This window comes from Pleurodeles waltl, chromosome 5 (genome assembly GCF_031143425.1).
Source record: "Pleurodeles waltl isolate 20211129_DDA chromosome 5, aPleWal1.hap1.20221129, whole genome shotgun sequence".
Classification (NCBI taxonomy): Eukaryota; Metazoa; Chordata; class Amphibia; order Caudata; family Salamandridae; genus Pleurodeles; species Pleurodeles waltl.
The window spans coordinates 1,727,088,924-1,727,377,281 of NC_090444.1; the positions used below are offsets into that span (position 1 = coordinate 1,727,088,924).

The 288,358-nt window shown below is 46.5% G+C and overlaps 1 protein-coding gene across 1 annotated transcript; it reads right to left on the reverse strand.

Annotated features, from left to right (window-relative positions):
• Nucleotides 1-3,331: 3,331 nt before the first annotated feature.
• CDC5L (cell division cycle 5 like) lies at nucleotides 3,332-218,847 on the reverse strand. Its single transcript, XM_069236107.1, has 16 exons — nucleotides 218,661-218,847; nucleotides 192,043-192,146; nucleotides 185,153-185,314; nucleotides 153,881-154,008; nucleotides 152,661-152,760; nucleotides 108,738-108,956; nucleotides 90,712-90,856; nucleotides 88,305-88,493; nucleotides 85,523-85,671; nucleotides 72,422-72,584; nucleotides 70,379-70,543; nucleotides 55,606-55,686; nucleotides 53,863-54,108; nucleotides 22,701-22,898; nucleotides 15,220-15,432; nucleotides 3,332-4,012 (listed from the first exon to the last, which is right to left on the reverse strand). Exons 1-16 carry the CDS (start codon nucleotides 218,703-218,705, stop codon nucleotides 3,887-3,889), a joined length of 2,433 nt encoding a protein of 810 aa, XP_069092208.1. The 5' UTR covers nucleotides 218,706-218,847; the 3' UTR covers nucleotides 3,332-3,886.
• Between the last annotated feature and the right edge of the window lie 69,511 nt (nucleotides 218,848-288,358).

Genomic DNA, 288,358 nt, shown 5'->3' on the forward strand with positions numbered 1-288,358 from the left:
TAAGACATGCTGCAGCCCTTAGAGACCTTCCCTGGCATCAGGGCCCTTGGTACCAAGGGTACCAGTTACAAGGGACTTACCCGGGTGCCAGTGTTGTGCCAATTGTGTAGACAATGGTACATTTTAGGTGAAAGAACACTGGTGCTGGGGCCTGGTTAGCAGGGTCCCAGCACACTTCTCAGTCAAGTCAGCATCAGTATCAGGCAAAAAGCGGGGGGGGTAACTGCAACAGGGAGCCATTTCTTTTCAGTGAACATACGAGGTGTGGTGGTTACTCCGAATGGAAGTACCTTGAACTGGTAATGTCTGCCTGCTTTAACAAATCTTAAGTATTTCAACAGTTGGATGTATTGCTATGTAGAAGTAGGCATTCTTTAGGTCTAGTATTGCCCTGAAGTCACCTTGTTGGAGCAGTGGGATGACATCCTGTAAGTTGACCATGTGAAAGTGCTCTAATAGGATGTATTTGTTTAAAGACCTGAGATGTAAGGTTGGCCTTAATGACTCGTCCTTTTTGGGGATTAGGAAGTACAGAGATTATACCCCTGAGCCCTGAAATTGAAGAGGAACGGGTTCTATGGCACCTTTGATGAGAAGGGCTTGGAATTCCTGCTTAAGTAGTGTTTGATGTTCCTGCGTTCACCAGTGAGTGCAAGGTGGGATGTTGGGTGGTGTGGTAATGAGCTACAGACAATAGCTATCTTGGATAATGGCTAATATCCACTTGTATGTGGTGATGGTATCCCAAATTGGATGGAAATATTGTAGCCTGCCTCTGGCAGATGTTGTGTGGTTGGCAGGGGTGGAGGAAATTGATACAGTAGTCACTGTTTGGCAGAGGGTGTTGCTGCATAAGAGGAGGCACCCTTACCCCTGAACTTGTTCTCACCTCTGAATCAACCTCTGTAGTAGCCTTTGGTGTATGAACTCTGAGGCTGCTTCTGTTGTGAGGTGGATGCCTCTGCAGAGGTGGATTTGTAGGTATCCATGTAACTTTGGTAACAACAAATGTCCCTGGGAGTAATTGTTTGCAAAGCTTTTATTGCTTTGTCAGCTTCTGTGTCCTTTTTCATTTTTTCTAAGGTTGTGTCTACCTGCGAACCAAAGAGATTTTCCTAGTTGAATGGCATGTTGAGAACAGCCTGGACCTCTTGTTTAAAACCACAACACCTCTGGCAAGTGTGTTGCCAAAGGAGAATGCTTGTGTTTATTACTCAAGCTGAAGTATCATCAATGGAGCAGTAAATATAGATATTAGTAATGGTTTGCTCCTCTGTAACAGTTTTTTGACCCCTTTTCCTATGTCCTTCTGGGAGGTACTGGAGGAGCTCCTCAATTTCATCCCAGTAGGCTCAGTCATATTCTGTCAAAAAGTGCCGGGAGTTGGCAATAAGCCAATAGTTGGCATTCTGAGCTGCAACCGTCTTCTCCACAGCGACTATGCGCTTACTTTCTTTCTCTGGGGGCGGTGTATCTCCAGTAGCTTGAGAACTGGCCCTCTTGTGTGCTGTAGTGAAGAATATGGAATCCAGCAACACCTGGCCCAGAATGAAAATGGGGTCAGATGGTGCTGCCTTATTTTTCTTATCCACCCCTGGAGTGATGATCCTGGCCCTAACAGGGTCCTTAAAGATATCCTCAGCATGTCTCATCATGCTTTTTAAAATAGGGAGATACTGTGTGTCATTGTGAGTAGTAGCTAAGGTATCAAAAAGGAAATCTTGTTCAGGTGGCCCTTGTGCAGCTCTACATTGTGGAAAGCTGCTGCTCTCGCAATGACCTCCTGGTAGGAGGTTGCGTCTTTAGGCAGGGAAGAATGAGCTGGGTACAGATCAGATTCCTGTGGAGTACTGGCATCTGTGTTGTACATATCTCATGGTTCAGGATTCCCTTTGTGACCTCCCCCAACCCACCAGTGTCCGATTGTGGTGACCTAAGAGGTGAAATGTTCAGAGGGTCATGGGGTGGTGATAATGTTTGAGGAGAATGGGGGGATAGAGGGGTAGGTGTTGAAGGAAGTTGAAGAAAGGCAGGCTGGTGGCCTTGTCCTTGTTTTACTTCCTGGGAGTAAGGGGTACATTCAGTGTCTCCTCACATGTCAATATCAATTTCCTCTTTAGAGGTGTAGGAGAGGAGGGCATAGCAATAATTCGACCAGGTCCCACTTCAATTTGCATTTTTCGCTGCAGAATGTACAGCTTTTCCAAAATATTCTCGATAGGAGATGTGGAAGCTGATGAAGCTTTAGTGTCTTTTGTCTATGAGGGTTTCAGAAGCAAGGATTTAAGCTTCGATGTGTGAGGCTTCGTTGGCACTGAGGTGGAGGGAGTAGGGTGTTGGGACAGTGACGAAGGTTGACTTGGTGAAGAGGACTGCTCTCAGTCCGAAGAGGTTGTTCCTGAAGGATTAGTTTTGGTCTGTCCTTTCAACGCCGGCCCTTAGGGTGGGGCATTTGAAGCAGTTGTCCAGGTCTGACCATGGTTAGGAAGCAGTGGTGGACCGGTGAAGATCTGTTTGGTCGGCTTGGGTGGAGGGATGGCGGCAGGGGCTGCATTACCTACGCATTGCACGAATGGAACTCCCTACATGCCCTAGAGGTCTAAGCCGATGCCAAAGCTGTTTTCTCTTCATCAACGGTAGGCTTCTGTTGGGCGTGTCCCTCACCAAAGATGTCAGTAGTGTCACCTATGGCCCTGTCAGACATTTCGAGGTGATGAGTCCTACAGTCCTGGAGTACCTCCTTCAACCTTAATGATTTACAGGCCTCACAGTCTGCTTCTTTGTTGTCCAGGGAAAGACACACACTGGAAAGTGCTGATCTGTTTGCAGGTATTTTTGCATGGCAATATGGGCAAAACTGAAACAGCGTGTGTCCCATCACCTGAAGCACATTTTCAGAGAGATTGGGTGAATATCAAAGGTAGGCCCCAAAGGCTCTCAGCCAAATAAAGTCGATCTGGTGAAGTTTTTGAGAAGGCGCGGAGATGGAAAAGTGCAAACAAGAATAAGATAGATAAGAACGGTAGAATCGAAACGAAGTCAAAGCACAGAACGTCCGAACTTGACAGTGGAGAGAAAGCAATCTAACAATGGAGTCAATGCCCATTTGTCTCATCACTGAGAGGAGTAACTTGGCTTTGAAAGACTTCTTCAAGGACAAACAACGTATTCAACTCGGACAAAACTCTAAATGGCATTAGTATGCACAGCATGTGTAGCTACAGCCACACATGACATTGAACATTAAGTTATCATAGTCATTCTGCAGAGAGATGGAATACAAATGCTGATTTCAGCCACCAAATAATGACAATTCAATTGGCAGGGAAGATTCTTAAAACATTACATGGATTTATTGCATTTACAGTTATAAAAATATCTTCACGAAATAAACATTTTCATTTACAGAACATTTAAATTGCAATGCAATATTCATACATCAGTGACATTTGTTGTATTATCTGTTAAACAAAGATGGAGCTACTCTACTAAGAGGAAGGTGCAGATCAAGTCACATACATTCCAAATATACCAAAAAAACAGAAGACTGCATAAATGTTATTTTTACATTTGTCAAGATTGAAATACACTGCTACCATGTAACACACAGCAAGCAATTTTTAATAATGGTAAAATGTCTTCAGTAGAGCGGACAACATTTGTTTGCAAACACTGAATCAAAGACAACCAAAACCAAATCAATGACTGGAATGGCATAATTCCATACTATGATTCTTGTATTATAGTTAATGAACATGTGTCCAAATAATTTGAAACAGAAACGAATGTGCTGGCAATTAAGAAATTATAATTACCAAATAAGAACCTATATTGGTTTTTCAAACAGGCAAGAGTGCTAAAATCACAGTCCGTGCAAGAATAGGATTTAAGCAGTGATGGGTTCAGCCTTAGGAGTTGGCTGCAATGTCTCCTTTTCAAGCATAAGATCTGCAAATCGTTGCTGCAGTTCTTTTTCTCTTTCTTGTTGCCGCTGGACATCTTCTTTAAGGAACTGTAATAAAAAAAAAAAATGAAAATGTGACATCTGTTGTCATTACGGCTGCCGTTTAAAAAAAAAATTGTTAACCATAAATTACATGAGCAACAAGAACAACGGCCAACTCTAAGCACATCACAATAACATTCCAGGGTTCTTTGTCTTCCTCAAATACATACAGCTGATTTATGATGAGTACAAAGAGAAGAAATGGCTGGATTTGACTCCATTCTACAGGCAAATAGTTGATAACCACCTTAATATTTAAAAAAAAAAAAAAAAATGTTTGGAATGCAGCTCCTCTGGCAGAAGGCAATAAATAAGGAAGAGGATGATGCATCTCATTCATAAATACAGGTCATTCCCTGACTACAGACTCCCACCTGCAAATAAGCAATAAAGATACGCTGTGAACAACCCACACTTAGCAATAGGCAATTAACCCCCACTAGGACCAGTCAGGTCTCAATAAATTAATCCCTGTTCAACCCTTGGTAGATTGGCAAAGAGCAACAAGGCTTAACTTAAGAGACAGGTGTGTAAAGCATTTACAAATCCCAAAACAGCAAATAAGTGAAACACAAAACACAATTAAAATCCAACATCAATTTATATAAATAGAGTATATTTCATCTTTAAAATGACACCAAAATGATTAATAATGGATGAGGGGAACCAGAGATATACATTTTTAAAGAATTAACGTTTTCTAGCACATAGAAACTAAAAGCACATAGAAACTAAAAGCGCTCAAAGGGTTAAAAAAGGTCACACTGGACAGGGACAAAGTCCAGCGTTCAGACCACCCATGAAGTAACACTATTACACTTACTTTCAGAAGTCTTTCTTGATACAAGAAAGTGGTCAACAACACCAGCCAAGGGTTCAGAGGCTCTGGTTTGCTCCCACAATGCAACTCTTCAACGTATGGAGCTGTTTACTACAGTTGCCCCAAAGGTCTTCAAACTTCTGAATCTTCTTTCAGAGGTCCTTTTTGGGTCCTTGGAGTGTCCACAACTTGATCCAAGGTTTCAGAAGCTCTGAGTTGCTCCTTGGGAGTTTGGACTACAATTCCCAAAAAGCACCTGGTCAGACTCCTCAAATGGCCACTGGACGCTGATCAGCTGGGCTCTTCTAGCAGGACTTGATGCAGGTGCCTGTAGTTTATGAGGAGCCCCTTCTTGAAGCAGTTGAATACAGACAAAGTCCTTTTATTGGTGAATCCTAAGTATGCAGCTGGTGCAGTTCTTCAGAGTGCACTGTCCAGGCGCAGGTCAGGGGTCCAGCAGGGCAGTTCTTCGTCTTCTTTGTAGGGATCTGAGGTGTGGATGCAGGGCAACTGTCCAATCACAGGCAGGCCCACTACCCTCTTGGATGACCACTTCCTGGAAAGTGTGGCAAAAATCAATCCCTGGGAGCAACATTTCTTTAAAATCCAAAATGGCAGACACTGAATTTTGGAGGTTCGGTCTGGCTGAGCCCACCCACTGGTGTGGCTAGAAATCATTAACACACTCCTCTCCTGCCCTCTCCTAATCTAATCAATTGGGCACCTGGTTGTCCGAATTTGCAGGAAATGGGGGAGGTTCTGAGCTGCTCCAAATGTCCTTCCTTTGAAGACCAGTTTGGCTGCTCCCTCCCCCCAATCCTGTTTCACCATCTGCTGACCACGTCACACCTCATCAAGGCAGCCTGGCCCATCAGATAAGGGCACTACAGGGCTGAAGTTGACAACTTTCAGGTAGAGTTTTAAAACTCTTTCCCTGAACTAGTTATATTAAATCCAACAATGGCAAGTTGTGGGATTTATTAAAACAATCAGTTTGATACCAAACTCGAAATATCTGGGACCTTAGGGATGACCTACTTGTACAAATAAGGTAGTTTAAGACTTTGTAAGTACTTTTAATCTCAAAGTCGAATTTGCATATACATTTACTTTACAGAAAGGCATGCCTGCCTTTAAAATGACCCTGCTCACCTCAGCAGTGCACCTATGTGGGCACTACCTATGCTCGGGTCCCTAAACCTACATGTCCTACCATATACCAAGGACTTACAAGTAAGGTTGATACTGCCAATTATAATTAACCTAATTTACATACTAATTTTACACAGAGCACAGGCCTTAGGAATGGTTAGCAGTACCCAGGAACCATCTGATTCAGGAAGAGACCAACAAAAAATGTAACACTGGGGCAAAATATTGGGTGGCTTCTGAAATCAGCCCAGTTTTCTCACAATAATCTTTCAAGAAGGACAGAAAACCTGGCTGCACCTAGTGGAGAATCCAAAGGTGGAGGTGGGGTTTGATCCACTAGTGGGACTCTTTAGTTGTTCCGCTCATTTTCATAAGGGCCTAACGTGTTCTGGAAGTTCTCCTTTTTTAAGAATGTTTGAGCATGATTTCTGGAGTCAATGGTATCCTTACCTGTTTGAAGAGAAAGCAAAGCTTTGGGTCTCCTTTTCCACACAACGTGCAGTAAAAATCTGAGGTGAGATGGACTCTGGAAGGGGTCACAGCCAGTGCACTCCCACCTCACAGACTTTGGGTAATTTGAATGAGGAGGCAGGGCTAATACATTGATAATTTTTAAAGGCCCGTTATGCTCTAATACTGTTTTGGTAACATTAACGTCGGACTCCCACCTCAATGACTGGGAATGATTCAAGCATGTAAATCTTTTAAAGATCGAATGCTGGAGAACTCATACAGAATATTTACACATTGTAAAGAAATGGCTCCCTGTTGCAGTTACCCCCCCACTTTTTGCCTGATACTGATGCCGACTTGACTGAGAAGTGTGCTGGGACCCTGCTAACCAGGCCCCAGCACCAGTGTTCCTTCACCTAAAATGTACCATTGTATCCACAATTGGCACACCCTGGCATTCAGATAAGTCCCTTGTAACTGGTACTTCTAGTACCAAGGGCCCTGATGCCAAGGAAGGTCTCTAAGGGCTGCAGCATGTATTATGCCACCCTGGAGACCTCTCACTCAGCACAGACACACTGCTTGCCAGCTTGTGTGTGCTAGTGAGGACAAAACGAGTAAGTCGACATGGCACTCCCCTCAGGGTGCCATGCCAGCCTCTCACTGCCTATGCAGTATAGGTAAGACACCCCTCTAGCAGGCCTTACAGCCCTAAGGCAGGGTGCACTATACCATAGGTGAGGGTACCAGTGCATGAGCATGGTACCCCTACAGTGTCTAAACAAAACCTTAGACATTGTAAGTGCAGGGTAGCCATAAGAGTATATGGTCTGGGAGTCTGTCAAACACGAACTCCACAGCACCATAATGGCTACACTGAAAACTGGGAAGTTTGGTATCAAACTTCTCAGCACAATAAATGCACACTGATGCCAGTGTACATTTTATTGTAAAATACACCACAGAGGGCACCTTAGAGGTGCCCCCTGAAACTTAACCGACTGTCTGTGTAGGCTGACTAGTTCCAGCAGCCTGCCACACCAGAGACATGTTGCTGGCCCCATGGGGAGAGTGCCTTTGTCACTCTGAGGCCAGTAACAAAGCCTGCACTGGGTGGAGATGCTAACACCTCCCCCAGGCAGGAGCTGTAACACCTGGCGGTGAGCCTCAAAGGCTCACCCCTTTGTCACAGCCCAGCAGGGCACTCCAGCTTAGTGGAGTTGCCCGCCCCCTCCGGCCACGGCCCCCACTTTTGGCGGCAAGGCTGGAGGGAACAAAGAAAGCAACAAGGAGGAGTCACTGGCCAGTCAGGACAGCCCCTAAGGTGTCCTGAGCTGAGGTGACTCTAACTTTTAGAGATCCTCCATCTTGCAGATGGAGGATTCCCCCAATAGGGTTAGGATTGTGACCCCCTCCCCTTGGGAGGAGGCACAAAGAGGGTGTACCCACCCTCAGGGCTAGTAGCCATTGGCTACTAACCCCCCAGACCTAAACACGCCCTTAAATTTAGTATTTAAGGGCTACCCTGAACCCTAGAAAATTAGATTCCTGCAACTACAAGAAGAAGGACTGCCTAGCTGAAAACCCCTGCAGCGGAAGACCAGAAGACGACAACTGCCTTGGCTCCAGAAACTCACCGGCCTGTCTCCTGCCTTCCAAAGATCCTGCTCCAGCGACGCCTTCCAAAGGGACCAGCGACCTCGACATCCTCTGAGGACTGCCCCTGCTTCGAAAAGACAAGAAACTCCCGAGGACAGCGGACCTGCTCCAAGAAAAGCTGCAACTTTGTTTCCAGCAGCTTTAAAGAACCCTGCAAGCTCCCCGCAAGAAGCGTGAGACTTGCAACACTGCACCCGGCGACCCCGACTCGGCTGGTGGCGATCCAACACCTCAGGAGGGACCCCAGGACTACTCTGATACTGTGAGTACCAAAACCTGTCCCCCCTGAGCCCCCACAGCGCCGCCTGCAGAGGGAATCCCGAGGCTTCCCCTGACCGCGACTCTTTGAACCTAAAGTCCCGACGCCTGGGAGAGACCCTGCACCCGCAGCCCCCAGGACCTGAAGGACCGGACTTTCACTGGAGAAGTGACCCCCAGGAGTCCCTCTCCCTTGCCCAAGTGGAGGTTTCCCCGAGGAATCCCCCCCTTGCCTGCCTGCAGCGCTGAAGAGATCCCGAGATCTCTCATAGACTAACATTGCGAACCCGACGCTTGTTTCTACACTGCACCCGGCCGCCCCCGCGCCGCTGAGGGTGAAATTTCTGTGTGGACTTGTGTCCCCCCCGGTGCCCTACAAAACCCCCCTGGTCTGCCCTCCGAAGACGCGGGTACTTACCTGCAAGCAGACCGGAACCGGGGCACCCCCTTCTCTCCATTCTAGCCTATGTGTTTTGGGCACCACTTTGAACTCTGCACCTGACCGGCCCTGAGCTGCTGGGGTGGTGACTTTGGGGTTGCTCTGAACCCCCAACGGTGGGCTACCTTGGACCAAGAACTGAACCCTGTAAGTGTCTTACTTACCTGGTAAAACTAACAAAAAACTTACCTCCCCCAGGAACTGTGAAAATTGCACTAAGTGTCCACTTTTAAAACAGCTATTTGTCAATAACTTGTAAAGTATACATGCAATTTTTATGATTTGAAGTTCCTAAAGTACTTACCTGCAATACCTTTCGAATGAGATATTACATGTAGAATTTGAACCTGTGGTTCTTAAAATAAACTAAGAAAATATATTTTTCTATAACAAAACCTATTGGCTGGATTTGTCTCTGAGTGTGTGTACCTCATTTATTGTCTATGTGTATGTACAACAAATGCTTAACACTACTCCTTGGATAAGCCTACTGCTCGACCACACTACCACAAAATAGAGCATTAGTATTATCTATTTTTTACCACTATTTTACCTCTAAGGGGAACCCTTGGACTCTGTGCATGCTATTCCTTACTTTGAAATAGCACATACAGAGCCAACTTCCTACATTGGTGGATCAGCGGTGGGGTACAAGACTTTGCATTTGCTGGACTACTCAGCCAATACCTGATCACACGACAAATTCCAAAATTGTCATTAGAAATTCATTTTTTGCAATTTGAAATTTTTCTAAATTCTTAAAAGTCCTGCTAGGGCCTGGTGTGTTAAGTCCCTGTTTAGCATTGTCTTTTAGAGTTTAAAAGTTTGTTAAAGGTTTGAAATTAGATTCTAGAAACAGTTTTAGATTCTTTAAAAAGTCTTCCAACTTTTAGCAAAATAATGTCTGATACAGAGATGAATGTGGTGGAACTCGACACCACACCTTACCTCCATCTTAAGATGAGGGAGCTAAGGTCTCTCTGTAATATAAAGAAAATAACCATTGGCTCCAGACCTACCAAAATTCAGCTCCAGGAGCTGTTGGCAGAGTTTGAAAAAGCCAACCCCTCTGAGGATGACTTCACAGAGGAAGAAATTAGTGACTTGGAGGGCAATTCCCCCCTTCCAGTCCTAAATAGGGAGACCAGGGCCTCTCAAGCCCTGTCTCCAAAAATGATAGTCAGAAATGTTGCTTCCCTCACAGGAGGGTCCAGCATTTCTGAAATCACTGAGGATGCTCTCAGTGAGGATGACCCCCTGTTAGCCAGGATGGTCAAAAGATTGGCTTTGGAAAAGCAGCTCCTAGCCATAGAAAGGGAAAGAAAAGAGATGGGCCTAGGTCCCATCAATGGTGGCAGCAACTTAAATAGGGTCAGAGATTCTCCTGACACCCTAAAAATCCCCAAAGGGATTGTAACAAAATATGAAGATGGTGATGACATCACCAAATGGTTCACAGCTTTTGAGAGGGCTTGTGTAACCAGAAAAGTGAACAGATCTCACTGGGGTGCTCTCCTTTGGGAAATGTTCACTGGAAAGTGTAGGGATAGACTCCTCACACTCTCTGGAAAAGATGCAGAATCCTATGACCTCATGAAGGGTACCCTGATTGAGGGCTTTGGATTCTCCACTGAGGAGTATAGAATTAGATTCAGGGGGGCTCAAAAATCCTCGAGCCAGACCTGGGTTGATTTTGTAGACTACTCAGTAAAAACACTAGATGGTTGGTTAACTGGAAATGAAGTGTGTGACTATGTTGGGCTTTATAATTTGTTTATGAAAGAACACATTTTAAGTAACTGCTTCAATGAAAAGTTGCATCAGTATCTGGTAGACCTAGGTCCAATTTCTCCCCAAGAATTGGGAAAGAAGGCAGACCACTGGGTCAAGACTAGGGTAACCAAAACTTCCACTGGGGGTGACCAAAAGAAAGGGGTTACAAAAACTCCCCAGGAGAAAGTGGGTAACACTAGAAACAAAGAGAAAGAGTCCTCTGTAGGCCCCCAAAAACCAGAACCGGTGGGTGGGCCCCAGGACACAACCCAAAACAAAGGTGGGTACCAGGGTAAGAACTGGGATGCCACTAAGGCATGGTGCCACAACTGTAAACAGTCTGGGCACCACACCAAGGACACTTCTTGTCCCAAAAACAAACCCCAGAACAAAATTCCTGGGGTAACCAGTGTAGCCATGGGAGATGACTCCTCAGATGAGGAGATCTTCCTAGCCTTCAACTGGAAACAGGGCCCAACAGGTGAGTTGGAGATTCCAGAGGGAAGCAGACACTTCCACCACCTACTGGTGAATGGAATCCCAACCACTGCCCTGAGAGACACTTGTGCCAGTCACACTATTGTGCATGACAGGCTGGTGCTCTCAAACCAGTACATCCCAGGTGAGACTGCCAGGGTAAGAGTTAGCCTAGACAGGGTCACTAAGAGGCCTATGGCTTTAGTACCCATAGAAGTGGGTGGCACTCTTAGCTGGAGAAGGGTAGTAGTCAGTACAGACCTCCCCCTTGATTGTCTCCTTGGAAATGACTACCCAGAGGTTAGTCAGAGCCCAAGAGAGGAACTGGTCCAGTGCCAGTCCTCTCCCAAGGATTCTGGAAGTCCTGCCTCTGCAGTAAATGCAAGCAGGCCCCAGAAGAAGAAGAAAAGAAAACAGAGTAGGAAGGGTGGACAACCTTTAGCCAAGGTTACAGCAAGCCAGGGAGATTCTGCTCCAGTAGGGGAGAACTCCAAAAATGGCCCTGATAAAGTCCAACCTGACCCACAAGAAGTCCTGGCTAGTCAGGCAACTGTTAAACCTGAGTGGGTGGCTCCTCAGCTAACAGAAGAAAGAGTGGAAGAAGGGTGTTTACTACAAAATGTGGTAACCCCCCACTCTAATACAGCAGACAGGCACCCTGAACCCAAAGAAGCCTGTAACTTAGCCCCTTCCCTTGTAGGTGAAGAGCTAAAGGTGTGGTTCTGGGCACTGACAGCTGTCAGTGGCCTCTGCTGGGTGTTAGCCTTTATGGCTGCACTATCCTTGGCATGGTGGTCAGACCCCATGCCAAATAGCAAGTTAGGCCCCCTGACCCTGTTGGTCATGGTGGGGTTACTCCAGCTCTGGGTAACCTCTTTGGGTAAGCTAGGGATGACCCTGGCTAAGATAAGATTAGCAGAGGTGGATACCTCTAAACCCAAAATAAAAAGAATGGGTGGAGACATTGAAGAGGCAGACAAGAGGCAATTCAGACTAGGTCCTATCACTGTGGAAGTGGGTCAGTTCCCCAAAGGGAATGACCTGAACAGAAGGATGTAAGGCAGAGTAGGCCCTGCAACTAACCAGCCTATTTCTCCTACTCTTCCTCGCCTGACAGACTAGGAAGACTCTCCCAGCTTGGGCTGAGTCTCCTGGCCTGTGGGCTGGGGGGGGCTTGTGTAAAGAAATGGCTCCCTGTTGCAGTTACCCCCCCACTTTTTGCCTGATACTGATGCCGACTTGACTGAGAAGTGTGCTGGGACCCTGCTAACCAGGCCCCAGCACCAGTGTTCCTTCACCTAAAATGTACCATTGTATCCACAATTGGCACACCCTGGCATTCAGATAAGTCCCTTGTAACTGGTACTTCTAGTACCAAGGGCCCTGATGCCAAGGAAGGTCTCTAAGGGCTGCAGCATGTATTATGCCACCCTGGAGACCTCTCACTCAGCACAGACACACTGCTTGCCAGCTTGTGTGTGCTAGTGAGGACAAAACGAGTAAGTCGACATGGCACTCCCCTCAGGGTGCCATGCCAGCCTCTCACTGCCTATGCAGTATAGGTAAGACACCCCTCTAGCAGGCCTTACAGCCCTAAGGCAGGGTGCACTATACCATAGGTGAGGGTACCAGTGCATGAGCATGGTACCCCTACAGTGTCTAAACAAAACCTTAGACATTGTAAGTGCAGGGTAGCCATAAGAGTATATGGTCTGGGAGTCTGTCAAACACGAACTCCACAGCACCATAATGGCTACACTGAAAACTGGGAAGTTTGGTATCAAACTTCTCAGCACAATAAATGCACACTGATGCCAGTGTACATTTTATTGTAAAATACACCACAGAGGGCACCTTAGAGGTGCCCCCTGAAACTTAACCGACTGTCTGTGTAGGCTGACTAGTTCCAGCAGCCTGCCACACCAGAGACATGTTGCTGGCCCCATGGGGAGAGTGCCTTTGTCACTCTGAGGCCAGTAACAAAGCCTGCACTGGGTGGAGATGCTAACACCTCCCCCAGGCAGGAGCTGTAACACCTGGCGGTGAGCCTCAAAGGCTCACCCCTTTGTCACAGCCCAGCAGGGCACTCCAGCTTAGTGGAGTTGCCCGCCCCCTCCGGCCACGGCCCCCACTTTTGGCGGCAAGGCTGGAGGGAACAAAGAAAGCAACAAGGAGGAGTCACTGGCCAGTCAGGACAGCCCCTAAGGTGTCCTGAGCTGAGGTGACTCTAACTTTTAGAGATCCTCCATCTTGCAGATGGAGGATTCCCCCAATAGGGTTAGGATTGTGACCCCCTCCCCTTGGGAGGAGGCACAAAGAGGGTGTACCCACCCTCAGGGCTAGTAGCCATTGGCTACTAACCCCCCAGACCTAAACACGCCCTTAAATTTAGTATTTAAGGGCTACCCTGAACCCTAGAAAATTAGATTCCTGCAACTACAAGAAGAAGGACTGCCTAGCTGAAAACCCCTGCAGCGGAAGACCAGAAGACGACAACTGCCTTGGCTCCAGAAACTCACCGGCCTGTCTCCTGCCTTCCAAAGATCCTGCTCCAGCGACGCCTTCCAAAGGGACCAGCGACCTCGACATCCTCTGAGGACTGCCCCTGCTTCGAAAAGACAAGAAACTCCCGAGGACAGCGGACCTGCTCCAAGAAAAGCTGCAACTTTGTTTCCAGCAGCTTTAAAGAACCCTGCAAGCTCCCCGCAAGAAGCGTGAGACTTGCAACACTGCACCCGGCGACCCCGACTCGGCTGGTGGCGATCCAACACCTCAGGAGGGACCCCAGGACTACTCTGATACTGTGAGTACCAAAACCTGTCCCCCCTGAGCCCCCACAGCGCCGCCTGCAGAGGGAATCCCGAGGCTTCCCCTGACCGCGACTCTTTGAACCTAAAGTCCCGACGCCTGGGAGAGACCCTGCACCCGCAGCCCCCAGGACCTGAAGGACCGGACTTTCACTGGAGAAGTGACCCCCAGGAGTCCCTCTCCCTTGCCCAAGTGGAGGTTTCCCCGAGGAATCCCCCCCTTGCCTGCCTGCAGCGCTGAAGAGATCCCGAGATCTCTCATAGACTAACATTGCGAACCCGACGCTTGTTTCTACACTGCACCCGGCCGCCCCCGCGCCGCTGAGGGTGAAATTTCTGTGTGGACTTGTGTCCCCCCCGGTGCCCTACAAAACCCCCCTGGTCTGCCCTCCGAAGACGCGGGTACTTACCTGCAAGCAGACCGGAACCGGGGCACCCCCTTCTCTCCATTCTAGCCTATGTGTTTTGGGCACCACTTTGAACTCTGCACCTGACCGGCCCTGAGCTGCTGGGGTGGTGACTTTGGGGTTGCTCTGAACCCCCAACGGTGGGCTACCTTGGACCAAGAACTGAACCCTGTAAGTGTCTTACTTACCTGGTAAAACTAACAAAAAACTTACCTCCCCCAGGAACTGTGAAAATTGCACTAAGTGTCCACTTTTAAAACAGCTATTTGTCAATAACTTGTAAAGTATACATGCAATTTTTATGATTTGAAGTTCCTAAAGTACTTACCTGCAATACCTTTCGAATGAGATATTACATGTAGAATTTGAACCTGTGGTTCTTAAAATAAACTAAGAAAAGATATTTTTCTATAACAAAACCTATTGGCTGGATTTGTCTCTGAGTGTGTGTACCTCATTTATTGTCTATGTGTATGTACAACAAATGCTTAACACTACTCCTTGGATAAGCCTACTGCTCGACCACACTACCACAAAATAGAGCATTAGTATTATCTATTTTTTACCACTATTTTACCTCTAAGGGGAACCCTTGGACTCTGTGCATGCTATTCCTTACTTTGAAATAGCACATACAGAGCCAACTTCCTACACACATGAATATGCTTGTCCTAATGATGGAACTTCGCTTCTAGGATACACTACCGAGAACATAATTTTGTGTCAATCACAGTCAGCAATGCTCAGTCAGGAACACAGATCAAGAGCATGACTGCAAACATTGTGAAAATGGTACAATTCTAGCATTTATTTTAGCTTAGCATGCTGAATATTTGCTTGCACTTAACCTTCGAAGAGTAAAATATTTTTTTTAAATATCATTCATGGCTCGGATGTTTTTTTTTAATGAATTAACTTAACTAAATAGTGAGCATACCAATTTTGTATACACTACAAGTGAATGTTACCTCTTGTCTTCTTGGAATGGCAATATCTTCATGTTTCTTTAATTCCTCAAATGTACCCAATTCGATATTTGCTTGTTCAATCTGATCCCACAACTCATTTAGCTGTTTGATAAGTCCCATTGCCCGTGACTGGTAACCACCAAGCAAAATTTTCATCTTCTTCTCCATCTTTGCAGCTCTTTTGGCCTCAGTTGTCATATGCCCCCTGTTGATCTAAAAAAAAACCAACAATATTGCACCTTCAGTAAACGCAGATAATTAAACACTCCTACTTCTGGTATCACATCTTGAAAAAGCATTTATACTTTTCAATGCAATATAGGTGATGTCCCTGTAACTAACATCAATATTACTTAGGTCTCAAGTGTAATTAGCAGGAGCCGTGGAAGGGTATGGCGACTGAACACCACTTCAGCACTGGAAATGACTATTAACAAGGGGAACATAAAGGGCACTGTATCCATTTAATTGAGGGAAGCAAGTTGGAAACAGAGGAGAACACCCCAAGACTTTGCAATTTGATAAATAAAGTAGAACTTCCTAAATTATTCCTTGCCACCCTCATGATGATTAAGGACACCCTTTCTTGTCGCATCTCGTATAGGAAGTGCATGTGCTCTGCTGCTCTCTAGGATCAAGGACATACAATGGCTAAGATTTAGTGCTTCAATTTTGTGCAGAAGATCAAACTCTCAACCCTGGCTCTCATTTACTCAAGTGTTTTAGAAATAGCATGGACTTACATATGCACCACTGAGGCGAAGGTGGGCAGGGCTGAGGCTTATACGGACACTCGTGAAAACTCCTTTCACTCTGCAAACTAGACAGTCTTTCAAAGGTTCCATGATGTCAGGAAATTCTTGGTAAGCTTAACAATGCAATATTACAGGCAGAAATAATACACTAGTCTAACTGATTCACTTTTTAGAATTTTGTCTAACAAAGTGCATGCCTCAGCTCTGCCTTTTGTGGTCACATTTAGATCTACAATACAAATTATGCCGTATAGGAGGGTAGTTCAAAGGCAGATATATCAACGAGATTAATACTGTAGTGACAGAAAAGTGGTTTCTTACAGCAATAAATTTTTAACAGATCTGCATGGTTCTAAATTGGATATGCAAGCTTGTATACTCATGATTTAGAAAGATGGGTGTCTCAAAAATGAAATCCTTGTGACCATCCCACTGATGATTTAATTTACTAAAGAACAGCAAAAACGTTCACCATTTGTGTCAAAAAGCTCTTAAAAAGCCAAAAGGAAGGGAACGCTACAAACAAAAAAATCTAATTCATTTTTCTGAACTTGAATGTTATAAGCCTAGTAGAATGTATTCACCTGAATGCAGCAAATACAACATATCACCTCTTAAAGCAACCTCAAACCTATTTAGTATAGAGTTATATGAGTGAATGTCCGCGACTGTGGTCATTGGATCTGCATTAAACAAGTCTGCTTAGCCCCTAAAAGAACAAGCAAGACCAAGAAAACTAGGTTGAGGGATCATTACAACCAGTGTGGTTGGCCTTTGCCGACACTGGCACTGCGACTGGAGTCAGAGATGACGTATCTATTTTCGCTCCCTGATGGCTTGTCACAAGTCCAATGACTTAACACAGACCATGCTATTTCCAACCTAATGAATGTTGCATCAAAGAGGTCTAGGAAAGAAGCTTCTACAGAACTTAAAATTAGGCTGTCACTACATATCTCAAAATGTTGCAGTGAGAAAGATTTACTCTGCATTAGCAAACATGTAGTGCAAACAGAGATAAAGGAAGTTGTGATGCCACATTTAAGTTGGAAGCCTCGCAGGAGTTGATAATGTGCTTTGTTTCTAGAAAGTCGTGCAGCTAGTCTCCTATTACGTCTTCCTAGTACAATGAGGGCTAGAGCTAGCTGTCAGTAGTTAATGGTGGTATGGGTAACGTGAAAAGTGTGGGTTTCTTGAGGAGAGGGGCTAGTACTGCCAACGTAAATTATTTGTAAAATGAATGATGAGTTCATGATGTGCCCTGTGTGGCAGTGGGGTTGGAAGACACCCTTTGGCTAACAAGAGTTGTCTAACATTATGTGCGTTCTGGGTAGGAAGGGGGACATGATGACAGCATTCTGCTAGGTGGAAGTATGCCAGGCCTCACAAGATATATAAGTTAATGGGTAGGAACTGGAGGGCTTGAGTTATGTTAAGATGCTTCAGTTTAGTTTATAGAGAGCAGTTTAATCATGTCATCTTTGGTCAAACATAACCATTTTGTCACGAGTGCCACTTTTTAAATGCCACTAATTTACCTATAGACAGTATACATACCTGTATGCATGCTACAAAGCACATTACAAAGGTAAATCTCTTCATTGTCTATAAACTGATCCAGCTGGGAAAAGGTTAATGGAAACAAAATGGCACACTGGGCAAACTCATCACAAATCAATTACACAAAGTACATTATGCACTATGCTAGGCCTTCCAATGCAGCATCCAAAAGCTAACAAAAACAAATCAAATTATCACGCGTACACCATGTCAAAGTAGAGAAAATAAGTGCACAAATTAAGAACTGCAGATAAAAAAGTTGTCTGTAAATTGGTTTGGATAAAGAATTGTGTATAAATGACAGAACATTATAATTTTTCACTGTTAGTATATGGCTTATTTCACTGTGGATCTCATTTTAAGTGGTCCGATGAATGGGTTGGAGTTCACTCACCATCAGTTCCTGATACCAGGAGAACCAGTAACTCCAAAGGGTGGAAAATCCAGATCACTACAAGTTGGACACTGAGAGATCACGATGGAAAGAGGAATTAACAGGGGAAACTGGGAAATTTGAGGTCCAATTAACTGGTTAGGTCCTTCTTTCCCTATACTTTTAGAGGGACAATTCAGCTGCCTGAATAGGTTCAAGTGGAGATATACAAGTGGCTTACCTTCAGTAACGTTCTTTCTGGTGGATACTCTATCCAGTTGCAGATTCCTCAGTCTATTTCCCCAGATGCTTGACTGGATCTGGAAGTTTTTTATGATAGTTCTCCAAGCACATTGCTAGGTGGTGAAGTGTGGCTCTGCACTGGCCTGTGACAGAACTGAGCGTCATTACAAGCAACGTCTCTGCGCGTCAACGTCAGCTTCTTTTTTGGCTCTTTTTACACACTCAGAAGCAGAGTTTGAACAACTGAAAGGTACCAGCATGCAGATCTCTAATTTGTGACTCTTTTAGATGGTAAAGAGAGACCACTACACAGAACCAGGAGAAAAGTGGGCAGTAAGAAATCTGAGGTTATATACAGCATCCACCAGAAACCGTGCTACCGAAAGTAGCTTGTTCTTCTGATGTATACTTGTAACTGTAGGTTCCCTGCCTTTAGAATAGATTCCAAAGCAGTTCCCACATGTTAGAGGCCCTGTCTTGTGGGATCAGACCTAAAAGTCCTGCAGGACTGAACCAGTGAAATGCACTTCCTGTTGACCTTGGCTGCCAAAGCAGTACTGTTTCGTGATCCTTTGCACTGTAACTAACTTCGCAGTGTAACCGAAGTCCTGAACAGGCATTCAACATGCCAACAAAGTGGTAGCAGCCTTGGCCCCGGTGGAATAGGCTCTTAGTCTTTCTGGAGCCTCATTTTTGGACAATGGGTAGTATATCTTAATGCAGTGGACTATCCATATGGACTATGTCCTGGTCCTCAAAAACAAATAGTCTGGAAAAAAGGTAGCGTACGGTAGCTGCAGCGTGAGAGCTTGGAGCTCACTCATGCAACAATGCAAAGTGATCATAGTGAGGGAGATAGTTTTGAGTTACAGAAGATGCAACAAGTGCCTGTGCACTGACTCAAAGGGGGTGCATATGAGAAACATCATGATCAGGAACATGTGTACAAGGATATGGAAAGCAAGGATGGTTGGCCCTACAAATGCAAAAAAAGTAATAGGGCAGTCAGATAACCTTTAACAGTGCTCACTGCAAGACCCTGTATCAAACATTTAATCGGTAGGCTTCAAAGGGTTCTGTATTGCAGATTCCACACAGGACCACAAGTGTGTCCCAATATCCAATGTAGATGGGACACCTGGTCACAACGATGACACAACAACCCCAGGTTGGAGATCAGCCAGCTGAAGAGACGCAGCGCCTCTTGGCACACAACCACGGCCCCTCGCCATCCTGCATGTTCCAACACCACATGGCGGTGATGTTGTCAGCGAGTGCCTGGAGCCGCCTTCCTTTGATGGCCAGTAGGAAGACTTTCAACACAAGTGAATGGCCAGTAGATCCAACAGATTTATGCGGAGTTGGGCTTTCGCCAGAGACCAAAGCCCTCTGCTCTCCACATCTCCCAGATGACTTCCCTAACCGAAAAGAGACGCATCCATCACCTTTAGGTGGTGAGGTGTGTACCGCTGGTCAAGCAGTCCCCACAGCAGATCTTGTGCAGCCCCCTCTGAAATATGGATGGAATCCCACAGAGTTCCTTGGTACTGAGCCCACTGGGACTTCAGAACCCACTGCAGTGCCTGCATATGTACCTGGTGAAATCGACAAGCAGGATGCATGAGGCCAACAGGCCAATAAGCCTCAGAACCTCTCCCAGTGAAATCAAGGACCAAGATCCAAATATCGTGATCATAGCCCAAATATCCTGAAGTCACTGTGACAGCTGAATGGCACTGTGTCCAGGACAGCTATTATAAAAGGAAGCCTCGGCAAAGGAGTAAGGTAAGTCTTAGACTGTAGCGGACCTGCCCAGAAGAGCCAGTCGCCGAGACAGGTGAAAACTGGTTACCCCAACCCCTGAAGATTGGCAGTGACTACCACCATCACTTTTGTGAACCCAGGGAGAGCAGGTGAGGCCCAAGGGGAGCACAGTAAACTGATAATGCTACTGGTCAACCTTGAACCGCAAGTTAACATCAATGGGACTGCAGGATGAGCACATAAAAGTAGGTGTCCTACAGATCCAAGTCGACCGTCCAATCGTCCAGATCCAGGGCAGAAAGAACCGGGGACAATGTGAGCATTTAGAATTTTTCTTCACCAGCAAGTCGTTCAGAGAGCGAAGATCTCAAAAAGGACAAAGGTTGCTATTCTTCTTCAGCACAAGGAGATAGCAGGAGTAACAATCCATCCGTATTTCCAAGGCTGACAGCCTCTCGATGGCCCCTTTGGATAGTAGCATTTGCATCTCTTGCAGCAAGATGGATAGTTTCTCCTCTAAAAGCCGCTCTGATATGGAAGGAATCCGTGGTGGGTCGGAAAAAATGAAGGGCATAGACCTGCATGACAATTTGTAGGACCCATCTGTCGGCTGTGATGGAAGGCCATGCTAGCAGAAAATGTCTGATCCTGCCTCCCACAGCGTGTTTGTGCACCGCTAACGGCAAACTAAAGCTGCTTGAGGGCAGATGTTGTAGTGGACTGAGATGAACGATCTCCCTGGTGACCTGTGTGATTTCTGCCTGATCCTCGTCCCCCAGCTACGACTGGACTTGGGTGACTTATGGTTGGCACCGTCGGTAAATCAACCCTCTGAATTATGCTCCAATGAGTCGAAACGGATGAGGCCACAGGCAGAGGAGAAAAGGCCCAAGCAAAGTGCTGTGGGTTTACTCTCCTTAAAGCATATGAGGGCAGAATTAGCCTTTTCAACAAATAGGTGGCACCCAACAAAAAACATATCCAAAAGGGACTCTTGGACGTCTCGTGAAATGCCTGTGGGTTGCATCCACGAATGGCGGTGGAGCAACATACTTGTGCCTACTGTTGGCCCCAAGCAATCTGTAATATCAATGCCAGCCGGAATCACACATTTGGCCTCATCCTGGCAATCCTAAATAGTTTGAGCAAAAGAAGCCTGAAATTCAACGAGGAATGCCAGCAGGATCTTGTTTGCCATGTCTCAGTGCAGTGTGTGCATATACCACAAAATAGGCAGACTGCACTGACCAACCTCAAGGCACGACTGGCTGACGTAAACATTTGTTTTCTGAATGCCTCCATTCTTTTTCGACTCATGTCAGGAATCATAGCAAATGCATGAGGATTAACATTGTTGTTGGAAGCCTGGACCACAAAGCGTTCAGGAGAAGGATTCTGCATATGAAACTCTGCATCACTGGGTGCTGGTCTGTGCAGTCTGGTCACCTGCCAGTTCATCGATGGGCAAGTGCAAGGCTCAGCCCAAGTGCCAAAAAGGTGTCAGCTAGAGATCCATTAAATGGCACTAATGACTCAGATGAGATTGCCCCAGAGTGCAAAACCTCAGTAAGGAAAATATTCATGTTCCAGGTGGCGATACACACCACCAGGGACTGATCAGTCAATGGTAACAAGAATAGAGCCCCCTGCGGATCCTTGGGGCCAAAGGCGTGCCTAGAGGGACCCAGCAGAGTGTCAAAAATAGACAGTTGATGGTCTGGAAACTCAGGAAGCATCAGTGTCAACTGACAAAATTGGCTCCTCAATCTGAGATAAGGAGCAACACCTCGTGGCACCTTGATGCTGCTGAAAGTGGTTGAGTTCTGCCTTGAAGACTTATGCTTGTTTCTTCCCATACTGGAGGACTTCGACTGTGAAGATAGTGTGTTCTAGGAACTGCTTCGAGAGTGGGAACAGATCTGCACCCCTGACTTTGAACAGCAGGACGACTTGCGCACAGGTTTGCGACTTCTTTAGATGATGTACAGCTTAGCTTGGCTTGGCTTGGCTGCCTTTGCCTGCATGAGGGTACATTCTTCGCATGACTTGGAGTTGTGCTCCAAGCCTACGCACCAAGCACAGCTCATCCAGATCCTTTACCGACATCTGTTTTCAACAGTCATGGCACTGTTTGAACTTTGTAGCCTTTGGGTGGGACATCATTTCCTTGCACAATGGAAAACAATATGAAGAATTCATCAACCGAGGGAAAGGGAGTGGAACTCCGGGGAGGTGCTTGAAGGAGCATAAAAAGGCACCGATAATGTGCATGGATGGTGCTTATAGGCAGCTCCACTGTCACTTCTGGCGATGAACAAGGCCAATGTGGAGCCGCACTGGGCGAACTAGCAGCGTGCAGCAACACTGCTGTAAAAAAAAAACACCTTGCGGATCCAGTCTTGCCACTAGGGAATATTCTGACTGTGAGGAATCTGTGGTTAGAAGTATCCATCAGAACTGCAATATTGCCATGGATCTCATAATACCAATATCTCGCTGGTAACTCCATCGGAATTAAGAAGCCATTCATAATGAAGGCCTCTTTACCGAGGATTCTAAAGGTACAAGTGCTCCGTAAAGAACAGCATATATGACTTGAATATCAGCACATCAGAATGATGAATACAGCAACATTATCATACGTTTGGCAATTTATAATGGTATGCATCATTTAAATCATATTTTTATAGTCTTCTACATGCACATTTGTAAAAACATTTTCACAGTTTCCAGTATTGTGGTGACAATCCCAATGCACCAAAAGATATTATAAAATAGATACCAACCTCCAGCCTCTTCTCAAAGGATTCAATTCTCTCTTTCTTGCTGGCTAAGTTGGCTCTTGTATAACGGTTTTGTCCAGGAAGGTACAACACCTGACTGTAACACTCTTCCCACACCTGGTTATAGGCATCAATTGAAAGGTCGCCGTGTCCCATTCCCTGTTTGACCACATCCATCTCCAGCGCCAGCAGCTCTTCTGCCTGTTCTCAGTGTTTAAAGAAAAGGGAATTCAATTGAACATCACTTCACAAAATTACAGTGCAGTATATTCTTAGTAAAAAAGATCTAAGGTCAGATTTTACTATATTTCTAGCAAATTTCAAAACGGTGTATTGCATCAACAAGAAATGATTATGTACACTTACACTGCATTGTGCTGTAGATTCACATGCTCTGCATACTCCTACCATCTAGTGTTGAGATTGGACATTTGAAAGCTATTTTCCGTCAAAGCAATGGGTGTTAGATGTTATCCACAACAGATCTTCCATCTGACCTTTCGCTTGTGACATCCTTGAGGTCTGACGTCGCCATGCAGTTACCCTGCTGGAGTAGAGGTATGACATGCTGCAGTGTCACCATGCGGAAATGTTCTAAAATACATCTGTTGAACGATCTACCAGCCAGGAGGTCCGAGAACCATCCTTATTTCACAATAAGGAAGTCAAGTGAGTAAACACCTCTGTGCCTCTGACGGTCAGGCACTGGCTCAATGGTGCCCTTTTTAAGGAGTGCTTGGACCCCTAACTGACACTGATGTGTTAGCAGGGTGTAAGGAATGTTAGCTGGGGGTGTTGTGAGAAGGTCTAGGCAATAGTCATGGTGTACTATGCCTAATATGATGTAATTTTCTGCCAGCTGCGGAGGAAATCCTGGAACTCTCTCCTGATAGGTGTTGTGTGGTCAGTGGGGAGTTATCATGGTTTTCCAGCGCCTACCTGTGGTGTTATCTGGGAGTTTACTCTTGGAGATTGTCTGAGGTAGTTCTGCTGCTGTTTCTGAATGGGTTTCTGGGGAGGTGGTCTGACTGTCTGCCCTGTACTGCTTCCACCAAAATGAGCCCTTTGAAGTAGATGCTTGGAGAGCCACCATAGCCTTGGCTGTGTCGGTGTCTTCCTTCAGTTTCTATAGCATTTAATCAACCTGCGGACTGAGGTGTTCGTCATCGAAGGACAGGTTGAGCAAATGCTGCTAGACTTCTTGTTTAAAACCACAAACACGCAGCCAGGAGTGGCATCTGGCCAGTATACTGGTATTGATTTGACGAGTTGGGGTGTCGACAGAAACCAAGGCATAGCAGATGGTGGTGTTAAAAATGTTTTTTCCCCTCCGTCACAAACTCTTCTCCCAACTGGCTATGTTCCTCTGAGAGATGCTTGTAGAGGTCATGCTTTTGGCCCAGTGGGCCCTATCGTACCAGGAGAGCAAGCCAACAGAGCTGGCAATCCTTCAGTGGGTAGTCAACTGCACTGTTACCCTTTTTCCTGCTGTATACATATTTTTGCTCTCCTTAACTGGGGAAGGAGCATCTCCTGTGGCCTGGGCGTTTGCATGCAGTGTGGACCACCTTGGAATCAGGGGATACTTGCCCATGAATGTAGGGTGGGTAGTTGGGGAAGTGTTTGTATTTTTTTTTTGTTTTTTTTAAACCAACCAGACTTCCCTAGCTCCTTAAAGTTGTCTGTGGAGGTCTTAAGCTTTCCCTGGAGCTTCTGGACGAATTGTACAGTATGCTGGGTTTTAGACAGCATCTCTATCAGAGTGCCATTATCTTCCTACAGGACATGCATATCCACTTTATGATAGGTGGCTGCCCTCTGAATGACCTTGTAGCAGGAGGTAATGTTCTCTTGTGGTTGTTGCTTAGCTGGACAAATACCGGTATCTGTCTTCCCCAGGGATCAACGCTGTAATCATTCATAGGTCGTCCATACACCTAGGGTCGTAAGGTATGTTGTAGGAGTCTGCAGGGTTCGTTGGCCTGCCTTCACGTATGATGAATAAGGTGACCCATCAGCAGGGTGGGGAAAAAGAGGAAGTGTATGTAGAAAATGGGGGTGGGTGAAGAGGAGGTGGAGGAGTGAGAGGTGAAGGGAGAAATAGTGGAGACGGGTGATGGAGAGATTTGGTGTCCCCCTCCTTTTTCTTCTTAAGCTTAGGAAGTAGGGGAAACTAAAAACAATTTTCTCCTCAAAAGTAAGCTTCCTCTTCCACGGCAGAGTCTCTGTCGGCTTCAATGGAGGCTTTGTCAGCTTCAACGGAGGACTTGCAGTGATCTTATCTGCTTGAGTCTGCTATGATCATGTGTTTCTTTCGAGCATCCAACTCTTCCTGCAGGCCCAGGAGGTTAAGTTGCTCCGCATCCTTTGAGCCCATCGCCCAGTGTGGGTTTGAAGACAACTGGGCTCTCGCTGAGTTAACAGCAGTTTGGACATACGAGTTGGTTTTAGTGGAGATGCAGGTTTCAGTGCTGGCACTGATTATCTGTGCAGGATCTTTGGGCTCGAAGAACGGGTTGGTTCAGTGCCTGAATGAAGGAGCATCATAGGCTCCGAAGTCTTCAGTCAGTGCTGACCACAGCTCAAAGACAGTGGGAGGCCTGCTCTGTTTTTTTTTTTTTTTTTTTTTAGGTACTGGGTTTGTACCCTACCATCACAGTGGGTGATGCTCAGCCGTGGTCTGGTCAGTTGGGCTGCTTTGAGATGTGCTTGGGAGGCCATGGGACTCACTGTTGCCTTATTCGTATGCACCTGCAAGGCACCTGTGTCCTGTTCCTTTTCCTCCTGGAACCCTGGGGCAAAGAATGCCTTAAAGCTCAGAGACCACTGGAAGAGCTGTGCTACTGAATGTCCATCTTTCTCCTCCTCTGTCTTGAAGCTATGCTCCCCAAAGATATAGTGGGGTGTCTTCCAACTCCTGCCTCTCCATTGTCTGAGGGGCTCATCTCTGCTTGTGTCGGTTCAGAAATGTCTTTTTTGACCAGAAGGTGAGAAAGGCCTTGCAGTATCGTGGTCAGAGGAGAGGCAGAGTTTGCAGATCTGATGGTTTTGGCCAATAGAAATTCCGAGTTGCACTGGGAACACATTCTTGTCAACAAAACTCTCAAGGCAAGGGGCAGAATCCCCAGAGGGCCAAGACCCTGGCAGTGAGGCATCGAAGAAGGTCGGCGTCTGCTAAAAACTAGTTTGCTGAACAATGGAACGATCATTGTGTGCAATGTCTTCCAGTGCAACTGGACTCGGAGAGTGACCAAGCGGGCCCAAAGGAAAGTGCTACCAGGGCGGTACATAAAGGCCCATCGATACACGCCCTAATGCAATGACAAAAAAACAAAACAATTTAACATGGAATCGAAGCCCATGGACATACTAGCTAACTAAAGGAGGAGTCACTATACCTTGTGACTCAAAAGACTTCTTCAAAGAAAAACAACTTGCAAACCTCCAAGTTCAAATGTAAATGCTAGGAGTGTGCAGAGCATATGTATCCACTGCAATACATGCTACAAACATTATACTTTCCCTTTGATAACACATTTTCTTTTATTTATGCCTGTATTTGCCTCACACGCCTCTGAAGTACAGAGTTGAATATTCCAGTCGGTTCTATTATATCTAAATAAATCCTGTTTTTCAGGTTTACAAATGTTTTACTTCATTCAACAGTTCCGAACATTTGGTGCACTTCTTTCTAACCCCTACAGCCCACATTTGATGCTACCCTAAAACTACCACTGTTGGATTCCAAACTGTAGGTCCATGTGCATGTAGTATGAAACCAGAGGGCATCATGTCAACCCCCACGCCCCCCCAGTGAAGATAAAATTCACCACATAACAAAACCCAAGCACAATACAACTTTTATTGTACATACTTCATGCAGTAGGTACTTAAGCAGCGTAGGACCCCATACATATGTCAACCTCTCTGACTTGCCACTGTTCGAGCCACCTGAACTAACTTTGTATCTCCCAAGGCCCTGCTCCCGTATCCCACCTCTATAGACGTGCGTGGCGTGCCACCTTAATAATCATCCTGGTGTAGAGACCAAGCATCAATAAAGGTAGCTGAGAAGTTAGTCAGGGCTCAAAGATTTTGTAACAGCATCATCTCATTTGAAGATTAAGCAAGCATTGCTGATGGGCAACAATTAAGTGATGGACACCTGTCAAGTTGTGATACTATAGAATGTGCTAAAAACGACAGGTCTAACTTAGAATGAATATTCTCGGTTTGATATATTAGCTTATTTTAAATGAAAACACTAAGGATCTCTTTACTGAGCCCTGTAATTTCGACTGGACTGAAAACAGAAGATACCAGCCCCACTGGAATTAAAACATCTGGATTAACCCCTTAAATCTGGTGCATTTCACCAGAATACTTTGGCTTCTGATAGCAGTCAACATTTCTGCGTGAAACTCTGAGAAAAATGCAGATATAGGAGGATTTTGGAGCAGCATTTCCGATTCCCCTAAAAGTTCCCCATTTCTGAGGACATGCACAATATTACCCAGTAACTTCACTCTGCAGAGTTTCCGATTCCCCGGGTAACAGTAATTCCAATGGAGAGGGACAACACTGGGACGGACATTGGGGCATTTTTTCTGGAATGCACTATGGCCTGTGAATTCTTATTTGAAAACAAAAGTAATTACGTTCTACATTTGGAACATAACCTACTCAGTTATGATGTAAAGTTTTGTATGAAATTAAAAAAAAAAATTCAAAAACAATCTAGATGAATATAGCAGCACCACATGAGTGATTTCAGCAAACAAAGAACTCATAAGATGCCCCAAATGAGGCGAATGTCCATCAGCATAAGGTTAAGACTTGCAAAAGTACTCTTAAGCCAATGTGGTAAGTAACATTAGAGTGGTGGTGGATACAGGTCAAGCTGCAGCACTGAGCCTGTTAGATTTGTCTTCAGCTTTTGACACTTTGACAGCTTTGGAGAGAACCTAACTAGTGAGTGTTGGTCAGCTTGAATCTAAAGCCTTCTCTTTTCCTTGTGGGACTCCTCATGGCTCCTCGCCTAGCTCCACGTTAATTAATCGATATGTTTCCCCCTTAGCCAAACTGAATTGATCCGTGGTTCTCCAGGTGTTCACCTACACTGACGATACACAGATCACCGTAGCAATTTCAGATGATGGATCCACAAGGGCCATCAACTTCAAGAACTGCATGAAAGTAATCTCTACCTGGATGAAGGGTAATTGCCTTAAGTTGAATGCTGATAAAACGGAGGTAATTATCTCTGAAAATCAGCCTTTGTTTTGGAACAGCAATTGGTGGGCCAGAGGCATTGAGAAGTTTGTCCTTTTCAGTGAAATCAGCAAAAAAGCCTCGCGTGGTCGTTGACGACCTACTTTCCTTTGATTTACAGGTAAACTGTATAGAATCATCTTATTATAACAAGGTTAGAATATTGAGGAAATTCTTTCCATATACTCCAAAAACACTGAGTGCAAAGCAGTAGTCTTGGAGCAGATCTCATCCAGGATCGACTATTGCAATACCCTTTTTTTTAAACAGCAACAATTTTCCATTAAGAAACGTCAAACGGTGCAGAATGCAGCGGAGGCTTATCCTAGACATCCCTGAGAACCAATCAGTTTCTGCTGAACTTGTCAAACTCCACTGGCTTCCTATCAGTAAACGAGTCACACAAGGCTTTGCATAGGTCAGCACCTCGGGCTATCAGAGAAAAAATCCAATGGTACCTACCAGCAAGATCACAGCGTTCGGCTAAGAAGGCAAGTTGGGGAGGAATATCTTTTTCTGTAGCCACAGCTTAACTGTGGAATACCCTCCCACGTCACCTAACAAACTGAAAAGCATCTGGCCTTTAGAAAGGCTTTTAAAACCTGGCTCTTTTCTATAGAGTGACTGCTCCCACTAGGTGTTTCTAACTCCAGGTTTTAGGTGTATCCACTGCTCATAGCGCCTTGACACCAATCGGTATTTGCGAGTTTTATACATTTATTTTCATTTCAATGTTTAACATGAACTAGTCTATCATCCTTCACCGTGGCTGAATTCGAATGGTATTTGAGAGAAGTTAGTTCTTTAACACCCAAAGACTTTGCATGAGCATCAACTCATAAAAGTGAATCAAGGACTGCTAGATGAATTGAGCTAGGCATTACTATGTACTGTTAAATATTTAAGAGGCCCAAATTGAACTAACCCACGCTAAGGGAAACAGATACTTGTAACATCGGTTTCAGCTTGTACTGCTGTAAATTCACATCCTCTGCACACGCGTGCCATCTAGTGCTGGGTGGGGGCATTGCAAAAAGTGTTTTCGATTTCCTTCAAAGTAACATTTTTCGTTTACTTTTCCGTGCGTCATAACATGAGCTAGCATCCGAGGAGATGGGTGGGTGCATTTGAATCTACAGGACTACAAGCTAAATCTGACATATTTTCAGTTTGCAGCATGTGCTGCTGTACATCATATGCTGAAAATCAGCGCCAAGTGCAGAAGGGAGTCACATGGAGCAAAGGTTTTAGAACAGTCTGCCAGACCTATAGACATGTCGAAACAATAATCCTTTCTAAAGTGTAAAAGGTAAACCATGTTTCAGCCTTACTTATGTCTGCAAGAGGGATCTTGCCAAATAAATCCATACAGGGCCCCACTTTGCAGTGGAATGAAAATGTCACTTACCCAGTGTACATCTGTTCGTGGCATCAGTCGCAGTAGATTCGCATGTTCTGCAATAGCTCGCCATCTGGTGTTGGGCCGGAGTGTTACAAGTTGTTTTTCTTCGAAGAAGTCTTTCGAGTCACGGGACCGAGTGACTCCTCCTTTTGTCTCCATTGCGCATGGGCGTCGACTCCATCCTCGATTGTTTTTCCCCGCAGAGGGTGAGGTAGGAGTTGAATTGTAGTAATAGTGCCCATGCAATGGAGTGACTAAGTATGCACTTATTTAAGGTTGAGATGATACATATATAAATAATTGAAGGTAACTTCCAAACTGCTACAGGCTCCCGGGGAGGCGGGTGGGCACATGCGAATCTACTGCGACTGATGCCACGAACAGATGTACACTGGGTAAGTGACATTTTCAGTTCGATGGCATCTGTCGCTGTAGATACGCATGTTCTGCAATAGACTAGTAAGCAGTTATTTCCCCAAAAGCGGTGGATCAGCCTGTAGGAGTGGAAGTAGTCTGAAATAATGTCCTTAATACAGCTTGACCTACTGTGGCTTGTTGTGCGGATAGCACGTCTACACAGTAGTGCTTGGTGAATGTGTGAGGCGTAGACCATGTGGCTGCCTTACATATTTCTTGCATTGGGATGTTTCCTAGAAAGGCCATGGTAGCACCTTTCTTTCTGGTTGAGTGTGCCCTTGGTGTAATGGGCAGCTGTCGTTTAGCTTAAGGTAGCAGATTTGGATGCATTTAACTATCCATCTGGCTATACCTTGTTTTGAAATTGGGTTTCCTGCATGAGGTTTTTGAAATGCAATAAAGAGTTGTTTAGTCTTTCTGATGTTCTTTGTTCTGTCAATGTAATACATTAATGCTCTTTTGACATCTAATGTATGTAGTGCCCTTTCAGCTACGGTATCTGGCTGTGGAAAGAACACCGGAAGTTCCACTGTTTGATTTAGATGGAACGGTGAAATAACCTTTGGCAAAAATTTAGGATTGGTCCTTAGGACGACTTTATTTTTGTGTAGTTGTATAAAAGGTTCCTGTATAGTAAACGCCTGAATTTCGCTTACTCTTCTCAGGGAAGTAATGGCGATGAGAAATGCCACCTTCCAGGTTAGGAACTGTATGTCGCAGGAGTGCATGGGTTCAAAAGGTGGACCCATAAGTCTAGTTAGGACAACATTTAGGTTCCATGAAGGAACAGGTAGTGTTCTTGGTGGTATAATTCTCCTAAGGCCCTCCATGAATGCTTTAATGACTGGTATTTTATATAGGGAAGTTGAATAGGTAGTCTGCAGGTATGCAGATATTGCTGCAAGGTGAATCTTAATGGAAGAGAAAGCTAGGTTAGATTTTTGTAAGTGAAGCAAGTAACCCACTACATGTTCTGGAGTTGTGTGTAATGGTTGTATTTGATTAATATGGCAGTAGCAAACAAATCTCTTCCATTTACTTGCATAGCAGTGCCTGGTGGATGGCCTTCTTGCTTGTTTTATGACTTCCATACATTCTTGGGTAAGTTGTAAGTGCCCGAATTCTAGGATTTCAGGAGCCAGATTGCTAGATTCAGCGATGCTGGATCTGGGTGTCTGATCTTTTGGTTGTGCTGTGTCAACAGATCTGGCCTGTTGGGCAATTTGATGCAGGGTACCACTGATAGGTCTAGCAGCGTTGTGTACCAGGGTTGCCTTGCCCAAGTTGGTGCTATCAATATGAGTTTGAGTTTGCTTTGACTGAGTTTGTTTACCAGGTAAGGAAGGAGAGGGAGAGGAGGAAAAGCGTAAGCAAATATCCCTGACCAGTTCATCCATAGGGCATTGCCTTGGGATTGTTTGTGTGGGTATCTGGATGCGAAGTTTTGGCATTTTGCGTTCTCCCTTGTCGCAAACAAGTCTATCTGAGGTGTTCCCCAGAGTTTGAAATAAGTGTTCAGTATTTGGGGGTGAATTTCCCATTCGTGGACCTGTTGGTGATCTCGAGAGAGATTGTCTGCGAGTTGATTTTGTATCCCTGGTATAAACTGTGCAATTAGGCGAATTTGGTTGTGAATTGCCCAATGCCAAATTTTTTGTGCTAACATGCTTAACTGCGTGGAGTGCGTCCCTCCCTGCTTGTTTAGATAATACATTGTTGTCATGTTGTCTGTTTTGACGAGAATGTATTTGTGAACTATTATTGGTTGGAAAGCTTTTAGTGCTTGAAAAACTGCAAGAAGTTCTAGGTGATTGATATGCAGTTTTGTTTGATGTACGTTCCATTGTCCTTGTATGCTGTGTTGATCGAGGTGTGCTCCCCACCCTGTCATGGAAGCATCTGTTGTTATTACGTATTGTGGCACTGGGTCTTGGAAAGGCCGCCCCTTGTTTAAATTTATGTTGTTCCACCACAGAAGCGAGAGGTAAGTTTGGCGGTCTATTAACACCAGATCTAGAAGGTGACCCTGTGCTTGAGACCACTGTGATGCTAGGCATTGTTGTAAGGGCCTCATGTGCAGTCTTGCGTTTGGGACAATGGCTATGCATGATGACATCATGCCTAGGAGTTGTAATACCATCTTTGCTTGTATGTTTTGTGTTGGATACATGCGTTGTATGATGGTGTTGAAATTTTGAATTCTTTGTGGACTTGGAGTGGCTACTCCTTTTGATGTGTCTATTATGGCTCCCAGGTATTGTTGTACCTTGCGTGGCCGAATTTTGGATTTTGTGAAATTGACGGTGAACCCTAGTTTGAAGAGGGTTTGTATGATATGATTTGTGTGATTTGAGCACTCTATTAACGAATGGGCCTTGATTAGCCAGTCGTCTAGATATGGGAACACATGTATTTGCTGCCTTCTGATGTGTGCAGCGACTACCGCTAGACATTTGGTAAAGACTCTTGGTGCGGTTGTTAATCCGAAAGGCAGTACCTTGAATTGGTAATGTATTCCTTTGAATACAAACCTTAGGTATTTCCTGTGCGATGGGTGAATTGGTATATGGAAATAAGCATCCTTGAGGTCTAAAGTTGCCATGTAGTCGTGCAGCTTTAGCAATGGCAATACTTCTTGTAGTGTGACCATGTGGAAGTGGTCTGATTTGATGAAAGTGTTGACTACTCTGAGGTCTAGGATTGGTCTCAGTGTTTTGTCCTTCTTTGGTATCAGAAAGTACAGTGAGTAAACTCCTGTGTTTATTTGTGTGTTTGGCACTAATTCGATTGCATTCTTTTGCAATAGTGCCTGCACTTCTATCTCTAGGAGATTGGAATGGTGTGTTGTTAAATTTTGTGCTTTTGGTGGTATGTTTGGAGGGAACTGTAGAAATTCTATGCAGTAACCATGTTGGATAATTGCTAGAACCCAAGTGTCTGTAGTGATTTTCTCCCATGCTCTGTAATAATGACCTATTCGTCCCCCCACTGGTGTTGTGTGGAGGGGGTGAGTGACATGTGAGTCACTGTTTAGTAGTAGGGGTTTTGGGGCTTTGGAATCTTCCTCTATTTCTAGGGAATTGCCCTCCTCTATATTGTCCCCGAAAACCTCCTCTATACTGTCCTTGGTAACTGGACGGTGTGGCTTGTGAGGTGCTGGCTTGTGTGCTTTGACCCCGAAACCCCCCTCGAAAGGGCGTTTTACGGAATGAGCTGTAATTCCCTCTGCTCTGCGGGGAGTAGAGTGCGCCCATGGCTTTAGCAGTGTCCGTATCTTTTTTGAGTTTCTCAATCGCTGTGTCCACTTCTGGACCGAACAGTTCTTTTTCATTAAAAGGCATATTGAGAACTGCTTGTTGAATCTCTGGTTTAAATCCAGACGTTCGGAGCCATGCATGCCTTCTGATAGTTACAGATGTATTAATTGTCCGTGCAGCTGTATCTGCAGCGTCCATGGAGGAGCGGATCTGGTTGTTGGAGATGGCCTGTCCCTCCTCAACCACTTGTTTTGCCCTATTTTGGAAGTCTTTGGGCAGATGTTCAATGAGATGTTGCATCTCGTCCCAGTGGGCTCTGTCATAGCGCGCAAGTAGTGCCTGGGAGTTCGCGATGCGCCACTGGTTTGCAGCTTGTGCTGCGACTCTTTTACCAGCTGCATCAAACTTGCGGCTTTCTTTATCTGGGGGTGGTGCATCTCCAGATGTGTGAGAGTTGGCCCTTTTCCTAGCTGCTCCTACAACAACAGAGTCTGGTGGCAGCTGTGTTGTGATGAAAGCCGGGTCTGTAGGAGGCGGCTTATACTTTTTTTCCACCCTTGGTGTGATTGCCCTACTTTTGACCGGGTCCTTAAATATGTCTTTTGCGTGCCGGAGCATACCAGGGAGCATAGGCAGGCTTTGGTAGGAGCTGTGGGTGGAGGAGAGTGTGTTGAACAAGAAATCATCCTCGACCTGTTCTGAGTGGAGGCTTACGTTGTGAAATTGTGCTGCTCTAGCCACCACCTGAGAGTACGCGGTGCTGTCTTCTGGTGGAGATGGTTTTGTAGGGTATGCCTCTGGGCTGTTATCTGACACTGGGGCGTCGTATAGGTCCCATGCGTCCTGGTCTTGGTCACCCTGGCTCATGGTGGTGTGAGCTGGGGAGTGTGATGGCGTTTGTGCTGGTGAAACGTTAATCACGTGCGGAGGAGAGGGTGGTGGTGTAACTCTTTTCACCACTTTTGGTTGTGGTGCTTGTTCCGTCTGGAACTCCAACCTTCTCTTTCTCCTAATGGGGGGAAGGGTGCTTATTTTTCCTGTCCCCTGCTGAATGAAGATACGCTTTTGCGTATGGTCCGCATCAGTTGCTTGTAGCTCTTCCTCAAACCTATGCTTCTGCATTTGGGAGGTTAGCGAGTGCTCTTCTGTATAAGAGCCTGAAGCTGGGTCGCTTGCAGTTTGTTTCGGCGTCGAAACTTTGTCTGCGTGTTTTTTCGGCTCCGAGGTGACTTTTTTCCTTTTCGGGGCCGAAACCTCTCGGCGTCGATCTGTTTCGGTGCCGCTGTCTCGGCGTCGAGCCGTGTCCACACCGGCATCTCGGTGTCGAGGCTTGTCTCCAGCACTTTCTCGGTCCCGAGAAGGCTGCGTGCCGGTGTCTCGACCGGAGTCGGACGATCTCGGCACTGTTTGGGCCTTTTTCGGTGCCGACGGTCGGTCACCGATTTTATGGGTTGAGCCATGGCCTGGTGGCAGTGGCGTCCCCTGGGCCTTGTAAATGTTTCTTTGTGTGGTTTTCGACGTCTTACTCACGGTTTGTGTATCGTCGAATCCTTCGGAGTCTGAGTCTTGGATCGAGAAGGTACCTTCCTCTTCCTGTTCCTCGAACTCCCGTCGGGCTGTCGGTGCGGACGCCATTTGAAGTCTTCTGGCTCGACGGTCTCGGAGTGTTTTTCGGGACCGGAACGCACGACAGGCCTCGCAGGTGTCTTCGCTGTGCTCAGGTGACAGGCACAGGTTGCAGACCAAGTGTTGGTCTGTGTAGGGGTATTTATTGTGGCATTTGGGGCAGAAACGGAACGGGGTCCGTTCCATCGGCGTTCTTCAGCACGCGGTCGGGCCGACCAGGCCCCGACGGAGGATCGAAAAATTACCCCGAAGGGCACCGGAGCTCTTCGATCTTCGATGCGGTGTTGAATGTAAGTATGCCGATCCCGAACGCAACAATACCGACGAAAATCTTCCGAAATTAACTATTTTTTCTGTTCCGAAACTCGGAGCGACAGGAACACGTCCGAACCCGATGGCGGAAAAAAAACAATCGAGGATGGAGTCGACGCCCATGCGCAATGGAGACAAAAGGAGGAGTCACTCGGTCCCGTGACTCGAAAGACTTCTTCGAAGAAAAACAACTTGTAACACTCCGGCCCAACACCAGATGGCGAGCTATTGCAGAACATGCGTATCTACAGCGACAGATGCCATCGAACCGTGTGTTTTGCTTTATCATTACAACTCTGTACAGACTTAACTACCCATCTCACAAAGCAAGGGTTAGCTCGAGTACGACCCAAACTTTATGCACTTGAATAAAACGTTCTCCATAGCTAGGGCTTACAGTTCATTCAATCTACACAGGCAAGTGAGTGCAGCGAGGAAGGCCACCTTCTATCAGAGACACTGCAACAAATATGAGTGTAAAGACTCTAATGCGGGCCCAGGAGGCGGATAACTACAATGGGACTGACGGCAGCCTAGGGAGATACTCTTAAGGCTTTCCATAAAATATTTTATTAATGGAATTTTGAAAATTGGCGTGCACTGTATTTGTGCATGTAAGCTGCCACTGAAGAGTAAAACAAGTATATTCTACCTTTTGAGGATCCATAACAATAAAAATGTGCTGCCTGAAGGGGCTTCTTGCTTGCGGAAAAGCCTCTTACATCCTATTGCTAACAATCCCTCTCGGGGGGGCTTGCAGGCCTGTTCAAGAATTAAGCACTTTTCTGGAAGTTGAAGGTATACCAAATTCTAAGATATCAGGTACCAAATCCCAACATTCAGCTCTATCGGAGTGGTATATTGTAGCTGAGTCTGGTGCTGAATGAGTAGGTCTGTACATTGAGGTAATTTCCTGTGTGGATGTAATGACATTTCTAAGAGCACTGAGTACCATGGCTGCCTCACTCAAGCGCGTGCTATAAGGATGCGCATTATAGACACTAGTCTCATTTGCGTTACTACATACAGTATCAATGGAATTGGTGGAACAGCATATGTAAATACAGCTGAGCGAAGTATTCTTGAAGTACCAAAGGAGTGATCTTCCTCTCAATCAAGAATTTTTTTTTTATAGAGCGCGCTACTCACCCGTAAGGGTCTCAAGACGCTGGGGAGGGGGGGGGGGGGGGGACACAGGGAGGGTCACTGTTTGAACAACCATGTCTTGAAGTTTTTTCTGAAGAGCAGGAGGTCTTTGGTTTTGCGGAGGTTGGTGGGGAGGGAGTTCCAGGTTTTGGGGGCGAGGTAGGAGAAGGACCTGCCTCCTGTGGTGGTGCGTTGGATGCGGGGGACTGTGGCTAGGACGAGGTCGGCTGATCGGAGGTTGCGGGTGGGAGTGTGGAAGTTCACTCTGTCGTTGAGGTAGGTTGGGCCGGTGTTGTGGAGGGATTTGTGTGCGTGGATGAGGATCTTGAATGTGATTCTCTTGTCTATGGGGAGCCAGTGAAGGGATTTGAGGTGTGGTGAGATTCGTTCGTGGCGGGGGAGGCCAAGGACGAGGCGTGTGGCTGTGTTCTGGATTCTCTGGAGTTTGCGTTTGAGTTTGAGTGTGGTGCCGGCGTAGAGGGCATTACCGTAGTCTAGTCTGCTGCTGATGAGTGCATGGGTGACTGTCTTCCTGGTCTCTGGGGGAATCCATTTGAAGGATTGTTTTTTAGAGTACGGAGTGTGTGAAAGCAGGAGGTGGTTAGAGCATTGATTTGCTGTGTAATGGAGAGGGAGGGGTCAAGGATGATGCAGAGGTTGCGTGCGTGGTTTGCGGGGGTGGGTGCGGCGCTAGGGCGGTGGCACACCAGGAGTCGTCCCATATGGTTTTGTTGGGGCCGAAGATGATGATGATGATCTCGGTTTTGTTGGAGTTAAGCTTGAGGTGGTTATTTGACATCCAGTTGGCGGTGTCGAGGAGAGCAGCGTGTAGGTTTGTTTTGGCGGTGGTGGGGTTGCGGGTGAGGGAGAGGATGAGTTGGGTGTCATCTGCGTAGGAGAGGATAGTGATTCTGTGTGATCGAGGATGTTGGCTAGGGGGGTCATGTAAATGTTGAAGAGTGTGGGGCTGAGGGAGGACCCTTGGGGGACTCCGCAGATTATCTTGGTAGCGGAGGAGTGGAAAGGAGGAAGGTGGACTCTCTGGGTTCGGTCGGTGAGGAAGGAGGCCAGCCAGTCTAGGGCTTTGTGGCAAATTCCTATGTTGTGGAGGCGTGTGCGGAATGTGTGGTGGCAGGCAGTGTCAAAGGCTGCAGAGAGGTCTAGGAGGATGAGTGCGACAGTCATGCCTTTGTCGACTTTGGTCCTGATGTCGTCAGTGCATGCGATGAGGGCGGTTTCCGTACTATGGTTCCTGCGGAACCCGGATTGTGAGGGGTCAAGAGTGTTGTTTTCTTCGAGGAAGTGGGATAGGCTGGCGTTGACTAGTTTTTCGGCAACTTTTTTAGGAGAGCGGTGATTTCCGCGTGCTTCCAGGGGTCTGGGTAGGTGGCAGAGTCGAAAGAAGAGTTGATTATGTCGCGGAGTATGGGAGCGATGGTTGGGCTGGCTTTGTTGTAGATGCGATTTGGACAGGGGTCAGAGGGGGATCCGGAGTGGATGGAGTTCATGGTTTTTTCGGTTTCTTCGTGTGTGGTGGGGGCCCAGGTGGTGAGTGTGGTGGGGGGGGGGGGTCATGAGTGGGGGTTGAGTTGGGTGAGTGAGGGGTGTGTGTGGTATGAAGCTGTTGTGGATGTCCAGTATTTTGTGGTGGAAGTGGTTGGAGAGGGCGTCACATAGGGGCTGTGTGTGTGAGGGGTCTATGATGTTGGCTTTGGGTTTGCCTAGTTCATTCATGATGGTGAAGAGTTCTTTGCAGTTTTGAGAGTTGTTGTCAAGGCGTGTCTTGTAGTGATCTCTTATGGCGGTGCGTATGAGTTGGTGATGAATGCGAATGGTGGCTTTGAGGGTGGAGAAGTTGGTTGTAGAGGGTTCTTGTCGGCCTATTTTCCTTTGCGCTTGGAGTTCGGGGGTGAACCATGGGGCGTTCTTGATGTTGCGGGTGGCGATGTGTTTTCTGAGGGGGACTAGTGTGTCTGCGCAGGTAGTGATCCATTTCGAGAGGTTGTGTGCTCCTGCGCTGGGGTCGTTGGTGTGGGGGGCAGGGGGGTTGTGAGCCAGTTGGGAGTTCAGGCGTTCTGTGGGGATCTTGTCCCACATGCGGTAGGGTGTGGTGTGTTGATGGTGGTGTGTGGGGGGTTTTGTGAAGGAGAAGTGGACGCAGTGGTGGTCAGTCCAGAGGAGTTCAGTGGTGTGGGTGTAGGCTATGTGTTGGCTTGAGGTGAAGATGGCGTCGAGCGTGTGTCCTGCTGAGTGGGTGGGTGCGGTGACCAGTTGTTTGAGTCCGAGGTTGGTGAGGTTGTCTATGGGGGAGGTAGAGTTGTGGTCTTGTTGGTTTTCCAAGTGGAAGTTAAAATCACCGAGGAGGATGTAGTCTGTGGAGGTGAGGGCGTGCAAGCTGATGGTGTCGGTGATGGTGTCGTAGAAGGCGGGGCGTGGTCCTGGTGGTCTGTAGATTAGTGTACCTCTGAGGGTGGAGTTGTTGTTAATGTGGATTAGGAAGTGCATGTGTTCTGTGTTGTCGAAAGTGTCTTGGGAGCTGGTGGTGACTTTGATGGTGTCCCTGTGTAGGATGGTGATGCCACCACCTGGTCCTGTGTTTGTTGACGGGGTATGTTGGGCAGGTCGACAAAGCTGTTGCTCTCTCTGGTTTTGTGTTTCAGTGGAATTAAGCCTTTATGGCGAATGGTTCAGTGCCAAACTGACTCGGCTAATCACATATCTCTATGATTTTAAATGTAATAAATAGTGGGCAAGTTGTCGGGCCTGAATGAAAACGGTCTTAGTGTGAATCAGTTTGTCAAATGCTTTGAGTGCTAAATGATCTGTCATTAATTCTAGATTTATATGCAACCTCTTGTTGTTGAGGAGACCATTGGCCTTGAACTGTGAGGTGGCACGAATGTGCTCCCAACCCCATAAAAAAGGCACCAGTGGTAATTCACTTGCAGCTGGGGGTTGGGAAACAACCTGCCCAATAATAAATTGTTGTTCATCCACCACAGCAGGTTGAGCTAAACTTCGGTCTCCACCAATTGTAGAACCTCCCACTTCCCAGTCGAGTGTGACCACAGTCTGGACAGACACCTGTAGTAGGTGCATGCATAATCGAGAACTTGTGACAATGGTAATAAAAATGCCACCGTCCCTAACAGATTCATGGTTGTCCTCAATGCTAGGAGGTTGCGACATTTGGTAAAGGGAAAGCAGCATTTGAAATATCATGACTGTTTCGTTGTTGGGGTGGGCCCTGCATGTCACTGGAGCCACAGGGACAGATTGTATACCCTAAACTTTGAGAGATTGCTTACTAAGTGAGGAACTGCTTTGGGCCATTGCTGTTTAAAAGCCAGCTGCCGAGTATCATAAGTTAATGACAACTGTTAAGAGAGTAAGCTAGCAGGTGGTACAGCAACAACATATATTAACAGAAATGTAAAAAATATTTAATTGCAAATAATGCTGTGAGCAGCCTCACAAAGTTGCAGGAGCTATTTCCATGCCTGGGTTCCACTCAAACTGCTGGGAGGATTGTTTGCTTGTGGCAGAATGGCTCATGCATACAATGTAGCCTCAGAACATTGGACCACATTAACTGCTTTCCATAGAAAATGCACTGCAACCACTGCTAAGCATTTCGTAAAAACCTATGGGGATGTTTTAGCCCTAGTAGGCAGCACTTTGAACTGTTAATGTTTGCCAGTTGTCACAAATCAGAGATACAGGTGGTTGTGCTGGGTGAACACAGATGTGGAAGAAGACATCCAAGAAATACAGGGTCACCAAGAGGTCCTCCACAGCAGAATGACATCCTGTAGAGTGGTCATTTTGAAATTTTCTTTCTTCTAGAACGATTTCGGAGTTGCAGATTGAGACTTTAACTCAGTGTACCATCTTTTTTGTGAATGTGGAAACACAGCTGGTATATTCCTTGTCTCCTTTGGTGCGCGGGATAGCTCTGTTGGCCCCCATTAGTAGCAATGATTGTACTTCCTCTTTAAGAAGCCTTCTTTTACCTCTGTGGTGGAAATGATGGGTGAAATGGAATGTATTTCGAGCAGCAGCCCTCTGCGACAACAGAGTACCTATTTGTCTGAGATTATTTTCTGCCACTCTGGGGAGATGTAAAATCAGTTCTCCCCTAAAAGGTGTGGGATGGTCTGGCCAGATGCATGGGAGGTTACTGTTTTGAGGGAGAGGTGCCCACTGTCACAGCTGAGTACTGCCTGGGTGACAGACCCTCTTGAAACGTTTACTGGGAATAGCAAGGTAGCCAGTTCCAGAGTGCTGGCGATTTAGCCCCCACTGCTGCTGTTGTCTGCAGGGTCCCCATTGACCTGACCGCTCCAGTGTCCTTTTATATTGATTTTCTTCAAGCACGGAAATCATCCGAGGTAAGAAAAGAAGTTCCCCAGGAAAAAGTGCATCAAGGAGGTGTTACTTTACCTCCACTTTGAAATATGCTACCATTATCCATGCATGACACCTAAGGAGAAACAATTGTTTTTTTCTTGAAGCAGTGTCGGCTGTGTCTAATGCACATCTGATATTAGCACTGGAATTGCTCTGGAACTCCTGAACTAGTTCCTTACCAGGCTTTCTGTAGGCTTCCAGGAGATGCTTGACAAATTAATCCATTTATTCCTAATTATATCAGACCTATCTGGACAGCAGACCCAGAGTGCATGCTATAAGCCACTGCGTTTTTGCGCTAAAACTATTCTTTTCTCCGCCAAGTCTATTCTTTACTTTCATTATCAGTCAAGAACATAACCTATAACATATGCACTGCTTTTCTGGGGTGAAGTTCTGCACCTTGACGAGCTATTTAGTTGCTCCAAAATAAAAATGGAGGTGTGTGCATAACCTAAGAATATAACAGTGGTTCCATTTCCTGAGGGCATCAAGAACAAAGAGGCTGTATATATCAGGGCAAGAGGGATTTTTTTAAATGGTTTTAGTCTGCAAATTAGAGGCAGCCCAGCTGCAATGTCAAGAGCATAGCTCTGCGCTACGAAGCAATCTCTTAGGGGAGAACATTTGATTTTTGCACTTCTTAGATGAAGGCAGTTTCTTTCAACTTTTGGACTTTCCCTTATTTCAGCCAGGTTAAACATTCTCCAACTAGTTTTTGAAGGGGAAGGGTGCCTCTGAATGGTGGTACAAATACCATCAGCTGGGCAGACTCAGCTGCAGGATGTCTGCAAGAGCTAAGCAGATGTTAAATGTATCTGAATCAAAGCTGAGGTCAACCATGAGCAGTCTGTCTTGTTTTAGGTTTAATCCTATAATAAGTCCTATAACCCCACTGAAAGAAAAATAGCTCTCAGCGGAAAGATACGCTGACAAATACTTGCAGAACCACAAACAAAAATGCCATTCAAAGAAAGGAAACTGAGGAACAGTGAGTTATTTTTCTATCTTTATGAAGGGGCTAACACATTGTAACACTGTTATACAAGGTAGTAGCAAAAAAGACTGATCTCAGATTATTCTGTTTGCGTTTTCAAAAGTTAATAAAATATTGCTGCTTCTTACTCATGTTTCCTTCAGTGTTAAGGTGCTTGGTTTACAGGTACAGGATTTAGAAGCAAAGTTTAGGTCTGATCTAATTATTTTATACACTATAGAGAATCTGGGAATATTTATATCAGATTTTATCTTTTGGCAGTGTTTCATTATTTTACTGATTGGCGAGATGGGGGTTCATAATAATATTGGCTAATACCTACTATCATATTTACCCATTAACACAGAATGGATAAAACCCTTTAACATCAGCCCCTTTTTCTAACACATCAGTATAAAAGATCACCTGCCAAACACTCCATGCTTTAAACATTAATTGCATGGTGTGGTGACCTGTACCTGTGAAGAGATTGCTGTCACCATACAAATGGGTTAGTGGTGCAAACTAACACAAGGCTTTCCATATACCTGCAAAATGTATAGCTGTATGGGGTCCCATTATCATTTGTGGTACAGTCAGCTAATCCTGTCTTTTTACCCAACTGAACTTCGCAGGTGGGGTTTTGAGCCCATAGTTACAATATTAACAGCAACATTCCCAGTATACAATGTGATGTCTGTTAAAAGGACAGAACTGACTTGAAGTGAGGCATTTATCATTGAGACACCTGGCAGCTATTAATGTCCACAGAAGGAGTGCCACATTAATTTAAAACCGACAGAGCAGAAAAACTGTGGTGAGTATGCTTAAAGCAACTAGGTTCTGGTGCCTTAGAATGCAGGGCTCAAACTAATCCGGTATAATTCAAAGGTTTAAATATTTCACAAAGTAATATCCTGTTGGCATGGTTGACCACCCTACATTATCATAATATTCAGTAAGGAGCAGGTAAATGACTTCCAACTGCGTCCAGGAGCTTGTTTATTAAAACATTTAAATATAGCACTCTTAATCTATTAACAGCCACGTAAAGCAGTCAGTCCTGTCTGGTGTTCCTGAGAAAACCTGTGAGAGCAAGGTGGCCTATTGGTTGGTGTGATAATGAGCTCCAGACAATTCCAAAGTTGGATTATGGCTAATACCCATTTGTCTGTGGTGATGGCACCTTAGACGATACAATACTGTAGTCTGCCCCGGACAGGTGTTGTGTGGTCAGGCTGCAGGGGGATAGGGTAGTCACTGTTTTGCAGTAGGTGTTGCTGCGCAAGCAGAGGCACCCTTGCCTGTACCCCGGTTATTAGTTTCTCTGAAGTAGCCTTTATAGTAACTCTTGGTGTAAAAGGTTTTGGGGCTGTTTCTGTTGCAAGGTGTATGCCTCTGAGGAGGTGGACTTGTATGCACTCCTGTAACTTGGGCGATGAAAGGAGCCCAGCGAAGAGGCAGTTTGTAATGCTCCCATTGCCTTGGCCGGGTCTGTGTCGTTCTGTCGATTTTTTCTAAAGGTAGGATCTACCAGTGGCCAAACAGGTGTTCTTTATCAAAGAGCATGTTTAGAACTGCCTGTTGGACCTCCTGTTTGAAGTCGGAACACCTTAACCAAGCGTGTCGCCTAAGGAGGACATTAGTATCTAGCTGCAGTATCCGCAGCATCGAGGGCACGGGGAATGGAATAGTTAGTAAGGGCCTAACCGTCTGTAACAAGCTGTTGGCTCCTTTTTCTATGTTCTTCCTGGATGTACTGTAAAAGTGCCTCCACCTCATCCCAATGTGCTCTATCATAATAGGCCAACAGGGCCTGAGATTTAGCAATGCACAGTTGCTTGGCAGCCCAGTGTAGCAACCCTCTTCCCAGCAGCATCTATACACTTATTTTCCTTTTCTGGTGGGGTGAGGTGGGAGGGTGATCTTCATCCTGGGAGGAAGAGGTAGATCAAGTGCCTCCTCAAAAGTAAATTTCCTCTTTGCAGGTGGAGGAGAGGAAGGGGGAACAATAAAGTGATCAGTCCCCACTTCTATCTGTATTTTCCTCTGGCAAATGTCTAGCTTCTCCAGAATGGGCTTGATAGGGGATGTAGAAGCCGAAGGTTTCAGTACTGAGTGTTTCGGTTTAGAAGGCTGAGAGTTTGTCGGTGCTGAGGAAGATGGGTTTGGCTGCTGGGTCAGCATTGAAGGTTGGGTCATGCCAAAACATGTCCTCTGTCTGAGGTGGTTGTGGTCGATGCTGAAGGCTTAGCCTTGGTAGCAATCGTCTGTGCCGGGACCAAGGGCAGTGCTGCCAAACCAAGATTTTTGAATCAGACCATGGCCAGAAGGAAGCGGTGGTCCAGCGACCTTTGATGGTGGAAGTGGAGAAACCACATATTTTTTGGTCAACTTGGGTACGGTTGGAAAGGGGGCATGGTAGGAATACAGAGGGTGACGCTGTTTGACAAAGTAAGTGGATGAGAGTGATGCATGGCATGTTACCTTGCTTTTTTGATACACACACCCTCTAAACTACCAAACTATAGCGGTTTTTTTTTATATCTTTCTCTGCAACCTGATTGGGTTAAGTAGTACATGAACTGTGAAGTGGGGATATATAAAAAAAACTTGTTTCCTCCACCTTAGATATAGGAAAAGTCTGTTCTGATAAAAGATTTTCTTCCAGTGTGTGACTACAGGAGGCGTCGACCTGTCTACGGACTATGAGGCACAAGGTTACAATAGATTAGGTAAAGCAGCCTGGCACATGATGTAAGTAGCATGGATTTGATAGTCACAACTAATTTGAATCACATTTTTAGTAAGATGTGTTAGTGTTTGAAGATCACGTGTGCCACAACTTTTTAGCTTCACTTTCAATAATTAAGTATCAGAGTGGAGTTGACTAAATCAACTACAAAGATGTACTGTAGGTCTACCATACTCCTAATATGTTTTTAATATACCTATTCTCTCATATGCTCTACCTCCTATCAGGGTGTATGACCTAAAGTTTGAAGAGGAGCAGTAGGTCCTTTCCTGTAATACTTTTAAATTATTCTTGAGTTAAAAGATTAGGGATTCTATTAAACCCTGAAGAATGCCCGAACCAGGTTTGGCTTTAGGAAATGCAGAAACCTGTATGTGTAGAAAAGGGACAGTAGGGCTATAACACCCTGGCATGTTCCCTTAACAATACCTTATGGTATTTTCTATCAATACCTAAGGTACCACCCAATAAAAAAAATATCTTGCGGTTTATCCTAAGGTATTTTAACTGATACAACTGGATACTAGAAACTATCCAGATCAGTTTATTTCTAAGAACTCCCTCAAATTCCATTTGAGGTTGAGCCCACCCTTACCAGGGAGGGGTGAGGCGGGTCATGATGAATCATGTCACATTACGTGAGTGAGCCCACATCATCCATATCTTGGGAACGGCTGGTGTAGGAAGTTGGCTCTGTATGCACTATTTCAAAGTAAGGAATAGTATGCACAGAGTCCAAGGGTTCCCCTTAGTGGTATGATAGTGGCAAAAAGAGATAATACTAATGCTCTATTTTGTGGTAGTGTGGTCGAGCAGTAGGCTTATCAAAGGAGTAGTGTTAAGCATTTGTTGTACATACACACAGGCAATAAATGAGGAAGACACACTCAGAGACAATTCCAAGCCAATAGGTTTTGTTATAGAAAAGGAAAATGTCACTTACCCAGTGTACATCTGTTCGTGGCATTAGTCGCTGCAGATTCACATGTTGTGCATAGTCCGCCGTCTGGTGTTGGGTCGGAGTGTTACAAGTTGTTTTTCTTCGAAGAAGTCTTTTCGAGTCCAGAGACCGAGGGACTCCTCCTCCTTTGTTCCATTGCGCATGGGCGTCGACTCCATGTTAGATTGTTTTCCCCGCAGAGGGTGAGGTAGGAGTTGTGTATGTTAGTAATAGTGCCCATGCAATGGAATGAATAAGTATGTACCAACTAAGGTTTAAGTAATATATTTACAAATGTACAAATGTTGAAGATAACTTCCAAACGGCTACAGGCTCCCGGGGAGGCGGGTGGGCACATGTGAATCTGCAGCGACTAATGCCACGAACAGATGTACACTGGGTAAGTGACATTTTCCGTTCGGTGGCATGTGTAGCTGCAGATACACATGTTGTGCATAGACTAGTAAGCAGTTATCTCCCCAAAAGCGGTGGCTCAGCCTGTAGGAGTGGAAGTAGTCTGAAATAAAGTTCTTAGTACGGCTTGACCTACTGTGGCTTGTTGTGCGGATAGCACGTCTACACAGTAGTGCTTAGTAAATGTGTGAGGCGTAGACCATGTGGCTGCCTTACATATCTCGTTCATTGGAATGTTTCCTAGGAAGGCCATGGTAGCGCCTTTCTTTCTGGTTGAATGTGCCCTTGGTGTAATGGGCAGTTCTCTCTTTGCTTTAAGGTAGCAGGTTTGGATGCACTTAACTATCCATCTGGCTATACCCTGTTTTGATATTGGGTTTCCTGTATGAGGTTTTTGAAATGCAAAATAAGTTGTTTTGTTTTCCTAATTTCTTTTGTTCTGTCAATGTAGTACATTAGTGCTCTTCTGATGTCTAATGTATGTAGTGCCCTTTCAGCTACTGAGTCTGGCTGTGGGAAGAACACTGGTAGTTCTACCGTTTGATTTAAGTGGAACGGTGAAATAACTTTTGGTAAAAACTTTGGATTGGTTCTTAGGACTACCTTATTTTTGTGTATTTGAATAAAAGGTTCTTGTATAGTAAACGCCTGAATTTCACTTACTCTTCTTAGAGATGTGATGGCAATGAGAAATGCAACCTTCCACGTTAAGAATTGCATTTCGCAAGAGTGCATGGGTTCAAAAGGTGGGCCCATGAGTCTTGTTAAGACGATGTTGAGGTTCCATGAAGGAACAGGTGGTGTTCTTGGTGGTATAATTCTTTTCAGGCCTTCCATAAACGCTTTAATGACAGGTATCCTAAATAGTTAAGTTGAATGGGTAATTTGCAGGTATGCAGATATTGCTGCGAGGTGTATCTTTATGGAAGAGAAGGCTAGATTTGATTTTTGTAAATGTAGCAAGTATCCCACTACATCCTTTGGAGATGCATGTAATGGTTTAACTTGATTATTATGGCAGTAGCAAACAAATCTTTTCCATTTGCTTGCATAGCAGTGTCTAGTGGATGGTCTTCTAGCTTGTTTTATGACTTCCATACATTCTTGGGTGAGGTTTAAATGTCCGAATTCTAGGATCTCAGGAGCCAGATTGCTAGATTCAGCGATGCTGGGTTTGGATGCCTGATCTGTTGTTTGTGTTGTGTTAACAGATCTGGTCTGTTGGGCAACCTGACATGGGGTACTACTGACAGGTCTAGTAGTGTTGTGTACCAAGGTTGTCTTGCCCATGTTGGTGCTATTAGTATGAGTTTGAGTTTGTTTTGACTCAATTTGTTTACTAGATATGGAAGGAGAGGGAGAGGGGGAAAAGCGTACGCAAATATCCCTGACCAGTTCATCCATAGAGCATTGCCTTGAGACTGCCTGTGTGGGTACCTGGATGCGAAGTTTTGGCATTTTGCGTTCTCCTTTGTTGCAAATAGGTCTATTTGAGGTGTCCCCCAAATTTTTAAGTAAGTGTTTAGAATTTGGGGGTGAATCTCCCATTCGTGGACCTGTTGGTGATCTCGAGAGAGATTGTCTGCTAGTTGATTTTGGATTCCTGGAATAAATTGTGCTATTAGGCGAATGTGGTTGTGAATTGCCCATTGCCATATCTTTTGTGCCAGGAGGCACAGCTGTGTCGAGTGTGTTCCCCCCTGTTTGTTTAGATAATACATTGTTGTCATGTTGTCTGTTTTGACAAGAATGTATTTGTGGGTTATGATGGGTTGAAATGCTTTCAACGCTAGGAATACTGCTAACAATTCGAGGTGATTTATATGCAGCTTTGTTTGATGTACGTCCCATTGTCCTTGGATGCTGTGTTGATTGAGGTGTGCTCCCCACCCTGTCATGGAAGCATCTGTTGTTATCACGTATTGTGGCACTGGGTCTTGGAAAGGCCGCCCTTTGTTTAAATTTATACTGTTCCACCATAGAAGTGAGATGTATGTTTGGCGGTCTATCAACACCAGATCTAGAAGGTGACCCTGTGGATGTGACCACTGTGATGCTAGGCACTGTTGTAAGGGCCTCATGTGCAGTCTTGCATTTGGGACAATGGCTATGCATGAGGACATCATGCCTAGGAGTTTTAATACCGTCTTTGCCTGTATCTTTTGTGTTGGATACATGGCTTGTATAACCTTGTGAAAATTTTGAACCCTTTGTGGACTTGGAGTGGCTATTCCCTTTGTTGTGTTGATTGTCGCTCCTAAGTATTGCTGTGTTTTGCACGGCAGAATGTGAGATTTTGTATAGTTGATGGAGAAACCGAGTTTGTAGAGGGTTTGTATGACATAATCTGTGTGGTGTGAACCCTTTGTGAGGGAGTTGGTCTTGATTAGCCAATCGTCTAGGTACGGGAATACGTGTATATGCTGCCTTCTGATGTGTGCAGCTACTACTGCTAGGCATTTTGTAAATACTCTTGGTGCGGTTGTGATACCGAACGGCAACACTTTGAATTGGTAATGTATTCCCTTGAATACGAACCTTAGGTATTTCCTGTGCAAGGGATGTATCGGTATATGGAAATATGCGTCCTTTAGATCTAAGGTTGTCATGTAGTCTTGTTGCTTTAGCAGTGGTAACACGTCTTGTAGCGTGACCATGTGAAAGTGTTCTGATTTGATGTAGGTGTTTAGTGTTCTGAGATCTAGGATTGGTCTCAGTGTTTTGTCCTTTTTTGGTATTAGAAAGTACAGTGAGTAAACTCCTGTGTTTATTTGTGTACATGGTACCAATTCTATTGCGTCCTTTAGCAGTAATGCTTGAACTTCTAGTTCTAGAAGGTCTAAATGCTGTTTTGACATATTCTGTGTTTTTGGTGGGACATTTGGAGGGAGTTGGAGAAATTCTATTCAATAACCATGTCGGATAATTGCTAAGACCCAAGTGTCTGTTGTTATCTCCTCCCAAGATTTGTAAAACTGACTTAGTCTTCCCCCCACTGATGTTGTGTGAAGGGGTTGAGTGACTTGTGAGTCACTGTTTGGTTGCAGGGGTTTTTGTACTTTGAAATTTTCCCCGGTTTCTAGGGAATTGTCCTCCTCTATACTGGCCCCGAAAGCCTCCCCTTTGGTACTGTCCCTGGTAGGTAGACGGTGTAGATTGTGAGGTGCTGGCTTGTGTGGCTTGACCCCGAAACCCCCCTCTCAAGGTTGTTTTGCGGAAGGTGCCAAAAGTGCCTCTGCCCTGCGGGGAATAGAGTGCCCCATGGCCTTGGCTGTGTCCGTGTCCTTTTTCAATTTCTCAATTGCCGTGTCCACTTCGGGTCCAAACAATTGTTGTTCATTGAACGGCATATTGAGCACCGCTTGCTGTATTTCCGGTTTAAAGCCAGATGTGCGCAACCATGCGTGCCTTCTTATGGTTACTGCGGTATTTATTGTTCTTGCCGCTGTGTCCGCTGCGTCCATAGAGGAGCGTATTTGGTTATTGGAGATGTTTTGTCCCTCCTCAACCACTTGTTTTGCCCGTTTTTGAAATTCTTTGGGTAGATGCTCGATGAGATGCTGCATCTCGTCCTAATGGGCTCTATCATATCGCGCTAGGAGCGCCTGAGAGTTCGCGATGCGCCACTGGTTTGCAGCTTGTACTGCGACCCTTTTCCCAGCTGCGTCGAACTTGCGGCTCTCTTTATCTGGAGGTGGTGCATCGCCTGATGTGTGCGAGTTTGCTCTCTTGCGAGCTGCCCCTACCACGACTGAATCTGGTGGCAGTTGTGAGGTGATAAAAGCAGGGTCCGTGGGCGGTGCTTTATATTTTTTCTCCACCCTTGGAGTAATCGCTCTACTTTTGACAGGTTCTTTGAAGATCTGCTTTGCGTGCCTTAGCATTCCTGGAAGCATAGGCAGGCTTTGGTAGGAGCTATGGGTGGAGGAGAGGGTGTTGAAAAGGAAGTCATCCTCGACAGGTTCTGGAATTCTGCTGCCCTAGCTACCACCTGTGCATACGCTGTGCTGTCCTCAGGTGGTGAGGGCTTGGTAGGGTACGACTCAGGACTATTGTCTGATACTGGGGCGTCGTATAGGTCCCAAGCGTCCTGGTCGTCTTGGTTCATGGTGGTATGAGCCGGTGAATGTGACTGAGTCTGTGCCGGTGATGTGTGAGTTACAGGTGGAGGAGAGGGTGGCGGAGTTAACTTCTTCACCATTTTTTGTGGTGTTTGTTCTTGTGTTTGGAACTCGAGTCTCCTTTTTCTCCTGATTGGGGGAAGAGTGCTGATCTTCCCTGTCCCACTTTGTATGAAGATCCGCTTTTGTGTGTGGTCTACATCAGTGGTCTGTAACTCTTCTTCAAATCTGTGTTTGCGCATTTGAGAGGACAGTGATTGTTCCTCTGTATATGAGCTGGCAGTTGGTTCGGTTGCTGGTCGTTTTGGCACCGAAACTGTGTCTCTGCTTGTTTTCGGCTCCGAGGAGAATTTTTTCTTTTTCGGCGTCGAGCTTTCTCGGCGTCGATCTTCCTCGGTGCCGCTGTCTCTGCGTCGAGCAGCTTCGGTTCCGCTGTCTCGGCGTCGATCTTTTTCGGCAGCACTTTCTCGGTCCCGAGATTGCTGCGTGCCTGTGTCTCGACCCGAGTCGGACGATCTCGGCACCAGTTCGGCCTTTTTCGGTGCCGATGGACGGTCACCTACTTTATGGGTTGAGCCATGGCCTGTTGGCAGTGGCGTCCCCTGGGCCTTGTCTGTTTTCTTGTGTGGTGCTTGCTTCGACGTCTTACTCACGGTTTCTTCGACGTCGAATTCCTCCGAGTCCGATTCATGGATGGAGAAGGCTTCCTCTTCTTCTCCTTGTCCCTCGAACTCTCGGTGTCCTGTCGGCGTGGACGCCATTTGCAATCTTCTGGCTCGCCGGTCACGGAGCGTCTTTCGGGACCGAAACGCACGACAGGCCTCACACGTTTCTTCCTTGTGCTCGGGCGACAGGCACAAGTTACAGACCAAATGTTGGTCTGTATATGGATATTTATTGTGGCATTTAGGACAGAATCGGAACGGGGTCCGTTCCATCAGTGTCGATGTTACACGCGGTCGGGCCGACCAGGCCCCGACGGGGGATCGAAATTACCCCGAAGGGCTACCGGAGCTCTTCACGATTCGGTGTTGATTCTATTCTTACCCGATACCGAGCGAAACAATACCGATGTAGTTTTCCGAAGTTAAGACTATCTTTCCGTCCCGAAACCCAGAGCTAAAAGGAACACGTCCGAACCAGATGGCGGAAAAAAAACAATCTAACATGGAGTCGACGCCCATGCGCAATGGAACAAAGGAGGAGGAGTCCCTCGGTCTCGGGACTCGAAAAGACTTCTTCGAAGAAAAACAACTTGTAACACTCCGACCCAACACCAGACGGCGGACTATGCACAACATGTGTATCTGCAGCTACACATGCCACCGAACATATATTTTCTTAGTTTATTTTAAGAACCACAGGTTCAAATCCTACATGTAATATCTCATTTGAAAGGTATTGCAGGTAAGTACTTTAGGAACTTTGAATAATCACAATAGCATATATACTTTTTACATAAAACACATTTAGCTGTTTTAAAAGTGGACACAGTGCAATTTTCACAGTTCCTGGGGGAGGTAAAGTAATGTTAGTTCTTGCAGGTAAGTAAACCACCTACGGGGTTCAAATTGGGGTCCAAGGTAGCCCACCGTTGGGGGTTCAGAGCAACCCCAAAGTTACCACACCAGCAGCTCAGGGCCGGTCAGGTGCAGAGTTCAAAGTGGTGCCCAAAACGCATAGGCTTCAATGGAGAGAAGGGGGTGCCCCGGTTCCAGTCTGCCAGCAGGTAAGTACCCGCGTCTTCGGAGGGCAGACCAGGGGGGTTTTGTAGGGGCCCAGGGGAGGGGGGACACAAGCTCACACAAAAAGAACACCCTCAGCGGCACTGGGGCGGCCGGGTGCAGTGTGCAAACACGCGTCGGGTTTCCAATGGATTTCAATGGGAGACCAAGGGGTCTCTTCAGCGGTGCAGGCAGGCAAGGGGGGGGCTCCTCGGGGTAGCCACCACCTGGGCAAGGGAGAGGGCCTCCTGGGGGTCACTCCTGCACTGAAGTTTCGATCCTTCAGGTGCTGGGGGCTGCGGGTGCAGGGTCTTTTCCAGCCGTCGGGATTTTAGAGTCAGGCAGTCGCGGTCAGGGGGAGCCTCGGGATTCCCTCTGCAGGCGTCGCTGTGGGGGCTCAGGGGGGACAACTTTGGTTACTCACAGTCTCGGAGTCGCCGGAGGGTCCTCCCTGAGGTGTTGGTTCTCCACCAGTCGAGTCGGGGTCGCCGGGTGCAGTGTTGCAAGTCTCACGCTTTTTGCGGGGATTGCAGGGGTCTTTAAATCTGCTCATCTGGATACAAAGTTGCAGTCTTTGTTGAACAGGGCCGCTGTTCTCGGGAGTTTCTTGGTCTCTTGGAAGCAGGTCAGTCCTCTGACGAGTCAGAGGTCGCTGGTCCTGGAGAAAGCGTCGCTGGAGCAGGTTTCTTTGGAAGGCAGGAGACAGGCCGGTAGGACTGGGGCCAAAGCAGTTGGTGTCTTCTTTCTTCTTCTGCAGGGGTTTTCAGCTCAGCAGTCTTCTTCTTCTGTAAGTTGCAGGAATCTAAATTCTTAGGTTCAGGGGAGCCCTTAAATACTAAATTTAAGGGCGTGTTTAGGTCTGGGGGGTTAGTAGCCAATGGCTACTAGCCCTGAGGGTGGGTACACCCTCTTTGTGCCTCCTCCCAAGGGGAGGTGGTCACATTCCTAACCCTATTGGGGGAATCCTCCATCTGCAAGATGGAGGATTTCTAAAAGTTAGAGTCACTTCAGCTCAGGACACCTTAGGGGCTGTCCTGACTGGCCAGTGACTCCTCCTTGTTATTCTCATTATCTCCTCCGGCCTTGCCGCCAAAAGTGGGGCCGTGGCCGGAGGGGGCGGGCAACTCCACTAGCTGGAGTGCCCTGCGGTGCTGGAATAAAGGGGGTAAGCCTTTGAGGCTCACCGCCAGGTGTTACAGCTCCTGCCTGGGGGAGGTGATAGCATCTCCACCCAGTGCAGGCTTTGTTACTGGCCACAGAGTGACAAAGGCACTCTCCCCATGTGGCCAGCAACATGTCTCGAGTGTGGCAGGCTGCTAGAACCAGTCAGCCTACACGGGTAGTTGGTTTAAGTTTCAGGGGGCACCTCTAAGGTGCCCTCTGGGGTGTAGTTTACAATAAAATGTACACTGGCATCAGTGTGCATTTATTGTGCTGAGAAGTTTGATACCAAACGTCCCAGTTTTCAGTGTAGCCATTATGGTGCTGTGGAGTTCGTGTTTGACAGACTCCCAGACCATATACTCTTATGGCTACCTTGCACTTACAATGTCTAAGGTTTGGCTTAGACGCTGTAGGGGCACAGTGCTCATGCACTGGTGCCCTCACCTATGGTATAGTGCACCCTGCCTTAGGGCTGTAAGGCCTACTAGAGGGGTGACTTATCTATACTGCATAGGCAGTGTGAGGTTGGCATGGCACCCTGAGGGGAGTGCCATGTCGACTTACTCGTTTTGTCCTCACCAGCACACACAAGCTGGCAAGCAGTGTGTCTGTGCTGAGTGAGGGGTCCCCAGGGTGGCATAAGATATGCTGCAGCCCTTAGAGACCTTCCATTGGCATCAGGGCCCTTGGTACCAGGGACTTACCTGGATGCCAGGGTGTGCCAATTGTGGAATCAAAAGTACAGGTAAGGGAAAGAACACTGGTGCTGGGGCCTGGTTAGCAGGCCTCAGCACACTTTCAATTCAAAACATAGCATCAGCAAAGGCAAAAAGTCAGGGGGTAACCATGCCAAGGAGGCATTTCCTTACAGTTGGTATGGGAGGTAGTCAAACAGATTTAGGTAGACCACAAACTAGTCAATAAGGTAGACAAAGACGATGGCAATACCTTTTTGAGCGTTGACCATATCCTTTTTGTGTGTGATCAACTCACAATCTTGCCATGCAACATGCAGTCAAGAAGAATCTAGAAACAATTTGGTTTGAAGTGTGTACAATTTAAGTAAACTCATTTATCAGAGTAACAGATTCAAATAGGAGTATTAACAATCACACAAAATGAGGGCTGCATTCTTAACAATGAAACACATTATAATTTGGAAAGAAAAATTCCTGATTAAAAAACTCAAGGTTTATCTCAGTACCAACACATACTTCACATACACCTTACCTTAATGAGCTCCTCTTTAGAAATTTTTTCATAAGGATTCATCTCCAGATATGCCATGTGTTCTGTGCTGGTAAACCCTGATCCGAGACCCTTGCCCTTTCTCCCACCAGCGTTATCCCCATATGGGTGATGGAGGGTATCATAATGAAGCATCGTGATCATCTCCTTTTTAATTATCTCTTCACTTTTCTGCAAGTTTGTGAGAGGAGGCTCTACAGTCAGGGGTCTCAAGATAGTTTCATTTACCTGTAAAAATAAAGAGTAGGCTTTCATGAATTAACCCAACTATCAATGCCAACATGAAAGTACAGGCTTTACTGCTATTCCATAAAGGCAGCCCCTCAATTGCACTATGCCCTCTGATTTATCTTTTACAGCAAACACTTACAGAAAAAACAATAATAATGTTATCAACTTTTAGTAACAGGATTTTAGTGATGGCCACTAACCTCTAAACAGTGGCATAGCACAAAAAGACGGGCTCCCCCCCCCTGCAGAATGTGATGACGGCCCTAGACTTCCCCACATTTCACAGATATTATTAGGCACTGGGCTAAATGGGGGCCTCCTGAAAGATTGGGGGTCCGTGAACTATTCGGGAGCCCACTGTGCTACAGGGGGCCTGCATTACGCCCTTGCCTATACAAAGGCACTCCGCTTTCAATACAAGTGCAAAACTGCAGTTTTCTCATTTTAGGATTAGGTCTAACTTTGAAGACCATGTTATTGAAGGCCATTACTTAAGGGCCAATGATAATATTGGAGTAAAATATTACTGGATGTTATGCAAACAATAGTAGTAATACAAATTTAAAGAGGCTGCTAATCCAGTAACAGCAGAAAACGTACATACAAGCAATGAACTGTGGGTCATCATCAATCATGATAATTTCATAAAAAGAAAACTGGCCGTTAACAGTGTTGGATGTATTTAGTTAAAGAAGAGTACACCACACCATATGGTTACCAGTTCTTACAATATTTGCAGACAGAATGGGCTTTAGACACACCTAGAACATTACTCCCTTACCCGAAGGTACTGGCTATTTAGTGTAGCATTCCGCCTTCCAGGAAGTATTCAATTAGAAGTAATTGAGGGACAGTTTTACAACTGGAAGTATATTCAATTACCACACTCTCTCATGCATTAAAACTTTTATCGCCTATACTCAATCAATAGTGAAAGCAATCCTTTTTGACTAGTTTTCCAAGCACTGGAACAGCTAAAAGGGCAGAGCTTATGGTGGTAAATGGCATATGTACATGCATCAAAGAAACAGCAATTCTGAATGCCCGGCTTTACACGCCCTGGTACATTAGTGCTAGACCTATGGGCTTTCCCTTTGTTTGTTCTGGTGTGTGAAGTGAACAAGATAGTCAATTACACAGAAAAATAGCGCCCACTGGAGATCACCAAGATGTGGTATGTGTTGAAAAAGTGACCCTTTTGAGTATACACTTCTGCTTCACTGATATACCCAAGTGCAACACTGCATCCTGAGCAACAAGGCTGAAGCACAGCTCTGACCCTCACATACAACATCCAACACTTTCCACAAAGGCAATACTATATTATGTATTGTCCCAAATATAAACACCAACATGTGTAGTGAGTCTTACATGACCATAGCAGAGAGCAATTGGAGACCACAACAGTGTGTCAAAAAGTATAGAATGGTTACAATAGGAAATAATATGATTTGATTATTACATATATTTCTACATGTGATTTGAAAAACCTACTTCTGACGGCCGTGGTAGACTTTTCTGCACAGCTTTGTGCCTCTGTTTCAGCTCCCTTGCACGTTCGGCATCTCGAAGTGCCTAGATTTAAAAATATACAAAACATTGGTGATTCTACAGTGCTGGAGAGGAGAAAAATACCAGTTAGTGAGTTAAGAGTAACAAAACACTGAAAAAGGACTGTCAAAGCACTGTTATGACATCTCGACTATAAGAACAAGTTCTTTATATTCGGTAATGTTATTTCTGAGGGATATAATTCCCTCCCACCGAGCCCCAGATTCTCTGCATGAACCAAATTCAAATGCACCAGACTAAATTAAGAAAAGTTTATTGTAGAACCCCTTCAACTAGCGTACTCGCGACCTGCACATGCGGTGTACATTTTTCACCACTCGATATTGCTTATATTAATTTATAGATCCATAGCTCATCGTTTATAAAGCTTCGGTATGTCCTAGATGAGTAGTTTGACTAGCTAACACAGCGTGACGAAAGATGCTGATGCTCGTCTTATATGATGTCTTAACTTTAAGCATATACAGGATTTGACATTATATCAGCCCTGATGAAGTCGTTGGGTTATTCCCTAAGACGAAACATGTGTCGGCTGTTGCTGAGGTACAATTGAAATGCAACATCTGTACACATGAAAGATGAGATGTATTTGAATATCCTACATCTACATACATCGAAGAGCAAGATGTCGATTTGTAAACAAACTACAGACTGGTGAACTACACTGAAGAACCAAGAAGGCTCTCTTTTTCTGAATGAACTTTTCATTGACAATAAGTTCTCTGAATGTATTGGTGCATGTTCCATGTGATCAAACAATGTATATATAGTGAATTGCTATTGATTTTGTGAGACATATACTGTTATAGCGAGTGCCTGATATGCTACTTTACTGTCACGTAGGCCCTCATTAACCTAACGAGGCTGCTGGATTCGGGCGGCAGAATCACCTGAATTGTGAAGAACCGAGTCTAAATCCAAACCATGTGACAACTGTGGACCTAATCTGGGTTTTTGAGGCTAACTAGCAGCGCTTCACCTTGCCCAAGAGCAGGGGTGATTCGTGGCAAGATTGACTTCTTAGGGGAAATCGTGGTGGATCAGATATCATCATTTTCTCTCAGGTACATTAGTCTCACACATGCAAAGACAAACAGAGGCCAAGAATGATTCAATAGGGTTTATTAAATTAACTGCATCTTTGGTAGAATGACAGGAATTGCAATAACTAGGATGATAAAACACACTAAAAGCAAAATGCTGACAAGAAGAGTGAAACACAAGAACAGCCCACCATACTGGTACTATGCGTAATATATGTGGTTCCTACCTAAGCTATGACAGAGTACAGCGTGATAAGCCCTAATCAGCCCTTTAGGTTTCCCCCCTGGGAAGACACCATCCCCATACCTGAACAAGGAAGCCTGTTTTCTAGAAAGGCACCATCTCAATGTAGGGTTCCTGTAGTCTAAGCAAGCAGCTGAAGCAAATGCAATCAGCATGTGGTTGTGATCATCTGGCTGAAATCTCCCTCTAACGTGTATGAGACCGAGAAGTGTTCATAATAACAATGAAAAGTTTTTGTGAATGTTGGAGACACAGAGTACCACTTTGAGGCATCCCTGTCTTGCTGCAGCCTTGAGGAAAGCACAAAGTGAAAAGAATGTCTTCCTAAAGACTCCATGCTTTCCTAGGCGAAAGAGCAACTAGATAAAGAAAAGAAAAAAGCACAGCAAATGTGGCCGATGCTAGAAAAATAAAATGAAGCTGAATAAAATGTAACTGGGCTAAAGTGTATAAGTGGCAGGCCTACTTGCTAAAATAACGTGTCTAAAAACATGGCTAAAATAGCTATACAACAGTACATTGGTATAAAAAGTGGCATTTACACACGAAACTGTTAATTGCTATTCCTCGCATAAACACCTCATTTTCAAAGACTAGCTTTATGTGTCTAAAAAGGGTGTTTTTTCAGCACAGTCTCCTAAGGACGCATTCAAAATGTGGCCTGCATTTAGCAGTAGTTGATCGTCTTGTTTCGATTTTCTAGGTCTTAGATGTAGGAGATGGCAGTGTGGTACATTCTGCATTAAAGTGTGCTTTTTGAGGTCACCATTTTTATTTGCCCTTAGTCGCTGTCTTAACAGATGGACGAACAGAGCAGACTTTCTGCTGAAACCCTGATTTTATTTTTTGAGAAATGGTACTGTAGAAATGTTGGTGATCAACACATCCATCACACCCCCTTCAGCCTCTGATGCAGCACAGAGAAATTAATAAATGCATAGATTCTTCACGGCTGTGTGGAACTACATAACATATGGTCAGTTAGCAGGGATCGTCTGAAAATTCTTCTCACGTTCTAGGAGGCGAGCTGCACTGTTGTGAGCTTAGGCAGATTTCAATTAAGGTGGCAAAATTCCCAAATTATGCGTTACAAGACAATTGACACATTTTGGCATGTAAAGCAGGAAATAAACCATGTTAAAAGGATTATACTGATTGTTGGCTGTGCCTGACTTGCAGCTGACTGCCTATCTTGGTCAGCAGTTCAGAAGCACCACAAAGTGTTATTTCATTGTTGAATATCTACCCCAGGAACTCACTCTCATGAGTGCAACTAACGTTTAAATCATGCCGTGAACATGCCATCAAAGGAAGACACTAGTAAGTTTTAAAGCTATTGCGTGCCATCTATCATCTAGTTCGTCTTTCATAAATCTATTTGATAATGTGTGTTGACGGGGAAAACCTGATGTTCTCGCTCTCATGAATATAGATAAATAGATCTTGACGTCTATGTAAAGCACAAAGAGCAAAGCAGGGGTCATAGAATAAAGACGATGTAGTAATCTTTCAGGTTAAGAAGTCATGAAATGCAGCACTATGCAAATAATGCAGTTTTCTAAATGCCACTTTTTATTTTTATAATGTGATACAAGCTGGTAACCAGCTCTTGAAGTAGTATTCGTAGAGTTATCCAGCTCCCTAGTTTGATGCATGATTCGCTCATTTAGTTCCTGTTTTTGCTTTGCATTTTGGGGCTTGTAGTTTTATTTTTATAACATGATACAAACTGCGAATACAAAGCAAAAACCCAACTAGATGAACTACATATGTCTATTTATAAAATTAACCTCAAGGAGAGCTTACAGTTGATTACGCTGTACAATGGTCAATACTTTATAATGAAAATGTCACTTACCCAGTGTACATCTGTTCGTGGCATCAGTCGCAGTAGATTCGCATGTTTTGCAATAGCTCGCCATCTGGTGTTGGGCCGGAGTGTTACAAGTTGTTTTTCTTCGAAGAAGTCTTTCGAGTCACGGGACCGAGTGACTCCTCCTTTTGTCTCCATTGCGCATGGGCGTCGACTCCATCTTCGATTGTTTTTCCCCGCAGAGGGTGAGGTAGGAGTTGAATTGTAGTAATAGTGCCCATGCAATGGAGTGACTAAGTATGCACCTATTTAAGGTTGAGATGATACATATATAAATAATTGAAGGTAACTTCCAAACTGCTACAGGCTCCCGGGGAGGCGGGTGGGCACATGCAAATCTACTGCGACTGATGCCACGAACAGATGTACACTGGGTAAGTGACATTTTCAGTTCGATGGCATCTGTCGCTGTAGATACGCATGTTTTGCATAGACTAGTAAGCAGTTATCTCCCCAAAAGCGGTGGATCAGCCTGTAGGAGTGGAAGTAGTCTGAAATAATGTTCTTAATACGGCTTGACCTACTGTGGCTTGTTGTGCGGATAACACGTCTACACAGTAGTGCTTGGTGAATGTGTGAGGCGTAGACCATGTGGCTGCCTTACATATTTCTTGCATTGGGATGTTTCCTAGAAAGGCCATGGTAGCACCTTTCTTTCTGGTTGAGTGTGCCCTTGGTGTAATGGGCAGCTGTCGTTTAGCTTTAAGGTAGCAGATTTGGATGCATTTAACTATCCATCTGGCTATACCTTGTTTTGATATTGGGTTTCCTGCATGAGGTTTTTGAAATGCAATAAATAGTTGTTTAGTCTTTCTGATGTTTTTTGTTCTGTCAATGTAATACATTAATGCTCTTTTGACATCTAATGTATGTAGTGCCCTTTTAGCTACGGTATCTGGCTGTGGAAAGAACACTGGAAGTTCCACTGTTTGATTTAGATGGAACGGTGAAATAACCTTTGGCAAAAATTTAGGATTGGTCCTTAGGACGACCTTATTCTTGTGTAGTTGTATAAAAGGTTCCTGTATTGTAAACGCTTGAATCTCGCTTACTCTTCTTAGGGAAGTAATGGCGATGAGAAATGCCACCTTCCAGGTTAGGAACTGTATGTCGCAGGAGTGCATGGGTTCAAAAGGTGGACCCATAAGTCTAGTTAGGACAACATTTAGGTTCCATGAAGGAACAGGAGGTGTTCTTGGTGGTATAATTCTCCTAAGGCCCTCCATGAATGCTTTAATGACTGGTATCTTATATAGGGAAGTTGAATAGGTAGTCTGCAGGTATGCAGATATTGCTGCAAGGTGTATTTTAATGGAAGAGAAAGCCAGGTTAGATTTTTGTAAGTGAAGCAAGTAACCCACTACATGTTCTGGAGTTGTGTGTAATGGTTGTATTTGATTAATATGGCAGTAGCAAACAAACCTCTTCCATTTACTTGCATAGCAGTGCCTGGTGGATGGCCTTCTGGCTTGTTTTATGACTTCCATACATTCTTGGGTAAGTTGTAAGTGCCCGAATTCTAGGATTTCAGGAGCCAGATTGCTAGATTCAGCGATGCTGGATCTGGGTGTCTGATCTTTTGGTTGTGCTGTGTCAACAGATCTGGCCTGTTGGGCAATTTGATGCAGGGTACTACTGATAGGTCTAGCAGCGTTGTGTACCAGGGTTGCCTTGCCCAAGTTGGTGCTATCAATATGAGTTTGAGTTTGTTTTGACTGAGTTTGTTTACCAGGTAAGGAAGGAGAGGGAGAGGAGGAAAAGCGTAAGCAAATATCCCTGACCAGTTCATCCATAGGGCATTGCCTTGGGACTGTTTGTGTGGGTATCTGGATGCGAAGTTTTGGCATTTTGCGTTCTCCCTTGTCGCAAACAAGTCTATCTGAGGTGTTCCCCAGAGTTTGAAATAAGTGTTCAGGATTTGGGGGTGAATTTCCCATTCGTGGACCTGTTGGTGATCTCGAGAGAGATTGTCTGCGAGTTGATTTTGGATCCCTGGTATAAATTGTGCTATTAGGCGAATTTGGTTGTGAATTGCCCAACGCCAAATCTTTTGTGCTAGCAGGCTTAACTGCGTGGAGTGCGTCCCCCCTTGCTTGTTTAGATAATACATTGTTGTCATGTTGTCTGTTTTGACGAGAATGTATTTGTGAACTATGATTGGTTGGAAAGCTTTTAGTGCTTGAAAAGCTGCTAGAAGTTCTAGGTGATTTATATGCAGTTTTGTTTGATGTACGTTCCATTGTCCTTGTATGCTGTGTTGATCGAGGTGTGCTCCCCACCCTGTCATGGAAGCATCTGTTGTTATTACGTATTGTGGCACTGGGTCTTGGAAAGGCCGCCCTTTGTTTAAATTTATGTTGTTCCACCACAGAAGCGAGAGGTAAGTTTGGCGGTCTATTAACACCAGATCTAGAAGGTGACCCTGTGCTTGTGACCATTGTGATGCTAGGCACTGTTGTAAGGGACTCATGTGCAGTCTTGCGTTTGGGACAATGGCTATGCATGAAGACATCATGCCTAGGAGTTGTAGTACCATCTTTGCGTGTATCCTTTGTGTGGGATACATGCGTTGTATGATGGTGTTGAAATTTCGAATTCTTTGTGGACTTGGAGTGGCTACTCCTTTTGATGTGTCTATTATGGCTCCTAGGTATTGTTGTACCTTGCGCGGCAGAATTTTGGATTTTGTGAAATTGACGGTGAACCCTAGTTTGAAGAGGGTTTGTATGATATGATTAGTGTGATTTGAGCACTGTATTAACGAATGGGCCTTGATTAGCCAGTCGTCTAGATATGGGAACACATGTATTTGCTGCCTTCTTATGTGTGCAGCGACTACCGCTAGACACTTGGTAAAGACTCTTGGTGCGGTTGTTAATCCGAAAGGCAGTACCTTGAATTGGTAATGTATTCCCTTGAATACAAACCTTAGGTATTTCCTGTGCGATGGGTGTATTGGTATATGGAAATAAGCATCCTTGAGGTCTAAAGTTGCCATGTAGTCGTGTAGTTTTAGCAATGGCAATACTTCTTGTAGTGTGACCATGTGAAAGTGGTCTGATTTGATGAAAGTGTTCACTACTCTGAGGTCTAGGATTGGTCTCAGCGTTTTGTCCTTCTTTGGTATCCGAAAGTACAGTGAGTAAACTCCTGTGTTTATTTGTGTGTTTGGCACTAATTCAATTGCATTCTTTTGCAATAGTGCCTGCACTTCTATCTCCAGGAGATTGGAATGGTGTGTTGTCAAATTTTGTGCTTTTGGTGGTATGTTTGGAGGGAATTGTAGAAATTCTATGCAATAACCATGTTGGATAATTGCTAGAACCCAAGTGTCTGTAGTGATTTCCTCCCATGCTTTGTAATAATGACTTATTCTTCCCCCCACTGGTGTTGTGTGGAGGGGGTGAGTGACATGTGAGTCACTGTTTAGTAGTAGGGGTTTTGGGGCTCTGAAATCTTCCTCTATTTCTAGGGAATTGCCCTCCTCTATATTGTCCCCGAAAACCTCCTCTATACTGTCCCTGGTAACTGGACGGTGTTGCTTGTGAGGTGCTGGCTTGTGTGCTCTGACCCCGAAACCCCCCTCGAAAGGGTGTTTTACGGAATGTGCTGTAATTCCCTCTGCTCTGCGGGGAGTAGAGTGCGCCCATGGCTTTGGCAGTGTCCGTATCTTTTTTGAGTTTCTCAATCGCTGTGTCCACTTCTGGACCGAACAGTTCTTTTTCATTAAAAGGCATATTGAGAACTGCTTGTTGAATCTCTGGTTTAAATCCAGACGTTCGGAGCCATGCATGCCTTCTGATAGTTACAGATGTATTAATTGTCCGTGCAGCTGTATCTGCAGCGTCCATGGAGGAGCGGATCTGGTTGTTGGAAATGGTCTGTCCCTCCTCAACCACTTGTTTTGCCCTATTTTGTAAGTCCTTGGGCAGATGTTCAATGAGATGTTGCATCTCGTCCCAGTGGGCTCTGTCATAGCGCGCAAGTAGTGCCTGGGAGTTCGCGATGCGCCACTGGTTTGCAGCTTGTGCTGCGACTCTTTTACCAGCTGCATCGAACTTGCGGCTTTTTTTATCTGGGGGTGGTGCATCTCCAGACGTGTGAGAGTTGGCCCTTTTCCTAGCTGCTCCTACAACGACAGAGTCTGGTGGCAGCTGTGTAGTGATGAAAACCGGGTCTGTAGGAGGCGCCTTATACTTTTTTTCCACCCTTGGTGTGATTGCCCTACTTTTGACCGGCTCCTTAAAGATTTCTTTCGCGTGCCGGAGCATACCAGAGAGCATAGGCAGGCTTTGGTATGAGCTGTGGGTGGAGGAGAGTGTGTTGAATAAAAAATCATCCTCGACCTGTTCTGAGTGGAGGCTTACGTTGTGAAATTGTGCTGCTCTAGCCACCACTTGAGAATACGCGGTGCTGTCTTGTGGTGGAGATGGCTTCGTAGGGTATGCCTCCGGACTGTTATCTGACACTGGGGCGTCGTATAGGTCCCATGCGTCTTGATCTTGGTCACCCTGGCTTATGGTGGTGTGAGCTGGGGAGTGTGATGGAGTTCGTGCTGGTGAGACGTTAAGCACGGGCGGAGGAGAGGGTGGTGGGGTAACTCTTTTCACCACTTTTGGTTGTGGTGTCTGTTCAGTTTGGAACTCCAACCTTCTCTTTCTTCTAATGGGGGGAAGGGTGCTTATTTTTCCTGTCCCCTGCTGTATGAAGATACGCTTTTGCGTATGGTCCACATCAGTTGATTGTAGCTCTTCCTCAAACCTATGCTTTTGCATTTGGGAGGTTAGCGAGTGCTCTTCTGTATAAGAGCCTGAAGCTGGGTCGCTTGCAGTTTGTTTCGGCACCAAAACCTTGTCTGCGTGTTTTTTCGGCTCCGAGGTGACTTTTTTCTTTTTCGGGGCCGAAACCTCTCGGCGTCTATCTTCTTCGGTGCCGCTGTCTCGGCGTCGAGCCGTGTCCACACCGGCATCTCGGTGTCGAGGCTTGTCTCCAGCACTTTCTCGGTCCCGAGAAGGCTGCGTGCCAGTGTCTCGACCGGAGTCGGACGATCTCGGCACTGTTTGGGCCTTTTTCGGTGCCGACGGTCGGTCACCGAATTTATGGGTGGAGCCATGGCCTGATGGCAGTGGCGTCCCCTGGGCCTTGTAAATTTTCCTCTGTGTGGTTTTCGACGTCTTACTCACGGTTTGTGTATCGTCGAATCCTTCGGAGTCCGATTCTTGGATCGAGAAGGTACCTTCCTCTTCCTGCTCCTCGAACTCTCTGTGGGCTGTCGGCGCGGACGCCATCTGAAGTCTTCTGGCTCGACGGTCTCGGAGTGTCTTTCGGGACCGGAACGCACGACAGGCCTCACAGGTGTCTTCACTGTGCTCAGGTGACAGACACAGGTTACAGACCAAGTGTTGGTCTGTATAGGGGTATTTATTGTGGCATTTGGGGCAGAAACGGAACGGGGTCCGTTCCATCGGCGTTCTTCAGCACGCGGTCGGGCCGACCAGGCCCCGACGGGGATCGAAAAACTACCCCGAAGGGCACCGGAGCTCTTCGATCTTCGATGCGGTGTTGAATCTAAGTACGCCGATCCCGAACGCAACAATACCGACGAAAATCTTCCGAAATTAGCTAATTTTCCGTTCCGAAACTCGGAGCGACAGGAACACGTCCGAACCCGATGGCGGAAAAAAAACAATCGAAGATGGAGTCGACGCCCATGCGCAATGGAGACAAAAGGAGGAGTCACTCGGTCCCGTGACTCGAAAGACTTCTTCGAAGAAAAACAACTTGTAACACTCCGGCCCAACACCAGATGGCGAGCTATTGCAAAACATGCGTATCTACAGCGACAGATGCCATCGAACCTAATATTTCAGTTCAAGACTGAGGATCACTAATATCGTGTGAGATGGCTGTCCTCAAGCGCGTGAAAAATCATGGGCATTTTGTTCCACTCCCCAGACTGCAGTAAAGGGACAGTGATCCAGTAAGCACACATACTTGGAGTACAATTATTTATTCATTGCACCCGGGCAAAGTTACCGGTACCAACTGCCAAGTAAATATGTTTTGCACCTAGGAGTAGTTTGTGTTTTAAGGGCCTTGTTTAGAAAAATATTCCAATAGATCTACTGGCCCTTTAGTTATTAGCAGGGCCACTGGACTTATGTGGCAGAAAGGGCCAAAATATATGGCAGAGTTGACCAATTAATGTGGCAAAAAAAGTCCAGTTATGAATCTGCAATGCCAATAGCTCCAACTCAAGTGAATGCAAGACCATTTCATTGCAAATGCTTGTTCCGTCTTCTTTCCAGTCCAGTAGTGATCTCGGGGCTATGTGTCTAGTGTGCCACATTTATGACATATTCATGTTTGTGATGGGGAGTAATTACTAGCTAATGGGGCTACCTTTCCCACAGGTCTACCTGTCCCACTTTACATCCTTTCCTGGGTGTTGGCCACTAAGCTATCCCAGGATGCCCCTCTCTACCTTAAACCAAGATGAAGGAAGCCTTCTTTCTCCTGTGAGGAGCTCTTGGCACACTCCTAGGGTGTACCCAGTTTAATGATCCACTCCTCGTAGAGGACCAGTCTTGCAACAGGTTTTCCTCCTCTGGAGGAGACGCCAGCCTGTCTACATAAACAAAGGGGTGGGATTCAGAGTTGTGACTTGCATTTGCTTTACTGAGTCTAAGTGGTGATTTTGTAAAATCATCTTTTCATTAATAGTTACCTTAAAACCGATTTCAGCAATGATTCATGGTTAATTTGAGGATTAATTTGATACCCTGAGCTGCTGCTATCTTCCATGATCCCAAATGGAAGTTAGCACTTAGCATGGTGGCTAGTGAAACTCCATATAGCCAAGGGGGCCACCAAACCTCCTACAGTGAAAACAACAGTTTCGATTTTTAACATGTCAGGATATGTTAAGATTTAATTTGACATGTCCTTTTTAATCTCAGGCACCCTGCCTTCTGGGCTACAAAGGCCTGGCTTAGGGGTGACTTAGATATATTAAAAAGGATGGTCTGAGCATTGCAAGGAGGTTCCTTTGCCATGATGAGTTTGGCAATCTCAAAGCTGTCCAACTAGGCTTCAATGGAAGGCCTATACCTATGTGTGCACCTTGTCACTGTAGTGGCGTCACAATTAAATACTGCATCCCACTAGTGACAATTTAAATTACTAGCCAGGGGAATAGTTAGTACATATACATATACTGGCAAGTTAAATATGCCAATCAGGTATTAGCCAATCATACACATACTTTGGGGTCAGAGCACATGCACTGAGGACTCAGTGCACCACAGAGTTGAAAAACCAGCAGCATCAGTCCAAAAACATTAGCGGAAGGGGTGTGATCATGCAAAGCGAGGTCCTTTCCCGCCACGGAGAATTGATTCTACTTCTGCCTCAACAAAGCCTCCAGCATGTGCATCAATAGCCTGTAGTAGCAGTAAAATGTACTTAGCCATCATTCCCAGAAATGGGAGGCCAGACTTGATTCTTTGAGTGGGAACCTGGGTAAAGAACAGAATCATCTGTCTGATAGTGTGAAATCTGTACAGTGGGAGTGAAATCAATTGAATGGGGACTAAGCTGTCAAGAGTATGTGCCCAGATGTGCTTCTATGAGCTCAAGTCTTGTGATGGGATGAGGAAAGATTTAAAAACCCCAACTAATACAAATCGGTGATAGCAGTCTAGCCAAATCTGCGGAGGACGTTTTTCCCAGCCAGTCATCTAAATAGGGATAGAAGTGAATTCTCCAGAGATGCAGGTGAGCCATCTTCACATACACTGGAAGCCAATGATAGCCCGAATGTCAGGATGGAAAACTTGTAGTGTTTGTCTCCTTCTCTAGCTCAAAAACTGCTTATGCTCATTCGCAATCAGAATATGAAAAAGCATATCCCAGACGTCACTCAGGCTCCTGGCGATACTGGCAGATGTGAGGCAGGTTAATCATTTTGAATGATTCTTTGTTCGGGAACTTGTTTAGGAACATCTGGTCTAATATAGGGCCTAGGCCCCTAACTCAGTCCTCTATGGAGATAAACAAGTATCTGGCACAACAGCAGCCACCTTTTCTGGTCAGGAGAGCTTTCTGAATGGCCTCCTTTATCAACAAGATGGCAATTGCTTACTGTAGATGTTTGTGTGGGGCTTGAGGAGCTTGGCAGCTAAGGGAATGGGTGTTTTTTTTTTTTTTAAGGAAAGCCAATAGGGTATGACCAAAAGAAGCCACTGATCAATGTTAGTTCTCACCTTCTGTAAACCCCTGTTTATGGCCCATCCAGTAAACATGCTGTACAGCCACAATGTACATACTGGTGCAGAGGATGATGCAGTGGAGGACTGTTACTGGTGTCCTTTAATAAAGTATCTGCCTCTATATTGGCAAAAATACTGCTGTTACTGGTGGGCTGGTTGGGGAGGTTGAGGAGTCCTTTAAATTTACTATGTGCGCAGTAGAAAACCTCCCAGAAAGGGAAATATCTAAACATTCCAGCAATCAGCTTTCTCGCTGACAGGCACACACCCTAGGGCATATCCAGCAGCTGCACCTGGACAACCTGTGAGAATCCAATGATCTCATCCAAGTGGTACGTATCCTCATTACACCTATTACCATGGTGTGTACTAGTGCCTGTGGTCTCCAACTCAACCAGCATCAATGGCTTTGTATCTTCAGAGCCATCCTGGATCAGAGCATAGAAACTGTCTTGTTTTCTGGCACCCTTATAAGGGAAATATTGTAGCTAGAGAAACCATCAGTAACTAGACTTCAAGTAGTGGGATGCAGTAAAGTCCCAATTAGTTATTTTATGGTTGTGCCTAGTCTTTGATTTGCCAGAAGACAAAGAGAAGGAAGTGGAAATTCTGCTGGAGCAACCTTGTGACAAAGCTCACTACCTTGAAAAGCAGGACTGATGCTTCAATATTAACCTCTTCTCATTTTCTGTGATGCAGAGTTTAGCTTTCCAGTCCTGAATAGGCTTAGGGAGCATGAGGGCACAATTGTTGAACAACTTATGGTCGTGGTCTGAGCCCAACCAACACAGGCAGACCTTGTGCAGATCAGTGATCGACACCTGTTTCCTGCTGTCCCTGCACAAGTTAAATCTTGTTCTTTTCTCAGGGGACGTCGTTCATTTCCAACCTGTGAAAAGTTTTCTGGAGCTGTCAGAAGCCCAGCAAAGTTGGGTGCAGAGATCTGGATCCTCGTTCAAGGGTGCAGAAAAATATGTCTCTTATATGTAGCTCTGTTCTGTCATTTGGAAAACTTTATGGAGTCACCGCACAGCCATAGGGTGCCACGTACTAGAGAAGGGGAGCACTGTTGGAAGAATTCTCTGGATCCAGTCTTGTGCCTGGGAGTATCCTAAAGGAGCAGAATCTGTGGTTAGATAAAGTATTCATCAGAAATATAAGAAAATTCAACCTCAGGACATGTGTCAGCATGCTAGCATTCAGCACATCTGTTAGCAGAAAGATATTAATGTCGATGAGAGGCAAAACTTGATCAGCCATACTTAGGTTTACCGCATTCTAGAGGTACAGTGTCAAACAGCAACATGTGCAAGTGTGACCCAAAACGGCAACTAGGCAAGTGTTTCTGACCAAGTGATCTTCAACCTTTGAAGCATTTCACTCTCTCATGCATTTACTAATAGTCTGCAGATTGAGGACTTGTGCATTTAGTAACAGTCTGCAGATTTGAAGTCTGTCATTGGCTTCGGCTTGTCCAGCCTGGCCCATAGTCAGGGGCAGCGCAAAGCACAGAAGTCGGAACAGCAGGAGTTCTCAAAGCAAATAGCTGGAGCAGGAAATGGTGTGGTTGGGGAAGAAACCAACAGCCCTGCAAAGGAGTTACACAAAATAGACAAAGTAGGACCTGTAGCAACCAGCGTTCAAAATGTGAAAGGACCTGAGAAACTATATGGAGACCTTAAGGGGGTTTGGTGCTGACATCTGTTTGATGAGAAAACCGAGGGGGCTACAGACTACCCATCCGAGAGGAGCTAAGAAAAAGGACGAAAAAAATATGTTACTCTCAGTGGAGTCACTCTGCAGTGCAGACAGTGCACATTCTGATGTCGCTGGGGAGACATCAGAATGTCTCAGGTATTAGCCAATCATACACATACTTTGGGGTCAGAGCACATGCACTGAGGACTCAGTGCACCACAGAGTTGAAAAACCAGCAGCATCAGTCCAAAAACATTAGCGGAAGGGGTGTGATCATGCAAAGCGAGGTCCTTTCCCGCCACGGAGAATTGATTCTACTTCTGCCTCAACAAAGCCTCCAGCATGTGCATCAATAGCCTGTAGTAGCAGTAAAATGTACTTAGCCATCATTCCCAGAAATGGGAGGCCAGACTTGATTCTTTGAGTGGGAACCTCAGTGGAGTCACTCTGCAGTGCAGACAGTGCACATTCTGATGTCACTGGGGAGAGGGACACCGGCACTGCCCAGGCCATGGGTGGCCAATGCAGGCCCCCCCGTGGCACCCAGCACTGGCTTTTCATGGTGGGGTCCCCTGCCATGGAAAAGCTGGCGGAAAGTAGGGTTGTAATCAGCCAGTTGGCACAGAGTTCAGCACCACCAGGGCTGGTTACAAGCCCGTCCACCGTCAACCAGCTGGGATCCATGATCCTGCCGGTCTAACCGCCAGGGTTGTAATCGGTCAGTCGGAGCGACAGGAGTGCGGTGGTCCGATCACCACCACGGGTTTGCTGGTCCTCAGACCGCCAAACTCGTAATAGGGCCTTTTGTCTACTGCCTATCTACAGGATCCTGAAGGAAGAAGGCAGGATTCGGAACAAAACAGAGAAACAGCAGTCATGGAGAGTTATTGACAAAGTCATTTTCTTCTCACATATGACCAATTGAAACTGGAATAAATATAGAGGGCACAGAGAGAAAGTTGATCATCTGCACTATCACAGAGTAATGGAAGACTTTGCTTCATATGGCCTCTACAAGATACAGAAAGTTACAGTCAGATCGTGCAAACCATACAAAAAGAAAGACTGGATACTGCTAAACTCTTCATCCCTCCTTCTACAATCACCAGGAGCTGGGCCAAAGGACAGTAAAAGGTCTGACTACAGTACTAGCTTTTTTAATGATAAGCCAAGTTCCTAGGATCATTTCATGGAGTCCCAATAACAAATTAATACCTGAAATAAGAAATTCACAAAGGATTACTTTGATACCGCTGAAGAATCTTGAACTAAAAAGAAAGAAGGTCCTTCTGTATCTACTTTCTATCACCTTGCCAGTTTCATCATCAGAAATACTTACAAGGTTATACTGTTCAATTGCTGTTCGAAGATTTGGTTGTCAAGTTACTTTTAGATGATACAGTTCTCACTGTTTATACAACACTACTAACATAAGATACGATTCTCACAACTGTTACACTATTACCATTACATTTTATTATAATCACTGTTGCCATACTCACATTAGAAGATACAGGGCCTACTTCTGCTGCAATATTGTTATCAGACATTCAGGTATGATGCCTACCTGCTTGCGAGTGTTCACTTCAGCTGCATCTTCCACAAAGCCATCATCCAGGTCATGGTCCTCTAGCTCTCTTTCAGCATTTTCTGGCAGGACAATCTCAAAATCATTTTTAGGGGTAGGCAAGCTCATTAGCCCTAACCGCAAGTGTTCGCGAGACTCTCGCTCCTGTAAAAAGAGAGCAAAACGTCAGAATACAAAACTCTCATGTCAAAGTGCACAAAAAAAAGGAATACATATGATGTTTTCAAATAAAAGCTCAAATTCAAAACATATGAAAAGGCCTGTGCAAAGCAAACTGCCATAAACAATTGGTACCACTAGGGGTGCCGTATAATATATAGTGAAGCCTGCTGCACTATGAGCTATGGCGCACACTTAAATATGTGTATTGGGTGGCGATTGGGGCAGTGTGTCATATCACATCAAATGCGCTGTTCCCAGTGCAGGTTGCAAACCGCACCTGCACGGGAAACAGAGCATTTTTGAAAGACAAAATAGCTTTTTGAATCTGCTGGTCCAATTAAACTGTTCAGTTGGCAACATGCCTGTATTTAAAGGGAGTGGGGGAGAGAGATTGCGCTGCAGGCAGGTGCTGTCATGTTGACACTTATTGTGAAATGCATGTATTAAAGCCAATAGGCCTTTAACAGTAGTTTGTTATAAAGCTGTGATATAGGCTGCAGCCAGGCCTTTTTTTTACATGAATTTTCACAGATTTTCTCAGATTACTTTAGCAGGGATGGGTTCTGGTGACTAGCATTCCCTGTAACAACAGAGGACTAATTCATATTATGCCCTTTTGAGAGGGGTTGTATATTGTTTTGCCACCTGTAATTTTATACATATTGATACTTTTAGAAGTGTATGTATGATGGTTGCAAGCATATGCACACTTCTGTAAGCCTGTGTTGGGTTTGGTTTAGAGTCAAGCGAATAGTAAAGGCTGAAGGCCTTATTGGCTCAGCAGGAAACAACATGTCAGATTTCATAGGTTTGATCTGTTTACTGTGAAACGTTATTAGAAAGCCAGTAGAACTTACTGTAAAAACAATGTGTTAGAGGCAACCGGCTTTTAACAGTGGACTGTATTTACACTGAATTTGGTTAAAATACATTCTTACAGATTACCATAGCAGGAAAGAGTTTTCTGGTGTTGGTGACCTACTGAAACAAATTCTGGGGATAGATGTTATGCAGTGTGATAATCCTTATGAGCCCCTCTAAGAAGGGATTTTATTATGGTCTGACAACTGTAATGTTGTGCATACTTGTAATTTTATTACTGTGTACCCGATTGTTTCCTAGTGGGAAAGTTCATGCTTAATACATCAGGTCTTAATTGATTATGAGGACATGCTAATTGCAAAGGCTATATAGGCCTGACTGGCATTTGGCATCGTTTTTCAAAATTAACCATACTTTTGATCTGTTTTTTTATTTTGTTTTTTTAATAAAACTTACAACAGAGGCAACAGGCCTCATTTAATTATTATTACACAGATAGCCTTTGTAGGCAAATATTTTGCCGTTGATTATCCCTCTGATAAACACCAAAAGGTAGATGTTTTCTACTGACTAAATCTAGCTAGAATCTTCAGAAGGTCTCAATCAGATCCATAAAATACTAAATGCTAATAAATGGACGTATGAAGGCTAAGAGGAGAGACAGTGCATGTATGATGACTTACTTAAATGCCTAAACCCACCATACACATAGGAGGCACTTTCATTTAAAGGTCTGACCTACTGACATTGCCAATGCTTGTTTTTGTTAAAATGGAACAGAGTGACGCGCCTCCTATGAAATGCTGGCTTAGTCTTTCGTAGATATCATTTTTGAATAGGTTTGTAGGATATGGCAGTCTTGCCCTTAGGAGAAATTACACATTGGTCACTAAGATAGTCTGCAATGCCTAGATACTCTCATGAAGACCATGTTTCTTTCAAACCAAAGCAAAAAAAACTTATAATTAGTAAACTTTTGGTGACAACAGAATAGGTTTTGGTTTCCAAAGAATAGATTTAAAAGGCGTTGTGTAATACCAGTTGCTTAATGTACGCCGGATCATTGTAATCCACCATTCCATCTTCAGGATTAATATTCAACTTGTCCCGTAGTGGAGTCCTGCCAGGTGTTGCTCCGATAACAGGTTTTGGTGTCATTCCACCACGAGGTGTCAACCCTTCCGAACCCTGTGATGGAGTTCTAGAAAAGAAATAAAGAGGAATCTTCATCTTGGGTCGCAGTAAATGTATTTTTTAATGTTGTTCTAGAAAGTAGATGAAGAACAAAAATGGAAAAGAGTAACAGCAATGTTCTGTACCTTTGGCTCATAAAGGGACCAATCATTTAAATAAGAATGGGTCTACTTTCTGATTGCATGATCTATTGTGCAAATCCTGCATTCATACACTCTATGACACCTCATCTAGACACAGGCAAACAACCCCTGGAGTTTGCAAAAAATAAATAAAAAAAAGGCTGATGAGTGTGCGCTAGCTAGTTGCTAAACGTACCAAATAATTAAGTGTCTTAGGGTTTGTGGTCACTTACTTATTTGAACTAAGTGAAAGGAGTGGCCAGGTTCAACATTCAAGCCATGGCGACAGGCAGAGAAGCTGCCACGACTTGTAAAGCCTCATGGGGGGGGGATCTGTAACCATTCACCTTCTGCTTTGTGTGTAATCTGTACACTGAATTGGTGTGTGAATTGAAAAAGATTTTCTGCTGCAACTTCAGGGCATGCTGGGTGTGATTTTATGGCTTTCCAACACTGTGAGTGAATCCAGAAAATAATTCCTTTTCTTCACTTACTGTTTTAGGTTCACTAAGCAATGCCGATGCCAAAGTGCTCCAGCCTTCCCCCCTCAAATAGCAGAGAACCCAGTGATGTTTCTAGTCTGGGCCTGTAATGGTCTTTTATCCCTTTGTTTTATCATTAGGTATACCGAGAGAGGCCCTACAAAGTTGAGCAGTTGTACAGTATGGCTATTGTACAAAGCTGGCTATCTATGTAGTGTAACAATGTAAGGGTACACCGCACAGATAGTCTAGTCTATCCTTACTGGCTTACAGAGGTTAAAGTAATAACCCTAAATTCTCTCTTTCGTGATAGTGTGGAAAAGCAGTTTACGCTTGTTAGGCTCTGAGCACCATGGCAGCCACGAATCAAAGACAAACAAAAAAGTAGTTCATCCACGCTGAAGTTTATGGGCAATCGTGCAATTATCCCTGTAACAGGGTCGGTTGTACAAGGCGGTAACCAAACTGCCCCAAGGCGGGACAAACAAAGCACTTACCAATGACATCAGGTGATTTTTGAAAGGCAAGGACACGAAAGAATGAAAGTGTTAGGTGTGAAGTGTGCATGGTTAAAAGCCCACAATACTTAAGAGGTGAAGCGCATGCACGCTTGACCTAAAAAAGGCCCTCTCAAAACACACAGTCTATGTAAAAGATTTGCTTGAAACTGAATAAAAAGAAGAGGATAGTAAGAACAAAGTGAAAAAACCGAGCATACGGTGTAAATCACACTTGTTTTGACAAAAACCTACTGCCATGATAACCAATGTGTCAGCCATACAGCAGTAAATTATCGGACGCCATAGCTCAGCCTGATTGGATTAAATAGGAGGTAAAAAAGCATCATGTGGCAAGCTGTATACCCATAGGGAAACACAGAGAAAGTGAAGAAAGACCTTACAAGTAGATGGCTTATAATGGCATTCATGCTGGATGAGATCAAAGAAACGGTAAACGAGGTATCGAGAGCTTAAGCAGTACAGTCTACCGGGAACACCATAGTACAATAAAAAACTAAAACAAGCTTAAGCAGTACTGTGTGTCCCATCAAAAGAACAATAGAAAGAAACAACATCTATATGACCCTACGCAAAACAATGGACTCAACAGAACGTACCATGAATATAAAAACAGGGCAATCATTGCTAGAATATAAGAATTAACTATGCACATAAATACAAGAATAGTCTAAGCAAAGCGACAGCACTCAAAACTGAAAAAGACTGATCAAAAGGCAGCAAATTAAAATGAGAGACAGAGAAAGAAATGAAAAAGGGAACAGTGCGATATCCGCACAATCAGAAGCAATACAGGCAATTACTACGTCTGAATCATTAGCAAACACAACCAAGAAAAACTAAATGGGAAAAACAAAACTTATATGAAATATACGGCATGAGTAATACAATACACACACAAAATTATAATGGTAACGACCGATTAATAATGTCCCTTAGGGATTACTAACCAATTAAAGAATTGGGACAAAGATCAGTAGGAAAGAAAATGAAAACGACATATAAAAACAACATGGAAAATAGGTAAATGACAAGCTTAACAATGAGAGAACCAATCAGAACCCTGGTGGTGTATTACTGAGAAGGCGTACAGAAATGGAAATAAGGGAGCAAAAAATAGAAGAGAAAAAATTGAAGTTGACACATCCAAAATAACCAATGAGATAAGTGGAAAATTATATAGTTATAATAAATAATGTAATTCTTCTTCTTTGTTTAAATCAAGGGTGAAAGCTTGAAGTATAAAAATCAAAAAGCTCTCACGCAAATGTTATGCATGGTCCCCACCTCTTCTGTGTAGTTTAACAGTCTTATTAGCAACAAAACGGAAGTCCTTCACATGTCATCCACACTAAGAGTCTCTGGATGTGCTGACAATGAGTAATGTAATTTTCAGATGGTTTCCTAAATGCCCTAAGATGTTCCTTCCATCTCTCTTATACTGGAAGGATTGTAGATTCTACATAGATTTTTTGATCACACATTCAAAAACGAGTATTGTAATTGATGAAGTCAACAAATGAAAAGTGTTGCTTCTTTACAAGATCTGAAAATTCTGTTTGTTTACCATAAGTAAAGTCACAACATATACAATTACCACACTTGAAAAAAACAGGTAAATCTCAGAATTCCTAATCCCACCAAAAAACAAGATGGGGGAACCCTTCCTTCATGGAGCCCATAAGGCTACCCACCTTAGGGCTGTGACTAGCCTGGTAGTGAAACCAGCCTCGTTGCTGTTCTGCTTTGCTTCAGACTGAGAGGGAACGAAGCTAAAGAATGCAATGATGCAGGACTCTTAGTCTGAGTAATGAAGTCCAAGAGTCACAGTGGAATATAGGCTACTTCCCACCCAGCTGTGGATGCAGGTGTTGGTCGACGGTGATTAGGAATAGGTCAGCCCTGGAGCCAGATGAAGCCCCATGCTTGAAGGAAGATTGCAGACAGGTGTTGGTGCAGGAATTCCACCAACAAGCCTTGGAAAAGAGGTGCTGCCTGGGACCAGCAAGGCCCAGGATGACGAGTCACAGGGGACCCTCAGTGTCGCAGAGAGTCCACAGGAGCAGAGGCAGCACACACAGGAGTCCCACAGGACGGGAACACAGGAGTCGCAGAGGAAGCCCACGCAGCACTACAAAAGAGGATCTTACGCCACAGGAGATCCACGCAGGAGACTGTGCTTTGCAGGATGGAGAGCTGGGGCCTGAGCTACACGTCGCCTGAAGATCCCTTGGAGGAGATGCAAACAAGCATTGGCAGCTGCAAGAGATGCGGTGCACAGGGGTACTGTCCTGCGTGGGAAGGCAAGGTTTTACCTCCACCAAAACTGGACAGCTGGACCAAGAGGACTTCTCCGGACCACCACCCGTGAAGCAGGATCCACGCAGCTCAGCAGGAGAGGGGATCCATGCAGCCAGTCATCGCTTGTTGTAGGTGCCTGTGGTTACAGGGAAGGGACTCCTTCACTCAAAGGGAGATTCTTTCTTCTTTTTATGCAGGCTGAAGAGTTGCAGTCTTCTGAGGATGTACGGCGAGGGAAATGTTGCAAAGCTGGCAGGAGTCCTGGAAACAATGTTGCTGAAGAGTTATTCTTCTGGGAAGCAGCTTTTCAGGTCCTGAAGGTGCCAGTCGCAGGTACGGAGGCCAGAAGTCAAAGCAGAGGTTGCAGAAGAGTATGCTGGAATCTTGCAAGCTGAATCTGATCACCCACCCAAGAGAGGTGAATAGCCCTGAAAGGGGGATTGGTCACCTAACCAGGTAAGCACCGATCAGGAGGGGGCTCGGATGTCACCTGCCTGGCCACTCAGATGCTCCCAGAATTCCCTGCCAACCTTGGAAACAAGATGGCAAAACCCAGGGACCCTCTCAAGGAGCTCTGGGAACCACCCCTGGGGTGGTGATGGACAGGGGAGTGGTCACTCCCTTCCCATTGTCCATTTGCGCGCCAGAGCAGGGACTGAGGGTCCCTGAAACTGGCGTGGACTGGTTTATGCACAGAGGGCACTAAATGTGATTTTCAAAGCAAACCAGTGGCTTGGGGAGGCTACCCCTCCCAAGCCAGTCACACCTATTTCCAAAGGGCGAGGGTGTTACCTCCTTCTCCCAAAGGAAATCCTTTGTTCTGATCAAGCCCAGGAAGGCAGATCAAGCAACAGGAGGGCAGAAACGGATTGGCAGCAGCTGGGCTGCCCGGAAAACACTGTAAGACTGGTGGTAACAATGCTGGGGTCCTCTAAGGAGCACCCAGAGTGCATGGATTCATACTTTCAATACTTGCAACAGTGTTGGGGTATGATTCCAACATGTTTGATACCAAACAGGCCTAGGTTCAGAGTTACCATTATGTAGCTGGCCATAGGCAGAGACCTATGTCCAGTACATGCGTAAAATGGCATCCTGCACTCACAAAGTCCAAGAAAATGGGTCTGGAGTTTGTGGGGGCACCTCTGCTAGTGCAGGGATGGCCTCACACACAGGTACCTGTTCCCTGGCCTCTGAGAGGGCCTCCCATAAGGGTGACTTATAGTGACCTGGTGTAGTGACCTGTAGTGAAAACGGGTGCATGCACCCGTTTCACGCAGGGTACAATGGCAGGCCTGCAGAACCCTTTGCATGGGCTCCCTATGAGTGGCAGAATAACTGCTGCAGCTGACAGGGATCCCATGGAACTCCAATGCCCTGGGTACATAGGCACCATATTCTAGGGACTTACATGGGTGGAGCAAAATGCCAATTGTGGGAATAAAAAGGTACAATTTATAGAAGAGAGCAAACCTACTGGGGTCCTGGTTAGCAGGAACTCAGTAGACACAGTCAAACATATTGACAACAGGCAGAAAATGGGGATAACCATGCCAATAAAGAGGGTACTTTCCTACAATCCGGAAGACTTTTTGTGAGCAATACTCCTTGTGTGCTGGTAGATAGCTTTGATTGGCTCCATGTCGGAAATTACATCTGCAGTATCTAGGTAGGCGCCACCCAGGAGTGCTGATGTCAGTATCTTTTCACGACTTTCCACGCCAGAAATGCAGAACCATGAAGAACATTGACCCCTGGTGTGGAAAACTAGGGCCATGAAAGGCAACAGCCCTGTCCCTGGAAATCAGTTTGCAGAGTGGGGAGGAAGGGTGGGTTGGTAAGGAATTTACAGCAAGATATAGTCCCTACCAGATAAGGTGTTACTGAAAGTAAGTAACTTGTTCATCTGATAGAGACTTCTGGCTGCAGACTCCTTATCTTAGAATAGGCACCTGTGGACCAATTTCAAATGAGGAAGTCCTGCAGTACCGAACGGGCAAAGTGCTCATTCCTACCGATCTGACTGTCCAGGCAGTAGTATTTGATAAACGTGTGCAGAGATGCCCATTTTGCTGCCTGGCGTATATCCAGGACCGAACCTCTGCATGATAATGCAGTGGTCCCAGCATTAGCTTTGGTGGAATAAGGAGGTTGCTTTTGGGGCAGTACACAGTGTATCTTAATGCAGAGTATGACCCATCTGGAGATGGTCCACTTCTGCACGGCCCAACCTTTCTTCGCTCCAACATACCACACAAAGAGTTTGATCAAGGTAGCATGAGAACGCTGTTTTTGGGCCCAGACTGTGGAATTGTGCCTCTTCTTTAGAAGGATGTAGAGGAGCGTAAAAATTGAGCAGGGTGATAGAGTGGCCTACGTGAAATGAAGTGAAAGGAGGCTTTTGTGCGAAGCACCATTTTGTCAAGATAGACAGTGAAGTAAGGAGGCTTGGATGACATGGCTGAGGTTCACTCACTCTTTGGGACGATGTAATCACCACAAGGAAGGCTGTTTTGAGTGTAAGGAGCCTGAGGGAACAATTATGGAGAGGCTTAAGAGGAGCACACATCTAGAATGTTAGCACAAGAATGAGGCATGTTAAATGGGGAAGGGGAAAGAGATGTATATGCCCTTGAGAAACCTATTTACTATAGGGGACTTGAAGAGGGATGGTTAGTCAGGCAACCACAAAAAAAAACAGAAGATAGATGGCAGAAATGTAGCCCTTGAGAGTGCCCAGGGCAGAAAGTATGAAAAGGAGGACCTAAGAAAGGGGGGTGAGGGGGTAGAATGGGGATCAACTTGATTTTCTGCACACAGTGTCACAAATTCTTTCCATCGACAGGCATATGCAGTCTTAGTGGAGGATGCCTGGCTGCTAAGTTGACATCACAGACTTTGGGAGGAAGATCAAAAGCTGTCAAATGCTGCCGCTCAATCTCCACGCAAGAAGCGCAGAGATTGGATAGGTTCGGGTGGAGAACCTGCCCCTGCTTCTGTGACAGAAGATCCTTCTGAAGAGGCCGCCAGATCGGAAGATCAATGGCCATGCTCAGTAACTCAGGATACCAGTGCCCAGTCCGGAGCCACAACGATGACATGGGCCTGGTCGTTCTTGATCTTCTTGAGAACCCTGGGTAAGAGTGGCATGAGTGGAAGGGCGTACATGAGGCCCGAGCTTCACTCAAAATTAAAAGCATCTCAGATCGAGTGCCGCCTTGGAAACTCCAGCACGCTAAACCGTGGCCTTTGTGCATTCTCAGAGGCAAAAAGATCTAACCAATGCTCTTCACACTGCTGAAAGAGACCTTGAACCACCTCCGGGTGGAGACGCCATTCGTGATCAGCTAGGCATCATTGGCTAAGTTTGTCCGCCCAGGCCTTCAGAGAACTTGCCAGGTGTAGAACCACCAGAGATATGATATAGAGCCCTTTAACAAAGGGTCCACGACCTCACCCCACCCAGTTTGTTGCAGTACCACATGGCAGTGGTGTTGTCTGTAAACACCTACCCATGCCTCCCCTTGGTGGAGGGTAGAAAGACTTTCAATGCCAGTGAGATAACTCAGAGCTCCTGCACGTTTATGAGGAGTCTGGATTATGCTAGAGACCAGAGCCCTCTGATCTCCAGCTCTCCTTGATGGCTGCTTCATCCCAGGAGTGACACATCTGTCAATACTGTGAGACCTGGTGGGGGAAGGCAGAGGGGTCTGCCACTGAGTCAACTGCAGTTTATTAGCCACCACTGCAGGACTTTCGCAGCTCCCTCTGAGATCTGGACCACGTCAGAGAGATTCCCCTGATGCTGCACCCACTGAAACTTCAAGTCCCTCTGCAGACTCCGCTTATGCAATAGCACGTGTTACCAGCAGGATGCAGGAGGCCGAGAGTCCCAACAGCCTCAGAGTCTATCCAGGATAGAGGCTGAAACATCGGTATGATAGCCTGAATATCCTAGACTCGCTGTCAGGGAGTTAAGCCTGAAACTGCACTATGTTTAGAACAGCTCTGATGAAAGGGAGCGCCTGGGAGAACAATTTCTGGCGCTGATGATGCACACAAAGTTGATTGATGCAACATACCAGTGCGCGGGGGTACTGCTCACAAATATTTTTCCAGATCCAGTCTGACGCCTGGGGAAATATTAAGGTAAGGAATCTGGAGCTAGAAGCCTCTACCAGATGCATCTTTTTTGTATTGCACTTAAACGTGCTGACCTGCAGGCAACACAAGTTTGTGGCTGGCCTGTGGGCACCACTTTCTGCATAAAAGGGCACCCTTTGCGTGACTCAACACGGCGCACCTTTTGGGAAAGAGAGCCCCATCTGTAATACGGCCCCAGGTATAGATGTGTTGAGTTGAAAGTCTCTGATCAACAAACCATGAGTCATAGGGTTCCTAGTGATCTGAATCATTTAATGTTTCAGAATATAAATCTGGGGTTAGATTTCTGGTCAGCAGGAACCTTTGGTGGGGAAGGCATTGTGCCTCACTGGGTATACGTTTTCAATAAACAGCTAGTATGAAATGAGGTTTGATGTTTTGTTCCGATTGAATTTTTGATCCGTCAAGTTAACCATTTTCTAAAGAAAGTTTTCTATGACGCTCAGAAACTGATATCTTGTCAGCTTCCATTGCTCTTCAAGGATAATTAGTTTTTTTAAAGTTTTTTTTTTTAACCATTTTGCTTCCGTTGGTGTCATTCTTTAAATGCCTCCAACATCCTTTCAGGTGCCTGGTGACTTGCTTTAGTTTAGACCTAAAACTCTTCATGCAAATTGTCAAAGGTGTATTTTTTTGTTTTGCTTGGGGAGGGGGAAATGAAAGAGGACCATTCCTCCTGAACATGTGCTTTCTCCAGTTGACAGCCAGGCCCATACCTTTAGAACTAGTTGTAGCAGTCTCTGGGTCTGCTCTGCTCATACATCAGCAGCATTTCTGTATGGGTACATCATGTCACTTTGGAACCTCTGAAGTGTGTATTTAGATGTATTCCTCCTTCCACACAAACCCAACGAAGTAAAAACAAGGGGGTCATTGAGACGTATTAAAAATCCAGCATAGCAACATGTCCTATTCTAAAACTGCATTTTGCTCATCCCATCTGTACTGAGGGAAGAGATTTTCACTTTGTTATATTTTTCCTTTGATGGTGCACAGACAACAATATAAAATATATGCAATGAGGAAATAGAGATGAGAGCAAATCTGACTGATACACAATGGTTCTTCTTGTGGTATTATGTTCTTCTAAGAGGAAGGAGCAAGTATCCTTATAGGCTTGCATATATCAATTTATACTTTCCAACTGTCCAACTGAAGTAAATCTGTCCTGTTTTCAGGCCTGGGGGGTCAAAGACACAGCCTTCCTAATGAGAAACAGCTTTTATCATTACATCGTGAAACCTGGGTTCTGATTCAATTTTAAACAATGACCTAGTTAATCTGATTGTGAGCAAACCACTGTATTCCCATGTAATTTATTTGTAATTATGTTTAATAAAATGTGTGATGTAAAAACACTTCACACTAACTATTGTCCCAATCATATGTTAACATTTCCATGGCACATTCTGATTTTTGGAACATAATTTCTCTCCTCTGCAACAAACCGAATACTGTATGGCATATACATGCTTTCTTTAGAGAGCTTCATTGATATCACGAGGTAGTCTAGAAGTGTCTGTTGATGCAGATGTAGTATATATTATTTGTACAACACACAAAATGACTTTTCTAGAGGAAAATTGATAACTAATGTTATTACTAACACATTCAGGGCTATCTGGAAGGATAAAAAGCAGAGCTAACTCCTCTGGGTTTTGAAGATTTAAATGTGCAGGTTGGGCAGATCTCTGTAGCAGATGTGTTAGCCCACTGAATTATCTAACCAGAAAGGCAGATTTGACTCCACTCCCTCCTAAAACACATTAAGTCAACAGTTCAGTGAGTGTCAGAGTATTCTGATTCTAGCACACACTGTAAATCAGAACAGAGTTGCCTCTGTGAGAGATCTTTATGACTCGATAGTGGTTTTGTTAGGGCTATTACGCAGTGGTGATGCAGGACTCGAAAATTCTACTCGCCCACTCACTATAGCGAGTCATACGTTACCAGGTCGAGCTATGTTTAGGACTTCTGGTGAGTTGACATAGAACAGAATGTGAAAGAGGCCTTTAAATCGTGTTACTATCACATGTGCTCAGAGACAGAGGTCAAAAGACAGTTTGTCTTACAATTGATATTCCTTCTGACTGTAGAGTTCCAGGATTTTGTCAGTTTTTTCCTAACACACATTTAAATAGCTAAGTCATTTGTAGAAACTTTGCAAAATATATTTCAGTAGTTGTGAAAACCCATTGTTTGTACTTCTGTGTGATGGGGTAAAAAAAGATCAGAACACTTAACTTGATGTGCAACAAATAAATGTTCTCTGAAACCAGATTTTCACAGATTTGGTAATACATTACATTGATTTATCAGTAGAGCCGCAAGTTAGTTGAAAGGATTTTGGACATTTCTTTAAAATTTCCTGTCTGTAAATGACAGTGTGTGACCACATCATGCTCTAGTAACGTATTTATTAAAAGTGAGTGTTTAAAAATAAAACCTCCTGCCCAGGTAGCAAGGCTATTAGTAAACTAAGAGGCACGTAGTGGATTATGTGTCGCCTATAGGTGGGCTTGATTTATTTATTATTATTTTTTTTAATACATGGTGCACACGTTTAGTCTATTTAATGCAGCAGAAATGCTGCGCTCACATATTTGAAGTACACTTATATGTGAGAATGAAGGAAAAGGCGACTCTGTAAAGTAAAATATTTGCCTAGGATCACACAATTTGAGACCTGTTTACAGGTCAAGAACATTACAACTATGGTTGAGCAGATTATTCAAGGTACTTGACCTGCAAGTCTACTAACATTTTTATGATTTTACGAGGCCTGTGATGACTGGTAATGTTAATGTTTTAAATGAACTAGCAATTCCCAGAGCCTTATTTGGCGGTGCACTGCTTGCTGAGACAATTCACATTACTAACCCACCAATCTCATTATAGGCTCCTACAAATGACAACATTGAGAATTAATATTTGAAAAATGCCCTACCCTGAGTAAGCATTGATTTCCCTTGTTGAAAACTTGTGCAATAGTTAGAGCTGCATGCACTTCCATAGATGTTTTCTATAAATGCAGAGGTTCTGTACAAAGGTGTGTGTGCTGGACTGGAACTTAATTTATAGCAGAAGAACTGCAAGGTCATGTTCATTCTGCAAAACAGGTGCAATATTCACCACCTTCTTTCCACTTTTGTCTTACAGGCAACAACCTCTGTTTGACAAGCTATACTGCAGGTAGCTTCCAGTTAAAAAGCTCAATAGAGAAAGCAAAATGCAAGTTAATCCAGATCAAACATGATTGTTCTGGGCGTACACAGGACGCAAATGCAAAGAAAACTATCTGGAGGAACAAAGGATCACCACAAAAATGTAAAGTACCTCTGCACATATTAGTATGGCCATTTGCCACCCTCTTATGTGTTTATGACAATGTTTACATACAGTGATGAATAATCATACTTGGTAATGTGTGCTGGATGACATTTTATGTGTGCTTGCTTAGAAGAACTGCACTATGACTGAAACCCAGGCACCAAATAAATGTGAAATCCTAGGCTTTTATTTCGTGCAAGCAACATAATAGTAATACATCTGTGATGCTGGCAATCACAGTATTGTTTTCAGCTTGGTATTGCAAACATAGGGTTTTAAGTGAGTTAAACTGACATACTATGGACAAAAAGCATATAAACTCATCCTCATTTTGCAAGGGCAGTGAAAGAAACTGGTTTTAGGGAGGCATGTTGTTAGCTAGGCACTATATGAAAGACCTGGGGCCAGATGTATGACATTTTTTTGCACTCGCAAACGGTGCGAATCGCAAAATTCGGCCGTTTGCGCGTGCAAAAAAGTGGTCTGCGATGCATGAAAGGCATTCGCAGACCACAAATAATAAATCGCTAAAATTGCGATTTCTTGCGTTGCGACCTGGTTTTGCGAGTCGCAATTTGCGATTCGCAAAATCCACATCGCAAGGCGATGCTGCAAAAAATTGCAAATTGCGATTTTTTCGCAGAATGGCATTTTGCACATACAAAATACCATTTAACGAAACCAGGTGGTAACCAGGTGCAAAATTTAAAAATGCATTTAAAATGAATTTTTAAATTGAACATGTAAAGCACACATGCCCTTTTGGCATGTGCGCACCTTACATGTCCCCCAAAAAATTTTGGGGTGCAGCAGAGGGGGCCTTAGGCCCCCAGCACCCTGGGCTTTTGCATTTCCAAAATTGCGATTTCTGGTTCAGAAATCGCAATTTTGGAAATGCAAAAAATTTGCAGCTATGGGCAAACAGGCCCATAGCTGCGAATGGGGCCGATATCGCAATTTGCGATTCGGTAATAGCATTTGCGATTTTTAAGAAATCGCTATTACCGAATCGCAAATGTGATACATGGCACTTTGCGAGTCGGAAATAGCGATTTCTTAAAAATCGCTATTTCCGACTCGGAAGGGGCTGTGATGATACATCTGGCCCCTAGTCTTCAGTTATGCATGGGTATTTTGGTGACTGGCCAGCAAACTGAATAATAACATCACAATGTTGCACGGCACAAACAGTGTTTTAGACCAACTGGTTAGGGATGTATGATAAACAATATTTTGGTTTATCTATGAAACATTGTAATAATATTTGTGTTTCCTAAGGTGTTCATTATCATGAGAGTAATTATTACTAATTTGAAGTAGTGCACATTATAAACACTACTTATTACAAAATACCACTGTTAGCTTTTGATTCAGTTGGTTCTCTGCAGCTCCTCTTTATGTTACCCCAAAAAGAGCAAGACATTCTCTGCCAGACCGTTGGATTCAAAACAACCTTTAAGTACAACTCAGGGGAAAGGTTGGCAATTACCGTATTTTTTCATTTTCTACGCAAAGATCAGAGTTTCCTTTGTGACAATATAAATCAATGGGGTTTGAACCTCTAAATAGTGGGGCTCTCACAACAGTATAATTTATTAATATCAAAATCCCTGTAAACTAGTTAACATTTTGAGAATCAAGCCAGAAAAAGAAGCACAAGGAAGAAATGAAGAAGGCACTTCCAAGAAACCAAAGATCAATTCTGTGATATAAGTAGTAAACGAGGAAACAAGTTTATATAACATCAAGATCTCATTTTCCCCAACACTGAACGCACGGTCATAGTAAAAAGGGAAACTGATTCACAAATGGGACAGCTAAATGTAGTTTGCACAAGTCAGTATAATCAGGTGGTACTACCTGCAATATTAACTCTGTGGGAGAGAATATTCATAAATACATATACAGATCTTAAGGTGGCTGAATCACAAATCAAACTATTGTAATGAAAATAACTCTTGTTTAAAAATGATAAGAGAAAAATATTTCTAAAACTGGTATACAACATTCAAAAATGCTTTGCTGTACCTGAAGGGTGTGGAAAGCACAGTGTTTGGAGTCTGAACTACTTGTCTCTGAGGTGTTACACCAGAGAAATCACTTTCATGCAGTGGAGTATTCAGACCACCTTTTAATGGGGTATCCACGTTTGTGAGGGCCATCAAATTTTGGGCTTCCTGTTAAAAGAAAACAAGTCTATTAAGGCAACGCAGACTAATAATGTGATACTGTATGCAACTGAGTGCAACTAGCAGAATTAGCAGGAAGAAAAGTGGCCACCCCTGTCAACCTGAGTGCTAAAATAGGTACTTGCTGTACCAGTTTGAGGATGCGAGGGTAAGAGGACACCAGAGATGAAATACTCCTGTTGCAAAGTGCCCCCTTTTTGGGTGGTTACCCTCAGTTTTTCTTTTTGGACTCACCTAGAGGTAATCGTGAGCTCAAACACTGGGATACTGCTGTTCAGTGCCTGGTGTATGTGCTCATCTCCTGGAAACAAGTTGAAATTAGCTTAAAACCTGATAGGCACATTTAACTTTTCTATAAAGCCATACTATATGGTGGCATGTAAAGTTAAATGACACCTGTGTACTGCAGCACGTATTGTGCCATCTACTACTCTGGCAGTGAATACTTTGCTTCAGGCCTACCCTGTGTGGCCTGACAGAGGCAGCCTTAACCCTACTGCAAAGACCTGTAAAAAGCCCCCTTTTGAAAGGTGGGAATATTTGAATATTAAATAAGTTACCTTAAGAATACCTTGCAGTCCACAAAGTAGGGTGCATAAAATGTAAGAGAGGAACATGTGTAACATTAAAAATGGCATATTATCTAGTGACGAGGCCCAAAAAAACAATGTCACTGGTCAGACTGTAGCTGGCACATAGGAAAAGTCAAAACTTAAATTATACACTTTGGGTAGAGAGTGCCCAAGATTCTTCTCCACCCACAGGCTGGTGAATCCTACAACAGCTGGGCCGTCACCCATTCTTCCTCAGATGCCTTTCTGGTCCTGCAGAAGGGGACTGGGCCTGCTGTCTGACCTGTGAGGAGCTCTGAAGGACTGGCCAAAGAAATGGACTCCAAGGGTCATTTGGATGATCTTCTGTGTAGCTACAGGGACACAATGAAGTGCAAACAGGTTTTTCCGTAAAATTACCAGCTGACAAGTGGTAATTGGAAATGGACTTTGCTGGTGGCCTCTGTCTGGCACTCAGTCTCTCTCTAGCAGCCCCTCCCCTAGAGGCCCGTTGGGCTTAGATGTGTAATCCTACGGTTGCTTTGGCACCAGGAAATAATAGAGAAGCATTTGCCCCGGAGCCAGGTGGACCTACCATGAAAAGTACCCGACTGACAGTTCTATAATGTAGGATTGAACTTCAGATGTGTCCTATTGAAAAGCTCCAGCATCTCTGAAAAAACAAAAGCCCCTTTCTGTGTCTGTTTTGGGGCAAAAAAACTGAACAGCTCCAGAAACTTAGTGGAACTAACCAGTGACAGTTTTCTGACCGGCACTTTGACGGTGGTGGCTATAATTTCATATTTGTTCTTCGGGAAAACAACTTTTTCTTCATAAAATGACAATAATTATCAGTTCTTAAATGAACTGTCAGTGAATAATGCATGCCTTCTGTCTTCTTTGAGCCATGTCTCGCACTTCAGATGGTGGGAAAAACACACTAAGGCCCTCATTACGACCTCAGCGGCCGCCGGTAAGCTGGCGGTGTACTGCCAACGTATTATGACCGTGGCGCATTAGCCACGGCCATACCGCCGGCCCCTCCAACATACCGCCAGGCTTCCGCCTTGCAGTCATAATCCCCAGGGCAGCAGTGTAAGCACTGGATCATGAGTCCCCAACCGCCAGCCTTTCCATGGCGGTAAACACCGCCATGGAAAGGCTGGCGGTAAGGGGGACCCTGCACTTGGCATGGGCAGTGCAGGGGCCCCCAGGCACAGCCCCATCACGCATTTCACTGCCTGAATTTCGGGCTGTGAAATGTGCGACGGGTACTGCTGCACATCAACATTGCTGCCGGCTCTATTATGAGCCGGCTGCAATGTTGATGTGACTTTTCCGCTGGGCCAGCGTAAAAGTCAAAATAGGGAGCCACATATACTGCCAGCACTGACAGTATAGTGGCGCCTGCGGCTTCAGCAAAGACCGCCGAAGTCGTAATGAGGGCCTAAGTATTGCATTGTGGGCGGCAGATCAACTTTAGTCTGAGTCATTCAAGGAGTGCCACATTGCAATCTCCTGACTGAGAAATTATAAGCAGTATATAAATGTAATACAATTTAATTCTGCATTGTGCAAAGATTAACTGGATAGCTGACACCAAAAAGCTATAAGAATCCTTTTTCACAACCTCCTACTGCTGAACTGGACTGCCAACATCCCGACTGTATGAACTTTTTATTGAAGACATTTTATGGAAGACAACACGTCTGAAGACAAATTTGAAGATTCGAAGTTTGGTGTGCAAAGCCAGAGATTGATCTAAGAAAACATAATGAAAACAGACTCTGAATGGTGAAGAGAAAAATATGTGGGAAAATGGTCTAAAACATATCTACATACCAATATATAACAGTGACACGTTCTGCATCGGACATTTTTGAGAAGAAGGTGCAGCGAAATATTTAACTGTATGAAACATTTTTCCACATACAGGAAACAGATTAAGTATCAATTACTAAGAAGGGGCCATTTAACAATGTTCTATCTAAACTGCCTAAAAAACCCACTGTTGTGGCATGGCAAATGGTAATTGTGTGGAACAACAAGCTGTTGGGGACTATAGTTTACCTGTAAGATCCGGTCCTGTGCTATTGGTGTTTTAGGTGTTCGGAGGGCGATGCTATTGTTGGTCACATTATACTCTGATAAAAGTGTACTGGAAGCAGAATTTGTAATTCCCGATTCTTCTGCTGTCTGTCGTGCAAGTTCGCTTGCCTGGCCAATTTTCACAACTTCTTCCAGCTCCATATCGGATATCTGAAAAAGCAAAAAATAATGGAAACAAAAACATTCTTAGTTTAGTTTAAAATGATAGTTATGTTTGCTCTTTGTTGTTACACAAAAACATTACTTATTTAAAAAAAAGACTTGTGTCAGAATAGGAGCACTGCAGTGCAATCAGCAGTGATTCTGCCACATTAAACATGTAGTTTCCCTGCTCTATTTAGAAAGCTCTACCATTGCAAACCTTCGATCTAGCAGCTTACCTGCCAGAGGGCAGCCAGGCCACAGGGATTGGCTTCATTCTCTGTTGAGGGTAGGAAGATCGCCACTCATTTTCCCTGCCCGTGTCTGCCATGCAACAAAAGGAGGACACAGGCATGGAAAATGCAGAATGGTCAGCCAGTGCATGAGAAAATTGGCAGCCTATCCGTGCAATTTTTTTTTTTTTTTACTTAGAGAAAACAACCTCTCACTTTCATGGTTCCGTTTTCCTCTAAAACAAACTTTGCCAAGTAAGTGCCTTAAACATGTCTCAGAAACTTCAGCATCAAGATCCCATAATAGGGTTGACACTCCCCTGTCAGGGCGGCAGAAGACATGGCCTAAACCGGTAACTCCACTTGTATTCCCTTGAGTGCATTTACTACTTTGCCATTCTTCGATATTCTCTCCATTCATAGTACTACATGTCTATTCTTCTAGCAGAATGTGTAAGCATAAGGTTAGCCCAATGAGATACAAGCCGAGCCAGAATCTATTCGCACTGAGCTAAAAAACATGAAAAAGGCACTTTAAAGCTTAAGCCACAGTATTACATCTTTGGAATTGGTAACATACCATCCAACCAAACCTCGAATATGTAAATTCAGCTCCCGACATGCTTCGCTCCTCTTAAAGGTAGTCAGAGAAGCATATAACGGGGAGCACCCAGTCCAAACAATGCCCTCTGGCCTATAATGTGTCATAAATTATGCAAAACACATGTAGGGAATCCTGGGTAGTTCTTCTCGTCCTTGTAAACGTCCATCAGCAGACATTAGGCAGACACTGCCAATCGCAGCTCCCCCCCCCTTGCCAGCACAGTCATGCGCTCAGCACAGAACCAAAGCAATGCAGCTGGCTTTTTGTTGCCATCTCAATTGAACATCGTCATCTAGATATATTTAGAGTGCCCTAAGAAGCACGCCTCTTGCGACCAACCCAAGCATAACACACTTGCATGAAACACTGCGGTTATGAACTGCCAACCAAACAGGAAGTTCAAAACCCACTTATGAAAAATACATATTTTTAATTTACCCTATAAACACAAAGCAAATGACACTAAAACAGGAGAAAGCCTCACATCAAAGTTCAACGATGGAAATCAAATATAGAACAACAGACGATAATGTATAAAACAACATTTCTACATTAGAGACAAGCAAACAGTCAGAATGTGTGCCTGCTGCAGCAACGTATTACTACTAGCAGCTGTTTAGAGGAAATTGGTGCACTCAGCATACTTTTTACCTGCAAAATATCTCTCCGGATGATGCTCTGAAAAGTCCTTACAGTAATAATATAAAAATCTCTAAACAAATAATACTTCAATTCTTTAGCTAAACGAATACATTAATCACTTTAATATGTTTGCAAATGTAGGTTTAAAAATGGGCTAACCTGGATCAGAAATCAACTGTGGCAGCTCCATGCTCCTTAGATTATTAGTCCTTGTGGTGTGGACATGTTAAAATGACCTTAATAATACATTTACATTCTTCCACGCACAAGACAATCTGTCCATTCCCAATGTCAAGCTTTGTTATAACACAAAAACTTCTACTGGTGAACACTAGTTAAGATGTTCAAGTAATACATCTCACATGAATTTAATTCAAACTGAGAAGCATTTCAATGAAGGAACAAGTAAAAATAACATACTGCACTATCTGGAAACAAGCAGGCGATGAGGCATTAAACCTTAATAGAATAAAAAGCAAGTGTCTGCAGTTCCAAAAGTAAAAAGAGGGGTTACCCGACAATGTGTGGCTTATTTCATTCCCAATGAGGAAGGTGTTGTACTGGTGAAACAGATGCTCTCGATTTTCTTGTAACCTCCTCATTGCCCAGCTGATGTGCATATGTGTCATAAAAATGTGTACAAGGTCAAAAATTACAACCTGTATAAACAAGGCATGGGCACATGGCATAAATGTTTGGGAAGTGTCCCTCTAAAACTTGTCTCATTACGTTCGCTCTCAAAACTCACCTGGGGTGAAGGAAGGACCAATTTGCTTCTCTTTTTAGTAAATTCTGAAACTCCAGTTGTCTGAAGAATAGCAGACGGCAAATCTGACTCTTTTTTCCTTTTTATGTTTTGTTTGTCTTTCTTCCGCTCTTTTGATTCCTTTTCCCTGTCACAAACAAAATGAACAAACAAGAACAGTTAAATCTAGTGACTTTTTAAAAAAAAAAGGCAAATATCTTTCGTTGACATGATTATTGCCTGATTAAGAAATCCATTTCAATTTCATAAATAGAAATGGCATAATGAGAAGATACACTGCACCAAGATCAGTAAAACACTGATATTGTTCAAGATGTTAGATGAAGGATGTTTACAAGCATTTGACTGTATTACAAAGATAGAAATGAAAAATGAATCACAATGACTGGAATCTTTGGTAGAAAGCTCTCCACCCACTGTGAAAAAGAAAAAAAATCAGTATTGCAGTGAGTGCTCCACTTTTAATTTACTTGATTAACATACTAATGAATCTCTTCCTATTCACTTTTACAGTTCCGGAGGATCATATTCTTAAGTAAGGAGGTGAACAAATCAAACTACCAAAAACATTCACCCAACATATTATATTTGTCTGCTCCTATATTTCCTTCCACCACACTCGATCAGTATATTTAAAAATTGGCAAAACTTTAGTGGTGAGATGATAACGTTACTACCTGTGGAAAACCCCAATTACCTTCAGTAATATTATTTATGGCAGATATTTTAACTTCCTGCAGATTTCAAACTTATCAATATCCTCAGGCACTAAACTGGATAAGAACCCTCTGCCCCAACAGCTCTCCAGTTCCAAAAGTTTATGCCATGAAGCGTCAGCTGCCGCCTCTTTTGCCTTGGATGTTACGGTACTGAGTTATATATGGTGCCAACCGGCACACCCTCTTTACTTTCTATGATTTTTTTCTGTGGCACAACAACTCAGCATTAATAACTGACAAAAGAAAATAGTTGCCTTGGAGATCCAGAGAATCCACCCAATCACCAGCATTGAAGTACAGTAAGACCTGGCACATGGACAGCATTCTGAACTTGTCCTGTTGAATAAAGAAGTTCACAAGCTTGACATCAAGAATGGGCCATAGCCCTCCAAGTCTTCTTGTACATCAAGCAATAAATGGAATAAAAACCTGTGTCCTTCTCATGCATTGGTACCATTTATATGACCCCTTTGTTCAACAGGGACAGAACCCTCCACTCCCACTTGAGGCATGCCTCAGAGAGCCCTCCAATACAGAAGGAGTGCAGCCCAGTGGGGAGGTGTGAACTTGGAGCACCCACTACTCCATTATGTTGATATCTAAACTTGGAAGATCCTCTCCTTATGAAAGGTGGATGAGGGAATGCTGCTGTTTCGAGGCAGCAGGTGGGAAAGACAAACTCATTCGGAAGGTAATGTTGGTGTTCCTTAGGTTCCTCTCCTGCGCTGAAAAGAGCAACAGAGTTGCTAAGAGGCCAGCTGGAAAGGCTGTTTTTGCCATGTTGGCTGCCCCATGAAGAAGGTTAGTTAAAGGCCAGCATCTGTACTGTAAGGAGGGAGCAGGCAATCAGTTCAGAATTGCCTTTCTCTTTGAGCTCCTAATCATCATTGGCATTTCCAACACACTGGAATCTGATATAGACAATTCCTCTATACAGCATATCTCCTGGCTAGTGAGAGGACCCCTGCCAGGAGTTTATCATCAAGCTGCTAGTATAATGTCTACCGACTTTGAAGGAGGAAGCAGTGCTAACATTGGCTCTGAGCACACCACCAGTTATGGCATTGTAAAAGGGTGTTGAGGGCACAAGGGTGGTGCCATACCAGGCAAGCAGGGTCTGAGTCTGTGAAGGAGCGTAGTTAGGCGGCATCCTGGATCAAGGCACTGGAATCACCAAACAAGCATGCGTGGGTCCACTGTTGGAAAGTGCCCCAGAAGAGTGACAAGCTGGTGAGAAAACATCCAGCATGGCCTGTCCACAAGCCTCTACATGACAACTCAGCAGATGGAGTCAGGAACTTCGGCTTGATTTCAGAACTGCAATCAGCTTTGACACAATTAAAAGACTGGCATCAAGAAACAGCGGCAGGTCTCCGAACAGTCCCAGGAGCGGACAAGGCCCTTGAGCATGAACAGGGTTATCCGTCCTATGGAGTTTTTGTGTTACTTCCTTGAAGGTCCCTTGGCATATTGTTACTGGTCAAGTGACTGCCAAGGGAGAGGAGAGGGATTACTTTGAGTATCCTTGCAGGCCGTGCCAAAAACAGGTTAGGTTCCTGCTTCTTGATGGCACAGTAGCTCTCAGTTTGGCAAGACATTTTGCTGATGAGACTGAGAATCAGTGGCTATGAGCAGTGGAAAAAGCAGGTACAAATATCAGCCTGCCAGCTAGTCACACATATTCTGATGTCATCACTTCTGCGGCAGATGTGGCATCGACTGAAACAACATGGCGCCACTTGGCAGGACTGGAGAGCTACTGTAGAGAGGAATAGTTACATGGATTGGTTTGGGTGCCTCAAGGAATCTGGGGGGAAGAAGCATCCATCAGGCAAATTATCCAATAGTCATGTATTTATGGAGATGAAATTTGAATGCTTTGATTTATGTGTCCAATTTATAAAATGTTGAGCCCTTTAAGTGTCAAAAAATCTATAAAACCAAGTCTTCAACAGTTTCGTGACACTAGCAAGGATGGGGAGTTTAACTCCTTATTCATATTAGAGGAAGGCGTTATAAAGCGTGTTTTTCATTCTCTCAGGTTTGTGCAGAAAGTCTGTGGTATTCATCGTATTCATTTTCATTTCATTTTATTTCATGAATTGGAACTCCGAAGAGGTCCACATGCATAGCTGATACAAAAGTGACATAAAACAAAGATAACATTTTTGTAAAATAAAATTAAATAATATCAATTATACAATCATAGTAAAATCCCTCAGACAATAAATATCAGAATTGATCACAGTGAGCGATTTAAAATATATACCAATACAGCAGGTTTGGGAAATTAATTAACTTCTGTATGCAAAACACTAAGACTCACCATATTCACAATTTCACAAACTTCGCCATTTAGAAAGACAAAATGCCAAGAGGGAAAAAAAGCCACAAGGTACAAATATTGTAAGTGCACCTCAGAAGAGTAAAGGCAACAGCTCCCCCATCTCAATGCGTAGAATGTCTTTGAATACATGACTTCTAAAATGATACATAGCTCGTATGGAACGACTTTCACATACTATCTCAAAATTTGTCACTTTTTTAAAAAGTGTTTCCGTCTCCGCTAGACCTTCTATAAATTAGATAGAAACAAACAACTGTTATGTTGGCATGAGCTTGCATGTCAATGTCCTACTGCAATAGTTTCTTGATCTGAAAATGAAACAGTTACTCTATGATGGAAATGGTTCCAGTATGTAGTAATTACAGTAATGGTTTCACATTGAGGCATTTGGTTGTGGCCCACCTGTGCACCACAGCTTCTGACAGGATAAAAAAAAACAGAGGCAAGCCTTCAAACAGACCTCACATCTCTCTACCGGAGAGCTGCTGGTCATTACTTTAATAAGTTACAAGTCCAACAGTGACACTAACCATGTGATTAAAAGAGCAGGACCAAATCTGGACCATGGAATGAGTTTCATCAGCTGAGGGGGAAATGGAGCAGAATACTGTCAGACGGTGGTGTGTCATATTTCATGAGAGAAAGGAGAGTGAGACAGTAAAGGTAGAGAAAGAGTGAGTGAGGCAAGTGACAGGATGAGGGAGTGAATCTGACGGTCGTGAAAGTGGAGCTGCTGGACTGAGAATGACGCAGAACAATGGGAAGGCTGTCTCCTGGCCAAAGGACTGTGAGGAGCCTACAAAATTGCAGAGTGGCTGAAAGGTTAAGTGAAATACACTGGGAGGTGGAGAGGGATAGACGTGCCTTTAGGAACACAGGAGTTGAGGACTGTAGGAAGTTGGCTCTGTATGTGCTATTTCAAAGTAAGGAATAGCATGCACAGAGTCCAAGGGTTCCCCTTAGAGGTAAAATAGTGGTAAAAATAGATAATACTAATGCTCTATTTTGTGGTAGTGTGGTCGAGCAGTAGGCTTATCCAAGGAGTAGTGTTAAGCATTTGTTGTACATACACATAGACAATAAATGAGGTACACACACTCAGAGACAAATCCAGCCAATAGGTTTTGTTATAGAAAAATATCTTTTCTTAGTTTATTTTAAGAACCACAGGTTCAAATTTAACATGTAATATCTTGTTTGAAAGGTATTGCAGGTAAGTACATTAGGAACTTTGAATCATTTCAATTGCATGTATACTTTTCAAGTTATTGACAAATAGCTACTTTAAAAGTGGACACTTAGTGCAATTTTCACAGTTCCTGGGGGAGGTAAGTTTTTGTTAGTTTTACCAGGTAAGTAAGACACTTACAGGGTTCAGTTCTTGGTCCAAGGTAGCCCACCGTTGGGGGTTCAGAGCAACCCCAAAGTCACCACACCAGCAGCTCAGGGCCGGTCAGGTGCAGAGTTCAAAGTGGTGCCCAAAACGCATAGGCTAGAATGGAGAGAAGGGGGTGCCCCGGTTCCGGTCTGCTTGCAGGTAAGTACCCGCGTCTTCGGAGGGCAGACCAGGGGGGTTTTGTAGGGCACCGGGGGGGACACAAGCCCACACAGAAATTTCACCCTCAGCAGCGCGGGGGCGGCCGGGTGCAGTGTAGAAACAAGCGTCGGGTTTGCAATGTTAGTCTATGAGAGATCAAGGGATCTCTTCAGCGCGGCAGGCAGGCAAGGGGGGGCTTCCTCGGGGAAACCTCCACTTGGGCAAGGGAGAGGGACTCCTGGGGGTCACTTCTCCAGTGAAAGTCCGGTCCTTCAGGTCCTGGGGGCTGCGGGTGCAGGGTCTTTTCCAGGCGTCGGGACTTAGGTTTCAGAGAGTCGCGGTCAGGGGAAGCCTCGGGATTCCCTCTGCAGGCGGCGCTGTGGGGGCTCAGGGGGGACAGGTTTTGGTACTCACAGTCGTAGAGTAGTCCGGGGGTCCTCCCTGAGGTGTTGGTTCTCCACCAGCCGAGTCGGGGTCGCCGGGTGCAGTGTTGCAAGTCTCACGCTTCTTGCGGGGAGTTGCAGGGTTCTTTAAAGCTGCTCCTTGAAACAAAGTCGCAGTCTTTGTGGAGCAGGTCCGCTGTCCTCAGGAGTTTCTTGTCTTTTTCGAAGCAGGGCAGTCCTCAGAGGATTCAGAGGTCGCTGGTCCCTTGGAAGGCGTCGCTGGAGCAGAGTTCTTTGGAAGGCAGGAGACAGGCCGGTGAGTTTCTGGAGCCAAGGCAGTTGTTGTCTTCTGGTCTTCCTCTGCAGGGGTTTTCAGCTAGGCAGTCCTTCTTCTTGTAGTTTGCAGGAATCTAATTTTCTAGGGTTCAGGGTAGCCCTTAAATACTAAATTTAAGGGCGTGTTTAGGTCTGGGGGGTTAGTAGCCAATGGCTACTAGCCCTGAGGGTGGGTACACCCTCTTTGTGCCTCCTCCCAAGGGGAGGGGGTCACAATCCTAACCCTATTGGGGGAATCCTCCATCTGCAAGATGGAGGATTTCTAAAAGTTAGAGTCACTTCAGCTCAGGACACCTTAGGGGCTGTCCTGACTGGCCAGTGACTCCTCCTTGTGGCTTTCTTTGTTCCCTCCAGCCTTGCCGCCAAAAGTGGGGGCCGTGGCCGGAGGGGGCGGGCAACTCCACTAAGCTGGAGTGCCCTGCTGGGCTGTGACAAAGGGGTGAGCCTTTGAGGCTCACCGCCAGGTGTCACAGTTCCTGCCTGGGGGAGGTGTTAGCATCTCCACCCAGTGCAGGCTTTGTTACTGGCCTTAGAGTGACAAAGGCACTCTCCCCATGGGGCCAGCAACATGTCTCTGGTGTGGCAGGCTGCTGGAACTAGTCAGCCTACACAGACAGTCGGTTAAGTTTCAGGGGGCACCTCTAAGGTGCCCTCTGGGGTGTATTTTACAATAAAATGTACACTGGCATCAGTGTGCATTTATTGTGCTGAGAAGTTTGATACCAAACTTCCCAGTTTTCAGTGTAGCCATTATGGTGCTGTGGAGTTCGTGTTTGACAAACTCCCAGACCATATACTCTTATGGCTACCCTGCACTTACAATGTCTAAGGTTTTGTTTAGACACTGTAGGGGTACCATGCTCATGCACTGGTACCCTCACCTATGGTATAGTGCACCCTGCCTTAGGGCTGTAAGGCCTGCTAGAGGGGTGACTGACCTATACTTGCATAGGCAGTGAGAGGCTGGCATGGCACCCTGAGGGGAGTGCCATGTCGACTTACTCGTTTTGTTCTCACTAGCACACACAAGCTGGCAAGCAGTGTGTCTGTGCTGAGTGAGAGGTCTCCAGGGTGGCATAAGACATGCTGCAGCCCTTAGAGACCTTCCTTGGCATCATGGCCCTTGGTACTAGAAGTACCAGTTACAAGGGACTTATCTGGATGCCAGGGTCTGCCAATTGTGGATACAAAAGTACAGGTTAGGGAAAGAACACTGGTGCTGGGGCCTGGTTAGCAGGCCTCAGCACACTTTCAATTGTAAACATAGCATCAGCAAAGGCAAAAAGTCAGGGGGCAACCATGCCAAGGAGGCATTTCCTTACAAGGACTCTGGAAAGTAGAGGTGCTGTAAGGGGCTGACAAGGCTGATGAAGGAGTCAAGCGTAATTTAATGCACAAAGAGCATGGGGTACCTTGGAAATACAAAGGGTGAAGAGACATGAGAAGTCAAGGAGGTTACAGGCTGTAGAGCATGCGCTGAGTTTGAACAAATGAGCACGGAGGGGAATGAGGGACACAAAGAACATAGATACATCTACAGCAGGTAGAAGCATCGTTGCTGAGGAGGTTTAGCAGGCTTGAAGGACACATGGATGAACCCGAGGAGGGTGAAGAGTGCATGGGAAAGGATTCAGTAATACAAGACTAAGGAAAAAAGGGTCTGTGGGCCATAGGACCGCAACTGGAAAGTCTTAAAAAGGCCTGTTATAGCAAATGTATGTGAAAACTGTACTGTAAAATGTACTATTTAACCCACTTTTTTCTAAATTTTCATAGCTGGGTGTAGGAAGTTGGCTCTGTATGTGCTATTTCAAAGTAAGGAATAGCATGCACAGAGTCCAAGGGTTCCCCTTAGAGGTAAAATAGTGGTAAAAAGAGATAATACTAATGCTCTATTTTGTGGTAGTGTGGTCGAGCAGTAGGCTTATCCAAGGAGTAGTGTTAAGCATTTGTTGTACATACACATAGACAATAAATGAGGTACACACACTCAGAGACAAATCCAGCCAATAGGTTTTTATATAGAAAAAATATCTTTTCTTAGTTTATTTTAAGAACCACAGGTTCAAATTCTACATGTAATATCTCATTCGAAAGGTATTGCAGGTAAGTACTTTAGGAACTTCAAATCATTAAAATTGCATGTATACTTTTCAAGTTATTCACAAATAGCTGTTTTAAAAGTGGACACTTAGTGCAATTTTCACAGTTCCTAGGGGAGGTAAGTTTTTGTTAGTTTTACCAGGTAAGTAAGACACTTACAGGGTTCAGTTCTTGGTCCAAGGTAGCCCACCGTTGGGGGTTCAGAGCAACCCCAAAGTCACCACACCAGCAGCTCAGGGCCGGTCAGGTGCAGAGTTCAAAGTGGTGCCCAAAACACATAGGCTAGAATGGAGAGAAGGGGGTGCCCCGGTTCCGGTCTGCTTGCAGGTAAGTACCCGCGTCTTCGGAGGGCAGACCAGGGGGGTTTTGTAGGGCACCGGGGGGGACACAAGCCCACACAGAAATTTCACCCTCAGCGGCGCGGGGGCGGCCGGGTGCAGTGTAGAAACAAGCGTCGGGTTTTCAATGTTAGTCTATGAGAGATCTCGGGATCTCTTCAGCGCTGCAGGCAGGCAAGGGGGGGATTCCTCGGGGAAACCTCCACTTGGGCGAGGGAGAGGGACTCCTGGGGGTCACTCCTCCAGTGAAAGTCCGGTCCTTCAGGTCCTGGGGGCTGCGGGTGCAGGGTCTCTCCCAGGCGTCGGGACTTTAGGTTCAAAGAGTCGCGGTCAGGGGAAGCCTCGGGATTCCCTCTGCAGGCGGCGCTGTGGGGGCTCAGGGGGGACAGGTTTTGGTACTCACAGTATCAGAGTAGTCCTGGGGTCCCTCCTGAGGTGTTGGATCGCCACCAGCCGAGTCGGGGTCGCCGGGTGCAGTGTTGCAAGTCTCACGCTTCTTGCGGGGAGCTTGCAGGGTTCTTTGGAGCTGCTGGAAACAAAGTTGCAGCTTTTCTTGGAGCAGGTCCGCTGTCCTCGGGAGTTTCTTGTCTTTTCGAAGCAGGGGCAGTCCTCAGAGGATGTCGAGGTCGCTGGTCCCTTTGGAAGGCGTCGCTGGAGCAGGATCTTTGGAAGGCAGGAGACAGGCCGGTGAGTTTCTGGAGCCAAGGCAGTTGTCGTCTTCTGGTCTTCCGCTGCAGGGGTTTTCAGCTAGGCAGTCCTTCTTCTTGTAGTTGCAGGAATCTAATTTTCTAGGGTTCAGGGTAGCCCTTAAATACTAAATTTAAGGGCGTGTTTAGGTCTGGGGGGTTAGTAGCCAATGGCTACTAGCCCTGAGGGTGGGTACACCCTCTTTGTGCCTCCTCCCAAGGGGAGGGGGTCACAATCCTAACCCTATTGGGGGAATCCTCCATCTGCAAGATGGAGGATTTCTAAAAGTTAGAGTCACCTCAGCTCAGGACACCTTAGGGGCTGTCCTGACTGGCCAGTGACTCCTCCTTGTTATTCTCATTATTTTCTCCGGCCTTGCCGCCAAAAGTGGGGCCTGGCCGGAGGGGGCGGGCAACTCCACTAGCTGGAGTGTCCTGCTGGGTTGGCACAAAGGAGGTGAGCCTTTGAGGCTCACCGCCAGGTGTGACAATTCCTGCCTGGGAGAGGTGTTAGCATCTCCACCCAGTGCAGGCTTTGTTACTGGCCTCAGAGTGACAAAGGCACTCTCCCCATGGGGCCAGCAACATGTCTCGGTTTGTGGCAGGCTGCTAAAACTAGTCAGCCTACACAGATAGTCGGTTACGTTTCAGGGGGCACCTCTAAGGTGCCCTCTGTGGTGTATTTTACAATAAAATGTACACTGGCATCAGTGTGCATTTATTGTGCTGAGAAGTTTGATACCAAACTTCCCAGTTTTCAGTGTAGCCATTATGGTGCTGTGGAGTTCGTGTTTGACAGACTCCCAGACCATATACTCTTATGGCTACCCTGTACTTACAATGTCTAAGGTTTTGTTTAGACACTGTAGGGGTACCATGCTCATGCACTGGTACCCTCACCTATGGTATAGTGCACCCTGCCTTAGGGCTGTAAGGCCTGCTAGAGGGGTGTCTTACCTATACTGCATAGGCAGTGAGAGGCTGGCATGGCACCCTGAGGGGAGTGCCATGTCGACTTACTCGTTTTGTCCTCACTAGCACACACAAGCTGGCAAGCAGTGTGTCTGTGCTGAGTGAGAGGTCTCCAGGGTGGCATAAGACATGCTGCAGCCCTTAGAGACCTTCCTTGGCATCAGGGCCCTTGGTACTAGAAGTACCAGTTACAAGGGACTTATCTGGATGCCAGGGTCTGCCAATTGTGGATACAAAAGTACAGGTTAGGGAAAGAACACTGGTGCTGGGGCCTGGTTAGCAGGCCTCAGCACACTTTCAATTGTAAACATAGCATCAGCAAAGGCAAAAAGTCAGGGGGCAACCATGCCAAGGAGGCATTTCCTTACACAACCCCCCCCCAAACGAAAGAGGATGAGACTAACCTTTCCCAAGAGAGTCTTCATTTTCTAAGTGGAAGAACCTGGAAAGGCCATCTGCATTGGCATGGGCAGTCCCAGGTCTGTGTTCCACTATAAAGTCCATTCCCTGTAGGGAGATGGACCACCTCAACAGTTTAGGATTTTCACCTTTCATTTGCATCAGCCATTTGAGAGGTCTGTGGTCAGTTTGAACTAGGAAGTGAGTCCCAAAGAGGTATGGTCTCAGCTTCTTCAGGGACCAAACCACAGCAAAGGCCTCCCTCTCAATGGCACTCCAACGCTGCTCCCTGGGGAGTAACCTCCTGCTAATGAAAGCAACAGGCTGGTCAAGGCCATCATCATTTGTTTGGGACAAAACTGCCCCTATCCCATGTTCAGAGGCATCAGTCTGCACAATGAACTGCTTAGAATAATCTGGAGCTTTGAGAACTGGTGCTGAGCACATTGCCTGTTTCAGGGTGTCAAAGGCCTGTTGGCAGTCCACAGTCCAGTTTACTTTCTTGGGCATTTTCTTGGAGGTGAGTTCAGTGAGGGCTGTCACAATGGATCCATATCCCTTCACAAACCTCCTGTAATACCCAGTCAAGCCAAGGAATGCCCTGACTTGAGTCTGGGTTTTTGGAGCTACCCAGTCCAGAATAGTCTGGATCTTGGGTTGGAGTGGCTGAACTTGGCCTCCACCTACAAGGTGTCCCAAGTAAACCACAGTTCCCTGCCCTATCTGGCATTTGGATGCCTTGATAGAGAGGCCTGCAGATTGCAGAGCCTTCAAAACCTTCCTCAGGTGGACCAGGTGATCCTGCCAGGTGGAGCTAAAGACAGCAATATCATCAAGATAAGCTGTGCTAAAGGACTCCAAGCCAGCAAGGACTTGATTCACCAACCTTTGGAAGGTGGCAGGGGCATTCTTTAAACCAAAGGGCATAACAGTAAACTGATAATGCCCATCAGGTGTGGAGAATGCTGTCTTTTCTTTTGCTCCAGGTGCCATTTTTATTTGCCAGTACCCTGCTGTCAAGTCAAAGGTACTTAGAAATTTGGCAGCACCTAATTTATCAATGAGCTCATCAGCTCTTGGAATTGGATGGGCATCTGTCTTGGTGACAGAATTGAGCCCTCTGTAGTCCACACAAAACCTCATCTCTTTCTTTCCATCTTTGGTGTGAGGTTTGGGGACTAAGACCACTGGGCTAGCCCAGGGGCTGTCAGAGCGCTCAATGACTCCCAATTCCAGCATCTTGTGGACTTCCACCTTGATGCTTTCCTTAACATGGTCAGACTGTCTAAAGATTTTGTTCTTGACAGGCATGCTGTCTCCTGTGTCCACATCATGGGTACACAGGTGTGTCTGACCAGGGGTTAAGGAGAAGAGTTCAGGAAACTGTTGTAGGACTCTCCTACAATCAGCTTGCTGTTGGCCAGAGAGGGTGTCTGAGTAGATCACTCCATCTACTGTACCATCTTTTGGGTCTGATGACAGAAGATCAGGGAGAGGTTCACTCTCTGCCTCCTGATCCTCATCTGTTACCATCAACAGATTGACATCAGCCCTGTCGTGGAAGAGCTTAAGGCGGTTTACATGGATCACCCTCTTGGGGCTCCTGCTTGTGCCCAGGTCCACCAAGTAGGTGACCTGACTCTTCCTCTCTAGTACTGGGTAAGGGCCACTCCATTTGTCCTGGAGTGCCCTGGGAGCCACAGGCTCCAGAACCCAGACTTTCTGCCCTGGTTGGAACTCAACCAGTGCAGCCTTTTGGTCATACCAAAACTTCTGGAGCTGTTGGCTGGCCTCAAGGTTTTTGGTTGCCTTTTCCATGTACTCTGCCATTCTAGAGCGAAGGCCAAGTACATAGTCCACTATGTCCTGTTTAGGCTCATGGAGAGGTCTCTCCCAGCCTTCTTTAACAAGGGCAAGTGGTCCCCTTACAGGATGACCAAACAGAAGTTCAAAGGGTGAGAATCCTACTCCCTTCTGTGGCACCTCTCTGTAAGCGAAAAGCAGACATGGCAAGAGGACATCCCATCTCCTTTTGAGCTTTTCTGGGAGCCCCATGATCATGCCTTTTAATGTCTTGTTGAATCTCTCAACCAAGCCATTAGTTTGTGGATGGTATGGTGTAGTGAATTTATAAGTCACTCCACACTCATTCCACATGTGCTTTAGGTATGCTGACATGAAGTTGGTACCTCTGTCAGACACCACCTCCTTAGGGAAACCCACTCTGGTAAAGATACCAATGAGGGCCTTGGCTACTGCAGGGGCAGTAGTCGACCTAAGGGGAATAGCTTCAGGATACCTGGTAGCATGATCCACTACTACCAGGATATACATATTTCCTGAGGCTGTGGGAGGTTCCAGTGGACCAACTATGTCCACACCCACTCTTTCAAAGGGAACCCCCACCACTGGAAGTGGAATGAGGGGGGCCTTTGGATGCCCACCTGTCTTACCACTGGCTTGACAGGTGGGGCAGGAGAGGCAAAACTCCTTAACCATGTTGGACATATTGGGCCAGTAGAAGTGGTTGACTAACCTCTCCCACGTCTTGGTTTGTCCCAAATGTCCAGCAAGGGGAATGTCATGGGCCAATGTTAGGATGAACTCTCTGAACAGCTGAGGCACTACCACTCTCCTAGTGGCACCAGGTTTGGGGTCTCTGGCCTCAGTGTACAGGAGTCCATCTTCCCAATAGACCCTATGCGTTCCATTTTTCTTGCCTTTGGACTCTTCAGCAGCTTGGTGCCTAAAGCCTTCAAGAGAGGGACAGGTTTCTTGTCCCTTACACAGCTCCTCCCTGGAGGGTCCCCCTGGGCCTAAGAGCTCAACCTGGTAAGGTTCAAGCTCCAAAGGCTCAGTTCCCTCAGAGGGCAGAACTTCTTCCTGAGAAGAGAGGTTCCCTTTCTTTTGCTGTGTTGCAGTTGGTTTCCCAACTGACTTTCCTGTTCTCTTGGTAGGCTGGGCCATTTTTCCAGACTCCAGCTCTACTTTTTCACCCTGTGCCTTGCACTGTGCTCTTGTTTTCACACACACCAGTTCAGGGATACCCAGCATTGCTGCATGGGTTTTTAGTTCTACCTCAGCCCATGCTGAGGACTCCAGGTCATTTCCAAGCAGACAGTCCACTGGGATATTTGAGGAGACCACCACCTGTTTCAGGCCATTGACCCCTCCCCATTCTAAAGTAACCATTGCCATGGGATGTACTTTTCTCTGATTGTCAGCGTTGGTGACTGTGTAAGTTTTTCCAGTCAGGTATTGGCCAGGGGAAACCAGTTTCTCTGTCACCATGGTGACACTGGCACCTGTATCCCTCAGGCCCTCTATTCTAGTCCCATTAATTAAGAGTTGCTGTCTGTATTTTTGCATGTTAGGCGGCCAGACAGCTAGTGTGGCTAAATCCACCCCACCCTCAGAAACTAGAGTAGCTTCAGTGTGGACCCTGATTTGCTCTGGGCACACTGTTGATCCCACTTGGAGACTAGCCATACCAGTGTTACCTGGATGGGAGTTTGGAGTGGAACCTTTCTTGGGACAGGCCTTGTCTCCAGTTTGGTGTCCATGCTGTTTACAGCTATGACACCAGGCCTTTTTGGGATCAAAGTTTTTACCCTTGTACCCATTGTTTTGTGAAGAGGATCTGGGCCCACCCTCCTGTGCAGGTTTTTGGGGGCCTGTAGAAGACTCTTTACTATTTTTAGTTTTGGTTGTCTCATCACCCTTCCCCTGGGGAGTCTTTGTGACCCCTTTCTTTTGGTCACCCCCTGTTGAAGTCTTGGACACCCTTGTCTTGACCCAATGGTCCGCCTTCTTTCCCAATTCTTGGGGAGAAATTGGTCCTAGGTCTACCAGATGCTGATGCAGTTTATCATTGAAACAATTACTTAACAGGTGTTCTTTCACAAATAAATTGTACAGCCCATCATAATTACTTACACCACTGCCTTGAATCCAACCATCTAGTGTTTTCACTGAGTAGTCAACAAAGTCAACCCAGGTCTGGCTCGAGGATTTTTGAGCCCCCCTGAACCTAATCCTGTACTCCTCAGTGGAGAATCCAAAGCCCTCAATCAGGGTACCCTTCATGAGGTCATAAGATTCTGCATCTTGTCCAGAGAGTGTGAGGAGTCTATCCCTACACTTTCCTGTGAACATTTCCCAAAGGAGAGCACCCCAGTGAGATCTGTTCACTTTTCTGGTTACACAAGCCCTCTCAAAAGCTGTGAACCATTTGGTGATGTCATCACCATCTTCATATTTAGTTACAATCCCTTTAGGGATTTTCAACATGTCAGGAGAATCTCTGACCCTATTTATGTTGCTGCCACCATTGATGGGTCCTAGGCCCATCTCTTGTCTTTCCCTCTCTATGGCTAGGATCTGTCTTTCCAAAGCCAATCTTTTGGCCATCCTGGCTAACTGGATGTCCTCTTCACTGGGGTTATCCTCAGTGATTTCAGAGGTGTTGGTCTCTCCTGTGAGGGAACCAGCATCTCTGACTATTATTTTTGGAGTCAGGGTTTGAGGGACCCTGTTCTCCCTAGATAGGACTGGTAGGGGGGAATTGTCCTCCAAGTCACTATCCTCTTCCTCTGAGTTGCCACCCTCAGAGGGGTTGGCCTTTTCAAACTCTGCCAAAAGCTCCTGGAGCTGTATTTTGGTAGGTTTGGGGCCCATTGTTATTTTCTTTATTTTACAGAGTGACCTTAGCTCCCTCATCTTAAGATGGAGGTAAGGTGTGGTGTCGAGTTCCACCACAGTCACATCTGTGCTAGACATTTTGCTTCTAAAAGTTGGAATACTTTTTAAGAATCTACAACTGGTTCTAGAATCTAATTCAAACTTTTACAAACTTTTAAACTCTAAAAGAAATGCTAAACAGGATCTAACACAAGGCCCTAGCAGGTCTTTTAAGAATTTAGAAAACTTTTCAAATTGCAAAAATCAATTTCTAATGACAATTTTGGAATTTGTCGTGTGATCAGGTATTGGCTGAGTAGTCCAGCAAATGCAAAGTCTTGTACCCCACCGCTGATCCACCAATGTAGGAAGTTGGCTCTGTATGTGCTATTTCAAAGTAAGGAATAGCATGCACAGAGTCCAAGGGTTCCCCTTAGAGGTAAAATAGTGGTAAAAAGAGATAATACTAATGCTCTATTTTGTGGTAGTGTGGTCGAGCAGTAGGCTTATCCAAGGAGTAGTGTTAAGCATTTGTTGTACATACACATAGACAATAAATGAGGTACACACACTCAGAGACAAATCCAGCCAATAGGTTTTTATATAGAAAAAATATCTTTTCTTAGTTTATTTTAAGAACCACAGGTTCAAATTCTACATGTAATATCTCATTCGAAAGGTATTGCAGGTAAGTACTTTAGGAACTTCAAATCATTAAAATTGCATGTATACTTTTCAAGTTATTCACAAATAGCTGTTTTAAAAGTGGACACTTAGTGCAATTTTCACAGTTCCTAGGGGAGGTAAGTTTTTGTTAGTTTTACCAGGTAAGTAAGACACTTACAGGGTTCAGTTCTTGGTCCAAGGTAGCCCACCGTTGGGGGTTCAGAGCAACCCCAAAGTCACCACACCAGCAGCTCAGGGCCGGTCAGGTGCAGAGTTCAAAGTGGTGCCCAAAACACATAGGCTAGAATGGAGAGAAGGGGGTGCCCCGGTTCCGGTCTGCTTGCAGGTAAGTACCCGCGTCTTCGGAGGGCAGACCAGGGGGGTTTTGTAGGGCACCGGGGGGGACACAAGCCCACACAGAAATTTCACCCTCAGCGGCGCGGGGGCGGCCGGGTGCAGTGTAGAAACAAGCGTCGGGTTTTCAATGTTAGTCTATGAGAGATCTCGGGATCTCTTCAGCGCTGCAGGCAGGCAAGGGGGGGATTCCTCGGGGAAACCTCCACTTGGGCGAGGGAGAGGGACTCCTGGGGGTCACTCCTCCAGTGAAAGTCCGGTCCTTCAGGTCCTGGGGGCTGCGGGTGCAGGGTCTCTCCCAGGCGTCGGGACTTTAGGTTCAAAGAGTCGCGGTCAGGGGAAGCCTCGGGATTCCCTCTGCAGGCGGCGCTGTGGGGGCTCAGGGGGGACAGGTTTTGGTACTCACAGTATCAGAGTAGTCCTGGGGTCCCTCCTGAGGTGTTGGATCGCCACCAGCCGAGTCGGGGTCGCCGGGTGCAGTGTTGCAAGTCTCACGCTTCTTGCGGGGAGCTTGCAGGGTTCTTTGGAGCTGCTGGAAACAAAGTTGCAGCTTTTCTTGGAGCAGGTCCGCTGTCCTCGGGAGTTTCTTGTCTTTTCGAAGCAGGGGCAGTCCTCAGAGGATGTCGAGGTCGCTGGTCCCTTTGGAAGGCGTCGCTGGAGCAGGATCTTTGGAAGGCAGGAGACAGGCCGGTGAGTTTCTGGAGCCAAGGCAGTTGTCGTCTTCTGGTCTTCCGCTGCAGGGGTTTTCAGCTAGGCAGTCCTTCTTCTTGTAGTTGCAGGAATCTAATTTTCTAGGGTTCAGGGTAGCCCTTAAATACTAAATTTAAGGGCGTGTTTAGGTCTGGGGGGTTAGTAGCCAATGGCTACTAGCCCTGAGGGTGGGTACACCCTCTTTGTGCCTCCTCCCAAGGGGAGGGGGTCACAATCCTAACCCTATTGGGGGAATCCTCCATCTGCAAGATGGAGGATTTCTAAAAGTTAGAGTCACCTCAGCTCAGGACACCTTAGGGGCTGTCCTGACTGGCCAGTGACTCCTCCTTGTTATTCTCATTATTTTCTCCGGCCTTGCCGCCAAAAGTGGGGCCTGGCCGGAGGGGGCGGGCAACTCCACTAGCTGGAGTGTCCTGCTGGGTTGGCACAAAGGAGGTGAGCCTTTGAGGCTCACCGCCAGGTGTGACAATTCCTGCCTGGGAGAGGTGTTAGCATCTCCACCCAGTGCAGGCTTTGTTACTGGCCTCAGAGTGACAAAGGCACTCTCCCCATGGGGCCAGCAACATGTCTCGGTTTGTGGCAGGCTGCTAAAACTAGTCAGCCTACACAGATAGTCGGTTACGTTTCAGGGGGCACCTCTAAGGTGCCCTCTGTGGTGTATTTTACAATAAAATGTACACTGGCATCAGTGTGCATTTATTGTGCTGAGAAGTTTGATACCAAACTTCCCAGTTTTCAGTGTAGCCATTATGGTGCTGTGGAGTTCGTGTTTGACAGACTCCCAGACCATATACTCTTATGGCTACCCTGTACTTACAATGTCTAAGGTTTTGTTTAGACACTGTAGGGGTACCATGCTCATGCACTGGTACCCTCACCTATGGTATAGTGCACCCTGCCTTAGGGCTGTAAGGCCTGCTAGAGGGGTGTCTTACCTATACTGCATAGGCAGTGAGAGGCTGGCATGGCACCCTGAGGGGAGTGCCATGTCGACTTACTCGTTTTGTCCTCACTAGCACACACAAGCTGGCAAGCAGTGTGTCTGTGCTGAGTGAGAGGTCTCCAGGGTGGCATAAGACATGCTGCAGCCCTTAGAGACCTTCCTTGGCATCAGGGCCCTTGGTACTAGAAGTACCAGTTACAAGGGACTTATCTGGATGCCAGGGTCTGCCAATTGTGGATACAAAAGTACAGGTTAGGGAAAGAACACTGGTGCTGGGGCCTGGTTAGCAGGCCTCAGCACACTTTCAATTGTAAACATAGCATCAGCAAAGGCAAAAAGTCAGGGGGCAACCATGCCAAGGAGGCATTTCCTTACACTGGGCACCTAGCGCAAGGTGCCATCCACATAAATAAGAGGGTCATCACTGCCGATTACAGGAGGCACAGAGAACAGGGGATGATCCACAAGATCAAGAACCAATGGGTCCCTGGTTCTCTCATGATTCGAAACTGGGTTTCACATTTCCTCTCTTAGTTTCAGAAAGATCTAGAGAAACTATTGAATCTTCTTTTTGGCAAAGGGTGGCGTCATGCTTCTTTTGTGGAGTCAACAATCTGACTGTCTTAAGAGCACTGGGCCTCGGACCTGTAAGGATCTAGGTGATTCTCAATCATTTTCATTTTGGTGATTTCACTTGATGGTATTTTCCTTCTAAATAAACATAGTTATGCATCAACTGGAATCTGGCATTGCAACTTTCACATATTGTTTATTGTTCAAGCATGGACGCTTACACAAATTACTTTTAGTGAAAATGTTTGTGGTGAAACTTACGATCTTAGCTCCCCATCAAGATCTTGCTGCCTCAGTTTTCTAAAATCTGCATTCAGTGCATCATAGTTCTCCTCAGAAGTATCATAAAAACCTAGAGCTGGTTTCTTCTCAAATGGGATTTCAGCATTGTAATCCACACCTCTTTTCTTTTTCCTTTTCTTCTGTATTTCAATTCCTGCGGCTCGAAGTTCACGCCTCTTCTGAAGAGCAGCAAGACGCCTGCCAAAAAAGATGAATAATCTGATTTGTAAAGGTCTCTCAAGATACTACAGTAAGCCGAGGGCTGGTTGCTGCCTGCCTGACCTTTATGCGTGGGTCCTGGTGAACAGTAGCACTGAGCTATTGTTTACGTGACCAAGTACAAACATTCAGAAAGATATTAAACATGCATTTATTTACACGCTATATGCAGTAAACAAAAAGTAGTACAGGTGTCCTGCACCACTTATTTTAGAAACATCCACCTCCTCCTTAGCCATCTCACAACCCATCATCTCTGCTTACAATACCATTAGAGAACCAGGAGGCAAGTCAATTTTCATGAGCACACTCTATTCGGCATATTTTGTTATTATATATGGAATAACATTGAAGGCTATTTTATCAAACACAAGGGAAGTTTTTGTACGACACGCATCCTGATATCAATTATTGCAAAATGCTTTCACATGTAATAATGAAGAAATCTGAGGCAACATAACATTTTTAAAAATGCCTAAGATCACACAACGTGGTCAAACAAGGAAGCTGAGATTGACCCCAGGTTTTCTGGTTTCACTTGTAAGATTCAGCCAAAGATCTGTATCAGCTGCTCTCTTTCATCACCAGTTAATGCTTTCTCTTTAATTATTGGAGCATTATTTTAGAGCTTGGGCGAGGGACGCAAGTCACATGAAGGCTCGCCTCTTATTGGGCTAAAGGATAAAAGACTACCTCAAGTTCAGCCAGACCCTGCTCGAGGCTTCTTTGGCTTGCACACTTCTATAAATATGGACAATTAAGCAGACAAAGGCATAGGAAGGCCATGGTTTATGAGCAAACAACTTGGTGAAGATGGAATACCTACACCAGAGTGAAAGAATCTTTGTTTCAAGGTACCTAACTTTCTAACTACACAACACATGGGAGGGTGGACTATGAGGCCGGGAGTTCTTTACTCATGAGTAAAATTTAAATGGGTTACAGTTCAGTTTTCTTATTACATGCCTGCTACCAGCGCTTACTTTAATGTAAAGTTCACCAAAGTCTGTTAAAAAAAAAAAAAGTGTTTGCTTAAGAACACACAATCTCACCAAGGGGGGCTGGGAGTAATCCAAACCATGTCTTATGGTTACACCGTTCTCATCTTGTTCATTACATAGCTGGAGTGTGAGTGGTACTGGTGGTGAGACTCCAGGACTACTCTCAATAAAGAAATGCATTTAGGTTGTGGGACCTGTCCAGATGTTTAATGCAGAGTTCACAACAAGCATAATTTGGCAAAATTGTAAAGGCAGGATTATATGTCAAGTTTCCTCGTGCATTGGCTAAAGCCTTTCCACTACATCAAGTGGTGGTAGTTGGGTGTTGGTATGCGCCCACCTCAGTGGATTGCACATCTTGTTTTTTTTCGGTAGGGTGGAGGGGTCTATTCAAGTTTTGTTTTTATAGTACTGTAAGGAAATGCCTCCTTGGCATGGTTACCCCCTGACTTTTTGCCTTTGCTGATGCTAAGTTTTGATTTGAAAGTGTGCTGAGGCCTGCTAACCAGGCCCCAGCACCAGTGTTCTTTCCCTAACCTGTACTTTTGTTTCCACAATTGGCACACCCTGGCATCCAGGTAAGTCCCTTGTAACTGGTACCCCTGGTACCAAGGGCCCTGATGCCAGAGAAGGTCTCTAAGGGATGCAGCATGTCTTATGCCACCCTGGGGACCCCTCACTCAGCACAGACACACTGCTTGCCAGCTTGTGTGAGCTGGTGGGGACAAAACGAGTAAGTCGACATGGCACTCCCCTCAGGGTGCCATGCCAACCTCACACTGCCTATGCAGTATAGATAAGTCACCCCTCTAGCAGGCCTTACAGCCTTAAGGCAGGGTGCACTATACCATAGGTGAGGGCACAAGTGCATGAGCACTGTGCCCCTACAGTGTCTAAGCAAAACTTTAGACATTGTAAGTGCAGGGTAGCCATAAGAGTATATGGTCTGGGAGTCTGTCAAACACGAACTCCACAGCACCATAATGGTTACACTGAAAACTGGGAAGTTTGGTATCAAACTTCTCAGCACAATAAATGCACACTGATTCCAGTGTACATTTTATTGTAACATACACCCCAGAGGGCACCTTAGAGGTGCCCCCTGAAACCTTAACCAACTACCCGTGTAGGCTGACTGGTTTTAGCAGCCTGCCACACTCGAGACATGTTGCTGGCCAAATGGGGAGAGTGCCTTTGTCACTCTGTGGCTAGTAACAAAACCTGTACTGGGTGGAGGTGCTTCACACCTCCCCCTGCAGGAACTGTAACACCTGGCGGTGAGCCTCAAAGGCTCACCCCCTTTGTTACAGCACCACAGGGCACTCCAGCTAGTGGAGTTGCCCGCCCCCTCCGGCCACGGCCCCACTTTTGGCAGCAAGGCCGGAGGAGATAATGAGAATAACAAGGAGGATTCACTGGCCAGTCAGGACAGCCCCTAAGGTGTCCTGAGCTGAGGTGACTCTGACTTTTAGAAATCCTCCATCTTGCAGATGGAGGATTCCCCCAATAGGGATAGGAATGTGACCCCCTCCCCTTGGGAGGAGGCACAAAGAGGGTGTACCCACCCTCAGGGCTAGTAGCCATTGGCTACTAACCCCCCAGACCTAAACATGCCCTTAAATTTAGTATTTAAGGGCTCCCCAGAACCTAGGAACTCAGATTCCTGCAACCTAAGAAGAAGAGGACTGCTAAGCTGAAAAACCCTGCAGAGAAGACGGAGACACCAGCTGCTTTGGCCCCAGCTCTACCGGCCTGTCTCCCCCCCTTCTGAAGACACTGCTCCAGCGACGCTTTCCCCAGGGACCAGCGACCTCTGAATCCTCAGAGGACTGCCCTGCTCTAAAAGGACCAAGAACTCCCGAAGACATCGGCTCTGTTCACCCAAGACTGCAACTTTGTTTCCAAAGGAGCAACTTTAAAACAACTGCGTTTCCAGCCGGAAGCGTGAGACTTACTACTCTGCACCCGACGCCCCCGGCTCGACTTGTGGAGAAACAACACTTCAGGGAGGACTCCCCGGCGACTACGAGACCGTGAGTAGCCAGAGTTGCCCCCCCTGAAGCCCCACAGCGACGCCTGCAGAGGGAATCCCGAGGCTCCCCCTGACCGCGACTGCCTGCTTCCCAGATCCCGACGCCTGGTAAAGACTCTGCACCCGCAGCCCCCAGGACCTGAAAGATCAGAACTCCAGTGCAGGAGTGACCCCCAGGAGGCCCTCTCCCTTGCCCAGGTGGTGGCTACCCCGAGGAGCCCCTCCCTTGCCTGCATCGCTGAAGAGACCCCTTGGTCTCCCATTGATTTCCATTGGAAACCCGACGTGTGTTTGCACACTGCACCCGGCCGCCCCGTGCTGCTGAGGGTGTACTTTCTGTGCTAACTTGTGTCCCCCCCGGTGCCCTACAAAACCCCCCTGGTCTGCCCTCCGAAGACGTGGCTACTTACCTGCTGGCAGACTGGAACCGGGGCACCCCCTTCTCCATTGAAGCCTAGGCGTTTTGGGCACCACTTTGAACTCTGCACCTGACCGGCCCTGAGCTGCTGGTGTGGTAACTTGGGGGTTGCTATGAACCCCCAACAGTGGGCTACCTTGGACCCAAACTTGAACCCCGTAGGTGGTTTACTTACCTGCAAAAATTAACTCTTACTCCCCCCAGGAACTGTTGAAAATTGCACTGTGTCTAGTTTTAAAATAGCTATATGTGATTTATGTGAAGACTGTATATGCTATTTTGATTATTCAAAGTTCCTAAAGTACCTACCTGCAATACCTTTCATTTGAAGTATTACATGTAAAATTTGAACCTGTGGTTCTTAAAATAAACTAAGAAAATATATTTTTCTATACAAAAACCTATTGGCCTGGAATTGTCTCTGAGTGTGTGTTCCTCATTTATTGCCTGTGTATGTACAACAAATGCTTAACACTACTCCTTTGATAAGCCTACTGCTCGACCACACTACCACAAAATAGAGCATTGGTATTATCTCTTTTTGCCACTATCTTACCTCTAAGGGGAACCCTTGGACTCTGTGCATACTATTCCTTACTTTGAAATAGTGCATACAAAGCCAACTTCCTACATTGGTGGATCAGCAGTGGGGTACAAGACTTTGCATTTGCTGGACTACTCAGCCAATACCTGATCACACGACTAAATTCCAAATATTGTCATTAGAAACTGATTTTTGCTATTTGAGCTATTTTTCTAAATGTTTAAAAGTCCTGCTAGGGCCTTGTGTTAGTCCCTGTTAGCATTTCATTTAGAGTTTAAAAGTTTTGTGAAAGTTTGAATTAGGTTCTAGAAATAGTTTTAGATTCTTAAAAAGTATTCCAACTTTTAGAAACATAATGTCTGGTGCAGAAGAGAATGTGATGGAACTCGACCTCACACCTTACCTCCATCTTAAGATGAGGGAGCTAAGGTCTCTCTGCAAAATAAAGAAAATCCCAGTTGGCTTAAGACACTCCAAACAACAGCTCCAGGAGCTGCTGGCAGAGTTTGAAAAAGCCAACCCTTCTGAGGATGACCTCTCAGAGGGGGAAGATAGTGACTTGGAGGAGAATGCCCCCCTTCCAGTCCTAATTAGGGAGATCAGGGACCCTCAATCCCTGACTCCAACCATAATAGTCAGAGATGCTGCTTCCCTCACAGGAGGGCACAGTACCTCTGTTATCACTGAGGAGAGCCTCAGTGAAGATGACCTCCTATTAGCCAGGATGGCCAAAAGATTGGCTTTGGAGAGACAGCTCCTAGCCATAGAAAGGGAAAGACAAGAGATGGGTTTTGGTCCATTCCATGGTGGCAGCAACATAAATAGGGTCAGAGATTCTCCTGACATGTTGAAAATCCCAAAAGGGATTGTAACTAAATATGAAGATGGTGATGACATCACCAAATGGTTCACAGCTTTTGATAGGGCTTGTGCAACCAGAAAAGTAAGCAGATCTCACTGGGGTGCTCTCCTTTGGGAAATGTTCACTGGAAAGTGTAGGGATAGACTCCTCACACTCTCTGGAAAAGATGCAGAATCTTAGGACCTCGTGAAGGGTACCCTGATTGAGGGCTTTGGATTCTCCACTGATGAGTATAGAATTAGATTCAGGGGGGCTCAAAAAACCTCGAGCCAGACCTGGGTTGATTTTGTGGACTACTCAGTGAAAACACTGGATGGTTGGATTCAAGGCAGTGGTGTAAATGATTATGATGGGCTGTACAATTTATTTGTGAAAGAACACCTGTTAAGGAATTGTTCAAATGATAAACTGCATCAGCCTCTGGTAGACCTAGGACCAATTTCTCCCCAAGAATTGGGAAAGAAGGCAGACCATTGGGTCAAGACTAGGGTGACCAAGACTTCCACAGGGGGTGACCAAAAGAAAGGGGTCACAAAGCCTCCCCAGGGGAAGAGTGTTGAGGCATCCAAAAACAAAAATAGTAAAGAGTCTTCTACAGGCCCCCAAAAACCTGCACAGGAGGGTGGGCCCAGAGCATCTTCACAAAACAATTTTAGGTACAAGGGTAAAAACTTTGATCCCAAAAAGGCCTGGTGTCGTAGCTGTAATCAGCCTGGACACCAAACTGGAGACGAGGCCTGTCCCAAGAAAAGTACCACTTCTAACTCCACTCCAGCTAACACTGGAATGGCTAGTCTCCAAGTGGGATCAACAGTGTGCCCAGAGCAAATCAGGTGTCACACTGAAGCTACATTAGTCTCTGAGGGAGGGGTGGATTTAGCCACACTGGCTGCCTGGCCTCCTAACATGCAAAAATACAGGCAGCAACTCTTAATTAATGGGACAAGTGTAGAAGGCCTGAGGGATACAGGTGCCAGTGTCACCATGGTGACAGAGAATGAAAATGTCACTTACCCAGTGTACATCTGTTCGTGGCATCAGTCGCTGAGATTCACATGGTATGCATGAGCTCGCCATCTGGTGTTGGGTCGGAGTGTTACAAGTTGTTTTTCTTCGAAGAAGTGTTTTCGAGTCACGGGACCGAGTGACTCCTCCTTCTGTGCTCATTGCGCATGGGCGTCGACTCCATCTTCGATTGTTTTCCCCGCAGAGGGTGAGGTAGGAGTTGTACTATAGTAATAGTGCCCGCGCAATGAAAAATGTAAGTATGTACCTATTAAAGGATTAAGTAATATATATACAAATGTACAAAATTTAAGGTAACTTCTGAACTGCTACAGGCTTCCGGGGAGGTGGGTGGGTCCATGTGAATCTCAGCGACTGATGCCACGAACAGATGTACACTGGGTAAGTGACATTTTCAGTTCGATGGCATCTGTCGCTGTAGATACACATGGTATGCATAGACTAGTAAGCAGTTAGTTCCCCATAAGCGGTGGTTTAGCCTGTAGGAGTAGAAGTTGTCTGAAATAGAGTTCTTAATACAGCTTGACCTACTGTAGCTTGTTGTGCGGATAGCACATCTATACAGTAGTGTTTAGTGAATGTGTGAGGCGTAGACCAAGTGGCTGCCTTACATATTTCCTGCATTGGGATGTTTCCTAAAAAGGCCATTGAAGCACCTTTTTTCCTTGTTGAATGTGCCCTGGGAGTAATGGGCAGTTGTCTTTTTGCTTTAAGGTAGCAGATTTGGATGCATTTAACTATCCATCTGGCTATACCTTGTTTTGATATTGGGTTACCTGCATGAGGTTTTTGGAATGCAATAAATAGCTGTTTAGTTTTTCTGATGTTCTTTGTTCTGTCAATGTAGTACATTAATGCTCTTTTGACATCTAATGTATGTAGTGCTCTTTCAGCCACAGAATCTGGCTGTGGGAAAAAAACTGGTAGTTCTACCGTTTGATTTAGATGGAATGGTGAAATAACTTTTGGTAAAAATTTTGGATTAGGTCGTAGGACGACCTTATTTTTATGTATTTGTATAAAAGGCTCTTGTGTTGTGAACGCTTGAATTTCACTTACTCTTCTTAGAGATGTAATGGCGATGAGACAGGCAACTTTCCAGGTTAGGAATTGTATTCCGCAAGAGTGCATGGGTTCGAAAGGTGGGCCCATGAGTCTTGTTAGAACCACGTTTAGGTTCCATGAAGGAACAGGTGGTGTTCTTGGTGGTATAATTCTTTTAAGCCCTTCTATGAATGCTTTGATAACTGGTATCCTATACAAGGAAGTTGAATAGGTAGTTTGCAGGTATGCAGATATTGCTGCAAGGTGTATTTTAATAGAAGAGAAGGCTAGCTTTGCTTTTTGTAAATGGAGCAAGTAATTTACTATATGTTTTGGAGTTGCGTCTAGTGGTTGTATCCGATTATGATGGCAGTACCAAACAAATCTTTTCCACTTACTTGCGTAGCAGTGTCTAGTGGATGGCCTTCTGGCCTGCTTTATGACTTCCATACACTCTTGGCTAAGTTGTAAGTGTCCGAATTCTAGGATTTCAGGAGCCAGATTGCTAGATTCAGCGATGCTGGGTCCGGGTGTCTGATCTGTTGGTTGTGTTGCGTTAACAGATCTGGTTTGTTGGGCAGTTTGATGTGTGGTACTACAGACAGATCTAACAGTGTTGTGTACTAGGGTTGTCTTGCCCACGTTGGTGCTATTAAAATGAGTTTGAGTTTGTTTTGACTCAATTTGTTTACTAGGTAAGGAAGGAGAGGGAGAGGAGGAAAAGCGTAAGCAAATATTCCTGACCAGTTCATCCATAGGGCATTGCCTTGGGATTGCTTGTGTGGGTATCTGGACGCGAAGTTTTGGCATTTTGCGTTCTCTTTTGTTGCAAATAAGTCTATTTGTGGTGTTCCCCAGAGTGTGAAGTAGGTGTTCAGAATCTGTGGGTGGATTTCCCATTCGTGGACTTGCTGGTGATCTCGAGAGAGATTGTCTGCCAGCTGATTCTGGATCCCCGGAATAAACTGTGCTATTAGACCAATTTGATGGTGGATTGCCCACTTCCATATTTTTTGAGCTAACAAGCTTAACTGCGTTGAATGTGTTCCTCCTTGTTTGTTTAGATAATACATCGTTGTCATGTTGTCTGTTTTGACAAGGATGTATTTGTGGGTTATGATTGGTTGGAAAGCTTTTAGTGCTTGAAAAACTGCTAATAATTCTAGATGATTTATATGCAGTTTTGTTTGATGTATGTTCCATTGTCCTCTTATGTTGTGTTGATTGAGATGTGCTCCCCACCCTGTCATGGAAGCATCTGTTGTTATTACGTACTGTGGCACAGGGTCTTGGGAAGGCCGCCCTATGTTTAAATTTATACTGTTCCACCATAGAAGCGAGAGGTAAGTTTGGCGGTTTAGCAACACCAGATCTAGAAGGTGACCCTGTGCTTGAGACCACTGTGAGGCTAGGCACTGTTGTAAGGGCCTCATGTGCAGTCTTGCGTTTGGGACAATGGCTATGCATGAGGACATCATGCCTAGGAGCTGTAGTATTGTTCTTGCTTGTATTGTTTGGTTTGGAGACATGTGTTGAATGACTCTGTTGAAATTGTGGATCCTTTGTGGAGTTGGCGTTGCTACTCCTTTTGTTGTGTCTATTATGGCTCCTAGATATTGCTGTACTTTGCTTGGCAGAATGTTTGATTTTGCAAAGTTGACGGTGAACCCTAGTTTGTAGAGGGTTTGTATGACTTGATTTGTGTGGTTTGAGCATTGTGTGAGCGAACTGGTTTTGATTAGCCAGTCGTCTAGATACGGGAACACATGTATTTGCTGCCTTCTGATGTGTGCAGCGACTACTGCTAGGCATTTTGTGAATACTCTTGGAGCGGTTGTTAAACCAAAAGGCAATACTTTGAATTGGTAATGTATTCCTTTGAATACAAACCTTAGATATTTCCTGTGTGATTGATGTATTGGTATATGGAAATATGCGTCCTTGAGGTCTAGGGTTGTCATGTAGTTGTGTTTTTTGAGCAATGGTAACACTTCTTGTAGTGTGACCATGTGAAAGTGGTCTGATTTGATGAATGTGTTTACTACTCTGAGGTCTAGAATTGGTCTCAGTGTTTCGTCCTTTTTTGGTATCAAGAAGTACAGTGAATAAACTCCTGTGTTTATTTGTGTGCTTGGTACTAATTCTATTGCATTTTTTTGCAGTAGTGCTTGAACTTCTATCTCTAGAAGCTGTGAATGGTATTTTGATAAATTTTGTGATTTTGGTGGTATGTCTGGGGGGAATTGCAGGAATTCTATGCAATAACCATGTTGGATAATTGCTAGGACCCATGTGTCTGTAGTTATTTTGTCCCATGCTTCGTAATATTGACGTATCCTCCCCCCCACTGGTGTTGTGTGGGAGGGGTGAGTGACGTGTGAGTCACTGCTTGTTGGTAGTGGTTTTGGGGCTTTGAAATCTTCCTCTATTCCTAGGGAATTGCCCCCCTCTATACTGGCCCCGAAAACCTCCCCTGTACTGTCCCTGGTAGGTGGGCGGTGCGGACTGTGAGGTGCTAGCTTGTGTGGCCTGACCCCGAAACCCTCCTCTAAAAGGTGTTTTGCGGAAGGTGTTATAAGATCCTCTGCTCTGCGGGGAGTAGAGTGCGCCCATGGCCTTGGCAGTGTCAGTGTCCTTCTTGAGCTTTTCTATGGCTGTGTCGACCTCTGGACCGAACAGAAGTTTTTCGTTGACTGGCATGTTAAGCACTGCCTGCTGAATTTCTGGCTTGAATCCAGACGTTCTGAGCCATGCGTGCCTACGGATGGTAACCGACGTATTAATGGTCCTTGCGGCTGTGTCTGCTGCATCCATGGAGGAGCGTATTTGATTGTTGGAAATGTTTTGACCCTCCTCAACAACCTGTTTTGCTCTTTTTTGCAGATCTTTTGGGAGATGTTCAATGAGATGCTGCATCTCATCCCAGTGGGCTCTGTCGTATCGCGCTAGCAGCGCTTGTGAATTTGCGATGCGCCACTGGTTTGCTGCTTGGACAGCAACCCTCTTCCCGGCTGCATCGAACTTCCTGCTTTCTTTATCTGGGGGAGGTGCATCCCCAGAAGTGTGTGAATTTGCCCGTTTTCTGGCAGCCCCTACCACCACAGAATCTGGTGGCAGCTGAGAGGTGATGAATACAGGGTCCGTAGGAGGCGCCTTATACTTTTTGTCCACCCTAGGCGTCACTGCCCTACTTTTAACTGGCTCCTTGAAAATGTCCTTTGCATGGCGTAGCATGCCTGGGAGCATCGGCAGGCTTTGGTTGGAGCTGTGGGTTGAAGAGAGGGTGTTAAATAAAAAATCATCCTCTACTTGTTCCGAGTGTAGTTCCACATTATGGAATAGTGCTGCTCTAGCCACCACTTGTGAGTAGGCTGTGCTGTCTTCTGGTGGTGATGGCCTAGTTGGGTATGTGTCTGGGCTGTTATCAGACACTGGTGCGTCGTACAAGTCCCACGCATCCTGGTCTTGGTCATCGTGGCTCATGGCGGTGTGAGCTGGCGAATGTGACGGGGTGTAAGTTGGCGAAGCCGGAGTTACAGGTGGAGGCGAGGGAGGAGGTGTTACCTTTGGTGCTGCTTGTTGCTGAGGAGTAAACTGAAGCGTTCTCTTTCGTTTGACAGGTGGAAGGGTACTGATCTTCCCAGTCCCCTGCTGAATAAAGATACGCTTTTGCGTGTGATCCACTTCAGTGGATTGCAGTTCTTGTTGAAACCTATGTTTCTTCATTTGTGAAGACATAGAATGCTCTTCAGTATAGGAGCCTGAAACAGGGTCTGATGTCGCTTTTTTCGGCTCCGAAAACCCTGTTGATTGTTTTTTCGGCTCCGAGGTAACCTTCCTCTTTTTCTGTGCCGAAAATTCTTGGCCTCTATGGGCTTCGGCGCCACTGTCTCGGCGTAGATCCGTGTCGACACCGAACTCTCGGTGTCGATGCTTCTGTTTAGCACTCTCTCGGTCCCGAGGAGGCTGCGTGCCGGTGTCTCGACCGAAGTCGGACGATCTCGACACTGAATGGGCCTTTTTCGGTGCCGATTGTTGGTCACCGAGAATTTGGGTGGAGCCATGGCCGGTTGGCAGTGGCGTCCCCTGGGCCTTCTTTCCTTTTTTAAGTTCTGATCTCGACGTCTTACTCACAGTTTTTGTAGAGTCTAGCTCGTCGGAGTCTGAATCCTGGATGGAAAAGGATTCCTCCTGTTCCTCTTCTGTCTCGAACTGTCGACGCTCCTTTGGCGTGGACGCCATCTGCAGTCTTCTCGCTCGACGGTCGCGCAGAGTTTTTCGGGACCGGAACGCCCGACAGGCCTCACAGGATTCTTCGCTGTGCTCGGGTGACAGGCACAGGTTACAGACCGAGTGTAGGTCCGTATAAGGATATTTGTTGTGGCATTCGGGGCAGAATCGAAACGGGGTCCGTTCCATCGGCGTTGTTCTCCACGCGGTCGGGCCGACTAGGCCCCGACGGGGTGCCGAAATCTACCCCGAAGGGCACCGAAGCGCTTCGATGTTCAACGCGTCGTCGTATGTGTCTATCTCGAACCGGATCGCAACGATACCGTCGAAAATCTTCCGTTTTGAGCTATCTTTCCGTTCCGAAACTCGGAGCGACAGGAACACGTCCGAACCCGATGGCGGAAAGAAAACAATCGAAGATGGAGTCGACGCCCATGCGCAATGAGCACAGAAGGAGGAGTCACTCGGTCCCGTGACTCGAAAACACTTCTTCGAAGAAAAACAACTTGTAACACTCCGACCCAACACCAGATGGCGAGCTCATGCATACCATGTGTATCTACAGCGACAGATGCCATCGAACACTGGTTTCCCCTGGTCAATACCTGGCTGGACAAACTTATCCAGTCACCAACGCTGACAATCAGACTAAAGTACATCCCATGGCTATGGTAACTTTAGAGTGGGGAGGGGTCAATGGCCTGAAACAGGTGGTGGTCTCCTCAAATATCCCAGTAGACTGTTTGTTTGGAAATGACCTGGAGTCCTCAGCATGGGCTGAGGTAGAACTGAAAAGCCATGCTGGGTATCCCTGAACTGGTGTGTGTCAAGACAAGGGCACAGTGCAAGGCCCAGGGTGAAAAAGTAGAGCTGGAGCCTGGAAAAAGGGCCCAGCCTACCAAGAGGAAAGTAAAGACGACTGGGAAACCAGCTGCAACACAACAACAACAAGAGAACCTCTCTTCTCAGGAAGAAGTTCTGCCTCTGAGGGAACTGAGCCTATGGAGTTAGAACCTTATCAGGTTGAGCTCTTAGGCCCAGGGGGACACTCAAGGGAGCAGTTGTGTAAGGGGCAAGAAACCTGTCCCTCTCTTGAAGGCTTTAGGCACCAAGCTGCTGAAGAGTCCAATGGCAAGAAAACTGGAACACATAGGGTCTATTGGGAAGATGGACTCCTTTACACTGAGGCAAGAGATCCCAAACCTGGTGCCACTAGGAGAGTGGTAGTGCCTCAGGAGTTTAGGGAGTTCATACTGACCTTAGCCCATGATATTCCACTTGCTGGGCATTTGGGACAAACCAAGACGTGGGAGAGACTAGTCAACCACTTCTATTGGCCCAACATGTCCCAGAAGGTCAAGGAGTTTTGTGTCTCCTGTACCACCTGTCAAGCCAGTGGTAAGACAGGTGGACACCCAAAGGCCCCCCTCATTCCACTTCCAGTGGTGGGGGTCCCCTTTGAAAGAGTGGGTGTGGACATAGTGGGTCCACTTGAACCTCCCACAGCCTCAGGGAATATGTACATACTAGTAGTAGTGGATCATGCTACTAGATACCCTGAAGCTATTCCCCTTAGGTCGACTACTACCCCTGCAGTAGCCAAGGCCCTCATTGGTATTTTTACCAGAGTGGGTTTTCCTAAGGAGGTGGTGTCTGACAGAGGTACCAACTTCATGTCAGCATACCTGAAACACATGTGGAATGAGTGTGGAGTGACTTATAAATTCACTACACCATACCATCCACAAACTAATGGCCTTGTTGAGAGATTCAACAAGACATTAAAAGGCATGATCATGGGGCTCCCTGAAAAACTCAAAAGGAGATGGGATGTCCTCTTGCCATGTCTGCTTTTCGCTTACAGAGAGGTGCCTCAGAAGGGAGTAGGGTTCTCACCCTTTGAACGTCTGTTTGGCCACCCTGTAAGGGGACCACTAGCTCTTGTGAAAGAAGGCTGGGAGAGACCTCTTCATGAGCCTAAACAAGACATAGTGGACTATGTACTTGACCTACGTTCAAGGATGGCAGAGTACATGGAAAAGGCAAGTAAAAACCTTGAGGCCAGCCAACAGCTCCAGAAGTTTTGGTATGACCAAAAGGCTGCAATGGTTGAATTTCAACCAGGGCAGAAAGTCTGGGTTCTGGAGCCTGTGGCTCCCCGGGCACTTCAGGACAAATGGAGTGGCCCTTACCCAGTGCTAGAAAAGAAGAGTCAGGTCACCTACCTGGTGGCCCTAGGCACTAGCAGGAGCCCCAAGAGGGTGATCCATGTGAACCGCCTTAAGCTCTTCCATGACAGGGCTAATGTGAATCTGTTGATGGTAACAGATGAGGACCAGAAGCTGAGAGTGAACCTCTCCCTGATCTCCTCTCCTCAGACCCTAAAAATGTCTCAGTTGATGGAGTGATCTATTCAGACATCCTCTCTGGCCAACAGACAGCAATCTGACTGCAGGAAGGTCCTGCAACAGTTTGCTGAGCTCTTTTCCTAACTCCTGGTCAGACACACCTGTGTACCCATGATGTGGACACAGGAGACAGCATGCCTGTCAAAAACAAAATATTCAGACAGTCTGACCAAGTTAAGGAAAGGATCAAACTGGAAGTCCACAAGATGCTGGAGTTGGGAGTCATTGAGCACTCTGACAGCCCCTCGGCTAGCCCAGTGGTCTTAGTCCCCAAACCTCACACCAAAGATGGAAAGAGAGAGATGAGGTTTTGTGTGGACTACAGAGGACTTAATTCTGTCACCAAGACAGATGCCCATCCCATTCCAAGGGCTGATGAACTGATTGATAAATTAGGTGCTGCCAAATTCTTAAGTACCTTTGACTTAACAGCAGGGTACTGGCAAATCAAAACGGCACCAGGAGCAAAAGAAAAGACAGCATTCTCCACACCTGATGGGTATTATCAGTTTACTGTTATGCCCTTTGGTTTTAAGAATGCCCCTGCCACCTTCCAAAGGTTGGTGAATCAAGTCCTTGCTGGTTTGGAGTCCTTTAGTGCAGCTTATCTTGACGATATTGCTGTCTTTAGCTCCAGCTGGCAGGATCACCTGGCCGACCTGAAGAAGGTTTTGAAGGCTCTGCAATCAGCAGGCCTCTCTATCAAGGCATCCAAATGCCAGATAGGGCAGGGAACTGTGGTTTACTTGGGACACCTTGTAGGTGGAGGCCAAGTTCAGCCACTCCAGCCTAAGATCCAGACTATTCTGGACTGGGCAGCTCCAAAAACCCAGACTCAAGTCAGGGCATTCCTTGGCTTGACTGGGTACTACAGGAGGTTTGTGAAGGGATATGGATCCATAGTGACAGCCCTCACAGAACTTACCTCCAAGAAAATGCCCAAGAAGGTAAACTGGACTGTAGAATGCCAACAGGCCTTTGACACCCTGAAACAAGCAATGTGCACAGCTCCAGTTCTAAAAGCTCCAGATTACTCCAAGCAGTTCATTGTGCAGACAGATGCCTCTGAACATGGGATAGGGGCAGTTTTGTCCCAAACAAATGATGATGGCCTTGACCAGCCTGTTGCTTTCATTAGCAGGAGGTTACTCCCCAGGGTGCAGCGTTGGAGTGCCATTGAGAGGGAGGCCTTTGCTGTGGTTTGGTCCCTGAAGAAGCTGAGACCATACCTCTTTGGTACTCACTTTGTAGTTCAAACTGACCACAGACCTCTCAGATGGCTGATGCAAATGAAAGGTGAAAATCCAAAACTGTTGAGGTGGTCCATTTCCCTACAGGGAATGGACTTTATAGTGGAACCCAGACCTGGGATTGCCCATGCCAATGCAGATGGCCTTTCCAGGTTCTTCCACTTAGAAAATGAAGACTCTCTTGGGAAAGGTTAGTCTCATCCTCTTTCATTTGGGGGGGGGGGGGGGGGGGGGGGGGAGGGTTGTGTAAGGAAATGCCTCTTTGGCATGGTTACCCCCTGACTTTTTGCCTTTGCTGATGCTAAGTTTTGATTTGAAAGTGTGCTGAGGCCTGCTAACCAGGCCCCAGCACCAGTGTTCTTTCCCTAACCTGTACTTTTGTTTCCACAATTGGCACACCCTGGCATCCAGGTAAGTCCCTTGTAACTGGCACCCCTGGTACCAAGGGCCCTGATGCCAGAGAAGGTCTCTAAGGGATGCAGCATGTCTTATGCCACCCTGGGGACCCCTCACTCAGCACAGACACACTGCTTGCCAGCTTGTGTGAGCTGGTGGGGACAAAACGAGTAAGTCGACATGACACTCCCCTCAGGGTGCCATGCCAACCTCACACTGCCTATGCAGTATAGATAAGTCACCCCTCTAGCAGGCCTTACAGCCCTAAGGCAGGGTGCACTATACCATAGGTGAGGGCACAAGTGCATGAGCACTCTGCCCCTACAGTGTCTAAGCAAAACCTTAGACATTGTAAGTGCAGGGTAGCCATAAGAGTATATGGTCTGGGAGTCTGTCAAACACGAACTCCACAGCACCATAATGGCTACACTGAAAACTGGGAAGTTTGGTATCAAACTTCTCAGCACAATAAATGCACACTGATTCCAGTGTACATTGTATTGTAACATACACCCCAGAGGGCACCTTAGAGGTGCCCCCTGAAACCTTAACCAACTACCCGTGTAGGCTGACTGGTTTTAGCAGCCTGCCACACTCGAGACATGTTGCTGGCCACATGGGGAGAGTGCCTTTGTCACTCTGTGGCTAGCAACAAAGCCTGTACTGGGTGGAGGTACTTCACACCTCCCCCTGCAGGAACTGTAACACCTGGCGGTGAGCCTCAAAGGCTCACCCCCTTTGTTACAGCACCACAGGGCACTCCAGCTAGTGGAGTTGCCCGCCCCCTCCGGCCACGGCCCCACTTTTGGCGGCAAGGCCGGAGGAGATAATGAGAATAACAAGGAGGATTCACTGGCCAGTCAGGACAGCCCCTAAGGTGTCCTGAGCTGAGGTGACTCTGACTTTTAGAAATCCTCCATCTTGCAGATGGAGGATTCCCCCAATAGGGATAGGAATGTGACCCCCTCCCCTTGGGAGGAGGCACAAAGAGGGTGTACCCACCCTCAGGGCTAGTAGCCATTGGCTACTAACCCCCCAGACCTAAATACGCCCTTAAATTTAGTATTTAAGGGCTCCCCAGAACCTAGGAACTCAGATTCCTGCAACCTAAGAAGAAGAGGACTGCTAAGCTGAAAAACCCTGCAGAGAAGACGGAGACACCAACTGCTTTGGCCCCAGCTCTACCGGCCTGTCTCCCCCCCTTCTGAAGGCACTGCTCCAGCGACGCTTTCCCCAGGGACCAGCGACCTCTGAATCCTCAGAAGACTGCCCTGCTCTAAAAGGACCAAGAACTCCAGAGGACAGCGGCTCTGTTCACCCAAGACTGCAACTTTGTTTCCAAAGGAGCAACTTTAAAACAACTGCGTTTCCCGCCGGAAGCGTGAGACTTGCTACTCTGCACCCGATGCCCCCGGCTCGACTTGTGGAGAAACAACACTTCAGGGAGGACTCCCCGGTGACTACGAGACCGTGAGTAGCCAGAGTTGGCCCCCCCCCGAGCCCCCACAGCGACGCCTGCAGAGGGAATCCAGAGGATTCCCCTGACCGCGACTGCCTGCTTCCCAGATCCCGACGCCTGGTAAAGACTCTGCACCCGCAGCCCCCAGGACCTGAAAGATCGGAACTCCAGTGCAGGAGTGACCCCCAGGAGGCCCTCTCCCTTGCCCAGGTGGTGGCTACCCCGAGGAGCCCCCCCCCCTTGCCTGCATCGCTGAAGAGACCCCTTGGTCTCCCATTGATTTCCATTGGAAACCCGACGTGTGTTTGCACACTGCACCCGGCCGCCCCCGTGCTGCTGAGGGTGTACTTTCTGTGCTAACTTGTGTCCCCCACCGGTGCCCTACAAAACCCCCCTGGTCTGCCTCAGAAGACGCAGGTACTTACCTGCTGGCAGACTGGAACCGGGGCACCCCCTTCTCCATTGAAGCCTATGCGTTTTGGGCACCACTTTGAACTCTGCACCTGACCGGCCCTGAGCTGCTGGTGTGTTAACTTTGGTGGTTGCTCTGAACCCCCAACGGTGGGCTACCTTGGACCCAAACTTGAACCCCGTAGGTGGTTTACTTACCTGCAAAAACTAACTCTTACTCCCCCCAGGAACTGTTGAAAATTGCACTGTCTAGTTTTAAAATAGCTATATGTGATTTATGTGAAGACTGTATATGCTATTTTGATTATTCAAAGTTCCTAAAGTACCTACCTGCAATACCTTTCATTTGAAGTATTACATGTAAAATTTGAACCTGTGGTTCTTAAAATAAACTAAGAAAATATATTTTTCTATACAAAAACCTATTGGCCTGGAATTGTCTCCGAGTGTGTGTTCCTCATTTATTGCCTGTGTATGTACAACAAATGCTTAACACTACTCCTTTGATAAGCCTACTGCTCGACCACACTACCACAAAATAGAGCATTGGTATTATCTCTTTTTGCCACTATCTTACCTCTAGGGGGAACCCTTGGACTCTGTGCATACTATTACTTACTTTGAAATAGTGCATACAGAGCCAACTTCCTACAAGTACTCTCTACATTAACCTAACCTGTTGCAAAGCACTCCAATGTTTAAGGTAAGAGAATAAAGGCCTAAGTCTCTATTTTTGTCCAATTACATAATAGAGTTACTTCCTTAACTCATCCAAGGTTGCAAAAGCAAGCAGAGGGGGCTTACTCCATGGTGTGGCAGAGTGTAGGAAGTTGGCTCTGTATGTGCTATTTCAAAGTAAGGAATAGCATGCACAGAGTCCAAGGGTTCCCCTTAGAGGTAAAATAGTGGTAAAAATAGATAATACTAATGCTCTATTTTGTGGTAGTGTGGTCGAGCAGTAGGCTTATCCAAGGAGTAGTGTTAAGCATTTGTTGTACATACACATAGACAATAAATGAGGTACACACACTCAGAGACAAATCCAGCCAATAGGTTTTTGTATAGAAAAATATCTTTTCTTAGTTTATTTTAAGAACCACAGGTTCAAATTCTACATGTAATATCTCATTCGAAAGGTATTGCAGGTAAGTACTTTAGGAACTTCAAATCATCAAAATTGCAGGTATACTTTTCAAGTTATTCACAAATAGCTGTTTTAAAAGTGGACACTTAGTGCAATTTTCACAGTTCCTAGGGGAGGTAAGTATTTGTTAGGTTAACCAGGTAAGTAAGACACTTACAGGGCTTAGTTCTTGGTCCAAGGTAGCCCACCGTTGGGGGTTCAGAGCAACCCCAAAGTCACCACACCAGCAGCTCAGGGCCGGTCAGGTGCAGAGTTCAAAGTGGTGCCCAAAACACATAGGCTAGAATGGAGAGAAGGGGGTGCCCCGGTTCCGGTCTGCTTGCAGGTAAGTACCCGCGTCTTCGGAGGGCAGACCAGGGGGGTTTTGTAGGGCACCGGGGGGGACACAAGCCCACACAGAAATTTCACCCTCAGCGGCGCGGGGGCGGCCGGGTGCAGTGTAGAAACAAGCGTCGGGTTCGCAATGTTAGTCTATGAGAGATCTCGGGATCTCTTCAGCGCTGCAGGCAGGCAAGGGGGGGATTCCTCGGGGAAACCTCCACTTGGGCAAGGGAGAGGGACTCCTGGGGGTCACTTCTCCAGTGAAAGTCCGGTCCTTCAGGTCCTGGGGGCTGCGGGTGCAGGGTCTCTCCCAGGCGTCGGGACTTTAGGTTCAAAGAGTCGCGGTCAGGGGAAGCCTCGGGATTCCCTCTGCAGGCGGCGCTGTGGGGGCTCAGGGGGGACAGGTTTTGGTACTCACAGTATCAGAGTAGTCCTGGGGTCCCTCCTGAGGTGTTGGGTCGCCACCAGCCGAGTCGGGGTCGCCGGGTGCAGTGTTGCAAGTCTCACGCTTCTTGCGGGGAGCTTGCAGGGTTCTTTAAAGCTGCTGGAAACAAAGTTGCAGCTTTTCTTGGAGCAGGTCCGCTGTCCTCGGGAGTTTCTTGTCTTTTCGAAGCAGGGGCAGTCCTCAGAGGATGTCGAGGTCGCTGGTCCCTTTGGAAGGCGTCGCTGGAGCAGGATCTTTGGAAGGCAGGAGGCAGGCCGGTGAGTTTCTGGAGCCAAGGCAGTTGTCGTCTTCTGGTCTTCCTCTGCAGGGGTTTTCAGCTAGGCAGTCCTTCTTCTTGTAGTTGCAGGAATCTAATTTTCTAGGGTTCAGGGTAGCCCTTAAATACTAAATTTAAGGGCGTGTTTAGGTCTGGGGGGTTAGTAGCCAATGGCTACTAGCCCTGAGGGTGGGTACACCCTCTTTGTGCCTCCTCCCAAGGGGAGGGGGTCACAATCCTAACCCTATTGGGGGAATCCTCCATCTGCAAGATGGAGGATTTCTAAAAGTCAGAGTCACCTCAGCTCAGGACACCTTAGGGGCTGTCCTGACTGGCCAGTGACTCCTCCTTGTTGCTTTCGTTGTTCCCTCCAGCCTTGCCGCCAAAAGTGGGGGCCGTGGCCGGAGGGGGCGGGCAACTCCACTAAGCCGGAGTGCCCTGCTGGGCTGTGACAAAGGGGTGAGCCTTTGAGGCTCACCGCCAGGTGTTACAGCTCCTGCCTGGGGGAGGTGTTAGCATCTCCACCCAGTGCAGGCTTTGTTACTGGCCTCAGAGTGACAAAGGCACTCTCCCCATGGGGCCAGCAACATGTCTCTGGTGTGGCAGGCTGCTGGAACTAGTCAGCCTACACAGACAGTCGGTTAAGTTTCAGGGGGCACCTCTAAGGTGCCCTCTGTGGTGTATTTTACAATAAAATGTACACTGGCATCAGTGTGCATTTATTGTGCTGAGAAGTTTGATACCAAACTTCCCAGTTTTCAGTGTAGCCATTATGGTGCTGTGGAGTTCGTGTTTGACAGACTCCCAGACCATATACTCTTATGGCTACCCTGCACTTACAATGTCTAAGGTTTTGTTTAGACACTGTAGGGGTACCATGCTCATGCACTGGTACCCTCACCTATGGTATAGTGCACCCTGCCTTAGGGCTGTAAGGCCTGCTAGAGGGGTGTCTTACCTATACTGCATAGGCAGTGAGAGGCTGGCATGGCACCCTGAGGGGAGTGCCATGTCGACTTACTTGTTTTGTCCTCACTAGCACACACAAGCTGGCAAGCAGTGTGTCTGTGCTGAGTGAGAGGTCTCCAGGGTGGCATAATACATGCTGCAGCCCTTAGAGACCTTCCTTGGCATCAGGGCCCTTGGTACTAGAAGTACCAGTTACAAGGGACTTATCTGAATGCCAGGGTGTGCCAATTGTGGATACAATGGTACATTTTAGGTGAAGGAACACTGGTGCTGGGGCCTGGTTAGCAGGGTCCCAGCACACTTCTCAGTCAAGTCGGCATCAGTATCAGGCAAAAAGTGGGGGGGTAACTGCAACAGGGAGCCGTTTCTTTACACAGAGCATGAACAACTTTGATAGAGTACAACACTGATGAGTGGCCCCTTTCTTAAGATCCATTGGCTTCAGCGTATTGCATAGAAATTCAGCCTGCCTGTCTCCAACATGGCAGCTGCTTGAGACATGAAGAAAAACAAACCCACTATACAGTTTTTTTCCTCAAACGAGATGCAAACCTTCCTCTCCTCCTCTGCCTACAGTTCTACAACCTAGCCTCATTGAAGCCTTCTTCGCTTCGTTTGGATTCCTGCAACGTTACAACAGCTCTGGCAGCAGAACAACAAAATAAGCCCAACCAACTATAGATAACTGTCCAGTCCCACCAGCTCATCATATCGATGACTTCGGGATCCTAATCTCAGCCCCATCTACCACTCTACCTAAGCCTATGAAGTGAGGTCTCCTGCTAACCCTAAGCACACAGTGGATAACGCTCTTCAAGGTGGCCGCCTGAATCTACCGCTCTGACCGACCAATCACTCCAGCGGCCTGCCACACGTCAGGTTGCCAACCTAGACGATCCCCCGAGGGACTACTGAGGTTTTACTTTCTGTTTCACCGTGGGAGCCTGAAGATGTCATGGGTTTAGCCCATTTCCTCGATCACAGTGCACTTTACAAGGTTGTGGACAACCTCGTGACCATTCTTAACCTAGCAAAGGTTGCTTAGGTCAACACATAACTTCCCAACTGACATCAGCCCCCAACATGTCGTTGACACCTGTTGCCACCAGCTCCCCCCCAGTGCCCTCTTCCAAATCCGGTGCAAATGCTTTTAAAATCAAATACCCCCCAAATCTTTCCAAAAATGCTATGAAAAACTTGAAACACATGGCCTGCCAATGTAAATGCTCCCTCAAAACTATCATATGGATCAGATCCTTACACAGTTTTCTCCTATCCTCTTCTCTCTCTAACATCTCCTTTGGAAATAAACTCAAATGCTGCTCCTCCTTTGCCCTTTCAGGCAACCTTTGTATATTAATTTACAACAATGGGAAGATCATGTTCCAAGCCAGCAACACAATTCTGGACACGATTGACTTAATGTATCTCACCCTCAGGCCCTCCTACGAGTCTCCACAATCCCCTCTTCGTCCACCCATAACACCCCCACCCACTCTCCTCCCCTTCTGGCCCACCCAGACAACTTCTCTCACACGGACTTTCCTACAGTTGGCTATGCCCCCCACAACCCATAGCACACCACCAATTGCAGACCTTGAATACCTCTTCCATAAACCATCTCCACACCATTCCTCTCCAACCTTCCACAAACCATTACCTCCCACTCCGGCTGCCGTGACCACCCCTCTTTTATCCCCATAGTTGGCCCAAATGTCCCCCCTTCCTCCCTTTCCTTTTTTTGCCTCCTGCCCAAACATCTCCAGACACCAACAACCAGTACCTTCCCTCTCTTGCACCTCAACACCTCAGAGCCCATTCCCGACAGTCCACCCCAATCCTCCCACAATTACTAAACATAACTGTCATCTTTTCAACAAGCTCCTTTTCTCATTCTCCAACCTCTCTCAAAGAATGGACCTATTCACATCAGCGCTATTCCAGCTTAGCAACTGTCTTTTCGTCACTCCTATCCTCATCACACCCTGAAGATCTTTCCCCCACACCTCTCCAGCATACTGAGAGCTGCCTACCTAGACCCAAACGGACCCAACCACCCCTTGACAACTCAGACCTACTCCTTCTCCTAAAGAGTAACGCTGCTTCAAATTCCGCTACCACCTCCTTTTATCTTCCCTTAGGGGTTGCCAGATTTCCAGCATCATCTCAGACTGCATTAAAATTCACATACACCATCCCAGTGCACAATCATCCCCTCTTAACTTGAGACAAATCCAAACTACCCTCCCGAATCAGCCAAGTCAGAAAGACAACTTCATTTTGAACTGCATGCTACACAATCGTCGATCTGCAGTCAAACACTGTCTAGAGTTATTAGACTCGATCCTGACCCATAGTCTTGATATCCTGAACCTCAGGGAAACATGACTCAATGTTTCACCTAACCAAGCTCTAGATGATCTTCTTCCTACCAACTACTCCATTTTGTGCCAAAACTAGGAAGAGAGACACGTTGGAGGTCTTGCACTCATTCACTGAAACTCTGAGATGCCGAACCTTCCCTAACTTTCAGTTTCTCGAAAGCTTGTCGGTGGCACTATCCACATCCACTACCTCCACCCTTAGAATGAATGATTTACCAACCACTGGGTGAAAACAACACCTTCATCTAGGAATGCATGGATTTCTTCACCTATCAGCTCGTACAACAATATACCCCTTGGTGACTTCAACATTCACAGGGGAGACATGAGCAACAGGTATTCGGACACACTTAACTCTTTTCTCAATGCCAACGATCTTCAACAACACTGCTGTAAACCTACGCGCCATTCTAGATCTGTTAGTTTCCAATTCACCCTGCCTAAAGACGTATGACACCATCCCAGTCGACTGGTCTGATCACATGACGATTCCGTTCTCCCTAACTGGCTCTTATACCAAAACATATGGGCAACCCAAGAAAGAGAAAATAAGGTTTAGAGAAACATCCAACTTTAGCACAAAAGGCATGGCCATCATGGCCTTACCCACCCTAATTGCGCTTACACCTCATCTTGACATCAACGCGTCCACCTACAAGTTCAACTTCTGCATGGAATCACTTATTAACAAATGTGCAACCCTGAACTGCAAATTATCCAGACCAAAACCCTCTAGACCAGTGGTCTCCAAACTTTTTTATGCTGCACCCCCCCCCCAGTTGAAAAATAAAAATTATTGGGGTCCCCTTCAGAACTGTGCTTAAAACAAAACACTGTTATCTGTGAAATGCTTCTTTTGGCCAGAGCCTGGCGCCCCCACCTGGGATCACTTGATGCCCCCCCTGGGGGAGCCCGCCCCCCAGTTTGAAGACCCCTGCTCTAGACCCTGGCTCTCTAAAGAGCTTTATGAAGAATGAAAGCTTATCGGAAAATACAAGAAAGAATGGAAAAAAGCACCATCTTTCCTGAGTAGGATTAAGCTCTGTGTAGGAAGCTGGCCTGGTATGTGGTGGGTACCTAAGGTACTTACATCTTATACCAGGTCCAGGTATCCCCTGTTGGTGAAGTGTAGGCAGGGTCTCGAAGCAAGGCTCTCAAGAAGTAGCTGTGGATGAGCAGCCATGGCTTATCGAGGAGACATGGAAAGCTTATGCAATACCACTGTAGTCACACAGCACTTAGTAACAAAAATCACAATACACTGTTCCAAAAAGAAAGACAGGAGAAAGAGAACAAAGGAGTCCTGATATTTAGGAGCAAAAAACCTCACACACCCAAATGGGCGTCATGCTTCATCATTTGCGTTGCTCCTCGTCAGACCAGCGCTGCAATGTCTGACGGGCACCCCCCGAGGGGGGGCTCTTTGCCGGAGATCTTTTCTCGATGATGCCACGACCCCAAGAGTGGGTTCGGGAAGGTAGAAGAGAAAGGAATGCAATAGGATAAAATTGGCTCACAATCCTAGTCTCAGAGTAACAGATTTATTAGTCCATACAGGGTATGGGCCAAGATTAAAAACGATAGGGGAGTGCACCTGAAGCAATGATCAGGTACTCTCAATCACACTTGTTGCAATTAGGAAGGTAAAGCACTACCACATCTTCCCTGAAAAAAGGGTCAACATGTTTCGCGTCTCTATGGTCCAGCCGGATCCCATGACGCTTCTTCAGGACCAAAAACAACATAAACTTCTCCTACCACAAGTTACTGAAATGATAAGGCTCCTATAATCTACAACCGTTAGTTATAATATCTCCAGTCACTTACGCATAATCTGAGGTAACATTGAACATACTAATCCTACACGTCGCCCCTCCATAATTCTGACGGCCGGCCAGTGGCCCATGCAATCCCATGAAGTGCGTTCCTCAAATTAGGAGAGGCTACGTGGAGAGGATTAATATGTTCAATGTTACCTCAGATTACAAACAACCTCTTAGACACTCTCCAATAAGGTTTCTGCCAGGGTCACAGTACAGAAACTGCAATCTTCCAAGTAGTCGATGACTCCCTTAGAATCCCCGACTCCGGCAACTACTGTCCTCTGGATTTATCCACTGCATTCGACTCAGTCAACCATCATGACCTTCATTGTATTCTTGAACTAAGCATGGCATGCAGAGGCAATGTCTTCAACTGGTTCTCCTCTTACCTATCCAACTGTTCCCAAATTATAGGAATCGCCAACTCGTACAAAAACAGTCAGCGTTCATCAAGGTTTGATCCTCTCCCAAACACTCTTCACTCTTCAACCTCTACCCAGAACCACTATGTCTCAGAAACGTCTGGTATTCTCCTTTACCTCTACGCCGACGATTCCCAAATATACTTGACAACCTCATCCCTGGAGAACGTTGCTGTAATAATCCAAGCAGTCATTGTAGTGAATAGTCCTTTATTCCAATAGTAGGTTCCTGTACAGAGGTACTAGTAGTGATAGTAATACAGCAACTCCCAGCACTCGGCTCCAACCTCTTCCTTCTCCTGCCTCCTCCAGACTTTCCCTTTTCCAAAACTCCACCTAGAATGCTCCTTCTTCCACATTCCATTTCCCACTCATAAGCCTATTACTACACATCTCCCCCCTTACACATCCTACAAAAATTACACACACAAAACTAAATAATACCTATTACACATCTCCCCCCTTACACATCCTACACAAATACACACACACAACTAAATAATACCTATTTACAATTAAAGATACTATTAACCGTTCCCAATTTTGCATAAGTTTCCCATACTCCACTCCTAACCACATTGTTATACACCTTTCTAGGAGGCTGGACTGGCTTGTAGTGAGTACCAAGGGGTACTTGCACCTTGCACCAGGCCCAGTAATCCCTTATTAGTGTATAGGGTGTCTAGCAGCTTAGGCTGATAGATAATGGTAGCTTAGCAAAGCAGCTCAGGCTGAACTAGGAGACGTGTGAAGCTACTACAGTACCACTTAGTGTCATATGCACAATATCATAAGAAAACACAATACACAGTTATACTAAAAATAAAGGTACTTTATTTTTATGACAATATGCCAAAGTATCTTAGAGTGTACCCTCAGTGAGAGGATAGGAAATATACACAAGATATATATACACAATAGCAAAAATATGCAGTATAGTCTTAGAAAACAGTGCAAACAATGTATAGTTACAATAGGATGCAATGGGGAAACATAGGGATAGGGGCAACACAAACCATATACTCCAGAAGTGGAATGCGAACCACGAATGGACCCCAAACCTATGTGACCTTGTAGAGGGTCGCTGGGACTATTAGAAAATAGTGAGAGTTAGAAAAATAACCCTCCCCAAGACCCTGAAACGTGAGTGCAAAGTGCACCAAAGTTCCCCTAAGGACAAAATAGTCGTGTTAGAGGGAGAATGCAAGGAAAACACAAATCAGCAATGCAACAACGATGGATTCCTGTCTGAGGGTACCTGTGGAATAAGGGGACCAAGTCCAAAAGTCACAAGCAGCTCGGAGATGGGCAGATGCCCAAGAAATGCCAGCGGTTGGTGCAAAGAATCTCTTACTAGGCTGAAGAACTGTGAATACTGCAGGAACGACAAGGGCTAGAGACTTCCCCTTTGGAGGATGGATCCCCCACGCCTTGGAGAGTCGTGCAGAAGTGTTTTCCCGCCGGATGGACGCCAACAAGCCTTGCTACACGCAAATCGTGCGTTTGGCGTTTTTGGACGCTGCTGGGGCCCAGGAGGGACCAGAAGGTCGCAAATTGGACCTGCAGAGAGAGGGGCCGTCGAGCAAGACAAAGAGCCCTCACTGAAGCAGGTAGCACCCGGAGAAGTGCCAGAAACAGGCACTACGAGGATGCGTGAAACGGTGCTCGCCGAAGTTGCACAAAGGAGTCCCACGTCGCCGGAGACCAACTTAGAAAGTCGTGCAATGCAGGTTAGAGTGCCGTGGACCCAGGCTTGGCTGTGCACGAAGGATTTCCGCCGGAAGTGCACAGGGGCCGGAGAAGCTTGCAAAGTCGCGGTTCCCAGCAATGCAGCCCAGCGAGGTGAGGCAAGGACTTACCTCCACCAAACTTGGGCTGAAGAGTCACTGGACTGTGGGGGTCACTTGGACGGTGTCGCTGGATTCGAGGGACCTCGCTCGTCGTGCTGAGAGGAGACCCAAGGGACCGGTAATGCAGCTTTTTGGTGCCTGCGGTTGCAGGGGGAAGATTCCGTCGACCCACAGGAGATTTCTTCGGAGCTTCTGGTGCAGAGAGGAGGCAGACTACCCCCACAGCATGCACAAGCAGGAAAACAGTCGAGAAGGCGGCAGGATCAGCGTTACAGAGTTGCAGTAGTCGTCTTTGCTACTATGTTGCAGGTTTGCAGGCTTCCAGCGTGGTCAGCGGTCGATTCCTTATCAGAAGGTGAAGAGGGAGATGCAGAGGAACTCGGCTGAGCTCATGCATTCGTTATCTAAAGTTTCCCCAGAGACAGAGACCCTAAATAGCCAGAAAAGAGGGTTTGGCTACCTAGGAGAGAGGAAAGGCTACTAACACCTGAAGGAGCCTATCACAAGGAGTCTCTGACGTCACCTGGTGGCACTGGCCACTCAGAGCAGTCCAGTGTGCCAGCAGCACCTCTGTTTCCAAGATGGCAGAGGTCTGGAGCACACTGGAGGAGCTCTGGACACCTCCCAGGGGAGGAGCAGGTCAGGGGAGTGGTCACTCCCCTTTCCTTTGTCCAGTTTCGCGCCAGAGCAGGGGCTAAGGGGTCCCTGAACCGGTGTAGACTGGCTTATGCAGAATTGGGCACATCTGTGCCCAACAAAGCATTTCCAGAGGCTGGGGGAGGCTACTCCTCCCCTGCCTTCACACCATTTTCCAAAGGGAGAGGGTGTCACACCCTCTCTCAGAGGAAGTTCTTTGTTCTGCCATCCTGGGCCAGGCCTGGCTGGACCCCAGGAGGGCAGCTGCCTGTCTGAGGGGTTGGCAGCAGCAGCAGCTGCAGAGAAACCCCAGGAAGGGCAGTCTGGCAGTACCAGGGTCTGTGCTACAGACCACTGGTGTAAGGAAATGCCTCCTTGGCATGGTTGCCCCCTGACTTTTTGCCTTTGCTGATGCTATGTTTACAATTGAAAGTGTGCTGAGGCCTGCTAACCAGGCCCCAGCACCAGTGTTCTTTCCCTAACCTGTACTTTTGTATCCACAATTGGCAGACCCTGGCATCCAGATAAGTCCCTTGTAACTGGTACTTCTAGTACCAAGGGCCCTGATGCCAAGGAAGGTCTCTAAGGGCTGCAGCATGTCTTATGCCACCCTGGAGACCTCTCACTCAGCACAGACACACTGCTTGCCAGCTTGTGTGTGCTAGTGAGAACAAAACGAGTAAGTCGACATGGCACTCCCCTCAGGGTGCCATGCCAGCCTCTCACTGCCTATGCAAGTATAGGTCAGTCACCCCTCTAGCAGGCCTTACAGCCCTAAGGCAGGGTGCACTATACCATAGGTGAGGGTACCAGTGCATGAGCATGGTACCCCTACAGTGTCTAAACAAAACCTTAGACATTGTAAGTGCAGGGTAGCCATAAGAGTATATGGTCTGGGAGTTTGTCAAACACGAACTCCACAGCACCATAATGGCTACACTGAAAACTGGGAAGTTTGGTATCAAACTTCTCAGCACAATAAATGCACACTGATGCCAGTGTACATTTTATTGCAAAATACACCCCAGAGGGCACCTTAGAGGTGCCCCCTGAAACTTAACCGACTGTCTGTGTAGGCTGACTAGTTCCAGCAGCCTGCCACACTAGAGACATGTTGCTGGCCCCATGGGGAGAGTGCCTTTGTCACTCTGAGGCCAGTAACAAAGCCTGCACTGGGTGGAGATGCTAACACCTCCCCCAGGCAGGAGCTGTAACACCTGGCGGTGAGCCTCAAAGGCTCACCCCTTTGTCACAGCCCAGCAGGGCACTCCAGCTTAGTGGAGTTGCCCGCCCCCTCCGGCCACGGCCCCACTTTTGGCGGCAAGGCTGGAGGGAACAAAGAAAGCAACAAGGAGGAGTCACTGGCCAGTCAGGACAGCCCCTAAGGTGTCCTGAGCTGAGGTGACTCTGACTTTTAGAAATCCTCCATCTTGCAGATGGAGGATTCCCCCAATAGGGTTAGGATTGTGACCCCCTCCCCTTGGGAGGAGGCAAAAAGAGGGTGTACCCACCCTCAGGGCTAGTAGCCATTGGCTACTAACCCCCCAGACCTAAACACGCCCTTAAATTTAGTATTTAAGGGCTACCCTGAACCCTAGAAAATTAGATTCCTGCAACTACAAGAAGAAGGACTGCCTAGCTGAAAACCCCTGCAGAGGAAGACCAGAAGACGACAACTGCCTTGGCTCCAGAAACTCACCGGCCTGTCTCCTGCCTTCCAAAGATCCTGCTCCAGCGACGCCTTCCAAAGGGACCAGCGACCTCGACATCCTCTGAGGACTGCCCCTGCTTCGAAAAGACAAGAAACTCCCGAGGACAGCGGACCTGCTCCAAGAAAGGCTGCAACTTTGTTTCCAGCAGCCTTGAAAGAACCCTGCAAGCTCCCCGCAAGAAGCGTGAGACTTGCAACACTGCACCCGGCGACCCCGACTCGGCTGGTGGAGATCCAACACCTCAGGAGGGACCCCAGGACTACTCTGATACTGTGAGTACCAAAACCTGTCCCCCCTGGGCCCCCACAGCGCCGCCTGCAGAGGGAATCCCGAGGCTTCCCCTGACCGCGACTCTTTGAATCCAAAGTCCCGACGCCTGGGAGAGACCCTGCACCCGCAGCCCCCAGGACCTGAAGGACCGGACTTTCACTGGAGAAGTGACCCCCAGGAGTCCCTCTCCCTTGCCCAAGTGGAGGTTTCCCCGAGGAACCCCCCCCTTGCCTGCCTGCAGCGCTGAAGAGATCCCGAGATCTCTCATAGACTAACATTGCGAACCCGACGCTTGTTACTACACTGCACCCGGCCGCCCCCGCGCTGCTGAGGGTGAAATTTCTGTGTGGGCTTGTGTCCCCCCCGGTGCCCTACAAACCCCCCTGGTCTGCCCTCCGAAGACGCGGGTACTTACCTGCAAGCAGACCGGAACCGGGGCACCCCCTTCTCTCCATTCTAGCCTATGTGTTTTGGGCACCACTTTGAACTCTGCACCTGACCGGCCCTGAGCTGCTGGTGTGGTGACTTTGGGGTTGCTCTGAACCCCCAACGGTGGGCTACCTTGGACCAAGAACTGAACCCTGTAAGTGTCTTACTTACCTGGTAAAACTAACAAAAACTTACCTCCCCCAGGAACTGTGAAAATTGCACTAAGTGTCCACTTTTAAAACAGCTATTTGTCAATAACTTGAAAAGTATACATGCAATTTTTATGATTTAAAGTTCCTAAAGTACTTACCTGCAATACCTTTCGAATGAGATATTACATGTAGAATTTGAACCTGTGGTTCTTAAAATAAACTAAGAAAAGATATTTTTCTATACAAAAACCTATTGGCTGGATTTGTCTCTGAGTGTGTGTACCTCATTTATTGTCTATGTGTATGCACAACAAATGCTTAACACTACTCCTTGGATAAGCCTACTGCTCGACCACACTACCACAAAATAGAGCATTAGTATTATCTATTTTTACCCCTATTTTACCTCTAAGGGGAACCCTTGGACTCTGTGCATGCTATTCCTTACTTTGAAATAGCACATACAGAGCCAACTTCCTACAACTGGGATCATGGAATTGTACCAACAATGCCAGGATGGCATAGAGGGGGCAATTCCATGATCATAGACATGTTACATGGCCATATTCGGAGTTACCATGGTGAAGCTACATATAGGTAGTGACCTATATGTAGTGCACGCGTGTAATGGTGTCCCCGCACTCACAAAGTTCAGTGAATTGGCTCTGAACAATGTGGGGGCACCTTGGCTAGTGCCAGGGTGCCCTCACACTAAGTAACTTTGCACCTAACCTTTACCAGGTAAAGGTTAGACATATAGGTGACTTATAAGTTACTTAAGTGCAGTGTAAAATGGCTGTGAAATAACGTGGACGTTATTTCACTCAGGCTGCAGTGGCAGGCCTGTGTAAGAATTGTCAGAGCTCCCTATGGGTGGCAAAAGAAATGCTGCAGCCCATAGGGATCTCCTGGAACCCCAATACCCTGGGTACCTCAGTACCATATACTAGGGAATTATAAGGGTGTTCCAGTAAGCCAATGTAAATTGGTAAAAATGGTCACTAGCCTGTCAGTGACAATTTGGAAAGAAATGAGAGAGCATAACCACTGAGGTTCTGATTAGCAGAGCCTCAGTGAGACAGTTAGTCACTACACAGGTAACACATTCAGGCACACTTATGAGCACTGGGGCCCTGGGTTACCAGGGTCCCAGTGACACATACAACTAAAACAACATATATACAGTGAAAAATGGGGGTAACATGCCAGGCAAGATGGTACTTTCCTACAACCTTTACCACCTTTTGTGGTTTAGAAAACTTGCTCTCACCCTTCTTCACTACACCAAACCTTTTCACTGCCACCCAATCACCAACTTCCACATCAATCTTCTTCACCCTTCTCCTAATGTCATATCTTAATTTGTTACACTCCTGCCGATCCAATACTTTCATTCTCACCCTTTCCCGATCAACACATACATGTTTCTTTTCACATAACCACCAAAGAAATTCCTTCGTTGCTGGTTCCCTACCTTTAAGAGCAACAAATGGCGACTCGCCTGTTACCGAATGGGGCGTCACTCTATGTGCCAACAACATTTTGTTCAATTCCATTCTCCAATCTAGTCCATTCGCCAAAGAGAGTTGAATATTCTCCAAAATCATTCGATTCACCCTCTCCACTAATCCGTTAGCTTGCGGATGGAACAGCGCAACTTTCTCATGTTTAATTCCTAATCCAGTCAGGAACTCTTTCATACTTCCCGACACCAATTGCACGCCATTGTCAGTGATCAGAACTCTCGGCACACCTTCTTCCAAAAACACTTTCTTAAGAAATTCTATAACATTACTAGTTGTGATTCGTTCCAAATTCTTTACAACAAACCACTTACTATGGTAATCTACCAAAACAGTAAGAAACCGATTCCTCCTACCCAATTTATGCACCGGGCCTATAAAGTCCAAAGCTAACTTCTCCCACGGTTGTGTTGGAAACTGTACACATCCTAAAGGTGGCTGCCTGAGAACTCTGATCTGGTCACTGTTACCACATGCTACACATTCACTCACCATCCGCTCCACCTCCCTATCCATTCCAGGCCACCAAAAAAATTGTCTTAGCCTTCTCTTGGTTAAACTCCTTCCTAGATGACCCTCATGCACCAATTTTATCAACCTCACTCTCAGTTTCCTTGGAGGAACAACTTTCTCACGTCTTAATATTTTCTCTCCTTGAATACTCAATTCATTCCTTACTTCCAAATATTGTCTCAAACCATCATGTGAGTGACTGCCACTACCATCTGGATCACATATAAGCCTTTTTAACTCACGGTATTCTTCATCTTCCACTACAGCTTCCTCCCACTCCACTTGTCCTAATGCCAATTCTTCATCTATTGGAAACGCCTCCATTTCCATCTCAGACATTAACGACACCTCTTCAGAACTCTCATCAACCGGCAAACGTGACAAACAATCGGCCACAATATTTTTCTTACCCATTACAAATTCTACAACAAAATTGAAATCTATAATGTTAAGCAACCATCTAGATATTCGGGGTGTTATACTTCCCTCCAAACCCCGACCCCATTTGAAAACCTGCAATAACGGTTTGTGGTCCGTTCGAAGTATAAAAGGCAATCCCCAAAGATAGTATCTGTAATGGTTTACACCACAGCAACAGGCCAACGCCTCTTTCTCAGAGTATGAGCGTTCTGCCCCTGAAGTCTACGAGATGCAAATCCAATGATTTTCTCTTCATTCTCCACCATCTGTATGAGAACCGCTCCTAACCCCACACTACTAGCATCCGTCATTAAGATTGTTTTCTTGCACACATCAAAATGTCCCAGCGTAGGAGCACTAATAATGGAACTCTTAATCTTCACAAATGCTGTTTTACACTCCTCTCCCCACTCAAACACTGTCCCCTTTTTTAACAACAATCTCATAGGCTCCACAACCCCAGTAAAATCATGTACAAACTTTGAACAGTATTCTGCTAATCCCAGAAATGATTTTAGTTGGTCTTTGTTCTGTGGTCTCGGTGCTTCACTAATTGCTCTTACAATACTTCTTTTTGGTTTTATCCCTTCAGCAGATACTTCATGACCTAAATAATTCACTCGATCTTTTCTCAACTGGCATTTTTCTCTCTTTACAGTCAGACCATGAGCCTCAATTCTCCCCAAGAATTTCTCAATCAACTCATCATGGTGATTCAAAGATTTTCCCACTATTATGATGTCATCCTGGAAACACAATACATTTTATAGTCCATTAAAAACATTTTGCATGATCCGTTGAAATACAGCTGATGCAGAGGCTAGCCCAAAAGGCATTCTACAATAACGGTATGCACCCAAAGGAGTAACAAAAGATGTTAAAGGTCGTGAATCCGGATGCAAGTTAACTTGATGATAAGCTGCAGACATATCCAATACACTAAACACTTTACCACCCCCCATCATACTCAACATTTCTGTGATGTTCGGCAAAGGCTGCCTATCCACCCAAATGTTCTTGTTCAAATCCCTCAAGTCAATGGATAAACGGATCTTGTTTCCCTCCTTTGGTGCCACGACGATGGGCGCCAACCATTCCGAGGACTCTATTGGTTCGATAATCTTTTCTTCTAATAATTTGTTAAGTTCCTGCTGGAGTGGTTCCCTCATCAAGAATGGTATTGACCTTACCTTGTGAACCACTGGTATCGCATTTTCTTTTAAAATGATGCGATGTCTAAATTTCTTCAATTTACCCAGTCTGTCAGTAAACACATTGGGGAATTTTTCCATGAATTTTTCAGACCACTCTGTTCCCATTTCTTGAGTATCCATATGTTCGATATATGCTTTTTCCACAGTCATGACAGGTTCAACTGCGTTAGGGTCTAGTACTATCTCTAAGTCTTTCTGGTGTCGCCATCCTAAAAGATTGGACCCTTCAGATGTTACGTACACCTTCCCGTGTACTCCATTGCCCTTGAACAAAATGTCCATCCACTTCATTCCTAGAATATTGATTCTGTTTCCCCCATATCCAACTGCTTTGACATCTGCACTTTGCAAATCCTCAATTTTCCACATACACATCCTTAGATATCTGTAGGAAGTTGGCTCTGTATGCACTATTTCAAAGTAAGGAATAGTATGCACAGAGTCCAAGGGTTCCCCTTAGAGGTAAGATAGTGGCAAAAAGAGATAATACTAATGCTCTATTTTGTGGTAGTGTGGTCGAGCAGTAGGCTTATCAAAGGAGTAGTGTTAAGCATTTGTTGTGCATACACACAGGCAATAAATGAGGAACACACACTCAGACAAATCCAGCCAATAGGTTTTGTTATAGAAAAATATCTTTTCTTAGTTTATTTTAAGAACCACAGGTTCAAATTCTACATGTAATATCTCATTTGAAAGGTATTGCAGGTAAGTACTTTGGGACCTTTGAATCATTACACTAGCATGTATACTTTTCACATAAAACACAATAAGCTGTTTTAAAAGTGGACACTTAGTGCAATTTTCACAGTTCCTGGGGGAGGTAAGTTTTTGTTAGTTTTCACAGGTAAGCAAGTCACTTACAGGTTTCAGTTTTTGGTCCAAGGTAGCCCACCGTTGGGGGTTCAGAGCAACCCCAAAATTACCACACCAGCAGCTCAGGGCCGGTCAGGTGCAGAGGTCAAAGAGGTGCCCAAAACGCATAGGCTGCAATGGAGAGAAGGGGGTGCCCCGGTTCCGGTCTGCCAGCAGGTAAGTACCCGCGTCTTCGGAGGGCAGACCAGGGGGGTTTTGTAGGGCACCGGGGGGGACACAAGTCAGCACAAAAAGTACACCCTCAGCAGCGCGGGGGCGGCCGGGTGCAGTGTGCAAACACGCGTCGGGTTTTCAATGGTTTCCAATGAGAGATCAAGGGATCTCTTCAGCGTCGCAGGCAGGCAAGGGGGGGGCTCCTCGGGGTAGCCACCACCTGGGCAAGGGAGAGGGCCTCCTGGGGGTCACTCCTGCACAGGAGTTCCGTTCCTTTAGGTGCTGGGGGCTGCGGGTGCAGGGTCTTTTCCAGCCGTCGGGAAATGGAGTTCAGGCAGTCGCGGTCAGGGGGAGCCTCGGGATTCCATCTGCAGGCGTCGCTGTGGGGGCTCAGGGGGGGGACAACTTTGGTTCCTCACGGTCTCGGAGTCGTTCGAGGGTCCTCCCTGAGGTGTTGGTTCTCCACCAGTCGAGTCGGGGTCGCCGGGTGCAGTGTTGCAAGTCTCACGCTTCTTGCGGGGAGTTGCAGGGGTCTTTAAAGCTGCTCCTTGAAACAAAGTTGCAGTTCTTTTGGAGCAGTGCCGCTGTCCTCGGGAGTTTCTTGTCTTTCTTGAAGTCGGGCAGTCCTCAGAGGATTCAGAGGTCGCTGGTCCCTTGGAAAGCGTCGCTGGAGCAGGTTTCTTTGGAAGGCAGGAGACAGGCCGGTAAGTCTGGGGCCAAAGCAGTTGGTGTCTTCTGTTCTTCCTCTGCAGGGGTTTTTCAGCTCAGCAGTCTTCTTCTTCTTGTAGTTTCAGGAATCTAAATTCTTAGGTTCAGGGGAGCCCTTAAATACTAAATTTAAGGGCGTGTTTAGGTCTGGGGGGTTAGTAGCCAATGGCTACTAGCCCTGAGGGTGGGTACACCCTCTTTGTGCCTCCTCCCAAGGGGAGGGGGTCACATCCCTAATCCTATTGGGGAATCCTCCATCTGCAAGATGGAGGATTTCTAAAAGTTAGAGTCACTTCAGCTCAGGACACCTTAGGGGCTGTCCTGACTGGCCAGTGACTCCTCCTTGTTATTCTCATTATTTCCTCCGGCCTTGCCGCCAAAAGTGGGGGCCGTGGCCGGAGGGGGCGGGCAACTCCACTAGCTGGAGTGTCCTGCGGTGCTGGCACAAAGGGGTGAGCCTTTGAGGCTCACCGCCAGGTGTTACAGCTCCTGCCTGGGGGAGGTGTTAGCATCTCCACCCAGTGCAGGCTTTGTTACTGGCCTCAGAGTGACAAAGGCACTCTCCCCATGGGGCCAGCAACATGTCTCTGTTGTGGCAGGCTGCTGGAACTAGTCAGCCTACACAGATAGTCGGTTAAGGTTTCAGGGGGCACCTCTAAGGTGCCCTCTGGGGTGTATTTCACAATAAAATGTACACTGGCATCAGTGTGCATTTATTGTGCTGAGAAGTTTGATACCAAACTTCCCAGTTTTCAGTGTAGCCATTATGGTGCTGTGGAGTCCGTGTTTGGCAGACTCCCAGACCATATACTCTTATGGCTACCCTGCACTTACAATGTCTAAGGTTTGGCTTAGACACTGTAGGGGCACAGTACTCATGTACTGGTGCCCTCACCTATGGTATAGTGCACCCTGCCTTAGGGCTGTAAGGCCTACTAGAGGGGTGACTTATCTATACTGCATAGGCAGTGTGAGGTTGGCATGGCACCCTGAGGGGAGTGCCATGTCGACTTACTCGTTTTGTTCTCACCAGCACACACAAGCTGGTAAGCAGTGTGTCTGTGCTGAGTGAGGGGTCCCCAGGGTGGCATAAGATATGCTGCAGCCCTTAGAGACCTTCCCTGGCATCAGGGCCCTTGGTACCAGGGGTACCAGTTACAAGGGACTTACCTGGATGCCAGGGGGTGCCAATTGTGGAATCAAAAGTACAGGTTAGGGAAAGAACACTGGTGCTGGGGCCTGGTTAGCAGGCCTCAGCACACTTTCAATTCAAAACATAGCATCAGCAAAGGCAAAATGTCAGGGGGTAACCATGCCAAGGAGGCATTTCCTTACAATATCAAAGTAAATAGGCTACCAGAATCTACTAGTACTCTTACAGATTTGGATTCCAATATTATGTCACAATGAGTTTTTTCCAATTTGATAGTGCTCTCCTTCCTCAGATTCCTTCCAGTTTTACATTCTACATTCCGTTGGTTAACTTCCAAAACGCTATTAACAGTTAGGACAATCTCTTCCTGCTCTTCTTGTGCATCATCCACAGATTTTACACTATTATTTAATGCTTTTCCTTTCGACCCACACACTTTGGCCAAATTACCTCTTATTCCACACACCCTGCATGCTAAGGTACGTGCTATACATAAAGGACTAAAGGCAATATGTCCCAGACCACCACACCTGTAACATAAAATGTTAGGATTCTTCTTTTCCATGACCTTAATTCCCTTGTTTCCAGGATTCTTGCCTTGTTTCTTTACCTTAAACTCTTTCACCTCAACTGTATTTTCTTTGTCTGAATCCCTTATATGACTCTTAACTTCAATTTCTTTCATCCACGTTTCAGTATGCTCCATACTTCGCACTATTTGCATGCACTCTTCCAATGAGGGGTCAATGGATAACAATCTCTCCTTCACTTTCTTGCTGTTAGTACAGCGTACAATCTGATCACGTATCAAGGAATCACTAAGATTCTGGAAATCACACGTTACTGCCAATCCCCTTAATGCTGCGACATAAGTTAACACATCCTCATCATAACCCTGAACTCTAGAAAAGAATGTATGTCGTTCAAACACTATACTTATTTTAGGTGTGAAGTGTGTTTCCAGCATTTGCAGGGACATTTCATATGGATTTGCAGGTTGTCCATCCCCCATACCCAAAGACATTTCAGGCAAATCATCATATATCCTACGACCTTCTGTACCTAAATGATGCAATAGGATTGCTGGTCTCCTAAGAGGACTGTACCTGTCCCCCCCTATTGCTAATAAGTAGGTAGAAAAATGTTTCTTCTACCTTTACCAAGGAATTATTGGTTCCCCTGGTAAAGGTAAAAAACATGGAGGTGCCGAAATGCTTTGTTCAGCCATAGCTGCAACTGAATTTAAAATAAGTAGAAATTTAAATACATGAACAATCTAAAATTACAGTCTCTTTCAGTCTCTGATGTAGTACTTCTGAAATAGTCCTTTTCTAGCTCGTTTGTAAAAGTCCTTCTTCTATTTTAATTGTTCGTGAGATCAATGGTAAAAAATACAGATAGGAGTCGGAGTTGCACGGCTTCGACAAAACGTGAATAATCTTTGATTTAATCTGCTTGCATTCCTCGCGCCGTTGTTCATTTGTTGTTCCTCGCGCAGTTCTATTTTTAGCGTGTGCCAGGAATAATATTTCGTCGTGCCATGCGCGTCTTTGTTCTATTTGTAGCACGCGTTAAGAGTGTTCTGTTCTTAGCGCGTGTGTAGAATTGTTTACTCCTGAAAAGGCGTCGCGTGCTCTTTCCGTTAAAGCCACACAGTAATGCCGATTGGTATAATATTGGATATTAAACTTTTATATTGATTCACCATAAATTTTTTACTCTCAAAATAAATGGTTTCAAGTTCCTTCCAGCGTTAACGTTGGATTATCGTTGGTATCCTTTCCATATTATTTAGCATTCACACTGAAGCATAAGTCTATCAAAACAATAGCGCTCCTTTGAAAACATACGCACATGGCACTTACAGTTATTCAGTTCACGTTCCAGAGTATTTTCTTTTCCGTATTTCTTTTGTTGCTCACGTTGTTATGAGTAGGGAGTTGCTTGGTTTTCCTTGGCTTCTGTACAGAATCCCATCCTCGTCGCCATTTATGTAATAATCCAAGCAGTCATTGTAGTGAATAGTCCTTTATTCCAATAGTAGGTTCCTGTACAGAGGTACTAGTGGTGATAGTAATACAGCAACTCCCAGCACTCAGCTCCAACCTCTTCCTTCTCCTGCCTCCTCCAGACTGTCCCTTTTCCAACACTCCACCTAGAATGCTCCTTCTTCCACATTCCATTTCCCACTCATAAGCCTATTACTACAGTTGCCATGCTTTCAAATACACTCTTAAAGATTCAAAACTGGATGTCCAACCACGATTTAAATTTCACCCCAACTACAACAGAATTTCTTTTCATCTCATCCCCAGAAGCAGAAACGCCAGCACAAGAACTGATGGTCAACTTTCCCACCTTCAAAGGCTGCCTGCCACTGTCACGAGTGCCAGATCACTCGGCATCACCCTTGATAATCGTCTCAATTTTCACAACCACATAGCAGCCATGGCCAACAGTGCACAACACCAACTTAGGCAGCTTTGGGACATCAGACAATTGATTCCACAACAAGACCTCAAAACAGTGGTGCAGTCTCTCATTCTCTGTAGACTAGGCCATGGAATGAAAAAGTTTCTAGCTATCGTAACTGAAGGTTTCAATTCTATTAAGGACACAGAGGCGAGGATTACCCTTTTCTTTTCTCACTTTATTCAACCAGCAGCCAAGCCAAGATAAAGAGAAAGATTTCATTTCCCATCAGTACTTGGGAAAAAAAGTATCATTTGAGTAAACACTGTCAGCCAATCAACAGCCTTTAATGCCAACATTGTCCATTGTCACTGTTGTCTCTTCCTCCTTTCTGCCACCGAGATCGACTAAGACCGTTTGGAACCGTCAGATCCTATGATAAAATGACTCTGCAACCATCACTGTCCTAAACACAAAATCTAAGTCTTAAGGCAAGCATTAGTGGCAAAACAAGGGAATACAGACAGGAACCAATATCCAGTTTCAAGTACATAAAGCTGCCTACCTCTACAACGGAGAGAGCCGGGGGTGGGAGCGGGATGTGCATGCCATTAATGGGTGGGTTAATCCTTCCCTCCATGTCCTTAATAGAATTGAAACTTTCTGTCAGGATGGAATGTGCCATAATGGCCTTCTTTAGCCGATCAAATGAGTCCATGTCGACGCCGGAGTCAGGGACCCTCTTTCGTATGGGGTTAGGCCGTGCAGGAGGGATGGGTGCCCCCGTAAGTAGTGGGAGCGTAAGTCCCGAATTGTCTTCTTGCCTGACAGGGGGGGGGGGGAGGGGGTGCAGTTTTCCATGAACTGCAAAAGTTTTTGCTCTGGGGGGGTTTCGGGGGTGGGCACCACCTGCTTCACTGTCAACCAGATAGAGGCGTCCATAATCCTGCAGAAGTACCCGTCTATTGGGAGGTAAGTCACCTGTTCCTCCTCCACATAGGTGTCTTCCGTGTCATTCTTGATGTTTTCTTAATGAAGGACCAGTGAGAGGGCGGCACCTACTGGGAAGTACCGGTGTCTGAGGGCAGGTCTGGAGTACCAGGTAAGTATAGAGGGTGATATTTGGGTGGCTGAGGGGGGTCTCGCAGACAAATGTTGAAGCCACACACAGCTAGTAACAGGGGGAAGCCCCTGCAACACCTCACACGCCCGTTCATTCAACTGGGAAGTCCACTGCCTGGGCAGGTGTCAAGCGAGTCGGGGTGTTACACTCCAGGCAGGGCGGTGGGGGGTCAAGAAATGGGTGCAAAACAGGAGCTCAGTCTGCTGTGCTGCTGCAATATCGCCAGACTTTAGATTTCGCAGTGCGCGCCGACTGGGATTCTCAACAACAGAGCACAAGTTTCACTTGAGTAATGGTGCCCTCCAGAGGTTGGAGGACCTCACCACATCGGCCCCAGATGCGCCAAACTGCGAGTTACAGAGAGCGGCCATGGAGGAGCGGCGAGTTCCCGAGGCTGGAGGTACCTATATTAAGGGAAAACAGTCAAACTACTGCAATAACAGACAAACTTCGAGTAGCAATGAGCACAAAGGCCAAAGGTACTTAGCTCGGCTGCGGGAGCAGCAAAAAAAGAGGGAGAGACAGCAGCGACAATGGACTATGCTGGCATTAAAGACGGTGGATTGGTTGACAATTTTTACTCAAATGTTACTTTTTTCCACAAGTACTTATGGGACATGAAGTCCTTCTGTTTATCTTGGCTTGGCTGCTAGTTGAATAAAGTGAGGAAAGAAAAGCGCAATCCTCGCCTCCGGTCCTGGCATAGAATTGCCCATCTCTAAGGCATTCCCAAAATTTACCTAGGCATACTGAGAGCAACACTACATACTGCAGCAAGCTTTGTCTTAGGTCTCAAGAAATCTGACCACATTTCCCCTTCCCTCCTAACCTTCTGATTGCTCTCCATTGAAGTGCAGGCCCAATTTAAAATCACTTGCATTATCCACAGAGCGCTGCACTTCTCCTCACCCTCCTATCTAAACAAGAAACTGAAAATTAAATAGGGGTTCTAAAAAAATACCCAATCAATGCTCCTGGAACCCCCAACTCTATGGTAGCGTCACTATAATCTGGAACTCTCTGCCTTCCTCACTCCATCTAACCACCTCCATAGCAACCTTCAAAAAGGACCTCAAACTCCTCCCATTTGACAGACTTCTTGGTTAATTCACACCTTCTCCAATACAGCCTGATTTGCCTTTGTTTAACTGTTCATGTCCTCTGCCGTATTGTAACTGTCTCTTGTGGTAAATCCTATTTACATACACTGATGTAAATGTCTGAGTTAACTACTTTTAATGTAAACCACAGTGACCCTGTATCCTATCCTGTGTGTTGGAAAGCGCTCTGATGCCTTCGGGCCATGTTCACGCTAAATAAAATTGTAAAAATAAAAAAATAACACTATATTTTTTAAATCGGCCTCTTCTAGAGATTCAGATCTTAATTTAGGGTGTAGTATGTAATGAAACCTTTAAATTATCTCCATGACTCTCAGTCCACACCATGTACAAGCTTCACTCCCCTTATGTCACCCCTTGAGCCCCATCCTGCTGGCATCAATGAAGCCCTCAGCCATACCACAAATTATAAATTTTGCCCCCTGGAAATATATTTGTGAGTACCCATAGCCTATCTTAATGTACACAAAGAAAGGTTTCTGGCTTCTTATTCCCGATATGAATTAAGCTCTGTACAGTGTTTGGGCCTAAACACGGTAAAAGACTATTAGATGATTATTATTTTTTTCTTACTAATTCAGAGAGAACTATCTCCCTGGGGCATGATGTACTCCAACATAAATATTTGTTTTATGACAATCATCTAAGAATCCCAAATTACCCTACTTAAGGTGTGGCATATTCTTGAAAGGCACACTTGTCACTATTAATCTTTTTATGTCGTGATTGTTGGACCACAGTTGGTTATTAGCTTCTTTGCTATGAAAAAGAACAATAAAAGCCTACTGCAGGACCCTCACTCGGTATTGCCAAGATATCCAGTCGGCTATATCCTCAATTACGGGCTGCCTGCTTCTTGACACCTAAGAAGTGGGTGCACAAGGCATTTATCCACACCAGACGAAGCATAAGATTGCAGTGGAAAAGAAGCCCCCCGCCCAGCACAGCCTTGGGAGCCGCAGTGGTGCACTGTGCTGGGGCCAAGGCAACAGTGTTATATAGGGAAGATTCCAGGAGCCTTTGCTGCCATACTGTAGTCTCACTCTGGGACCAGATGCTGTTACGGTTCCTGGGAAATGAGCAGGAGCACTCCTCCTCTACCTCTTTTCCCCAGCTGCCTCGGAGGGCTCTGGTTACTGGTGGCTGACCAGGCCCTACACTTTCCCCCTACTGATACTGGCACAGCAGCCAACCTAATAACTGACTCCCAACTCCCAATCACAAAATATTCCCGAGCTGAATCACCCCCCACCCCCAAACCTTTCCTTCAACCCACTGTTGCAGCCAGTTACTTGGTTGGCCTCAGTTGGACAGGAACAAAATGATGCTTTGGGAGTTGTTACTGTATTATGCAAATTCCTCTTTTCTCAGGTTTCCAACGCCTAAGTTTGATTCTGAATTATTCCCTTTTGCTAAATGTTTAACTCTGGAACTTAGCCTTCCATACAACGTACTTTCTTGTTACTAAGATATGCAACCTGAGGCTGGTTCTTTTGTTTTTTGTTTTGTTTATAAAAATATAGCCTTCTGCAGGGCCATATTTCACTTTTTTTTTTTTTTTTTCATAAACATGCGGTCATGGTGCAATCCTTCAGTTATACTCTCATAACTTGCAAAATATTACAACTTAAACTCCTCTATTAACAAGTCACAAAAATAAGTTCAATAAAGTTAGTTACAGGCTGTGTTTTTATGTGCATGGCACTCTCCCATTCCAACCCTGTTAAGGGTTTCAAAGGAAAAGAAAGGAAAAGGAAAGGTGCACTTCAAAGGCATGCTGTGTCAGCTACAATCAGCACGGGGAAGGCCTTTGTTTCGGATTGTAAATTTATTGCAAAAGCTGTTCCATCAGACTGTATGTTAATTAAAATTAAATTAGGGCATAGTGTAGACAGAAAATATAAAAAGAAGTCAGAGGCCACAACAAATTAATTTCTACAGTCATTAAACACACATACACTTACTAATTGCATAAGCTAGTATGCAACATTGTCAATGAACAGTAATCAAACATTCACAGTTTGAATTCTGCCATATATTGTATCAAATAAAAATAATATGAACAATCAAACACATGTAACCATTTCACGATTAGACAAAGTTATGACAGAATATGCTGAAATGGTGCTTGTATGTGGGAGAAGAATGTGGGACACTGTAGTGTGGTAAGCATTGTTTAGTCACAAATGACCTTGTCAGCGATTTGGCAGGTCAAATATTTTAAATTGACCAGGCTACAAATTTCTGCGTACCTGAGATTCCGCTTGATACATCACTGTAAGTTTGCTAATTTACCAAATGTCACAAGTAACTATTAAGTCTAAAAGTGGATATGGACAACAAGATTACACTTTTCCAAGCTTAAATAGCTTTAACAAGGCATTATTGTTTTTCTTTCATGAATAAAGACTTACCTCATTTGGATCTTATCCTCTCCAAAAAATGTTTAAATGCCTACTCAATCACATATTGATAGAGTGAAAAGGATGACTAGAGAACAGGCAGTCTGAACATTGAATTGAGTGCACAAGCACATTAAAATAGTTATCTGTCTATAAAGCAAAAAACCCCACCTTGCTTCTTCAAGCTGCTTTTCTCTCGCTTTCCTCTTTGCCTTCTTTCCCTGAGTGTTAGCTAGACGAGCGCGAGCTTCAGAAAGCATCTCAAGCTCATCTGCCAAAAACAAACATGTTCGGATGTTATTTCAAACAAGCAACAAATCACGTTACAGCTTGTTATCTTTTGTCTTTGCACAAATACATACATTAGTAATGAATCTGAATGCACTTCAGAAGCTCGTATGGAACAAAAGAAAAAGTAAATAACTGAAGAGACCTCCCTCTCAGCCAAAGATAAACCCACAGATGGCCAGGTGCTGTTTTAGCAACAACATATTCTGTATGCATCAGAAGAGAGAAAATGTTAAGGCACTGCAAGATGACTAAAGCCTGTTAGGAGCCAATTACAGCCAACCAACTCTGGATGGTAACGTCAACCTCCCAGCCTCATTTCTTGAGAGAAAGTGTCGGAGTAGTTAACCTCAACCATGGCAACCCTGTCGGATGCAAATGGAATGGTTCTTTATTTTGACTCACAAGGCTAGTCACAAAAAAAAAAAAAACTTACAATAAAATTCTCTCAAAGTACCGGGTTTCATTTTATTGCAATCCTGCATGAAACTGTGTTATGCTGAGGTAAGAAGTCAAAAAGATATCAGAATGACCATCACCCAATGTCATTTCTTTATAGCTCTGAAGGCAGGTCAGGCAATTGGCACCTAAACTGTGAGCTGTGTCTCAATAGCAGTCAAGATAACAAGGTGAAATTGTTTGATGAAAACAACACATTCGAAAAACATCAAATTGCTGTTGTTTGAAGCACAAGCAAACAGTAAGCAAATCTAATGAGAACTAAAATGGTTTTCCTTGTTACCGACAGTTTACGGAGTCCTTGTAATGAGTCTGCTCCTTTTTCCTCGGACAACTTCTCAGAAAGCTCTTATTTTATTTAAAAATGGCTGAGCAATCAAATAAAATACAATATGTAAAGAAGTGCTTAAAAATCCGACTCTGAGGGTTTGCTAAAGGACTCTGAGCCTAAAAACTTTTAATTGAATTTACGCAATCCTTTGAAAACAGATTTTGACAACAAAACAGGTTTTAAAATAGAAATTAACTTTCAATTGAAACTGAACAATATTTAGTCCACCTGAATAAACATACTGCTAAGCATACCACTAGAGATGAATTCTTCAATCTAGCTTAGAATTTAAAATCTGAAAACAGGCATTCACCTTCATCCATATCAACTGGATCTGGCCTGGCAGGTTTTGTTTCAGGATTGGGATCAATTTCTCCCGGTTTAAGTTTCCGAGGGTCATCAGCCGTTTCTTCCTCATTGTCTCTCTGTGCAGCTTTATCTCTAAAAAATAAAAATGGGGGGGGGGGTTGGGAGAATCACATATGTGATCAATACATTACCAAGGTGCTGTTTTGAAAAACAAAGAGTGGGTAGTGTATGTATGTGGTGAACAATTCAACTGTACAATTGTCAGATAGATCCTTCACTTACACTGAAGAGCATTTGTAACACAGAACATAAACTAAATTATTATTACAAGTTTCTTGTCTACTTGGTGGAAAATCAGCATACAGAGGCAGCCAGTAAAAGTTCCAACTTCATATACAGATTGTAAGCCTAGAAGAGTCAGAGAGGACAGATGACAAAGCAGGGAAGTTGTCTCAGAGCCGTCTGTGGATGTCTGCCAAATTACAGACTATTTCACTATGGTAAGAGGAAGTGCTGCACAAGCAAAGCATCTCTATCCAAGGGCTGGTATTTCCTAAACAATTAGGAGTGCACAGCACTATTTAGCATTAGAATTTCATTGGGACACAATTTCATTTCACAACAGAGAACATATTGTAGTGTGGTCAGTTTTATGTATCCGTTGCGCGTTAGCTTCAGGCTTTTAGGCCTTTGTGCACTTTGCCCTGGATGTATTTTATTCCTTTGCTCGCAGCTTAGAGCCTCTGTGCACTTTGCTTTTAATGCTTTTTATTCGGCTTCGTACTGTTATTTTTCAAATAACCAGTTCTACGGTCATGTTTTATTTTTTATATCACACTGTTTAGCCTACTTCAGCACTGGAGTCCTCAATAACACATTCTTGTTCACTCTGTGCTTTAGTGAAGGATACAGTCTGGTACATTGCCGATAGACGTGGTAGGAGTTTAGTCTTTGGCATTCTTGCGTAGGGACATTTTGTGATCACACTGACATGTTAGTTATAAAAACACTTCCTTGTCCCAATACACGCAAGAGGGAGATTCCGCCCAGGGAACCACAACTAGACGCTGACTGCCTCGTTGCAGATGCTGAACCAGATCACAGGCCTTTGCTTAGGTATGAGGGTTGATGGCTTCCCAGGGAATCTGAAAGGCAAGTTAGAAGCTTAACATGCTGTGCTCGAAATAGAACTAGCTGAGAGAGAGTAGAAATTATTAACACCATGATAGCGTTATTCTTATGTTTCACTCTCCTCGTGACTATTTCAATCCTACTGTGTTGTATGGTTCTGGTTATTGCAGCTCACGCCTTAATATCTAAAATGCAGTTGTTTTATTAAAACAATCTATAAAACTCAAACTGCCTTTGTCATTTGTATATGAGATCGTACTGTAAATGAGAGAGCTGGTTTGGATCTGAGTGACCACGACTTCCCTGAGAAGTTCCAAAGATGTCATGCGCTCGGCTGCCCAATCATCCCTTCCCCTTGGGAGAGATGAGGCACTGCTAGTTAGCCGGAGCAAAACCAGATTTAGGGTGACAGAGGTCCTTCCAAGTGGGTCAGACTCAGTCCCCCACACCGTGAACGATCCTGCTACCTAGAAATCCAGTAGTCTCATTTAGGATAATGAGAGCCCACGCGACATGGCGCCGCCAACGATTGGTCTGGCTCTAATTTTCGGGTCCGGCTGACTCTCTCGGTCTCATATATATATTGACTCCTCGGTTCCGTAAACAGAGACGTCCGTGGCGCTGAGGATTTCCGCCACCACGAGATAGGTGCCTCCTATTACTTAGTGGTCGGTTGTTCAAGCTTGAACTTTGAAAGGGAAACCCCGATATTGGTGTGCCTTCTCTGACCTAGTGTTGTTTTTATAATGGCGAATCCTAATGTAGTGAATATAGCGCTTAATATGCGCCAACCGCTCACAGGACATCTGATAGCACATGGTCTCACGAACCAGTTTGTGGTGGACGCCCATGCAGCTTATAGAACAGAGCTTTTTTATTCTTGGGTCGTATTTCCAGCAGTTGATGGGGGTACAAACACTTTTCATGAATACACTATTGCGAATGTCCCTGGACAATACAGGGCATATGCATACTTAGAGATTCCTTTATCTTATCAAGAACACCATAATTGGCTTGATTGGCGCCCTCCCACACACAGTAGCACAAGTTAGGTTAGGTCCACTGAGTAATGATGGTCCTACCTGGCCTTTATTGGCTACATACACACCATATCCTGCGGTTGCTAACTTGGCAGTGGCTGAAGTTCGTCGTTTATATATAGACTTAGCTACTACATACAGAAGACTAGTTCAATTTGTAATGCAGACTTTAAATACTAATGCAGCGCGTGCTGCTCCGGCGCACCCACATGCAGTGGTTCCGGGTATCAATCCGGCCACTGTACACTCAGTTATAGGTAAAGTGCCAGCTAAACGTGAGGAAACTCGATTTTGGCTGGCGCAAAAAATGAATACGCTGGAAGCAGTGTTTCCCCATACGGGCCCTCAGGATAAACATAGAATATTGACGATGTGTTTGCCGTATGGAATGGTTCCTACTGTGGATCATTGTAATACTTGGGGCACGGTGTTTGCCGCGCTCTACACTACAGCACACGGTACTCCAGCATTGGCTAATCTACCGGAAGTGCTAAAACAAATTCAGGATGGATATGGGGCAGCTCCAGCCTTAGATTTGGGGATGCAGCTGATGGGCAATTTTGCCGCAGTTTCTTCTATTATTTTGAGTAATCTCAAAGGAGAGGCAGTAGCGCTAGCAGTGCGTATGCGTCTTCGAGACGTCCCGCAAATTAATCAAGAGCGGGAGATGCCGAGAATAATAGCAGAAACATATTCAAGTATCGGTCGTGATAGCCTAGGGGCTAGACCGCAGAAACCACAGTTGCAGGATAAGAATAGTAAAGATCCTACTAAACAACAGCAACCTGAGGGTACTAAAAAGCGCTGGGAGAAAAAACGACAGACACCTAAAAAGGATAGGGGACAATCTCCGCAACCGGAGACCCCGCAGAATAGTTATAATCTCAGGAATAGGGATAATTTGAAGACGCCTGATTGATATCAATATACTGATACACGCCAATCTCGTTCCTTTCAGGACTCATCGGAAAAGAAAAATGAGAGAGGTGGGCGGTCAGAGCGGAGAACAGAGTACGTGAAACCGAGACAGGAATCACAACGCTCAACGGAGGTTTCTGTCAAGAAAGAAGAGAAACCGATCCAACAAAAGCAGCAATTTAAAAAGAAGAAGGTAGCGGCAGTCTCAGTTAGACATGCCACTCAAGAAGAGAGTTCTCTTGTAGAACAAGACATGGGCGTTAGCACTGTTAGACAGCGCAGCAGAGGTCACAATAGTTCGCCGGAATCTTCTAGAACATCTGGAGGTGAAAGCAACTGATGACTTCATACAAGTCGAAACAGCAGATATGCGTGTCTCTGATCCCGATAGAGTTTATACAGTAACTTTACAATTAGAAGGGGACATTGAGCGCACTATAAACGCCATCTTTTGGGACCGTGTGGTCAAATTGTATGACATTCTGCTGGCCGAACAGGGTTGGCCCCCTGACTTTGTTCGTGACTGTCCAGTTGGGGAGGAGGTTATTACACCTTCATTCTCACCACTTGTTCCGGGAGAACTAGCAGAGTCCTATAGTAAAACATGGGCTCTAGCACAGGCTCCTGCCTTATATAGAAATAATGTGGGGTGGGATATGAATTCACCTTATCATGTAATTCCGATAAAGAGCGAACCTCAGCCGCAACCGCAATATCCTATAGAATTTGAAGCGAGGGCATCGGTAAGGAAAATACTACACAATTGGAGTACCAGGGGGTAATTGAACCCTGTGTCTCGCCGATGAATAATCCCTTATTTCCAGTAGCTAAACCGGACCATTCTTATAGGATAGTGGTGGATTACAGACATTTAAATGGACATACACGCACATATGCAATACAAAATTCACACAGCGCAGCGCTCATGAATAATATAGTGCGTAGGAAATACAAAACAACATTAGATATCTCGAATGGATTCTTCTGCCAAAATATAGCGCCCGAAAGCAGGGACTATACGAGCTTTAGTGCGTTTGGCTCTCAAAAAAAGTTTTGTCGTCTGCCTCAGGGGTATAAGAATAGCCCAGGACTATTTTCAGCTCGTGTAACTGAAATTCTGCACGAGTTGGACCCTGAAGCTTTGTCATATGTTGATGATATCTATTTGACAGACGATGAGTTACTGCAACATTTAAGGCGGGTAGCGCGCATTGTTGTGGGATTTGCTGAAATTGGCTACAAATTTAATTTAAAAAAAATCAAAGATTGCCTTCCTCAGTGTCATTTTCCTGGGATAAGATTTGTCGGATGAGGGCAAGAGCTTAGCGCCACACTTTTTGGAAAAATGTGCTCAGTTGCAACCTCCTAATACGATTCAGAAACTTCAGTCGTTATTGGGGTTTCTAGATTTTGGCAGAACTTACATTCCTGATTACGCTACACGTATAAAACCATTTTACGAGTTGATTCGCCCAAAACTTTTTGAGTAGATTTTGGACGAATGAGCATACACATATTCTTCGAGATTTGCAAACTGATCTCTTAGCAGTAAAGCATTTACACACTCAGGACAATAAAACACATCTGGGCATCAGGGTTATACGTGGGGCCGTTGGGTTTACATATGTCACCTTTAATGAGGGTGAGACAGTCCCGATGGCATACAAGTCCCACTTGTATTTGGCTGCAGAACGTTTTGCACAGACTGAGAAAATTCTCACTGCTGTTCAGATGGCTGTTATTAAGGAACGACCTCTTGCCCAGGGCCAACGCATCATTGTAGTTTCCCCGATTCCGGCCCTAGAGGCTGTTAATAAAGCGAGTGTTCCTAATTCGAAAGCTTTACACCCGCGATGGATACAATGGGCAACGTCTTTGACAGCCACTGATGTAGATTACATATTTGACCCTAAACTGCAGACTCAAGAATTTCTTCAATATGAAATGGAGTACCCAGTTCCCGCTGGTACATTGCCTATTGACCAATATCGGGTTGTCATGTATACCGATGGCTCTGCTCAACCAGCGGTTGGGACTTAACAACAGTATTCTGCTGCATGTGCGGTGGTGAGCGGCTAAATGGAGGGGGAAGTGTTCTGCCCCCGACATACTTATACACAGACCTTGGGAGATTGTACGGCACAGTTGGCTGAGCTGAAAGCTCTATTGTTAGCCTTGGAACATGCGGATCCGGCAATATTTACATTGCTGGTTTGTGATTCCTATTATTGTGTTCAGTCTTTCAATGAATATTTACACTACTGGAGGTTGAATGGGTTCACAGATTCAAAAGGTAACACCATTAAACACAAATTGCTGTGGGAGAAGGTTGCGGATCTGAAGGAAACGCTTCCTAAAGTCCATGTTGTGCACACACTTGGACACCAGCGTGTTGGAATACACGTTGCTGGGAATACATTGGCTGATGAAGCCGCAAAATCGGCAGTGGCAGTTGCCACTGTGGCCGCAGTAACTCATTCGAGTTCCAAACCAGACACAGAGATTTTGGCTGCCATAACTGCTACGGCTGATAGCACGCCATTTCCTAAAGGATTCTCTTCTAAATATAGTTACTGCATGGGTGGTATGCTAAACGCTGTAGTTAAAATCCCAGGCGTTGGTGTACGTGAAATGCCCAATAAAATTGAGCGACCTCGATTGATTACTGCAGCACATGAGGGGGCGGCATCTGCACATGCCGACGTGGCTGCCACCATTTCACTCTTACAGGCTCGTTATTGGTGGCCTGGTCTCTATAAAGAGACGAAGCAGTATGTCCTTTGTTGTGATGTCTGCCAACAAATTAAAGTTTCCACGGCTAGACGCCCGCAGCAGACGCCCCTACTGATATCAAATAAACCTTTACAGTGTGTGTACTTGGATCATTGTGGTCCGCTGACACCAGATAGTGCATACAAATATATAGTGGTTGCTGTAGATTCGTGCTCCAGATTTGTGTGGGCCTGGCCACAGCGCTCGGCTTACGCTCAAACTGTTATTAAAGATTTGCGCATCTTTGTCGATACATATGCAGTTGCGGCTTTTCATTCGGACCAGGGCCCTGCTTTTGCCTCTAAAGCATTCAGGGACACCATGGCTTCGTTGGGGGTCCAGCTCCAGTTCTCGTCTCCATTTCATCCCGAGGGAAATTCTGTCGTGGAGCGTTTAAATCGCGATTTAAAGCAATCCTTAACGGCCAGAGTTATAGGTACGGGTCGTAGTTGGCTAGCCCACCTGTATGGAGTACAGAGAGCACTTAATAACTTGCCTAGAAGGTCCCTGGGTGGTCGTACTTCATATGAGTGCCTGTTTGGAACACAAATGTATGTTCCTGATCTAAATGGTCCTGGTGTGGAGACAGCAGATACGCCCTTTGACATAAATGATTGTGTCACTGTTTCGCAGGATTTACAACAATTCCGTGAAGATAACTCTTCTGCCAGTGCTGCCTCCACAGGAATTAAGGATGAACCAGTAACGACTACTGGTTGGATTCCCAGGATTGGGGATCTTGTGCGTGAAAAGGTTGCAGTGAAAAAAGAATTTGGTCCTTCCTATGGGTGCCTGTCCCTGTGCTAGGGATCCACGGCACAAGAACTGTAATTTTGCCACCGTTGCAAGGGGCCAAAGGAAATCGCTTTGTTTCCATTGATAATGTCAAGTTACAACATGTGGCCGATTCTGCACAGCAGACCAAGAGGGATACCCAGTAGTTCCGGAATCCCTCTGACTACTGGGGAAGAAGTTCCGCTGCAGGTGATTTGCACCGACGCTATTTCCTCTCCGAGCTTGGGGAGGGTGGAAGCTGATCTTGCAATTGTTCCACTGACGGCGAATGATTTGGAATCCTTTGGTCAAGTTGCTGTAAGTTCTACAGATATTGCTGACCATGTGGTTTATAGGGTGCCAAGGCGAGAGCCACCATCTGCTTCTTTGTTTACGGTTGCACCTTTTGCGAGAACTGCCTCGGGCTGCTTCAATACCACTGATGATACCGTGTCGGACTCCTCGTCAACACCAGCCCTGGGTTCACGTAAGCTGCTGTGTTGGCTCAAACATACATATTTTGTTGTTTCTTGGAACTATCTGTGGCTTTTTAGGACTGTGATGACTCTTTTCCTATGGCTGCGGTTTGTGGTTACCTTTTTTCTGGTGATACATGGTCATTTTCTTCCTGAACGATCTGACATTGAGCATGTGGAGACGGTGTTGAAACCATATTTTTCGTCACATATGGTTCGAAGAGACTTGTCCTTTGTGAACATTTCTGCTGTACCAATTCCGGATGGGACTGTGTGGAATAGAGTGATGTTTGATATATATGGTCCCACTGAGATGATTCAGATACCGTATGTTCTCAAATTGTCAATGAATGATATCGTTATACCAGGCATTGTTTCTGATGATTGGGATGTGAAGACAGTTGATTCTATGTAAACAGAATTGCAGTTTTATACTGTCTATGAAAATGAAGATGCTTACCAGTTTAGAGATAATTATGGTGACATGTTTTGTTACAATTATTATGGACACCACTTTATTCATAAAGCTAGTAGCCCTAAATCAATATTTGAGTATATGCAATGGGAACATTGCCCGACTCCTCCACAGGGGAGTTCTAAAACTTATTCTGACAAATTTGCATATTTTTCTGGGCATCATCAACAAAGTGCTAAGTCGTATTATTTTAGAGTTACTCCGCATGCTAATAAGCAAATGTTATTGACTGATACTAAATTACTGTATTCAAATTTGTTTGTGTCCAAACTATCTGTTGTATTGAGGGGTATGAATACTGGTCCAAAACTGTTGATTTGAAAAGTGTTTGGGGAACGAAAAATTGGCAAATGCGGGGTACGGATACATTGTTTAGGGCATGTATTATTCCTGTCTGTAGGACGTTGGCTCTGTATGTGCTATTTCAAAGTAAGGAATAGCATGCACAGAGTCCAAGGGTTCCCCTTAGAGGTAAAATAGTGGTAAAAATAGATAATACTAATGCTCTATTTTGTGGTAGTGTGGTCGAGCAGTAGGCTTATCCAAGGAGTAGTGTTAAGCATTTGTTGTACGTACACATAGACAATAAATGAGGTACACACACTCAGAGACAAATCCAGCCAATAGGTTTTTGTATAGAAAAATATCTTTTCTTAGTTTATTTTAAGAACCACAGGTTCAAATTTTACATGTAATATCTCATTCGAAAGGTATTGCAGGTAAGTACTTTAGGAACTTCAAATCATCAAAATTGCATGTATACTTTTCAAGTTTGTTGACAAATAGCTGTTTTAAAAGTGGACACTTAGTGCAATTTTCACAGTTCCTAGGGGAGGTAAGTTTTGGTTAGTTTTACCAGGTAAGTAAGACACTTACAGGGTTCAGTTCTTGGTCCAAGGTAGCCCACCGTTGGGGGTTCAGAGCAACCCCAAAGTCACCACACCAGCAGCTCAGGGCCGGTCAGGTGCAGAGTTCAAAGTGGTGCCCAAAACACATAGGCTAGAATGGAGAGAAGGGGGTGCCCCGGTTCCGGTCTGCTTGCAGGTAAGTACCCGCGTCTTCGGAGGGCAGACCAGAGGGGTTTTGTAGGGCACCGGGGGGGACACAAGCCCACACAGAAATTTCACCCTCAGCGGCGCGGGGGCGGCCGGGTGCAGTGTAGAAGCAAGCGTCGGGTTCGTAATGGAAGTCAATGGGAGATCTCGGGATCTCTTCAGCGCTGCAGGCAGGCAAGGGGGGGGTTCCTCGGGGAAACCTCCACTTGATCAAGGGAGAGGGACTCCTGGGGGTCACTCCTCCAGTGAAAGTCCGGTCCTTCAGGTCCTGGGGGCTGCGGGTGCAGGGTCTCTCCCAGGCGTCGGGACTTTAGGTTCAAAGAGTCGCGGTCAGGGGAAGCCTCGGGATTCCCTCTGCAGGCGGCGCTGTGGGGGCTCAGGGGGGACAGGTTTTGGTACTCACAGTATCAGAGTAGTCCTGGGGTCCCTCCTGAGGTGTTGGATCGCCACCAGCCGAGTCGGGGTCGCCGGGTGCAGTGTTGCAAGTCTCACGCTTCTTGCGGGGAGCTTGCAGGGTTCTTTCAAGGCTGCTGGAAACAAAGTTGCAGCCTTTCTTGGAGCAGGTCCGCTGTCCTCGGGAGTTTCTTGTCTTTTCGAAGCAGGGGCAGTCCTCAGAGGATGTCGAGGTCGCTGGTCCCTTTGGAAGGCGTCGCTGGAGCAGGATCTTTGGAAGGCAGGAGACAGGCCGGTGAGTTTCTGGAGCCAAGGCAGTTGTCGTCTTCTGGTCTTCCGCTGCAGGGGTTTTCAGCTGGGCAGTCCTTCTTCTGGTAGTTGCAGGAATCTAATTTTCTAGGGTTCAGGGTAGCCCTTAAATACTAAATTTAAGGGCGTGTTTAGGTCTGGGGGGTTAGTAGCCAATGGCTACTAGCCCGGAGGGTGGGTACACCCTCGTTGTGCCTCCTCCCAAGGGGAGGGGGTCACAATCCTAACCCTATTGGGGGAATCCTCCATCTGCAAGATGGAGGATTTCTAAAAGTTAGAGTCACCTCAGCTCAGGACACCTTAGGGGCTGTCCTGACTGGCCAGTGACTCCTCCTTGTTATTCTCATTATTTTCTCCGGCCTTGCCGCCAAAAGTGGGGCCTGGCCGGAGGGGGCGGGCAACTCCACTAGCTGGAGTGTCCTGCTGGGTTGGCACAAAGGAGGTGAGCCTTTGAGGCTCACCGCCAGGTGTGACAATTCCTGCCTGGGGGAGGTGTTAGCATCCCCACCCAGTGCAGGCTTTGTTACTGGCCTCAGAGTGACAAAGGCACTCTCCCCATGGGGCCAGCAACATGTCTCGGTTTGTGGCAGGCTGCTAAAACTAGTCAGCCTACACAGATAGTCGGTTAAGTTTCAGGGGGCACCTCTAAGGTGCCCTCTGGGGTGTATTTTACAATAAAATGTACACTGGCATCAGTGTGCATTTATTGTGCTGAGAAGTTTGATACCAAACTTCCCAGTTTTCAGTGTAGCCATTATGGTGCTGTGGAGTTCGTGTAAAACAGACTCCCAGACCATATACTCTTATGGCTACCCTGCACTTACAATGTCTAAGGTTTTGCTTAGACACTGTAGGGGCACAGTGCTCATGCACTGGTACCCTCACCTATGGTATAGTGCACCCTGCCTTAGGGCTGTAAGGCCTGCTAGAGGGGTGTCTTACCTATACTGCATAGGCAGTGAGAGGCTGGCATGGCACCCTGAGGGGAGTGCCATGTCGACTTACTCATTTTGTTCTCACCAGCACACACAGGCTTGTAAGCAGTGTGTCTGTGCTGAGTGAGGGGTCTCTAGGGTGGCATAAGACATGCTGCAGCCCTTAGAGACCTTTCTTGGCATCAGGGCCCTTGGTACTAGAAGTACCAGTTACAAGGGACTTATCTGAATGCCAGGGTGTGCCAATTGTGGATACAATGGTACATTTTAGGTGAAGGAACACTGGTGCTGGGGCCTGGTTAGCAGGGTCCCAGCACACTTCTCAGTCAAGTCAGCATCAGTATCAGGCAAAAAGTGGGGGGTAACTGCAACAGGGAGCCATTTCTTTACACAAGCCCCCCCCCAGCCCACAGGCCAGGAGACTCAGCCCAAGCTGGGAGAGTCTTCCTAGTCTGTCAGGCGAGGAAGAGTAGGAGAAATAGGCTGGTTAGTTGCAGGGCCTACTCTGCCTTACATCCTTCTGTTCAGGTCATTCCCTTTGGGGAACTAACCTACTTCCACAGTGATAGGACCTAGTCTGAATTGCCTCTTGTCTGCCTCTTCAATGTCTCCACCCATTCTTTCTATTTTGGTCTTAGAGGTATCCACCTCTGCTAACCTTATCTTGGCCAGGGTTACCCCTAGCTTACCCAGAGAGGTTACCCAGAGCTGGAGTAACCCCACCATGACCAATAGGGTCAGGGGGCCTAACTTGCTATTTGGCATGGGGTCAGACCATCATGCTAAGGATAGTGCAGCCATAAAGGCTAACACCCAGCAGAGGCCACTGACAGCTGTCAGTGCCCAGAACCACACCTTTAGCTCTTCACCTAAAAGGGAAGGGGCTAAGTTACAGGCTTCTTTGGGTTCAGGTTGCCTGTCTGCTGTATTGGAGTGGGGGGTTACCACATCTTGTAGTAAACACCCTTCTTCCACTCTTTCTTCTGTTAGCTGAGGAGCCACCCACTCAGGTTTAACAGTTGCCTGACTAGCCAGGACTTCTTGTGGGTCAGGTTGGACTTTATCAGGGCCATTTTTGGAGTTCTCCCCTACTGGAGCAGAATCTCCTTGGCTTGCTGTAACCTTGGCTAAAGGTTGTCCACCCTTCCTACTCGGTTTTCTTTTCTTCTTCTTCTGGGGCCTGCTTGCATTTACTGCAGAGGCAGGACTTCCAGAATCCTTGGGGGAGGACTGGCACTGGACCAGTTCCTCTCTTGGGCTCTGACTAACCTCTGGGTAGTCATTTCCAAGGAGACAATCAAGGGGGAGGTCTGTACTGACTACTACCCTTCTCCAGCTAAGAGTGCCACCCACTTCTATGGGCACTAAAGCCACAGGCCTCTTAGTGACCCTGTCTAGGCTAACTCTTACCCTGGCAGTCTCACCTGGGATGTACTGGTTTGAGAGCACCAGCCTGTCATGCACAATAGTGTGACTGGCACAAGTGTCTCTCAGGGCAGTGGTTGGGATTCCATTCACCAGTAGGTGGTGGAAGTGTCTACTTCCCTCTGGAATCTCCAACTCACCTGTTGGGCCCTGTTTCCAGTTGAAGGCTAGGAAGACCTCCTCATCTGAGGAGTCATCTCCCATGGCTACACTGGTTACCCCAGGAATTTTGTTCTGGGGTTTGTTTTTGGGACAAGAAGTGTCCTTGGTGTGGTGCCCAGACTGTTTACAGTTGTGGCACCATGCCTTAGTGGCATCCCAGTTCTTACCCTAGTACCCACCTTTGTTTTGGGTTGTGTCTTGGGGCCCACCCACCTGTTCTGGTTTTTGGGGGCCTACAGAGGACTCTTTTTCTTTGTTTCTAGTGTTACCCACTTTCTCCTGGGGAGTTTTTGTAACCCCTTTCTTTTGGTCACCCCCAGTGGAAGTTTTGGTTACCCTAGTCTTGACCCAGTGGTCTGCCTTCTTTCCCAATTCTTGGGGAGAAATTGGACCTAGGTCTACCAGATACTGATGCAACTTTTCATTGAAGCAGTTACTTAAAATGTGTTCTTTCATAAACAAATTATAAAGCCCAACATAGTCACACACTTCATTTCCAGTTAACCAACCATCTAGTGTTTTTACTGAGTAGTCTACAAAATCAACCCAGGTCTGGCTCGAGGATTTTTGAGCCCCCCTGAATCTAATTCTATACTCCTCAGTGGAGAATCCAAAGCCCTCAATCAGGGTACCCTTCATGAGGTCATAAGATTCTGCATCTTTTCCAGAGAGTGTGAGGAGTCTATCCCTACACTTTCCAGTGAACATTTCCCAAAGGAGAGCACCCCAGTGAGATCTGTTTACTTTTCTGGTTACACAAGCCCTCTCAAAAGCTGTGAACCATTTGGTGATGTCATCACCATCTTCATATTTTGTTACAATCCCTTTGGGGATTTTTAGGATGTCAGGAGAATCTCTGACCCTATTTAAGTTGCTGCCACCATCGATGGGACCTAGGCCCATCTCTTTTCTTTCCCTTTCTATGGCTAGGAGCTGCTTTTCCAAAGCCAATCTTTTGACCATCCTGGCTAACAGGGGGTCATCTTCACTGGAGTTATCCTCAGTGATTTCAGAGGTGTTGGTCTCTCCTGTGAGGGAACCAGCATCTCTGACTATTATTTTTGGAGTCAGGGTTTGAGGGACCCTGTTCTCCCTAGATAGGGCTGGTAGGGGGGAATTTTCCTCCAAGTCACTATCCTCTTCCTCTGAGTTGCTACCCTCAGAGGGGTTGGCCTTTTCAAACTCTGCCAAAAGCTCCTGGAGCTGTATTTTGGTAGGTTTGGGGCCCATTGTTATTTTCTTTATTTTACAGAGTGACCTTAGCTCCCTCATCTTAAGATGGAGGTAAGGTGTGGTGTCGAGTTCCACCACAGTCACATCTGTGCTAGACATTTTGCTTCTAAAAGTTGGAATACTTTTTAAGAATCTACAACTGGTTCTAGAATCTAATTCAAACTTTTACAAACTTTTAAACTCTAAAAGAAATGCTAAACAGGATCTAACACAAGGCCCTAGCAGGTCTTTTAAGAATTTAGAAAACTTTTCAAATTGCAAAAATCAATTTCTAATGACAATTTTGGAATTTGTCGTGTGATCAGGTATTGGCTGAGTAGTCCAGCAAATGCAAAGTCTTGTACCCCACCGCTGATCCACCAATGTAGGACGTTGGCTCTGTATGTGCTATTTCAAAGTAAGGAATAGCATGCACAGAGTCCAAGGGTTCCCCTTAGAGGTAAAATAGTGGTAAAAATAGATAATACTAATGCTCTATTTTGTGGTAGTGTGGTCGAGCAGTAGGCTTATCCAAGGAGTAGTGTTAAGCATTTGTTGTACGTACACATAGACAATAAATGAGGTACACACACTCAGAGACAAATCCAGCCAATAGGTTTTTGTATAGAAAAATATCTTTTCTTAGTTTATTTTAAGAACCACAGGTTCAAATTTTACATGTAATATCTCATTCGAAAGGTATTGCAGGTAAGTACTTTAGGAACTTCAAATCATCAAAATTGCATGTATACTTTTCAAGTTTGTTGACAAATAGCTGTTTTAAAAGTGGACACTTAGTGCAATTTTCACAGTTCCTAGGGGAGGTAAGTTTTGGTTAGTTTTACCAGGTAAGTAAGACACTTACAGGGTTCAGTTCTTGGTCCAAGGTAGCCCACCGTTGGGGGTTCAGAGCAACCCCAAAGTCACCACACCAGCAGCTCAGGGCCGGTCAGGTGCAGAGTTCAAAGTGGTGCCCAAAACACATAGGCTAGAATGGAGAGAAGGGGGTGCCCCGGTTCCGGTCTGCTTGCAGGTAAGTACCCGCGTCTTCGGAGGGCAGACCAGAGGGGTTTTGTAGGGCACCGGGGGGGACACAAGCCCACACAGAAATTTCACCCTCAGCGGCGCGGGGGCGGCCGGGTGCAGTGTAGAAGCAAGCGTCGGGTTCGTAATGGAAGTCAATGGGAGATCTCGGGATCTCTTCAGCGCTGCAGGCAGGCAAGGGGGGGGTTCCTCGGGGAAACCTCCACTTGATCAAGGGAGAGGGACTCCTGGGGGTCACTCCTCCAGTGAAAGTCCGGTCCTTCAGGTCCTGGGGGCTGCGGGTGCAGGGTCTCTCCCAGGCGTCGGGACTTTAGGTTCAAAGAGTCGCGGTCAGGGGAAGCCTCGGGATTCCCTCTGCAGGCGGCGCTGTGGGGGCTCAGGGGGGACAGGTTTTGGTACTCACAGTATCAGAGTAGTCCTGGGGTCCCTCCTGAGGTGTTGGATCGCCACCAGCCGAGTCGGGGTCGCCGGGTGCAGTGTTGCAAGTCTCACGCTTCTTGCGGGGAGCTTGCAGGGTTCTTTCAAGGCTGCTGGAAACAAAGTTGCAGCCTTTCTTGGAGCAGGTCCGCTGTCCTCGGGAGTTTCTTGTCTTTTCGAAGCAGGGGCAGTACTCAGAGGATGTCGAGGTCGCTGGTCCCTTTGGAAGGCGTCGCTGGAGCAGGATCTTTGGAAGGCAGGAGACAGGCCGGTGAGTTTCTGGAGCCAAGGCAGTTGTCGTCTTCTGGTCTTCCGCTGCAGGGGTTTTCAGCTGGGCAGTCCTTCTTCTGGTAGTTGCAGGAATCTAATTTTCTAGGGTTCAGGGTAGCCCTTAAATACTAAATTTAAGGGCGTGTTTAGGTCTGGGGGGTTAGTAGCCAATGGCTACTAGCCCGGAGGGTGGGTACACCCTCGTTGTGCCTCCTCCCAAGGGGAGGGGGTCACAATCCTAACCCTATTGGGGGAATCCTCCATCTGCAAGATGGAGGATTTCTAAAAGTTAGAGTCACCTCAGCTCAGGACACCTTAGGGGCTGTCCTGACTGGCCAGTGACTCCTCCTTGTTATTCTCATTATTTTCTCCGGCCTTGCCGCCAAAAGTGGGGCCTGGCCGGAGGGGGCGGGCAACTCCACTAGCTGGAGTGTCCTGCTGGGTTGGCACAAAGGAGGTGAGCCTTTGAGGCTCACCGCCAGGTGTGACAATTCCTGCCTGGGGGAGGTGTTAGCATCCCCACCCAGTGCAGGCTTTGTTACTGGCCTCAGAGTGACAAAGGCACTCTCCCCATGGGGCCAGCAACATGTCTCGGTTTGTGGCAGGCTGCTAAAACTAGTCAGCCTACACAGATAGTCGGTTAAGTTTCAGGGGGCACCTCTAAGGTGCCCTCTGGGGTGTATTTTACAATAAAATGTACACTGGCATCAGTGTGCATTTATTGTGCTGAGAAGTTTGATACCAAACTTCCCAGTTTTCAGTGTAGCCATTATGGTGCTGTGGAGTTCGTGTAAAACAGACTCCCAGACCATATACTCTTATGGCTACCCTGCACTTACAATGTCTAAGGTTTTGCTTAGACACTGTAGGGGCACAGTGCTCATGCACTGGTACCCTCACCTATGGTATAGTGCACCCTGCCTTAGGGCTGTAAGGCCTGCTAGAGGGGTGTCTTACCTATACTGCATAGGCAGTGAGAGGCTGGCATGGCACCCTGAGGGGAGTGCCATGTCGACTTACTCATTTTGTTCTCACCAGCACACACAGGCTTGTAAGCAGTGTGTCTGTGCTGAGTGAGGGGTCTCTAGGGTGGCATAAGACATGCTGCAGCCCTTAGAGACCTTTCTTGGCATCAGGGCCCTTGGTACTAGAAGTACCAGTTACAAGGGACTTATCTGAATGCCAGGGTGTGCCAATTGTGGATACAATGGTACATTTTAGGTGAAGGAACACTGGTGCTGGGGCCTGGTTAGCAGGGTCCCAGCACACTTCTCAGTCAAGTCAGCATCAGTATCAGGCAAAAAGTGGGGGGTAACTGCAACAGGGAGCCATTTCTTTACACAAGCCCCCCCCAGCCCACAGGCCAGGAGACTCAGCCCAAGCTGGGAGAGTCTTCCTAGTCTGTCAGGCGAGGAAGAGTAGGAGAAATAGGCTGGTTAGTTGCAGGGCCTACTCTGCCTTACATCCTTCTGTTCAGGTCATTCCCTTTGGGGAACTAACCTACTTCCACAGTGATAGGACCTAGTCTGAATTGCCTCTTGTCTGCCTCTTCAATGTCTCCACCCATTCTTTCTATTTTGGTCTTAGAGGTATCCACCTCTGCTAACCTTATCTTGGCCAGGGTTACCCCTAGCTTACCCAGAGAGGTTACCCAGAGCTGGAGTAACCCCACCATGACCAATAGGGTCAGGGGGCCTAACTTGCTATTTGGCATGGGGTCAGACCACCATGCTAAGGATAGTGCAGCCATAAAGGCTAACACCTAGCAGAGGCCACTGACAGCTGTCAGTGCCCAGAACCACACCTTTAGCTCTTCACCTAAAAGGGAAGGGGCTAAGTTACAGGCTTCTTTGGGTTCAGGTTGCCTGTCTGCTGTATTGGAGTGGGGGGTTACCACATCTTGTAGTAAACACCCTTCTTCCACTCTTTCTTCTGTTAGCTGAGGAGCCACCCACTCAGGTTTAACAGTTGCCTGACTAGCCAGGACTTCTTGTGGGTCAGGTTGGACTTTATCAGGGCCATTTTTGGAGTTCTCCCCTACTGGAGCAGAATCTCCTTGGCTTGCTGTAACCTTGGCTAAAGGTTGTCCACCCTTCCTACTCGGTTTTCTTTTCTTCTTCTTCTGGGGCCTGCTTGCATTTACTGCAGAGGCAGGACTTCCAGAATCCTTGGGGGAGGACTGGCACTGGACCAGTTCCTCTCTTGGGCTCTGACTAACCTCTGGGTAGTCATTTCCAAGGAGACAATCAAGGGGGAGGTCTGTACTGACTACTACCCTTCTCCAGCTAAGAGTGCCACCCACTTCTATGGGCACTAAAGCCACAGGCCTCTTAGTGACCCTGTCTAGGCTAACTCTTACCCTGGCAGTCTCACCTGGGATGTACTGGTTTGAGAGCACCAGCCTGTCATGCACAATAGTGTGACTGGCACAAGTGTCTCTCAGGGCAGTGGTTGGGATTCCATTCACCAGTAGGTGGTGGAAGTGTCTACTTCCCTCTGGAATCTCCAACTCACCTGTTGGGCCCTGTTTCCAGTTGAAGGCTAGGAAGACCTCCTCATCTGAGGAGTCATCTCCCATGGCTACACTGGTTACCCCAGGAATTTTGTTCTGGGGTTTGTTTTTGGGACAAGAAGTGTCCTTGGTGTGGTGCCCAGACTGTTTACAGTTGTGGCACCATGCCTTAGTGGCATCCCAGTTCTTACCCTAGTACCCACCTTTGTTTTGGGTTGTGTCTTGGGGCCCACCCACCTGTTCTGGTTTTTGGGGGCCTACAGAGGACTCTTTTTCTTTGTTTCTAGTGTTACCCACTTTCTCCTGGGGAGTTTTTGTAACCCCTTTCTTTTGGTCACCCCCAGTGGAAGTTTTGGTTACCCTAGTCTTGACCCAGTGGTCTGCCTTCTTTCCCAATTCTTGGGGAGAAATTGGACCTAGGTCTACCAGATACTGATGCAACTTTTCATTGAAGCAGTTACTTAAAATGTGTTCTTTCATAAACAAATTATAAAGCCCAACATAGTCACACACTTCATTTCCAGTTAACCAACCATCTAGTGTTTTTACTGAGTAGTCTACAAAATCAACCCAGGTCTGGCTCGAGGATTTTTGAGCCCCCCTGAATCTAATTCTATACTCCTCAGTGGAGAATCCAAAGCCCTCAATCAGGGTACCCTTCATGAGGTCATAAGATTCTGCATCTTTTCCAGAGAGTGTGAGGAGTCTATCCCTACACTTTCCAGTGAACATTTCCCAAAGGAGAGCACCCCAGTGAGATCCGTTTACTTTTCTGGTTACACAAGCCCTCTCAAAAGCTGTGAACCATTTGGTGATGTCATCACCATCTTCATATTTTGTTACAATCCCTTTGGGGATTTTTAGGATGTCAGGAGAATCTCTGACCCTATTTAAGTTGCTGCCACCATCGATGGGACCTAGGCCCATCTCTTTTCTTTCCCTTTCTATGGCTAGGAGCTGCTTTTCCAAAGCCAATCTTTTGACCATCCTGGCTAACAGGGGGTCATCTTCACTGGAGTTATCCTCAGTGATTTCAGAGGTGTTGGTCTCTCCTGTGAGGGAACCAGCATCTCTGACTATTATTTTTGGAGTCAGGGTTTGAGGGACCCTGTTCTCCCTAGATAGGGCTGGTAGGGGGGAATTTTCCTCCAAGTCACTATCCTCTTCCTCTGAGTTGCTACCCTCAGAGGGGTTGGCCTTTTCAAACTCTGCCAAAAGCTCCTGGAGCTGTATTTTGGTAGGTTTGGGGCCCATTGTTATTTTCTTTATTTTACAGAGTGACCTTAGCTCCCTCATCTTAAGATGGAGGTAAGGTGTGGTGTCGAGTTCCACCACAGTCACATCTGTGCTAGACATTTTGCTTCTAAAAGTTGGAATACTTTTTAAGAATCTACAACTGGTTCTAGAATCTAATTCAAACTTTTACAAACTTTTAAACTCTAAAAGAAATGCTAAACAGGATCTAACACAAGGCCCTAGCAGGTCTTTTAAGAATTTAGAAAACTTTTCAAATTGCAAAAATCAATTTCTAATGACAATTTTGGAATTTGTCGTGTGATCAGGTATTGGCTGAGTAGTCCAGCAAATGCAAAGTCTTGTACCCCACCGCTGATCCACCAATGTAGGACGTTGGCTCTGTATGTGCTATTTCAAAGTAAGGAATAGCATGCACAGAGTCCAAGGGTTCCCCTTAGAGGTAAAATAGTGGTAAAAATAGATAATACTAATGCTCTATTTTGTGGTAGTGTGGTCGAGCAGTAGGCTTATCCAAGGAGTAGTGTTAAGCATTTGTTGTACGTACACATAGACAATAAATGAGGTACACACACTCAGAGACAAATCCAGCCAATAGGTTTTTGTATAGAAAAATATCTTTTCTTAGTTTATTTTAAGAACCACAGGTTCAAATTTTACATGTAATATCTCATTCGAAAGGTATTGCAGGTAAGTACTTTAGGAACTTCAAATCATCAAAATTGCATGTATACTTTTCAAGTTTGTTGACAAATAGCTGTTTTAAAAGTGGACACTTAGTGCAATTTTCACAGTTCCTAGGGGAGGTAAGTTTTGGTTAGTTTTACCAGGTAAGTAAGACACTTACAGGGTTCAGTTCTTGGTCCAAGGTAGCCCACCGTTGGGGGTTCAGAGCAACCCCAAAGTCACCACACCAGCAGCTCAGGGCCGGTCAGGTGCAGAGTTCAAAGTGGTGCCCAAAACACATAGGCTAGAATGGAGAGAAGGGGGTGCCCCGGTTCCGGTCTGCTTGCAGGTAAGTACCCGCGTCTTCGGAGGGCAGACCAGAGGGGTTTTGTAGGGCACCGGGGGGGACACAAGCCCACACAGAAATTTCACCCTGAGCGGCGCGGGGGCGGCCGGGTGCAGTGTAGAAGCAAGCGTCGGGTTCGTAATGGAAGTCAATGGGAGATCTCGGGATCTCTTCAGCGCTGCAGGCAGGCAAGGGGGGGGTTCCTCGGGGAAACCTCCACTTGATCAAGGGAGAGGGACTCCTGGGGGTCACTCCTCCAGTGAAAGTCCGGTCCTTCAGGTCCTGGGGGCTGCGGGTGCAGGGTCTCTCCCAGGCGTCGGGACTTTAGGTTCAAAGAGTCGCGGTCAGGGGAAGCCTCGGGATTCCCTCTGCAGGCGGCGCTGTGGGGGCTCAGAGGGGACAGGTTTTGGTACTCACAGTATCAGAGTAGTCCTGGGGTCCCTCCTGAGGTGTTGGATCGCCACCAGCCGAGTCGGGGTCGCCGGGTGCAGTGTTGCAAGTCTCACGCTTCTTGCGGGGAGCTTGCAGGGTTCTTTCAAGGCTGCTGGAAACAAAGTTGCAGCCTTTCTTGGAGCAGGTCCGCTGTCCTCGGGAGTTTCTTGTCTTTTCGAAGCAGGGGCAGTCCTCAGAGGATGTCGAGGTCGCTGGTCCCTTTGGAAGGCGTCGCTGGAGCAGGATCTTTGGAAGGCAGGAGACAGGCCGGTGAGTTTCTGGAGCCAAGGCAGTTGTCGTCTTCTGGTCTTCCGCTGCAGGGGTTTTCAGCTGGGCAGTCCTTCTTCTGGTAGTTGCAGGAATCTAATTTTCTAGGGTTCAGGGTAGCCCTTAAATACTAAATTTAAGGGCGTGTTTAGGTCTGGGGGGTTAGTAGCCAATGGCTACTAGCCCGGAGGGTGGGTACACCCTCGTTGTGCCTCCTCCCAAGGGGAGGGGGTCACAATCCTAACCCTATTGGGGGAATCCTCCATCTGCAAGATGGAGGATTTCTAAAAGTTAGAGTCACCTCAGCTCAGGACACCTTAGGGGCTGTCCTGACTGGCCAGTGACTCCTCCTTGTTATTCTCATTATTTTCTCCGGCCTTGCCGCCAAAAGTGGGGCCTGGCCGGAGGGGGCGGGCAACTCCACTAGCTGGAGTGTCCTGCTGGGTTGGCACAAAGGAGGTGAGCCTTTGAGGCTCACCGCCAGGTGTGACAATTCCTGCCTGGGGGAGGTGTTAGCATCCCCACCCAGTGCAGGCTTTGTTACTGGCCTCAGAGTGACAAAGGCACTCTCCCCATGGGGCCAGCAACATGTCTCGGTTTGTGGCAGGCTGCTAAAACTAGTCAGCCTACACAGATAGTCGGTTAAGTTTCAGGGGGCACCTCTAAGGTGCCCTCTGGGGTGTATTTTACAATAAAATGTACACTGGCATCAGTGTGCATTTATTGTGCTGAGAAGTTTGATACCAAACTTCCCAGTTTTCAGTGTAGCCATTATGGTGCTGTGGAGTTCGTGTAAAACAGACTCCCAGACCATATACTCTTATGGCTACCCTGCACTTACAATGTCTAAGGTTTTGCTTAGACACTGTAGGGGCACAGTGCTCATGCACTGGTACCCTCACCTATGGTATAGTGCACCCTGCCTTAGGGCTGTAAGGCCTGCTAGAGGGGTGTCTTACCTATACTGCATAGGCAGTGAGAGGCTGGCATGGCACCCTGAGGGGAGTGCCATGTCGACTTACTCATTTTGTTCTCACCAGCACACACAGGCTTGTAAGCAGTGTGTCTGTGCTGAGTGAGGGGTCTCTAGGGTGGCATAAGACATGCTGCAGCCCTTAGAGACCTTTCTTGGCATCAGGGCCCTTGGTACTAGAAGTACCAGTTACAAGGGACTTATCTGAATGCCAGGGTGTGCCAATTGTGGATACAATGGTACATTTTAGGTGAAGGAACACTGGTGCTGGGGCCTGGTTAGCAGGGTCCCAGCACACTTCTCAGTCAAGTCAGCATCAGTATCAGGCAAAAAGTGGGGGGTAACTGCAACAGGGAGCCATTTCTTTACACAAGCCCCCCCCAGCCCACAGGCCAGGAGACTCAGCCCAAGCTGGGAGAGTCTTCCTAGTCTGTCAGGCGAGGAAGAGTAGGAGAAATAGGCTGGTTAGTTGCAGGGCCTACTCTGCCTTACATCCTTCTGTTCAGGTCATTCCCTTTGGGGAACTAACCTACTTCCACAGTGATAGGACCTAGTCTGAATTGCCTCTTGTCTGCCTCTTCAATGTCTCCACCCATTCTTTCTATTTTGGTCTTAGAGGTATCCACCTCTGCTAACCTTATCTTGGCCAGGGTTACCCCTAGCTTACCCAGAGAGGTTACCCAGAGCTGGAGTAACCCCACCATGACCAATAGGGTCAGGGGGCCTAACTTGCTATTTGGCATGGGGTCAGACCACCATGCTAAGGATAGTGCAGCCATAAAGGCTAACACCCAGCAGAGGCCACTGACAGCTGTCAGTGCCCAGAACCACACCTTTAGCTCTTCACCTAAAAGGGAAGGGGCTAAGTTACAGGCTTCTTTGGGTTCAGGTTGCCTGTCTGCTGTATTGGAGTGGGGGGTTACCACATCTTGTAGTAAACACCCTTCTTCCACTCTTTCTTCTGTTAGCTGAGGAGCCACCCACTCAGGTTTAACAGTTGCCTGACTAGCCAGGACTTCTTGTGGGTCAGGTTGGACTTTATCAGGGCCATTTTTGGAGTTCTCCCCTACTGGAGCAGAATCTCCTTGGCTTGCTGTAACCTTGGCTAAAGGTTGTCCACCCTTCCTACTCGGTTTTCTTTTCTTCTTCTTCTGGGGCCTGCTTGCATTTACTGCAGAGGCAGGACTTCCAGAATCCTTGGGGGAGGACTGGCACTGGACCAGTTCCTCTCTTGGGCTCTGACTAACCTCTGGGTAGTCATTTCCAAGGAGACAATCAAGGGGGAGGTCTGTACTGACTACTACCCTTCTCCAGCTAAGAGTGCCACCCACTTCTATGGGCACTAAAGCCACAGGCCTCTTAGTGACCCTGTCTAGGCTAACTCTTACCCTGGCAGTCTCACCTGGGATGTACTGGTTTGAGAGCACCAGCCTGTCATGCACAATAGTGTGACTGGCACAAGTGTCTCTCAGGGCAGTGGTTGGGATTCCATTCACCAGTAGGTGGTGGAAGTGTCTACTTCCCTCTGGAATCTCCAACTCACCTGTTGGGCCCTGTTTCCAGTTGAAGGCTAGGAAGACCTCCTCATCTGAGGAGTCATCTCCCATGGCTACACTGGTTACCCCAGGAATTTTGTTCTGGGGTTTGTTTTTGGGACAAGAAGTGTCCTTGGTGTGGTGCCCAGACTGTTTACAGTTGTGGCACCATGCCTTAGTGGCATCCCAGTTCTTACCCTAGTACCCACCTTTGTTTTGGGTTGTGTCTTGGGGCCCACCCACCTGTTCTGGTTTTTGGGGGCCTACAGAGGACTCTTTTTCTTTGTTTCTAGTGTTACCCACTTTCTCCTGGGGAGTTTTTGTAACCCCTTTCTTTTGGTCACCCCCAGTGGAAGTTTTGGTTACCCTAGTCTTGACCCAGTGGTCTGCCTTCTTTCCCAATTCTTGGGGAGAAATTGGACCTAGGTCTACCAGATACTGATGCAACTTTTCATTGAAGCAGTTACTTAAAATGTGTTCTTTCATAAACAAATTATAAAGCCCAACATAGTCACACACTTCATTTCCAGTTAACCAACCATCTAGTGTTTTTACTGAGTAGTCTACAAAATCAACCCAGGTCTGGCTCGAGGATTTTTGAGCCCCCCTGAATCTAATTCTATACTCCTCAGTGGAGAATCCAAAGCCCTCAATCAGGGTACCCTTCATGAGGTCATAAGATTCTGCATCTTTTCCAGAGAGTGTGAGGAGTCTATCCCTACACTTTCCAGTGAACATTTCCCAAAGGAGAGCACCCCAGTGAGATCTGTTTACTTTTCTGGTTACACAAGCCCTCTCAAAAGCTGTGAACCATTTGGTGATGTCATCACCATCTTCATATTTTGTTACAATCCCTTTGGGGATTTTTAGGATGTCAGGAGAATCTCTGACCCTATTTAAGTTGCTGCCACCATCGATGGGACCTAGGCCCATCTCTTTTCTTTCCCTTTCTATGGCTAGGAGCTGCTTTTCCAAAGCCAATCTTTTGACCATCCTGGCTAACAGGGGGTCATCTTCACTGGAGTTATCCTCAGTGATTTCAGAGGTGTTGGTCTCTCCTGTGAGGGAACCAGCATCTCTGACTATTATTTTTGGAGTCAGGGTTTGAGGGACCCTGTTCTCCCTAGATAGGGCTGGTAGGGGGGAATTTTCCTCCAAGTCACTATCCTCTTCCTCTGAGTTGCTACCCTCAGAGGGGTTGGCCTTTTCAAACTCTGCCAAAAGCTCCTGGAGCTGTATTTTGGTAGGTTTGGGGCCCATTGTTATTTTCTTTATTTTACAGAGTGACCTTAGCTCCCTCATCTTAAGATGGAGGTAAGGTGTGGTGTCGAGTTCCACCACAGTCACATCTGTGCTAGACATTTTGCTTCTAAAAGTTGGAATACTTTTTAAGAATCTACAACTGGTTCTAGAATCTAATTCAAACTTTTACAAACTTTTAAACTCTAAAAGAAATGCTAAACAGGATCTAACACAAGGCCCTAGCAGGTCTTTTAAGAATTTAGAAAACTTTTCAAATTGCAAAAATCAATTTCTAATGACAATTTTGGAATTTGTCGTGTGATCAGGTATTGGCTGAGTAGTCCAGCAAATGCAAAGTCTTGTACCCCACCGCTGATCCACCAATGTAGGACGTTGGCTCTGTATGTGCTATTTCAAAGTAAGGAATAGCATGCACAGAGTCCAAGGGTTCCCCTTAGAGGTAAAATAGTGGTAAAAATAGATAATACTAATGCTCTATTTTGTGGTAGTGTGGTCGAGCAGTAGGCTTATCCAAGGAGTAGTGTTAAGCATTTGTTGTACGTACACATAGACAATAAATGAGGTACACACACTCAGAGACAAATCCAGCCAATAGGTTTTTGTATAGAAAAATATCTTTTCTTAGTTTATTTTAAGAACCACAGGTTCAAATTTTACATGTAATATCTCATTCGAAAGGTATTGCAGGTAAGTACTTTAGGAACTTCAAATCATCAAAATTGCATGTATACTTTTCAAGTTTGTTGACAAATAGCTGTTTTAAAAGTGGACACTTAGTGCAATTTTCACAGTTCCTAGGGGAGGTAAGTTTTGGTTAGTTTTACCAGGTAAGTAAGACACTTACAGGGTTCAGTTCTTGGTCCAAGGTAGCCCACCGTTGGGGGTTCAGAGCAACCCCAAAGTCACCACACCAGCAGCTCAGGGCCGGTCAGGTGCAGAGTTCAAAGTGGTGCCCAAAACACATAGGCTAGAATGGAGAGAAGGGGGTGCCCCGGTTCCGGTCTGCTTGCAGGTAAGTACCCGCGTCTTCGGAGGGCAGACCAGAGGGGTTTTGTAGGGCACCGGGGGGGACACAAGCCCACACAGAAATTTCACCCTCAGCGGCGCGGGGGCGGCCGGGTGCAGTGTAGAAGCAAGCGTCGGGTTCGTAATGGAAGTCAATGGGAGATCTCGGGATCTCTTCAGCGCTGCAGGCAGGCAAGGGGGGGGTTCCTCGGGGAAACCTCCACTTGATCAAGGGAGAGGGACTCCTGGGGGTCACTCCTCCAGTGAAAGTCCGGTCCTTCAGGTCCTGGGGGCTGCGGGTGCAGGGTCTCTCCCAGGCGTCGGGACTTTAGGTTCAAAGAGTCGCGGTCAGGGGAAGCCTCGGGATTCCCTCTGCAGGCGGCGCTGTGGGGGCTCAGGGGGACAGGTTTTGGTACTCACAGTATCAGAGTAGTCCTGGGGTCCCTCCTGAGGTGTTGGATCGCCACCAGCCGAGTCGGGGTCGCCGGGTGCAGTGTTGCAAGTCTCACGCTTCTTGCGGGGAGCTTGCAGGGTTCTTTCAAGGCTGCTGGAAACAAAGTTGCAGCCTTTCTTGGAGCAGGTCCGCTGTCCTCGGGAGTTTCTTGTCTTTTCGAAGCAGGGGCAGTCCTCAGAGGATGTCGAGGTCGCTGGTCCCTTTGGAAGGCGTCGCTGGAGCAGGATCTTTGGAAGGCAGGAGACAGGCCGGTGAGTTTCTGGAGCCAAGGCAGTTGTCGTCTTCTGGTCTTCCGCTGCAGGGGTTTTCAGCTGGGCAGTCCTTCTTCTGGTAGTTGCAGGAATCTAATTTTCTAGGGTTCAGGGTAGCCCTTAAATACTAAATTTAAGGGCGTGTTTAGGTCTGGGGGGTTAGTAGCCAATGGCTACTAGCCCTGAGGGTGGGTACACCCTCGTTGTGCCTCCTCCCAAGGGGAGGGGGTCACAATCCTAACCCTATTGGGGGAATCCTCCATCTGCAAGATGGAGGATTTCTAAAAGTTAGAGTCACCTCAGCTCAGGACACCTTAGGGGCTGTCCTGACTGGCCAGTGACTCCTCCTTGTTATTCTCATTATTTTCTCCGGCCTTGCCGCCAAAAGTGGGGCCTGGCCGGAGGGGGCGGGCAACTCCACTAGCTGGAGTGTCCTGCTGGGTTGGCACAAAGGAGGTGAGCCTTTGAGGCTCACCGCCAGGTGTGACAATTCCTGCCTGGGGGAGGTGTTAGCATCCCCACCCAGTGCAGGCTTTGTTACTGGCCTCAGAGTGACAAAGGCACTCTCCCCATGGGGCCAGCAACATGTCTCGGTTTGTGGCAGGCTGCTAAAACTAGTCAGCCTACACAGATAGTCGGTTAAGTTTCAGGGGGCACCTCTAAGGTGCCCTCTGGGGTGTATTTTACAATAAAATGTACACTGGCATCAGTGTGCATTTATTTTGCTGAGAAGTTTGATACCAAACTTCCCAGTTTTCAGTGTAGCCATTATGGTGCTGTGGAGTTCGTGTAAAACAGACTCCCAGACCATATACTCTTATGGCTACCCTGCACTTACAATGTCTAAGGTTTTGCTTAGACACTGTAGGGGCACAGTGCTCATGCACTGGTACCCTCACCTATGGTATAGTGCACCCTGCCTTAGGGCTGTAAGGCCTGCTAGAGGGGTGTCTTACCTATACTGCATAGGCAGTGAGAGGCTGGCATGGCACCCTGAGGGGAGTGCCATGTCGACTTACTCATTTTGTTCTCACCAGCACACACAGGCTTGTAAGCAGTGTGTCTGTGCTGAGTGAGGGGTCTCTAGGGTGGCATAAGACATGCTGCAGCCCTTAGAGACCTTTCTTGGCATCAGGGCCCTTGGTACTAGAAGTACCAGTTACAAGGGACTTATCTGAATGCCAGGGTGTGCCAATTGTGGATACAATGGTACATTTTAGGTGAAGGAACACTGGTGCTGGGGCCTGGTTAGCAGGGTCCCAGCACACTTCTCAGTCAAGTCAGCATCAGTATCAGGCAAAAAGTGGGGGGTAACTGCAACAGGGAGCCATTTCTTTACACTGTCCAAATGATTTTCTTAAATGACACTGTACAACAGACTAGCTGTTTGGGCTTAGCAACAATTAGGGAATTGAATTTGCCTGGCATACCTGTCCCTTCCAAAATGAAAAATTGGCAGCAATATATTAATGCCACGTTTAGTGAGCATACAGACTGGGTCCAGAATGGTACGCTTAACACTTCATTGACACGTCCAGGCGGGTGGTTATTGTGGCCCATAGACACTAATAGGTGTCATCAACGTTTTGTCACCTCTTCGGGGGGATTCAGGACTGGTAGGGCAGACCCTCGCTACATATCACCAGAACATGCTGACATCATTACTACATACAGCGTGGGGAAACTTTGTCAACAATGGTTGAAGTCATCCACGCTGGATGCAGTTAAGACACATCTCACGTTACTGTCTAATGATACTGACTTGCAAGATTTTTTGTCAGGACCAAGAGTACCACGGAAGAAACGTTTTTTGTATGAAGTATATAATGAGATTTGGAAGCTTTCACAACAAGAGGCAGCGGCCCGGTTGAGGCAAATTGATCAGGAAAATTTGATTCAAGCTTTGTCTGTTGTGGATAATGGGATGCATACCCTATCAGACTGTGTATACACAATTGACAACGTTGTTTCCTCTGCTATAGACATTATTAAATCGGATATGTCTTCTTTATATCATGGGCAGAGTCAAACGCGGTCCATCATGCAGTTGGGTTGGACTCTACAGACATTGAAGGCAGGTCGCGTTCCGTGGCAGCACATTCGTGCCAGGGAGATATTCATTTCCTTTAATTTGACACGTCAACAACAACTGATGGCTAAGAAGGAAGCGACGTATGTTATGTTAAATATTGAAAAGTTGGAGAAGTTGCCTTTTACTGTGGCTGAGATTCCGTCAGCTGAGTGGTTGATTCACGGAGTTATTAATTTGCCTATCTCCACTCTGCAATTTACTTCTTGTTTGAAGCACATTCCGGTGGGTAGATATGAACGGTTGGGAGACAGTTACATACATGAGGTGTGGGAGCTTCCCTTTCTATACAGATGTCTTAATGGTATGATAGAGGTTTTTCTTAGTGGTGGCGAATGCGAAACGTCTGTCAGCCATTCAATGGTTTGTAAACAGCTGTCTTTGCACGGGGCGTGTAATGCCTCAATTGCTAACTTAGCTTGTTATCTTAAGGGAGTTCCAGTCCCGGTAATTAAAAACACTTTCCAGGTGCTTTCAAACGGCAGCTACGTCCTTCTTAACAGTGAACCCTGTTGTGGCATGCGTGCCGGAATAGTTTACATGGTCGTTGTCACCAAGGCCGTTACGTGCTGCGGGAATGTGTTGTTTCCCCCCATTCGAATTAAGGAGGTAGCGGACATCTGGCCTCATATTGCTACTTCCAAGGTGCATTTCGACAAGTTGAGTCGACTGAAAGCTCTATTGTTTCAAAAGCATGTGGCCCTTACATCTGCTAGCGAGACCTACGCACTTCAGGTGGCAAGGTCATCAGCGGAAATACAGTCCCTTTTAAATACTAACTTTCCGAGTCACTTTGGTGAACTCGTGGGACGTATATTTAATGCGTCCAGCACTGCTGGAATTGCACATTTTTTCAAAGCCGCTGGTGTTGGTTTTGCTCATACCTTCTCTTCCATATTCGGTTTAATACCTTCAGCTATTCATTCTATTTTTGGAAGCATTTTTGGGGGATTTCCGATTACTTTGGCTTTGTTGGCTGGTGTTTTTCTGTTGCTGCTGTTCTTCCGCAAGGCTGTCCCACCGCGACGAGATCCCATACTGGCGCTCCCGTCAGCGCAGCTGTTTTGTGAACGCATGATGCAGCATTTTGGAGCAACACTCCTGGGAGTGTGACTGGTCTCTGTCATTCCGACCGGTTTTGGATTGTGTGCAACCCGTGTTTCGGTGCCTTTGGTGCTCGTTTGAACATGCACTGGCTCTCTGTCTCTCACTGCAGCGCCCCCCAGTGGTCGATACTGATCTGTTGATGTTCCCGATTAGGGCTCATTCCCAGACTTGTGCACTACGGTTGCGTTTGCTTCGTGAGGCAGTTTATGAGATTCCCTTCCTGGAGGAAGATGGTATTGTCTCATTCATAGGCCCTGCACAGGGTGCCGTCCTGGATGGTTTTGGGGCTATGGAACACACCTGCTCCATGATAGTTTTTGGCGCGGATTTTCCGATATTGGCATCTGTCAAAGTGGAGGATCTCCTGCTTTCCGTGGCTTCTGTCTAAGAATTGGATTTTTTTTTTATTGAAATTGACATAGTATCAAATTTGGCTTTAATGTCACATGCTTCCCAATATAAATTGTTTTTCTACTTTGCTGTCCTCTGAACTTGTCGAAATATAATTGATGTATTATTTTTTTTGTATCTGGGGCATATTTTTCTATTATTAGAACCACTTGCTACCGACAAGGGGAGGGTGTAGTGTGGTCAGTTTTATGTATCCGTTGCGCGTTGGCTTCAGGCTTTTAGGTCTTTGTGCACTTTGCCCTGGATGTATTTTATTCCTTTGCTCGCAGCTTAGAGCCTCTGTGCACTTTGCTCTAAACGCTTTTTATTCGGCTTCGTACTGTTATTTTTCATATAACCAGTTCTACGGTCTTGTTTTATTTTTTATATCACACTGTTTAGCCTACGTCAGCACTGGAGTCCTCAATAACACATTGTTGTTCACTCTGTGCTTTAGTCAAGGATACAGTCTGGTACATTGCCGATAGACGTGGTAGGAGTTTAGTCTTTGGCATTCTTGCGTAGGGACATTTTGTGATCACACTGACATGTTAGTTATAAAAACACTTCCTTGTCCCAATACACGCAAGAGGGAGATTCCGCCCAGGGAACCACAACTAGACGCTGACTGCCTCATTGCAGATGCTGAACCAGATCACAGCCCTTTGCTCAGGTATGAGGGTTGATGGCTTCCCAGGGAATCTGAAAGGCAAGTTAGAAGCTTAACATGCTGTGCTCGAAATAGAACTAGCTGAGAGAGAGTAGAAATTATTAACACCATGATAGCATTATTCTTATGTTTCACTCTCCTCGTGACTATTTCAATCCTACTGTGTTGTATGGTTCTGGTTATTGAGGCTCACGCCTTAATATCTAAAATGCAGTCGTTTTATTAAAACAATCTATAAAACTCAAACTGCCTTTGTCATTTGTATATGAGATCGTACTGTAAATGGAGAGAGCTGGTTTGGGCTCTGAGTGACCACGACTTCCCTGAGAAGTTCCAAAGATGTCATGCGCTCGGCTGCCCAATCATCCCTTCCCCTTGGGAGAGATGAGGCACTGCTAGTTAGTCAGAGCAAAAACGGATTTAGGGTGACAGAGGTCCTTCCAAGTGGGTCAGACTCAGTCCCCCACACCGTGAACGATCCTGCTACCTAGAAATCCAGTAGTCTCATTTAGGATAATGAGAGCCCACGCGACAATATAAACTGAAGAAAATGTTGGAAGCAACCACAAGAGGTTTGTGTTCATATGAACTGTTAACAATTCCGCTGCTCACCAAGTGGGCTACGCAATGCATGCCAGGGACAAAAACAGTTAAATATTAGAATTCCCAGAAGCAGGCCATCTACCTTAATAAAGCCATTTTATAGTGATGATCCCTGCAAGAACTTTACCAACAGTCTCCATAGGCTGTACAATCTCCTAATGCAGTTATGATCTGATTTTTTCAGTTCATGTCCCTTTTGTTCATTGCATCACTGCCTGTTGTATGTATTCCTGTTAGGTCATTAATTACAAATTAAATGTAACATTATTCATGAAGACATGAGCGGAGGGGGAATTTGTTTACTCACTTAACAGCCCAGATGTATCTAGGTGTACTTATGTGGTGACCCACCGATGGAGTAGTCATCTGACATCCTCAAGGGATCGAGAACAAACTGTAAATCAATTTGTTCTCAGAAAGTATCTGTATTTGTTTAGCTTTCCAGAGTTAGTGTACATGAAAAATGTCAATGATTCAGCCGACACCAGACTTAGATCAGCAGTAAAAAGCCACTAGTCGGGGCCATCGGTTTAGAAAATCCTTATAACATAAAATCTGACTCTTAAATAATAGACACTGGAAGCACTGCAGAGAAAAGCGTAGGCCGTGGAGGCTTCTAATTCCGTGAGATTAATATGACTGTGTACTTACAGCAAGAACTCGTAATGCTCCAAACACTGAGCTGCTGTCCTTCCAATAATTGGGGCTATGGTTCTCCACTGGGTTGGCATCAGTTTGGCCAGGTGCAGTAGTTTTTCCTCCTCTTCACGTGACCATTCTGTCTTTTTGATGCTTGGATCCAGCCATTCATACCTGCATGAAACAGACAAAAAAAACATATATTTAGGAGCCACTAAAAGGAATGCGAAATGCAAACTCTATAAGTACTGATACCTTTTTAGTCAATATACCCGAGATGCTTTTTTTTTATAAAAAAAAAAAAAAAAAAGACCATACATTTACAAACACACAATCACACACTGGTGCATAATCCTGATGATGTGATCAATGTTACAGCATCAGGATCCAGTAATTTCAGTGCTGTCAATTGAACAGAACTGGAACAATGATATGTTCAGACTTGCCAGTTGTAAAGAAATGGCTCCCTGTTGCAATTACCCCCCACTTTTTGCCTGATACTGATGCTGACTTGACTGAGAAGTGTGCTGGGACCCTGCTAAACAGGCCCCAGCACCAGTGTTCTTTCACCTAAAACGTACCATTGTCTCCACAATTGTCACAACCCTGGCACCCAGGTAAGTCCCTTGTAACTGGTACCCCTGGTACCAAGGGCCCTGATGCCAGGGAAGGTCTCTAAGGGCTGCAGCATGTCTTATGCCACCCTAGGGACCCCTCACTCAGCACAGACACACTGCTTGCCAGCTTGTGTGTGCTGGTGGGGAGAAAATGACTAAGTCGACATGGCACTCCCCTCAGGGTGCCATGCCAACCTCACACTGCCAGTGGCATAGGTAAGTCACCCCTCTAGCAGGCCTTACAGCCCTAAGGCAGGGTGCACTATTAGACATTGTAAGTGCAGGGTAGCCATAAGAATATATGGTGTGGGAGTCTGTCAAAAACGAACTCCACAGCTCCATAATGGCTACACTGAATACTGGGAAGTTTAGTATCAAACTTCTCAGAATAATAAACCCACACTGATGCCAGTGTTGGATTTATAAAAAATGCACACAGAGGGCATCTTAGAGATACCCACCGTATTTTACCCAATTGTTCAGTGTAGGACTGACTGGTCTGTGCCAGCCTGCTGCTGAGAGACGAGTTTCTGACCCCATGCGGTGAGAGCCTTTGTGCTCTCCGAGGACAGAAACAAAGCCTGCTCTGGGTGGAGGTGCTTCACACCTCCCCCCTGCAGGAACTGTAACACCTAGCAGTGAGCTTCAAAGGCTCAAGCTTTGCGTTACAATGCCCCAGGGCACTCCAGCTAGTGGAGATGCCCGCCCCCTGGACACAGCCCCCACTTTTGGCGGCAAGTCCAGGAGAGATAATGAGAAAAACAAGGAGGAGTCACTTGCCAGTCAGGACAGCCCCTAAGGCAACCTGAGCTGAAGTGACTCTGACTTTTAGGAATCCTCCATCTTGCAGATGGAGGATCCCCCCAAATAGGGATAGGAATGTGACCCCCTCCCCTTGGGAGGAGGCACAAAGAGGGTGTAGCCACCCTCAGGGCTAGTAGCCATTGGCTACTGCCCTCCCTGACCTAAACACACCCCTAAATTCTGTATTTAGGGGCTCCCCTGAACCTAGGAACTCAGATTCCTGCAACCTAAGAAGAAGAGGACTGCTGAGCTGAAAAGCCCTGCAGAGAAGACGGAGACACCAACTGCCTTGGCCCCAGCTCTACCGGCCTGTCTCCCCCCTTCGGAAGAAAACTGCTCCAGCGACGCTTTCCCCAGGACCAGCGACCTCTGAATCCTCAGAGGACTGCCCTGCTCTAAAAGGACCAAGAAACTCCAGAGATCAGCGGCCCTGTTCACCCAAGACTGCAACTTTGTTTCCAAAGGAGCAACTTAAAGACAACAGCGTTTCCCGCCAGAAGCGTGAGACTTGCAACCCTGCACCCGGCAACCCCGACTCGACTTGTGGAGAAACAACACTTCAGGGAGGACCCCCCGGCGACTCCGAGACTGTGAGTAACCAAAGTTGTCCCCCCTGAGCCCCCACAGCGACGCCTGCAGAGGGAATCCCGAGGCTCCCCCTGACCGCGACTGCCTGACTCTCAGATCCCGACGCCTGGAAAAGACCCTGCACCCGCAGCCCCCAGGACCTGAAGGATCGGAACTCCAGTGCAGGAGTGACCCCCAGGAGGCCCTCTCCCTTGCCCAGGTGGTGGCTACCCCGAGGAGCCCCCCCCCTTGCCTGCATCGCTGAAGAGACCCCTTGGTCTCCCATTGATTCCTATTACAAACCCGACTTGTGTTTGCACACTGCACCCGGCCGCCCCCGTGCTGCTGAGGGTGTACTTCCTGTGCTAACCTGTGTCCCCCCCGGTGCCCTACAAAACCCCCCTGTTCTGCCTCCGAAGACGCGGGTACTTACCTGCTGGCAGACTGGAACCGGGGCACCCCCTTCTCCATTGAAGCCTATGCGTTTTGGGCACCACTTTGAACTCTGCACCTGACCGGCCCTGAGCCGCTGGTGTGGTAACTTTGGGGTTGCTCTGAACCCCCCAACGGTGGGCTACCTTGGACCCAAACTTGAACCCCGTAGGTGGTTTACTTACCTGCAAGAACTAACAATTACTTACCTCCCCTAGGAACTGTGAAAATTGCACTGTCTAGTTTTAAAATAGCTATATGTGTTTTATTTGAAAAGTATATATGCTATTGTGATTATTCAAAGTTCCTAAAGTACTTACCTGCAATACCTTTCATGCAAAGTATTACATGTAGAATTTGAACCTGTGGTTCTTAAAATAAACTAAGAAAATATATTTTTCTATACAAAAACCTATTGGCCTGGAATTGTCTTTGAGTGTGTGTTCCTCATTTATTGCTTGTGTATGTACAACAAATGCTTAACACTACTCCTTTGATAAGCCTACTGCTCGACCACACTACCACAAAATAGAGCATTAGTATTATCTCTTTTTGCCACTATCTTACCTCTAAGAGGAACCCTTGGACTCTGTGCATACTATTCCTTACTTTGAAATAGTGCATACAGAGCCAACTTCCTACACCAGTGAAACTTAAAAGAATGTTGAAATAAAGAAGGGATTGGAGATACTCATATTTGCAAACAGGAGTGTTCTCTGAAGGGCAGAGTAAATCAATAGGTCTTATATGCTTGGAATAGAAATAGTTATGTGGCACTTCACACAACTGCTGTGCAATATCACCAACTGCAGAAATAGCTTTTAGGTAGTCTAAGAAATTCTGAATAGTAAAAAAAAAAAAAAGCAATAGCTAAATTGGATGCTGTCCCAACAGAATACTATTGAATCTTCAATTATCTTCACATACTTTATAAACATTCACATAAATCTTAAGGTTCACCTTAGGGTTTATTTTAAACGAACGTGAAGTACTGTACAGATGGGCTCTTAAAGTAAAGAAATAGATCCAGTCAATTCATCCAACTATATGTGTCCTTCCAAAAAGATGAAGTTAAATTTAAGGTAATTTTTGTTAATCCTAGTCTGTAAATTTTCAACAGTTATCAACCAGTGTGTACCAGTGGCTTGAGTGGAAACAGACACCACTTTTTAAAAATCCCCTTTCAATCCTCTTCTCATACGGGTTCAAATGTTTATATACTGTTGAGTTACTAAAATAGCTCAGCAGGTCTATGCAACTTGCTGATATCTGTATGCTGCCTGCTATGGGCTGAAATGCTGTCGACACCAGAAACACGGGCCTTGGGGGAAAGGACTTTTGGGGTTATGGACTGGACCCAGTGTTTATTTAAGGAGCATAAGCATAGATCAGTTTACGTAGCTCTATTCACCACCGAGGTGTATTTATTTTTAGGGTAAGCCCTAAGCGATGCACACACATACAGAATCTGTTTTTTTAAAAAAATAGATGTATTTTACTAGTCTATTCTTCCAGTGACTGATTTTGCCTTTAGATGCTAAGTGGTTATGTAATCACTAATCTCAAAGCATTCTTAAGAAATGTAATCCTGAGGAGCTTCTTATGTATCTTGTTTCTTCCTATCTCGTAACATAAGACTACCAAACGAGAAAGGGGTACTAGAAATTAGTGTTAGATCATTTGACTATGAACATTATTATTATTTTTTTTTTTTAAGTTCTCTGTGTACATTCCTAAAAATGTGAAAGTTATCATCTCACATATATTCCAGCAGAAATAAAAATGTGGCAACATAGAAAGCGGTGAAAAAGTTACTACTTAACACTAAACACAAGAGTAATTGAAAAGAAATGTTTCGTAATAAATGAATGAAAGAGAAAGCTTATAAAGTGTGAACTATCGCTCGGGGCACCTTGGCATTAAATTCATACAACCAAACGAGGAAGCCAAATCAGCAGAATAAGTTTCAGTGCCTTCCCCAAACTGAAATAATCCCACATTACAAGCAAGCAAGGAAGGAAGGTGGCGCAAGAAAAGAAATGGAAAACAGGGGACAACCAGTAAAGACAAAAGAGTAGACTGGGCGGGAGCGATGAGGAAGATATCTGAGCAGGAGAGTCTGCAGGAAGGAAGGCCCAGCTCCATAAAACGCCTTATAACAGACACCAGACTCTTCAAATAGAATCAATTTAAAGACCAGTAGCCAATACAACTTCAAAGGGTTCCATTAAACTGCACACACATGTTGGAGTGGGACACGGAGACACACAGAAATCAACAACAGAAAAACCTCCCACCTTCAAATTGGAGCTCTACAAATAGTCATTTTTTATGTAAACAACAAATGATTTATACATGAAACATGTATCTGTTTCTTTATCCTAGAATTCATAACCAATCAAGATATATATATCAATCTTAATTGCTGACGAATGGTCAAGCGAGACTCCTCAGAATCAGAACGGTGCCTGATTCTCTTACTTTCGTACATCTACATCTTGGTGTCTTTCCTCCTTTGGGCCAGAGGAAAACTATGAAGCATCAGATTTCTTGTATGATCTACCCAAGTAAGAGGGTGTTCTTGATTTCCACCAGGGCGTGAGAAGAAAGAATGAGGTCTATGGCAGTGGTTCTTAACCATTTGACTTCTGTTGACCCCTCACTTAATCACTACTGGAAACCTGGGATACCCCCACTGAATCATTATTGAAATTGAGGGACCCGGGCTTAAAAATGTTCAATCATTCAAACCGCAAAACAATATACAATAAAATAAAATACGGAACCAAGCATACATCAAACAAATACACAAATGCTGAAAAGGTTATTTAATCCACAAGAGAATGTTAAAAAAATCTACATTTTAATGTGAAAAGCGGAGCTTTCCGAATTCAGTTGAGGCCATGTATCATCCATACTATATTTTTGTTTGGTGCACTTGCGCTGCTTTCATAAATCAATGTGGGAATAGTAACCCAATTTTTAGCCTCCAATTTTCCATTTTATTTCTATACAAATTCTTTATCTGTTAACATTATTTAAATTTGTAAGCAGTCGTGGACCCCCCCAAGGAGGCTTAGTGGACCGCCAGGTGTCTCTGGACCATAGGTTAAGAACCACCTGTGTCGACCTTCTCTTCCCAAGTAGCAACATAAGCTGACATTCATTCTAAGATGTCTCTGCAATACATCGGATCATCAGCTGAAACACTTATGTCTCCTAAAATAAAGGTTTGGGCCCACTTAATTGTTACTGCCTCAAAAAGGTAAACTAAATTGCATTGACTAAATAAGGCTCTATAAGTAAATTGCAGAAGATATATTATGACAAAATATAGTACAAGGTTCCAAAAGGGTGAAAAAACGGGTAATCAACAACTGGAAACATGGACAATAGAGGGTGGCGAAGTATGTCACACCAAGGAGACAACACAGTGCAGGTGGGAGTGTCAGAAGTGTGCAGCAAAAAGCAGGAGAGGGAGAGGCAGCAAGCAGACAGCAGAAGGTGGGCGGGAGGGGATGGGGCACCAAGCAGACAGGATAATGTAATGTGAGTTGGAGGGAATGGGGCCACTAATGGACAGCAGAGTGTGAGAGAACCACCAAGGCTGGTGGGGGGGGGGGGCGGGGGGGATTGGGAGGGGCTAAGAGTGCATGCCAATAATGGATGGTTTGTTGGGGAGGAACTGAGAGAGCTTCCTGACAATAGAGGGCAGGTGGAAGAGGCTGGTACATTAAGCGGGCAATGGAAGGGCGGGTGGGAGTGGTTGTGGGAGAAAGCTGACAACAGAGAGTGGCAGGAGGGGCTGTCAGAGCAAGGTGAAAACAGAGGGAGGCAGGAGGGGCTGGGAGATCACACTGACAATAGAGGGCGAGAAGGAGGGGCTAGGAGAGGAAACTGAAAATGGAGGGTGGGACGGAGGTGTTAGGAGAACAAGCTACGCATGGTGGGAAGGAGGAGCTGAGAAAGCAAGTTAAACATGGAGGGCGGGGAGGGAAGAACAGCAAGGGAAGGTGGGCAGGGAAGAAGCCAGAACAGCAACAGATGGAGGTCAAGAAAGAGGAACACGATGAGAGGAGAAGTACACAGAGACTGAAGAAAAACGCAAGCTTACAGATGCTGACCATGAAGCAACCAATTGTAAGACATGCGCAGGCTCTAAGCCCGCTGTAAGCTAACAACGTCTCACAACAGCACGTGTGCTGTTTTAGGCAAGACTTAAAAAACATCTGACCCAAAAATATTCACAAAACCCTAACACTTGGGTACCATGTAAGGTTACAAATCTTAGTCACTTACAAATATTGATAAAAACAAATGATCAGTCCTACAGACCCAAGCCATGGGTATGCATGAAGAATACAATAGTAAGTATAATCTTACACATTTTTTCCTCTAATGAGAGCCAATCAAGCATTTATTCAAGAACATAAACTGCTACCTTTTTTGTAACCATGTACGATAAAGATAATAAAGACATACCATCTGGCTTTGCATTGTTTCGCAGATTTTCGATGTAGAAGTGACGCAATACGAGACCACTGGTTTTTGCCATATTTCATTACAGCTGCTTTGAGAATTTCATCCTGAAAAAGAAAGCATGTGTTTGAATCTACTTTTATAAAGGTTTAGTTTAGTACATTGTATTAACAAATCACACAACATTATCAAAGCACTTTTGCATCTTCAATCTGGGTTGCACCAGACAGGTGCCTCGCCCCTGGCACCAATCCACACTCTTAGATTAAAAACAATAAACAAAACAAAAAAAAAAAACTTGTATTCAAGTGCTAGATATTCTCAATATTTACATTTTGTTTTGCAAACAGGGCTACTTTCTTCTTTTTTAAATATGCAGTGGGCATGCCGTTTCTTAAAGCCTTCCCTTGAACCTGGGGACTGGGCTAACCTACATGACTTCCAGGGAGGTGTGAGCTCCAACAGTGGCACAGGATGTGTACTCTTGCCATCCATGACACACTACATCTAAGTCAGGATGGTGCAGTGGCAGAATACTGACCCTTTTCAATCTGTCAGCTGAATGCAACATCTCAAGTCGCTTCCTTGCAGAAGGTGCTCTGGGGACTACTTTGAAATCAATCCTATTGTTTTTCATTCAAGGAATTCAAGAAGTGACTATCCATCCAAACCCTTCTGGTCCTCGTCCTCAAACTTGCATAGTTTCTCAAGCTTCATCACTCTTCCCGAGTTTGGTTAATAACTATGATAAGACTATTGCTAGTTTTATCCTGCTCCCGCATCCTCCAGTTCAATATGAACACAAACTATTCCTTTACTTGCCGTGATTTTTACCTGGTACATGATGTCAAATTTCTGCTGGGTATGATAGAGGTCTGGGAGTTGAAAAGGCTTAACTCCAACAGAATTAATAGATGCTGGCTGGAAGAAGTCCTGAAGTCTTAAAAACACATTTTGGCCTAACGAGTTGAGTGACTGTCGACAGCTGTGAGCTTTGTTAGGAACCAAGAGCTCAAGATGGACACCTGCTGATATAGAATTGCCCAAGGTTCCACTGTGAATGACTCGTTTCTTTTAGCTTTCCCAGTGGATCCATTATTTTTAGCCTATTCAGAATGATGCAGTATGGTTAATCATTGAAGTCAACAAACCTGCAAAACCCTTCTTAAGGCTCTAAAGTGGCTCCCTATTTAGCACAAGTTTTTTTTTAATCTTTACTTTCATTTTAACCAATTAAGTCAGAAATGCAGACATGATAAATATCAAATAGCTATTGTGTCTGTCATGAACACAGGACACAAGGTTGGGTATGACAGGAAACAAGGCTAGGCACCATTGCAACGTTCTGCACACATGACTTGTTTATCAACAAGACGGCTAGTCAGTTCCACCATGTACAGGACAGGGTCGGGTCTCCCCATCGTGGATCATGAAGAAGATCTGGGACGATTCATTAAGTGTGGTCAAGTGCAACAGATCCCATATGCCTGTATGTTTAGTGGCTGGGGTAGGGAAAGTGCTAACACCTCCGCACTTTCTGCGCCTGCGTTAGGTCACAAAGCCACAGACATATCTGGGGACTGCTTTTATTTTCTAGTTCATGACCACCCCTCTCTTTCCGAGTAGTATGGCCAAAGTAGTAATATATGATAAGGCTTTTCAATGCGTTTGACATTCCCAAGCAATGCCATCACTGATGTTAAAATCAAATTTGGGGTGACCATTACTGAAGTTCGTTAGCATGCTTCTGTCAGTAGGAGTTGATTCTGGAGCATGACCAGGTCATACGCGGGAATCCTGCATCAGGAGCAGCACAGCACTAACTGTCGGAGTCTGTTGAAAGGCCATATTGTTACACAGCTCTGGGGGTGCATTATGCTCTGTGAACGAGCTTTAAATGGATGAATCTAAATTATCCGTTAGTGGAGACCTGTATGTCGACTGGCAACAAAATATCCACTGTTCATTTGTTATGTCATGTCCTAATTCAAGTTCTCACATGTTCTTCATATACAGCCCTGTGTTTGGTACTGATTAAATGGTGGTGCTATACAAACAAGTGATTAGCTTGGCAGAGATGGAGTTTGTAAGGAGCATCGTAAGTAACAGCCACTCAGTTGGTTTTGCTGGGAAGGATGGGTAATGTTCTTTCAAGGAGTTAAGGAGACAGTAACAGCTTAGTGCATATAAGGGTTTGGTGGGGCCGTGTGTTAGGTAGTCGATATATGACAAAGTATTTATTCGCAAAAAGACCACCAACTGTCTGTAGCGTTGTTGCTTGGAGTTGTCCCTGCACCCCAGTTTTGGTAATCTACAGCAGTTGGGGATTACTATTCAATGGGACGTAGAGAATATAATTCACAGACGTCAGTGAGTCTGGACAATGCCCATCATGTATATTTGACCATACAAATTTCCTCCCTGGGGCACACTAAACTCAGTTAGACAGCAGGCTATTGAGGAGGAGGGGGGATACGTCCTTCTTCAAGATTTATATACAATGTGTGCCTAGTGTTGTGTATCCAGTGGTATGCAAATTGAACCAGGGATATGAAATAGTATAATTCAGAGTTAGGGGTAGAACACACAGAGTTTCGAAGGTAGCTGCCAATGTTGGGCTCCGCTGAGTTCTACTGCTGCCAGGTGCTTGACGAAGACGAAGACTTTCGGGAGGGCCCTCTGATCTAGCGCCAGAGCACGGAGCTCTGAGCCCCTAGCCGGGAGAGGGGGCGGGCTGCGAAGGTTGGTGTGCACTGGTGTGGTGGTGCGCTTAGCTTGGAGCCGAGCGTACTGAAAACCGCACACATAGGTGTGCATTGGAGACGCAAAGAGTAGTGCTGGAGAAGCAGAGGGCTGAAGGAGCAGGAGAAGGAAGGAAGGAGCAGGAGGAGACCACTGGAGGCCACTGGGCTTGAGCGAACAAGCGAGCGTGGAAGCCGGCCTGACCATTGTGGGTGAGGTAAAGGGGTCAGTTTCTCTCCCACCCCCCTCGGTAACCTGCCTGTCTAACCACCTCATAGTCCCCTAACTACCTAGTGTTTCCTTCCGTCTCCACTGACTCCTATTGACTTACAGGAGTCATAAAAGGTGCTTTTTTCCCTTCACTGGCCTCCAGTGCCTCTCATTGACTTCATCGACTTCTGTGGTCTCCTATTTACAAAGGCACCATATTTATTGTGGCTATTGTTGGGCTGGAGCTGGCTTTGCTTGTCAACGGAAGCCGGTGACGTACTGAAAAACTCTGAACTGAACTGATGCTCGCAGCAAGGGAGAGGATTAAGAGTGTGGAGTGTTGGGAGTGCTAGGAGTGTGGCAGAAGGGCTGGGAGTCTGGTTGACCTTTCTGCTTCTGCCCACCTGGTGCCGGTCTCCCCATTTCATTTCATTCCTGCTGCAACTGGGATTGGGCGGTACTTTGATGGTGTTATCTTACTATATTGGACAGCGACTATATTTGAGAGTGCTGTGTATCTGAGACATTTCGCAGTAAGAGGGTGATTAAGAATAGCACCAACAGAATGACGTTTAAACGCACAAGAAGGAGTAGGTCCTTCCGTAATCGGGCGTGTAAAAAACTAAATCAAACCCCCTGAGAAATAAAGGGGTGCAACAAGTACATATAAAAAGTTTGAATTCTATCCTACCATTCCTGTCGAAGGAGCCTTGTGAAAAAATAGCGGTTAGGGCAGAAAACACACCTGGCGTCACTAACATATCTTCTTTAGGCCTTATTCCGAACAATAATCTGAATGCTTCGGTAGGTGATGGCACTACTGCTAAGGAGGGGTCTGAGGGGGCTATTGTGGGGGGGGGGGGGGGGGGGGGGGAGTCAGGTCATCAAAGCCACAGATTTTACCCTCCCTGATATAGATTTGGATGAGGGGCTTAGCTGTAGATTAGCACCCTCAACTATGCTAATGACACTTGCAGAAGCACATTCTAATATCGTCTCACTCTTGTTAAACCTATTCAGTAGTACCCACTCAGATCATTTTCTTTCTCACTTAACTCCATCTTCTACCACAGATCTAGGGTGTCCACCTTCACAACACGCAGTTTTCTCTGATTCTCTCAAGTGTCTTGAAATAATGTTATCATCCATCCTGGAACTTTTGGAGAAATCGGTAAAAAATTCAGACCACACTCAAGATATCCTGGTCTCCATTCTAAAAGTTTTACAAGTAAATCAAAATATGAGCCAATCCCCTACAGAGTGGATTATGTCATCTAAAAAAGAAGCAACTAAAAGCGTGGGTCTGAATGTAAACGGTATTAGCCAGCAGTATACAAGTACTGAGGATTTGAAGACTGAAGGTGATAAACCCGCTCTCCTCGATAGAGGAACTCAAGCTGGGAAACCACAGGTGGACAAAGCTAGTAATTCATGCCTCGGAAGAGAACGAGATATATTCTTTGGACAATTTCTTTACTAATTCTCTCTTAATCCATAATACTACTCCACTGGACCATATCGGCCAGTTCAAGGAAACGGTTCCTACCCCCAGTACAGTACCATTTCCAATCTTTCTTCCCAAAGATCACCTACTTATAAAGCAGGCGGAGCGAGTAGAGCAAAGAGAACTAATAGAAATCGATGTGGGGCAGGCCAGCAGAATATCCAAAATAACAGGGAAAAAGTCTGGAAAGAAAAGAAATCGGAGAATTATAAAAAAGAAAAAAAAGAAAAAAGAAAGGAAGGTTAGGTTCGAAGAAAGAGAACAGGTGGAATATACGGACACTGTGAAACTGGGCCCCCTTTTGAAGAATTCTCAGAACAAGACTGAGGGTGCGTTTGTAGTTGGACAAGCACAAGTCCTGGTTCAGACGGATGGTCCAGTGACCCCACGTGTAAGACCTGACTCTACCATCATGTTTCCGATTGTATTGGCCCATAACGTGGACAAGGGGCCTCATCTGGGAGCCAGTTTTCAGAGTATGGGAGGAAAACTCAGAGGGGATAAAGCCCCTGATGGGCAGACCGCCTTTCCTGACTATTTGGAGTTCTTGGCTATATTTGACTCAAACCTATGCCTAAATCGATCATTTATATTATCATGTTTCTTGGAAATAGATGAGCTCAATTTAATTGAAAGTTCCGATATTGTGAGGGTCTTTCCTGACCACAGCAAAGGTAGGAGCCAGGCAAAGGTTTGGTTCTATTCCAAAACTACTGTGAAATTAATATTGGCTAATAGTGCCCAGTTATAACGCAAAGGAATAGATGTGATCCCAGTCAGGGAGAAGTCGTTGTCTTTGGGTGGGCTGTCCAAGCCTCACGGATCAGTTCATATAAATTCAGTCATGAATGGGGGGGGGGAGCCTTCTTCCACCTTAGGAGAAAGTGTCCATGTTTCTTTACACCAAGGTATAAGGGTAGTGAATGTGGTGGAAGGGCCCAAATCGCAGGGCTACGAAGCCATTCAAAAAAACTATAACTGGCTAGTGGGGTACTGAATAGACCTAAGCCAAGGGAGAAGCTGCATCAGCCTTGTTTCTAGCTCTGGCCCTACCCTGGCTTCCTGGAATATTGCAGGTCTAGGGAAGGATCAATGTAAAGTCTTGTGTTGTACGAGGTTTGATTTGATTTGTATTCAAGAAACTTGGTGTTTAAACGATTTTATCTGTCTGGGTTACACGGTTTTAAGCAAAAAAGCACTTCCTTAAAAAAAAAAGGCCATGCTAAAGGGGGTATAGCTGTGCTTTTAAGTAACAGATATAATTGGGAATATGTCAGCCTGCCCGATTCTACAAATTTTTGCCAAATAGTTTAAGCACAACTTAGAGGGGAGAAGGGTGAGAAAATACCCGTAACGATTATAAATGTGTATATCCCTCCTGAAAAAGAATGGGACGCTTTACTCCAACAACTCTTTGTACAAATTTGTGCTATAAGAAACCCCATCAATTTAATTGTAATGGGGGACTTAAATTGCAAAGTTTCTAACACTACGCCTTATGCCTTTAGTAACCTAGACAGAGAAAAATCGCTTAACATCCCAGCTATCAAGTTCCCTCCTAGAACTAGGACAGCTAAATATCCTTGTTGAAAGGCCTAAGGGCTTGCAGCTGTATCATTCTTAACGGACGCTACTGTATGGATTCTCCCGCAGCCCTACCCATAAGACATTTAAGAATAACTCTATAATAGACTACATCTGTGCTTCATATAACCTGGCTCAAAAAGTTGGGGACATGGAGGTATTTGACACTCCATACAGTGACCATAAAATCTAAAGGCTCTCCTTATGCCTGAAGTTAGGGGCAACAGATTTGTGGTCTTTAAAAGGTGTAAACATAAGTAATAAGGGAATAAATAGGAAAATGTCTTGGTCGAAAGTGAAAATGCTATTAATTAAGCCACTGCTGGAGAACATCACGGGAAATCTGGAGGTGTGGGGGAAAGATGCTCTAATACAATTTCCCAATTTAATAAGGCATATTACTGCGCATAAGAAGCCCGAGTGTAATTTAACAAGAGTGGATAACAACTAGCTCCCTATCCTGAACTTGAACAGAGTAATAAATAAGTTAATACATCAACATCTGGAGTACAAGTCTAAGGAGATGAATAGGGAAATAACAAAACTAAAGAGAAGGAGATCGAGGCTGAAACTGACAATCCGGGAAAAAAAAAATGTAAAAAAATAAAAGAAGAGGACCAGAATTGGGTGGCACTGAGGGAAGCGGCCGTAAAGAGAAACACCAGATTATTCTGGACTAATATATCAGAGGGGTGTGGAAATCGTAAATACTTAGCGGCCGCCCCCATAGTTTGGAAATCGTATATTCAAGAACTGTATGCTGAAAATCAGGGTGCTGACATGGGGAGAAAGGAGATAGTATTAAATAGAGGTGGAGAAAGGGGTGGTTTAGGGGCACCAAAAGTGATAGAACTAAAATGGATCATAACATCCAATGTGCTCTTCAGGTGCCATGGGCCCCGACGAGAGCCCACTGACCCTGATTAAAAGAGAGCCTTTGCTCTGGGCAAAACTACTTCAACCAGTTTTTGGCCTATGTTATGCCCCCGGCACCATCTCGTAATCATGGACAGGTAGTATAATAATTCCTTTACATAAAAAGGGAGATAGATCAATCCTGTCAAATTATAGACAAATTGCCTTATTAGGTGATACAGGAAAGATATTTGCAAAAAGTATCCTCCTACAATTGACGGATTGGGTGGAGGAAAAGGGTATTTTACCAGTGGAACAGGCAGGCTTCAGAAAAGCCCTTAATACCTTAGACCATGGGTACTCACAAACGTTTTCTCTGGGGCCAAAATTGCAGTATGATTTGCGGCCGAGGGCCGCACTGAAGTGACAGGGGGGGGGGGCTTAGAGGGGGAACAACCACCCGCCCCCTTTTTCAAAACATTGCTAAACAATGCTACATTTTGAATCCAGGTATAACTACAAACCTACAAAGAGGACATTTTGAAAAACATTTTTATTATCAGACAATAGTAATCTTAAGAGGCATGGCATGGTAATTCATGTGAACAGGATATTCAGCACAGGCCCAATGCAGCACAGTTTTCTCTGAGTCTGGAAAATAGGTATGTCAAAGGAAGACATACTAAGAACTTATTTTGCACTTCATGTCTCTTATTAGTGTTCTGTAATCTGGTATTATTTCTGAAACGGCAAGCCTTAAGAGCTGATCCAGATGTAAGTCTGTTAGCTTATTTCTGAATTTACTCTTCAAAAGTCCCATTGTGGAAAACGAACTTTCGCAAACATATGTTGACCCAAACATACAAATTATTTTCTGGGCCACTGTAAAAAGAACAGGAAATTTGTCAGAAGGCACAGTGTTCCAGAATTCTTCTGGTGCCTGCCCCAAAAAAGATGCTTCGAGAGCGGAGTTGTGCTGCATGTCTATCAGCTCCATTTGTGCTTGCGGTCTTTTCACGCCAATAAGTTCAACAGCATCAAGATTTCGTGCACTCACCATCCAGGGGTTTTCAACCAGCCTGAACAGGGGGGTGAGGGTTCTGAATTGAGAAAATCGCCTTTTGATCTCCCCAGAAATTTCCTCAAGACATGCACCAAGATTTAGCGTTGGCAGCATTTCTTGTGCATTTGGAAACCTCTGAGTCACAGCCAACAGTTTTGGAAAGTGGGTGAAGTCAGCAACATCCAGTTGTTCTTTGAATAGCACAAGCTTACTTTCAAATGAGTAAATACCATTCATCATGGACCAAACAAGCTGTTGTTTGCCTTGCAGCATCAAATTAAGAGCATTGAAGTGTGCAAATAGATCTGAAAGAAAATGGAGCATTAAAAGCCATTTCACATCCTTTAGTTCTGGGAATGTTTGACCTCTGCTGTTTGTAAAGTGTTCAATTTCAGGAAGCAAAGCAATGAACCGCTCCAGAACTTTCCCTTTGCTTAGCCATCGCACTTCAGTATGCATCAAGAGGTCTGTATATTCAGCTTCAGAATCCTGCAGCATAGCCTTAAAAAGTCTATGGTTAAGGGCTTTGACACGAATAAAATTAACAATTTTCACTGCAAGTTTTAGGACGTTATTCAGTTCTCCATGCTTTAATTTTGCACACAGAACTTCCTGATGAATAATGCAGTGGTAGTCTATTACAGGCTGTCCAGTGAGCTTCTTTTTAAGCAAAGATACAAAGCCTCTGTCATGGCCTACCATAGCAGGCGTGCCATCTGTTGTGATGCTAACAAGACTGTCCAGTGGTATGTGATGTGTTTCGAAGTAGTTGCAGATACTGTCCAGAATATCTTCTCCTCTTGTGTGCCCGTGCAGTGGTAGAAGGCACAGGAGCTCTTCTTTGGGATGAAGCGATTGGTCCAAATACCTCACCCAAACTAATAACTGGGCCACATCGCCTATATCTGTGGACTCATCCATGGCAATGCTGAAGAACGGTGACTCTCTGACAGCTTTGATCACCTGCTCCTGGATATTTTCACCCATTGCCTCTATTCTGCGTGCACAAGTGGAATCCGATAGCTGTAATGCACCAATTTCTTTTAAAATGCTGGATTTGTTGCTATAGTTTTCAAACAAAATTTCAGCTGATGAAAGGAAACATTTCTTCACCAGCTCTGCCTCCGTGAATGGCTTCTTATGTTTGGCAAGCAGGTAGCATATTTTGAATGATGCTTCTGTAAAAGATTCCTTCATTTGGCAAAGGAAGAGCTTCTGCTGGGAAAGAAGTGTTTGCTTTAACGATGCCACTTTTGCTGAACGCAGTTGTGAGTGCAATGGGAAGTTCTCGCTATAACTTGCGTGTCGAGTTTTGTAGTGCTGTTCCAGGTTATATCTCTTAAGAACATTTACTTTCTCTTTGCAAAGCAAACAGGTAGCTTTCTCCTTTGGCCATTCAACAAACAAGTACTCTTCTTCCCCTGCTGCCTGGAATGATCTGTGTTCACTCTGTATGGATCTGGGTCGTTTGCAAGGCTTGGTAACTGGACTGTAGGCCATTGGTCTCAGCGAGTTTGTGCAATGATTTTCAAGGGTCAGGAATCAGATTTTCCCCTCACAGCCAAAGGACCGACACCACTTCACGACCGACAACACTTCACGAGCGACCGATGGACCGACACCACCTCACGACCAATGGACCAACACTGCGTCTCGCTACAGACCTCTGTGCACAACACCAAAGTAATATAAAGTGATGTGTAAAAGGAAACAAAGCATACCGTGATCTAACAATTGGCAACACACATGCTGGCCTTTGCCAATTCCCAGAGGACCATGTTATAAAAAGTATTTTTTGCAATTATGCTTGCAACTAGGCATACTAGAGTGATAATGAGGCCAATGAATGGTATACGGGCCCCTTTTTAGAGACTGTTTTTTTTCAGCATGCTGGGTCACACAGCAATAGAAATCAACTGTGCACGAAATGCCAGGGGCCAGATAAAAAAAAGTGTATTATTGTAAGACATTTTCAACAGCCCTGGCTCTAGTAGTATATTCCTACACTAATCACAAGAGCCAAATGGGAATGTTCCAGAGTATATCCCTATCCTAATCACAAGAGACATTTAATTAGATGCAGCAGCCATTTATCAACCGCACCCCTGGGAGGAGGAGTAAGCTGAAGGTGTTTGCCCATCACACAAAGTGTACCCCACTGGACACTTCACAAATGGTTTGATTTATATTGGGATTGTCATCTGATTTTTGGTAGTTTTCATGGGTGGGTGGTTTCTCTCTGGCTGTACTGGGTTGGTGGGTATGGGTTATAAAAGTAAGCATTATTGTTTGGAGGTTGCACAAACAAAAGGTCTAACTTGGTGCCTAAGCATTACAAGACAAAGATACAGCAGCACAGTTCTTACCCTTGCAGGGTCCGGTCTATCACACACAGCGCCATCTGCTCTCACCCCTATCGCCATCTGCACACAGCGCCATCTGCTCTCACCCCTACCCCAGTAACACACACAGCGCCATCTGCACACAGCGCCATCAGCACTCACCCCTACCCCAGTAACACACACAGCGCCATCCGCTCTCATCCCTACCCCAGTAACACACACAGCGCCATCTGCACACAGTGCCATCTGCTCCCCCCCCTACCCCAGTAACACACACAGTGCCATCTGCACACAGCGCCATCTGCTCTCACCCCCACCCCAGTAACACACACTGCGCCATCTGCTCTCACCCCTACCCCAGTAACACACACTGCGCCATCTGCACACAGCGCCATCTGCTCTCACCCCTACCCCAGTAACACACACAGCGCCATCTGCACACAGCGCCATCAGCACTCACCCCTACCCCAGTAACACACACAGCGCCATCTGCACACAGCGCCATCTGCTCTCACCCCTACCCCAGTAACACACACAGCGCAATCAGCACTCTCCCCTACCCCAGTAACACACACAGCGCCATCTGCACACAGCGCCATCAGCACTCACCCCTACCCCAGTAAAACACACACACAGCGCACACAGACAGCGCAATCTGCTCTCACCCCTACCCCAGTAACACACACTACATTAAAAACAAATAAATAAATAACCAAAGAGCCTTACCTGACTCAAAGCACTGTAAAGATGCCACAAATGTAGAACGGCAGGCAGGCAGGCAGCAGACGTGGAGCCGGTGACAGGAAGCAGACGACAAAGCCCCGTAAAAGTTAGCTGCAAGCGCTGACTTTTATGGGGCTTTGGCTTCCAGGATCGTCACGGTAACGCCATAAACAATGCCCGCCCTAAGTAAACATAGAGGAGGGCCGCGGGAGCATGCGCAAAGAAGCCACTGTTGCGCATGCTCCCGCGGCCCTCTTCTATGTTTACATACTGCGGCCATTATCATATGGCGTTTGTTGTGCGTCTCGCGGGCCGCCAAGGTAGGTCCGTGGGGCCGCTGGCGGCCCGCGAGCCGTACTTTGAGTAACGTCGCCTTAGACAATATCTTGATTATGCAAACCATAATTGGTAAGTATGTCCAGACTAGGGGAGATATATTGTATGCAGAGCATCTACTGATTACTCCACAGCATGTGACAGAGTGGATAGGGGAACACTGTGGAAAAAAACTCCAAGATCTAGGAGTTCCATCTGGCCTCCTGCAATTGGTGATTGCCCTATACTTATCAACCTGGTGTAAAATCTTAATGGGCGGAGAGCAGGGACTATCTTCAAAGGTATTAACAAACAAGGTTGCATACTTGCCCCATTGCTTTTCTCCCTCTATATCCATGACCTACCTTTAAGTCTCAGGAACTCCTTCGGAGAGTGGGGGGCCAGCCAATTGTGTGCCTGATGTATGTGCATGATATAGTAGTGTATGACCTTACCCCAAAAGGACTAAAACATAGTTTGGCCGCTCTGTAAAGCTATTCAGAGAAGCAGTACCTGAAAATTAATACAGCCAAGTCTCAGGTGGCCTGCTTCTCCGCGAAGATCCGTAGAAGAAAAGTCTTGTTTCCCTGGGTAATAGGCCAACATAAACTGGAACAGCAAACAGCATACCAGTTTTTAGGCAAGATCTTTTCGGCTTCAATAAAAGATTCCGATTACATCCGTCTGAACACCAATAATGCCCTGTCACTAGCCCAAGGCCAGTCGGCCTTTTATAAGGCAAATGGTAAGCGCCATTTTGCCCACTTACTATCAGCCTACCAGGTTAAGATCCCAGCGACTATTATATGCGATAGAGTGTATTGATACAACTAAATGGGATTTTTTGGACAACCCGCAAGGCTGCATTCTGAGACGCATGGTCTCTTGTAATCATGCAGTCTCAGGGGCTGCATTACGCCTTGAATTTGGCATTAGGAATATCTTTGAGCAAGGCCTTGTGGCAGCGATAAGAAGGGCGCACAACCTCATGCACAGTGAAGCTTTTACATTGAGAAACTTGGCATATAGTGAAATCTTTAGCAATCTGAGGGAAAAATATATATTTTTTATTTATTTTTTTAGAAATTACATCAAAGCTATTCAACTTCTAGAGCTAGACTTGGATCTTTGTCCTTCAAAGGCTTTGTATGTATCATTAAAATAAATTCTTAAGGAAGCATCACGGTCCAAAGACTTTTCAATGGATATGGAGGTATGTCGTAAAAGAAGAGGTCTAGAGAAGTTAACTACCTCGGTAACTATGAAAAGGGTGCAACCCTATTTGACCTGGAATTTAAACCATTGGGTGAGGCGATTCTGTATGTTGCTTAGATTAAATAGATTGCCACTGAAAGATCTCAACTCACGGTGGGATGGCTCTACTAGCGTTTGTGATCTGTGTCAAGGAGGGGTACAGTCGCTTATTCAAGTCTTATTTATCTGCCCGGCTCTCGCCGTTCCAAGGACATTTTTTGCAGCTTAATATTAGATCTCACAGAGAGGCGTTGGATTCATGTTACACCCCCCACAATGAAAGATTTTGTTACAAGATTTTCAAATTCTTTCAATCAGATATTCTGAATATGGTGTTTTATATAATGAACTATTGTATCATGTATTTATTTATTTTTTTGCTCTTTTATGAAATATGTATTTTATTATGGGGAACTTTTATGGTTTTGTATTCGTATTCATGTGGATCTCTTAGGAGTTCCATAACATGATAAAATTTGAAATTTAGCTGCATTTTCTACCAGGCTATTCTACATTGCTGGCCAACCCATGCCAATTTTATCAGCAAGGATTTAAGCTGGTCTAAGAAAATATGGTTTGAAGGTTTTGGAAGAGGTAAGGCAGTTTGCGGAGGATTACCATCTTCACGAGAGAAACTCTGCCCACCACTCAAAGTGGCAATTTAATCAATCTCTCCATCAGGTGGGAGGTGTTGAATATACAGCAGCCATAATTTTCTTTAATAAATACAGTTGTGTTATCTGATGACCAAGTATATCACTGGCTCAGTTTGTTATTGTAGCAGGAAAGGTAAGGTGGGCTTTTGCATGTTAGGTATCAGGGACATTAATATCGACTTCGTCCAGTTGATTTGCAATCCAGGCCATTTGTCAAATATATGGAGATGTTCCTGCAGATTCCTATTCTCTCAAGTGTCACTAGCATTTAAGGCCATTCGACAAAGTGAAAGGCTTTGGCCATGTCCAAAAAGGCAGCAATCTCAAGTAATTCGGGATCAATTTGGTAGGTGAGTGCCAAGAGCATGTGTAGTTCATCAGAGGGAGGATTCCCTAGGATTAGTCCTGCTTGGTCTGGACGGACCATACTAGGCAACAGTGAAGGAGACGGTTAGTGAGGAACCTGGCCAGAATTTTATTGTCTACATTAATTAGTGATACTGGGCTGTAGGAGTTGCAGAGGTGGGGGTGTTAGTCCTATCTTATACAAGTTGCTTTAAATGTTTGCGTTTTGTGCAGCAGTCACTTAATGGGTCAGCCGCATCTTTTCTTAAGTTCATATTTCTGTGTATACACCACAACGAATCTATAGCAAGGCAGATGCGAACAGGAGAGTACTAGGCCTCTAGTCATGGAACAAGCATGTCTATCAATTTGCTGAGATTTTGAAATTGATAAACATCAATAAAACAAAACTTTTCTCACATTTTGGTCCTCTTTGTAAACTTCCTTGCAACTCTTCGATTGATTCCTTTAGCACCTAAAGACCCCGTTGAGTAACAGAGGGCTCTGACAAAAGAATTCTAATGCATAACTTAACATCGCAAAATACCACAGTATTTACTTCAGTGTGTATTCCAACTAAAAAAGTAACAATGATTTCAGCAAGACCACCGATTACTTCAACTGCACTGAACATCCTTTCAAGACAAATTATTAAATCACACACAGCAACAATAGAATCACAAATTCACTACCAATGTTACAGCATAACCAAGAATGAGAAGATATTGGACCAGGATGGTGTAGTGAGGCCAAACTAACTGCAGAATGCACAAATATAAGTTATGCAACTTTAACCTGAAGTGCAGTGCCCAAAATGACTCTGCAACAGTGTCCATTCTATATCTCGGCTTTGTATTATAGCGTGCCCTCCGTCTCCTCCCTTTTTTGTGTTTCTCATATGCTTGTTGGCACCCCTTTATTGTGCCCCCTTTTATTCCCAGTGTCTTATTTATTGTGACGTCCTCCGTTCCCTGTTGATTAACCCCAACTTGCACCCTTGGCAGTGTGTCATATTAAGGCCCCAAAGACACAGAGACAGTGTGTTTGGATGCATTTCATCAGTTAAAGCACTCAGGGATACTACTGGATTTTCCATACAAAACACATATAACACGCTCTGTTAATCGTCTAGTGTTTTTAAGAGTTTCTGGAAACAGACAAAATTTGACTCCATGTTTGTTTAAAAAAAAAAAAAAAAAAAAAAAAAAACACTACCATTACATTTTGTATATAAATTAAGGATGCGTTTGTTAAATGCCAGTCTGAGCTCGTTATCGTCTGATGTTTCCTATGCAAATAAGAGATTAATGTAATTGTTTTTCCACCATCACCAATTTTGTAGCAGGTGGTCCATTTGTTAAATTTCAAATTTGGATGACTTCGACGTATTCGCACTAAACTGGCACTGAAAACAACAGCAAAACAATTACTGCAGAAAATGTTAATATTCATAACTTCAGTCCATCATTGGTTACCTGCAAAAGTCATACAACACAGAAGTGTTTTAGTACTAGAGGCACAAAGCGTTGACAGGCTGTCCACGTAAATGTGAAACTTTGAATCAACATCCAAGCATAGCCAAAGAGTTATGGTTATCGAGAGTTTGAAATGGAAATAAAAAACTGTCAGGTTACTGAGGCCAATAGGGAAACATATGTTCGTGGACATTTGGTGATCACCTGAACCAAAAGAGTGTCTGTAGTCTACTCGTACTGAACAATAATGCCTACCAGTTTATGTAGTTTTTTAAAAATTACTTTCTATTTGTAAATCCAAAGTGTACGACTTTTGTTTCATCTTGCCACTGTTGCTATCAATATTAACCACTTGACGTATCACCCTTCACCTCTTCTTGCCAGCCTCCCTTTCTGGAAGGTCGATCCACTGCAGATGTGTTGTTAACCACCCCGCACTTAAAAGCTGCCATAAAAAAGTGTATGTATGTATGTATGTATGTGTGTATATATATATATATATATATATATATATATATACACATACACACACACACACACACACACACACACACACACACACGTGACAACAATGAAACATGTAGCTGTCAGTCAGAATGACAGGTGCCACAGACAGTGCAATTAACCAATGCCTTTATTTTTTAGGATCAAATCTGTTTATTGCTTTAAAAAAAAAAAAAAAGTAAACATACAAAACACAGCTCATCGCAGGACATAATATGAAATGTATCAGCACAGTAGCAATTTCGTATCTTCATACAGAGGTCCCTCTCATAAATCCCAAGAGCATACCCGGAGGAACCACCCAACCAGTCCTCTCGTTGCAGAGCCATGTGTCGACTGGCAGTACCCAATAGTCTTCCAAGATGTCAGTCCCACAGATGAGAACCACATAAACATATTCATAAAAACACATCAACTATGCCTCCGTCCGAAAAACCATGTCATCCTCCTGCCTCTCCACTCCTCTACCCCTTGCATCATCCAGGCTCAGCTCCCTCCCATCAACCTCCCCCACAGCACTCTAACCGAGAATTCAAATCAGCCTCAAGACTCTCAGGTAGATCGGGCATGTCAGTTCAGTAAATTCTGCGGAAAGATTCCGAAGGAACGGCTTCCACAACTCGCCCAGATCTCCATAGTTAGGATAAACCACAGCTTCTGGAGCCATGAGATACGCGCTGGGACCCTGTCAGTACCCAGAGAGCTAGGAGCAGCTGCAGCGCTGCGCCAAGTGCTAGGGCCATCTGCCTCCCTTTTAAAGATCTTAAGGGAAAAGTAAGGGGATTGGGCAGCTCCAATAAAATGTACGATGGGAGTCTCGGGATCTTAACTTGGAACGCTGCTTCAATATCATCTATAATGTTTTCCCAATATCGATGTAGTTTGGGGCAGTGCCAAAGCAAATGCACAAGTGTGCCTGTAGCTCCACACCCCCTCCAGCAAAGGTCCGACTTATCATGGTCCCATGCATGCAGCCGCGCTGGAGTGTAGTACCAGTATGAAGCGATTTTATATAATTTCTCTGTCCCTGCTGCATTATATGCTGTGTGGTGTATTCTACAGAATATGCTGTCCCATTGCTCATCCGAGAGTTCTCTCTCCAGCTCCCTCTCCCATCTCAACTGACCCTTTGACTTAGGCGGGCAGTTTTCCCCTTGCAGAAGCCGATAAAGTTCTGAGATGATTCTCTTATCATCCTTCTTTAGGAACAACCATTTCTCAAATGGCGTAAGAGGCCTATCTATTAAAGCTCTGCTCGCCGGCAAGAGAGCCCAGTGCCGGACCTGATAGTACATCAGCCTATCCGCCTCCACTAGGCCATAAGCCTCTCTCATCTGGTCAAAGGACAACACCCCATGCTCATCGAAAAGACTTCCTACCCTCCTACAGCCCCCTTCGTACCAACGTCTCAGGGCTTCCAAACGGAGTCCAGGCTCGAAGTCAGGGTTCGCGCCTATGGGGGTCATCGGGGACGGAAAAGAAGTCAGCCCTAAATGGCAAGCCACTGCATCCCATATGCGTAACGTTTTTCCGATAATCGGGGAAGAATAAAGACCTCCAGCCCTGTGCCGGCGCCAAGGCTCCTTCCATATATGAGAGCCTGCCACCGCCTGGTCCATAAAGCACCAGTGTTTCTCCGTGAGTGGACGACTCCACTCCAAAAGAAAGCACAGCTGTGTTGCCTGGAAATATCTCAGAAGACACGGATTCGCCAATCCCCCACTACCCTTGGGGCAATATAAAACCTGCTGCGGTAGACGCGCCGGGCGACCCTCCCATATAAATCTCAGGACCACTGATTGTAGTGTGGCAATCGTCCGGGGAGGTGGGGTTAATGGGAGCACCTGAAACATGTATAGTATTCGCGGCAAGACACTCATCTTGATAGCAGCCACCCTACCCAGCCAAGACAGCTTATGTCTCCCCCACAAGTCCAGGTCCCGCTGTATATCGCGAACCAGCTTTGTGTAGTTCAGGCTCGCCGTTTTTGCGGCAGACGTCGCCAACTCAACCCCAAGATAGGAAAGGCGCAAGGACGACCAAATAAAGGAATATCGAGCTCTCAAATCCTCCTCGTGATCAGGACTCAAAGATAGACTAAGGACCTGAGACTTCTGCATGTTCATTTTAAATCCCGAAACCTGGCTAAACTCAACTAGTATCTCCAAAAGCGCAGGTAAAGAGGTCGCTGGCTCTGCAAGGGTAAGAATCACGTTGTCTGCGTATAGAGTAATAAGATGGTGGTCTCTGCCAAATTTCACACCAGAAACCAAGGGGGTGTCCTGCAAGCGCTGTGCGAGGGGCTCCAAATATAGCGCAAACAGGAGAGGGGAAAGCGGACATCCCTGTCTGGTCCCACGCCCGACCGGAAACGTCGTAGAGAGCACACCATTAACTCGAACCGCCGCTCTAGGGGACAGATAGGCGCATTGGATCCAAGATTTAAAGCCCGGCCCAGACTGAAGCGCTCCAAGACACGGAAGAGATATGGCCAATGAACCCTATTGAACGCCTTTTCGGCGATGCAGAAGTCGCTTCGTATTATCGCCACACTGTCGATTTGGAATAAAACCTGACTGATCCGGATCAATAAGACCCAGCATATAAGGATTAAGGCGGTAGGCAAGAATCCCCGTAAAAAGTTTGGCATCTATATTCAGAAGCAAAATCGGCCTATATGAAGCACACTCCTCCGGGTCCTTGCCTGATTTATGTATAACAGCAATGGTAACGTCCAACATACTCGGCGTCAGGGTTACCGTCCTCCGAAACGAATTAAAAAGCCTCACGAGAAGCGGGGCAAGCTCCACACAAAAGGTCTTATAAAACAATGCCGTGAACCCATCAGGGCCAGGGGACTTCCCACTCCTTAGGCGGGAAATCGCCGCTATAACTTCTTCTGGCCTTATCTGCTGGTCTAACAGGGACGCCTCCCTCTCACCAAGAGGAGTGATTGCTATGCCCTCTAAATATGAATCTAGGGCCGTGTCGTCCCGCTCATCCGCCGCGTATAAACCACAGTAAAACCCCGCAAATGCCTCGGCAATCTGGTCACTCGTGCAGGCCTCTTCAGCGGAAGGAGAACAAATCAATTTGACCGCTGACGCCGCATGCTGCGCCGGCAACCGGTGCGCCAATAGCTTTCCGCATCTATTGCTCCCAATATAGTATTTGTGCTTAAGTCGTACTACCGCGTACTCTGCCCTATCCCAGTCCAGTCGTGTCAGCTGTTGCCTTGCCCTCTCTAACTCTCGCCAGATTCTAGGCGCGCCAGTGAATTACAGGGAACACTCCAGGCCAGCTACCCTCTGCTCCAGCTTCTCCCTCACCTCTCTCCTGGCTCTATTATCCCTCGCAGACAATGCCATCACCTCACCCCGCACTACTGCCTTCAGCGCCTCCCACATAATCTCCACAGAAGTGCTGCCATCGTCGTTAAAGCTAATATAATCCCTAATCACACGCCGGAGCGATTCCACCGCCCTCTCGAACTGAAGCAAGGAGTCCCTAAAGGGCCAGCTCAGTGTGCCAACGCGACCTATCTCCATGGCAAGTTCAACAGTAATAGGGGCATGATCAGTCAAGGCTCTGGGCTCAATCGTAACCTCCCTGACCCGGGGCATAAACTCATGTGAGGCCAGAAAAAGATCGAGCCGTGCATACGTCTTGGTCGCCGCTGAATAAAAGGAATAATCTCGGAGTGTGGGATGCGACTTCCTCCACACATCCTCCAACCCAGCCATTGACGCCCCACCTCCGACAATGCTCCAGTCTGCCCAAAGCGTTGGCCCGAGCAGACAAGCTCATTATCCATCACCAGATTAAAATCCCCCCCTACCAAAATGGCACTATCAGGCGAACTAAGTATAGGGGAAACTGACTGTCTCAGAAAGGTCTCCTGCTGGGAGTTTGGAGCATAAAGGGAAGTAATGGTGAAGGAGAAGGCCCCAAACCTTATTCTAACAGCCAGGAACCTACCTGGGACTTCGTGTACCTTCCCAACTATCTCCCCAGCAAAAGTCCTCGACAGCAATATTGCCACCCCCGCATGTTTTGTAGTTGTTGAGGACCAAAGCTGTCTAGGGAACCATCTTGAGCGCGTGCGAAACCTATCTTTGTGTTACAGATGGGTCTCTTGTAATAGACAAATATGGCTCCCAGATTTCTCTAGACCGGACAGGATCGCTAAGCGCTTGGTTAGGCTGTTAAGCCCACGGACGTTCAAACTTAAGCACTTAATTGTCATACCATCACAGGGAGAAAATCGCTCAGGGGGAGAGGATCCACAAAGGGGCCGAGACTCAGAACAGCGTCTCAGCCGCTCCAAGTCACATAACCAACCCATGAGGGCCCATAATGACCAAACCCGGAGGGAAGCATACAAACATATATCTATAATGCACAACAGGGGCCCATAACAGAAAAGTCCTCTCACAACCATCCCAAAGAGGAAAAGTCTCGACAGTGCTGTAGAACCACACCAGTTCACCCGCTACGTCCTTCGCCTCCACCGCCCAGGCCCGCTCAAATGGGCACAGGCCCGCAATCAGCGACCCCTTGCTAACCAACAGCACTCCATCATTCCTCGTCTAGGCAGTTGTCCCAGCCGCTACACTGCTCAAAGCCGACTGACGTTCCGAGATCCGCTCAGACTCAGTAGGGCGCTACTGCTTCCTCCTTCTCTCCTTCCTCCGCCAGCACGGGCGATCTCCTCCCGCCGGACCCAGATTCAAGTCCGATCCCCGAGCGTCCCCCTCGAGGCCCAGGATCCGGTGAGCCTCAGATACCGACTTCACCTGGCGAAGCTGGTCCTCCCAGTGGAAGACAAGGCGGAACAGGTGGCCCCATGTAGAGGACACGGCATGGGCACGCAAGTGCTCTGTGATAGGTTTAAACTCCAGCCGTCGCTGTAAGGTCTGAACCGACAGGTCCTGGTATAATTGCAAGTGATGGCATCTAAAGTGGACCTGCGGGAGATTGCGTGCCCGTTGCAAAATGTTTTCTTTCAGCCCATAGTTGTGGACGCATGCCAGGATATCCGGCGGGCGACCCCCGGCCCCGCCAGCTCGGCCCACACAATGTACTCTATCCAGGACGATCTCCTGGGACGCCTCCAGGTCCAGGACTGAGCGGAACAGCACCACCACGAAGTCTCTAATGTCATCCTTCTCCGCTCCGATAGGCGCTCCTCTAATGCGGATATTGTGTCTGCACAAGCGGTTCTCAAGGTCTTCCACTGTCATCTGAAGGAGGTCCTGCTGTTCCCGCAAGCGTATAACCTCCTGCTGCAGGACCGCCACCTCCTCGCCGCGGGCCGCTTCCCCATCCTCAACCTGGGTTATCCGCTCACCCAGGGATGTAAGCTCCATTTGCAACTCCTTCACCTCATGCGATATATCTTTGCGGAGTTCCTGCAGGTCCCCGCGGAGCGATTCAAACAGGGAGGTGAGGAATCCCTTCGTGACAGGGGCCGCCTCATCCTCCGATGTCTCCCTCCTTGCCTCAGGGGACCTTGCGACTGGCGGTTCTTCAAGGCCCCCCCCGGCACCGGGCGTCCCCCCCGTCAACATGTCTCTTACCGTCCTGTCCCGCTGGGGCTTGGAGGTCGCCATCTCCTCTACCTTCTAGCAGCTACGGCTCAGGTATTCCAGCCAGTCCTCTGCGCGCCAACACCGGGTGCCTTATTCTCCTGGGCGGGCCCCCCACCAGCAGCCGCAAGCCTCTCCTCTGCAGGACACTCCGTAGGGCCATTCCCAGAGACAGCTCGATTCTACGCCAGATAAAGGCCACCACGGGCCTCCTGCACCGCCAACCTGCCTCCAAAACCCACTGCGTCCTCCCCACAGCCGAACACAGCTGCTCCAGGGGGTCCCTGCCCTTTCGCCGTCCTCTCCGGAGTCTCCGCTCGCAGGGCCCAGGAGGTGGGCCCCGCCGTCTCTCCGCTCGGGCGCAGGGCTCACCGGCGAGGCCCCGCCACAGGCCCGTCTCCCCAGGGAGACCCGGCCCCCGCTAAGGGCAACGCTGCACCCCCGCTGCTTCCCGGCAATCCTCCAGACTGCGGGCCCGCCGTCCAGCACGGGCTGCCGCCTCCACCTGCCGCAAGCGCCGGCCCAACACACGCAGCCCCTCTCGCACCGCCGATCGGCCACGGACGCATCCTGTCTGGGCCTCACAAGCCCTCCCGATCGGGGTCGGGCAGCAAATCCAGGGCCTAGGCGGCCGAGCTCGGACCAACGCATCCGCTCACGCCGCCATCTTGGCCACGCCCCCCTTTATTTTTTAATGCTATATAAAAAACAAAAACAAAAAAACTGGCTGGATTTACACAAACCAATCCTGAAACCTAGGTTGGAGACATCACTGTCACCTTGTTCCAGACTTAGGTGGTTGATCTGTCCAGAAATCTTTGCTGTGTTTCCCCTGTAACTTGTGCATCCTTTAACCAGTGTGTACACAACTTTCAAGGGCCAAACTTGCACTTATGTTCATATTGTGCTCTTTAAAGTTAGGGTCAGAGTTATTACCGATCATATACACTAACGTATTATTCCTGACTTTGTTAAGTTTAGACGTGTTATAAATATAGAGTAGCAGCACTTCTGCAGTCTTACGTAGAGCTCCCTTTACGTAGGAAAAGTTCTTCTGTACTGCTTACATGTTTCGGATTGCTTGTCTAGTCTGCACAAAGCAACTCTAAACAAGTTCCATCTCCCTTTTCTTTGTTTACAGTTCTCTGCCGATTTGGAATACGGAGAGGACACAGTTAAGTCATTGGGTGGGGGGCGACAGGGCTACAAAACGTGTGGTGGGAAAGATGTTGTTTTGTGCCTTTTCCCACTGGGTGCAAATATAGCTTCTGTCTGAAAGACAAATTTTTACCACTGAATGTGGAACTAGATTGGCTATTCAGGTCTCATTATTTGGCTTTCTTTGCCATTTTCACAGGTTCCACCGACCCAGAGCATGTAATAAACCGCATTAGGGGGAACAAACTGTGCGAAGTGAAGGTGTAGCCACGACCAACCAAGAGGAAGGGTTAAGGAGATAGCTTTTTACCTTATAAAATTGCTGTAGTTTAACCACCAATTCAAATAATTTGAAAGCAAAGATACAGAACTACCAAACGTCTGCTAATAAAACGAGTTGCAGCCATGCCGTGTCCAAATCCAACTCTGTAAGTGGGGGGGAAGTTGGTAAGCTAGGTGTGTTCTTAAACTGTGCAATAGCCAACAACAGTTCTTTCATATTTTCCATTGGCCTTTGTCATATTGCACTGCCCTAAAAACATTGTTACTCTTAATCTAGTCTGTTTTAAGGTATTCATCTACTGATGCTGTCTAGAAATATTTATATTATTAGTAAATAAATACTGGGCACTCCATGACCCCTAAGAACCACTCTCACACACATCCACAAATGCACACTTCAGACTCCCAAAAAAGGTAGAAAAGCCACAAAAGCAGAGTTAAACACAAAACAAACTCCAAGTCCACCAGAAAGTTCCACGCACTACTTCCTTATCAAGCAAACTTGATTCCACACTACTCAACAACGTTCTTAATACACTGGTTGATGTCTTCCACAATAATAGCTCCCTCATCTTGCAGCTCAACTAGTGACACCTTGACTTTAAAGAAAACAAAGTTAAAGTTAACTTAAGTCTGCCTTTTAAAGATCTTGACCTCCCAACTTGAAAATGATTGATTGATTCAAAGGGGACCAACTTCTATAATAGCACTATATGCATCAGAAAGCAATACCCCCCACTTAACACAAAATTCTCTAAAACTGGTTGGAGCACTCTTCAGTCAACTTGTACAATTCCAGATCGTGGCCAACATCAACAGAGCTAATTTAAAAAAAAAGTAAGTGGCTGCATCTTACCACAACTGGTAAAGCTAAACAAAATAATACTCATGGCCCTGCTTAAACAAACATTGCAGGGTCATCAGGCCTGACTTAAATATGAGAAGCTTCTCAAAAATACTGTTTGCACCTGTTAAGTAATTAAAGCCATATCTCTTGGCTTTGTCATGAAATACTGAACTTATAACATTCAGTAGGGAGCAGCCCCGCAATTCCATATATCTTCTTTTAATTAAGTGCATATACCTAAAACAATCCAGATACACTGGCTTTGCTAATACTTGTTAGCAATGATTTTGTTGTGCAAACCTAGAATTGAAAATGCTTCAATTCTGAAAATGTGAAATTAAACATCACTAAGGTCTGTGAAAGGGTTAGTGTTCTTCGGAGAGTCTCCATCACTCCTGTTATTGCTTTCACATCACTTATCTCTTCAGTTTTTTATTCTGTTAAACACTGCACTGTTTTTTGTGACATCTTTCTAAAACCTTCCATCTGCATATCTCACTCATTATCTCCTTTATCAAAGTCTATGCTCTCTGTTCTTCTGTGTACACCTTGCCTCACCTCTCTTTCACCATCTTTCCTTCTCTCACAAAAACACACACACAGACTCTCCTCATATGTAAACACAGCATTTTCTTTCTTTGATGCTGTCCATATTTAAACAGCTGTGGGCCTCCTTCACAATTGGCACAGAAATGAACATCAGTCGGGGTGCTCTGCACACAGCCCAAAGACTGGATGGGCATGGTGTCTGAACACCTTTAGACCCCTCTGACAGGAACTGAGAAACTCACACTCCTTGCAGCCGCGGCTCAAGAGCTCTCAATTGTGGCCCATCATGAACATCATTCCTTGAACACCCACATAAAGTCATACAAACATCTGGAGGCTAGTTAGTTCACAGTATGCACTATACAAGAATCATATGTTGCATTGAAAAAATACTGAAACATAACATCTTGAAAACAACAAATATTCTTACGGAATGCAAAATGAATTGCTGCGTGCAACTGCATCTCAGAGTTGGCAAATCGCAGCAGAACTTACACAAAAACATACTCACAGAGGTATCATCATGCTTAAGATGCTGCAAAAAACAAAACAAAAAGAACATTCCGAGTCTCCTTTGCTCACACCATCTTCAGCAGTGACGACTGAAGCACAGCAACTTATTTATTTATATATTATCCTTCCAGCTCCAGTCAGGTGTCACACGCCATGCACCTGCACTCTTGAGCATTCATCCAAAGGGTTCAAAGCTAAGTAGCACCCACTTATTGCTTGAATCAAGATCTTGAAACAAGGGACGAAGAAGCCTTTAATGTAATGTGCTCCCACTTTGCAGACATGAACCTACATAACGGGCTTGCATAGGCCTTTCAATGGAGCTGGTCCTACCAGGCCTGTGGGTAGTAAAATTACCTTGAAACAGGTTCCTTAACTAAGACACAGCTCGATTCTTTAATAATGACTGCAAATACTTATAAAATAATCCAGGCTGATGAAGCATTAGTCCCTGTTATATGTAATAGAGACTGCATCACTGACATAGATTATCTAACGCATTGTTACATGATACTGAGGCTGAATCACTTATGGGTTTTTACAGTCTTTTTTTTTTTTTTAATTAAGCAGTTACTTTAAGCACATCAACATGGGGCCAGTAAAGTAACCCATGTCAGTGATGCAGTCCCAGATACATTTCATTTCAGGAACTTAACATGTCAACCCAAGCAAGCACCATCAACACTGAACCTTCTTCCCAATGTAGATTTAGGAACTAAAAAAACATTCTTCCAAACACTCCACATGCTACCCTTTTTTTAGTTTATGAAAAAACTGAAGACGCTCTTTTTCAAATAATACTACATCACAATGCAGTAAACAGCCCACTTCTGGTCTCAGAAGCAAGCACCCGTGTCAAGATTCACTCGCTGTATTTCAGCCATCAACCATGAACAGTTCTTTGCTGCCTTTCGTCCAGGTTTGCACTATTCAAATACTACCTGCATGCACACACCCAGTTTATTTTTAGCAGGTATCCTTTCACAGCAGTCTATTTTACAAAGCACATCTCATTTTAGAGCAATCTGTTGAGGACACCATATACTGTTATACTATCCTCTGTTAAAGTCTATCTTTTAGATCCCATTCCTATGTTGGATCATATATCCTGTTTAGCCAGTCTGTTTCAGATCCTTGCGGTCTTCTATGCTAGTCACCCAAGCCCTTGTAAGCAGCTAGCTGGACTACGGCAATGCCCTCTACGCAGGAACAACTGCCAAACTCCAGAAGAGTCTGCAATGCATCCAGAACGCCTCCGCACGACTCATCCTGGACATCCTCCGCCACTGCCACATCACAGACCACCTGAAAAACCTGCACTGGTTCCCAGTCAACAAGAGAATCACCTTCAAACCCCTCACCCATGCTCACAAAGAACTGCACAACACTGGACCAGAATACCTCAACAGACGACTCTCCTTCTACAACCCGACCCAGCATCTCCGCTCTGCCAACCTCGCAAACGTCCCATGCGTCCGCAGAACTACAACCAGCGGTAAATCATTCTCGCACCTCGCCGACAAAACATGGAACACTCTTCCCACCCACATGTGCCAGGCCAAAGACCTCCTTACTTTCAGGAAACTTCTCAAGAACTGGCTGTCTGAGCAGTAGCAGTACCTCCCCCCCTCCTCAGCGCCTTGAGACCCTCAAGGGTGAGTAGTGCGCTTTACAAATTCCTGATTGACTGACTGAGTCACGCTCTCAGATCCTCAATAAATATGAGGGTCTCAGACCTCTCGCAGATCCCATGATCAGAGGCAACGTGCTTAACGCAGTGTTATACCATCACGTTTTACACCGAGCTCTCATTACTAAGTCCACATCCTGTTAAAATAGAATCATCCACAGGGAACTTTCATTCCTAGGAAGGTGAAGCGATAATAACTTTAAACCCCCTCAGCCCTGAATCACAGGTTGCAGCAGATGGAATCTTTCCACCCCCTGCAATGCAACCACAGCTGCTGCGGTGAATGGAATCTGAGACATCAACAGCTGAGAGGAAAGATCAGCCCCTGGAGGGGTACACTGCATCATTCACAAAATGAGCCCCCAGTGCTCAGGTCTCTCTCCCACCACCCTCCACCTCTCGGTCACATACAACTCCCGTACCTCTGTGTTCCTCCAGACGCCACCCTTGATCATGATCCGCGGCATTCTGGCGGCCGCAGTGAGGGGCCCGGGGGCCGCGTCCTAGGAGTGCGGGGGATCAGCCGCGGACGCGGCGCTGGGAAAACAGAGGCTCGGCGAGCAGACTCGCGCTGTTGCTCTGGCTCCGCAGTCACTGGCTGCTTCCTGTGCGGCTGCCGACGAGGCGACCAGGAACGGCTGCCGAGAGGAGTCAGAAAACTCCAGTCAGAAGCACCTGTTGTTCCTTTTACTGCCACCTGTCGGTCGGAGGATAAACCCCAGCATTCCGACGTGAAAGGCCAGCGCTTTCTGACGCAAGGAGCAGCGGTAGACGTCCAAATTCCGTTCTAGGGAGAAGTGCGTGAGCCGCTGGAAGCTCCAACCTGGCTCTGATGAAGCCCGACGTCCTCTTGGACCTTCGAGCCCAAATCGTGCCGAGCTTTGATGTGGAAGTAATCTTTCATGTAATTAACCCCTTCGCTGCCAGGCCTTTTCCCCCTCCTGTGCCGAGCCTTTTCTTCGCTATTTGGGGCAGTTCGCGCTTAGGCCCTCATAACTTTTTGTCCACATAAGCTAGCCAAGCCAAATTTGCGTCCTTTTTTTCCAACATCCTAGGGATTCTAGAGGTACCCAGACATTGTGGGTTCCCCAGAAGGAGGCCAAGAAATTAGCCAAAATACAGTGAAAATTTCGTTTTATTAAAAAAAAATGGGAAAAAGGGGCTGCAGAAGAAGGCTTGTGGTTTTTTCCCTGAAAAGGGCATCAACAAAGGGTTTGCGGTGCTAAAATCACCAGCTTCCCAGCTTTCAGGAACAGGCAGACTTGAATCAGAAAACCCAATTTTTCAACACAATTTTGGCATTTTACTGGGACATACCCCATTTTTACGATTTTGTGTGCTTTCAGCCTCCTTCCAGTCAGTGACAGAAATGGGCATGAAACCAACGCTGGATCCCAGAAAACGCAACATTTCTGAAACGTAGACAAAATTCTGAATTCAGCAAGGGGTAATTTGTGTAGAACCTATAAGGGTTTCCTACAGAAAATAACAACTGAAAAAGAAAAATATTGAAATTGAGGTGAAAAAAACATAAATTTTTCTCTACGTTTTACTCTGTAACTTTTTCCTACAATGCCAGATTTTCGAAAGCAATATACTTTTACGTCTGCTGGACTCTTCTGGTTGCGGGTATATATAGGGCTTGTAGGTTCATCAAGAACTCTAGGTACCCACAGCCAATAAATGACCTGCACCCTGCAGTGGGTTTTCATTCTATACCGGGTATACAGCAATTCATTTGCTGAAATATAAAGAGTAAAAAATAGCTATCAAGAAAACCTTTGTATTTCCAAAATGGGCACAAGATAAGGTGTTGAGAAGCAGTGGTTATTTGCACATCTCTGAATTCCGTGGTGCCCATACTAGCATGTGAATTACAGGGCATTTCTCAAATAGACGTCTTTTTTACACACTGTCTTACATTTGGAAGGGAAAAATGTAGAGAAAGACTTGTTTTGTTTTGCTATTCTATATTCCCCCAAGTCTCCCGATAAAAATGATACCTCATTTGTGTGGGTAGACCTAGCGCCCGCGACAGGATATGCCCCAAAACACAACGTGGACACATCACAGAAAACAGAGCTGTTTTTTGCAAAGTGCCTACCTGTAGATTTTGGCCTCTAGCTCAGCCGGCACCTAGGGAAACCTACCAAACCTGTGCATTTTTGAAAACTAGAGACCGAGGGGAATCCAAGATGGGGTGACTTGTGGGGCTCTGACCAGGTTCTGTTACCCAGAATCCTTTGCAAACCTCAGAATTTGGCTAAAAAAACACATTTCCCTCACATTTCGGTGACAGAAAGTTCTGGAATCTGAGAGGAGCCACAAATTTCCTTCCACCCAGCGTTCCCCCAAGTCTCCCGATAAAATGATACCTCACTTGTGTGGGTAGTCCTAGCGCCCGCAACAGGAAATGTCCCAAAACACGAAGTGGGCACATCCCATTTTTTGACAGAAAACAGAGCTGTTTTTTGCAAAGTGCTTACCTGTAGATTTTGGCCTCTAGCTCAGCCGGCACCTAGGGAAACCTACCAAACCTGTGCATTTTTTAAAACTAGAGACCTAGGGGAATCCAAGATGGGGTGACTTGTGGGGCTCGGACCAGGTTCTGTTACCCAGAATCCTTTGCAAACCTCAGAATTTGGCTAAAAAAACACATTTTCCTCACATTTCGGTGACAGAAAGTTCTGGAATCTGAGAGGAGCCACAAATTTCCTTCCACCCAGCGTTCCCCCAAGTCTCCCGATAAAATGATACTTCACTTGTGTGGGTAGTCCTAGCGCCCGCAACAGGAAATGTCCCAAAACACAAAGTGGGCACATCCCATTTTTTGACAGAAAACAGAGCTGTTTTTTGCAAAGTGCCTACCTGTAGATTTTGGCCTCTAGCTCAGCCTGCACCTAGGGAAACCTACCAAACCTGTGCACTTTTGAAAACTAGAAACCTAGGGGAGTCTAAGATGGGGTGACTTGTGGGGCTCTGACCAGGTTCTGTTACCCAGAAACCTTTGTAAACCTCAAAATTTGGCTAAAAAAACATATTTTCTTCACATTTCGGTGACAGAAAGTTCTGGAATTTGAGAGGAGCCACAAATTTCCTTCCACCCAGCGTTCCCCCAAGTCTCCCGATAAAAATGGTACCTCACTTGTGTGGGTAGGCCTAGCGCCCGCAACAGGATATGCACCAAAACACAATGTGGACACATCACAGAAAACAGAACTGTTTTTTGCAAAGTGCCTACCTGTAGATTTTGGCCTCTAGCTCAGCCGGCACCTAGGGAAACCTACCAAACCTGTGTATTTTTGAAAACTAGAGACCTAGGGCAATCCAAGATGGGGCGACTTGTGGGGCTCTGACCAGGTTCTGTTACCCAGAATCCTTTGCAAACCTCAAAATTTGGCTAAAAAATCACATTTTCCTCACATTTCGGTGACAGAATGTTCTGGAATCTGAGAGGAGCCACACATTTCCTTCCACCCAGCGTTCCCCCAAGTCTCCCGATAAAAATTGTACCTCACTTGTGTGGGTAGGCCTAGTGCCCGCAACAGGATATACCCCAAGACACAATGTGGACACATCACAGAAAACAGAGCTGTTTTTTGCAAAGTGCCTACCTGTAGATTTTGGCCTCTAGCTCAGCCGGCACCTAGGGAAACCTACCAAACCTGTGCATTTTTGAAAACTAGAGACCTAGGGGAGTCCAAGATGGGGTGACTTGTGGGGCTCTGACCAGGTTCTGTTACCCAGAATCCTTTGCAAACCTCAGAATTTGGCTAAAAAAACACATTTTCCTCACATTTCGGTGACAGAAAGTTCTAGAATCTGAGAGGAGCCACAAATTTCCTTCCACCCAGCGTTCCCCCAAGTCTCCCGATAAAATGATACCTCACTTGTGTGGGTAGTCCTAGCGCCCGCAACAGGAAATGTCCCAAAACACGAAGTGGGCACAACCCATTTTTTGACAGAAAACAGAGCTGTTTTTTGCAAAGTGCCTACCTGTAGATTTTGGCCTCTAGCTCAGCCGGCACCTAGGGAAACCTACCAAACCTGTGCATTTTTTAAAACTAGAGACCTAGGGGAGTCCAAGATGGGGTGACTTGTGGGGCTCTGACCAGGTTCTGTTACCCAAAATCCTTTGCAAACCTCAAAATTTGGCTAAAAAAACATATTTTCCTCACATTTCGGTGACAGAAAGTTCTGGAATTTGAGAGGAGCCACAGATTTCCTTCCACCCAGCGTTCCCCCAAGTCTCCCGATAAAAATGGTACCTCACTTGTGTGGGTAGGCCTAGCGCCCGCGGCAGGATATGCCCCAAAACACAATGTGGACACATCACAGAAAACAAAACTGTTTTTTGCAAAGTGCCTACCTGTAGATTTTGGCCTCTAGCTCAGCCGGCACCTAGGGAAACCTACCAAACCTGTGCACTTTTGAAAACTAGAAACCTAGGGGAGTCTAAGATGGGGTGACTTGTGGGGCTCTGACCAGGTTCTGTTACCCAGAATCCTTTGCAAACCTCAAAATGTGGCTAAAAAAACATATTTTCTTCACATTTCGGTGACAGAAAGTTCTGGAATTTGAGAGGAGCCACAAATTTCCTTCCACCCAGCGTTCCCCCAAGTCTCCCGATAAAAATGGTACCTCACTTGTGTGGGTAGGCCTAGCGCCCGCAACAGGATATGCCCCAAAACACAATGTGGACACATCACAGAAAACAGAACTGTTTTTTGCAAAGTGCCTACCTGTAGATTTTGGCCTCTAGCTCAGCACCTAGGGAAACCTACCAAACCTGTGTATTTCTGAAAACTAGAGACCTAGGGCAATCCAAGATGGGGCGACTTGTGGGGCTCTGACCAGGTTCTGTTACCCAGAATCCTTTGCAAACCTCAAAATTTGGCTAAAAAATCACATTTTCCTCACATTTCGGTGACAGAATGTTCTGGAATCTGAGAGGAGCCACACATTTCCTTCCACCCAGCGTTCCCCCAAGTCTCCCGATAAAAATTGTACCTCACTTGTGTGGGTAGGCCTACCGCCCGCAACAGGATATACCCCAAGACACAACGTGGACACATCACAGAAAACAGAGCTGTTTTTTGCAAAGTGCCTACCTGTAGATTTTGGCCTCTAGCTCAGCCGGCACCTAGGGAAACCTACCAAACCTGTGCATTTTTTAAAACTAGAGACCGAGGGGAATCCAAGATGGGGTGACTTGTGGGGCTCTGACCAGGTTCTGTTACCCAGAATCCTTTGCAAACCTCAGAATTTGGCTAAAATAACACATTTCCCTCACATTTCGGTGACAGAAAGTTCTGGAATCTGAGAGGAGCCACAAATTTCCTTCCACCCAGCGTTCCCCCAAGACTCCCGATAAAATGATACCTCACTTGTGTGGGTAGTCCTAGCGCCCGCAACAGGAAATGTCCCAAAACACGAAGTGGGCACATCCCATTTTTTGACAGAAAACAGAGCTGTTTTTTGCAAAGTGCCTACCTGTAGATTTTGGCCTCTAGCTCAGCCGGCACCTAGGGAAACCTACCAAACCTGTGCATTTTTGAAAACTAGAGACCTAGGGAAGTCCAAGATGGGGTGACTTGTGGGGCTCTGACCAGGTTCTGTTACCCAGAATCCTTTGCAAACCTCAGAATTTGGCTAAAAAAACACATTTTCCTCACATTTCGGTGACAGAAAGTTCTAGAATCTGAGAGGAGCCACAAATTTCCTTCCACCCAGCGTTCCCCCAAGTCTCCCGATAAAATGATACCTCACTTGTGTGGGTAGTCCTAGCGCCCGCAACAGGAAATGTCCCAAAACACGAAGTGGGCACATCCCATTTTTTGACAGAAAACAGAGCTGTTTTTTGCAAAGTGCCTACCTGTAGATTTTGGCCTCTAGCTCAGCCGGCACCTAGGGAAACCTACCAAACCTGTGCATTTTTGAAAACTAGAGACCGAGGGGAATCCAAGATGGGGTGACTTGTGGGGCTCTGACCAGGTTCTGTTACCCAGAATCCTTTGCAAACCTCAGAATTTGGCTAAAAAAACACATTTCCCTCACATTTCGGTGACAGAAAGTTCTGGAATCTGAGAGGAGCCACAAATTTCCTTCCACCCAGCGTTCCCCCAAGTCTCCCGATAAAATGATACCTCACTTGTGTGGGTAGTCCTAGCGCCCGCAACAGGAAATGTCCCAAAACACGAAGTGGGAACATCCCATTTTTTGACAGAAAACAGAGCTGTTTTTTGCAAAGTGCTTACCTGTAGATTTTGGCCTCTAGCTCAGCCGGCACCTAGGGAAACCTACCAAACCTGTGCATTTTTTAAAACTAGAGACCTAGGGGAATCCAAGATGGGGTGACTTGTGGGGCTCTGACCAGGTTCTGTTACCCAGAATCCTTTGCAAACCTCAGAATTTGGCTAAAAAAACACATTTTCCTCACATTTCGGTGACAGAAAGTTCTGGAATCTGAGAGGAGCCACAAATTTCCTTCCACCCAGCGTTCCCCCAAGTCTCCCGATAAAATGATACTTCACTTGTGTGGGTAGTCCTAGTGCCCGCAACAGGAAATGTCCCAAAACACAAAGTGGGCACATCCCATTTTTTGACAGAAAACAGAGCTGTTTTTTGCAAAGTGCCTACCTGTAGATTTTGGCCTCTAGCTCAGCCGGCACCTAGGGAAACCTACCAAACCTGTGCACTTTTGAAAACTAGAAACCTAGGGGAGTCTAAGATGGGGTGACTTGTGGGGCTCTGACCAGGTTCTGTTACCCAGAAACCTTTGTAAACCTCAAAATTTGGCTAAAAAAACATATTTTCTTCACATTTCGGTGACAGAAAGTTCTGGAATTCGAGAGGAGCCACAAATTTCCTTCCACCCAGCGTTCCCACAAGTCTCCCGATAAAAATGGTACCTCACTTGTGTGGGTAGGCCTAGCGCCCGCAACAGGATATGCCCCAAAACACAATGTGGACACATCACAGAAAACAGAACTGTTTTTTGCAAAGTGCCTACCTGTAGATTTTGGCCTCTAGCTCAGCCGGCACCTAGGGAAACCTACCAAACCTGTGTATTTTTGAAAACTAGAGACCTAGGGCAATCCAAGATGGGGCGACTTGTGGGGCTCTGACCAGGTTCTGTTACCCAGAATCCTTTGCAAACCTCAAAATTTGGCTAAAAAAAATCACATTTTCCTCACATTTCGGTGACAGAATGTTCTGGAATCTGAGAGGAGCCACACATTTCCTTCCACCCAGCGTTCCCCCAAGTCTCCCGATAAAAATTGTACCTCACTTGTGTGGGTAGGCCTAGTGCCCGCAACAGGATATACCCCAAGACACAATGTGGATACATCACAGAAAACAAAACTGTTTTTTGCAAAGTGCCTACCTGTAGATTTTAGCCTCTAGCTCAGCCGGCACCTGGGGAAACCTACCAAACCTGTGCACTTTTGAAAACTAGAAACCTAGGGGAGTCTAAGATGGGGTGACTTGTGGGGCTCTGACCAGGTTCTGTTACCCAGAATCCTTTGCAAACCTCAAAATTTGGCTAAAAAAACATATTTTCTTCACATTTCGGTGACAGAAAGTTCTGGAATTTGAGAGGAGCCACAAATTTCCTTCCACCCAGCGTTCCCCCAAGTCTCCCGATAAAAATGGTACCTCACTTGTGTGGGTAGGCCTAGCGCCCGCAACAGGATATGCCCCAAAACACAATGTGGACACATCACAGAAAACAGAACTGTTTTTTGCAAAGTGCCTACCTGTAGATTTTGGCCTCTAGCTCAGCACCTAGGGAAACCTACCAAACCTGTGTATTTCTGAAAACTAGAGACCTAGGGCAATCCAAGATGGGGCGACTTGTGGGGCTCTGACCAGGTTCTGTTACCCAGAATCCTTTGCAAACCTCAAAATTTGGCTAAAAAATCACATTTTCCTCACATTTCGGTGACAGAATGTTCTGGAATCTGAGAGGAGCCACACATTTCCTTCCACCCAGCGTTCCCCCAAGTCTCCCGATAAAAATTGTACCTCACTTGTGTGGGTAGGCCTAGCGCCCGCAACAGGATATACCCCAAGACACAACGTGGACACATCACAGAAAACAGAGCTTTTTTTTGCAAAGTGCCTACCTGTAGATTTTGGCCTCTAGCTCAGCCGGCACCTAGGGAAACCTACCAAACCTGTGCATTTTTTAAAACTAGAGACCGAGGGGAATCCAAGATGGGGTGACTTGTGGGGCTCTGACCAGGTTCTGTTACCCAGAATCCTTTGCAAACCTCAGAATTTGGCTAAAATAACACATTTCCCTCACATTTCGGTGACAGAAAGTTCTGGAATCTGAGAGGAGCCACAAATTTCCTTCCACCCAGCATTCCCCCAAGACTCCCGATAAAATGATACCTCACTTGTGTGGGTAGTCCTAGCGCCCGCAACAGGAAATGTCCCAAAACACGAAGTGGGCACATCCCATTTTTTGACAGAAAACAGAGCTGTTTTTTGCAAAGTGCCTACCTGTAGATTTTGGCCTCTAGCTCAGCCGGCACCTAGGGAAACCTACCAAACCTGTGCATTTTTGAAAACTAGAGACCTAGGGGAGTCCAAGATGGGGTGACTTGTGGGGCTCTGACCAGGTTCTGTTACCCAGAATCCTTTGCAAACCTCAGAATTTGGCTAAAAAAACACATTTTCCTCACATTTCGGTGACAGAAAGTTCTAGAATCTGAGAGGAGCCACAAATTTCCTTCCACCCAGCGTTCCCCCAAGTCTCCCGATAAAATGATACCTCACTTGTGTGGGTAGTCCTAGCGCCCGCAACAGGAAATGTCCCAAAACACGAAGTGGGCACATCCCATTTTTTGACAGAAAACAGAGCTGTTTTTTGCAAAGTGCCTACCTGTAGATTTTGGCCTCTAGCTCAGCCGGCACCTAGGGAAACCTACCAAACCTGTGCACTTTTGAAAACTAGAAACCTAGGGGAGTCTAAGATGGGGTGACTTGTGGGGCTCTGACCAGGTTCTGTTACCCAGAAACCTTTGTAAACCTCAAAATTTGGCTAAAAAAACATATTTTCTTCACATTTCGGTGACAGAAAGTTCTGGAATTTGAGAGGAGCCACAAATTTCCTTCCACCCAGCGTTCCCCCAAGTCTCCCGATAAAAATGGTACCTCACTTGTGTGGGTAGGCCTAGCGCCCGCAACAGGATATGCCCCAAAACACAATGTGGACACATCACAGAAAACAGAACTGTTTTTTGCAAAGTGCCTACCTGTAGATTTTGGCCTCTAGCTCAGCCGGCACCTAGGGAAACCTACCAAACCTGTGTATTTTTGAAAACTAGAGACCTAGGGCAATCCAAGATGGGGCGACTTGTGGGGCTCTGACCAGGTTCTGTTACCCAGAATCCTTTGCAAACCTCAAAATTTGGCTAAAAAAATCACATTTTCCTCACATTTCGGTGACAGAATGTTCTGGAATCTGAGAGGAGCCACACATTTCCTTCCACCCAGCGTTCCCCCAAGTCTCCCGATAAAAATTGTACCTCACTTGTGTGGGTAGGCCTAGTGCCCGCAACAGGATATACCCCAAGACACAATGTGGACACATCACAGAAAACAAAACTGTTTTTTGCAAAGTGCCTACCTGTAGATTTTGGCCTCTAGCTCAGCCGGCACCTAGGGAAACCTACCAAACCTGTGCACTTTTGAAAACTAGAAACCTAGGGGAGTCTAAGATGGGGTGACTTGTGGGGCTCTGACCAGGTTCTGTTACCCAGAATCCTTTGCAAACCTCAAAATTTGGCTAAAAAAACATATTTTCTTCACATTTCGGTGACAGAAAGTTCTGGAATTTGAGAGGAGCCACAAATTTCCTTCCACCCAGCGTTCCCCCAAGTCTCCCGATAAAAATGGTACCTCACTTGTGTGGGTAGGCCTAGCGCCCGCAACAGGATATGCCCCAAAACACAATGTGGACACATCACAGAAAACAGAACTGTTTTTTGCAAAGTGCCTACCTGTAGATTTTGGCCTCTAGCTCAGCACCTAGGGAAACCTACCAAACCTGTGTATTTCTGAAAACTAGAGACCTAGGGCAATCCAAGATGGGGCGACTTGTGGGGCTCTGACCAGGTTCTGTTACCCAGAATCCTTTGCAAACCTCAAAATTTGGCTAAAAAATCACATTTTCCTCACATTTCGGTGACAGAATGTTCTGGAATCTGAGAGGAGCCACACATTTCCTTCCACCCAGCGTTCCCCCAAGTCTCCCGATAAAAATTGTACCTCACTTGTGTGGGTAGGCCTAGCGCCCGCAACAGGATATACCCCAAGACACAACGTGGACACATCACAGAAAACAGAGCTGTTTTTTGCAAAGTGCCTACCTGTAGATTTTGGCCTCTAGCTCAGCCGGCACCTAGGGAAACCTACCAAACCTGTGCATTTTTTAAAACTAGAGACCGAGGGGAATCCAAGATGGGGTGACTTGTGGGGCTCTGACCAGGTTCTGTTACCCAGAATCCTTTGCAAACCTCAGAATTTGGCTAAAATAACACATTTCCCTCACATTTCGGTGACAGAAAGTTCTGGAATCTGAGAGGAGCCACAAATTTCCTTCCACCCAGCGTTCCCCCAAGACTCCCGATAAAATGATACCTCACTTGTGTGGGTAGTCCTAGCGCCCGCAACAGGAAATGTCCCAAAACACGAAGTGGGCACATCCCATTTTTTGACAGAAAACAGCTGTTTTTTGCAAAGTGCCTACCTGTAGATTTTGGCCTCTAGCTCAGCCGGCACCTAGGGAAACCTACCAAACCTGTGCATTTTTGAAAACTAGAGACCTAGGGGAGTCCAAGATGGGGTGACTTGTGGGGCTCTGACCAGGTTCTGTTACCCAGAATCCTTTGCAAACCTCAGAATTTGGCTAAAAAAACACATTTTCCTCACATTTCGGTGACAGAAAGTTCTAGAATCTGAGAGGAGCCACAAATTTCCTTCCACCCAGCGTTCCCCCAAGTCTCCCGATAAAATGATACCTCACTTGTGTGGGTAGTCCTAGCGCCCGCAACAGGAAATGTCCCAAAACACGAAGTGGGCACATCCCATTTTTTGACAGAAAACAGAGCTGTTTTTTGCAAAGTGCCTACCTGTAGATTTTGGCCTCTAGCTCAGCCGGCACCTAGGGAAACCTACCAAACCTGTGCATTTTTTAAAACTAGAGACCGAGGGGAATCCAAGATGGGGTGACTTGTGGGGCTCTGACCAGGTTCTGTTACCCAGAATCCTTTGCAAACCTCAGAATTTGGCTAAAAAAACACATTTTCCTCACATTTCGGTGACAGAAAGTTCTGGAATCTGAGAGGAGCCACAAATTTCCTTCCACCCAGCGGTCCCCCAAGTCTCCCGATAAAATGATACCTCACTTGTGTGGGTAGTCCTAGCGCCCGCAACAGGAAATGTCCCAAAACACGAAGTGGGCACATCCCATTTTTTGACAGAAAACAGAGCTGCTTTTTGCAAAGTGCCTACCTGTAGATTTTGGCCTCTAGCTCAGCCGGCACCTAGGGAAACCTACCAAACCTGTGCATTGTTGAAAACTAGAGACCTAGGGGAGTCCAAGATGGGGTGACTTGTGGGGCTCTGACCAGGTTCTGTTACCCAGAATCCTTTGCAAACCTCAAAATTTGGCTAAAAAAACATATTTTCCTCACATTTCGGTGACAGAAAGTTCTGGAATTTGAGAGGAGCCACAAATTTCCTTCCACCCAGCGTTCCCGCAAGTCTCCCGATAAAAATGGTACCTCACTTGTGTGGGTAGGTCTAGCGCCCGGGACAGGATATGCCCCAAAACACAATGTGAACACATCACAGAAAACAGAACTGTTTTTTGCAAAGTGCCTACCTGTAGATTTTGGCCTCTAGCTCAGCCGGCACCTAGGGAAACCTACCAAACCTGTGCATTTTTGAAAACTAGAGACCTAGGGGAGTCCAAGATGGGGTGACTTGTGGGGCTCCGACCAGGTTCTGTTACCCAGAATCCTTTGCAAACCTCAAAATTTGGCTAAAAAAACATATTTTCCTCACATTTCGGTGACAGAAAGTTCTGGAATTTGAGAGGAGCCACAAATTTTCTTCCACCCAGCGTTCCCCCAAGTCTCCCGATATAAATGGTACCTCACTTGTGTGGGTAGGTCTAGCGCCCGGGACAGGATATGCCCCAAAACACAATGTGGACACATCACAGAAAACAGAACTGTTTTTTGCAAAGTGCCTACCTGTAGATTTTGGCCTCTAGCTCAGCCGGCACCTAAGGAAACCTACCAAACCTGTGCATTTTTTAAAACTAGAGACCTAGGGCAATCCAAGATGGGCCGACTTGTGGGGCTCTGACCAGGTTCTGTTACCCAGAATCCTTTGCAAACCTCAAAATTTGGCTAAAAAAACACATTTTCCTCACATTTCGGTGACAGAATGTTCTGGAATCTGAGAGGAGCCACAAATTTCCTTCCACCAAGCGTTCCCCCAAGTCTCCCGATAAAAATGATACCTCACTTGTGTGGGTAGTCCTAGCGCCCGCGACAGGATATGCCCCAAAACACAATGTGGACACATCACAGAAAACAGAACTGTTTTTTGCAAAGTGCCTACCTGTAGATTTTGGCCTCTAGCTCAGCCGGCACCTAAGGAAACCTACCAAACCTGTGCATTTTTTAAAACTAGAGACCTAGGGCAATCCAAGATGGGCCGACTTGTGGGGCTCTGACCAGGTTCTGTTACCCAGAATCCTTTGCAAACCTCAAAATTTGGCTAAAAAAACACATTTTCCTCACATTTCGGTGACAGAATGTTCTGGAATCTGAGAGGAGCCACAAATTTCCTTCCACCGAGCGTTCCCCCAAGTCTCCCGATAAAAATGATACCTCACTTGTGTGGGTAGTCCTAGCGCCCGCGACAGGAAATGTCCCAAAACACAACGTGGACACATCACAGAAAACAGAGCTGTTTTTTGCAAAGTGCCTACCTGTAGATTTTGGCCTCTAGCTCAGCCGGCACCTAGGGAAACCTACCAAACCTGTGCATTTTTGAAAACTAGAGACCGAGGGGAATCCAAGATGGGGTGACTTGTGGGGCTCTGACCAGGTTCTGTTACCCAGAATCCTTTGCAAACCTCAAAATTTGGCTAAAAAAACAAATTTTCCTCACATTTCGGTGACAGAAAGTTCTGGAATCTGAGAGGAGCCACAAATTTCCTTCCACCCAGCGTTCCCCCCAAGTTTCCCGATAAAAATGATACCTCACTTGTGTGGGTAGTCGTAGCGCCCGCGACAGGAAATGTCACAAAACACAAAGTGGGCACATCCCATTTTTTGACAGAAAACAGAGCTGTTTTTTGCAAAGTGCCTACCTGTAGATTTTGGCCTCTAGCTCAGCCGGCACCTAGGGAAACCTACCAAACCTGTGCATTTTTGAAAACTAGAGACCTAGGGGAATCCAAGATGGGGTGACTTGTGGGGCTCTGACCAGGTTCTGTTACCCAGAATCCTTTGCAAACCTCAAAATGTGGCTAAAAAAACATTTTCCTCACATTTCGGTGACAGAAAGTTCTGGAATCTGAGAGGAGCCACAAATTTCCTTCCACCCAGCGTTCCCCCAAGTCTCCCGATAAAAATTGTACCTCACTTGTGTGGGTAGGCCTAGCGCCCGCGACAGGATATGCCCCAAAACACAACGTGGACACATCACAGAAAACAGAGCTGTTTTTTGCAAAGTGCCTACCTGTAGATTTTGGCCTCTAGCTCAGCCGGCACCTAGGAAACCTACCAAACCTGTGCATTTTCGAAAACTAGAGACTGAGGGGAATCCAAGATGGGGTGACTTGTGGGGCTCTGACCAGGTTCTGTTACCCAGAATCGTTTGCAAACCTCAAAATTTGGCTAAAAAAACAAATTTTCCTCACATTTCGGTGACAGAAAGTTCTGGAATCTGAGAGGAGCCACAAATTTCCTTCCACCCAGCGTTCCCCCAAGTCTCCCGATGAAAATGATACCTCACTTGTGTGGGTAGTCATAGCGCCCGCGACAGGAAATGTCGCAAAACACAAAGTGGGCACATCCCATTTTTTGACAGAAAACAGAGCTGTTTTTTCCAAAGTGCCTACCTGTAGATTTTGGCCTCTAGCTCAGCCGGCACCTAGGGAAACCTACCAAACCTGTGCATTTTTTAAAACTAGAGACCGAGGGGAATCCAAGATGGGGTGAGTTGTGGGGCTCTGACCAGGTTCTGTTACCCAGAATCCTTTGCAAACCTCAAATTTTGGCTAAAAAAACACATTTTCCTCACATTTCGGTGACAGAAAGTTCTGGAATCTGAGAGGAGCCACAAATTTCCTTCCACCAAGCGTTCCCCCAAGTCTCCCGATAAAAAAGATACCTCACTTGTGTGGGTAGTCCTAGCGCCCGCGACAGGAAATGTCCCAAAACACAAAGTGGGCACATCCCATTTTTTGACAGAAAACAGAGCTGTTTTTTGCAAAGTGCCTACCTGTAGATCTTAGCCTCTAGTTCAGCCGGCACCTAGGGAAACCTATCAAACCTGTGCATTTTTGAAAACTAGGGATCTAGGGGAATCCAAGATGGGGTGACTTGTGGGGCTCTGACCAGGTTCTGTTACCCAGAATCCTTTGCAAACCTCAAAATTTGGCTAAAAAAACATATTTTCCTCACATTTCGGTGACAGAAAGTTCTGGAATCTGAGAGGAGCCACAAATTTCCTTCCACCCAGCGTTCCCCCAAGTCTCCCGATAAAAACTGTACCTCACTTGTGTGGGTAGGCCTAGCGCCCGCGACAGGATATGCCCCAAAACACAACGTGGACACATCACAGAAAACAGAACTATTTTTTGCAAAGTGCCTACCTGTGGATTTTGGCCTCTAGCTCAGCCGGCACCTGGGGAAACCTAGCAAACCAGCGCATTTTTGAAACTAGAAACCCAGGGGAATCCAAGATGGGGTGAATTGTGGGGCTCTGACCAGGTTCTGTTACCCAGAATCCTTTGCAAACCTCAAAATTTGGCTAAAACAACACGTTTTCCTCACATTTCGGTGACAGAAAGTTCTGGAATCTGAGAGGAGCCACAAATTTCCTTCCACCTAGCATTCCCCCAAGTCTCCCGATAAAAATGATACCTCACTTGTGTGGGTAGGCCTAGCGCTCGCAACAGGGAATGGCCCAAAACACAACGTGGACACATCACATTTTTTCATAGAAAACAGTGCCTACCTGTGGATTTTGGCCTCTAGCTCAGCCGGCCCCAGGGGGGGCAGAAATGGCCTAAAATAAATTTGTCCCCCACCCTCCAACCCCCCGCCCCTCCGGGAGCGACCCTTGCCTATGGGGTCGCTCCCCCTGCGTGACATTGGCGCCAAAAAAAAAATCCCCGGTGCCTAGTGGTTTCTGCCCCCTTGGGGGCAGATTGACCTACAATGGGCCAATCTGCCCCCAAGTGGGGCAGAAATGGTCTAAATACAATTTGCCCCTCCAGGGGAGCGACCCTTGTCCAAGGGGTCGCTACCCATCTGTAAAACAAAAAAAAACAAAAAATCCCTGGTGCCTAGTGGTTTCTGCTCCCCTTGGGGGCAGATCAGCCTAATCAAAATAGGCTGATCTACCCCCCAGGGGGCAGAAATGGCCTAAAATAATTCCCCCCCCCAGGGAGCGACCCTTGCCTAAAAAATCACGCAAAAAAAAAAAAAACTCCCTGGTGTCTAATGGTTTCTGCCCCCCTTGGGGGCAGATTGGCCTCATCAAAATAGGCCAATCTGCCCCCAAGGGGGGCAGAAATGGCCTAAATATAATTTGCCCCCTAGGGGTCGCTCCCCACCTAAAAAAAAAAGAAAACATAAAAAAAAAAAAAAAAAAAAAAATGATCCCTGGTGCCTAGAGGTTTCTGCCCCCAGGGGGGGCAGAAAAGGCCTTCCCCAAAAAATGCCCCCACTGGGAGCGACCCTTGCCCAAGGGGTCTCTCCCTTTTGTCAGTTTTAGACAAAAAAAAAAAATCCCTGGTGTCTAGTGGGGTTTCAAAAGCCAGATTGCAAGCAATCCGGCTTTTGAAACCCTGGGAGAGATTTCAAAGGGAAGGAAATACATTTCCTTCCCTTTGAAGCCCCTCCGGGCCTCCCCATGGAATTGAAAGAGAAATGCTTTGCATTTCTCTTTCAATCGCGCTGGAAGCAGAGCTTCCAGCGCGATGGGGGAGACCCTGTGACTAATCAGCGCGCGCTCGCGTGCTGACATCACAGGGGGGGTTGGGGGAGTCGGGGGTGGAAGGGGAAGGGCTTCCCCTTCCATCCCTGACTTGGGGGGGGTGGGGGGGAACCCCCAGAGGGAGCGCTAGCGCTCCCTCTGGGCTCTGTGACCAGGACGTAATGGTTACGGCCTGGGCACAGCAGCACTGTGCCTCAGGACGTAACCATTACGTCCTGGGCACAGAACAGGTTAAAAGAACAATCATGCATGACAATTTTTCGAAACAAAAAAGAAGGAGATCATGTGTGTGGAGTGGGCGAGGTGGGGGAATTTATCCCCACTGATCAATATTGCAACAGATGAAATTTTAGGCGGGAGGCAGCCAAAAAAAGAAAAAGAGTACATTTTGCATTTAAAAATGGCGAGCCTCCCACCTGAATTGGGTCGGTGGGCACTAGGCATGCATGCACAATATGAAAGCAGAAAACCAGGTATAAATCCTAGTTTCCTTTCTTTGCAAAATTGTGCGATCGTAGACATGGAGCGCTGGGCCTTTTGAAGTCTCGCCATTCCAAAAAATCGGTGTGCCAATGGACCTTTCTTGAGGAACCAAGACATCAAGGGAGTTAGCAATTTATCACAACAGTTTCCAATTAACAACTTAACACAAAACCACCATACAAGAAAAATACTATAGGTGGTACATCCTTCTCCGTTCAAGCAGCCAAACTATGGAATTCATTACCCCCAACTATAAGAGCCACAGATAACTTTCTTGTCTTCAGAAAACTACTCAAGAGTTGGCTCTTTCCTTCATAACCACCATATTCAAACAACTATGAACTGCATATGCCTATGTTGATAAATATTTTTTTCAGATTATGTGTATATTTCTAGTTATTTATAGTTTCTTTAGAAAATATGTATCGCTACTATGTCAGAACAATAAAATACACACACACTCTTTAAACCTGTTTGACTAAGTATGTTTTACCCATGGTTCTAATTATGTATTGTATGTGCATATGTGTGTGTATTCATGTGTGTGTGTATGTGTATATATATATGTATGTATGTATGTGTATATGTTGTTTCTGTGCTTGGCATGTTCGTGGGTCATTGCATGGCTCCTGGGTGTGTTGTTATACTAGATATCTGTGAATTCCTGCTCTCATCTTATCACACTTATCTACCCATCATCATATGTCATGTCTCTATCAAACTATCCTCCATTCTCACTCTGACTCATCCCAAATCCTTTCTACTACTTTCATCTCCCAAATAACTCTGCCTAAGCTCTTCCCTCCGCTTCCACATCTAACTCACCAAACCTCACTCTACTATCATGACCTCCCACACAACCCTACTAAATTCTCCCACATTTATCTCACCCTGCTACTATGCTCTCCCTAACCCTTCCACATACTCTTCCCTCCTCCACCCCCCTTTACTCATCCCAAGCCTTTGGGTTGAGTAAATTAAGGATATACTCCCAATTATCACTTCTGGATTATTTTCCTCCTCCACCCCTCCATTACTCCAGTCAATCTAACTAACAAACTCTCATATCCGCGGCTCAAATGAACTCATAATAATACTAAAACTGTACTCATTATTTCCCGATACTAATCCATCACTAATTCTTGTTGGGTTCCAGAGTAACGTGCTACTCACCGAAAAGCGCTTCAACGCCTCGTCAGGGGTAGTAAGCGCTATATAAATACGATTACAATACAATAAAATACAATACATTAGGCTACACAATGAAGACCATGAATCAGGAATATAGTTAAGGATTTTATTACAAAATAACTGTCAGGTAATCATAAACAAATCTAAAAAATATGCTGTAGAGATACAAAATCAAAACAGGATAACCAAATCTGAAGAACTTTAGGTGCATAAGGCATACAAGAAGTTCACATACAGCAAATTAGCAATAAGATTTGGTGTTCAGAGAAAAAAGTCTTTAACTGTCTCTCCTAAATATTATTATTAATATTATTTTGCACTTAGAATCTAAGTTTTTATTTGATTTTATATTCTGTTTCTGGAGGACTTATGTACAGAAACCATGTTAAATAAAAAAAATAAAAGACCCTGAGCTACTTTTGTTCTTAAAACATCATATTTAACAAGATCATCAATACAGAGCAGTGAGCTAAATAGACCACCGCACCTCTTCCTTGTCCCAATGTGTCATACTGTCGTACCCCCAACCAAAACACCTACTGCTCCAAAGGTGCAACCAAAAGAGGTCAAAAGTCCATATAATACAATTGGAGGAGCACCAACTACAATTTCAAAAAGGTTGTATCATCCAAGCAGGTCTCTTCCAACACAGCTCTTATTTTCTTCTTAAAACGAAAAGCAGCCAATGCGTTTTGTTCACCAAAACGCTTTACAACCAGCTATTCCAAACACTGCATGTCCAAATAGGGTGAAGATTCAAATTCACCTGCTCGTTAGAAGCAGTCCTAAAATCGACTTAGTTAATCCTTGGGGCTAAATCCCAAGTCGGTCAGCATCTGCCTGGGGAATCTTAAGATGCAACAAAAGTGATTTTATTTATTTGGACATGCAGTGTTTGGAATAACTGGTTGTAAAACATTTAGGATAACATAACAGGATCAATTGCTACTGAATATTAATACGAGCCATGAGGAAGTTCACTTTTGGTGAACGAAACACGTTGGCTGCTTTTCGCTGCAAGAAGAAAATAAAGGCTGTGTTGGAAGAGACCTGCTTGGATGATTCAACTTTTTTGAAATTGTTGTTGGTGCTCCTTCAATTGTATTATATCATATTTAACAAAGTAGTAGTCCAAAACTGTCTACGATATTTTTATCTCAGAATTTTCAAATATAATTGTACACGAGGAGAATAATATAGAAAATACATTTAGCCAACCAGAGAAATGAGAGTAAATACCCGTCCTGAATACCGCAAGGGAGACAAGCAAAACAAGACAGTAGTAAACCAATATCCTATAAATTAACACAATTGATCTGATACCATTCCCACAAAGCCCAACTACAATTAGAACTATTTACAATTCACAGAGTGTTAGGAAGGCCAACTACTATGTTGTTATCCCCCTGCCTGTGAGGCCAACCAGTCCCAAAGGTTGGCCCAGATCCTTCTCCCTTTCAACCTCCCTTTCTTACCCTTGTAAGAATATATGGCCCTTTCTAAGCTGGATAGTTCCCAACGTCTTGAAAACCCTTGCTGCTGTGTGTGTGTGGGGGGGGGTTCTTATCCAACCATGCTGATGCAATACAAAATGTTAACACTGCCATCGTAACAAAGAGAAAGAGTTAAAAAGACCTGGGAACCAAATCATTATGGATGCCCAAAAGAACTGTTAGAAATGGGGTCTTTGGTTGGCAGTCAGGTTGCCCCCTGTCTAAACAAGGACCCTCAACTCTAGTCAGGGCAAAGGATAAACACAGCGGGCTAACCCCCATTCACCCCCTTGGTAGCTTGGCACGAGCAGAAAGGCTTAACCCAGAAGCAATGTGTAAAGTATTTGTACTAACACACACAGTAATACAGTGAAACACTACAAAATGGACACCACACAGGTTTAGAAAAATAGTCAATGTTTATCTAAATAAACAAGACCAAATACGATAAAAATCCAGCATACACAAGCAAAGTTATGAATTTTTAAAGATTAAACACAAAAATAGCGCTTAGAAACACCAATGTTTTGATGAAGTGATATCACAGCGTCATAACAGAATCGTTCCCAACAATCCAACACCAATGGCGCCAGTCACGGAGCCACACATACCCCTAGGTACAGTACCTTGTGTAAATGCAGAAACAAGCTGGGGCAGTCAGGATCGCGCCGACGCTGGATCGGAGACAGCATCAGTTCCAGTGCTGCAGGGCAAAGGAGCAGAGGCATCACAAAGAGGTGTCGGGTCCTTGCTGCGGAGCGGTGGAGGTGAGGCGGTGTTGGTGCAAAACACTGCATCTGCGTGCTTCCGGCAGAGTCGATATCCGGCGGTCATGACGTGGTGCGGCGACTTCCACAGAGTTGCGGACTTCAGTGAGGGTGCAGCGGCGTCGGGCCTATGGGGTCATCGCACTCCAGCGAGGACCACAGCTTTGGTTGCAGGTGGCGCCACGGGTTTCAGCAGCGGCGTCAGTCCGGAGTCGTCTAAAGTCAGTTTACTTGGTCTTTCTTGGTTTTTCCACCAGCTTCTCCTTTCAAGGGCCCAGGGACTAGATTAGGCACCACTTGGCAGGGCAGGAGTCAGAGCAGAGAGTCCAGGTGCTGGCAGAGGAAGTCTTTGATGGACCTGAGACTTCAGAACGGGGGCGAGCTCAGTCAAAGCCCTTGGTGATTCTTCAGGAATATACCACAAAGTCCAGTCTTTGTCCCCTCTCACAGTGTAGGCGGGCGTCGCTCGCCTCGCCTACAAGCACTCAGACTTGGCGTTCGCCCGACGCCTTCCCCGACTTCCGCCCACGTCGTCATGGAGACGCGTGGGGGCGGAGACGGCAATCGGCCCCAGACTTCCGGGTTGCCGGAACATTTAAAACTGACGATGCCGCAACCAGAGGGAGGGAGGAGAAACCGGAGCCGGAGGATTTCCCTGCTAAGCGCGAACGAGGAGAACAGGAGCGGAGAGCGGATTCCGACGAGGAGAAGACGGCCGGAGCAGCGATATCCAGAGGACACAAAGCAGCCTGCCACGGCCCAGGAGGGTCGTGGCTATACAAGGTACGGGCCCTTTTTAAGGGCAAAAGCAGTCAGGGAAAGGAAGGGGAGGGGGAGAGGGAAGGTGGAAAAAGATAAGAGGTGAAAGCCGGGAAAAACACCCAGGGCACCCTCCCACTCACTTCTAGAGAGAGAGAGAGAAACCCCCCCCCTCCTCCTCACGAAATCCTAATTATCCACCCTAAAAGAGAAACTCCACAAAATTATTAGAGTTTGTATAGTTAACCCCTCACTACTTCCCTCACAGCCCCACCTCTCCCCTCACTAATCACAAAAGCCAGTAGACCAAGAAAATATCGTCCCACTTACCTGCTGTATCCTCTGTTGTTCTTCCGAGGGAAACCGCGGACCAAGGGGAGGACCGCTGCAACTCGCCACCTGAAAGAGAGAAAAGTAAAGAACCCCTTAAAGACCTCGGAAGTCCCACAGAGTGGAAGAAGAAGGACAAAAAGGAGACAAGAAAGGCTACTATCCTCTCACTGTGTTCACCCTCTCATAGAACTTAAAATAAAGCAAGAAAAACCCCTGCTAAGGGTTAGAAATCTGCGTCTGCGTTCTCTGTATCCCGGACCACAGCCCCACTCCCCCACAGTGGTGTCAGAAGTGGGATCATAAAAAGGTCCCAACAGGGTACAGAGACGGTGCTGCCATGGAGGACAAACCAGGTCTCGAGGACATGATTAAACAACTGGCGGAAGGCCAGCGCCACCTCCAGTTAGTGTGGGAAGCACAACAAAGAGAGGCCAAGGAGGACAGAGAGGCCCTGCAATCCGCCCTAAAAAGTCAGGCGACAATCATGGCCAGTAACCAATTGGTCCATGAGACGGCTTTAAAAAAACTGACAGACACCATTGCTGCCAGCAAGGTGCATCCCAATGTACCAAGTTCGGTACTACAAAAGTATCAGGAAGGGGAAGACCCTGATTCTTTTTTCACGAACTTCGAAAGAGTCGCTTCCTCCGCCCAATGGCCTGAAGATAGGTGGGGCCAATACGTTGCCCCCCTCCTAACGGGCACCCTTCAATCTGCCTATCAGGCTGCCAATCCGGGTGGTATCACCCCATACTCGGAAATAAAGAAAAGTATTTTGGAACGTGTGGGGCATGACACTGAGTATTACAGAGCAAAGTTCCGAAAAGTAAAATGGGGGCCCAATGAAGACCCACGGACATATTATTACCGGGTGAAGGACCTGGGATTAAAATGGCTGGGACCCATAGGGACTGACCGTGAGGATGTTATCAAAGTGATAATCCTAGAACAATACTTGGATTCCCTGCCGATCAGCACCCCAAACTGGATAAGGCAGCACCCCAGAATAGACACTGAGATGGCTGTCGAACTAGCATGCGCCTACCACAGATCCGGGGAGGTTAAACATCAGCCAACCCGCCCTTGGGGAAATTGCCTATAGCTACACCTCAATTTCCTCCCAGACGAATAACTGAAGAACCAGGCCCCTCACGAAGTACGGAAAGAAGTCCCATGCATCAACCTCAGTGCTTTAGTTGCGGGGAGTGGGGTCATATCGCCCGCGGATGTCCAAAAAAGCATGAGGGGGTAGAACCGATGGAAATAGGCGTTACTCGGGGAAGAGGTCTATGCCTAGGAAAAAGTGATGGGTCCTTTAAACACCCCCTTAGGATAAATGGGACTCCGGTCCTGGCCTTGATTGACTCCGGATGCAGTCAGTCGGTGATTCGTCGTAGTATAATACACCCGGCACCAGAGACTGATGATCACTGGGTCACTATATGTTGTATTCATGGAGACCGTGGTCAGTATCCACTGGCAAGGGTAGAAGTTGGATGGAACACTCACCTGGACCTTCTCTCAGTAGGGCTCATGGATAACTTAATAGAGGAGTGCGTTATTGGGACTGATTATCAGGGATTCGACGAGATTCTGGATCAAACCAGGAAACATAATCCAGTAGACGAGTGGTGGGGCACGGCCCCTTTCTGGAAGGACTCCATATGTAGCCCACCCACAAGGAAAAAATTGACCCGGAGAGAAAGGAGAGCAGAGAAACTTAAATTTGCAACTAAACAAAAACGGGAAGAAAAAAAGAGATTGGTGGCCAATATAGACACTGCCCCCATGTCTTTTAGAATGAGCCAACACGAAGATCCCACACTAGTGAATGCCTGGAAAACTGCCAAAATTGCCCCTACTGGGGAGGTAGGTCCCTACTTCTTGGTACACAAGAACTTGCTGTATAGAGTACTCACCAGCGCAAATAGGGAAAAGAGACAACTCGTAGTCCCCGAGCACTATAGGACACAGGTTCTCTTCCTAGCCCATAATCAACCGGGGGGAGGTCATTGTGGCCGGTAGAAAACCGAGGAATATTTACTAAGACGGTTTTACTGGCCCGGGGTATATGCACGTATCCGGCGATACTGTGCCCATTGTCCGAAATGTCAGTTGGTAGAACCAGGAGCCATTAAGAGAGCCCCATTACGGCCACTACCAATTATTGATACTCCCTTCAAACGTGTCGGTATGGACCAAGTAGGGCCCCTTCTGCCATCCAGTAAAGGACACACTCATATTCTCGTCTTGGTAGATTATGCGAGTAGATATCCTGAAGCCATTCCACTCACTAGTATCACCACTAAAGCGGTAGCACAAGCAATGATAGCATTCTTTGCCCGAGTGGGGTTTCCTGAAGAACGTTTTACCGACCAGGGAACACCGTTTGTATCTGGACTAATGAAACAGATATGTAAGTCCCTAGGTGTTCTCCAAATTAGGACATCAGTATATCACCCACAAACGGATGGTTTAGTGGAACGATACAATCGTACGATCAAAACCCTTTTGAGGAAAATAGTGAGCGAAACTGGGAAAGACTGGGACCAAAAACTTCCCCTAGTATTATATGCAATAAGAACACACAAGCAATCCTCTACCGGGCATAGCCCGTTTGAACTTGTGTTTGGGAGGCAACCTAGGAATTTATTAGATATGGCAGCGGAATTATGGGAAGAGGAAAATAACGAGGAGCGACCCATCCTAGACTATATTCACAAATTGAAGATCCATCTCCAGACAGTGTGGGAGGATGTGAGACAACATTTAGAAAAGGCACAAGACACTCAAAAAAATTACTATGATCGGGGTACTAAACTGCGGGTGCTACAACCCGACGATAAGGTATTAATCCTCCGTCCCACCTCAGAGCATAAGCTGATAGCCAAATGGCAAGGGCCATATCGGATAATAAAAGCGGTCACACCGGTTACCTACTTGGTAGAATTAAACACCCAACCCAGACGAACCCAAATTTATCACGTCAATCTATTAAAGAAATGGGAAGACCCGGAAAATGGAAGCCCTACACCAGCACGGGCATACCTGATCACCCCGAATCAACCACTATCTTTAGAACTGTGTCCCATCTCCCATTAAGAACCACAAAAACTTCCCAGGGTCAACGAGTCCCTTTCTGAGATGGAGACACAACAGATAATGAAGCTAATCCAAGATCATGCCCGTTTCTTTTCCGAACTGCCAGGGAAAACTTCTTGGGTCCACCATCAAATACGAACTCCGGAGGGCAAAATTGTACGCCAACGTCCCTATCGCATCCCCGAAGCGAGAAAAATCCTTATTGAGGACGAAATAACAAAAATTTTATCTCTTGGGGTTATTGAAACGTCCACAAGCCCATGGTGCTCTCCTATAGTACTGGTGGCGAAACCGGATGGGTCGGTCCGTTTCTGCATCGACTTCCGGAATCTCAATGAGGTATCACTTTTTGATACCTATCCCATTCCCCGAGTGGATGAGGTGTTAGAAAAAATTGGACAAGCCCGCTTTATGACCACTATTGACTTGACGAAGGGATATTGGCAGATTCCCTTAGCTCCCTCAGACAAAGAGAAGACGGCGTTCGTTGCCCCTTCGGGGTTATATCAATTTACCGTCCTCCCCTTCGGCCTTCATGGCCACGTTCCAACGACTGATGGATCGCCTTCTGAGACCCTTCCATGACTTTACGGCTGCATATCTCGATGACATTGTCATTTTTAGCTCTACCTGGTCAGACCATCTCCAACACCTAGGGAAAGTATTCTCAGCGTTAGCAGAAGCAGGCCTTACCGCCAACCCCAAAAAATGTGTCATAGGACAGACCCAGATTTCCTATCTAGGTTATGTCATCGGTAAAGGAATACTGAGTCCACAAAAAGATAAGGTAGCCACCATTAGACAAATACCACTCCCGAAGACTAAGAAAGAACTCCGTTCATTCCTGGGGCTGGTAGGGTATTACCGACGGTTCATACCTCAATACTCGACCATTACAGCCCCCTTGACTGATTTATTAAAGAAACAGTACTCGAACACCCTTCCCCCTTTTTCCCCTGCGCAACTCCAGGGATTTCACTGGCTAAAAGAAGCCCTAGCTACTGAACCCATATTACGATGTCCCGATTTTTCCAGACCTTTCCATCTTTTTGCCGACGCCTCAAATGTCGGATTGGGAGCCGTATTAGCACAGCCAGACGAACAGGGGTATGATCACCCCATTGTATATATCAGTAGGAAGTTGTTACCTAGAGAACTAAACTACCCTACTATTGAGAAGGAATGCCTGGCCATAAAGTGGGCGATAGAGTGTTTGCAATATTACTTCCTGGGGCGTCCTTTCGTCCTTTACACTGATCATGCCCCCTTAACATGGTTGTCGTCTCATAAGGATACCAATTCACGAGTATTACGCTGGTTCCTTGAATTGCAACCCTTTACATTTCAGGTCCGGCACATACCAGGGGCACGGCAGTGTCCCGCTGACTTTCTCTCCCGCTGTCCGGACTCCACGGTACTCAACCAGTCCCGTTCATGGGAAGGGGTGTGTAGGCGGGCGTCGCTCGCCTCGCCTACAAGCACTCAGACTTGGCGTTCGCCCGACGCCTTCCCCGACTTCCGCCCACGTCGTTATGGAGACGCTTGGGGGCGGAGACGGCAATCGGCCCCCAACTTCCGGGTTGCCGGAACATTTAAAACTGACGACGCCGCAACCAGAGGGAGGGAGGAGAAACCGGAGCCGGAGGATTTCCCTGCTAAGCGTGAACGAGGAGAACAGGAGCGGAGAGCGGATTCCGACGAGGAGAAGACGGCCGGAGCAGCGATATCCAGAGGACACAAAGCAGCCTGCCACGGCCCAGGAGGGTCGTGGCTATACAAGGTACGGGCCCTTTTTAAGGGCAACAGCAGTCAGGGAAAGGAAGGGGAGGGGGAGAGGGAAGGTGGGAAAAGATAGGAGGTGAAAGCCGGGAAAAACACCCAGGGCACCCTCCCACTCACTTCTAGAGAGAGAGAGAGAGCCCCCCCCTCCTCCTCACGAAATCCTAATTATCCACCCTAAAAGAGAAACTCCACAAAATTATTAGAGTTTGTATAGTTAACCCCTCACTACTTCCCTCACAGCCCCACCTCTCCCCTCACTAATCACAAAAGCCAGTAGACCAAGAAAATATCGTCCCACTTACCTGCTGTATCCTCTGTTGTTCTTCCGAGGGAAACCGCGGACCAAGGGGAGGACCGCTGCAACTCGCCACCTGAAAGAGAGAAAAGTAAAGAACCCCTTAAAGACCTCGGAAGTCCCACAGAGTGGAAGAAGAAGGACAAAAAGGAGACAAGAAAGGCTACTATCCTCTCACTGTGTTCACCCTCTCATAGAACTTAAAATAAAGCAAGAAAAACCCCTGCTAAGGGTTAGAAATCTGCGTCTGTGTTCTCTATATCCCGGACCACAGCCCCACTCCCCCACACACAGGCAGAAGAAGCAACTGGATGATAGCCCAACAAAGCACAGTAACAGGCAGGGGCAGCACTTCTCCTCAGCTCTTCTCCTTGGCTTGGTTCCAGAAGCAAATCTTGAAGAAATCTAAAGTCTGGGGTTTTGGGTCCTATACTTATATCCCTTTCTGCCTTTGAAGGTGCCCAACTTCAAAGAATAGTCTCTGTTGTTTACATGATCCTGCCTTGCCCAGGCCAGGCCCCAGACATACACCAGGAGGTTGGAGACTGCATTGTGTGAGGGCAGACACAGCCCATTCAGGTGTAAGTCACCACTACTTACATTACTTAGCCCAGATGGCTCACCAGGATATGCCGGCTACACCCCAACTCCCTTTGTGTCACTGTCCAGAGGAGAGTCACAAACAGCCCAACTGTCAGTCTGACCCAGACAGGGAATCCACAAACAGGCAGAGTCACAGAATGGTTGAAGAAATAAAATGCCTACTTTCTAAAAAAAGTGGCATTTTCAAACTAGCAATCTAAAAAACACCTTCACTAAAAGATGTATTTTTCAGAGATCCCAAACTCCACATTTCTATCTGCTCTCAAAGGGAAACTGCACTTCAAGGATATTTAAAGGCAGCCGCAATGTTACCTTATGAGAGAGATAGGCCTTCCAACAGTGAAAACCGAATTTGGCAGTGTTTTACTGTTAGGACATGTAAAAACACGTCACTACATGTCCTACCTTTAAATACACTGCACCCTGCCCATGGGGCTACCTTGGGCCTATCTTAGGGGTGCCTTAGATGTATAAAAAGGGAAGGTTTGGGCTTGGCAAGTAGGTACACTTACCAAGTCGAATTGGCAGTTTAAAAGTGCACACACAGACACTGCAGTGGCAGGTAGGAGCCATGTTTACAGGGCTACTCATGTAGGTGGCACAATCAGTGCTGCAGGCCCACTAGTAGTATTTGATATACAGGCCCTAGGCACCTCTAGTGCACTTTACCAGGGACTTACTAGTAAATCAAATATGGCAATCAAGGAAAAGCAAATTACATATATGATTTCACATAGGGAGCACTTTCACTTTAGCACTGGCAAGCAGTGGTAAAGTAACAAAAATAGCAAAAACAGAGTCCAGCACCCAGCTACAACCTGGGAAGTAGAGCCAAAAAGTTAGGGAGACCACGCAAAGGATGCCAGGTCTAACAAGAACCAATTGTGGACTCACAGTGACATTAATACTCAGTGAAGCTACCAAGAACGTTGAGACCCCCTTGATAAGTGGTACACACAGGGAGCAAGAATAGAACATATGACTTAAATCAGCTGCATTTTTATGGCAGCGTGGGCAGCAAATACCAGCCTGACCTCCCCACTTAGCAATCTTGGCAGGGGTATAGTACAGATCAAAAATTGTTTTATAATTTTGGACTTGTAGTCCAGCCAAGCACCGAACCGTGCGCAACAGTTCCAATGACTCAAAAAAGGAGCACTCCGTGGACACAAGCCTTCCATTCAACCTCCCATGTTTTTCTAAATCTTGGCCAGCAAGAGAGTTTAAACCCTCCTAGAGCTGACTAATTGAGCTCTCACCCCAACATTCTAGTAAGCCCCCCAGCCTAATCTCAGAAAAACCTCTAGGGCCCTCCCCTTCCTGTACAAAAAGTCCAGAATTTGTAAGTATTTAAAGAAGTAACGATGAGTTAGTTTGAACCTTGACCGGAGCTCCTCAAAAGAAGCTATGCTACCATTCACAAAAAAAATCCCCCAGTCTTTCACCCACCCTGCCTTTGCCACCCAACCCACAAACCCATTCCCTACAGTCTTTTAACCCCTGCCTTTTCCCAGCCCACCATATATGAGTCCCTAAAAGTTCCTGGGAGCAGAAGTGGAGTATAAAAATTTAACCAATGTCTTAAAGCAAACCTTTTTGTAGAAACTGGGATCAATCCGTCGCAACAAGCACCCCTGAGCCGCTTCACCTATCAATAGCTCAAAAGAAGATTGAACTGCCTTACCGCACCACCAATCTTCTCCCCCAACCCCTACAAGAGGGCACTTGAACTGTAGGGCTGCCGCCCAGTAGTACAGCTTGAAATTCAGGACCACTTACCCCCCTCTTTTCCTGGGCAATGTAAGGTACTTTAAAGATCTCCTGACTTACCATATGCCCAAAGAAACCTCCCCACCAAACAATCAAAATCTTTGAACCAGCCTTGGCCGACTTCCAGGGGGATAGCTCTAAATAGATACAGGATCTTGGGTAGAAAATTCATTTTTACTACATTACTGCAGCCATTGATAGATAAATGCAAGTTAATGATATGCTGAAAATCTTGCTTCACTTTACCTAAAATTGGAGCTAGATTAATCTCTACGAGCCTGTTAAGAGCTGCCGTAATGATAACACACAGATATGAGGCCTCTTCTACCACCTGAGGATCCCGAAATAGCAGATGTTCATTAATCAGTACTTGGGTTTTATCCTGGTTAAGTAAGTATCCTGCAATGCTGTTGAAGACTGCCTCTTCTCACTCAATCTCCTCCAACACCGCCCCAGGATCCAAAGTGATCACCGCAACAACATCTGCATAAGCCAGAACCTTTGTATCCCCTCCCAATGGTATACTGGCTTTGTAAAGCAATTGGCCTCCAGCTTCCTGAGCAATGGATCTATGTATAAGGACAACAATACCAGAGAGCATGGACAATCCTGTCTGGTATCCCTCTGGATATGTAGCGGGCCAGACTGCCCGCCCAGAATGTGGACTCTATTCACAGGATTATGATATAAAGATTTTACCGCATTGATAAAACCCTAGACAAATTCACGCTTTCTCACTGTCACCCATAGAAAACTCCAAGATACACTATTGAACACCTTCTTGGCATTCAACAAGATTGATGCTAATGGATCCCCTTTGACTCCTGCAAGCTCAAACAACGTAATCACTCGACAGATATTGTCTGTAGTCCAACAGCCAGGGATGAATCGTGTTGCCAAGGTGAGACTAGTTTGCCGATAACTTGCCTAAGTCAGGAGGCAAGAATTTTCTAATACAGTTTGGCATTGCTGTTGATTAACGTGATTGGGAGGTTTCCCCTTTTTGAGAAAGACTACAATATTGGCCATGGCCCAAAACCCTGGCCCGAGATGTTCAAACTGAACCAAGAGAAAGAGCTCAACCATGAATTTCCTCAGCAGGGGGAAAAAAAGATTTATAGAACTCAAGAGGGATCCTGAACTCGAGAGGGATGCTATCTGTGCTGGCAGCATTCTCAGAAGCCAGATCTTTTAGGGCAAACTCTATTTCCTCATCTGTCACCGGAGCATCCAGGACTCCTCTAACTTCCCATTCCATTTAAGAATTCCCATATATACCTGTTATTTGACTTGTCTAATTCAGACTTATAGAGTCTCTCATAATATTCGCAAAAAGCCTCCCTGATCCCAGCCCGATCCTCTACCAGCCTCCCCTGCACATCCCTAGGTTCATCTATCTCCCCCTGAGACTCCTTCTGGCAAGAGCGAATCACTAGCAAGTGTGCTACCCATTCGCTATACTTGTGGCACTCCTGTCTCCATGCCAAAAATGTACCTGCTCCTTGCTGTGAGGACATATCGCAGATTGCTACCTTCACCAACCCCACAGCAGCCTGCGCCTTTCGCAGATCCTCATCTAACTTCCCTTAGATTAACGGAATCTCTGCTCTTTCCAAGTCTTCATATATTTGTTTGACTCAAAGACCACGTTTGTTTTGCTTACCGTGGCTAAAGCTGATTGTCTCAACCCTAACCACAGCTTTAAAAGTGTACCATACCACTAACGGCGAAGCGCTTCCTACATTAATACAAAAAAATTCCAGGATTCACTCATTCATATGTGAAACATACTCCAAGTCCAGCATTGATGCTCTTTCAAATGTCCAATTAACTGGTGGCAAATCTAGGGACCCTAAAGAAAACTCGAATATCAGCAGGTTGTGATCAGACATTACTCTTGGATATTTCTAGATCTGTCATCCATGTGACAGACAATGAGAGATCAGAAAATAGTTGAGTCGGACATGATTCCTATGCAGCACTAAGTAGTATGTATAGCCAGGGTCGGGCGGCCTAATCTTTGGCAAAGCATCAATCAACCTATGATTAGTAATCAACTAAACCAGAGAGTGAAAACATTAGGTTTACAACCCTTTTACCCTCCAACTCAAGCCACCAGTTGACCTCCTGCTATGTTGAAATTAAGATCTCCTGCAATAATAATTGGAGTTGGCCACCGTGATAACTCCCCTGTCAACCAATTGAAACATGTAGGATCATCCGGTATCAAGCCATAAACCAAACAAATCATGAGAGACCACCCAGAATTACTAAGTTCAGTAATAGCCCACCTCCCATTCCTACCTGCCAAACTACACCTGAAGCCAGAGAGCTGACGTCATGTCACAATAGCCACACACCCTCGAGTTATGGCCCCCTGGGTCGTGCCTACCACCAATGAGAAACCAAGGGAATTCAGCATGTTTCTTATAGAACCCTCTATGTGAGTTTCCTGCAAGCAGAAAATATCCGCTTGCAGGAAGTTAAGGTCCAAAGCTACTTTACACCTTTTGTTGGCATCATTTAGGCCACAGATGTTAACTGTCACAATATGTAGTTGCGTCATACCAAAAGTGATAAGAAACCTCCCCCCAAGTCCTCATCTGATCTCCTCATATCAATATGTCATACAGCATGATTTCTTTCTCCCACAAAACGTGTTCACTGGTCTCCTCTCATGCAAATCCCCCTACCACTATCTCCCCAACAACCACCACCCCCTGCCTTGCCCACCCCCACCCCAAACACATTCTCTACAACCCCCAAACCCCAAATCTCCTGTCTCTCTCCCACCCACACTGGCCCGTCAACCTCCACCACCACCAATTCCCCTACTAACTACAAAGGCATTGATCACAACCACATCTCCTTCTCGTATCTCAAACACAACGGACTGCGGGTAGACCCCCACCATAGACAGAGAGGAAAAAAAGATACACAAGCTGAAATGAAAACAGTGAGGAAAAGCTTTTGAGAGCCTACTCACAGAAGAGAAACTGAGAAACAAAGGCCAGGGAAAAAAGTCTGGTCAGCTATGGGAGAGAACCCATCCTTCTGTCCCCACCCCTAGATCTTTTAAGAATTCTTTTGCCTTAATTTCTGAAGTAAAAGACCTAGGCCCTCATTATGACACTAGCGGTAAATCCCACTTACCGCCATGCTGACTCCCAACAACACACCGCCACGGATATCCGTTCACCATATTATGACACATACACACCAATCCGTCACTATTCAGCCAGACAGAAGTCTGCCACACCAAAGGTCAGTGATAAACTGGCAGTATCAAAACCCACAACGTTACGCCAACAGAACTATGCTCATCACATTATGACCCACGAATCACCACAGCGGACATTCAATGGCGGTAAAACATTGTCGGTACATACCGCCGCGCTCAAAATACACACACACACACACACACACATACGAAACAACACCACATTGGACAATTTAAGTAACACACACCTGACACCCATACATATACCACACCCACACACCCACACCACTATAAAACACACACCCACATTACCCACAACTCATCACAACTACAAACCATTGGCACGAGACAGACACCACGACTACAGACAAAACCAGAGCCACACACCACCTACACCTATACACTACCCACGCACCCCACATCACACACCCCAACACATCACCCTACACACTCTCACCTACACAACTCATACAACACCCATGGTACCACAAAGACACCCCAGATTCTCAGAGGAGGAGCTAAGGGTCATGGTGGAGGAAATCATCGGGGTAGAGCCTCAGCTATTTGGAGTACAGGTGCAGCAGATATCCATTGCTAGGAAGATGGAGCTATGCCGGAGGATCGTGGACAGGGTCAACGTCGTGGGATAGCACCCCAGAAGAAGGGACGACATCAGGAAGAGGTGGAACAACCTACGGGGGAAGGCTTGTTCCATTGCAGCAAGACACCAACTAGCTGTACGGAGGACTGGCGGTGGACCCCCGCCTCCTCCCCCACAACTAACAACATAGGAGGAGCAAGTCTTGGCAATCATGCATCCTGAGGGCCTGGCCGGAGTAGCAGGAGGACAGGACTCACTCTATACTACTACTACCCCCCTACCTGCATGCATCACATACCCCCACCCTCACCCTCACTCCCATCACTTCACCACCTCCCACACCCCTCACCATCACATCTCACTCATCCCAATGCCAAGCCCTGCATGCCATACCAATGCATGAACACCACTCACAGACCTGCATGAAAACATCTATCACTAAAGCATGGACACTAGAGAGAATTAATCATCCCACCATACACCAACGTACACAAATGAAAGCTGCCAGGGCAAATACAAACAAAGAGGGCAAGCCACCGATGCACAATAAGTCACACACAGAAACAATAACACTGCATTTACATTCCCACAGGTATCCCAGCCAATGTCAGTGACGAAGAGGTGCCAGCAATATCCAGTCCCTCAACTGAAGAGGCCCAAAGTGATGACAGCAACTCTGGTCGCCTGGATCTTGATGACCAACCTGGTCCATCAAGGACCTCTGGACAGTCGGTTACCCAGGCACAGTCCCAGACAACCACAGAGCCTCCCCCATCTGGAAACACCACCACAGCACCCACCAAGCGTACCCATACCTCTGTCCCCAGGACACGTCAATCAGCAGTGTGTCCACCACTACAAGGACCCCAGGGCACACCTCATACCCAAGACAATCAGGGTCCTGGGTTCAGTGGCAGTAGGCACACGGCTCAGGGGACAGAGGCACAGGACAACAGGGAAACTAGGAGGACTGCTGAGCGCGAAGAGGAGAACAGGATCAGGGAACCGACTCTCCAGGAGGCACTCTCCGAGATCCTGGGAGCCTACCAACATTCCCAGGATATACTGGGCATGATCCTGGACAACGTGCAGGAGAACAGGCGGCTGCAGGAGGGACAGTACCAGGGGATCAGGAAGCACTTGCAGGCCATCAACACCACCCGGGTCTCCATAGCAAAGGTGCTGGCAGACATGGCCAACATATAAGGGAGGCAGCCTCACAACAGCAGGCCCCTGCCACTAGCCACACATCTGAACAGCCTTCCACCTCCAATGCCACTAGTGGAAAGGAGGCCCCGCCACAGGACCAACAGGCCACCAGCACCCCTCCCCCTGCAGAAAGTGAACCACCCCGCAAACGTTTCCTGCTAACCAGATAGAAGCCAAAGACTATTCCCAAGACCCCTTCCAGGAAATGGGACTCTCCTGATTGTCACCCTTGTGTCCCACTCTGTCACCCTGTCCACCTTGAACTGCCATTGCTCCCCTTCCTATGTCCCCATGGACAATGCACCTGTGCTACAAATAGACGGGAACAATACCCTGGACATTCCTCCATCATCACCCCATCCCAATGCACTTGCCCCTCTACTTCTTAGCACTTAAATAAACACCCTTTGAAAAAATACAAGCATGCAGTATGTCAAACTTATTTAAGTATGTATTCTTTTAACCAGATTCAACATTGCAATTCAAATGTACGGTAATGTACAATTAGGAAAGACCTGTAGTTGGCTGCAGTGATCACATCAGGAGTAAAAGTGGGGCACCAACATCTGCAAAATGAGTCGCCAAAGGGTACAGTGAGTGGGCATCCTCACTGTCCATAGGGTCCACTGCTGCCACACGGCCTTCTCCAGCCTCTTTCTCCTGCAGAAAAGGCACATGGCATCTCAAGGCAAGGTTGTGCAACATGCAGCATGCCACAATTATCTGGTAGACCTTCTTGGGTGTGTAGCACAGGGATCCCCCAGTTAGATGGAGGCACCGGAACCCGGCCTTCAGGAGGCCAAAGGTCTGTTCGATTATCCTTCTTGTTCGCCCATGTGCCTCATTGTAATGTTCTTCTGACCTTGTCCTGGCATTCCACACAGTAGCCATGATAGGTTGGGGTAACCTGAGTCACCTGCAAAAATATCGAGGGACAACATTTAGCCACACAGTATCCTATATGGCCCACACCATACCCATACACCAACATCTACTGGGTGGGAACCAGGGCTCACCTATTAGCCACACACGGTGCCTGTGTAGTTGGGCCATCACATTTAGGATGCTGCTATTCCTCAGGCTAAAGGCATCATGCACCGACTCAGGATACTTAGCACTGACATGAGAGATGTACTGGTCCCCCAAGCCAAGCACACCATCTGGACGTTCATGGAATGGAAACTCTTTCGATTCCTGTATACCTGTTCGTTTTGCGGGGAGGGGGCAACAAATGCAATATGTGTTCCATCAATTGCCCCAGTTATGTTGGGGATATGTCCCATTGCATAGAAGTCAGCTTTCACAGTGGCCAAATCCTCAGCCTGGGGGAATACAATGTAGCTGCACATGTGTTTAATCAGGGCAGACAACACTCTTGTTTCGGGGCACCAGCTGGGGGATCAGAGACGCGAGGTTCCCCTAAGAATTCCTCCCCGGGGTATGGAAGGGCATGAGCGGGTTTTGGCAGAGGTACTCCTGGAACAATCTATAACAGGAATGCTGATAGCACTTTCCCTAGAGGTCAAGGGTGGTTTTGAGACCTCGAATGCTAACCAAAAGGAGATAAGAGGTTTGTGTGAGACTATTGGAGAGAAGATAGATGAATTGGCAGGTAGGACGGCCGCCCTGGAGGAAGAAGTTGGAGATTTGAGGACGGCGGTGGAAAGAAATAAGGTGGAAATACAGAGTATAAGAACAGGAGAAGAAAGTGTTTTGTCGAAGTTGGAATCTCTGGAGAATAATCAGAGAAGGAATAATCTGAGATTCTTAAAGGTACCAGAAGGTATGGAAGGGGGGACTTGAAAGGGTTTCTAGTTTGCCTGATTAAACAAGAGGTACAGGTTGAAGATACAGAAGATGCCATCGCAAGAGATATTCAAAGGGTGCACAGGGGCCCGTTTCAGAAATTGCCCAATAAGGATAAGCCCAGAAAAATCCTGGTCTGTTTTCAGACTTATGCGATTAAGGAGCGTATCTTGTCTGCTGCACTAAAAAATAGGTTGTTAACGGTGGAAGGCACGAACTTTGAGATCAGGTCAGACTTATCAAGTGTGACTTTAAATAAGCAATGGGAACTGGGGAGAAGGATTGAGGTCTTAAAGGGGCTTGGAGCCACCGCCCAATTAAAATTCCCAGCTACTTTGAATGTAATGGCGAACAACAAAATGGATAATTTTAGAGACTGTAAAGAGGTAGATGAGCTGATCAAAATTTTGGAAAAAAGAGACTAAGGTAGGGGGAATGTGAATTTATTTTTTTCCTTTTTTTCCTTTCTTCACAATTAAAATCCACGGGTTCGGGGAGTCCTCCTGAGGCGTTTTCGCCTAGATTAGGAATAGGGTGGGTTCTCCTAGGGAGTAGGGGGAGGGGATGGAGGTGGGCGTTAGATCAGGGGTGGAGGGGGAAGGTGGGGGTAATCACAGGGTGGCGAGCATGGGGGAAAAATCAAAACAATTTGTCCTCATTCAGTAGATTCCTTTGTGGTTTGGACGATGGGTGAGAATGAGCTGAGACTTTTGTCCTAGAATATCAATGGTCTCCGGGTAGTAAAGAGGCAAAAAAGATTGCTGCAATATTTTAGGGATGCACAATTTAATGTGTTAGTTCTGCAGGAAACACATCTGTCCAATGAAGAGTGCATTAAGGTATTTAGACCATGTAGGTGGGTACAGCAGATCTCGAGTACTACTCAGGCCGGGGGAAGTAAAGGAGTGGCTATTATAATTAAAAATCACCCTAAGATTTCCTTCCAGTGTGGACCAGTCGATAAGGCTGGAAGGTGGGTTATCGGAAAACTGGTAGCGTTTGATTCAACGTTTACTTTGGTGGCTTATTATGGGTCTAACAAAGATGACCCTGCACCTTTGGAGGACCTATTTCGACAGTTGATTCAATTTCCCGATCCAATAATATGGATGGGAGACTTTAATGTTGTGTTGAGTTATCAACTTGACAGATCCTCTGGTAGTAGATCGATATTCAATCAAAAGATGCGCTCCCGTCTACTAATTATGATGTCACAGTTGGGCTTACATGATGTATGGAGGGAAAGGATGGGATTAAAACGGGGATACACATACAATAATAAAAAATATAGGCACCAATCAAGAATAGATTATGCTTTGGTAGATGGAAGGATAAGAGACTGCGTAGGGGAAATAGTTCATGTTGGAGTTCACCTATCGGGTCACTCTGCACTCAGTTTGAGTATTCGGTTAAAAGGTAGAGTAGCCCAGGATAGATGGACGTTAGATAGAACCTTATTATTAGACAATGGCATAGCTGCAGGATTAAGAACAGCCGCAGAGGAGTTTTTCAAGTTTAATGTGGGGTCATCGTCACTTGCAATGGTATGGGATACTTTTAAGGCCTTCCTGAGAGGTAGATTGATAAGAGCAGACTGGGTTAAAAGGAAAGAGTATAAGGAAGAGATTAGTCGGTTGGAAGAGCGCATACAACAAGTGGAGCGGGAGCTGATAGATCTAGCTCCGGAAGAAGAGGAAAAAATTGGAAAACTCGTTAAACTACATCAAAGGTTAAGGTATGAAATTTTAGCAGTGGTGGAAAAAAGGATCAAGGAAAGGTGTGTGGCAAATAGAGCTGCCCACTTTGAGTATGGGGAGAATTGTGGGAAATTGTTGGCCTGGAAAATTAGGACAAATCTAGGTAGGAATAACGTGGTTAGGATTCAGGATAAAGAGTCAGGTCTCATTTCTAATAGTAATGACGAGATCCGGGAGATCTTTCAAAATCACTTTAAGGAGCTGTACACAGAAGATTTAGAAGGGTCACCAGAGAAAGTTAAAAAATGGTTGAGTGACCTGTACTTAGTGGCCCTGGAGGAGGAGGACAATAAAGTTTTGAATGATCCTATTGGGCAAGAAGAAGTGGAGCAGTGTATACAGGCAGGGAAGCTGGCGAAAGCCCCAGGGCCAGATGGATTACCTTTTGAGATTTATAGAGCCCTAGGAGGTAGTATAACAACATTCCTAACTGGATTATGTAATAATATTTTGTTGGAAGGGGGTATGTGTCCCGCTTCTTGGAAGGAGGCCATTATTACCCTGATTTTAAAACCAGGAAAGGACCCCAAAAGTTGTGATTCGTATAGCCCGATCTCTCTATTAAATTGTGAATATAAAATATTTACAAAAGTTCTGGCTGGGGGGAGCTTTAGGTAAATTGATTCAGGAAGATCAAAAAGGTTTCATAAAGGGGAGATACATGCAAGAGCTGACTCAGTGCTTGATAGGCTCCATACACATAGCTAAAGTATACAAGGAGCCATTGGCCTTAGTAATGATCGATGCTACAAAAGCCTTTGACAGAGTTAATTGGGTGTATTTGGGTACCCTCTGTGAGGCTTTTAATTTGGGAGAGAAATTTACTAGGGCATTGCAGACAATGGGGGTCATTCCGACCCCGGCGGTCAAGGACCGCCGGGGCCGGGGAAGCGGGAGCACCGCCAACAGGCTGGCGGTGCCCCGCAGGGCATTCTGACCGCGGCGGTTTGGCCGCGGTCAGAAGAGGAAAACCGGCGGTCTCCCGCCGGTTTTCCGCTGCCCTGGGAATCCCCCATGGCGGCGCAGCTTGCTGCGCCGCCATGGGGGATTCCGACCCCCTCACCGCCATCCTGTTCCTGCCGGCTCCGACCGCCAGGAACAGGATGGCAGTGAGGGGTGTCGTGGGGCCCCTGGGGGCCCCTGCAGTGCCCATGCCAATGGCATGGGCACTGCAGGGGCCCCCGTAAGAGGGCCCCACTTTGTATTTCAGTGTCTGCTTTGCAGACACTGAAATACGCGACGGGTGCAACTGCACCCGTCGCACCTTCCCACTCCGCCGGCTCCATTCGGAGCCGGCTTCCTCATGGGAAGGGGTTTCCCGCTGGGCTGGCGGGCGGCCTTCTGGCGGTCGCCCGCCAGCCCAGCGGGAAAACCAGAATGGCCTCCGCGGTCTTTCGACCGCGGAGCGGCCATTTGGCGGTTCCCGCCAGGCGGGCGGCTACCGCCGCCCGCCAGCCTCAGAATGAGGCCCAATATATCAGAATGCGGAGGCAAAAATCTTGGTCAATGGTACTTTAACGCGCCCCTTCAAAATTGGGAGGGGAACTAGACAGGGTTGTCCACTATCACCATTGTTATTTAACATATATATTGAACCCTTGGCTTGCAGGATTAGAAGAGAGCAGAAGATAATCCTGTTTAGTGGTGGGGCTTGGAGTAGGAAAATTGCTTTGTATGCAGATGAACTGATGGTGTATACAGCGAACCTACAGCAAACCCTACCGGTTTTGGAAGACAAGGGAATTTGGGGAAATTGCTGGATGTGCGGTTAATAAGGAAAAGACTGAAATTATGACTTGGAATATTGTGATGCTATTAATTGTGTTTGACCAATGACTTTGTGTTTCACCGCTGCGCATATTAGTTGCTCAATGTTCACCAGTAGCACATTATATGCTTTGTTCAGTTTAGCCGCCTATTGGCTTTGACATGGCATTAGCCATTACTTTCTGTATTCTGCCTATTGGCTTTGACATGCTGCATTTAGGTTAGCTGCCTATTGGCTTTGACATTGCATTAGCCATTACATTCTGTATTCTGCCTATTGGCTTTGACATGCTGTATTCAGTTCAGCTGCCTATTGGCTTTGACAAGATATTAGACATTACATTCTGTATTCAGTTCAGCTGCCTATTGGCTTTGACATGGCATTAGCCATTACTTTCTGTATTCTGCCTATTGGCTTTGACATGCTGTATTTAGGTTAGCTGCCTATTGGCTTTGACATTGCATTAGCCATTACATTCTGTATTCTGCCTATTGGCTTTGACATGCTGTATTCAGTTCAGCTGCCTATTGGCTTTGACAAGATATTAGACATTACATTCTGTATTCAGTTCAGCTGCCTATTGGCTTTGACATGATATTAGACATTACATTTTGTATTCAGCTCAGCTGCCTATTGGCTTTGACATGATATTAGACATTACATTTGATATTTAGGTTAGCTGCCTATTGGCTTTGACATGATATTAGACATTACATTCTGTATTCAGCTTAGCTGCCTATTGGCTTTGACATGATATTAGACATTACATTTTGTATTCAGCTCAGCTGCCTATTGGCTTTGACATGACATTAGACATTACATTTGATATTTAGGTTAGCTGCCTATTGGCTTTAACGCGGAGTTAGACATTGCAGTTGAAACATCGCAGATGTCTGTATTTTTCCAAGCTATGTTTTTCCACAAGATGAACCAAGCTGTTTTCTTCACACCAGACTAGACCTGATAAGAGAGATTACATTTGGTGTTTTCTTTTCTGCTCAGGCTTGGGAAGAGGAGAAGTCTAGGAGATCTGGCCAGTCTCCAAAGGCTTGTGTAGTTTTCCCGAGTCTGAGAGGAGGGGGCACGCTTTTGTAAGGATGACTCTGGGCTACAGTGAGTTAGATTAGAATCTGCTTGATTTCAGGCTGGAACTAGGCGCCAGTTGCCAGTCTCCCGTGTGGGTAGATAATCTTTTTCTTGCAGTTGACCGGAGTCATCAACTTGCAGACCCCAGAAAGATGAAGCTGAAGATAGGTCCTACTTGCTCATACGGTGATGAATTTTAATTTTTATGCTTTGCTAATATAATCATATAAAGGTATATATATCTGCTGTGTACATTGCAACTGAGAAGTACTGTGAAATATTTTGTTTTCTTGCTGCGACTACGTTGTGTGCTTGAAATCTATTAATTTGTCTCTCAAGAACTTGTGGGTGGGGAAGAATTAACAACAATAAAGGTCTTCTTTGAACTCAGAAGTGCATTCCAGAGAGGTTCTGAAAGCTCCGATAGGAGATAAGTAGGAAGGCAGAACAAATATGCGAGAGGAGAGTGGTTTAATCAAGAAGCAATTGAAATATTTGGGCATTGTGATCACACAAGATATAGATAAAATAGCAGAGGTTAATTTTATGAGAGTTATGTCAGATGTCAGCAAATTAATGAAGAGTTGGGCTAATCTACCTCTTACTATTTATGGGAGGGTTAATTTAGTGAAGATGACGATATTACCAAAGTTATTATTTATTTTCAATGCGGTCCCATTGAAATATAAGAAAGAATGGTTGGGTAAATTACAATGTAGAATCTGTAGCTTTATTTGGGCCTCCAAAGGTGCGCGAATTGCATGGAAGAAATTGAGACGGAGGAAGGAGAAGGGAGGGTTAGCTCTGCCGGACCTTCAATATTATGCCTGGGCAGTCTTCATTAAGAACATGAGGGGGGCATTGAATGTGTCAAAGATTTCAGAGCTGGGGCAGGTCCTTAAAGTTATGATGGAATCCAATTACGATACACAGTCAGGGTTCCTCTATAAATTTGGGGATCCAAAATATTTTAAAAAGGTGAGGTTTAAAGTATTGCAAGACTCTGCTAATGTTTGGTATGACCTAAATGGACAAGAGACATCTTGGTTAAACCTTTGAAGGCGGCTGGGCTGGTGCAATGGGGACAGCTTTGTATTGATGGGGAGTTACTCCCCTATGAGGACCTTAATATAAAGGTAGATGGATTTCTTTCCAAATTTAAATACTTGCAAATATGGAGTTGGCTGAAGAGCATCAAGGAAGAGGTGGGTGGTTCTAATGAATTGGAAGAACTATTATATCAAGACCCTGTGGGAAAGAAAGAAGTAGCAAGATTGTATTGGACATTGATTGAAACGGTGGATGGAGAATTTCGCTTGCCTGAAGAAATCTGGGGAGAATGCTTGCCAGGAGTACAGATAAGAGAATTATGGCAAGTATCTATTACATTATTGTATTCTACAGTCAAACCTGCCTGTCTAAGACGAAACCATTTGTTTTCCATTCACAGGGCCTTCAGGGCCACGAAAACTGTCTAAACGGATGGAAGGCACCCCGATCAGCTGCAAAAAGTGCGGCATGGATCTAGCAGGTGACATTCACATGTTTTGGGAGTGTCCCCAGCTCAGTTTGTTCTGGAAAGAGGTTGGTGAGATAGTGAACAGAATTATACCCCTAGAGTGCCAGGTAAGCCCCTCCTTGGTTATTTTTGGTTGTCAATTGAATTCCAGGAATGAAACAAAAGATACTGCCAAACTACTTTTCTCTATGATGCTGTTAGCAAGGCGGGAGATATGTAAGAAATGGATAAGTGCTTCGCCCCCGACGGTGCTAGAGTGGAAGGATTCACTAATATATAATTTAACTTTAGATGTAAGGGATAAAGAAGCAAATAAAAAGTACAAATTTTGGGACCCACTGAAAAGATGGTTGGAATCGCAAGAATTAGGTTTTGTCCTGTGATTATGCCAAAGCGTGTTTCCAGCAGCTTTGAAGGCGGGCCGGTAAGGCTTTGCTAATCAGAGATGCGGGCTGTCCTGGACAGGAGTCTCTAGGGGGAGATTGATTGTTATTTGAACTGATCTCCCTCATCGAGAGGCTGGACAAGTGAATGAGGACAACAACAACAAAAAAAACACTCTTGTCAGCACTATTGAGAACATTGGCTGTGACATTCCTGCTGCCAAGCCCACTGTCACTTGGAAAGAACCAGTTGCCAAGAAATGGAGCACAGATAGGACTTGCACAAGAGGGGGGATCCCAGTGTGGTGACGGATAGCAGATATCAGGTCAGGCTCAAGTTGGGCACACAGCTCTATGATTGTGGTCTGTGATCTGTGATTGTGGCCCTGTCAAGTCTATAGATGAGGATAATGTGCCTGTCCTCTATTGTTGCCAAGTCCACTAGGGGTCTGTACACAGGGGTATGTCTCCATCACCTATTAATCTGCAGCGGTTGCAGTCTAAGGGACAAAAGAGCAAGGATCTGGTCACAAACTGAACACGGAGCCACAACAGTACAATGCATGATGTTAATTTGTAATGGGTAAGTGGTATTTGTCCTGTACGTCCAGTTGTTAACTGTGACTCAGTTATTATCCAGGCCCTGCCCCCCCCTTGAAATGGCTTCCACCTGTCCTGTGTGGAGGGACAAGTGGAAGTGAGGTAATTCCGCTGACGTTGTGCGCCTTTGCGGGAGGTGGTCGGTAACTCCTCATTGGTTAACATTGGGCCCTATGTGGTACAGTGGCCAATGGTGATGTACGCCGGCGGTGACGGTATGCACCTCCGCGGACGTGATCGCCTTTTTCTATCTGATCACTCACTTGCTACCTGACCTTCCATGGGAGAGGACCTATACTGCATGTGCTGCTGTGACCTGTGTCTGGAACCTACCATGGCTTGTGTGACTGGGAAAAGGGCCCCTGCCTTCACCTCGGCGGAGTTGGAGCGACTAGTGAATGGGGTCCTACCCCAGTACAGACTGCTGTATGGGCCTCCAGACCAACAGGTGAGTACACTGTGAGCACGATGCATGTGGCATGAATGCATTAAGTGGTGTGTGTAATGGCCTCGTGTGGGGGGGGGGGTAGGTGGATGACCCCTGGGCAGCGTACAGCTTGTGTGCTGGGCCATGTGTGTGTAAATGGCGATGTGAAGGGGTATGGTGGGCCATAAGTGTAACAGGCAGGACGGTCTGACTGATACCATTTCCTGTGTGTATTTCTCTGTAGGTCAGTGCCCATCAAAAGAAGGGTATATGGCGTGCCATCGCCAAGGACGTGCGGACCCTGGGGGTCTACGGCAGCGGAGCACCCACTGTCGGAAACAGTGGGAGGACCTGAGATGCTGGGCATGGAAGACAGTCGAGGCCCAGCTGGGGATGGCCTCCCATTGAGGAAGGGGTGCCAGTCGAGCCCTGACCCCCTGACAGCCCGCATACTGGCGGTGGCATATCCGGAGCTGAATGGGCACTTGAGGGCATCACAGAAGCCACAAGGGGGTGAGTACAGTCCCATCATTACAACTTACACATGGTAGGGGGGTACCCGGGTGGGGGATGTGTGTCAGTGGGTGCCCCTAGGCCAGGTCTGACATTGAAGAGTAGGTCCCATGTTGCCCATGGTTCTGAAGTGATAATCCTGCTACCTAGCTCGTACGCATCCACAACTGGTCAGGGCTGTGTGGGTCCCAGGTGTGCTGCATTTGGCGGTGTGTGCCCCTCCCCATGCCTTGGTGGCTAGCACTATAACTAGTAGTGCAATGCATAGTGCGTAGGGCTGTTCCCTGTGTGTGACAGTGGTGTGTACGCCAAAGGTGGTGTTAGTGCAGCCATTTACCCAGTGTACCCTTTATATCTTCTCCCCCTTTTTGTTTTGTCACCCTGTCCTTATGTGCATTAGCATCATCTGGCGGAGGAGCAGAGGCACCGGCAACAGAGGGAGCTGCATCCCACAGGACCCAGGAGACAGAGTCCACCGACGCGGAGGGCACCAGTGGGATGGAGGGCGAGGGGAGCACCACAGCGGAGACAGGAGGGGACAGTTCGGACACAGATACCTCCTCCGATGGAAGCTACGTGGTGGTGGCGGACACCTCTGTGCCCACCCCAGCTACAGGTACAGCCGCCACCCCCGTACCAGCACCGCCCTCCCAGCAGCACCTCAGCGAGTTGCCCATGCCCACTCACACAGGAGGGTGGGCATCTCCTTCGCCCCAGGCACCTCAGGCCCTACCCCAGTTAGCCCTGCTGCCCTGAGTGAGGAGACTATTGACCTCCTGAGATCCATCTCTGTAGGGCAGTCAACCATTGTGATTGCCATCCAGGGGCTGGCAGCCCAGATGCAACAGACTAATGCATTCCTGGAGGACATTCATACTGGCTTGGCGGCCCAACAGAGATCAATCCAGGCTCTGGCCCCCTCTCTGATGGCAGCCATTGACCCTGTTTCTACCGTTCCCTCTCCAACTTCCTCTTCCCAGTCCCATTCCCCTCAACCCCAACCTATCCCAAGCACACAGGCAGACGAGCATGCACACAAGACAACACACAAGAGTGGCACAGGCAAACACAAGCACCACACATCATCCCACAGGCACTCACACAAACACCATCCAGATGCAGACATATCAACATCCACAATTTCTACTGTGTCCCCCTCCTCCTCCTCCTCCACCTCCCTCCCGGTTGCATCTACACTCACACCTGCATGCACTACATCCTCATCCACTACCAGCATCACCACCACACCAAGCAGAACACACACCACACTGGCAGACACCTCCGCAACAGCCATGCACACGTCCCCTGTGTCCTCTCCCACTGTGTCTGTCACCCTCCTCCTAAGGTAGACAAACGCAAGCACTCAGACACCCAACAGCCATCCACCTCACAAAAGCATCCAGCCCATGCACCTGCACCCAAACACAGCAGACACCTCCTACAACCACTTCCTCTTCCTTCACTCCCAAACCTTCTCCCTCTTCCCGCCCCAATGTCCCTAAGAAGTTATTCCTCTCTACCATTGACCTCTTCCCTACCCCTCCCCCCTGTCCCGACATCTGGTGAGGGTGCCAAAAACCCAGGGAAGCACCTCAGCCAACCAGTCCACGGGCCCAGTAGTCCCCACACCCACTTGTGGTGGGAAAGGATCCAGGGCACCAGGCAGCCTCAAGGAAAGGATGCCTGCCCCAGCTGCTGCCCAGAAGGGCAAGGAGCCATCCCCAGTTGCTGCCCAGAAGGGCAAGGAGCCATCCCCAGTTGCTGCCCAGAAGGGCAAGGAGCCATCCCCAGTTGCTGCCAGGAAGGGCAAGGTGCCTGCCCCAGCTGCTGCCAGGAAGGGCAAGGAGCCAGCACCAGCAGGCGGAAAGGACAGGGGGCCTGGTGCAGGGACTCAGACAGAGCCCCCACCACGAACCATGGTTGTGCAGCTGTCTGAGGCTGCACGGGATGGGCTGGAGCTTCCCCCACCAGCAGCACCACCACCACCAGTGGGCAGCCATCCAAGGATGCAGGGGATGGGCTGGAGCTTCCCCCCACCAGCAGCAGCAGCACCACCACCACCACCAGTGGGCAGCCTTCTGAGGCTGCAGGGGATGGCCTGGAGCTTCCCCCACCACCAGCAGCAGCACCACCACCACCAGTGGGCAGCTATCCAAGGCTGCAGGGTATGGGCTGGAGATTCCCCCCACCAACACCATCAGTGGGCAGCCATCCGAGGCTGCAGGGTATAAGCTGGAGCTTCCCCCTACCACCACCAGCAGCAGCACCACAACCACCAATGGGCTGCCGTCCGAGGCTGCAGGGGATGGCCTGGAGCTTCCCCCCACCAGCAGCAGCACCACCACCAGTGGGCAGCCGTCCGAGGCTGCAGGGGATGGCCTGGAGCTTCCACCCCAACACCAGCAGCAGCAGCACCACCACCACCAGTGGGCAGCCGTCCGAGGCTGCAGGGGATGGGCTGGAGCCTCCCCCCACCAGCGGCTGCAGCAGCAGCACCACCACCACTGAGCAGCCGTCACCACCGGCAGACGGTATGTAGTCCTGCCTCCATGGGCTGCTGTGCGGCCTGCCCCCTGCAAATCCAGTGGATATGACACCCAGCTAAGAGACTGTGACCTTGCACTCCCCAGGATCAGCAGCACAGGGCACAATGCCCCCTCCAGAACCAGTGGGTAAGACACCCACCAACCCCAGTCTCCCCAGGATCAGAAGCACAGGGCACAATGCCCCCTCCAGAACCATTGGGTAAGACACTCACCAACCCCAGCCTCCCCAGGATCAAGAGCACAATGCTCGATGCCCCCTCCAGAACCAGTGGGCAAGTCACCCACTTGAGAGACTGTGGCCTTGTAATCCCCAGGACCAAGCAATGGGCATGTTGCCACTTCCAGAGCCAGTGGGCAAGTCACCCATTGAGAGACTGTGGCCTTGCACTCCCCAGGACCAAGCACAGGGCATGTTGCCCCCTCCAGAGCCAATGGGCAAGTAACCCACTTGAGAGACTGTGACCTTGCACTCCCCAGGACCAAGCACAGGGCATGTTGCCCCCTCCAGAGCCAGTGGGCAAGTCACCCACTTGAGAGACTGTGGCCTTGCACTCCTCAGGACCAAGCACAGGGTATGGTGCCCCCTCGAGAATCAGTGGTGTTGATCCATCTGCCAGCTGAGGCCGTTCCCCGTCCCCCTGAGGTGCCTGCCTATTTTCCAACTGATGCTGGGCAGTGTTCTCTCCATGTTGATGCAGGTGACAAGTGGGGCCTTGGACTTTGGCCTGTGGCCCTGTGGCCCATGCACAATATGGACTGGGCAGTGTCCCTTGAACTGTATATATGTATATACCATTACACTGCATTTTCGTCTTTCTACTGTGTTGTTATTATTACACTCACTTTTGCACAATCAGGTTGTCCTTGCATTATTCCTCAGGGGTACGGGGTAAATATGTTTTATTACTGCAGCTGATTGTGTGTATTGTGTTGGGGGTGGGGGGGTGTTGTGTGTGTGTCACTCTCTTTTTCCTCCCGCCCTCCCCTGTGTGCTAGGCGGCTGTACTCACCGTGGTCGTCTTCGCTGTCGTTGGTGTTCGTGGTTGAGCAGGATGTAGAAAATCATTGGGAACATTTGAAGTTCAGGCTCCATGGCGCCATGGTTCTTCCCTATGTCTCCAAAGGTGAGTCCTTTGACTTCTGTGCAGTGTTTCCATCAGGATTTTGATGTCTTTGGTACCGCCATGAAAAAGGTGGCGGTTTCCAGGGTCTTAATATGGTGGGCGGAACACTGACTTCCGTCTGGCTGTAGGCAGCTATCTCCGTGGTGGCTGTTGTATCCGCCCTGGTGGTCGGTGTAGTAAAGTGGCTGTCTATCTGAGTTCTCACCACCATGGTCATAATTTGGCAGTAGATACCACCAGCCTGTTGGCAGTATTACCGTCACTTTATCACCGACCGCCAGGGTTGTAAGAAGGCCCTAGTTTGGCCCTTGATGATCACTTTTAATCGGGCAGGGTTAACCAGGAAGGCTTCCCCATTGGCATCTTGAAATGGTCTTATTAATTGTCTTAACCACCACCTCCTTTTAACCATAACCTGGCAAAAATTGGGTCTGGTGAAGAAAGTTTGGCGCTTTGCATCCGGTCAGGATTTTTCAAAGGCTGCTTGCCTGCGCAGAAATCTGCCAAAGTATGCTAGAATTGCTCTTGATATGCAGCTGGAGGTATCCTCTCATCTCTGAAACATCAGTGGAAATCGGTGCACCTGCAGAACCTCAAGGTCCCAATTCCAAGAGGACAACTCTGGGAAGGCCCCCTTAAGGAGAAATAGTATATATGTCTGGATGTCACTCCCCTCGGCCCTCTCTGCAGTCCCCAGAAATCTTAAGTTGTTATTCTCAATTCTTGCAGCTTCCACATGACATCCATCAACTGGGTTTCATGTCCTTCTGTCTGCACCTTGAGGGCCCCCAGATCCATTTCCATTGCAGCTGGTCTAGCAGAGATCCATTCCCCGATCTCAGAGCACATCTTGTTGACCTTACGACCCCCTTGTAACTGGGTTATAGCGATTTGTGCTCTGCGATTCTCAGAGCTGGTTTCCTCCTGCAGTTGCTTGACAGAACTGTAGATGAGACCCAACGTAGGCTCGTTCGAAGAGGCGTCGGGGTCTGGCTCCTTACCCTCTGATTGCTGAACGGCTGCCCATGAACCTCTGTCTATATTGGATGTGTGGCTGAATAATCCCATTTCATGGAACGTGGGGGTGCATGCCCTTTCCTTCCCCTTTGCCTCTTGATTTACAGATGCCCTTCTTTTTCCTCCTAGCCTGCTTGACTCCCCCCCTTCAAACTGCAGGGCCTATGGAGGCTCCCTCGACCAGGTTGGCTGAGTCCTCTGATGTTTTATTCATGCTGTGACCAGACCTAGTGGACTGAGAGCTAGAGACATCACTTAGGGCAACATCAGACATTTGTGACACCTCTGTGAGTGAGAATTTCTCCACATACTCTGAAGGGTCAATAATCTCCTGTTCTCTTTCAGCCGTTCTGGTCTCTCAACAAGCCTGGAATAGAGTCTGAACCTGATTAATCCCTTGACCTTCCTGCCATTGTCCCATCAAAACCAACATGGAAGTGATGGGCAACCCCTGCAGCCACGACATTTTCCTCACACCCTTCTGTAACCAGGACGTCCTTGCCATCATGAGGCGCTTTGTGGATCTTCTTTCGGGAGCCACCACTGTGCTCCATTATATATGCAGAATCATGCAAAGTACTTGATGGGGGCTCATGTGTTCCTGAAGAGCGTTGTGAAAAAAGGTTGTATACCGAAGTAGGCACATCTTTGGAGTTGGCTACAATGTCCAATTCTGAGTCCACCACCCCAGGCTGCATGCTTGCCTCCCCAGTAATCTGTGATTTATGTCCACCTGCAAAACACCATCCCCTGAGGCTGCCTGAGAAAGCTCCATAACCGCGGTAGTGGCTGCATTGAAAAAAACTGCAATGAAAGATTGGGACTTACCACTTTTAGGCACCAGCTGCATCAATTTGTGGGGTAGTTTCTTCTCTGTGGCCCCCATGGCCTCAGAAGAGGCCCCCTCTTTAGGTACTCCAATGATCAAGGTGCAAATGTTGCCCTCCATACCTGTGCACTGGCCCCCTTTACGCCTGTGAACAATGGAAGCAGTGGAGACCTCACCTCCTCAGTCCCGGGCTATATGCACTCCTTTCGGTGGCATACCCACAAGCAGAGACAACACTACCCAGTAGCTCGCTGGCCTCCAGACTTCCTTGTTTCCCCTCCAGGAAGCTAGAACACCAACCACCCTCTGAGGTTGGAAGGCAGAGCAATGGGCAGATTGATGTACAGACCGCAGCCGGATGGCTTTGCTCCAGAAGGCGCAGGACAGAAGTTTCAGAATCGCCTGCTTACCATGCACAGAGGAGGTGAGCTTCCATGTTAGGTCCAGCAATACAATGTACAGGTTACTAGAATATCCTCTCTCCTTTCTCCTTCACTCCATACACGCTGCAACTTAACACCGCCTCATCAGATGTGCTTCGAGAGCAGCATGGAAGAGCGGCCGCGCGAAATACCTATGCCATCTTGCCTCCCTACTCTCACCTAAACAGTAAACATAAGTAATATCTAAAGTCATCTAGCTCAGGACCTAAAATTAACTAAGATTTCTAAATCTGAGAAAAATCTCAAACATCGGGGAAATTCTAGAAAAAGGAAAAAGTATATTCATGCATATAAAGAATGTGTCAGCATTTCAGAAGCTTAGTCAAGAGTCTTCTTAGGATCAGCAAAGCATGAGGGCAAAATGAAGGTAAAAGAATAGAGTTCTATACCTCTTGAAGTCTAAGGGATAATGGCTCAAAATCTATTTGTGAGAACACCATTTAATACCACACAATTCTGTTATGTAATAAATATCATCACGCCATCAGGAGCTTCATTGTCTTTTTCCAGTCTTACATTGCAAGCTGCAACATTTATGCATTCTTCTAAACCAGTTCTGAGAATGATATTGGCCTTAGTCATGTTGGAGCATACATTTTAGTAATGTTTTTAGTGACTAAGACGTCAACAGATTATTAATGTTGAATTTACAAGTTTGCATATTATGTGTGTATTATTAACAAATACATTAATGCAATATATTTCTTGTGTTAATATAGCTAGGCCTGCAGAACTCGTATTTGCAGTCATGTAAAAGTGATGAATCATTGTTCTTTCTAATGTGAAATTTTCCTCAAGATTCTGTTCTCATTAAATCCTTTGCCAGTAGTAAAGGATTCATTTGTGCAATTACACAGTAACTTGTAGTTAAATGACCTTGGTTCCAGAACATTTAGGTCTGTGGACATAACATGAAAAAAATTGTTTTAACTGACGCAGATTCACATGGGAATGAGACAAGTCCATTGTACACCATGGGAGGAAATTGGATTGCTTCAAGCAAAATTGAATTGTTACCAAACTGTTTGATTTCACATGGAATGAATAGATGACTTCAGACTAAACCTGAGAAAATACTAGATTGTTGCAACCTGACATTTGATTGTTATGTGATTGGATGATGCCTCTTTTAGGTGATGTGGAACCACTGAAGTGTTGAATCAGAGATGTTTTGTACTTTACTATAGGAATTAACTTCATAAGTTTCAGTTGGTTGTCCCCGAGAACTGTTCTCTGTGCAGCCCGTGTTCTGCACTTCCCTCATGGTGCTTCTAACGGACCTTGCTGATGATCAACATAGTTTGCTGATGAAGATACCTTGAATGTTGACCCTAGGAGATGTATATCTCCCTGTTAATGTATTTCCATTGACATGTCCTTTACCTAACAGAATATAGTATGCTGATACCTACCTATTTTATGTTTCTATATAGTTTCTCTTCACCCAAGACAGAAAGTTTTCCAAATTATTTTTGTTTCTTTTTGTCTTTTGTCTGCATGTCTTAGTCCGTTCCCACACATTCATGTCCTAATTCGATTAACTCAGAGTCAACCCTGATTATTGATCTCCATTGAATTTGATTTGTCAAATGTCAAAACAGTCTGATTTGAGATACGTTTCTATTACTCAGATTATAAATTTAATGGCATATATTATTCTTCTTGAATGCTTAATGGTGTTGATACTAAATAGATTAAACTTGTTTCGTTTTGGACAACCAACGTGTTGATTTATCTTTACAATTTGATTTTGTGCACAGCTTACATGACTTTAGTTTTGTAGATGTAAAATAAAGCCTCAAAATGTTTACTGATTGGAGTTTTCCTTCTGTGGCCACATTCGTCTTGCTTGGTGTTTAAATGTGTTAGGATGGAGTCTGAAATAATTTTGTATGGTTAACCACACTGTTAACTGGGTCAAAATATCCCTTGACCTCAGTGAAGGATGAGAAAACGTGTGAGAAGTAATCTGGCCATCGCTTCCGACACATTTCTGAATAAGGGAATGGTCTCTTCATGTTCTTCCATCAAGGTCTTTTTCCCAGGCTCCCTATTACTAAGATAATAATACATCTATTTCTAAAGTAACATTTTCACGTTAATGCACATGCATGGAAAAAGACTTGCAAGCAGAAATGGAAAAAGAGTTTCTCACATTGAAAGAAATTCAGACCTAGTTTAGTCAACTTAAGCATACAGTGTAATTGTGCATATTAGATATGAGTGTCATTGTGCACATGTAACTTCAAACAAATCAAAATGTCAGTACATAAGTTCAAATTATTTCATGTTATGTCTTTTAGTAAAAACAATGAACTTTTGAATACATGAGTATATATGCAAGCAGGAACTTTCTCATTTTTGGAGTTAATACATTTCAGTAACATAAGGGTGGTTTCTAAATCATTACAAATGATTACGCTTATATTTAATAATGTTCAGACACACAGTATATATGATTCCCTAGCTCTACAGTCAATGAACTTCATTACTGATTTTAAGTGCAACCCTTTACATTAATAATGTAAAATCACACATTATATGAATTTCTACATGTACATATAAGTTGAAGTTGTGATGTCAAGGGTGGAGCCAAATTTTATGCTCCACCAATAGGCAAAAATGACCGAGCCTCATTTTTCTGGGGTGTCCTGAGTATAAACATCTCTAGCATTAGATTTAAGACTATGATGCTGCTTTGTGTATAATAGGAATCCAGTCCACATACAGAGTACACTTGACAAATTACGAATATGTGACAGAACAACTAGGTCCTAAACAACTATAGCCTAAACCACTACTGCTAAACAACTAAAAAGTCTCTACAACTAAGTACTGAACAACTACTGTCTAAACAATAATTGTTCCTGAATAACAATTGCCTGAACAACTAATATATATATATATTCTAAACAACTAAGAAACCATAAAAACCAAAAAGAAAACCCTGCCTTAAAATTAGTTGTTCAGGCAATTGTTATTCAGGCACAATTGTTGTCTAGACAGTAGTTGTTCAGTACTTAGTTGTAGAGACTTTTCAGTTGTTTAGCAGTAGTGGTTCAGGCAAGTAGTGGTTTAGACCTAGTTGTTCAGGATGTTTGCCTTAAAAACTATCACATTTTAATAAATGTCTAAATTTACAATGTCGTCTGTGATATAAGCTGATGTGCTAAGGTGAAAAGCTTCCACATGTGAAAGTAATTCACTTTCGATGATTCTAAAGTTACTTTTTTCATATTTTTACATGATATCTGTTGCTTGATTTATATGCTTAATATTTTCGAAGTTCAGCTCTTGCATGCGTTCTTCGAGCCAAGCCAGAACCTTTGCTCGACTCCCTCTGGTAATGTGTTGGCTGGGCTTTCTAGGTTTCCCAACAACTAGCCTGCAAAAGTGCCTCTTTTCTATTTCTCACTACCCTACTCCCTACACTCAGCCCCAGTCAGAGATCTGGGTTAAATCCATCGTTCTTTTGTTCACCATACCACCCCAGTTGGGACCCACCCAGTCAGTCTTGGCCCTGTTCCCCATGGGAACAGTCCAGCCCAAACTGCCAGGCAAGGTCCTCCCTGGACCAGAAACAAGCATCCTGGCACCGGTTTCAGGGAATCACCCTTCATCAGCCAGGCTAGCTTGAATCTGGTGGCATAGCAAGCACGGGACCCACGTCTGGGCATACCCTTCCCACTTGGGGTGGCAAATGCAAAAACAACAGATGGTAGACGGAAGGCAGAGCAAATCAAACATTCACCCCCAGTCACAGATCTGGAATTAATCCATCAGTTTTTTTGCTTGCCATGCCATTCCAGTTTAGACCCAGCCATATGCAAATCAGTCTTGACCCTGTTCCCCAGGGGAACAGTCCAGCCCGAACTGCCAGGCCAGGTCCTCGCTGGACCAGAAACAAGTATCCTGTGACCGGTTTCAGTGTATCACCCCTCATTAGCCAGGCTAGCTTGAATTCATTGGTACAATGAGCAAGGGACCCAAGTCTGGGCATACCCTGGCCACTTAGGGCAAACCTAGCAACACTCGAAGAGATGATGGACGTAGTGCTGAAACGTTCCACCAGTCACAGATCTGGGTTAAATCAATTGTTCTTTAATCACCCCCAGTCACAGATCTGGGTTAAATCAAACATTCTTTTGCTTACCATGCCACCCCAGTGTGGACCCAGCCATATGAAAATCAGTCTTGACTCTGCTCCCCATGGGAAAAGTCCAGCCCAAACTGCCAGGCCAAGTCCTCCCTGGAATGGATCAGTTTTGAGGTGTTACCCGTCATAAGTTAGGCTAGCCTGAATCTAGTGGCACAGCGAGCAAGGGACCCACTTCTAGGCACACTCTGGCCACTTCGGGCGAATATAGCAACACACAACAAGATGATGGATGTAGCACTGAAACTTTTCAAACACTAACCCCCAGTCAGAGATCTGGGCTAAATCCATTGTTCTTTTGCTCACCATGCCACCCCAGTTTTGACCCAGCCATTTGAAAATCAGTCTTGACCCTGCTCTCCATGGGAACAGTCCAGTCCGAACTGCCAGGCCAGGTCCTCCCTGGATTGGAAACAAGAATCCTGGGACTGGTTGTGAGGTATCATTCCTCATCAGAAAGGGTAGCTTGAATCCAGTAGCACAGTGACCAAGGGAACCACGTCTCGGCATACCCTGGTCACTTAGGGCGACCATAGCAACACACAAACAGATGATGGTCGGAGTGCTGAAACCTTCCAAACACTCACCCCTAGTCACAGATGTGGGTTAAATCCATTGATCTTTTGCTCATCATGCCATCCTAGTTTGGCCCAGCCATATACAAATCAGTCTTGACCCTGCTTTCCAAAGGAACAGTCCAGGCCGAACTGCCAGGCCAGGTCCTTCCTGCACCGGAAACAAGCCTTACATTCTCTGAGCAAGTGGCTACTTTTTTTGTTACGCATATATGGTAGAATATGGGTATGCAGTGTAGCCTATAATGACAGAAAGTTGGTGTTGTGTGCATTTCAAAGGAGTTTTCCAAATGAGCTGTGACAAACCAGTGGCTATGCTCAAGCATGGAATGAGATGATACTGCATACTTATAATTTTCATGTAAGAGGCATTCACACACCCACATCCATATGCCTATCCTTTCATGCATCCAGTCACATATCCCACATGCCACGTAGTCAACCACCACTCTCTCATTAAGACAGAAAAATTACTATATTAACCTTTATACGTTCCAACTTTCATTTCTACAGTTCCTATGCCTAGAGCATTTGCTTACGAGAGGCCAGGCAGCAGTAGCCTCCCCCCATGGCACGGTGGCAACAAGGCCTGGCACCTCAATGCATACCTACTATGCAGCAAGGTCTGCCTCACTGCTATTAATATCCCAACACACTCCTAAAAAGTATATATCTTTTATTATCATAGCTCAACTGCCATAAACGTATCATGCACATTTGTGTAGACAATGTATGCATTACATCCCAACACTGTGAATGCCCAGGCCCTAAAGTTGGTCCTCTCTAGAATCTAATGTTTTCTTTGAAATGCCTGTTTTGTCATCACTTTGTAGGAGAGCTGGCCTGGTTTGTAGTGGGTACCAAAGGTACTTACACCTTATACCAGGTCCAGTTACCCCTTCTTAGTGAAATGTAGTCAATGTCTAGCAGCTAGGCTGTCTAGAGGTCGCTTGTAGCAGAGCAGCCAAGGCTGAACTAGGAGACATGCAAAGCTCTTGCAATACCACTATAGTCACACAGTATTCACACACATGAAAGAAAATATTCAGTGTTACAAAAATAAAGGTACTTTATTTTGGTGACACAAATGCCAAATATACCTTAGAGACTATACTCCCTTAGGAGGTAATATACACAATGGGGGTCATTACAACATTGGCGGTAAAACCCGCTTACCGCCATGCAGAAGACCGCCAATACACCGCTGCGGCCGCGGAAATCCACCACAGCTATTATGACCCACATCTCGGAATCCGCCGAAATTCAGACACCCACACAAGTCCGCCACACCAAAGGTCAGTGATAAACTGGCGAAAACAAAACCTCCACCGCCACGCCAACAGAAACACGCCCATGCTATCACGACCCACGAATCCACGCGGTGGTCTTTCACCCGCGGTATTCCATTGGCGGTACACACCGCCGCGCTCAAAATACACACACATCTCCAAAACATCACCACATTAGACAATTCGAAATACACGCACCTGATACACATACAAACACCACTCCCACACACCCAATCCAATATAAAACACACACCCACATCATCCACAAACCCCAACGACCAAAAATTATTGACAAAGGCCAGAGAGAGAGCACAGCATAGACAACCCCACCACACAGAGGCACACAACACCATCACCCACACAACATCCACGCACAAAACACCCCACACCACTACACATCACCACACTCATCACCACATACACCACCCCACACATCACCTACACCACCCCATGGCACGGCAAAGACACCCCAGGTTCTCCGAGGAGGAGCTCAGGGTCATGGTGGAGGAAATCGTACGGGTAGAGCCACAGCTATTTGGATCACAGGTGCAGCACACCTCCATAGCTAGGAAGATGGAGCTATGGCGAAGAATAGTCGACATGGTCAACGCAGTGGGACAGCACCCAAGAAATCGGGAGGACATCAGGAAGAGGTGGAACGACTTACGGGGAAGGTGCGTTCCGTGGTCTCCAGGCACAACATCGAGGTACAGCGGACTGGCGGCGGACCCCCACCTCCTCCCCCACAACTAGCAACATGGGAGGAGCAGGTCTTGACCATCATGCATCCTGAGGGCCTCGGAGGAGTCGGTGGAGGAATGGACACTGGTAAGTCAAATCTTAACTATCATATCCCCCACCCTACCTGCATGCTATCACACCCCCCCACCCTCACCCCCTCCCCTATCACCCCAACTCCTCACTAATGTACTAATAACACAAACCACACATCCCAACACCAAGCCCTGCATGACACAACAAAGCATGGTCACCCCTCACTAAAGCATGCCCACTGCACATACCCATAACAACCCCCCAACCATCATCACACAAGCCCCCACACAGGAATGCTAGCACTGGGGTACACCCTCACCCACCCATTGCACACCATGACACACACAGATGCAATAATCATGCTTTTATACCCCTGTAGGACCACTACCCAACGTCACCAGACAGGAGGGTCCAGACATCTCTGCCCCACCCACAGAAGAGGCCCACAGTGATGACAGCAGCTCTGGCCAACTGGATCCAGATGACCAGCCCGGACCATCTTGGGCCTCGGGACAGTTGGTTCCCCTCGCACAGGCATAGCCCAACACTGAACTTCTACCCTCTGGAAACACCAGCACAGCACCCACCCAGCGGGCCCATACCTCCGTCCCCAGGACACGTCAATCAGCTGTGTGTCCACCACTACAGGGAACCCAGGATAACCCACCACCCCAACAACAATAGGGACCTGGGGGCAGTGGTAGTGGGCACACGGTCCAGGGGACGGAGGCACAGGAACACAGGGGAACTGGGAGGGCTGCTGTGCGACAGGGGGCGGACAGGCCAAGGGAACCCACTCTCCACAAGGCCCTCTCCTCCATCATGGGAGCATACCACCACTCCCAGGAGACAATGGCTACGGTCCTGGCCAAGTTTCAGGAGACCCAGCGCCTGCAGGAGGAACAGTATTTGGGGTTCAGGGAGGAACTCAAAACCATCAGCTCCGCCCTGAGCACCATCGTAGGGGTGCTGAAGGACATACAGAACACCATGAGGGACACCGTGGCACTCCAAGGGGCCCCTGACACTAGCATGGACGATGAACTGCCCACTACCTCCGCCGGCGCTAGTGGACAGGACGCCCCGCCACAGGACCACCACACCAGCACCCCACCCCCTGCAGACGGAGAACCACCCCGCCAGCGGTCCCTGAGATCCAGGAACAGGACAGAGCACGATGCCAAAACCCCGCCAAGAAATGAGACCACCCTGATTGTCAAACCACTGTCCCACTTTGTAACCCTGTCCATATTGGAACTGCCCCAGCTCCACTTCCTATGCCCATATGGGCAGTGCACCTGTGAGACTAATAGACTGGACTCTGCCATGGACATTCCTCCACCATCACCCATCACCATTTTACCACCCCCTCCAATAATTAGCACTTCAATAAACACCCTTGAAGCACAAAACAATCTGAAGTCAGTCTGTGATATTGAAAATGTGTATTAGCAATGACAGTGACAAAATGCGTTTTCAAATGTAATGTCAACATACCTATGTCACACATCACAAGTCCATGAAGGATGCAAGCAGATGACACACGTTGGTAACGACACCTGTGAAACAACTCAGTTACCAAATACTGCTTGAAATAGACAGACAGGATAAAGGTAGAAGTGTGAAAGTACTTGTAGTAGGCAAGAATGTGTTCTCCCCTGTGTGTCACTGGAAATATTGCTGGATGACTGAGTCCCTGTTGTCAATGTCTTCTTCCTCTGCTTCCTCCTCATCACTGTCCACAGGCTCCACAGCTGCCACAACACCGTCATCTGGACCATCCTCCTGCAGAAAAGGCACCTGGCGTCGCAAAGCAAGATTGTGAAGCATACAGCAGGCGATGATGATCTGGCACACCTTCCTTGGTGAGTAGAATAGGGAACCACCTGTCATATGGAGGCACCTGAACCTGGCCTTCAGGAGTCCGAAGGTGCGTTCGATCACCCTCCTAGTCCGCCCATGGGCCTCATTGTAGCATTCCTCTGCCCTGGTCCTGGGATTCCTCACTGGGGTCAGTAGCCATGACAGGTTGGGGTAACCAGAGTCCCCTAATAGCCACACCCGGTGCCTCTGGAGTTGACCCATCACATAAGGGATGCTGCTATTCCGCAGAATGTAGGCGTCATGCACAGAGCCAGGGAACATAGCATTTACCTGGGAGATGTACTGGTCTGCCAAACATACCATCTGTACATTCATGGAATGATAACTCTTCCGGTTCCTGTACACCTGTTCACTCCTGTGGAGGGGTGGGGGGAGGGGGGGCAGAGCTACACGGGTCCCATCAATGGCACCTCTGATGTTGGGGATATGTCCAAGGGCATAGAAGTCACCTTTAACAGTAGCCAAATCCTCCACCTGAGGGAAAACTATGTAGCTCCTCATGTGTTTCAGCAGGGCAGACAACACTCTGGCCAACACGTTGGAAAACATAGGCTGGGTCATCCCTGATGCCATGGCCACTGTTGTTTGAAATGACCCACTTGCAAGGAAATGGAGCACTGACAGCACCTGCACTTGAGGGGGGATTCCTGTGGGATGGCCGATTGCTGACATCAGGTCAGGCTCCAACTGGGTACACAGTTCCTGGATTGTGGCACGGTCAAACCTGTAGGTGATGATTAAATGTTGCTCCTCCATTGTCAACAGGTCCACCAGCGGTCGGTACACCGGAGGATTCCGCCATCTCCTCACATGTCCCAGCTGACGGTGCCTAGGAAGGACAACAGAGACCACAGAGTCAAGCTACTCAGAGGTATGTACCCACAGCTACACAGAACACAAAACATAATCCAAAAAGTTGTCTGTAAGTGTGTTGAGTCCAGGCCTAGGTATGTGTGATGCAGTTGAAAATGAAGCCATGTGGGCCCCTGAAATGGCGGCTGCCTGACCTGTAAACTGGGACAATGGGATGTGAGGTAACTGTGCTGGCGTTGCACACCGTCGCGGTAGGCGGTCGAAGACCGCTGCGCAATGCTGCATTGGTTAACATTGGACCCTATGGGTCCCAGGAGCCAATAACGAAGTGCGCCGGCGGTGATGATACGCACCGCCGCGGATGTCACCGCCATTTTCTATCTGTTGAATCACTCGATACCTGATCTTCGACAGGAGAGGACCTATACTGCAAGTGCTGCTGTGACCTCGGTCTGGAAGAGACAATGACTCGTGCATCTGGGGAAAGGGCCCCTGCCTTCACTGCACAGGAGTTGGAGAAGCTCGTGGACGGGGTCCTCCCCCAGTACACGCTACTCTACTGTCCACCAGACCAACAGGTGAGTACATAGGGTGCAAGTTGTATGGGCTATGCCTGGGTGGAGGGGGCTGGTTGTGAGAAGGAAGGGGGCAGAGTTCTGTGAGCATGAAGGACTGTGAATGCATGTGCCATATGGCAAGGGCAGGGATGTGGGCCACTCACTTCGATGGTGCAGTTGGTAATGACTTCTCTTCTTCCCCTGTACATGTCATGTAGGTCAGCGCCCACCAGAAGAAGGATATTTGTCGTGCCATCGCCAAGGACGTCCGGACCCTGGGGGTCCACCAGAGATGGAGCACCCACTGCCGGAAAAGACGGGAGGACATTCGCCGCTGGAGCAAGAAGGCGGCGGAGGCTCAGCTGGGGATGGCCTCCCAACGTGGGAGGGGTGCCCTTCGCACCATGACCCCCCTGATGTTCCGGATCCTGGCGGTGGTCTACCCTGAGTTGGATGCGCTCTTGAGGGCATCACAGCAGACACAAGTGGGTGAGTACAACATCATTCTGCAGACTTTGCACGCAGTGAAGGTGTCTGGGTGGGGCCTTCGCCCCGTGCACGCTCACCCAGGAGGGTGGGCATCACCTTCGCCCCAGGCACCTCAGGCCCTGTCACATCTGCTGCCCTCAGTGAGGAGGCCATTGACCTCCTCAGGTCAATCACTGTTGGGCAGTCTACCATTGTGAATGCCATCCAGGGTGTAGAAAGGGAGTTGCAACACACTAATGCATTCCTGGAGGGCATTCATTCTGGTCAGGCTGCCCATCATCGAACCCTGCAATCTCTGGCCTCAGCACTGATGGCAGCCATTGTCCCTGTGTCTAGCCTTCCCCCTCCAACTTCCTTCACCCAGACCCAAACCCCTGTACCTCTGCCTATCCCAAGCACACCATCAGACCAGCCTGCGCACACGTCAACACACAAGGGAAGCTCAGACAAACATAGGCACCACACATCCCACAGGCACTCACACAAGCATCACCCACATACAGACACAACAACATCCACTGCCTCCACTGTGTCCCCCTCCTCGTCGTCTCCCTCCTCCCTCCCAGTGTTGTCTACACTCTCACCTGCATGCACTACCACTACAGCCACTAGGACCCGCACCAGCACACCCACCACCACACCCCGCTCACCTGCACTCACCACCCCCACTACCATTTATACATCCCCTGTGTTCTCTCCCAGTGTGTCTGTGATGCCCCCTCCCAAAGTACACAAACGCGGGCACACACACACCCAACATCCATCCACCTCACGACAGCCTCCAGAACATGCACCTGCACCTAAATCATCAAAAGTTACACCTCCTACAACCACCTCCTTTTCCTCCACTCCCAGACCCCCTCCAGCTACCCGTACCAGTGTTCGTCAGAAACTTTTCCTGAGCAACGTTGACCTCTTTCCCACCACCTCCCCCTCTCCAATTCATAGATCCCGTACTAGCACCTCAGCCAAAAAATCTCTGGTACCAGTGGTGCCTGTTAGAGGTATGTGGAGTGCACCGGGCACCAGGGCAGCCAGTGTGACACAGAGCCAAAGCACAGCCAGTCCCCCCCCTGTGAAGCACCAGAAGTTGGACAGTGCCCGACGGGATAGGGGGAAGACTCCAGCCGGCAAAGCCGCTCACAAGGGTCCCGGGGGAGTGTTGAGTCAGCTGTGACTCCTCCCAAGGTGGGGAAGGGGCAGAAGAAAGCACCAAAGTCTGGGAAGGGCAGCACGGCGGAGAAGGCCGCCATCATCCCCGCTGCCCAGGAGACCACCGCCAGCCCGATCGTCACTGGCCAGGAGGCCACAGCCAGAGTCAGTGCCCATGAGGGCAGTCCCATCGTCACTGGTCAGGAGACCACCGCCTGAGTCAGTGCCCAGGAGGGCAGTTCCATCGTCACTGGTCAGGAGACCACCGCCAGAGTCAGTGCCCAGGAGGGCCCCGGCAGCCACAGCCCCGCTGGGCAATGAGGGACCGCCATGGCAAACACCGCTGCACAGGTCAGAGACAGCAAAGTCAAGCACCGCTGAACAGGGCAAGCACCGCTGAACAGGGCAAAGACCGCCATGGCAAGCACCGCTGAACAGGGCAGGCACCGCTGAACAGGGCAAAGACCGCTGAACAGGGCATAGACCGCCATGGCAAGCACCGCTGAACAGGGCAAGCACCGCTGAACAGGGCAAAGACCGCTGAACAGGGCAAAGACCGCCATGGCAAGCACCGCTGAACAGGGCAAGCACCGCTGAACAGGGCAAAGACGGCCATGGCAAGCACCGCTGAACAGGGCAAGCACCGCCAACTCAAGCACCGCTAGCCCATGTGCGGCAGGGGCAGAGACAGAACTGGGACCGTCACGGGGAGAGTGATGCACTCTGGGCACCAGTCCCCCTCCAGAACCAGTGGAGAACAGCATCCACTACCTCAATCCTTAACAGGATGAAGCACTCTGGGCACCAGTCCCCCTCCAGAACCAGTGGAGAACAGCATCCACTACATCAATCCTTAACAGGATGAAGCACTCTGGGCACCAGTCCCCCTCCAGAACCAGTGGAGACTGTCATCCACTTGAGAGACTGTGGCTTTGCAATTCCCAGGATTGAACAGTGGGCAACCCACCCACTGTAGAGACTTGAGACTGTGGCTTTGAACTCCCCAGGATTGAACAGTGGGCAACCCACCCACTGTAGAGACTTGAGAGACTGTGGCTTTGCACTCCCCAGGATTGAACAGTGGGCAACCCACCCACTGTAGAGACTTGAGAGACTGTGGCTTTGCACTCCCCAGGATTGAACAGTGGGCAACCCACCCACTGTAGAGACTTGAGAGACTGTGGCTTTGCACTCCCCAGTATTTAACAGCGGGCAAGCCACCCACTGTAGAGACTTGAGAGACTGTGGCTTTGCACTCCCCAGGATTGAACAGCGGGCAACCCACCCACTGTAGAGACTTGAGAGACTGTGGCTTTGCACTCCCCAGGATTGAACAGTGGGCAACCCACCCAGTGTAGAGACTCGAGAGACTGTGGCTTTGCACTCCCCAGGATTGAACAGTGGGCAAGCCACCCACTGTAGAGACTTGAGAGACTGTGGCTTTGCACTCCTCAGGATACATCAATGGGCATGGAGCCCCCTCGTGGATCTGGCGTGGTGCTGTCATCCGGCTGAGGTGCCCCTCCTTCCATTCCCCCTGAGGTGCCTGTTGTATTCTGATCTGATGCCCCTGCAGTGTTCTCTACGTTTTGCTCAGGTATCGTGTGTGGGCCTCGCCCATGCATTTTGGGCCCAGTGGTCCACGGACATTGAATGGTGCATATCTGCACTACTAATCGTGATGTATATTTTATTGAATGTGTACATATATCTGTATATATTTGGTTACTGTATTTTGATACATTACAATGGTGCCGGCGTTGATGATGATCGTACAGAAGCAGGAAGACTAGTGCTGGCAGGATATGGAGTTCTGGCTCCATGGTGCCCTCGTTCCTCGTGGAGTGTGTAGAGGTGAGCGTTTTCCCATTGAAATGGCTGTTTCCGCCGTGTTTTTATCCACAGTGAATCCGCCCTGGAAAAGGTGGCGGATTGGTAGGTTGTGATACTGTGGGCGGTACTTTGTCTCCCGCCTGTCTGTTGGCGGTGACTGCCGCGCTGCATGTCTGTACCGCCGTGGCGTTCGGAGTGTTAAAGTGGCTGTCTTTGTTGGCGGTTTCCGCCATGGTCATAATTCCCTTTTTTTTTTCGCCTGCCTGTTTGCGGTTTTACCGCCGCTTTAACACCGTCCACCAGGGTTGTAATGACCCCCAATATATACAATAGTATCCAAAAACCAGTAAGTACATTCAGAAAACAGGGCAAATAGTGAAAATCAGAATAGGTTGCAATGGGGCTAGGGGGAAAACAAACCATATACTAAAATAGTGGAATGCGAAAGTCGGTTTTCCACCTAGGCAAGTTTAGGGTGTAGAGGGGCGCTGGAAGTGTAAGAAAACACCAAAGGTAAGTAATAGAACCCACCCCAAAGCCCAGGAAAACAGGAGTAAATCACAGTAAGTTTCCTGAAACACACAAGAAGTTGTGATAGAAGATTATGCAAGAACCAGAAGAGACAGCAAGACACCAAAGATGGATTCCTGGACCTCAACACCTGTGGAAGAAGTGGACCAAGTCCAAGAAGCCCTGAAGAGTCCAGGGAGAACAGGAGCCCCTGCTAACCTGGATGAATGTGCAAAAGAAGAACCACAGGTGAGAAGACTATGGGGGTCATTATGACCCTGGCGGAAGGCGGAGAAGCGGCGGTAAGACCGCCAACAGGCTGGCGGTCCTTTTTTTTGTATTATGACCATGGCGGTGTCATCTGCCGCTTCTCCGTTCCGCCCGCCAGGGCGGAGACGACCACTGTGCTGGAGACCTGGGTCTCCAGCCCGGCAGCGGTCACTATACCGCCGGCAGTATTTTGACCCGGCTTACCGCTGTGGATTTCCTGCGGTTGGAACCGCCATGAAATCCATGGCGGTAAGCACTATCAGTGCCAGGGAATTCCTTCCCTGGCACCGATAGGGGTCTCCCCCACCCCGACTCCCTCCCCTAACCCCCCACCACCCCTGCCACCCCCAAAGGTGGCAGGACCACCCTCCCCACCCCGACCCCCAACATAACATCATTCATACACACACAACACGCACGCAGGCACCACCAACACACATACACGCACACACACCGACACACATGGCAACATCCACACACACAGTCAGACACGCACACCCACATTAAAACATACACGAACACATCCATACAGACATACCTACAGACATACACGCACTCATTCCCAAACTCACAACACCCCCGCAAGCATACACGCACTCACACACCCCCACTACATACACACACACCCCCATGCACGCACACAGCACACAACACCCCCCACCCCCTCCCCTAACGGACGATCGACTTACCTGGTCCGTCGATCCTCCGGGAGGGGACGGGAGCCATGGGGGAAGCTCCGCCGACACCACACCATCAACAGAACACCGCCACGGCGAATCACAGGACGTGATTCGCTTGGGCCGTGTTCTGTTGGCATGGCGGTGGAGGTGGAGCAACCTCCACTTCCCCGCCTCCCGCCAGTATGGCTGTTGGCGGCTCTCCATCCGTAAAAGGATGGAGAGCTGCCAACGGTCATAATAGGCAGAGCGGCAAACTGCCACCACTGGCCCTTAAAGTTAGTTATGCACCCAAGAAGACAGGGGGATAGAGATGACAGAATTTTAGCAGAAGCAAAAATTTGTGAGAGAATGTTTAGTGTGATGACACATTTAGTCATCAGAGGAGGGATTGTTAATGCTAAGTTTTTAATGAAATTATTAATGAATATTCATGTATTCTGAGTGTTGAATTAGCACAGAAAATGTAATACCTTAGAGAAAAATAATGCACACATTTGAAGGTGCGGAAGGCAAGGTCTTACCTCCACCAAAGTTGGACAGCTGGACGTTGGGACCGTCGGGGTCACTTCAGTCAACCACCTGTGTTGCCGGATCCATGCTCGTCATCTGGAGAGGGGACCCACGCCACCGGTGGTTGCTGCAGAGAGGTGCCTGCTGAAGCAGGAAAGTGACTCCCTCAATCCACAGGAGATTCCTTCAGTTCTTCTGGTGCAGGCTGAAGACAGGCAGTCCTCAGAGGATGCACAACCTGGAAACTGTTGCAGTTGCTGGCAGGAGCTGAAGTTGCAATGTTGCAGAAGTCATCTTTGCTTCGTTGTTGCAGTTTGTAGATTTCCTGGAGGGTTCAGCTGCGGTTCTGTCGGTAGAAGATGAAGTAAAGGATGCAGAGGGTTCCTGCTGGAGTCTTGCAATCCGAATCTGAAGAACACCCAGAGGAGAGACCCTAAATAGCCCTGAAAGGGGGATTGGTCAGTTAGACAGGTAAGCACCTATCAGGGGAGGGCTCTGACGTCACCTGCTGGCACTGGCCACTCACATGCTCCCAGAGTGCCCTGCCACCATGGGATCCAAGATGGCCAAACCCAGAGACACTCTGGAGGAGCTCTGGACTCCACCCCTGGGGTGGTGATGGACAGGGGAGTGGTCACTCCCCTTTTCTTAGTCCAGTTTCGTGCCACAGCAGGGACTAGGGGTCCCCAAACTGGTGTAGACTGGATTATGCAAGGAGGGCACCTTCAAAGCATTTCCAGAGGCTCTGGGAGGCTACCTCCCCCATGCCAGTAACACCTATTTCCAAAGGGAAAGGGTGTAACACCCCTCTCCCAAAGGAAATGCTTTGTTCTGCCTTCCTGGGCTCAAGCTGATTGAGCAAGAGGAGGGCAGAAACCTATCTGTGAGGTGGCAGCAGCTTGGGCTGCCTGGAAAACCTCAGAAGGCTGGAATGGCAGTACTGGGGGTCCACTGTGGATCCCCCAGAGTGCATGGAATTGTAACACCAATACTAGAATCAGTATTGGGGTACAATACCCAGGTGTTAGACACCTTACATGGCCATATTCAGAGTTACCATTGTGAAGGTACTTTGCACCCAGCCTTCAGGGTTTGAAGGCCTGACATATAGGTGACTTATAAGTGACCTTGTGCAGTGAAAATTTCAGTGAAAGGGTGCAATGGCAGTCCTGCAGAAGCCTTTGCTTGGGCTCCCTATGGGTGGCAAAAGTAATGCTTCAGCCCATAGTGATCCCCTGGAACCCCAATGCAGTGGGTACCTCAGTACCATATACCAGGGACTTATAAGGGGTGACTAGTATGCCAATTCGGGATGAAATACTGGGTTACCAGTATGTAGTGACAAATTTGAGAGGATAGAGAGCATAAGCACTGGGGTCCTGGTTAGCAGGATCCCAGTGACAAAGTCAAACACACTGACATCAGGCAGAAATTGGGCGTAACATGCCAATAAGAGGGTACTTTCTTACACAACCCCCCCCCAAACGAGGGAAAATAAGGCTAACCTTGCCCAGATGAGTCTTTATTGTCTACGTGGAAATATCTGGAGAGTCCATCTGCATTGGAGAGGTTAATCCCAGGCCTATGTTCCACTGTAAAGTCCATCCCCTGTAGGGAAATGGATCACCTCAACAATTTAGGGTTTTCACCTTTCATTTGTTTTAACCATAAGAGAGGTTTGTGGTACGTCTGAACTATGAAGTGTGTCCCAAATAAGTATAGTCTCAGCTTCTTCAGGGCCCAGACCACAGCAAAGGCCTCCCTCTCTATGGCAGACCAACGCTTTTCTCTAGGGGTCAACCTTCTACTAATAAAAAGCAACAGGTTGATCCTGGCCCTCTGAATTGAGTTGTGATAGCACTGCCCCAACCCCTACCTCTGAAGCATCTGTCTGGACAATAAACATCTTTTAATAGTTTGGACTTTTAAGGACAGGTGCAGTACACATAGCCTGCTTAAGCTCCTCAAAGGCTTTCTGACAGCTGGATGTCCATAATACCTTCTGAAGCATTTTCTTGGAAGTGTGGTCTTTAAGAGGGGCAACAATTGAGCCATAGTTCTTAATGAACCTCCTGTAGTACCCAGTGAGACCAAGAAAGGTTCTGTCCTGGGTTTGTGTTATATGGGGAGACCAGTGTAAAATAGTCTGGATCTGTTCCCCACCAACTAGGTATCCCAGATAAACCACCTTCCCCTGCCCTATCTGGCACTTTGAAGCCTTGATAGTGAGGCCTGCCTTTTGCAGAGCCTCCAAAACTTTCCAAAGGTAGACCAGGTGGTCATCCCAGGTGGAGCTGAATACAGCAATATCATCTAGATATGCTGCACTGAAAGCTTCCAGACCTTGGAGGTCTGTGTTCACCAGCCTCTGGAAAGTGGCAGGTGCATTCTTCAAGCCAAAGGGCTTAAAAGTGGACTGATAATGCCATCCAATGGTAGAGAATTAAGTCTTTGGTTTAGCCTCTTCTGATAGCTTGATCTGCCAATACCCTGCAGTCCAGTCAAATGTGCTTAGATACTTGGCAGATGCCAGTGTATCTATGAGCTCATCTGCCCTGGGTTTTAGGGTGAGCATCAATCTTTGTTACTGTATTGAGCCCTCTATAATATACACAAAACCTCATATTCCTTTTTCCATTCTGAGAATGAGGCTTGGGTACTAGCACCACTTGGCTGGCCCAGGGGCTATCGGAGTGCTCAATCACTCCTAAGTCCAACATTTTCTGAACTTCTGATTTAATGCAGTCCCTGACATGGTCAGGCTTTCTATAAATCTTACTTTTGACAGGTAAACTGTGTCCAGTATCTATGGTGTGTTCACACCAATTGGCCTGACCAGGTGTCAGAGAAGTGGCCTGACCAGGTGTCAGAGAAAACAGCTCAGAAAACTGGCCTAGGAGGTTCCTGCAATCCTCCTTTTGCTCTTCTGAAAGGCAATGTGCAAGAACAACTCCTCCCACTGAGCCATCAGCTGAAGTGTTGGAGAAGAGATCAGGGAGAGGGTCACTCTCTTCTTCCTGTCCCTCATCAGTGGCCATAAGTAGGGTTAAGTCAGCCCTTTCATAGTAGGGTTTTAGGCGGTTCACATGAAGTACTCTTAGAGGACTTCTGGAAGTGCCTAGGTCCTCTCAATAATTGACCTCACCCTTTTTCTCTACTATCAGATGTGGGCCACTCCATTTGTTCTGGAGTGATATGGGTGCCACAGGCCCCAGTACACACACACTTTCTGTCCTGGGTGGTACTCAGTCAGGCCAGCCTTCTGTTCATTCCATTGTTTTTGCAACTCTTGGCTTGCCTGAAGGTTTTTGGCATCCTTTTTCATGTACTCAGCCATTCTAGATCTCAGGCCAAGTACATAGTCCACTATATCCTGTTTGGGAGGCTATAAGGGTTGCTCCCACCCCTCCTTCACAAGTGCCAGTGGACCCCTAACAGGGTGACCAAAAAGGAGTTCAAATGGGCTATATCCCAGTCCCTTCTGGGGTACCTCCCTGTAGGCAAAAAGGAGGCATGGCAATAGAACATCCCATCTCCTTCTGAGCTTTTCATATAGTCCCATGATCATACCTTTGAGAGTTTTATTAAACCGCTCAACCAACCCATTTCTCTGAGGATGGTATGCCGTGGCGAGTTTATAAGTTATACCAAACTCTTTCCAAATTGTTTTCAAGTATGCAGACATGAAGTTACTACCCCTGTCTGATACCACCTCTTTTGGAAAGCCCACCCTGGAAAATATTCCCAAGAGGGCCTTTGCCACTGCAGGAGCTGTAGTGGACCTTAGAGGGATTTGCTTCTGGGTATCTAGTGGCATGGCCCACTACCACCTAGATAAACCTATTGCCAGAAGCAGTAGGAGGGTCAAGGGGGCGACTATGTCAACCCCAACCCTTTTAAAGGGCAGCCCAACCACAGGCACTGGGATCAAGGGGGCCTTTGGAGTGCCACCAGTCTTACCACTGGCTTGGCAAGTGACACAAGCGCGACAGAACTCTTTTGTGTCTTCAGACATATGAGGCCAGTGAAAGTGTGGGACTAGTCTGTCCCAGGTCTTGCTTTGCCCCAAATGTCCAGCAAGGGGAATGTAATGTGCCAGTGTGAGAAGAAACTCCCTATACTGCAAGGGAATGATCAGTCTCCTGGTAGAACCAGGTTTTCGGTCCCTTGCCTCTGTATACAGGAGATTATTTTACCAGTACACGTTGTGAGAGTCACTGACATCCCCTGCTTCCTGTTTGACAGCTTGCTGTCTCAAATCCTCTAGTGTGGGACAGGTCTGCTGTGCCACACTCAACTCATCCCCGACAGGCCCTCCTGCACCCAAAAGCTGAGTTATGTCAGCCTGGAGCTCCTCTGGTGTAGGTTCTGCACAGGGAGTAGACTCCTCCTCATCAAAATGGGGAATCTTCAGTGGAGGGAGGAATAGTGGATAAGAGTTTACCCTTTCTACCCATATTTTTAGGGCGCACTTGGTCCATTGTTCCAGGATCCAAGTTTCCCTGTCCTCTTTGCTTCTTGGCCTGAGCCCTTGTGAGAGCAAAGATGTGCCCAGGAGTGTCCAGCATTGCTGCATGGGCTTCCAGTTCCTCTCTAGCCCAAACTGAAGTCTCCAAATTATTGCCCAGTAGACATTCTACAGCTAGGTCAGTGGATACCACAACTTTCTTTGGAGCAGTAATCCCCCCAGTTGAGATTCACAACAGCCATGGGGTGGCTAACAGTGTTATTATGGGCATCAGTCTCTTGGTACTGATGACCAAGTAGGTGTTGCTCAGAGTCTACCAGTTTTTCCATCACCATAGTGATACTGGTGCCTGTGTCCATGTAAGCCTCAACCTGAACACCATTTATTAGAGGCTGTTGCTTGTACTTATCCATGTTAAGGGGACAAGCAACAAGGGTGGCAAGGTCAATTCCACCATCTGAGACTAAAACAGCC

What these genes read in the sequence shown, in the direction of transcription:
- CDC5L (XM_069236107.1), bottom strand. Translation starts at nt 218,705, where the DNA reads ATGCCGCGGATCATGATCAAGGGTGGCGTCTGGAGGAACACAGAG. An exon ending in GAGCATTACGAGTTCTTGCT is followed by an intron (nt 154,009 to 185,152) that starts GTAAGTACACAG and finishes TTTATTTTTTAG; the next exon opens with AGATAAAGCTGCACAGAGAG. An exon ending in TGGTCCTTCCTTCACCCCAG is followed by an intron (nt 88,494 to 90,711) that starts GTGAGTTTTGAG and finishes TTGCTTTTTCAG; the next exon opens with ATATCCGATATGGAGCTGGA.